The sequence below is a fragment of the Halichoeres trimaculatus genome, unplaced genomic scaffold, assembly GCF_033239565.1.
Source record: "Halichoeres trimaculatus isolate MK-OKI-2021-1 unplaced genomic scaffold, fHalTri1.1 fHalTri1_scaffold_24, whole genome shotgun sequence".
Lineage (NCBI taxonomy): Eukaryota > Metazoa > Chordata > Actinopteri > Labriformes > Labridae > Halichoeres > Halichoeres trimaculatus.
Genome location: NW_027437202.1, coordinates 3,020,532 through 3,254,835, shown reverse-complemented (window position 1 = coordinate 3,254,835; position 234,304 = coordinate 3,020,532). Strand labels below are relative to the sequence as shown.

At 43.8% G+C, this 234,304-nt stretch overlaps 18 protein-coding genes and 4 long non-coding RNA genes across 29 annotated transcripts; 16 read left to right on the top strand and 6 right to left on the bottom strand.

Annotated features, from left to right (window-relative positions):
* Positions 1–4,676: 4,676 nt before the first annotated feature.
* Positions 4,677–7,566, bottom strand: LOC141786113 (G-protein coupled bile acid receptor 1-like). Its single transcript, XM_074664838.1, has 2 exons — positions 7,430–7,566; positions 4,677–5,994 (listed from the first exon to the last, which is right to left on the bottom strand). Exon 2 carries the CDS (start codon positions 5,977–5,979, stop codon positions 4,927–4,929), a length of 1,053 nt encoding a protein of 350 aa, XP_074520939.1. The 5' UTR covers positions 5,980–5,994; positions 7,430–7,566; the 3' UTR covers positions 4,677–4,926.
* A 2,818-nt stretch (positions 7,567–10,384) lies between these two features.
* On the bottom strand, positions 10,385–14,611 carry aamp (angio-associated, migratory cell protein). The gene is made up of 11 exons (XM_074664679.1): positions 14,205–14,611; positions 13,864–13,998; positions 13,651–13,770; positions 13,428–13,567; positions 13,024–13,168; positions 12,812–12,895; positions 12,329–12,444; positions 12,138–12,235; positions 11,967–12,057; positions 10,978–11,132; positions 10,385–10,894 (listed from the first exon to the last, which is right to left on the bottom strand). The coding sequence occupies exons 1-11, from the start codon at positions 14,293–14,295 to the stop codon at positions 10,819–10,821; spliced, it is 1,251 nt and encodes a 416-aa protein (XP_074520780.1). The 5' UTR covers positions 14,296–14,611; the 3' UTR covers positions 10,385–10,818.
* A 19,293-nt stretch (positions 14,612–33,904) lies between these two features.
* Positions 33,905–66,839, top strand: LOC141785905 (histone deacetylase 4-like). Its single transcript, XM_074664508.1, has 25 exons — positions 33,905–34,374; positions 42,612–42,925; positions 45,800–45,950; positions 46,570–46,693; positions 49,368–49,486; positions 53,201–53,329; positions 53,405–53,514; positions 54,095–54,229; positions 54,339–54,531; positions 56,577–56,800; positions 58,477–58,701; positions 60,419–60,614; positions 60,884–61,017; positions 61,100–61,202; positions 61,284–61,330; positions 61,407–61,514; positions 61,604–61,659; positions 61,744–61,831; positions 61,917–62,036; positions 62,113–62,210; positions 62,317–62,435; positions 62,580–62,713; positions 62,899–62,983; positions 63,082–63,226; positions 63,741–66,839. Exons 1-25 carry the CDS (start codon positions 34,260–34,262, stop codon positions 63,778–63,780), a joined length of 3,312 nt encoding a protein of 1,103 aa, XP_074520609.1. The 5' UTR covers positions 33,905–34,259; the 3' UTR covers positions 63,781–66,839.
* A 1,132-nt stretch (positions 66,840–67,971) lies between these two features.
* On the top strand, positions 67,972–73,128 carry LOC141786132 (ribose-phosphate pyrophosphokinase 2). The gene is made up of 7 exons (XM_074664862.1): positions 67,972–68,280; positions 70,375–70,558; positions 71,101–71,199; positions 71,338–71,462; positions 71,551–71,724; positions 71,924–72,083; positions 72,171–73,128. Exons 1-7 carry the CDS (start codon positions 68,159–68,161, stop codon positions 72,261–72,263), a joined length of 957 nt encoding a protein of 318 aa, XP_074520963.1. The 5' UTR covers positions 67,972–68,158; the 3' UTR covers positions 72,264–73,128.
* A 999-nt stretch (positions 73,129–74,127) lies between these two features.
* LOC141786191 (thymosin beta-12) lies at positions 74,128–76,465 on the top strand. Its single transcript, XM_074664937.1, has 3 exons — positions 74,128–74,284; positions 75,354–75,466; positions 75,558–76,465. Exons 2-3 carry the CDS (start codon positions 75,367–75,369, stop codon positions 75,584–75,586), a joined length of 129 nt encoding a protein of 42 aa, XP_074521038.1. The 5' UTR covers positions 74,128–74,284; positions 75,354–75,366; the 3' UTR covers positions 75,587–76,465.
* A 2,912-nt stretch (positions 76,466–79,377) lies between these two features.
* Positions 79,378–107,915, top strand: LOC141786089 (ras-related protein Rab-9A-like). 3 transcript variants are annotated; one of them, XR_012597622.1, is made up of 6 exons: positions 79,378–79,477; positions 83,253–83,364; positions 100,991–101,131; positions 101,252–102,477; positions 104,395–104,664; positions 105,977–106,014. XR_012597622.1 is itself a non-coding variant. In XM_074664807.1 (4 exons), exon 4 carries the CDS (start codon positions 106,404–106,406, stop codon positions 107,007–107,009), a length of 606 nt encoding a protein of 201 aa, XP_074520908.1. In that variant the 5' UTR covers positions 102,074–102,650; positions 104,402–104,664; positions 105,977–106,011; positions 106,325–106,403; the 3' UTR covers positions 107,010–107,915. The 3 variants fall into 3 exon arrangements, 2 of the variants coding, with proteins under 2 accessions (XP_074520908.1, XP_074520909.1); XM_074664807.1 differs by lacking the exons at positions 79,378–79,477; positions 83,253–83,364; positions 100,991–101,131 and adding an exon at positions 106,325–107,915 and having other exon boundaries at positions 102,074–102,650; positions 104,402–104,664; positions 105,977–106,011; XM_074664808.1 differs by lacking the exons at positions 79,378–79,477; positions 83,253–83,364; positions 100,991–101,131; positions 101,252–102,477 and adding exons at positions 102,680–102,949; positions 106,325–107,915 and having other exon boundaries at positions 105,977–106,011.
* Positions 107,916–109,480: 1,565 nt separating this feature from the next.
* LOC141785967 (neuronal membrane glycoprotein M6-b-like) lies at positions 109,481–124,955 on the bottom strand. The gene is made up of 7 exons (XM_074664627.1): positions 124,781–124,955; positions 114,515–114,701; positions 114,272–114,431; positions 113,750–113,918; positions 112,801–112,874; positions 112,647–112,712; positions 109,481–111,872 (listed from the first exon to the last, which is right to left on the bottom strand). Exons 1-7 carry the CDS (start codon positions 124,848–124,850, stop codon positions 111,720–111,722), a joined length of 879 nt encoding a protein of 292 aa, XP_074520728.1. The 5' UTR covers positions 124,851–124,955; the 3' UTR covers positions 109,481–111,719.
* A 7,983-nt stretch (positions 124,956–132,938) lies between these two features.
* Positions 132,939–135,022, bottom strand: gemin8 (gem (nuclear organelle) associated protein 8). The gene is made up of 4 exons (XM_074664712.1): positions 134,889–135,022; positions 134,547–134,611; positions 133,868–134,201; positions 132,939–133,781 (listed from the first exon to the last, which is right to left on the bottom strand). The coding sequence occupies exons 2-4, from the start codon at positions 134,547–134,549 to the stop codon at positions 133,522–133,524; spliced, it is 597 nt and encodes a 198-aa protein (XP_074520813.1). The 5' UTR covers positions 134,550–134,611; positions 134,889–135,022; the 3' UTR covers positions 132,939–133,521.
* Positions 135,023–137,066: 2,044 nt separating this feature from the next.
* LOC141786220 (uncharacterized) lies at positions 137,067–138,075 on the top strand. Its single transcript, XR_012597647.1, has 4 exons — positions 137,067–137,299; positions 137,388–137,702; positions 137,820–137,946; positions 138,032–138,075. It is a non-coding gene; the product is annotated as an uncharacterized LOC141786220 (long non-coding RNA).
* Positions 138,076–150,773: 12,698 nt separating this feature from the next.
* On the top strand, positions 150,774–151,527 carry LOC141785782 (uncharacterized). Its single transcript, XR_012597574.1, has 3 exons — positions 150,774–150,893; positions 151,178–151,217; positions 151,302–151,527. It is a non-coding gene; the product is annotated as an uncharacterized LOC141785782 (long non-coding RNA).
* A 3,265-nt stretch (positions 151,528–154,792) lies between these two features.
* Positions 154,793–157,756, top strand: LOC141786114 (OX-2 membrane glycoprotein-like). Its single transcript, XM_074664839.1, has 6 exons — positions 154,793–154,894; positions 155,185–155,274; positions 155,445–155,693; positions 155,788–156,120; positions 157,066–157,159; positions 157,267–157,756. Exons 1-6 carry the CDS (start codon positions 154,855–154,857, stop codon positions 157,301–157,303), a joined length of 843 nt encoding a protein of 280 aa, XP_074520940.1. The 5' UTR covers positions 154,793–154,854; the 3' UTR covers positions 157,304–157,756.
* Positions 157,757–158,569: 813 nt separating this feature from the next.
* LOC141786230 (uncharacterized) lies at positions 158,570–162,234 on the top strand. The gene is made up of 7 exons (XM_074664982.1): positions 158,570–158,636; positions 160,036–160,374; positions 160,461–160,775; positions 160,853–160,891; positions 161,770–161,863; positions 161,947–162,009; positions 162,096–162,234. The coding sequence occupies exons 1-7, from the start codon at positions 158,582–158,584 to the stop codon at positions 162,217–162,219; spliced, it is 1,029 nt and encodes a 342-aa protein (XP_074521083.1). The 5' UTR covers positions 158,570–158,581; the 3' UTR covers positions 162,220–162,234.
* A 1,679-nt stretch (positions 162,235–163,913) lies between these two features.
* Positions 163,914–172,590, top strand: LOC141786229 (OX-2 membrane glycoprotein-like). The gene is made up of 5 exons (XM_074664981.1): positions 163,914–163,997; positions 171,611–171,949; positions 172,030–172,317; positions 172,398–172,486; positions 172,576–172,590. The coding sequence occupies exons 1-5, from the start codon at positions 163,943–163,945 to the stop codon at positions 172,588–172,590; spliced, it is 786 nt and encodes a 261-aa protein (XP_074521082.1). The 5' UTR covers positions 163,914–163,942.
* LOC141786118 (OX-2 membrane glycoprotein-like) lies at positions 167,738–170,683 on the top strand. Of its 2 annotated transcripts, none has more exons than XM_074664845.1 (7): positions 167,738–167,793; positions 168,337–168,672; positions 168,778–169,089; positions 169,242–169,335; positions 169,418–169,480; positions 169,568–169,682; positions 170,268–170,683. In XM_074664845.1, exons 1-6 carry the CDS (start codon positions 167,745–167,747, stop codon positions 169,650–169,652), a joined length of 939 nt encoding a protein of 312 aa, XP_074520946.1. In that variant the 5' UTR covers positions 167,738–167,744; the 3' UTR covers positions 169,653–169,682; positions 170,268–170,683. The 2 variants fall into 2 exon arrangements, with proteins under 2 accessions (XP_074520946.1, XP_074520945.1); XM_074664844.1 differs by having other exon boundaries at positions 170,064–170,683.
* Positions 172,591–173,894: 1,304 nt separating the features above from the next.
* Positions 173,895–183,261, top strand: LOC141785724 (nectin-3-like). Its single transcript, XM_074664165.1, has 8 exons — positions 173,895–173,936; positions 175,478–175,569; positions 175,693–175,807; positions 176,741–177,061; positions 177,318–177,647; positions 178,988–179,272; positions 179,352–179,453; positions 181,648–183,261. Exons 3-8 carry the CDS (start codon positions 175,753–175,755, stop codon positions 181,650–181,652), a joined length of 1,098 nt encoding a protein of 365 aa, XP_074520266.1. The 5' UTR covers positions 173,895–173,936; positions 175,478–175,569; positions 175,693–175,752; the 3' UTR covers positions 181,653–183,261.
* A 5-nt stretch (positions 183,262–183,266) lies between these two features.
* On the top strand, positions 183,267–190,875 carry LOC141785725 (uncharacterized). Its single transcript, XR_012597556.1, has 3 exons — positions 183,267–183,410; positions 183,563–183,592; positions 190,643–190,875. It is a non-coding gene; the product is annotated as an uncharacterized LOC141785725 (long non-coding RNA).
* LOC141785723 (B- and T-lymphocyte attenuator-like) lies at positions 187,007–190,888 on the bottom strand. Its single transcript, XM_074664164.1, has 6 exons — positions 190,761–190,888; positions 188,530–188,841; positions 188,374–188,415; positions 188,141–188,266; positions 188,023–188,057; positions 187,007–187,947 (listed from the first exon to the last, which is right to left on the bottom strand). The coding sequence occupies exons 1-6, from the start codon at positions 190,834–190,836 to the stop codon at positions 187,627–187,629; spliced, it is 912 nt and encodes a 303-aa protein (XP_074520265.1). The 5' UTR covers positions 190,837–190,888; the 3' UTR covers positions 187,007–187,626.
* A 1,132-nt stretch (positions 190,889–192,020) lies between these two features.
* LOC141786028 (splicing factor U2AF 35 kDa subunit-like) lies at positions 192,021–195,897 on the top strand. Its single transcript, XM_074664722.1, has 8 exons — positions 192,021–192,133; positions 192,972–193,059; positions 193,440–193,506; positions 194,018–194,067; positions 194,245–194,343; positions 194,597–194,730; positions 195,448–195,540; positions 195,617–195,897. The coding sequence occupies exons 1-8, from the start codon at positions 192,090–192,092 to the stop codon at positions 195,726–195,728; spliced, it is 687 nt and encodes a 228-aa protein (XP_074520823.1). The 5' UTR covers positions 192,021–192,089; the 3' UTR covers positions 195,729–195,897.
* A 1,008-nt stretch (positions 195,898–196,905) lies between these two features.
* Positions 196,906–204,214, top strand: cbsa (cystathionine beta-synthase a). Of its 2 annotated transcripts, none has more exons than XM_074664729.1 (15): positions 196,906–197,062; positions 199,518–199,818; positions 200,038–200,144; positions 200,282–200,416; positions 200,503–200,582; positions 200,887–201,091; positions 201,171–201,262; positions 201,342–201,467; positions 201,542–201,626; positions 201,715–201,820; positions 202,016–202,093; positions 202,169–202,303; positions 202,396–202,504; positions 202,609–202,693; positions 203,403–204,214. In XM_074664729.1, the coding sequence occupies exons 2-15, from the start codon at positions 199,526–199,528 to the stop codon at positions 203,534–203,536; spliced, it is 1,770 nt and encodes a 589-aa protein (XP_074520830.1). In that variant the 5' UTR covers positions 196,906–197,062; positions 199,518–199,525; the 3' UTR covers positions 203,537–204,214. The 2 variants fall into 2 exon arrangements, with proteins under 2 accessions (XP_074520830.1, XP_074520829.1); XM_074664728.1 differs by lacking the exon at positions 196,906–197,062 and adding an exon at positions 197,125–197,272 and having other exon boundaries at positions 203,403–204,213.
* Positions 204,215–204,666: 452 nt separating this feature from the next.
* Positions 204,667–215,623, top strand: LOC141786030 (uncharacterized). 2 transcript variants are annotated; one of them, XR_012597603.1, is made up of 11 exons: positions 204,667–204,833; positions 206,196–206,341; positions 207,105–207,186; positions 207,283–207,418; positions 207,503–207,708; positions 207,835–207,971; positions 208,070–208,211; positions 208,294–208,575; positions 208,661–213,827; positions 213,924–215,343; positions 215,516–215,561. XR_012597603.1 is itself a non-coding variant. In XM_074664727.1 (10 exons), exons 1-10 carry the CDS (start codon positions 204,708–204,710, stop codon positions 213,932–213,934), a joined length of 6,435 nt encoding a protein of 2,144 aa, XP_074520828.1. In that variant the 5' UTR covers positions 204,667–204,707; the 3' UTR covers positions 213,935–215,623. The 2 variants fall into 2 exon arrangements, 1 of the variants encoding a protein (XP_074520828.1); XM_074664727.1 differs by having other exon boundaries at positions 213,924–215,623.
* A 1,095-nt stretch (positions 215,624–216,718) lies between these two features.
* LOC141786032 (vascular endothelial growth factor C-like) lies at positions 216,719–227,452 on the bottom strand. The gene is made up of 8 exons (XM_074664730.1): positions 226,079–227,452; positions 222,746–222,989; positions 222,472–222,662; positions 222,114–222,244; positions 221,916–222,025; positions 220,624–220,758; positions 219,384–219,585; positions 216,719–217,824 (listed from the first exon to the last, which is right to left on the bottom strand). Exons 1-8 carry the CDS (start codon positions 226,178–226,180, stop codon positions 217,713–217,715), a joined length of 1,227 nt encoding a protein of 408 aa, XP_074520831.1. The 5' UTR covers positions 226,181–227,452; the 3' UTR covers positions 216,719–217,712.
* LOC141786033 (uncharacterized) lies at positions 220,664–231,554 on the top strand. 3 transcript variants are annotated; one of them, XR_012597606.1, is made up of 5 exons: positions 220,664–220,797; positions 222,116–222,260; positions 227,625–227,778; positions 229,709–229,802; positions 229,918–231,554. It is a non-coding gene; the product is annotated as an uncharacterized LOC141786033 (long non-coding RNA). The 3 variants fall into 3 exon arrangements; XR_012597605.1 differs by lacking the exons at positions 220,664–220,797; positions 222,116–222,260 and adding an exon at positions 226,357–226,482 and having other exon boundaries at positions 229,918–230,549; positions 230,697–231,554; XR_012597604.1 differs by lacking the exons at positions 220,664–220,797; positions 222,116–222,260 and adding an exon at positions 226,357–226,482.
* Positions 231,555–234,304: the final 2,750 nt, after the last annotated feature.

The following is a 234,304-nucleotide window of genomic DNA, read 5'->3' as shown; positions in this document are numbered from 1 at the left end:
ACTTCTCAAAATAGAGCTCAGCACAGCATTTGAACACCAAACTGGTTTTGTCTTCAGTGATACTTTTACCATTTTTGCTCCGGTGTTAGTCTGGAAATCCAACATGTAACCATGGCGGCATTATTTACATGAAAACTCAGCTGTTAGCAGCCTGTAGGATGTCAATGCTAACTGGTGCTAGACCAGATGTTTACCACAAAGTGAGAAGAAGGAGGTGAGGATGACGTGCTGGTTCTCAGGTGTGAGCTAAGAATGGATGACATCAACCTGTCCTTCCATCCATTGTTATTATGTGAGATCTGTCTCCAATAAGATGGACAAGCTAGCTGTACAGAAGACATAGACTAAACAGACTACTGAAGAAGCTCAGTCCTGGACCCTGTGGAGGTGGAGGCTGGCTAACTTGACAATGATGGACAAGCTGTCAGCATCTATTTTCTTATGCACCTTCTTGCACTTTCTATACACTTTCTTGCTTTTGTTTCCTTGATTGCTGCTGTGACTCCTCCTGAATTTCCCCTCAGGGATAGATAAAGTATTTTCTATTCTATTTGCACAAATCTGATACCTTTCTTTTCTTATGCTCATAAAACAGCCGTCAGTTGGGTGGCCATTTGGGGAAGATGGATCTTTTGTTTCATTGGATAAACTCCAACAAATCAGATATCCCTGGAAAGCCCATGACGTTCTCTACAGAGCACAGCAGGTTTTATCCTTGGAGGATATTTTGTTTTTAAACAGAGCTCTGATAGTGATGTCCGCTACAGGGGACAAAAATGCATTGTTGGGTCTCAGCAGGATAAATATGTAAGCCAAGTGATGGCGTAGCTTAGCATAGATCCTAAAAATAAGAAAACATGAAGCTGCTTTCATCCAAAGTGTCTCCTTCCCTGCTTCATCTGTCATGTTTTTCCAATGTGGAAAAGTACCGGAGCATGCTTTGCTTAACAAAGCAACACAGACGACAGGTACAGACTGTGACCTCATGAAAGATCCCATCTCTCCTCATGTCCCGTAACATTTAGTACCTTGTTTGCTTCTTAATTTGATTAAATTCAGCTTTCCCTCTTAGGCTCACATTTACCGGCTGTCTGTTTTCCGCCCACGTCCAGTGTGTGCACACATTTAAAGCTGCAACATGACAAAGGGACTCATAGTACCACTCTGTTTGGTCAAGTCTCAAATAAAAATCAAATTTCCTTTGAGTCAAACAAATAAAACACCCAAGCTTTGAATAAATAGGCTCTGGTTGTGTGTCTTTATTCTAATCTCTCCATGTCTCACAGACGTATCACAGGCCTTGGGTGAATCCCTCTCTCCTCTTTGGCTCACATACCAGCGTATTAGTGGAGCAGATAAGTGAAAAAATCGTTCACATGGTGATGCAAGCATGAAATTTGGTACAGACACTCTCTAAGGGACACTCTTTTGAAATAAAACGTTAGACACGCCAAAATTCAAGATGGCGGCCATTTTTTCAGATGGACGCCATTTCTATCAGACGATTCTTATTTCAAAAGTTCAAATGGTGATGCAAGCATGAAATTTGGTACAGACACTCTCTAAAGGACACTCTTTTGAAATAAAACATTAGACATGCCAAAATTCAAGATGGCGGCCATTTTTTCAGATGGACGCCATTTCAATCAGACGATTCTAATTTCAAAAGTTCAAATGGTGATGCAAGCATGAAATTTGGTACAGACACTCTCTAAGGGACACTCTTTTGAAACAAAATGTTAGACATGCCAAAATTCAAGATGGCGGCCATTTTTATAGATGGACGCCATTTCTGTCAGACGATTCTTATTTCAAAAGTTCAAATGGTGATGCAAGCATGAAATTTGGTACAGACACTCTCTAAGGGACACTCTTTTGAAATGAAATGTTAGACACGCCAAATTCAAGATGGCGGCCATTTTTTCAGATGGACGCCATTTCTATCAGACGATTCTTATTTCAGAAGTTCAAATGGTGATGCAAGCATGAAATTTGGTACAGATACTCTCTAAGGAACACTCTTTCGAAACAAAATGTTAGACATGCCAAAATTCAAGTTGGCGGCCATTTTTAAAGATGGCCGCCATTTTGTTGAACACTTGTTATTTTAATATATTTCTATTGGTGATGCGAGCATGAGTTTTTGCACATAAACTCTCTTACACTCATGAAAAATCTATTTAGACACCCCAAAATACAAATTGGTGACCATTTTTCATGATGGGGGCCATTTTATTCAAGATGGCTGCCATTTCAGTTGAACACTCATTATCAACTCAAACTCAAACGGTGATGCAAATGTAAAATTTGGCACAACTACTCTTTAAGGGACACAAAAACTATGCTGGACATACAAAAATTGAAGATTGCCGACATTTTTCAAGATGGCCACCATTTTGTTTTAAAAGCTCTGTTTTCAAGAACATTAATAATAATGACAATACTAATAATTTAATGGTAAAAACAATAATTACATGAATGCTAAAAAGAATACATTAAAAGACGTTAAATAATAATAATAATTGTTATCACTATTAAAATAATTTTAAGAAGAAAAATAATAATAACCTGAAAAAATGATATATGTTTTATGCTACAGAGGTAAGAGAATTAAAATACAGGCACTTATTTTGGAGGGAATTTTTTTTTTTTTTTTTTTTAATCAAACAGCTTAAGTTGGAACGTGCAAATGTTTCAGGTTGGGGTTCACCTGCACAGCACTGTGCAGCTGCAAGTGTGAATAGAAGAGTAAGCAGCCAGCTTGAGTCTTTGGTATGGCTCAGTCTTTGTGTAGTTATCTTTTCTTTCTTTCTGTGTCTCTCTGTTCCCCTCTCTCTCTTGCTCTTAAAAAAAAACATATATATATATATATATATATATATATATATATATATATATATATATATATATATATATATATATATGTATGTGTATATATATATATATATATATATATATATATATATATATATATATATATATATATATATACACATATATATATATATATATATATATATATATATATATATATATATATAGTATAGAAGGAGTATAGTTTCCTCTACACTCAGACGGGGCCATAATTTACTTGACGGAAAACACAAATAAACTGACTCCCACCAAAAAACGCTGATATCGGTCTGCATTCACGCTTTATTTTGAGAATTTTCAGCGCATTACTTACACCGCTAAATAAGGCTCTAATTCTCATCGTATCTCTTTGTCCTGGCAGACTACCTGCGTTTGTTTATATCTGGCACGCCGTGCGCGCAGACTGATACACATATACATTTTGGTTACTCATTGTGTTTTTCCGCCAATTTCACTTCCGGTTCCACCGCGGTCAGCAACAGACATACAAAATAAAAGCATGTGAGCAACATGCACCAATGCGCGATAAAATATTTAACGGCGTTAATAGATTGACGGGTTAACGTAAAAATAACGCTTTAACTTGCCCAGCACTAGTATATGTATATATATATATATATATATGAGAGCATAAAAAGCAAAAAAAACAAAAAAACAAAGCCTCCCTTGTGACTGTTACCTTGTTACGGTAAGGGAGCTTGTGTACTCTGATGAACTCTGTGAGCTATGCCGTTAGGGGGCAGTTCTGGCAGGTTTAACCAATTCGGGCAGGTCAAGGGTAAGGAGTTAGACAAAACACAGTCAAATAAACACTCTTGGCTTACAGTTTTGAAGTTTCGAGTGGCTGTAAAGGGTTCCTTGTAAAGGGACCTCACGAGCACTCTTAACACCAGCTTTCTAGTACGGTGGTGGTTATCCTGAAAAATGACTACCATTTTGAACATTCCTTGTTCAAATGAGTGGCTCAAAAGGAGTATTTGTGCCATCTTTTAAGATTGCATCACCATTAGAACCATTGAAAAAAGGAGCATACAATAAAAATAGCAGCCATCTTTAAAAATGGCCGCCATCTTGACATTTTGTTGTGTCTAACGTTTTATTTCAAAAGAGTGTCCCTTAGAGAGTATCTGTACCAAATTTCATGCTTGCATCACCATTAGAACTTTTGATATAAGAATCGTCTGATAGAAATGGCGTCCATCTATGAAAATGGCAGCCATCTTGAAATTGTGTCGTGTCTAACGTTTTGTTTCAAAAGAGTGTCTCTTAGAGAGTATCTGTACCAAATTTCATGCTTGCATCACCATTAGAACTTTTGAAATAAGAATCGTCTGATAGAAATGGCGTCCATCTGAAAAAATGGCCGCCATCTTGAATTTTGGCGTGTCTAATGTTTTGTTTCAAAAGAGTGTCCCTTAGAGAGTATCTGTACCAAATTTCATGCTTGCATCACCATTTGAACTTCTGAAATAAGAACCGTCTAATAGAAATGGCGTCCATCTACAAAAATGGCCGCCATCTTGAATTTTGGCGTTTCTAACATTTTATTTCAAAAGAGTGTCCCTTAGAGAGTATCTGTACCAAATTTCATGCTTGCATCACCGTTTGCACTTTTGAAATAAGAATCGTTTGATAGAAATGGCGTCCATCTTTAAAAATGGCCGCCATCTTGAATTTTGGCGTGTCTAACGTTTTAATTTAAAAGAGTGACCCTAAGAGAGTATCTGTACCAAATTTCATGCTTGCATCACCATTTGAACGATTCTCTTGAAATTCTACAGTTATCTGCTCCACTATATAGATAAACAGCAGTGAGGGGAATTGGAGTAAACATTGCAGTCAAGTGGGTGACAGATGGAGAATATCTAGTAGCAGTTAAACAGGCGGCACAAAGAGAAGGAGCATATGCTTTATGTCTGTGAGTTACATTTATAGGATGCACAGAGCTCAGGCAAGGCGGCATTTGTTGACCTTGCCTCAGGATGTAAGTAATAATTTACATTACAGCAGCACAAGTTCATCAACCTCAGTCATCATAAATACTCAGTGTCCCTAGACCGCCACCTCCTCTGGTCCCTGCGTCTTTCGCCTCCATCTGTCTCGCAGCTTTTGCATAAGTTTGTACGCAGGCTCCGTATACTGCTTGTTGGCCAAGCCCAAGACAAGCGGCACCACCGCCATGCTCCCGATACCAGTGCACGAAAGCACGATGTGGGTGGTGGAGTTCCATCTGGTGTCGCTCATCAGGAACGCAATGCAGACGTGCATGTAGATCAGGTAGGGCACCCAGCATGCAAGGAACGTAAGCGACACAGCCACGACGCAGCGAGTGTAGCGCAAGTTGAGCCTCTGCTCCCGATCTGACGCTTGGGTCCCACGTTCAACCGAGCGATGCAGGCGACAGATGTCCCTAAGCTGGCCTCTGGTGATCCACAGGACTCTTCCGGTCATGCAAGCAATGGTGAGGATCGCAGGTAAGACGAGTCCGTACACCTCCAGGTAGATGAAAGCGTTGGGGAATACCCTTCTGTATGAGCAGCAGGTGGTTGCGTTGGAGAAGCAGTTGGAAAGTGGCATTGCCCTCTGGCTTCCGGCGCAACAGCTGTTCCAATCCGGCCCAGTCCAGTTGTTCCATCCAAATGCAGGAAGACTTGCGTAGAGAAGCGGTGGAGCCCAAACAGTGAGCAACGCCACTGGGAAACTGCGGTGCATCCACAAGTTGTTGTAGTGCAAAGGATCCACGATGCAAATGTAGCGCTCGTAGTGGACCATGACGAGGTTGAAGAGGAACGCCAGGAACAGGAAGTTCGGGAAGATGTGAGCGACCATGCAGGAGTTCAAACTCAACTCCCGGTTCAGTCCCATCAATGGGATGAAAGGTAATGCCACACCTGTGCACAAGTCCGCCACCAGCAGGCTGAGGAAGAAGTAGTTGGGGGTGTTGTGGAGCTGCCGGTTCCAGGCAATGCCCAGGATGATGACGAGGTTGGCGAGGATGATGGAGGTGGAGAGCGGGATGGTGATGGCGTAGATGAGACGCTCTCCAGAGAGTCCGGAGAGGAGGGGGAGGGAGTCGTTGCCTTCCATCTCCAAGTCTGCTCCCATCAAGGTGATGCTGCTCTGGAAGGAAACAGGAAACGAGTTAAATTTGCTGCATCAAAGCAAAAGGTGGCCTGTTTCTGCTGACCTCAGTGAGCGTGCTCAACATGGCCTGAAAAACAAAACCAGAGGAAATGCGGTAAGGTTCAGAAGAAAACATGTCAGGAAATGAGATGAATAGATTACCATAAATAGGCCACGGATCTCAATGAAAAGTGAGACAAATGTTGAAGCTTGATCAGGTATATGTGAGGCCTTTGTGAAGATAAAGACATTACTCTGAGGAGTCAGTGCACTGCAGCTGATACAGACGGGAGAGCTAACAGTTAAACCGTTTTATTTTGAACTTCAGTTTATTTTAAAGATGTACTAAAACTGAGAGTTGTTAGTTTCAATTTGCACTTTTGTTAACTTAGAGAGAGTTGTTTGCAGAATGACTGTGCTGTCTTTGCCCAAAATGGAACCAACCGAATTCTGTCAAAAGTACCAGGTACCGATTCACTAAAAATCAGAAGGTACCATGTTTAGGTACCTAAATGCATCCATGTGACTGAAGGGGAGTGGAAGAGTAGGTGATTATCCATGCTGGACATGAGCACAGAAATATGAGGTTATATATTCAAGAATAAATATTAAAAAAAAAAAAAAAAAAAAAAATTTTTTTGAACAAATTGATATTTTTTACCACATAAACACATAAAAGTACCCCAAAATTGGTACCATTGAGTACTGGTACTGATTGCCAGGTACTGGGCATCGGCACTGTTAATTAGAATTTGATGCATCCAAAGTACTTGTGGTATCGGTGAGCACTCGTACTGTTATCAGCCTTAAAAAGTGGTATCCAACATCCCTACTTATAACTCAGCTTAAAAGTGCATGTAGCCAAGCAGAGTGGTGTTTTCTACCTCAAAAGGCAGAAATATTTTACGCAGACCTCACTGCTGGGAAGTAGAGAAGGAAAAAGAAGCTTGAAGTGATTTATTTCCCAGCTCTGAGCTTCCTCAATGTCATGACGTGCGTCAACAACGGTTGCAACATGACAACTACAGCATGCAGCCATGACCTCAGACACATCTCACCTCTTTGTAGCTAACTGATAAGAGCACATGGTAATGGACGTGAGGCTGCCTTTGTTCAATAATTCATCAGCTGGGGACTCTGGAGTTACACCTGCCTTTGTGTTTGTTATGCTTTAGAAAGTGATACAGGCGATCGTTTCAGGAACACTGGCTGTGTACACTCCTTATCCATACATCACATGCAGTGTACACCCAGCAGGTCCAGAAGGGAGAATTTAATGGTTTCAAAGTCCTGGTTTAGCTTCTGCAATAACACGCTTCTCACACAGACAGAATCAGTTTCAAGACGACACTTTCTGGTTTGAATCTGTGCAATATAAATGAGCTTCTTTGTCAAGTTTCCCCCAAAACATAATAAAAGTGATGATTTTTACCTTGATTTGAGCAGTCTGGTCACTTATATCACGCAGCTTCTCATCTCTCCCCTGGTTTCTCCAAGCTCTGTCCCTTTTGTCTCATATCCACAAAGCAAAAAAAAACAACACCTTCCTATCCTGCCACGGCAACCGTTCAATCCCTCGCCTGAAGATAAGGCTGGCAAAGCGAGTGAACGAGCTGCTCCTCTCAGACACTCTAAAGAGGGAAGTGAACACACACACACACACACACACACAGAGGAAGAGGAGGAGGAGGCAGTTTGAGTGTAAGAGGTGGGTCATGCTGAGGATGAGCCATCACAGTCCACTTACCCCTAACCTACTTACCCTTTTTTTTTCTTCCCCCTCATCCATACGCCTGTGTGTGTGAGCACACCCATGAATGGAAAAGGATGGGAAGCTGATCCTGCTGCAGCTCTCATATTGATAAGAACATTCCAGAGAAACATCACCAGGCTTGGCATGTGGTTCGGTTTACATCAGGGCCCCCCAGATGTGTGAAGAAGCCGGGGATGAGAGTGCTAAACCAAGAAAACACCACAGCAGGATATTTTCTCATCTTTAAGAACACGGAAGCTGGGGCTACATCGATGGATTTGTTCCCCTCCTGGCCTTGCAGTGACCCAAATATATACATACAACACTGTCTCAACTCATAACAGCTGTCACACACGCCTCATATTTAAACACAGCTCTGGATGAAAGGCCGGAGGTGACCAGGTCTGTTAGACAAACACGCGATAGAGCAGAGCAGACCTGGTGCTGGTCGAGATGGATGATCTCCACTCAGATAATGGGTTTAAACAGAGACGTTCCTGAGCGGGGAGGACAAAATAACATTTACACATCACAACGGAGGAGAATCTCTCTACCTCAGAACATTTAACCCCTAATCTTGTTTTTGATACACATGGGGAACATTAAAGATATGATTAAATAAAGGTACACACTGAAAGGAGGTCAAAACTTTGTGGTTATGTTGGCTAAAATGTGTGACAGAGCTTCTTTGCCCCACTTTTCAAAGGCTATTTTTTATGACTTAACATTAATAGAACAGAATAGAACAGAATAGAATAGAATAGAACTTTATTGTCATTGTAACAAGTACAACGAAATTGAAGTCACAGCAGCAATCAAGAAAACAAAAGCAAGAAAGTGCAAAAAGGTCCATAAGAAAATAGATGATGACAGCTTGTCCATCATTCTCCAGTTAGCCAGCCTCCACCTCCACAGGGTCCTGGATCCTCTTGAGGTGAAGCTCTTCCAAAATGGCGTTGGTGTCTGATGTTAGCTCCATTAGCCATGTCTGTGAATAGCATGACGCTACTTTTCCCTCTGGTATTCCCTCTGTTGCTGGGTTAGCACAGCTAGCTTGTCCACCTTATTGGAGATAGATCTTACGTTCCCTATAATGATGGATGGAAGGACAGGTCCATGTCGTCACTTCTTGAACCAGCACGTCATCCTCACCTTCTTCTCCTCACCTTGTGGGGAAACATCTGGCCTTGCACCAGTTAGCATTGACATACTACAGGCTGCTAACAGCTGAGTTCACATGTAAACAATGCAGCCATGGTTACATGTAGGATCTCCAGACAAACACAGGAGAAAAAGTAGTAAAAATATCACTGAGGCCACAAAAAGTTTGGTGTCCATGACCAACAAATAAGCCATATAAAGTAATCCACTCCAAATACAAAGATTACAAAAAAGAGATGAAAAAAGTACAAGAAACGAACAAAGAAGAGAGAGCTGCTGCAAAAGGCAGCCATAGCCAACAGGGCAGCACCTTGTAACTATTAACTAAAGAGGGGGTATATCCAAATAAAAAGTATTATTTGTGATTCATCATGTGGTTTGAATGGAAAAGCTTGGCAGGTTATTAAATTGGTGTCTAGTCTAACGCTGATGTATTCTTTTAATAGAGGTCTGTCATTTGCCTCCTCTCCCTCCGGACATGTTTACCTTGGCACCACCACCTGCTTTTCCCAGCTCCACCGATTTGTTCAGCTTTTTTTATCATCAGCACAGCAGCTCCCAGAGAATAAAGCTGCAGTTTAATAGATCAGGTTTCGGCTCTGTCGAGGTTTAACGGTGGTAATCCTTCAGACTAAATGATTTTTCCATCTTATTCTGCATGTTTCACTCTATATTTCCACCGCCTTCCTGTCTTGTGTGGACACCAAGGCACGCAGAATCTAGAGGAAGAAGCACTTGTGCAAAGGATACTGACACTTGTTTGTCTTCACTTGGACAGAGGACAAAAATAGAGTTTAAGGAACAGAAACAAACTTCTACACGCTCTCTCGCAGTGCAGAAGCTTTAAGTGAGGTGAATTACACGCTTTTCCTTTAAAGGGCCCTGATGGATGTTAGCAAACACTCACACTCGCGGCTAATATGAGCCCAAAGCTCCGCCTGTGTGCGAGTATTGACACAGCAACAAACTCCAAAGTGGCGGCCCAGCTAATGTACTTCCTGATTGGAGGAAATATGACTCAGAGCTATAAAATGTTGCGGTTGTTTTGCATAGTCAACAACTTTCACGAGTTTTAGAGCAATAATTGGTGCGAAATAGGAGAAGTAACGTGCACTCCATCGAGTTTAAGAGGAGAAACTGCATCTGGTACACTATCATCAACCCTCCCTGACATTTGCATGTTTTCCATCTTTAATCACATCCCGTTTGTGGTTTCTCGGAAGCTTTTCGAGATCTGACTCAGCTCCTCTCTTTGCTCTTATCTGATAAAACTGATCTGATCAAACGCTGATTCAAAGATAGTCTAAACAAGCAGGAAGCCTTCTCTTATTCATGACATCAGCGGCTTTGACCCAAAGATGGTCCACTCTGGTGCTTCACTTCTTATCTAAACTCAGACAGAAATAGATGTTGGTATAAACAGACTTTTCTGGGATGCAGATGAGCTCTAAGTGGATTGAATTCACATAGTCCTTCAGGAGAATGTATTATTTATTTTTTGTATTTACACTTGAACGTACATCAGAAAGAAAATTCTGCCCTGCACAATGTTTCTGAGAGATTTAGAGACGCACACCCACCGACAAAGACTCAAATTATAACCAGGGCAAAAGAAACTAGCTTTTTTTCAGTGTCCTGTTTTATCTCAAGACAACTTTGGCAAAGGATTAAAAGGCAAGAACGAGGATATCAGTCAAACTTTGAATTTCTTTCTGTTTAGTCTCTCAACAAGAGATGTGAAACATGAGGGTTGTCTGCTACAGTCCTCCAAAAGCAGGAATAAAAGAACGTGATGGTGGGAAAAGGTGTGGTGTAAAAAATCCTGAGAGGATCAGGAACATGATCTCAACAGGAAGTCTGATTTTAAGTCTCTTCCTCCTCCCTTCTTTCTTATCTTCTTGATTTCTTTATCGATCAGGTCTTTGGAGACAGAAGACTTTTGCCTGGTTGTCTCCTGAAGCGGTCACAGCGATGGATGCTTCCCTGAAGGAGACACGGTAGAAGACGATCAGGGGGGAATTCACAAGAGTTTAAAACAGGAAGTAATCAGTGTTTCAAAGTGGTACCTGTTGATGGTAAAGTCGAGGATCTCCGCAGTGTGACCTCGATACTCTGAAACCATGCTCCCAGAACGAGCGTCCCATAGGCGCAGCGCTCCGTCTAAGCAGCAGGTGGACACAACAGAAGAAGACTCCTCCCACTGCAGGTGAACAAGGCCAGCCTGGGGGAACATGAGAAAGGGGATGCACTGATATGAAAATCGTGGCTGATACTAATATCCGATATTAATATTGTTGTCATGGCCGATAATCGATATTCACTGATATCTATTAATATCTACCGATATTTACTGATATTTACCGATATTTACTGATATCTACCAATATCTACCGATATTTACCGATATCTTCCGATATCTACTGATATTTACCATTATCTACCGATATTTACTGATATCTACCGATATCTACTGATATTTACTGATTTCTACTGATATTTACTGATATCTACTGATATTTACCAATATCTACCAATATTTACTGATATTAACTGATATCTACCGATATTTACCATTATCTACCAATATTTACTGATATCTACTGATATTTACCAATATTTACCAATATCAACTGATATTTACCAATATACTGATATGTACCGATATTTTTACGGATATCTACTGATATTTACTGATATTAACTGATATTGATATTGGTAAAAAAAAAAAAATCCGGGATGATGTGTCAAGGTAGCTCAGAGAGAAAGAGTGGCGCAAGATGTGGCACCGATATCGATACTGATGTATCATGCATTGCTTCAATTTGGAAAACAAATCTTCCTTACATGGACATCCTCCCTAGTGTCTCCTGATGTTTGCACCATACATGTTCACAAATTATTTACACATGACACCTCAACTCTACCAGGCCTCCCTGACACGGTACAAACTGATTTGTGATGTAACAGCAAACCGTTTCTCCAGAACACAAAGAGCAGAGAGGTGAGAAGCTAAGTGTGCGAGTGTTTAGGGAGCTGACGTAAACACAGGCTTTACCTCATGTTGGCATCTGTGCCTAAGGACCTGAGAGGAGAGGTCGTATATGGCCAGAGTCCCGTCCAGGAAGGCTACAGCTATCAGAGGCAGACTGGAGAGGGAGATGATTGGACATATTTATAACATCAGCTCATGATGTGATGTGGTTTGTGAGGAATGGTGGACACTCACATGTTGCAGAATCCGACAGATTCAACAGAGTTGGTCTCCTCATCCTCCTCTTTCGAGCCTTTGGCTTTCCCTCCATCAGCTGAGAACGATCCCACCACCTTCAAACACAAACAAACATAAAACCAAAAGCCTCCAACTCACACCTGCTTCTGTTTGTTTTCTTTCTTTCCCACGCTCCTTCAAATGCTCACCTTGCCTGTAGCTGTGTTGATGAGCTTCGCACAGCCGTCCACTGAACCTGTCAGCACCAGGGAGCCGTCTTTGTTGCAGGCCAGGCATGTCAGCGCCCCCTGGTGTCCATCCTGACCTAATGTGAAAGGATAATATAATTAAAATTTATGTTGTTTCCTCTTCAGAGTCTAAACATGTGCACAAGTTGCAAACCAGTGCAGAACTGAAGCACAGACTCCCAGCTGAGGATGTTACATCCTCATAAAACAGCTGAAGACAGCCTTATGCAATTTGTTTACATTGATTTTATTCCCCTCTCGCAGAATTTATAGGGCTATAACTGTTTGATAAATGTCTGATGTTCTAACAGTCCTACTTGAGGGTCTTTATTTATCGTGTTTGACGTTTCTAAAACACTTTGTTGCTATGAAGCGAAAAAATAGTCTTTAGATGTCAAATCTGGTGCAGCTCAAATGAAGCTAAAAGTGTAGAGCTTGACTCACCTTTAATGACATGGATAGCGTTTCCTTGCTTTAAATCCCAAATTCGTACCGTCCCATCCTCATAACCAACGACAGCTCGTTTACCTGGACAGAAATAGACAAAATGCACATTTAACTTCAGGGAAATCTCAAATTTTACAATCTATCACATATTTTTACCCCAGCAAAGTAATTTTTTTGTTTCTTTTGGGTGATTTAGGACCTTCCCTCACCATCAGGAAGGACTTTCCCACAAGTGGCCTGGCACGCAGAGCTCTGGAAGGTCTTACAGTCTCCAGACGGGATCTTCCACATCCAGACATTACCGTCGTCTGTTCCCGCCAGCAGCACTGGAGCGCAGGGATGCCACTCCAACCACTGAGGAGGAAACAGGGTAGACAACCACGAATTTAAGAGATACTTAACACAGCAACACACACAGTGTGTTCCCCTCTTATTTCCACTGTAGTCTTCAACTTGAGGCACTTAGAGAGAAATTCAACAAAAACTCTCAGCCTCAGGAGTCACCTCAGTTTTACCTCATAAATTCTTCAGCCCCTGAAAATAGTTAACACAAGTGCTCACAGATGCACAAACCAAACACATACTCAGGCTATAGCCGTCTTTGTGCACACACCTCCAGATCTCCCACTTCGAAGGACCAGATCTCCTCTTTGCTTTGTATTTTCCAAACTTTGATCAAGCCGCTCATGTCACCAGAAGCCACCAGAGAGGAGTCGTGGTTGAAAACAGCACACGTCACAGAGTCTTTGTGACCTGTGAAGACAGAAAACAAAATCCTGTGTCTCATTTTGATTATTGTTGTGAAGTCATCGGTCAAGCACACCCCTCATCCTCACCTGTACACTCCATCAGAACTTCTCCATCGCTCACCCTCCAGACATAAGCCTTGTCGTCCTCTCCTCCAGTCACAGCCATGCTGTTTGTGGCCGGATCCAAACTCACACAGAACACTGATCCTGAACAGATAAAAGAAATAATAAACATCACTCTTAAACTGACTTTATTTAACTGAGTCTGAGAGTTGAAACCAAAGGTAAGGTGTTACCTACCGGTGTGTTTGGAGAAGGTGAGCTCGCTGTCATCTTGCACTGCCTCAGCTTCCATTTCATCCTCCGTCTCCCAGCCTTCGTCATCATTTCCAGCATCCTCAAAGTCAACATCCTCCAGGTCATCAGCCAAATCATCTGACGGGGACAAAGTACAGAGATATTTAAAGGTCCACTTCACCACATAAACACCCTAAATGACCTCTTTCAGAAAGAATGTGTCTTTGCTGGTGAATTTAGTTGTTTTATTCCCACTACATCTTTCAGGTACTCATATTCATTCTTACACAAGTAAGGTCAAAGGTCAACGTCTCCTAAACTAACCAAATAGTCTTCCTACTCACCTGGATCAGGTTCAGTTTCATTCAGGTCGATGACTTCAACAATCTCTTCATCTCCATGCAGCTCGATCGCGTTTTCCTGCGTGTTATCCATGCTGTTAGCACTAAAAGCTAGTAAAACAACTAAGTGCTAACACCGCCAGAAGAACCAGCTTATTTAGAGTCAGACTGCCTCACTACAAGACTCCTGACTGACTTCTGCTTTAACACTTTGGCCGACAAAACCCTCATGAATCGAAATAAAACGAGCTAAATGTCAATTTGCTCTCCCATGTTTTCCTCACATGCTACAGCGACTGTGAGACGGGCGCGTGGCGATTACGTCAAAGTGTAGTCACAGCTCTGACGGTTGTAGTCTGGTGTTTGGTGTTTTGTTGAAGCAGAGTGTCCACTAAACGGCGCCATTGTACCACAAATAAAACCGAAAACACTCCTGGAGGAGTTCAGGGAACCGTTTTTAGTGTTCGTTAGTCACAATTTATTAAAGTAGAAACCGAAATCATCAAGAAAGCTTCAGTTTTCGAATTTATGCAACGTCAGCGTGAGCCGGTAAGCTAACACTTTAGCATGTTCCGTCTACAACAACGCAGTTTGGTGTTAAAGATGGAATATTAAAGTGAATTTAAATTACATTTTATTTGCTTACTGTTTATGTTTCTGTTAACCTATTTTAAAAACAGAAGTCAACCAGTCATGCTTACAATGCTAAAATAGTAGTTTATGTTACGTAGGTTAGCTTATTTTGCCCAACATTTGTCTTCACAGTGTCACATTGTATAAATTACTTTTTGACATTCATTCTTTTGTTTTTATGTTCTTCTTCGCTGTTAAATAAGGGGAAGTCCTCCAACTACGATTCCCATTCAGCTCTACCTGCCTGCCCGCTTCCTGAACGGGGCGGAGCTTCAGAGCTGTCAAAGGTCACACCTGAAAACAACAACATGACAAGGTACCATCAATCCAGAAGTTTCTTGAATGTTTTATAGTTAATGTGGTTAAATATATCTATAATATCCTTCATATTTCTTATCAATACAAATGATTTTTTCAAATGGAAAGAGAAACTTCTAATCCAGCTAGCCTCATATAGGTTACAGATACTTATAAATCAACATCTGCTTCCACCACTGAACAGGTGTAGTGTTTCAAAACTGAAATTTATGCATTTGTTATTACTTAAGTGGTGGTTAGCAATGCATTGGTAGATTAATAGCAAAAAATAATGTTGCACAGTTGTCAATTTTAAAAATAAAGACACCCATAAATTACTCTCTACTGGCTCTGTGTTCTGAGCTTGACCTCTTTGTACAACATTTTATGGATAAAATGATGCTGCAGATCAGCACTACTGTATGTTTTAAACCAAACTCTCCTCTCCTCATATATCTTTCCATCAAAAGTCCCCCAGCCAGAGATACTTTATGAACACTTAGCACAGTTTGTCTACTTCAGGTTTTTGAGGGTTTATGTCTCCTGCTATACGCAGCTGGCAGAGCTCAGGGACTGCATGCCTGGAGAAGTTTTACAGGTTGCCCAAGCCCGCCATTTCCAGCCTCCTTTGGAAAAATACAGCCGATGTGGTGAGATGTGGAAACATCAGGGTGAGTGCTAGTTAGAAGTTCTCAATCTGATTTTACATCTTTGGATATTATTGTTACAAGAAGCTGTTGACCTTGGACAGTGGAACATTAGATTTAAGTCACACTGATTTACTCGCCATTCCCTTGCTCTCAGACTTTATTCAGCTCTTGTTTATGTTACTTCAAAGCATCTCACATTGTCAGATTTATTAGCGCATCAATCAAACTTTTGGGCACTTTTACGACAGCTAGTGGCAGCTTTGCTCTGAAGGATGATGCTGTTTCTGATCCAAGTGCTGATATTTGTCTTTATGATTAAATTAGGCCATTTTCATATCAAAACAGAACAGAACTCTGTGTTTCCATAAAACAAGCCTTTGAAATTGAAGTCAGACTGTCATGGGACACACAGTCTCCTTCAAAACGCAGACGTTGAGAATTATTTTCGGCTAATAAACCACAGAAAACTGCAACAATAATACAGATTGTCAACAAGAAATAATCATATACGGAAAGATGTTTGGATGTTTCGCCAAAGTTAGAAGCTGAGACTCTCTACAGTCTGTGGTCAGAACAGGAGTGACAGGAAATACCTCACATCAAGGATCAGGAGCTGGTCCGACCTCAGAAAACATGTGATTCAGTCTTCTGAGCAGCCAGAGGATCCCGTAAAACATCAATCATGAGTTTAAAAGGAGTAATTTCACCTCTTTGATATGTTTAGTTTTTCTTTTTTTGCATTATAATGACCCTGAGGTCTCAAAAAGTCACATATGCGCACGGTAATTGTGTTTTTTTGCACGTTTCAACTTACTTATAACTTGTCTGGCCCTGACAGTTGTGTTTTTAGTTTCAGGAACTCAAACTGACATCAGCTTTCAGGGTAAAGGAGCGATGTCTTTGGTGTAGCAGCAGACTCCCTCTTCCTGAGTGCTTTCCAGTTTTGGTTTTGTCTCTGTCTCTTCATTCTGACTATTTTTACCCAGACATACTGGAACGGCACTTTGGGTGGGCTCCCCTCTTCCGTCATCAGGACAAGCAGAGACCAGGAGCGAGCCGTCATAACAACATTTCCCGGTTTATCACTTTGGCGAGCTGGTTTATGTATAAAAAAGCAGGACACTCTGGGGTGCTGTTACTTTACAGGCACACACAGTTTGCTCGTGCACCTTGAAACACACACACACACCGGCAGTATCATTAATAAGGCCTGGGAGCTGTTGCTGTGTGAGAGGTAATTACTCCATGCAGCTCGGTGAGGCTTTGATGGAAAGTTTTAGACTAACTGGCTCGACTGTAAGAAGCCTTGACTCGGCTTCTCTTTAACAAGAACTCTTTATGGCTGCGTTTGCTCCCCTTTCTCTCCTAAATGCTCTGCTTTCATAGCATCCTGAATACATCTGAAGCCTTATTTTGATTAAATTGATATAAAATAGAAGAAAAAGTTATTTACTTCTACATTTTTTTTCTTGCTGGCGCAGCAGGGTTTCTTTCTAACGCTGAGGTCTGCCTGCTTTGTCTGCATGCTGCGTCTGACTCATGTGGGACCGCGTTGGGTGAGATGACGGCTTCCCTTCTCAAACCACTAACAGCCAGTTGTGTGTTCACTGCAAGAGGTCTGGTCCACAGCCCGCGTGTGATGTGTCTGCTGTGGTAGCAGAGCGGTAGTTTGAGCAGGCCGGACTTGCTCGCCTGTTGACTTTCCAGCCTGACTGCATTGCTGCTCCTTTTTTTTTTTCAGCTGCTGGCCAAAAAACATGAAGTATGTTTGAATCATCATCAGTCAGGATCTGTGTTTTATAGCCAGAGCCATGTAAGGTACTTTGGTTGAGATGCTTATGAAGGTGTTGGGAATAAGAGGAAGTCTTCACGGTTCTTCCCTTCAAGTCAAAATAGTTCAACTACATCAGCAGCAGTTTGTAGTAACGTCAGCTTTCTGGCTGTAATCTGTGCTCAACATGTATGAAAGCTTGTAAACAGAAGGATTACACAGAAACCCTCTGTCCTCTCAGGTGTAAGACCTTTCTTATGTTTGTATTCATATGCTAAAATATAGTTAAGAGGTCTGCAGTCATACAGGGTTTAAGACTAAGGAGCTTACTCAAGCACAACATCAGAGATGCCTCCAAGACCGACTGTCTTACGTAACGGAGCTCTTCCACACAAATTATAATCCTCTGTTGCTATGGAAACGGCAGTCCCGACGGGCCTCCCCTGTACTCCAAAAGAGGAGCGACCTCGATTAATAAATTCAGCTCAAAGCTGGGACCGTGTTAGAAATAATAAAAAAGGGACTCTTGACAGTAATAAAAGTGGTGATAGTGAAGGGAGGTCAGGGCTTTTAGCAAGTTTTAAGTACCGGCTCGGCTCAAGTGCCCTTGAGACAGATGAGGAACTGCTGGTGGACCTGAACTCCTGAGAAGGGAAAGTGGAAAGATGGTTTCTCAGAGAGAAGTGAGTAAGGTCACAGTGGTGTTAAATCTGATAAAGCTCCAATCAGAGCTAACACAGTCTCAGTGTCGTCATATAGTGGTAATATATTCCCCCTTTGTTTAACTTATATATTCTAAAAGCTGATTTTTTTAAAGATTCTGCCCCGGCTAAACGCCTTGGCAGTGAATAGGAGAAGCCATTTATCAACCTCTTCTTCTCTTGTTGGATGATGTGGCCCATTCAGCCCCAAAATCTAATCCTTCCAGAATTTGCCTTTAAACTTTATTTAGCTGTCAGAACAGCCTGAAGGAACAGGCCAGAGCAGCTCTGTGCACTCTACCTGCACTTGGTGAATAATAGCACTGTCATTGCCTGCAGATGTAGGCTATGAGGAAGCTGGTTAGCATATTACAGTAATCAAGTCAGCTAAACCAGGCGGCTGGTGTCGCAGCTAAGCCTGTGGGCGGCTGCCGAGGCGCAAAATCAAATATACAGTAATGGAAATAAAAGCATATTGGATCAGTGAAGGCGGTGGGGAAGGAGTTTCATGTTGCACGGGGCATGAATTGGATAAAAACATTTGTTTCATTTTGCTGCTGCTGGTTATGGAAAGTGTTGAATAATGGAAGGTTGGTTGGTAATGATGAATGAAAACGAGCTCAGGCGGTAAATTGCTTCCCAACATTACAACACAACCGCTGTTGTGACACAATGTGCAATAAAAGAGGGGAATTTTGCAGGGAGAAGTATAATACACGCAGATGGGAATATCAAAAGGTAGTTTTTATAAGTTAAGGAGTAATCAGACATGTAGGTGTCATGACTCTGTTAAACTGTGTCAAAGTAGCTTTTAAAAGCTCTCATAGAGTCCCCACAGAGCAGTTCACGAAATTTAGAGGAGATCATAACAATATTCTAATAGTTAAAACGACATGTTGTTAAAAAGACACACAGGCTCCTATATGAATATTACGCAGCAGTTACAGCCTAAAGAAAACATCATAAAGCAGGATAAAGTTATTAAAAACAAAGCTTTGACTACATTAGGTGCTCTGGAGCTGCATGTTAGAGCAGAACTGAAGCACTTGTTATAATAGACAGTGGAAGGTACGCTCACTTATACACTTACCTTTGATTTTCTAGTATACACAATCTCCCTTTTTAACAGCAACTTCTTACAATTAAGATACCACCTTATGATGTGATTAGAATCCTTATTTTCAAAATCTAGAGTGGCAGCAGAGTGATCAAAACTGAAAAAAACAAACAAACTCTACATTACTTTCCAACAAAAGCTAAAAAAAAAAAAAAAATTGTGCGTGAGAATAACAAATTATGTACTGATGAGATATGACAGATATACTCAAGTTAAGGCAAAATTTCTCATGTCTCAAGTATTATTGGCCCTCATGGCCCCCCTTGTGGAAAAATACACCCTATGGGAGCAAAATATCGTGCTAAAGTACCCTCATGGTAACCAGAACACATGCTAAAGGCCTGCTCAGAAGCCATACACATACTCAAGTGCATTCTTGGAAGCTCAAATGTGCTAAAGTTACTGCCAAAATGCACTTAAGTGCCCTCTTGGGATCCAAAATGCGCTCACAAGAGCCCTCTCGACAGCCAGCTGTACTCTCAAGTGCTTCTTGGTAGCCATAACCAAGCTAAAGTGTTCTCCTGGGAACTTAAAAGTGCTAAAGTAACTGCCAAACTGCATTTAAGTGCCCTTTTGGGATCCAAATTGCACGCTACAGTGCCCTCTTGTCAACCAAAACACATGCTAAATGCCTGCTTGGGAGCCAAATATACTAAAGTGCCCTTTTGGAAGCTGAAACTTGTGCTAAGATGCGTGCTTTGGAGCAATAACACACAATGAAGTGCCCTCTTGGGATCCAAAATGCGCTCACAAGAGCCCTTTTGACAGCAAGCTGTACTCTCAAGTGCCCTCTTGGTAGCCAAAACCAAGCTAAAGTGTCCTCCTTGGAGCCTAAAAGTGCCAAAGTAACTGCCAAAGTGCATTTAAGTGCCCCTTTGGGATCCAAAATGCGTGCTACTGTGCCCTCTTGACAACCAAAACACATGCTAATCACCTGCTTGGGAGCCAAATATGTTTGAGCGCCTTAAGGAAGCTGAAACTTGTGCTTTGGAGCCATAACACACAATGAAGTGCCCTCTTGGGATCCAAAACGTGCACTTAAGAGCTCTTATGGGAGCCGAAACTTAGCTAAAGCGTCCTCTTGGGAGCAGAAACACGCCAAAGTAACTGCCAAAGTGCACTACAGTGCCCTCTCGGGATTCAGAATGTGCGCACAGGAGCCCTCTTGGGATCCAAAACACGCACGCTGAAGTGTCCTCTTTGTAGCTGAAACTAAGCTAAAGTGTTCTCCTGGGAACCAAAACAGGCTGAATTCCTCTTTTGGGAGGCAAAACGCGTGCGGTACGAGCCTTTTGTTGTCCTTTCACCCTGCCTTTCAAAAAGTCTGTGCACCACTGTATGCTTACATGACTCATATATAATTATATTAACAGTAAATGCATCTTACTGCTTCCTGTTGTTGTTTTGCCATTTTTTAATTGAGTGTATTTCCCTTTTTGTTCCTTCACTTTAAAGTTTCTCATCATGAGTTTCTTTCAAAATCTAATTTCCCTTTAGGTAATAATTTAGGTAATAATAGTAATCCATCTTTGAGATGACACAGTATATAATCTAACCAGCAAAGGAACAAATTAAATTAAATTCAGTATAAATTGCACCAAAGAAAGGGTAAGTGAAGCATATTTAGTCAACCAGTGCACATGAGTGTAACACACATGTAATAATAACCTATTTCTAGGGTTTCCTACTTCTCCTACAGGACACGCCCAGATCCCTTTTCCTCATTAATAACAGTCAAACTTTCAAGCTTCTCTCCAGCCTTCCACCTATATTTCCACACATATCTCGCAGTGTATAAGTCGATGATCACATTTTCATCAGGCTAAGCCCGCCCCTGTAAAGTAAGGGGCGCTCCATGTGACGCTGTGGCTCTAACAAAAATCCAGTATGGCGGAATCTGTCAGGAGATGAATTTCTTCGTTCCCCCCTCCCTTCTGCTGAGAAAAACCCCAGAGTCTAACATGGGAGAGGAATAAAAGCCTTGCGGGACACATGTTGGGACTACTGGCTTCCTCCTGGCCCGTGTAGGTGAGCGGTTGGTGCGTCTGTGCGCTCGGGGGATGAATGTGTAGCCGAGCTGCGCCGCTTTGATGTTGATATTCAGGCAGGGATGCGATGCACAGACAGGATTCATCAAAACAATGTCCGGCTGAAGTTTCAGCTCCGATCCGCTTCAGCAGCGCCTTCGCGGCCACATTTACACGACTGATTGTGAGCCTGGGTGAGATCTACATCTGGTAGGAGTGATTTCACATCTTAAAACCTTTTAGCGAAGATTTCCACACGGTTTGTTGCACTGAAGCGGGCGGGAAGTGTGTAGGCACTAAGGAGGGAGGGGGAATGGACAGGCGATGTTTATTATGCCGATTGTTGCTGTGCTATTTATAGAGCACGGCCGAGCCTTAGGCTTTAATGCAATAAACATACTGCAAACACGACTCTTTCGAGCTACAGTCGAGTTATTTGGGAGAAAATTGCGTAAAAATAAAGATCCAGGCCTGCGTAAGTGTGTGTTTGAGGGAGTGTGAATGGCTCGGGATGGGCGGTGGTAATTCTCTGCATGCGTCAATCTTTTTTTTGTGAATGGGGGCGTACGGGTTGTTGGAGCTGTTAAAGCAACATGAAAAGCTGCACATTACGGCTGGTTTAAAGTGTCCTGAAGCGGGTTAAATGCACTGTAATAGGAAGTGTTAGCTGGAGAGTGTTTGGAGCAGTGTGCACGGTAAAGCTAACTGAATGTACCCTCCTTTTATATGACATAGCTGCTATCTTGACACAATTAATCCTATTAATATGCTCATTTGTTGCAGCTTCCAATCAAAAATGCTTTTCTTTGAAGAGATTCTGTTGAATCCCTTCTTAAACCTTACAATAACATTATCCTCATCTGTGTGTTTATTATTCCCTCAGTTTGAGCTTCAGGGCTTGTCTCCCCAAATCTGTCACCCTGCATCAAACAAGCTCTTTTTAGGGACAATGGCTGAGCACACACACCCACACACACATGAATACCCCTCCCGAGACGGCCGAGATGCCCTGGGAGAATGGTGTTGCATGAAGCCCCCTGGAGTGTCAGCCAGCTACTCCCTATGACACACACGTCCCCCACCTCCCCCCCCTTTTTTTTTTTACCCCTCCTTGTTTTTTTTTTTCATCACAAAGCGCAAGTGTGCATGCACTGTGCAGTGACCGACTTTTTTGGGGGGCAATTTGTCCTGCGGCTGCACTGTCTGACCTTCTTGTCTTGAGACCCAGCCCCCCGCCTTCTATCGTCCACACACACACACATCCATGCTCCTCTAGAGGACCTCTGAGACCTCTGCCAACACACATACACACACATAGGGGCGTCAACATGCATGCTACCCCCATGCCTCTTGCATTAATGCAGCCCACCTTGCCCTTGGGCATTTTACCCCTTATATGTGTGGTTGTAAAGTAGACTTGATGCTCTGGGCATGAGCTGTGATTACATCTGACACTCCTGCTCCAGGCTCCAGGAATTCAGGCTAAAACAAAGAAAAGCACAATCACCTCCTTCTAGAAAAGAAAGACTAATTATCCACTTCCTAAAAACCATGCAACCCCAAAATATGTGAATAATCAAACCAATCCGTCTTGGAAAATCACATTCATTCAATTCATTATTCAAAGTGTAACATTTTCCATATTCTGTGAATCATGGAGCGCTAAGTCAAAAAGAAACTTTGCGCAGGACAGGCAATTTGTTGCCCGACTGGTTTTCAGCTTCTTGCAGAGCAAGCTGGAGGTCAAACCCGAGGTTGTATTGAGTTTTAGACTTTGGTCTTGGATCTGCATTGCAGCTGAATTTTACATAAGAAGGCAAAAAATTTCAGAGTCACACGAATAAGACAGAAATGCTACATGAATGGACTCCCAGATCCAGGTGTTTTGGTGGCATGAGCATGAGGAACCACCTCATTGGACGTCAGACCAATTCAAATTTGCTTCTCTAATGGCTGTCTGGGGCTTTGCAAGTTGTTTACTCTCAGTAAGGCTTTCTTTTTAGTGCGAAATAAATTGATAGAAATAAAAATTGATGAATAATACAAACATCTTTTGTTATCCTAATGCTGCTCATTTGCAGGTCCACATATTCATAATTTAAATATAATTGCTTTCAGAGGCGTAAAACAGTCAGAGATCTTTTTGCAGTTATGGATGGTGAGACTCTGAAATCCTGTAAACACAAAACAACAGTTACAACAGCACGATCAATATGTACAAACGACTGGAAAATGAGCTTTGTGTGAGAGGCAATACAAGCTATCCTGACTCAGATTCCAGCTGTTAAACATTCTCTCCTCTCTGATAGGTTGGTACCAGAGCTGGAGAGCCGCTCTGATTGGTGCAGCTGAAATCGAAAGCCTCATGGGGATTGGATGCTGCAGCTGGATGCCGGCTTCCTGTTTCCGCCACTGAGGGATCCTCTGAGGGAGTGTTGGACCAGCCTGACAACAAACACAAAATCATCACACGAGCTCAGACACTGCTAACACATCTGTTCTGCAAACCGGGTCTTCACCTGCCTTGGGCAGCCACCTGACCGAGCTGATGACATCACACAGCCACCAAGGTGAGAACTATGAATGAACACACTCAGATTCGTCCTGCAACACTTCCCTTCCCCTCTTTAAAGTGATTCTCCGGGATGGAACAAGTTGGGTCCTATCACAAGGTTTAGGGCAGAAATTACCGCTACAGCAGTAATTTTGTGCAGCAGACGCCCAGGGTGCACGCACCAAACACCCCCTCCCTGCTCCTCTGCAGGTTTCCTCTGCACTCAGACGGGGCCATATTTTACTTGACCAAAAACACAAATAAACGGACTCCCACTGAAAAAATCTGATATCGGTCTGCATTCACGCTTTATTTAGAGAATTTTCAGCGCGTTACTTTCACACAAAAACACCGCTAAATAAGGCTCTAGTTCTCATTGTGTCTCTTCGTCCTGGCAAACTACCTGCGTTTGTTTGCTCTGCAGCAGAAGTAGCGCCGTTTTACAACACGATGAGAACTAGAGCCTTATTTAGCGGTGTTTCTGTGTGAAAGTAACGCGCTGAAAATTCTCTAAATTAAGCGTGAATGCAGACTGATATCAGATTTTTTCGGTGGAAGTCCGTTTATTTGTGTTTTTAGTCACGTAAAATATGACCCCGTCTGAGTGCAGAGGAAACCTGCAGAGGAGCAGGGAGGGGGTGTTTGGTGTGAGCGCTCTGGGCTTCTGCTGCACAAAAACACTGCTGTAGGGGAAATTTCTGCCCTAAACCTTGTGATAGGACCCAACTTGTTCCATCCCGAAGTATCAGCCTTTCCCTCTCAATCCAGAAGCATAAAGGAGCTCAGAAGTTTTTATTATGTCTGCCTGAACGAGCTAAATCTGAAAGGACTCACATGGAGAGAAGCGACTCAGATCCTCAAAAGCCACATTGAGAGAAATTTCATTATATCCTCCGTATTGATGCAGATGTGCGTTTGATTTTGAGCACAGACAGATAGCAGCTCTCTAAAAGGCAGTAAAACATTTTAATCTGGTCTTATGGCTGTTAATTGGCTTGATGCAATATGAATGAGCTCCAGAGAGCAGGAGGAAAAGTCCATAACTCGGGCTCATTAAGAGAGTCCACTTCCCTCTTTGACACCTAATCTGGCTCACTTTGGATGCTTTAGCTTGCGTTGATGAATTATTCCAGATGAAAAGGTTAGCTCCCTGCTTCTGCCGTGTTTACCCAGCGTACCTGGGGGAGCCTGTGTGCCGAGGTAACCCCCAGCCTCTCTGATATCTCCATCACCGCAGTGTTTCTCTACTGTAGCGATGCACCTGTGTGTGTGCTATTTCAGTCGTGTGCGCCTGCTCTGGTGTGGGCTCGCTTTCTCCGTCTAAGCACATTAAAGTGTAACATCAATCTGGGATTACAGTGGCTCAACAGTTATCATTAGACCGCTCTGTGTAACTCTTCCTCACGTTCGCGCATCAACTCCATAAACAAGACTGGCATTATCACCACGCTGCTAACGCCGTGTGGTGATCGATACTATAAAATCAGCCTCAAATGCATCTGTGTCCTACATTTCCCATAATGCATCTCTTCCACTCTTATCTTCAAGAGTGATTTAGCAAATTAAACTTCCACTGCTAACTCAGACAGTCTTTTTAAAGATCAAGTATTGCTGTTATTAAAAATGTTCCAAAATGATACCTCTATTATAATTTTATCACAATTTAATCTGTTGGAAGAAGACAAACACAGATATTGACTCAAAGCCCAGATCTGAACGCAGCCAAGAAAGGGAACTTCACTCTTTTCTGGCCACAGGCTGCAGCCGCTGATGGAGCAGATAAACTAACCAGCTCCTGTCACAATGTAATAAGATTTAGCTGTTTATAATCTGCCGCTCCACCTCAAATATCCCGCTTTCTTCTTCCACTAGAAGTCCCAAAAATAGCTGCGATCTTCCCATTTGAGTCCAGGGGAGACGACTCATACCTGCTGTCTCTCGCCGTCTTGTTTGAGAAAAAAAAAAAAAAGCCTTCAGAGCCTTCAGAGGAGACGATCCGGGGTCCTCAGAGTGCTGCCAAGTGTGGGCGTCAATTTGAGGTGCTGCTTCTCTCTGTTTGAATGACAGCTCCGAGACACACTTGTTGTACGTCGGCGCGCACGGGGGAGACAGAAACAAGCAGCAGTGAGACATCTAAAGACGTGACTGTGTTAAATTGGCCTTGTGGAGCTCGTCGCTTCTTTTTCAGCTGAAAGTTTGAGACTTTTTTTTTTCTTTTTTTTGCAGAATTGATCCGGGTTGCATCACACTGCTGAGTGCGGTTTATTTCGAGTGCAATTAAACAAAACCAGCTTTGTTTTCAGGGTTAACAATGAGACTTTCAGATCCACGGCTTGCATTTGCAGCGCGATTAAAGCTGCCAACTTTTTTTTTTCTTTTTTTTGTCGTCGTCATTTTCCGAGCTTGCTTTGCACTGATTTCAAAAGCCACGAGTGTGTGTTCCTGTGCTGCCCTCATGCAGCAGCAGCAAGTGTTTGTTGCATGCTTTCCTGCCGTGCCCGTGTGCCATTTTTTTCCTTTCCGTGTAATCTGTAAATGAGCTTAGCGGCGCGCACGTTTTTTGATCCAGGACTTACTCATTTTCTTTATTACAGCAGCAGTAGGATTTTTAGATTAAATATCATTTGCTGCAAATCTCTTCCTAGAAAAGTGAAATTTAAAACGCTTTGTCGGGTTTATGTTTCCCAGAACAAAAAAGAAGGGTCAGGCCGATAAGGCATCAGTCTTTTTGCCGGCGTATCAGCAAACAGGCAGGAGTGTTTGCACAGGAGAGATCCCTCTGTGTAACTAAAGCTTTGGCTCATTAGCCGACAACATTTGTTTAACACTTGTGCTTGGCGATGAGCTAACATCTCCACTGTGTCTGGTGGATGTTTCTGTAAATGTCACACTCAGGATGAATGCTGTGATAGCTGGTAGGCTCAGTGGTGTGTGTTATATCCAGAAAGAAATCTTTCCCATGATCCTTTGAGGTCTTTCTGTGGTTGTGGTCGCATGCCCAGCCCCCTTATCAGGTCCGACTGACATCTGTGCTGCATTCTACCCTGATAAAGAAAGAAATGTGCTGAAACCACAGCTCTCTGTGTGATTTTTCCTGCAAGAAGATGAAGAATTTATAGAAAACGCGCATGAAAACACAGTCTGGACTCACCACTGTCTCATTAACCAGCTCCAACACATGTCAGCTCTGCAGGAAGCAGCAGTTTGATCACACTCCTCCTCCGATCGATCGCATCTCGTCGAGTCTGTCTCTGCTCCTGCATGGATCCCTCACAAATCACAGAGAAATAAGGATGTGGCTAACATATTTTGCAATTTTTCGACAGACTTCCTGCACTATCCTCATTTTACTGAGAAGAAGAGTGAGCTATCTCTCTGTTTCCTGGAAGGACTGTTCCTATATTCATCACTCATGTCAGTCTCGCACTGCCCTCATACACCAAACACAAACTCACCTCAGATGCCTGGTGGTGAAAGTGATGCAGGTGGGATAAGCTGCGAGTGAAAATCAAAACATAAGTTTAAAAAAGAGCAGCTGGCCTCCTCGGGCGTTGCAGCGTCTTTTTTAAAAAGAGGGAAGGTGATGCTACTCGCTGGCAACGGTTTGTTTTCGCGTTAGTCAGAAAGTGCAGCTTTCCAGGAAAGTCTGCAGAGTTTAGCTGGGGAGCAAGAACCGCTCCTGCACATGAGTCATGCACACAGATACACAAACAGGGGCCGGTATGCGGTTGGTAAGTAAGTGTCAGGTACAGTGTGTGATTATTTGTGAATGAGAGGTTTTGAATTTTATGTTGTAAAACGCAGAAATGTAAGATTAACACATTCCACACACGCTACCTAAAGCAGACGGAAATAAACTGCACTCAGGTTAGATTTTTACTGCTTTATTTCCCTGGATCTGTGTGGGTGTGAGCGCCTTTTATGGCTCTGAACCGATGAACTTGACACAGTGCTCCCTTCCTCGAAGGCTCAGCTGTAACTAGGTTACAAGCGCAACAGTTTCACGGTTTACACAGCCATGAGATACAACAAAAACAGCGAGGGGGATAAAATAAAGTCAAATAAACACTAATGAGTAGGGTCAGGAGATCGCAGCGTTTGGGCTGATACCCAAGATTAGAGTGAGGTGTCTTCAGGCGCCGGCAGACTTGTTGCTTTGCAGATTTATGCCATGTACAAACAAGTCGGGTTGTGTTTGCAGAAGTTACAAATAGATGTACCGCAGTGTTTAAAAAAAGAAGCAATCATTTCAAGAGGAGTCAAACTATCTTAAAGCAGGCTTACAACCCTATTAGGAGACGCTTAAATCAAATAATCAGTGGCGTTAAGGTCGATAATAAAGATTTAAGATGTGCATTAAAAAAATGCCAAGTAATAGAATAGAATAGAAAATACTTTATTTATCCCCAAGGGGAAACTCAGGAGGAGTCACAGCAGCAATCAAGAAAATTAAAAGTAGGAAAGTGTATAGAAAGCGCAAAAATGTCCATACTAAAATAGATGCTGACAGCTTGTCCATCATTGTCCAGTCAGCTAGCCTCCACCTCCACAGGGTCCAAGACTGAGCTTCTTCAGCAGTCTGTTTAGTCTGTGTCTCCTGTATTCTGTCTGGTGTTAGCTCCATTAGCCATGTCTGTGAATAGCATGATGCTACTCTGCCTTCTGGTATTCCCTCTGTTGCTGTGTTAGCACGGCTAGCTCATCCATCTTATTGGAGATAGATCTTACATTCCCAATAACGTTGGATAGAAGGACAGGTCATCCTCACCTCCTTCTACTCACCTTGTGGAGAAACATCCGGCCTAGCACCAGTTAGCATTGACATGCTGCAGGCTGCCAACAGCTGATTTCACATGTAAACAATGCAGCCATGGAGCAAAAATAGTAAAAATATCACTGAGGACACAAAAAGTTTGGTGTCCACGACCAACAAATGAGCCATATAAAGTAATGACCAACTCCAAATGCAAAGATGACAAAAAGAGATAAAAATTTTCAAGTATGGACAAGGAAGAAAGAGCCGCCACAACACCTCGCAATCAAAATGCCTTAATAATCAAAAATGGGAGAAGAGGAAGAACTCTTAAAGGGCCAGTGCACCTGTTTTGAACTGCCGCAGATGTATTCCCAGCCGTGAGTTCACTATTACTATCTGGTCAGGGGGGAGTTTTGGCAGGAGCGGCGAGGGACAGGTGCTGACGTCAACAGTACTACAGACGAGGCAGTGACACACATGATAATACTCTGGTGAGGGGCTTTTCCCTCTCTGGTGCCTGATACAAGACGCAAGGGACGGCCCTGCTTTAACTTATGTGCCATAAAGAATAAAGATCCAGCACAATTCTGCCTGAACCGTAGCTGAAACACCTGCAGCCATACCTTTAAGATAACTGTTGTCCCAGCCAGGAACTGATCTTTTACGTTTAATGGGCAGGCTGTTAAAAATGAGGCCCCTGCAGCATCGCTCTGCTGCTGGCAGTTTACTATTTAGCTTTATTGCACAGTGCAAGGACAAGACCTCTCAAAACATCCATTTTTCCTCTGAAATCGTTGTGTATTTTGGTTTTTCAGTGTTGACAATCAGCACCTTTGAGTGCTAACAGCTCAGCATAAATTCACTTCCCCGTTTTTTTTTTAAACATCTTCTAAACCATCTTTCCGTCTCGCTGCTGTCTTTGATAAACGTCGCTGTACTGTACACACACCAATTTCTGGATGACTGTAAGTCTATATTATGGATTTGCTTTTTATTACACCTGCCAGATACTATTAAGTGGGCAGCGGTGGCTCAGAGATTTAAGGGAGACACTCGGGAGGGGAAGATCACAGACTTTTTGGGTTATTTTGGCGAGTGAAAAACAAACTTTTTTTCCAGAAAGTATGGAAGACTCATCATTTAAAGTCAGACATTCTGATATAAAGCTGTCAACAAATCAATAACGTTCCCAAAAAATGTCAAAAGAACTCGATAAAAAGCTTCTGTGCAGACGCAGATGTGAGTATAGGCGGGATGATTAATGCGTTAAATTTACATTTATCTTCTTGATGCTTTCATTCTGCACCCGTGCAGTGACCCCGCTTTCATCCTCTTATCCAGATGCACGCCATCGCACAACAACACTGCTGCTTAAATCCAGGGGTGAAGGGGTTAAAAGTTTTCACTGCAATAAAGAGGGCCCGGCTTATCCCGGAGTCTATTTTTAGCTGCACACACACAAGATATGCGCACGTGCATGCATGGAGACAAACAATCATTATTTTTGGTCTCCCGTGTTGATTCTCCTCCTGCACTCGCTTGCCGTGTGTCGTGCGGCTAAAAATGGAGCACAGGGGCGAGTGCATGCATGTCACAACCGCTGCCTCTTTTGTGCGCCGGTCAGTGTGATACGAGCATGAGCCTCATCGAGGGGTTATTTCCAGCCTCATTGTCACGTTTGGTGTGCCGTTTTCGCTTGTGCTGACATGTCGTTTCTACCCCTCCAACAAAAGCAAATTACGAAATTGTGGCAGATTGCAAAATGCACTTCGGCGGCGTGTTCCCACAATGCCGCACCCCTCCCCTCCCTGGCTGAACCCGATGAACAGAGATGAGGCTCCTGCCAGCCAGACAGTTCGTCAGCTCTGTCCTCCCATGTGCCACCAACTTGGCTGAACATGACTAACAGTCCGTCCCAGAACAAACCCAAGAGGGGGTCTCTTGTGCAACGAAGACCCCCTACTTGCACCAGCTTGGCTTTGTGCTCGTGGAAGTGGAGCGCGGCACCCATCTCGGCCCGCCGCACCCATCCCCCTCGAAAAGCAAACACCTCATCGCGGCCTTTCTGCAGGCTGGATGTCTTAGCGCATAAGAGGAGCTGTGTTTTTAATTGGTATTAGGACAGAGGCGGCAGAGAGGGAACATGAGCTAATGAAAGGACCGGGACTCGTCTTTTGTCCCTGTGTCTTTTGTCTTGTCCCAGCTGAGAAACGGGATACACTGTGTCCTGCCAACGAGCTGTCAGCAGCAATTACGGTTTACACTCCCGCGTCAGAGCCCCGGCCCTGTGCCTTTTGACATTTTGCTCTATGGGGCTCGACACAAAGCATGAAAGTCTGGCCTGGGCATCAAGGGAATGCCACCGTTACACAAGGGGATCAAAGTGCAACTTATCGCCAAGACTTCCAACATAGGAATACGTGAAAAGTGGAGAGAAATGCTCCAAATGTGACCTGGTGCACCTGATACGAGCTGTGGAGTCATCACCGCTTGGTGTGTTGCTGCTGTGCAGCAGATTCAAGATTCGAGCGCTAACGGCAGTCGCCTGTGCAGCCTCACATAAGAGTACAGCTAACGTAAAGAGTATCTATCTTGAAAGTTCCTCCTGCGTTAGTTGAAGCTTCTTATTCCTTCTCCTCTGTCAGCTCTGAACACATCCTGCTCAGACTCCCTGGATGCTCAGAGAAAAGCCAGGCAGGCGGTTTTGTTTTGGGTGATCTGGATCTTATTAAGCTCTTGTTTTGAAGCGCCAGACCAGATTGCTGGACAAGAATCGAGGTGTGGGAAGACACTTTTTACTTGTTTCACTGTTTACGTCTGTAAGAAAGGAAGCCTCTTTGTTCTGACAAGCCTGACGAAGATTTCGCTTCCTGCTGCGAAGCTGAAGCCTACATCCATGTGTAGAAAGCGCTGTGCGATGCATTTGAAGCGTCAGCATCCCCGCAGTTTCACTTTTTGTTCTTTTAAGTTGATTAACTGACCCCGGGGACTTTGATGCGTTCTGGATGCACAACAGACACCCGCGGTCTAATTACCAATTCCCAACTAATTTGTGATTTTATATCAAATGACGCCATTCACGGAGAAGCACAAAGACGCGCTCAGACGCCTCGCCAAATTGCATTAGCGCCGTGTTTTTCCCACTCTACCAGCATGAAGCGAGTAGGTCACAGGACGCAAACTAGTCAGGCCTCACTCAGGGGTCAGCTGGTCTCTTTAATCAGCTGCTGTGACGTCATCCCTGTAGGGGGAAGCGAATTGTGCGACCCCGTAGGAAAAAGCTCTTCAAGGAGAGGCGTGTTTGATTAATCGTATTGTTCCTGTCTGGTTCACCTTGCTCGGCGGAGTCACCCTGGACGGAGCAGCCAGGACGGAAGTGCGCTGAATGTAATGAGGCCGGAGCATCCTTCCTCTCTTCCCTTTTCTCTTTCTCTCTTTGCAAACGCCACAGACAGACGTCTCTTTCCTCCTGCACAACAGAGGCCTCTGTGGACGCCCTGAGAGCAGTCCGGGGGTCAGGCCCGGCCTGTCACAGAAGGACATTTAGCCACCCAGCACAGAGCTCTCAATCATCCTGCTGGCTCTTGAATCCCTCCTCAGCGCGATCACAACATGCATGTTTTTCAAACCAGCGCTAGCTGCATTAGCTCGCGTTGACTGACTCTCTGCCTCAGGCTAGCTGAGTCTATTTATAGCTCCCCTGTCTCCCGATGCTTGCCCAGTGGGACCAAGAAGAGGAGAGAGAAGGAGAGAAGGAGAGGAAAAGGAGGAGGGGGCTGCTGGGTAACTAGGCTACATTCAAGATTGATGGACCCTGTTGCCAAGGTATAGGGCGCTTCTCCTCAGCGAGTGTGCGGCGGTTGTGTATGTGGTTTGCTGCTTCATTACTCTGCTTCTCTCCTACAGTGTGTGTGTGTGTGTGTTCATACACACCTGTGCTGCCTCCACGTGCGTCTCAGGTATCAACCATGCGGTTTGGGACTGAAAGCTTACACGCTTTGTCTAAAGCGACCGCAGACAAAGACACACATCTCCCTAATTCCCTGCCACTTACCTGGGATGTAAAGCAGCAGCCGCCGCCTCCGCCGCTGATGATTTGTGTGAGGAGGAAAAGTGGCGTAGAGTTACGGCAAGCCACAGGTGTCATGAGACACAGACGCGGCTGATTTTCCTAGCAAAATCCCGGCTGAGTGTGTGATTTGAATGAAAGCTCATGCAGAGGTATCAGCTATCGTCAGTGTTTGTTTTTCAGAGACGCCTCCTGAGAAATTTCCTCAGCTTTTGCATCAAGTCCGACACCATGTTAGTACGAGTGTGTGCGAAAAGAGGCCGCGGAGAAGTTTGGATTTGACTAAACACCTGATTGGAAGTTGGCGGTTTTATCATTGAGTACACCCATGTGCGAGTCCACACCCAAGGTGGTTGCAGCACATATGAAAAAGTGCACAATGCATCCTAATGAAGTGTGCGTGCATGTGTGTGTATGTGCCAGTCTGCTCCTTAGAGGATTCCAGAAATAACTCATGCACAGTGAGATACTCGCCTGTTTTTGCCTCCCTTTTTTTTTTTTTTATGCCTCCGAAGGGATTTTACATGGCTTTTCATCTCCCATCCAAAGGAATAATTGCATGTTTGTGCGCCTCAGATCTCTTTTAAGCCTCGTGCTCGGTGCGTATATATGGATCAGGTGCTTATGACGGCTAAAAATACATACATGTGCACCGAGAATGAGTGAGTGGGATGCATGTCAATTCCATCCTCGGCTCTCCCCTCCCTTTTTTTGCGCCGTTTTCTTGTTTTTCTTTCCCCTCCTTACCTCTGTCTTCCCCCCTCTTTCTCCCCCGATGCATCCTCCTCCTCATCTTCCTCCACCTCCTCCTCCTCCATCTCTGTCGCTCTGCTTTTTATAGCCATGTCTTCCCAGGGCTCGGCAGCTACAAAAGCCTTTTCATGTTGCCACTATAATTAAAGCCTACACACTCTTTCTCACACACACACACACACACACACATGCACAGATGCAGGAAAATGCATGCACACATGAAAACACAGGTCTTTGTGTCTGTATGTGCGCTGCGTGTGCGTGCTCTGCATGTGCTGTTATACACAAAAGGGTGAGCTATTTTTACCTCTCCTCCCTCCTCCCTCTTCACCCCCCCCTCTTCATCCCTCTCTCTGCTGCTGCTGCTGCTGCTGCCAGCCACATTTGCTATGCTGAGCACAGGCAGAATCAGTCGAGCCCCAACATCCCTCCTCTCCCTCTCACTCTCCCTCGCACACACACACAGGAGCCGATGAAGGCTGCTCCGTCGCTCTCCGACACATTTCAGGCTTATTTTTAGAACCTCCCGCCGCTAAAACCTTCCCCGCTAATTCACACTCAGATTGTTTTTGTTATGGACCAGGCAGCGGCTCAGGACGCAGCAGCAGCAGCAGCAGCGGCGGTGGCTCGCAGCCTCGCGGATGACTTGAACCCTGCTGGCCCCTGCTCGCTCGGACTCTAGGCTCCGCCGCCTAACGATCGGCAGTTCGTGGAGGCTGTGTGGTGAAACATGTTGCGGACCATTTTTGAAGCAGAGTGTGCTCTTTCTCCCACAGAGGGGATCCTGGGGAAGGAGCAGCAGCTGGAGGTGCTGAAGACGTCGGCGCTCAACCACATCCCTACAGGTTGGACACACACACTCCTCCTTCTTCCTCTTTTTATGTTTGTTTACAGTGTGTGTGCATGACAAACTCAACCCTGCATGTACGTGATCCCACTATTAACCGCATCCTCTGCCGCTCTGCATGCAGAGGACTCCACTTTTTAAAGACATGTGCAGCCGGACTCTCACGCTACCTTCCACCCAGATGGCAAGTTTCAGGAGCGCACGCTCGCTTCTGAGTGTGTTGCATTCCTGCAGCTTCCTCACAGCTTCCTCACAGCTTCCTCACAGTGCCATTTTGTTGAATGGAGTTGCAGCTCTTGTTTGTAAGCTTATGTCAGGCGTTAGGAGACAAATGGCAGCCAGTAGATGAAGCTACAAAGGCAGTTTGAAGTTCCTGTGTGCAGATAGGTGGCAATCTGAAGCATGAGGGTAAGGAGTTGTAGAAAGGGGCACAGATGGGGATGAGGTAATGTGAAGGAGAAATAAGTCTGATGTAACATATGCATAATGCATCATCTAATTCCATAATGAGCCAGCACAATTTGGATTCCCTCTAAAATCAGCACCTGTGCATCTCTCCAGCTCCGCCAGCCTGTTGCTCTGAAAGAACAAACACATCCTCTTCTTTACCCCCGACCTCAACAACCCCCTCCTCTCATCCTGGGAGCTCCCTGCAGCTTCACATGCACGCTCATCTTGTTGTCTAGGGGTTATTTCGCGTGCGCCTCCGGCTTCCCTGATAAAATATTGAAATCCTCCGGAGTGACTTCATGAGATATTCTCGAAATCTGTTGTCTTGGATACGGAGCTGCCGGGGGCCCCCTTTCGCGCGTTTGTGACCCGGACTGTTTGGATCACAGGATGAAGGAAGCGCACCTGTCGGAAAGCATCAATGCTGCGCTGCTTTCTCTTCAACCTGGGATAGGGAGGAATGCAAAATGCATCAGCTGCAGCTTGACGCTCGTAAATGTTTTGTTTAATCTTTATATAATCGGATCTCTATGGATGCACTGCAAAAAATGAAATCTTATCAAGTGTTTTTGCCTGATTATTAGTAAAAAAATGTCTTTTTAGACTCCAGTTACAAGCAATTCAGACTAGGGCTGCAGCTATTGAATATTTTAGTATTCGAGTATTCTACTGAAAATCCCATTGATTAATCGAGTAATCGAGTAATCGAGTAATCGAGTAATCGAGTAATCGGATAAAATACATTTTTGTTTAGTTAAAGAGCAGTTATTTTTCAAAAGAATTTTTTTCTCTTTAAGAAATAGAATTTTCTGATACAGCATGTCAATAGGAGCACTTGCTTTGGTAGCTCCAAAATTTGTAAACACACTGACACATTTTTTCATCAAATGTTGCGGACCCAAATGGCACCCGTTTCGTAGAATGACCCATTAGTCTCCAAACTCCAGAAAAGAAGCTGGATTTGTTGCTAGTTGCTATTTTGTATAAGAGGTAGCTTGAGGGGTCTGAAAACTCTCTAAATATGGCCTCAGCTCTATTTGAAATACCACTCTCTGATCTTTTTAAAAATTAAACGATTCCTCGAGGCGGAGAAAATTACTCGAGTTTTGTAATCGAGTACCTCGAATCATTCAAGGAATCGTTTCAGCTCTAATTCAGACCTCATATTAGTCTTGAAATAACTTGAAACAAGACATTTTTCTGGACTGGTCAGGTGAATGTGGCTCATACCAAGTGTAATACGACATTTTTTACTTTAAATAAGACAAAAACACTTGTTAAGATGTCAGTGTTTTTGCAGTGTGCATCAACTGTTTTCTCCGTAGAGGCAGAAAGTGGCTGCTGCACCTGCAGGCTTCAGTTACTGCAACTTTAAAGACACAGTTTCATGATTTATCCAACCCAGGATCTCTTCAGATTGGCTGTTTCACCATCACATGTGTCAGAGGGTGTTTATGTAACACGCAGAGCTTTAATCCTCGAATGAATGAAGAGCTGTCAGAGTCAGACATCACCTGTTCGATCTGACTCTTGATTCCAGACTGGAACCAGTTCCCGGCGTGTCCCTGCACGTACCGCACCTCGACCTGCGCACGTCGAGCCCCACGTGTCGTGCCTCTGCCTCACGTTCACCTCGCCTCCTTCACCTCCTGTGACGTCGCAGACGCAGCGACAAGTCCCAGCTCGCTTGTGGCAAAACAAGACCTGCTGCACCTTGACACGTCCCCCCTTCCTCCCTCTCTCCTAGTCACACACTTGATGTTCCGTCTCGTCATTTGAAGAGGTCACAAGATGGCAATCTGTGCTGGAGACGCTTTATCTTCCTCAGGAGGCTGAACCCAAATCTGGAGCAGCAGCAGAGAGCTGGAGAGTAACCTCCAGCTGCAACAGATGCGCTACTTGTTGCCTCTCATCTTCACCCTGCTGCTAAATTCACTGTGAAACCCCTGCGCTGAATATCTCCTCTTCTTTGTCATGCTCTCGCACGGTTTAGAAAGAAAGATCACATTTCTCCCAGGCGCCTGTGCTCAGGCTCAGTATGACATCTATTAAGCCTAACGAGTGCGGAGCCCGGGCAGTGGGAGAAAAACCGAGTCTTAAATCTGAGACGCCAGAACCTCTCTCTCTGCATTGTCTGGTATAAATAGACCTGCAATAAGAGCCAGAGGAGTTGTAAACAGGTTGTGATTTGTTGTGAGGAGGTGGAAGGGAAGGATGCAGGATAAAGAGGCATGAAACCTGCAGAGAGGGAAGGTGAAAGGGAAGCAGATGAGGAGATTCCCTTTAAAGCGTCAAAATGTCAAAACTTAACTTAAAAATGCTCAAAGAGAGAGGAACAAAAAGCTTCAGATCATCCAGGGAGCTTCATTCCCTCTGACAAACTGGAAGTGAAGTCCTCTTGCGTAAGATTCCTAGAAGCTCCCTCCTGAGACGACACGACTCTCATTGTTTTGGTTTTCTCCAAGTGCCCTCATGGCGTCCCCTATCCAGGTACATCAGTAAACCGAGCATTTGACGTCACTTCTTGTATACAAAGATGAGCTGATATCTGAGTTTATCTTTGACAAGTGGAGGCCGGGTTTGTCTAATAGGTTGCACATCAATGCTTCACACACAAAGACGTCCTTTTTTTGTGTGTTTTGACCTCCCAGAGGAGCGTTCCTCTCTTGTTCCTTTCTCTCAACTAGTCTGAATGTGTAAAAACAATCCTGAAACGTCACCTTGAACAGCAGAAGAGCAGATATAGAAGCTGTTTTACAATGACGGAAAATGACCAGCGATAAATTTTCTGATGTTTCAGGGAGAAAATGTGTCAGTTTCTCAGGTTTTTCTTTTTCTTTTTTTTTTTTAACCATTTATTTTCATTGTCATTTTAATTTTCAGAAAAGGATAAAATAATAATAAGTAAATAAATAAGGAAATAAATAAGTAAAAAAAAACAAAAATAAATAAATAAAATAAAATAAAATAAAATAAATAAAAAATAAAGGTTTTTCAACAACAGAGTTTGAAATTTGTAACATTTGAGAGCTGCGGTGCCTGAGATATCTATCGCTACACTGTCAAAGTCTTTGGAAAAAACTGAGAAAAGGATGTAGGGATAAGGATCTCAGTGGAAGTTTGGAAAGAAATTTGCAGTTTTGTTTCTCAACAAACTTGTTAAACTAGAAAAATATTGTTAGATACTTTGAGCAAAGGTTTTCTTTGCTCAGCGGTCAGACTCTTCCATCATCAATGAAGATCTTGGTGCCATAATCAAAGCTAGTTGGAGAATGTGACCTTTTTTTTGGTGGCGACTTTTGCCTTTAAACAAAGTAAAACATAAACATTTTCCTGGACTGGTCAATTGACTGTGGCTCATATCAAGTGTAAACAGACAGTTTTTTACTTTAACTAAGATAAAAACACTTGTTAAGATTTCAGTTTTTTGCAGTGTGGCCAGGCAATGTATTTGAAAAGCAACAAAAATATAAGAAATGTCTAATTCTGTTCCAACAAAAAAAAAAAAATTCTAAAAAAAGAGAAAAAGCGACACCCAAATCCTCAATTTGAGCTTAATCCCTCAGATTTTAAAAATCCTGGGAGCCTCCCTGCAGGGAAAAGTCCTCACTCAGACTTCTCCTGAAACCATTTTGCAGTTTTTATTTGTTTGGGAAATGCAGGCAAATTCCAGGCCAGGAATGTGAGCACACGGTATTAAAACCACACTGAATATAAAGAGGGAGGGAGGGAGGGGGAGAAAGGAGGTGGTTATTACAGGGAGGGGGGGATTGCATGTGAGTGGGAGGCAGAGACATTCGATGCGCTACAACCGCGTGGAGGGTTTTCCTCGGCCTTTAGAAGCAAGGAAAGCAGGTCGAAAGGGGGAGTGAGAGCGTGCTGTGGGTGTGTGTGTGTGTGTGTGTGAGTGTGTGTGTGACGTCGGTTCCTGGAAAAGCAGAGAGGGCTGCAGAATAAACAGCCTGCATGCCTGCGACTGCCCTGTGATGTCACCGCTGGGTGAGCAAGAGAGACCAGGGGAGGAGAGATAGAGACACGCCCATCAGGTTAAACAGGAGCGAGGATGAGGAGGAGAAGTCAGAGGAAGGAGAGAGGAGGGAGCGATTCCATGAAGTGAAGGAGGAAGAGGAGGAGAGGGTGCAGAGATAAGTACGGAGAGAGGAGTTTGAGGAAGAGGAGGAGGAGGAGGAGAGCACTGATGGGTACGTCTTTCTGCAGCTCCCTCTTTTGGTAATTAGCGTTGTTGTGATGGAGATGCCGTTTATTTGGCGAGCACTATCAATACAGCTATCCTGGAGTCGGCTGCCTTTGAGGAACATTATGTACGAGGAAAGTGTGTGTGCAGTGTGTGTGTGAGTGATGGGGACACTAGTGCAGCTCCTGCTCATAATTCTGTCTCAGTTTGCTTTTGTTGTGGCTGGAAGAGCATGGAAACAGGAGGAGAAGAGAAATCAGGCCGTCTGTTTACCTTCGATGTCACCTTTAAGACTTAATCCGGTGTCCCTGCTCCTCTCAGCCCACGGCTCCCTTAAGATGTTGAGTCAGGATCTGAATCTGCAAAGTGACTCACACACATCCAGGTGACATAACTGCCAGGAGCTTCTCTTTTTTTTTTTTTTTTTTATTAAGAGAGAAACAGAGAGGGACCCAAATGTCACTGTGCTGAAGACACTTCCAACATTATTCTTGTTTGGAAGCTTTCTCCACGGGATGATTCACGGCTGTAGGAGTTAGTCTGCCTCATGTCTGGTTTCATCGGCTGCCAAACTGGAGATGTTGTTGCTTCTTAAAGCTCCTGTGAGGAGGTTTTAGCTGGTTATAAAACAGCCTGAAATTAACAAGGATGCCTTTTTATGACTTACAATGGCGAACAAATCTGTAAACAAGAAGCATTTCCTGCTTTGAAAATTAATTCCTGTACCCACTGTGAGGAGGACGGTGTCTTTTTTTTTACTTTTCGGAGCAGATATTCACAGTGAGTGGTGCATTTTGCTTCAAAAAGACAGCTGGTGTCAGAAAACTTTCAAATAGACAAAAAAATTCAACAAAAAAGGTTGTTTAAAGCTGCCATGAGGAGTTTTTCTTCATGGTGAATTTGACAATTTTTACTTTTTTTTGATGATTCTGTTCCATAAATATCAGATTGGCCCAAATATCATCATCTCATAATAAGGGTCTAACCATTGACACATGCTGATTGTTGTCTAGGGTCGCTACACGCCTGCAACAGCAGAGAGCGCCAACTTTTGGTAAATCACAGCAGTGACAGGAGTTATAGACAGGAGATGAGAAAAGGAGCGACGCAGTGATTGTCCAGAGCAAAGTAGACCAAAAGTGAAGCGAGTTGAAAGACAATGATGCTAATGTTGAGATTATTATGGTCAATACAGCAGACGTTAAACAACTTTCGGGCAGACAAAAATATGAAGTTAGAGAGTGTAATGTTTGAAGATTGTGCGTCCAAAAAAAACGTCTGAAAAATGTGATCTGTGAAAAAAAAGCTTACTGTGTTTTTCTAAGAGACTGACAGGAGAGTGTGAGAGTTAATCGAGAAATGTAACCATTAGCATGTCCATTAACGAAAATTGGTTTCTTTAAACAAAGTAAATTTTGGTTATCAGAGTCTTGTTCAGAAGATTGGTTGCAAAAAGAGGGGTGTCTTCTTATAATCTGGCCCCCCTCCCACTAAGCAGTCCATTTTGAACTGGTACAGTTTGGTTCTCCCTGATCCTGTTTGCGTTTCCACAGCAGTGCGTTAGCTGGATACCGATAACTGCGTCAGTTACATCCGTGTTCCCCAACTTTTTTTGCGCCACGGACCGGTTAATTGTCAGACAATATTTTCACAGACTCTCCTTCTTGTCTCCTCATTGGCTCTTTTACATTGCTTAAAGAAACTTTCCAAAAGTTGTTTTTTTTTTGTACATTTTGCTAGCTTGGGGATTTGGTTTCAAGAATGAGTCATAGACAGGTATGACGGAGAATATATGGTCATTTTTCAAATCATACTGAAATGACGTAAGTTGAGTATTCTTTATGTACCAATTGACTCACGGACCGGTACTGGTCCACGGACCGGGGGTTGGGGACCACTGAGTCACATCATCCAACGAAAATACAAAACTCGGTAAACAAAGAGAATCAATAGTCTGCAGTGTTGTAGCTCGATCTTCTGGGATCGGATTGGTTGGCACCATAACGGAAAGGTACCAAAAAGTGGGACGGGTTGTCTCGATTATTTGGGGATCTGTCCTGGGGTTGGTCAGTGGAAACGCCACCATGCCAAGACAAACCAAGCTACATATTCAAGTCAATACAGCTGTTAGATTTTGCTTTTGTACCAAAAAACAAAAAAAAAACATCAATCATATTTTTATCATACTGAGGAGCTTTAAAAAAAAACTACTTACAGGAGCTTTAATTTCTCCTTAGTTATATCAGAAGTCAGTCACACACACAGGATAATGAAGAGGTTATTTAAAGTGATAAAAAAGAGTATGTCATTTGGCTCTGACTCATATGTTATTGTCAGGCGTCCCTGAGGACCTGATGCATGTTGTTGCTCAGTTCTCCAACAGCGCTGATGACTCAAGCCACCGCGGTGTTAGCTCCACCTGACTGATAAACACAAAGGAGGAAATGAGAGGATTGAGTGTATATTCACATCTGTCTTCTCGTTAAATACTGTTAAGAAGTTGTCGCAGAACCCCTAAGTGGCGAGTCTGGAGCGTTTATCCACACTTAGATCGAGTTAGGAGTGTGACATCCAAAAATAATCACGACAAATCTCTCCAGGTTTGACGTGAAATCGCTGCAGCTCTGGAGATTTCCCTCCTCTAAGTGTTTTTGTGCTCTGTATAAGCTGCACCAGTGATGCTGTGTTTGCCTCTCTATTAGCACAAAGTTCCAGGCGAGTATCTCTGGCTGTCGCCGCGCTCTCTGCAAACACGTAGGTAAATAATCAACCAATCGGCTCCTATTTATTCGGATTTACTGCGGAGGAAGTAAATTGGGAGGCTTCCTGTGTGTGCGGTGATTTGTAGGCGGCTCAATGAAAGCTTTGTCAGGTGTGTGGTAGAAAAAAAAAGCATGAGCGTCACATGTTTTGTGCCACTGGTTCCCAGGAGAGGATGCTGTCACTAAAAGGTCAGAGGTCAGGGTTGGAGAAGGGTCTTTCTGATGTCATGATGTGGAAATAAAAGCCTGCTGCACAAAGATTGAGTGCTGTTGACAGATATTGAATGTTTGGACCTTTAGCGAGCCTCCTCAAATAACAATCAATGCCTCAAACACTGGATCCTTTCAGGTGGTTTGTTATCTCCTCCGAGCTTGTTACGAAGTCAAATCTCTCTGATACTGACGCAGATGCCAGGCGCCGTTCGGTGCCAGCGTTTATTCTGCATCCTCGAGCAGGTAGACGCATTAACGAACATTTTGCGGAGCTTTGAAGTAATCCCTTTCAGCTGTTTCTCCCCGACAAGCAGCTCCAGCAGTGCACGGCTTTGAGGAACGCTGTGACGCACCGGAGCGTCTTAGTCATTCAGAACTTCTGCAGTGTTTTGGTTTTGTTGCCTCTTTATAATCATCCAAAATTCCAGCAGCCTTCGCTTTGACAGTTTGTCTGTTGTGATCCTGGCTCTGTAATTTATTCAGGATGAAAGAAAAGTTTGTTGAATCACTTTTTTGTTTCCTAGACCACTACCCTTCTTCCTTTCCTCTTCTCCTTTCTTTATTCCTCCTTTGATGGTTGAGCCACATTCCAACACTCTTTTCTGTCTCTTCCAGTGGACATCAACTCAGCGCTGCCCCTGCGTCTCCCTCCAGCCGCCATCCCCATGGACCTGCGCGTGGACCACCACCAGCAGCAGCAGCAGGTGTCATCGCTCTCCCCGCCCGGCCAGCAGCAGTCGTCCAGCCCTGGTGGCGGCGGCGGCGGTGGTGTCGTGGCGTCCTCAATGCGCGAGCAGCAGCTGCAGCAGGAGCTGCTGACCCTGAAGCAGAAGCAGCAGATCCAGCGGCAGATCCTCATCGCTGAGTTTCAGAGACAGCACGAGCAGCTGTCGCGCCAACACGAGGCCCAGCTCCAGGAACACATCCAGGTACGAATTCGTGTTTTCAGCTGAGACGTCAAACCTGACTCAGAGCCAGATACCATATGTTGTTTAGAAAAAGGAGCAAAGTTGCACCATCACTCATCAAAGTCGCAGTGATGCAAACAAACAAGTTTCAAGTTTCCCGAAGTTCAGATCCAAGAGGCAGCAATCCAAAATGGAAGCGACACCCCGGTCTCACGAACCTGTTTGATGAAAGTTTGGAGAAAGAACGCGGAGGCAGCTCTTCATTTAGTCTGCCACAGTTCTTCATTAACAGACTGCAGCAGCTCTGTGGGCTCTAAAGCACTCTGCTGCGAGTAAAGAGGGAGCGCAGAACAAAGAGCCACTCTGGATTCATTTGCTTCAACTTTAGGGACGGATAACAGCGATGGGAGGATGTGCTCGGATCCAGACAGACTGATGTGCTGCTGCTGCTGCTGCTGTGTTACATAACCCAACCCTGGCACTCAAGTCCTGGTCCAGCCTCTCCTTCAGTATCAAGGTCGAATAACACAAATATAAGACAAACACAGAGGTAATTTAAATCAGAGTGGAAGTCTGAGGTGGAATTACACATTTATATCAAAGTGACCTGGATATACAGCAGGAATCTAGATCAGCACGCCCACATGCTGAAGCTGTAATACACCAGGGCCCTCGAACGCACCGCAAAGCTGCTGAAATGTCATATGAAAATATTCCAGGTTGTTCGTTTTTATCCAGTGTTCACATGAATTCTCTATGTGCAGCTGTACCATACAGAATCGAAAGACTTATTTTTCTTCTTCATCTTCTTCTTCTAGTTCCTCTTCCATTTCTTCTTCTTCTTCTTCTTCTTCTTTTCCCTCTTCTCCTCTTTCTTCTTCTTCTTCCTCTTGTCTCCTTCTTGTTGTTGTTTGACTTCCTCTTCTCCTTCTTTTCCTTCTTCTTCTCCTTCTTCTTCTTCTTCTCCTACCTCTTCTTCTGCATCATCATCTTCTTCCTCTGCTTCTGGCTTCATTATCTTCTTCCTCTTCATCTTCCTCTGTTCCTTGCTTCTTCATCATCTTGTTCCTCTTTTTATTCATCATCATCATCATCATCATCATCTCCCTCCTTTTCTTCTTCTTCTTCTTTTCCTACCTCTTCTTCTTCCTCTTCTTCTTCTTCTTCTCCTTCTTCTTTTTCTTCATCTTCTTCTTCATCTTTTACTTCATCATCTTCCTCTGCTCCTTCTTCTACATCTTTTCTACTTCCTCTTCTCCTTCTTCTTCTTCCTCCTCTGCTCCTTGCTTCTTCTTCTTCTCCTTCTTCTCCTTTTACTTTTTCGTCATCTTCTTCTTCTTTTTCTTCTTTACTTTTCACTATAGCAGTGGCGTACGCAGACTTTTTGAAGGGCAGGAGTAAAAAAAAGGGCACAAGGCAATTTTTTCTCGCGCATTATCGAGGGCACTTTAGCGCATGTTTTTTGCCACTGAAAACACATTTTAACTCCGAAGCACTAGGAATGGGTACCTCTCATATTTGAAACAATATGGTACTGATACCCGGTACCTGGCAATTGGTATCAGTTCTTAACAGTGCCAATTTTGGGTACTTTGCATGTGTCAATGTGGTCATAAATATAAATTCTTTTAATCATAAAATCTCAGAGTTTTTCAGTTTAACATATTTATTCTTCAGTATATAACCTTGCAATGCTGTGTTCATGTCCCGCATGGAAAATCGCCTACTCTTCCACCCTCTCACAGTCACAAGGATGCCTTTAGGTACCTTAACATGGTACCTTTTGGTTTTATGTGATTCTGTACTTTAGCGCATGCTTTCGCTCTGTAGTTTTCTTGCTTCTTCCAAAATTCTGATCCCTTTTGTTTCTTTCCTCCATCCTCACACACTCCACTGAACAAACGTGCTGACGCTCTGTGTCTCCCCTCTGATTGGCTGATTCTTGAAGTCACATGAGGACTCACGCTGTCTGTCTGGCATGTGGGGGGGCTGCAGGACCACTCAGGTGGAAACCTGTGACGCACAGACTGAGCAGGGAGGCCCGTCCTCAATCAGCCTCATTCACAGCTTCTGTACACACACACACACACTCACACACTCACACACACACACTCAGGCTAACAAGCATTAAAACCTACGCATCCTCTCAAATGTCAGCAAACACACTCCCACATCCTTGCAGCACACACACAACCCACCACACACTCCTCAAACCCTTCACAGCTTGGGTCAGGAGCATGAAGAGAAAAGGAAACTCAGTGTGAAGAGCTTCATCTTCCTCTCACCTTCAGCATCTCACAGTTGACACAACATCTGTCTCAGAAACATCCACCACAGGACTCCAGATTTGGAGTCTTACGTCGAACAAGTGCAGCTTTGAAGTTTCAGGCCTTTATTTTGAAGCTTTTATCCGTGCTGACTCACTCAGTTTCTGGGGCTCGTTCAAGGACACTCCAGCGTTTGCTGAGCGGTGTTTGTGAGAACATCCTGCCTCTGACGGGGAGTTTCTTTTTGACTCTTTTTTGAACAGAACAAACCGTCTAGTTCGCTCTTTCAACATAAAAGCCTGAGTAGGACTCGTTTTGACATCTGAGGCATTAAACAGATGCTCTTCTCCCTCATATGTGGAGCAATGAGGAAGCAGCAGATTGCGTTATGTATCTTTATGAAGCCTCAGCTGCAGCCAAAATGTTTATGTTTGTTTAACGGCTTAAGCTTGTGGCCTGAGGATTTAAAGGGATTGAAAAGGTTTTATTTTATTGCTTCAAACAGCTGTCTTTATTAATGATTTCAGATGGTGAGATAATTACATCAGATGGCGAATAAAGCAAAGGAAGCAAACTTTTTCAGAATATGACTTTAAACGTTCTGCATTTCTGTGGTTTCCTCCTGCAGCAGCAACAGGAGCTCCTGGCGCTGAAGCACCAGCAGGAGCTGCTGGAGCACCAGAGGAAGATGGAGAACCACCGTCTGGAGCAGGAGCTGGAGAAGCAGCAGAGGGAGCAGAAACTCCTGCTGCTGAAGAACAAGGAGCGAGGACAGGAGAGTAAGTTTGGGATGAAGGAGCGAAAACTGTGCGAACAACTTTTCAAGAGCTTTTTATTCAAAACACTCCGAGGTTAAAGAAGCCAGTGAGATCAGTGTGTGTTTCTGTGGATTCAAAGGTCACTGTGTGTGTGTGTGTTTCCATTTTACTCGGAGAACCGGTGTATTCACGGCGGTAAACGAGCTGTATTAGCCGGTGGCCTTGGCGCAGGAGGAGGGGAGAGGCGAGCTGAGCTATTACCGCTGCCTGCTGGATGTCTCTCAACAGTTCATTGAAAGCCAGTGGACAGGAGTCCTTGAGAGCAGTTTACACACTGTATGGAAAGTGGTTACAGAGCAGGGCTGCATCCGTGCCAGTCAAGTGTGTGTGTGTGTGTGTGTTTGAAAGGGGAAGATTAGGGCTGCTCTGCGCTGTTTGCTCTCACGTGTACCTGCGTAAGTGTGGTTTGTGGTGAATTTCCTGCAGTCTCCTTCAAAGTCCTAACGTGAACATAACTCAGCACATTAAGCTTCTTACTTATCTCCTGGGTCAGGAATTACACACTCCCACACTGTCTTCTGCTCTCTGCTCTCTTTGGAGGATGCTTCCTCTTAATTTCCTCTCCGTCTTCCTTCCTCAGGTGCTGTGGCGAGCACCGAGGTGAAGATGCGGCTGCAGGAGTTCGTCCTGAACAAGAAGAAAGCGCTCGCTCAACGCAGCCTCAACCAGGGAGGCCTCCCAAACGACGCTCCGTACTGGTACCGGTGAGGAACAGCAGCTTCTTAAACAATAAGAAAAAAAAGATTGAAGTGTAACTTTGCACTCGCTTGCAGTTCTTTGCATCATAAAGAAAAAACACTTAAAATCCAGTCTTATGTAATGATTGTAAGCCAGGGAGGAAGCTCTCATAAGTTAGGACTGTAATTCTCTCCCTCCCTCTGACAGCAGATGAATAATGTATCAGTTTGTGTCTCAATCTGTCACCAAGCTTCCTCTCCTCGTCACCTGCCACGCTGTATGAGCCTGACTGAGCGATGGATGCAGCAGGGTTATAAAACAAAGACAGGCACACACACACACTCACACACACATGCATGTGAGGGCAGGATATTGGAACCTGATGATAGGGCTCTCACACCTCAGGCTGGGCTGTGAATGTTTATTGTAGCATCTCCTGAGCTCTTTCTGCAGGTGTGCACGGCTGGCCGTCATATGTAACAGTGAACACTATGCACGACAAAAGGAAGAAATAATGCAAACATGCAAATAAAAATGCCCGCCTAATAACAAATTGTAGAATTTGAAACTCCTGTTTGCAGGGACTTTCTCAGGGAGTCCTGCATTACCGTAACGTGCATCTGTAAAGTCCCTACATCGCTTCGCTTTGTCCACATTTCATGTCACAGCCTTGGAAATCTTTGCAAATTTATAAAAACAAATAAAAACGAAGTCAAAGGAACTGTCTGGAGACCTCCAAGACAGGACTGTCTTCAGGTACGACTCTAGGGAAAGGTCCAGAAACATCTCTGCTGCTTTGAAGGTCCCAATGAGCCCAGTGGACTCAGAACCACCAGGACTCTTCCTAGAGCTGGACCCCCGTCTAAACTGAGCGATCTGGGGAAAAAAGTCTTAGGCTGTGTCCACACGTAAATAGGGATGGGTACCTTTCATTTTTGAAACGATACGGTACAGATGCCTGGTACCTTGCATTCCGTGCTGGTACTCAACGGTACCAATTTTTGGTACTTTTTGTGTTTACAGTCACAAAGATGCACTTAGGTACCTGAACATGGTACCTTTTGATTTTACACGGATCGATACCCAATACTTTTGACAGAATTTGGTCGTTACCTATAAAAGTACCTAATTCGGTACCCATCCCTACACGTAGCTGGGTATCTGGGAATCAGCATTCACAAGAAACTGCAGCTTTACGTCTCCAAAGAACGATGTTTCTGAAAACTCTGGACACAGTAAAGGTTTTGAAAAACTTCATGGTTTCAAATAGTTGCGGGGAAACATAGTTTTCAATTCTCAAACACCACAGCTGAATGATGGGGCTCAATCTGATTGGCTGGCATGAGTTTTATGTCTTGAAAACATTGCTAACTTGGTTTGGCAAACCTTAAGCCGCACTTATTTGCAGATTTGCCTGCTGCGTGTGGACCAAAGTATTTTTAAAGACAAATTTTATTTCTGAAATGCTCAGCATACGTGTGAACAAGGCCCTAGCCAGGGAGGAGACCAAGAACCCAATGGTAACTGTCAGAGTTCCAGAGGTTCACTGTGTAGAGAGGAGAACCTTCTAGAACAGCTATCTCAAACTCGTGCCATGGGGGGCCAAGAGGGTGCAGGTTTTGTTTCCAACCAAAAACTCCACAAGCTGATTTCACTGATTAGTCCCTGCTCTCTGATTGAAGGTGGGGTAACCAGTGAAATCAGCTGGTGGAGTTTTTAGTTGGAGAGAAAACTTGCACCCTCTTGGCCCTCCATGGCACGAGTTTGAGATCCCTGTTCTAGAGGGACAACCATCTCTGCAGCAATCCACCAATCAGGCCTGTATGGTAGAGTGTCCAGACAGAAGCCAGTCTTTAGTAAAAGGCTCATGGTGGCTCACCTGGAGTTTGCCTAAAGGCCCCTGAAGGACTCTCAGACCAGAAGGTTGAACCCCTTGGAGTGGATGTTTGGAGGAAACCAGGCACCGCTCAACAATACCATCCCTACAGTGAAGCATGGCGGTGTCAGCATCATGCTGTGGGGATGTTTTTCAGCCGCAGGAACTGGGAGTCCAAAAGATGAAAGCAGCAATATACAGAGACTTATTCCAGGCTGTAAACAAAATGTGGAAAAAGTGAAGCACTGTGAGAACTTTCTGGATACTGTATATTGTGATATATAACAGTGTTATGCTGTAGGGATTTTTTCTCCCACTTCTGCTTCGTTTCATAAATTTTGGATGCTTATGAAGTTTACTTTCCACCATAAAAGCACTTAAACTACAAAATGCAAAACTAAATAAGTAAGGCTGCATAATGTTCCTGTGTAATTAAACACCCACAGGACTTTCCAAACTTTCTCTTTCTATATCAGCCTGGCTGGCTCTGCTTCTTCTTTACACCTTCTTCTCCTAAATGTAAATCTGCTCCTCTCATCGGACTCCCCCTCACTTTGAGAAAAGTGTCCACACGCTCTAGTCAGGAACATGCAAACGCCACCTTACTCTGTAGGCAGCGAGCAGATGGCGGCACATGTCTGCAGGCCCTGCCAAAAGGATTTGAATGATGCGTTAATCATACAGATATTTGACAGCTATGGTCTTCATTGCATTGCGAGGATTACTCCCTGAGCCACATGTCCGCTGTGTTTTTTCGCCTTTGGAAACGTGATGTTTGTTTCTGTGTTTTTAACACTCTGGGTATTTGTGTTTCTGTTCCACAGCAAAACCCAGCACAGCTCTCTGGACCAGAGCTCGCCTCCACAGACTGGCGTGTCCACCTACAACCACCCTGTGCTGGGTGTCTACAACCCCCGTGATGACTTCCCACTGCGAAAAACTGGTACATCTCACACACACACACACATACACACACTTACACATGAGTTTTGGCAGCGTGGAGCTGTCCTGTTTGCTTCTACGCAGAATCACACACACACTCTGACTAGCAGCTCTCACGTCCAGCTGCCTCTATGCAGCCTCACGTCCAGCATAATTTGGATCAGGCATCATGGCCCTGCACCATTAATCACATCCACATTAGGCTGTCAGGGTCTCCCAGCATCCCCCACATGAGAGTCTTTGAGAGAGTAGAAGCGTAGGTGGTTCAAGAGTTCAATAGAGGGAGAGTTCAATAGAGAGAAGGAGGTTTTTTACTGTTTTGGAAGCTGACATTTTATTCGTTTTAAGAGTTCTTTATCCTGGGGGGTTGTTTTAAATCAACAGTCTTAAGAAACTTAACCTTGACCCTGTTTGTGTTCATTACCACAAATTTTAATCACAATTCCTCTCGCTGGCTGAGAGCATCTCTCAGATTTTGGTTGAATGAAAGCTTCGATGTGTGCTGTTGTAGTATTTTCTCTGCTTTGATAATTAAACTTTGGAACAAGCATCCTCTAAAGGATCTTATTTGAAGGCGTTATCATCTGGGACTATGTAATAATTACTTTAGGGGTTCCCCAGGGCTCTATTGTTTGTCCTTTATTGTTTTCAATATGGGTAATTGCTTTGGGTCAGGTAATTCACAACTGCAATATTTCTCACCTCAGTTAAGCGTACGATACTCTCACTTTTAACTCATCAGCCTGCACCTGGAAGTCTCGTCTGTTGAGCTTAATTTTACTTTCACTTTAGCTGAGATTGTGCTTTATCTTTATAGAACTCTTATCTCGACTTGATGAGTGCTACTTTTACATGCTCATTCACCGTTGACCCCTTTTAAAAAGTGCTTCGTCAAGTTACTCCTCCGTGATTCCAGAGCACAACCAGCTGTGTGCACGGCTCGCCTCTACATGTGTGTGAAACAAAAAAACAGAAAAGGGTTGCAGCGGTGTAGCTGTGAAGCAGCGGTCATCTCACAGTGCAATTATTCACTTAACGCGGCGGCAGGAGGCTACAGCGGAGCGCTGCTCCCCGTGTTGACTCTGCGCCTTGGGGCTGCTGGCTACAACAGCAGAGAGACCACAGTTGACACTGGCCCACACAGCCACATTCCTCCCTGCAAGAGACGAAGAAGAGAGGGATAGAAAAAGGAGAGATGGAGGACTTCCCTGACATTTTGCTTCTTGGAAAGTGAATTATTTGAGGCGGGATGATGGAAATGATTGAAGAAGGGAGTTGATCACTCCTCTGATCATCCCTTGACTTCTCTAAGGCTCATTCTCAGCTGCAGGAGAGGAGAGGACCATGCCACCCTGGTGTTTGCCCACAGCGATGACGTCCTTTGCGGGGTTTACTTATGATAATGGCCGCTCTGGGGAGGTTAGAGCCCCTTTTATTTTACAGCCCAGCACCCATGACTCCCAACAACGGTCAATGGATGCAACAGCACCCTTGTGTTCGTCTCTACAGTTCTACAGTTTCGTTTAGCAGACACTTTTGTCCAAAGCAATGTACAACACAAGCAAGAATTTAGACAGAAGGAACAATGTAGTTTAACCTTCAATAACATTCAGTCATTAGTGCTGAAAATTCACAAAGAGCTGTGTCTTAGACCTTCTGGATCATTCTACCCATGAGGACAAAGAGTAGAAGGGTCAGATTAAGGTCCTGAGTGTTCCCTAAACAGATGATTCTTCAAACATCTCTGTAGATCATATAGAGTTAGGTTATTTATTCCACTATTTGGGAACAACACAGGAGAAAAGTCTGGCTAGTGATTTGGAGCCGCGCTGGGCTGGGAGCGTCTTTCACAAGCAGAGTGTAGTAGGAGAGAAGGAGTGTAGACCTGAATGAGGGACCCCAGGTAGGCAGTAGCCGTTCTTGTCATTGTTTTGTAAGCCAGAAGAAGAGCTTTGAATTTGATTAGAGCTGCTACTAAAAGCCAATGAAGAGAGATGAACATCGGGGTGATGTGCTGTTTTGGGCTGGTTAAAAAGTCTTAGACCTTCTGACTCATTCTACCCCTGAGGACAAAGAGGAGAAGGCCTAGATTGAGGACCTAAGTGTTCCCTGAACAGATGAGTCTTCAGACATCTCTTCAAAGTAGGAAAAGACTAATTCCACCATTTGGGAACAATAGAGGAGAAGAGTCTGGCTAGTGATTTGGAGCCGCAAGACGTGGACGAGAAGGAGTGTAGACCTGGATGAGGAACTTAAGGTAGACAGGAGCCGTTCTTGTCATTGTTTTGTAAGCCAGAAGAAGAGCTTTGAATTTGATTGGAGCAGCCACTAGAAGCCAGTGGAGAGAGATTAACAGCGGGGATACATGCAGGGAGGCCGGCCAGGAGGAAGTTGCAGTAGTGGATGCGTGATATCACAAGGACCCGCACCAGAAGCTGTGTGGCCTGTTTCTCAAACTTAAAGCTTCATACATGAGACACATTTCAGGTTGAGAGAGCATCACATGAACTTACGATCCTTCACGTCCACATGAATACTTCAGAAAGCCGTAGATGGAGGATGGGAAAGTTTGAGGCGCGCTGACTCATTGTGCAGGAGCAGAGCGAAGCCTGCTGGTCCCGGGCTTCACATGGGTACAATGGCTCATACTCAGACTGCTCCTGCTGCATGGCGTCATTTGAAGCCCAGATGAGAGGAGCTCCCCTGCTTCTACAAAGCTGAACTCAGGATGTCACCCGGCGCAAACACAGCCTTTCACCTCTGTGGGGGGACAGTGCATTGTGTGTGTAGCTGTGGGTGTCACCTCTGGTGAATTCCTCGTTAGGTTGTCCTCTTTCAGGCTCATACTGCTGTAATATGAGGCCTCTGTGTTGTTTACTATCTACAGTGAAACTGGGACCTTATTGTCGCCTCTTTCCCTCTCATTTTTATTCCTCTGTGCACATTTTCCATGTGCTTCCTTTCCTGATCTTTACCATCTGCTTAAAGTAAGACATAAAGTGGCAGATTAATCTGGTTATGTCACAATCAGGGGTTAGCGGGGTACCACTTTGGATTCCGGCCTCTTTTAGTAATTAAAAACTGGATAATGAATAGCGAAATTATCCGACTCTGCTGATTGGCAGGGCAAAGTAAACAAAGCGTTAGCCTCCGCGGCTGAAGCCAAGGTGACATGCCGTTCCCTTCTCTCTGTCTCCATTCACAAGTCGGCCACAGCGCGCACAAAAGACCAGGAGGCCTTTAGGCATTCAGACATGGCTCCCAAATTGGAGCTAATTGCTCTTTAGCCGCGATGTTGTTGGGAAAGTGGATCAGATTTTGGCAAGTTCAGAAAGCACTGGAACAGGAAGGAGGGAGGGAGGGGGGAGTCGTACAATAAAGGAGAAGTGGTGTGTACCAATATGTCGAGCACACAGGTTTTATAACAGAGCGCCTCTGTGGACGGATCGATGTGTGGAGCTCTCAGTCTGAGCCTGTGAGACTGGAGCTCAGGTAACTCTCCCACCCTTTGGATTGATTCGTCCAAAGCTGAGAAGAAGATGTTCGAAAGAAAGTGTTTAGCTACTTTAACTTCTTATTGAAGAAAAACACAGATAATCAGACTCAGGTGTTCCTGCTTACAGTCAATCACACTTTCAGTCTACTTCACCATTCTTTGGTGCTCTGTTGCCTCCTCTTTAAAGATTACAGCAGCTGATGAATGTCTTTCTTCCAGCCTCCGAGCCCAACCTGAAGCTGCGCTCCCGGCTGAAGCAGAAGGTTAGCGAGCGGAGGAGCAGCCCGCTGCTGCGTCGCCGGGACAGCCCCATCACCACGGCCAAGAAACGCTCGCTCGACATGGCAGGTGAGGACACCTCGATCACACGTGGTTCCTCTTCAACATCCATATTTCTGCGTCTAACTTTTGCATTTATTTCAGACTCGGCGTGCAGCAGCGCCCCCGGCTCAGGCCCCAGCTCGCCGAATAACAGCTCCAACAACATCCCCAACGAGAACGGCATCACTGTGTCCGTCTCCAACAACACTGAGGTGGTTTGATTTTTGAAGGTTTTTAAGATTTGCATTTTTAACTCCTGCAGAAAGTTTTAGCATCTGTTGATTTTCCTCTGCAGACACAAAAAAATAGATGTAAAGCCTTTTACTTGTAATTTGGAGCGTTAAAACATTAAGATTATATGCTAATTTATGTATAATAGCTCCAATCATGAGCTCTCAGCTGAAAAGCCTCAGTACGAGATGAACGCTCCTGAAATAAGCGCAAAGTTTCACATTGCTGCTCTCGCAGAGAATCCACTTTAGGCTAAATTATAAACAAATTATGCATCTTTGTGCTGCAGCTTTATTAGCTTTTAAACATAGCTGCCTGTAGCATCTACAGAGGCTCCGAGCGCGGCACGATGGGTCTGCAGAGGAGGGAGACAGCCGAGGAGCTGGCGAGGAGCTATTTGTGGCAGCCATTAGGAGCACTCAGGCAGTGTGGAGGAGGCCTGTCGCTGTGACGATTTCACATCGCCCCGTAGCTCTCTCCTCATGTGCGGACATCACTGCTGCAGTGCCGTTCCCTCTTCATGATGCAAACATGAATAAATCATTTAAATGTGCTTCCCAGGCGTCTCTGGCCCAGAGGCTGTGCAGCGGTGCTGAGCGGGGCTCCGTTAACCAGCTGTCCCTCTACACTTCACCATCCTTACCCAACATCACCCTGGGGCTGCCCGCTACTGCCACGGCCACGGCTGCTTCAAATGTGAGGGGGAGAATTGCACACAGACTTCATGTGCATGTGTTTATCTTCAGATTCTGGGAGCATTTAACCAAAACCTCCTCTTCTTCTTCCTACGTCTTTCTCCTTCCAGGTGACCTCGGCTCAGCAGGACGGGGGTCTGCAGCCGGCTCTCTCCCTCAGCCCTCCCTTCCTCTCCGGTGGCCACTTGACCCCTTACCTGGCAGAGGCTGGAGCGGGAACAGGCGGGCACGGGGCGCACAGTCCTCTGCTCCAACATATGGTGCTGATGGAGCAGAGTCCGGCACAGAGTCCCCTGGTGACAGGTAGGGGCAGTTTTGCTTAAAACACTCATTATTAACCTCCTGGACCTTCTCTTCAAGCTTGAATGATGCTTCAACTCAGTAAAAACTTTCACTCAAATAAGAATTTAAGGAGCGCTTATCTTCAATACACCACTGCAAGTCATCATGGGACTTCAGTAGACTGTCTGCTTCAGTCTGGCCCTAACAGTCAGAAAATTTGCCAGTTAAAGCTCCAGTAAGGAACTTTTTAATTGTGTTGATTTTGGCACCTCTAGTGACAATGCAGAAACACTTTTTTTTGAGCAAAAAAAAAACAACCTCAACCTTTATCCCTTACCAACATCTGAAACTATGGGAGCTTTAAGAAATTTGGTCTTACACCTACCCTGTGGCGGCAGTTTGAGGAAGTTTAAACATCAGTATTCACATGCTTAATCTTGCTAGTGCTTTTGTTTGGATTCATAGATAAGAAGAAATGTCAGTATTAAAATCAGACTGTTTCATCCCTTTAAAAAAACTTGCAGGAGCTTTAAAAAAACAGGAGCTTAAAAAAAACTCAAAGAAGCTTTAAAATAATTCACAGGAGCTTTAAAAAAAACTCACAAAAGCTTTAAATAATTTGCAGGAGCTCAAAACAAAAACTCACCAAAGCTTTAAAATATTTCACAAGAGCTTTAAAAAAACTTACAGAAGCTTCAAAATAATTCACAGCAGCTTTGAAAAACTCACAAAAGTTTCAAAAAGTTTTCAGAAGCTTTAAAATTATTCACAGGAGCTTTAAAGAACTCACAAGAGCTTTATGATAATTCACAGGAGCTTTAAAATAATTTACAGGAGGTCTAAAAATCTCACCAGAACTTTAAAATAATTCACAGAAGCTTCAAAAAGTCTAACTTAAAAAGTCTAAAAAGTCAACTCTAAAAAAGTCACAAGAGCTTTAGAAAATTAACAGGAGCTTTAAAATTATTCACAGAAGCTCTAAAAAACTCACAGGAGCTTTAAAATTATTCACTGGAGTAAAAAAAAAAAAGTGACTACAGCATTTAAAAAATTCACAGGAGCTTTAAAAAAAATTACAAAAGCTTTAAAAAAATCTCACAGGAGCTTTAAATGCCCACATCACAGTATAAAACAAAACAATTAGGTCTCCATCTCATTTTCTTGGTGACTCAAAATTTTGATGGTCGTATTTTACATAAGCTGGATGAACCAGAGTAGAAAAGCAGCCAACCCGTGAATAATACTCTGCCTAGAAGTTCAAGTATGTGTCAGTTTTGTTCCCGACACACTCAAAGAAAGCTCAATGTGTGTCCCCTGTGTTCCCCCTCACACTGACAGACGTCCATTCATTTGCTCATACTAATGAGCTCCTTTCATATAACATACGCAGTGAAAAGTGTGACATGGTAGCATTGTGCGCCCTTTTCCCATCGGCTCATTCATTGACTACCGTTTGGCTATTTCCAGCGAGGGCATTCGGCAGTGAATGGGCGATGACGCACATACACTGTACGCACATAAGTGTGTATGAACGCACAGAGAGAGTGAAAGAGAGGAGAAAAAAAAAAGCGTTAGGACAAGGACGAGTGCACACCCACACACAGGCCAGGAGCAGGAGCAGTCATTTGTTTCTCAGCTCGGTCAAAAAAGAGCCAAGTGTTTTGTTTTTCCTCTCCTCTCCTGTCTTTCTGTCAGCGAGCTTCTCCAGCAACAATTGAAAAACACCCAAGTAATCAAGTCGTTTTCTCTGATATTTTCACCGCAATCAAGAGTCTGAGATCATTTCCCAGCCTGTTATTCTTACTGTCCCTCGCTGTAAACGCACTAAGCTGCTCACTTCTCCCGGCTCCTATCATCACAATAGAAGGACGGCAGTATGGCGGCACAGATGGCGCTTTTTATTTGGTTCACAAATACATCTGCTGGCTAATCTTAGGTCCAACACTCGCAAAGAGTAAAACAGGAATTGGTTTCATTGTGTTTTAGGAGTTGAGTTTTATCTGTGCTGCTAAAGAAAAGCTTTCCTCCTCTCCTCACTTAAATTTTTTCTTCGATCTATGTCCAAGGTGTGAGCGGCCTCTCCATGTCCCCGGCGGCCTCCATGGCCAAGCTGCAGAGGCAGCACCGCCCGCTCGGACGCACCCAGTCGGCCCCTCTCCCGCAGGGCAGCGCGGCCCAAGCGCACGCCCAGGCGCTGGCCCTGCAGCAGCTGGTGGTGCAGCAGCAGCACCAGCAGTTCCTGGAGAAGCACAAGCAGCAGTTCCAGCAGCAGCAGCTCCACATCAACAAGGTGAGGATGTCTTTATGTGGCAGGTGTAAACACCCAGGTGATGGGAGAGGCCACGCATCTGACATCACATTCAAATCAAGTGGATTAAAAGTCAGCGTGGGCCTGCGCTGGAGCTGTCGTGTGTTTGTTTGTGTGGGCGCTAACAGCCGATAACGTGCGAGCAGCGAGTGTGTGAAGTTGATTTTCTCCTATCTGTAGTATTTCTGTTTGCTCAGTGGGCGGAGGCAGGTATGGGTTCACACGTATAGCTGAGCGCGTGTGTAAGTGAAGCCTTTGCATCTCTCTGTCTTTCTCTGTGTGACTGTGGCCGAGGTAACTGCTCGCTGCCATGGCAACAGAGCGGAAGCCCTGTGCCTTTTATGGTCGCAGAGGAAGCAAGCGGCAGCTTTACCTATTCGAGCAGAGGAGGAGAGGTGGGTGGATGAAACAAGGGATTTCCTCTCCACCTCCTCCGCCTCCTCCTCCTCCTCCTTCGCCTCCCTCCTGGCTGTGCTCTGTCTCTCTTTTTGCCCCTCTCTTTCTCCATATGTTTCAGAGCTCTCCAGTGGCAGCTCTTCACACAAACATCTCTATAACAGCCTCTGGCATGCTCAGGATGGATTCTGCAGGATGAAACTGAAAGCTCCTGTTTGGACACAGTTTTTATTCTGATAGGAAGACGCTCACACATTTTTATCTTCATTAATCGTACACGTAACCTGAAGATTTTATCATCTTACACTGCAAAAAACTGAAATCTTATCAAATGTTACTTCAAAAAACATTTTGTGGAGGGTTGTGATTTAATTTCAAATAAATTATTTGCACATCGTCACTGTCTTACTTTGCAATTTGGAGTGAATTTTAAAGAAACTGGAAAGAAAACAGTATCCTACCAATTTTGACTTGCAACAATAAATTTGGACGTGACTTATTTCAAAGCTGACCAGAAATTTCTCCAGATTAACCTCAAAGAAAACAGTTTTTTACAATAGAAGATTCAACAAAAGGTTCTGCTCCAGCTCGTCATATAGTGGGCTGATTAACCCCAGATAAAGAGGAGGATTCTGGGAAAGTGGAGCACGTAGGAGCGGGGGGAGAAAAGTTTGTTTGGACGCAAAAAAAGAACAGTAGAGGAGGGAGAGGAGGAGGAGGGGGGAGCGCTCTGACGTCAATGCTGTGTCAGCGCTGTGCCAGGGGACCCAGGAGCTTACAGCTCAGGGGAACACACACATACAAAGAGTGTGACACACACACACACCTGTCGCTGAAGCACCTTTCACGCTCCCAAACTTTGAACTCGATACATTTCGAACGGTTCCCTCCAAGCAGACGACTGAACCGCCGCCCGGTTTTTCGCGGGCAGCGCCCCCAGAGTGAGCCGATGAAAAGCCGCACGACGGGGAGCGAGGAATGTCTCTGTTTTCGACGAGACACATTTCGCCCCGGAGTACAGTCGGCAGAGCGGCCACTCACATTCAATTAGAGCGGGTAGGTTTGAAACGAGCAAGACACCAATCTGACTGAGTAATCCAAATTAAGCTTGTTAAAAGAAGAATGCTGCAGAGAAAGGAGCGATTTGCCAGGAATTTGATTTGTCTGAATGCAGCCTCACACGTCTGAGGGGATTTGTCACATCCTGCTGTTTTATTGTGAAATAATTCCCCCCTCTCCTCCTCCTCCTCCTCTCTTTGTAGATGATGGCCAAGCCCAGCGAGTCTCCTGTGGGCCGCCAGCACCAGAGCCACCCAGAGGAGACGGAGGAGGAGCTGAGGGAGCACCAGGACGGAGGAGGAGGAGGCGGAGCCTTGCCGCCGGGGGTCACCATCAAGCAGGAGCCGCCTGACCCGCAGGAGCTGCAGGAGGAGGCGCTGCAGCAGCACAGGGAGAGGCAGGCAGAGCAGGAGCTGCTCTTCAGACAGGTAGAGGATGAGGATGTGAAACAAGTGTTGTAGGTCTTCAGGGGAAATCCTGGGGAGGAGAAAATCAGAAATCAGACTCAGAGGTGGATTTCAGATGCACCTTTTTTTCCTCTTCTTCTGGGGTTTGAATGTAAATGTTTAGGCTGCCACCTTTTGGCTAAAAGCTGCAGCTGCAGGATGAAATGTTGAAGCATATCTAGACTACAGAGTGACACTCACTCCTGTCCCATTCCACTCCCACAGAAAAAAATCCTGTTCTGTCCCACTTCTATACTGCTCCTATTTTTTCCCCTTCTTTTAAGCAATACATTAAATTTGATTTCATTTTCTCCCCATTTTTTTGTTTACTGTTGGCTTCTTGGAAGTGTAGTTCTTTCACTTGCCTTACAGTGTAGGCTTATAAAGCGCCAGATGCGTGCGCAACTTGTGTGCAGAAGCACTGCGGAGTATATTGGTTTATCAGCTGACATGAAGGAGTTAACCACCAAAAAACACACTTTTAAACTAAATATCATCACTTTCACGGATGGTAAACGGCTCCCAGGTTTGTGAAATAGCAATGAGTGGACAGAAGAGATCAGCAAGCGGACAGATATAAGATGGACGGACGTTTTTAGAGGAGAAATCCATCCTTACCAGACTGTGACAGACCAGGACGTAAACATGTGTCAATAAATCAGAAACCCTTCCAGACCAAAAAGCACACAGACTGCTGAGTCTGAGACCTGGTTCATAATAAAAGAACCAGAAAACTACGTCCAGAGATAATTATTTACCCACAGGCATCACTGGTGTTTCAGTGTAAAGTGTTACCCTGTTAACTGGTGATTCTCAGCCGTTAATCACTGATTCTGTCCGCTGAGAGTCACCAGTTAGCATGGTCGCTATTAACTCCAAAACACCGGTTGCTCTGAGACGGTCAAAACTTGATCGTAGAGCTTAAACGATTCCTCGAATGATTCGAGGTACTCGATTACAAAAAATACTCGAGTAATTTTCTCTGCCTCGAGGAATCGTTTCATTTTAAAAAAGATCAAAGAGTGGTATTTCAAATAGAGCTGAGGCCATATCAAGCTACCTCTTATCCAAAATAGCAACTAGCAGCAAATCTAGCTTCTTTTCTGGAGTTTGGAGACTAATGGGTCATTCTACGAAACGGGTGCCATTTGGGTCTGCAACATTTGATGAGATGTACAAGGCACAAAAAATGTGTCAAAGTGTGTTTAAAAATTTTGGAGCTACCAAAGCAAGTGCTCTTACTGACATACTGTATCAAAAAATTATATTTCTTAAAGAGAAAAATTTTCATTTGAAAAATAACTGCTCTTTAACTAAACAAAAATGTATTTTATCCGATTACTCGATTAATCGATGGGAATTTCAGTAGAATACTCGAATACTAAAATATTCGATAGCTGCAGCCCTACTTGATAGATGTTGCTTCTGTTGTATAGTATCATTTCTAAAAACTGATCAACCGTACATTTTTATGCTAATAACAGGTTAAATTTAGAGTTTAAAAAACGCTAACTCGTCTGAATTGCACATTTTTATAATGACGTAGACTGATAATCCCACTATTGGAAATAAACTACAAAATATACTTATATTTACACCCTGATTGGTTCCCGCTCCCGTCTACTCCCAGCCTCTACTCTGGTTCAGAATCATTTTGCAAACAACCATCACTGAGATTGTTTCCTTTGTTTTCGAGCAGCAGGCCCTGTTGTTGGAGCAGCAGCGGATCCATCAGCTCAGAAACTACCAGGCCTCCATGGAAGCCGCCGGCTTGTCCATCTCCTTCCCAGGACACCGCCCTCTTTCCCGCGCCCAGTCGTCTCCAGCCTCAGCCTCCTCCTTCCCCATCAGCGTCCCGGCCTCGGACCCTCCTGTCAAACCTCGCTTCACAACAGGTCTGTGAAACATTTGATCTTCAGTCTTTTCTCTGTCATCTCAGACATCTGACTCTTTAAAAACTGATAAAAGAGCTCAGGAGAAATCTTCCTTCTGTTATCAGCATGAGAAGCTACACTCTGTGTTATTACCAGCACAAGAGGTGATGGTATTTTTGTAGCAGTTTGGCCTACTTTACTCCCACGCTGGGCCAAACTGCACAGAGAAGATGCTTTACATGAAGATGCACAGGACGCAGCTCAACATGCGTCTTTGTCTGTCTCCTCAGGTTTGGTCTACGACTCCCTCATGCAGAAGCATCAGTGCATGTGCGGAAACACCAACAGCCATCCCGAGCACGCCGGGCGCATCCAGAGCATCTGGTCTCGGCTGCAGGAGACGGGGCTCAGATCGCAGTGTGAGGTACGGGAACCAAACGCAGAGGAAACAGCTCGGTGTGAACATCACACAGAGTTGTAACCTGTGTGTGTTTCTCTCTGTGTAGTGTATCCGTGGAAGGAAGGCCACTCTGGAGGAGCTGCAGACGGTTCACTCTGAAGCCCACGTCCTGCTGTACGGAACCAACCCTCTCCGACAGAAACTTGATTGTAAGACACACACACACACATTTACACAGCACTGGATCACTCACAGGAGTCAGCGCTAACTTCTCTTTGTGCCTCACTCAGGTTCAATCACTCCCATGTTTGTACGGCTGCCGTGCGGCGGGGTCGGGGTAAGTTGAGCTCACTTCAAACTCTCTTTTTCAAACATCAGATGCAGCTTTAATATTTATGCATCTTCTTTTTAAGGTGGATAGTGACACCATTTGGAACGAGGTTCACTCATCCAGCGCGGCTCGCCTCGCCGTCGGCTCTGTGGTGGAGCTGGTTTTCAAAGTGGCGACAGGAGAGTTGAAGGTAACCTCGTACGCAGCCGTCTGCTCGCCTTCCTCTCATCTTTTGTTTCTTTAAAGACACTCAAAGACACTTTTTTTGTGTCTCTGCAGAATGGATTCGCCGTGGTGCGCCCACCTGGACACCATGCCGAGGAGAGCACTCCCATGTACGCCCTCACACACTTTAAACTTTCACTTTCACTTTTAATATCAACTATACATGACTGAATTCTCCATTGTTGCTCCTTTAGGGGCTTCTGCTACTTCAACTCCGTGGCCATCGCCGCCAAACTGTTGCAGCAGCGACTCAACGTCAACAAGATCCTCATTGTGGACTGGGTCAGTCTCTCAAGCTTCATCTCCGTCACATGATGCATGATTTGATTGTTATGAGTTGATCTCATGTGTGTGTTTCCAACCTCAGGACGTCCACCACGGAAACGGCACCCAGCAAGCTTTCTACGACGACCCCAACGTCCTCTACCTGTCCATCCATCGCTATGATGACGGCAACTTCTTTCCAGGAAGTGGAGCGCCTGATGAGGTGAGTTATTCTGCGTCACGAGAAAGTGACATTTTTTCCTATTACTGTTTATATCACTTTCTTCCTCTCCTTTCAGGTGGGCAGTGGGCCTGGAGTCGGCTTCAACGTGAATGTTGCGTTCACAGGAGGCCTCGACCCGCCCATGGCTGATGCGGAGTACCTGGCTGCCTTCAGGTACGGTCACAGGAAGCAGCTTCTTTTCAAAATAAGAGCGAAAGACAAACACAAGTCAGAAGCTGCTGGTTTAATCTCTTCTGCAACCCCACCCTCTCACCCTCAGGTCTGTGGTGATGCCAATAGCCAACGAGTTCGCCCCTGACATCGTTCTAGTCTCATCTGGCTTCGACGCCGTGGAGGGACACCCTCCCCCGCTGGGCGGATACACCCTGACATCCAAATGTGAGATTATCTGACTCTTGTGTCTTATCTGAGGAGCACATGTGCACGAGTCTGGAGCAAATAAAAGCTCAACGTTATCTCCACACACACACACACACACACACACACACAGGCAGAGTCACTGACATGAACTCACATCCTCAGGTTTCGGCTACCTGACCAGGCAGCTGATGACGCTCGCCGGAGGTCGGGTGGTTCTGGCTCTAGAGGGGGGTCATGACCTCACCGCCATCTGTGATGCCTCTGAAGCGTGTGTGGCGGCTCTGCTCGGACAGGAGGTATGAAGGTCACATGATCAGCCCCCAAAATCATAAACACATCACTCTTACATCTTATCGTGGGCTTGGCTTTCTGTGCCTGTGGGTTTTTCACAGCTTCTCAGGTCAGATTGTTGTGCAAATACATGAAAACTCCTCTTCATTCTTGTGTTTACATTATCCGCGTGTGTTTTCGTCCTGTGCAGCTGGATCCGCTGCCCAAGGCCGTCCTTGAGCAGAGGCCCAACCCCAACGCCGTGCGTTCTCTGGAGAAAGTCATCGAGACTCACAGTGAGTTAGATCATCCTCAAATTTGAGTATAAAAGCTGCAGTCAGGAGTTTTTACACGTAATCATCCTTTAATATCCACCACGTCTCTTCTCTCTCAGGTAAGTACTGGCGCTCGGTTCACCGCTCCTCCCCACGGCTCGGGCTCTCCTTGCTGGAAGCCAAACGAGGAGACTCAGAGGAGGCGGAGGCTGTCAGCGCCATGGCCTCGCTTTCCGTGGCGAACACCAATGCCATGGATCAAAGGTAAAGCTTGGTTTATGTCTGACTTTGTGCCTCTATAGGGTTCCTGCAGATCCTTAAAAAGTCTTAAAAGTCATTGAATTCATGTCTCCAAAAACAAGGCCTTAGATGGCCTTAAAATGTTTTAAATTAATCTTTAAAAGTCTGATTTTTTTATTTTTTTTTTTTTATTTTTTTTTACAATATTTCTATTATTTTTTTACTTTTACAAAAAAAGGATAAGTATAAGGTATGGTCTATTTGAATAATAAACAAAATTTAAAAAGTATTAAAAAATTTTAGCTGTGACTCCCATGGTAACGTCACGCAATCACGATAAGGGAACCAACAAACATTGATGTGGTGTTTTATCCATTTGTGTTTATTGTGAAGTTGGTCTTCAATTTTTTTTCAAACGGCATTAAAAAGTCTTAAAAAGTCTTGAATTTTACTCGCCTTAAGCTGTAGGAACCCTGCCCCATGTGGGTCATTTTTCAACATCTCTTTTAATATTTTCTTCCTGTCTTCTCCCCGTCAGACCCGAGGAGGAGCCCATGGAGGAGGAGGAGCCGCTGTAACGGATGGAACCACGAAGGTGTCACACCGTTAACCTTTGACCTCTCCGGAGACAGCTCTTTGACCTACGAAGAGTCCTCGACTGACCCCTTCATTTAGTCCCCCTTACCCCACTCACCACGTCAGTCACCTTGATTGGCGGCCCCTCGGCCAATAAAACGAGGGGGAGGGGGTGGGCTCAGCCTCAGAGTAGGGAGCCAATCAGGAGACAGAGGACTGAACTGGGAAGAAAATATTAAAAGAGACTCCTTTTTTTCTGTCAGTCTTCGCACCCTCACGTTAGCCCCCAGCGGCTGACCATGTGACGCAGGCAGCAGGTGGGTGTGTTTGGAGTTTGGGTGAGACCAGGTCTCGCTGTAGAAAGGTGTGATTTCTCTGCAGGAACATACGGTGCTTTACACAGCTGCCTTCTGACCACGAACAGTATGGACACCAGGGACAGCAGACCATCCCGGCTGCCAGCTCGGGACTTTCTTTACTCTTTTATCGACTATTTTTCCCTGCGAATCTAAAAAGGGCGTCGCAGCGGTTGAGATCATATTTTACACGATGCGTTCACTGTGGACTTTGGTGAAGCCGGGTGTTGAAAATCGGCTTCGGCAAAGATTTGAAGACGAGACTGTGGCCTCGCCGGACCAGCCTGTCGTTGAAAAAGGTTGACGAGTGAGAGGAGTGCCTTGGCGAGGGAGGGTCCCCCCCTGCTGGATTTCAGGATTGTTTCAGGAAAAGATTGCCTTAAGTCAAACGAGGGAGGGAGAGTTTTCCGCTCCTTTTTCGGGGGACGACTGAAAATTAAGCAAACAATCTTTCAGCATGTTTACTTGGAACGTGACGCAGACAACGTTTACGTCTCTCACAGCCTCTCTCGAAGAGTTACTCTACTTTTGGATGGATCTATTTTTATGTAAAAAGAAAAAGATTTAAAAAAATCTGACGGAAGCGCTTTGAAAAAGGTAGTTGCCAGCTTCAGTAGATAAAACGGTGCAAGATAAAAAGAGAAACAGACGAAACGAATTCGACTCTCAAAAACAAGCCTTTGATGTAGCTTCCCTTTAACAGAAGTCGTTGCTTTGTAAAACATGAAGCATGCGTTGAAGCCGAAAGAGCGGGCGTTTTTAGCAAGATTTTTATCCAAAAGAGAAAGCCAAGCAAGAAAAGCCAAAGCATGAGTTTGCATTTACAGTAGTACTTTCACTTCACTTAGCTGGCAGACATTTCTCGTACTGGCCCTTTAAGAGAAGGCACCCGGTACCCAGTTCAATGTTTACTAATTTAACCCTCCACAGATCAAGTGAGCATTTCTGTCCTGATCGGCCTCCCATACATCGGCCGGTTGGCAGCTACCTTGGTTAGTGTGCGAGCGAGTCATGTATATTGAATTGAATATATTTTGGGGGCAGTAATCGCCCGTTTGTATCTACATGTATGATTTCCACTCCTGAGTTGTCGATATAAAAAAAAGCGAAAAAAAACGTACGAAAAAAACGTGTTTGGTAAGCGTGTCCACTTTTTATTTTTTATCGTATAAGATTATTTTTCTAACTTTTGTCATCCATAGATTTTGTTCTGTGTTTTTATCCGTTTTCTGGATAGTTATAGGGCTGTCATTCACACACTTAGTACTTTTCTCACCTCTCGTTCCAGATCTTTCTTGTATTTATCAAAAACGAGGAGCGACACCTCCTTTTTTCTTTCTTTCTTGGGCTCTCTCAGCCTCTTTTCCGCATTTTCATCAACCGTGTGTTTATAACATGTACTGTTTATAGCAGATTTGTATATGGAAAAATTTATAAATGTACTCTAACTAATGACAGCTATGATATTGTGAGCGACAAACAGTATGGTGTATGATATTACTACCATGGACGTTTAAACAAAACAAAAAAAAAAGCAGCATATTTAACTCGTCATCGACTGCACTGTTTCCACGCCGCCCTCGAGTGGTCATCACACGGCACTGCAATCGACTTTTAAAGCGAAACATTTGATCACTTTGTTGCCTAATTGAAGCATTTTTTCTCCCATTTACCTTTAAACGGTGACAACACGTCCACAAAGAGGTTTAAAGGAAGTTTCATGTAGCTAGCTGAGTTCGTTTTATTTTGGCGGGAAATGAGGTCTTTTGTTGTAAATTTTGGCGGGAAAACTCAGCAGATGTCTTTTAAATCTCTCTCTGAGCATGTGTTGCACTATCATGTTCGACTTGCTTCAATCAAACTTATCTAACGCTCAAATGAACCCGTCTGTGAACTGCTTTGTCAAGCTAACTCTATGACTATCATTTTAATATCATTTGATTTTCCATGCCTAACAAACATTCCACTTATTCGTTAATTTGGCTTAATTTTTTTTTTACGGATTTGATTTTGTTTTGTAGAAACTTTATTACTGCGCTTTCTTTTTTGCCGTCTGCTCGCGCCAACTTTAACTCTTTGCATGGTTTGTGAGTCAGCATGCCTGCTTGTCTATGTAACAAAAATGTATTTGCACAATAGAAGAAGAACACTGGAGGACTTTAAGATGAAAAAAAGACAAAAAAAAAAAAAAAGAAGCAAACAAACCCTCCGACGATGGCGGCGACTCCTGAGAGCACCAAACGGGACGGTTTTTCTTCCTCGGTGGTGTTCGAACGACTCCACGGAGAAACATTTGATTTTGTTCTTACTGATTCCGATGAGTGATTTTAGCGGCACTTACATCATGTACGGACTGTGCTGAAAGAGAAAACACGCTCTGCCAAACCTCTGCTACATCCACACCTTAAGAAACAAAAAAAGACTCCCAAAGAATGTTCCTCTTTCGCAGATTTGTGAGCGTGCGCTGTTACAGGAAAGAAAAAAAAGGGCATCGTTGTTTGATTGTCACTCCCACCTCGGCCAGTTCTCTCTATATATAACCACTGTGGCTCAAGAGCAATTCTCGGTTTACATGTAAATGGATAAAAAAGTTATTTTTTGTTTGTTGTTTGTCTCTATTGATGAAAAATGTTAACTTTCTTTGGGACCTACGCTTTGGACATTTCATCTCTGACATCATCTATAAAATATATTTCTGAAAAATACTCTGTGTTGTTTTTTGTCTTTTGTTGGGCAACTTTTTCTGCTATTCCAGGAATTTCCTGCATCAATGCAGAGCTCAACTTTAGATAATCTGACTAAGTCTGTGTTTTTATCACTTTAACAAACACTCAAAGTCCATTTCAGTGCAACCAAAGTCTGAAAAATCAATTAATCTGATGCAGTTCTATCACAGAGAATCATTTCCCCCAGCACATGACGGTGTATTAACAAAAAGTGTGTCACGCCTGGCTTCACGTTTGAGGGAGCATCAAGTCTCAGCTGACTCCTCTCTGAGTGGAAAATCTCATTACAATTACAAGATTCAATATCACAAATAAGCATGCAAAGACCAGAGCTGGAGCTGTCAGGTGACCTCCACCAGCCTGCAAATTGGTTCAGTTAAAGTCCTGAAACAAAATTTAAAAAGTTAAACTGTTTTGTTTAACCACACATCCTCCAAGGCATGTTTATATGAAGTAAACAGAAGAGAAAGACAAATAATTCTGCAAGGAAAAGATATTTTTAAGAGCTGCACACGATATTTCTTTGAAGACAACTGAAAATTGAAGAAAATGTTAGTCCTTTTGAGAAGAGAGTGAAAAACTGCTAGGTTATCATAAATAAAAATTCAATTAACCTTTAAGATTAAAAATTGTACATCCAAGTAATGGAGACAGTGTCAGGAATTTAAATGTTAAACAAGATACCAACATTATGAAAACAGACTGTGATGCAATGTATGACGAAATTACTGTATTGGCTCGCAGAAAAAAAATGAAACTGAAACTAGAGAAAAATTAAATTAAATTAAAATAGAGTGCAATTACAAATACACAATGAGAAAATGTGAAAACTATCAGAGGTAGATTAAAAAAAATGAAAATGATTGAAAAGTTAAGATTGATAAATAAATACTAAATGTACAGAAAACTGTTAAAATTGAGAAAAAAAGCTGTTAAATAATTCAAAAATAATTTTAAAACACCCAAAAATCGTAGTTGAAAGAAAATGTAGCCCTAACAGTCTGAGAAAATTAAAAAACGTGTTTTTTAAATAAAAAATATCGAAATCAATAAATAATAAGATTACAGATGATGACAAAGTGTCAGTGTGGACCGTCCTGACCAATCAGGAGAGAGCACTTCCTTCCCCCGTGCTCACTCCGACCTGTTATTTCCTCTCTGCACACTGTCCACACCGCAGCACCAGTGCAATGCTAAAGCTGCAACATTAGCACCCTTACATTTCCCCCTTTTTCGTGTTTTCTTCACCTCTTTATTTACTTTTCTCTCCCTGGACGAGCTGCGGCCTATTTTTGGACATGCCTAACATCGTGCTTTTTAGCGGGAGCTCCCACCACGACCTGTCCCAGAAAGTGGCTGATCGGCTGGGGCTGGAGCTGGGGAAAGTGATAACCAAGAAATTCAGCAACCAGGAGACATGGCGAGTACTTTAAGAGTTATATTCATCTTTCACTCCTCTATCTGACAATGCTATTTTAAGGTTGTTCATTGTGTTGGTAGAGTGGGACATTCCTCATGTTGCCTTTGCTTCTGTGTCCCATGTGGGTTAGGTTAGCGCGGAGCTAACAATAGTTTACTATTCAGCGCGCAGAGCTGGAACGCACTACACGTGACTTAGTTAGCCACATGTAAACATGCCAGGCTACCAGGCTAACTTAACAGCGTCTGTTATCGGACAATACACTAAACAGTTTGCTCTTTTCTTGAGTTTTAAAAGGCTGTTGTCGTTGTGTTTGTGTGGGCGTGAATTTACCATAAAGAAACACCTAAAGTGACAGTGAAACTACTGGTGTTGTGTTTCGCTTGCTGCGTAGCATGCTAACTGTGCTAACGTAGCGCCTCCCCTGTCAGAAGTAATCACGGAGAAGGGACGTAAAAAATAAAAAAAAATGTCGGGCCAAATTTTTACACACAAGTCACAACATGTTCCCCTCACACGTCCCACCTCATAGAAAGCTTATATTTAATCCCCACAGAGAGTATTTCCCGCTTGTTTTAGTGTTGTTATCGAATTATAACGCTTGTAGCGCTCAGGTAGTAACAAGTTGTTACGGGTGCAGAATTTTACATTACACCTTAGCTTAGCGGTTATACACAACCGTTAGCTTGAGTTGGGCGTTGCACTATTTCTTAAACGTCATGAAAACACGAATAAGAATATATTTACAGTAATTGAAGACTACACCACCTGTCACTGTCGTTGTTGGGTGAAAATAAATTACGTCAGCGGGTTAAAAAGTGTGTCCGATAATGGGTGCTGGCTAGCTTACCGCTTTCAAACTGACACTTGGCTGTACTAGCTAACTGTAGACGACATACAATTACAATAGTAAACTTAATTTATATAGCACTTTTCAAAACAGGGGTTTAAGGTGCTTTACAGAGCAAAAAAGAGCAACGAAAAAGTAAGATAAATAGAACAAATTGGTTATGATAGAGTCCCATTATTGCCTGGAAATTGGTTATTCCACCACACTCACATCACATGCATTCAATTTGTGCTAATGTCACTCATCACTGCCCGCATCTGTCCTTTTAAAACCAACACAGCCATGGCCTCGTGTAACTTTTCATGCCTGTTTTTGCTGCCCGGCCTTGACCAAGCTTTCCTTTTTATTCAGCCTTGGACTAAGTTAGTGTGCGACCTGTTTGAACCCTTCTGTAGGATGAACCCTCAGCTTCATGTTAGCCTGTTTTTGTTTGACTTAACTTGACCTGAACTCATATCCGAATGGGTTACAGCTGATCTGAGTGGAATCATGCACTCTGATAATGCCCTTATGATCCTGTGGTTAAGTGAGTGCTGCATTAACATTATAAGAGTCTGTTTTCATTTCCTCTGTGGATGCTTTTACCCAGAGTGCATTGAAACACAGCGAGTACTCCTGACTATATGTGTTGTTCCATAATCTCTCCTCTATAGATGTCTTGACCCTTATATCTCCTCTGTGAGACCCACTCTGCTGCAGATGTTCCTCCCTACGGCTCTGCGATCCAGGGAAAGTTGTTTGGTTGACACAAAATCCAAAACAGAGAGCTTTCCCATCCTTGCAGGGAGGTGATAAACCAGCTGACACATGTTTTGCCAGATGACTCGTGAAGGGAGTCTGAGATCGCTGTATTCTGTGGCGTTAGCTGTTCCCTTGTTGTCAGGTTCATACCCAGTGACACCAGTTTCAGCTATGTGAACGTCAGCCGTTTTCCGCCACCTTTACAGACGCATCGGGGCTCATGTGTTGGCGCTGGCCTCTCTTATAAACACCTTGTGACCGCACAGCCGGACCCTGCCTCTCTCTTTTATTTCTGCACATGTCTGATGATCACATGACTGAGGGGATCCTGGTCGTGACCTGCTGAGGAATGTTTCACACACATGCTGCGTGCGTTGACGTCAGCTGTGTGAATGTGTGGAGTTGAATATGCGTGCCCAGTTGAGCAGTTTACTCTGAAACAATGTTTTCCCGGCTGTCTCATACTGAGTCTGACACATCTTCCTCCTTTTTCCTCCCAACAGTGTGGAAATCGGGGAGAGCGTGCGCGGAGAGGACGTGTACATCGTGCAGAGCGGCTGTGGCGAAATCAACGACAACCTCATGGAGCTGCTCATCATGATCAACGCCTGCAAGATCGCTTCCTCGTCCAGAGTCACAGCGGTCATCCCGTGTTTTCCGTACGCGCGGCAGGATAAGAAGGACAAGGTAGAAAAACACACTTAACCTCTGATGCTTTGTTTCTGTTTGCTTCCAGCTACTTCTGAGTGTTTCCTTAAATATTTATTCAATGTTTAAACAAGAGAAACCAGATCACTGCGCCTGCAGCTCAAACTGAGTGATGTAAGGATGAGAGCGACCTGTTTTATCGACTCTGCAGGTTCAGAAACTGGTTCACCCAGTCAGCTTGTTTCGTCAATCATTACACGGAGTCACCTCAAATGTTTATGTCGCTACAGCCGAGAGTCAGCTCCAGATTATGCAAGAAGAAGAGAGTCACATGCTAAGAAGAAGCTCCATGCTCTGCCTGCAGACTCATGCAGTTATTTATCAATAAAAACAATATCTCATTTCACACTTTGAGGTCAGCATATATTATCGGGAAGGTTGTTTGTTTGGTAAACACAGCAAACGCCACCGTCAGCACAAAGTTTTAAAGCCCGTGGCGCAGAAGATAAAGTTGAGGATGCGTGGAGTGAGGTTTGAGCTCTCACTCAACTCGAGCGACTGTGTCTTGATGCTTGTCCCAGAGCCGAGCACCCATATCTGCCAAACTGGTCGCGAACATGCTGTCAGTGGCCGGAGCTGACCACATCATCACCATGGACCTCCACGCCTCACAAATCCAGGTGAGTGGTTGAAGAAGGGGAGAGGGTTCACAGTTTTGGCATCAGGGGGGAGTTATCTTACCGGGTTTTAACTGTTTGATCTCAAAGCTTTGAAGTATAAATGCTTAGAAAATGTGTGTCGGGTTTTTCGATTTCAAGGGGTTTTTCGACATCGCAGTAGACAACCTTTATGCAGAACCTGCCGTGCTGCAGTGGATACGAGAAAATATCCCAGAGTGGAAAAACTGTATCATTGTTTCTCCAGATGCTGGTGGTGCAAAACGGTAAGAGAAGAGCCTTTTATTAAATATGTAGTGAGAAGTGTTCAAGTCATGTGACCAAAAAATGAACTGCATCCTTTTCTGTATCCAGCGTGACGTCCATCGCTGACCGTCTGAATGTGGATTTCGCTCTCATCCACAAAGAGAGGAAGAAAGCCAACGAGGTGGACCGCATGGTGCTTGTCGGAGACGTCAAGGACCGCGTGGCCATCTTAGTGGACGACATGGCTGATACCTGCGGCACCATCTGCCACGCTGCAGACAAGTCAGTTAATTTCCTAATCAGCCAGACGTGTCATTAACAAACTAATACAGGCTTCCAGAGGCAAAGGGCAGGGAGGTGTTATCTGAGTTTAATTGGGATCACAGTCTCATGATGTCTGATATTCAGCTGATAAGATACTCTATCTACACTGTCACACGTTTTAGAGAGCTGTTTGTTCACCTGACCTGTTTGTATCCAGGCTGATCGATGCTGGAGCAGTCAAGGTCTACGCCATCCTCACACACGGCATTTTCTCTGGTCCGGCCATCTCTCGCATTAACAGCGCTCCGTTCGAGGCTGTGGTGGTGACTAACACCATCCCACAGGAGGAGAAGATGAAGGCGTGTCCTAAAATACAGGTACTCACCCTCAGGATACAAAAAAAATAAGGATGAGACTTCCAGGATGTGTAGGTTAGGAATAAAGTCTGAACTCTTCTCCTTTAGGTCATCGACATCTCTATGATCCTGGCGGAGGCCATCAGGAGAACCCACAACGGCGAGTCCGTGTCCTACCTCTTCAGCCACGTACCTTTATAAGGAAGCAGAGAGGACAGTGCCCTCCTGTTCCTCACCCCTCATCGTGCCGTTTAGCCAGCACTTCTCTGCCACTCTGTCCTCTCTAGGCCAGCTCCATGTGACTGTTAAAAGGTCGCGCCCACGGGATTGTCGTCTGTGACATTTCCTCTCCTGGAGAGAAATCTCACTTCATCTCTGGGGACCATGTTTGTATTTATGACTTTCTCTTGTTTTCTTTTCTTTTTTCATTTTTACCGCCCGCTGACTTTGGCCTTCACGTTAACCAAAGGGTCCATGATGTAACATTTTGTCTTATGTGTACCTCACTCTGAATAAACCATTCCACCAAGGCATGTGATTGGAAATATTTTGGATTTTAATGCTTCAGAAAGTTGTAAAAATAGTAATCACTTGAATAATGCACCTTTTTCCCCAAAGTCTTTTCTTTAACAGCTGCTAAAAGTATTAAACAATGAAGCCAAGTTGCTAATGCTAATCAGAGTGTAAGCCAGATACAGGACTCTATTTTTGAATGTCACCCTCTCCGCATTGATTTCTCCACTAACTTCCCTTTTTATTCTCTCTGATTCAATGAGATCTCACCATCAGCTCCGTTATGGATTTTTTAAATAAGTGTCTCTGACAAGATGTTTTGGGTACGACACCCAAGTTCAAAAGGTCACGTAAACTCAGAGCCTGTTGCTTGATGATGATGAAATTAACACTTTCTCAGTGATTTTATTCAGATCGTATCACCTCACTCACTGTGATGGGTCAGATATAAACCAGGCTCCACTGTTTGCCTGTTTGGGAGAAAAAAAAAAGCATGATGAATTGTGTTTTTGTATGTAACGACTTTCAGTTTTGTTAACAATAAAGCTTTGACAATGGCTTAAACATGAGCTGTGTTTGATTTCTTCAATCCCTAAGATAAAGAAATGTTTCATATTACACCAAATTAACCATGAAGCACACTACTCATTCCATTTATTATAGTCCCAGGTGTCACTTTTTATAAATCCATATATATATTTTTTATTGTAATTGATAGTTTTACTTTTTGTTTTTGATACATTTTAATTATATTTTTTTGCAAAATTTGTAACACTGATTAATTGATTTTTAATCCCATGTTTTTTTTTATTATTATATTTTTTAATTAATATTTTTTCCCGTTTTTAGTACTTCTTAAAAAAAAATATTTTTTATAATTTGTTTTAAATTTATTTATATGTTTATTTTTTTTAAGAGTCCCAGGTTTCTCAGCTGGACTGAGGTAATACCAGTGACCTCATCTGTGAGTGATGTAACCCTGACAACATTACAATGATGTCATCAGGGTGTCTTTTAATGAAGGAAATATACATATATATATATATATATATATATATATATATATATATATATATATATATATATATATATATATATATATAATTAAATTATTCTACAAGTGGGAAAATTTCTTCCTTTTTTAAATCAGATTTAATGTAAATAGAAATAAATGGTTTGCATGTTAACGCTGAGACGTCGTGTAGTAAGCGTTGACCTGCCACCAGAGGGCGCCGTTTACACATACATCTGTCGCTGCAGATCGGTAAGAGCAAAAAGGGAACGAAATGTGCACCTTAAACCTCTTTTAATGAACATTTTCTCGTGTGTTTTGGTTTAAACACGCCAAAGTTTAAAGGAGTTTATTTAAATTAGTTGGAAAGAGACGTCAGTGACGCCATGTTGGCTTTAACCAGCGCTCCATACTCAGAGTGTCTCACACTCCGCACGGAAACACCACAAATCCATGAATTATTTTTCCGCCTCGGGCTGAAATGAAAAGAGGCTCCTCTGAGGGGCTTTTTCAGTGTTTAGTTTCACTCTCAGGATGGAGGTTTGAGGCTCTCCAGCAGGGGGCTTCTCGGAGGATGGAGCCGGTGATGTCAGATGTCATTAGCATATTTCTGGCTATAACTAATGCTTGCGCACAGACGCGCCACTACTGCTGCACCGCACTGACCAGAGACATCCAGGCTCCAGACAGCACTCTGGTAAGAGCTCTTCAACATATTCTCCTTATTGTTTCTTAATGTTATTCCTGCTTTTGAAAGAGAGGCGGGTGAATGTGAGGAGTAGAGAGGGATGAGATGCGTCAGATAGAAAAAAAAAACAGAGAGAAAAATGAGATTATTCAGCTTTAACGCGAACACAGCTTGATATTTTTGACACATGATGTGATGTGACAACAGAGAAAGCATGTGCGTGTCTTTGTCTCACCCGCACACATTCATGCATATCAGCCCTTTGTTGCCGTTTGTGCTCCACGCGCCTGCTTCCGTTAGTCAAATGATGCGTTCACGGCGCGTTAATCCGGCTGTTTTTACGCGTGATTTTGGAACATTTTCCTCTTTTTTTGGCATTAACTTTGATTTTTTAAACAGAGGAGAGGAATGTGCAGACATGCCAATCTGGGCGGTGGTTTCTTCACGTTGCACCCCCCTCTCCCCCTCCCTCCTCACCCCAAGAGGGAGAAGAAGTACGTGACAAGTGAATTTGCGGATGTTGCACAGCTTCCATGTGGAAAGCCCCTGCGTGGACGCTGATAAATCAACATTGAAGCGCTACATGATCACAATCCTTGTCATTAATGAATTATTTCGAGTAATCCTCCGTCACATATGCACAGTCTGCCTATTTTTTTCATATTTTCCTCGCTGTGCCCAGCATGGGAACTCCTATTGTTATGTAAATGTCGGGTTTTGGAGGCGTTGTGGACTGGCTTCATTGTCTGGAGCACCCCGTCCCCTGTGAGCGTGTGTGTGCATGTGTGTATGTGTGTGTGTGTGCTTCATCCCCGGGGGTTTGCTGTTGGATAACGGGATGGAAGGCAGTCAAATCACGCCGGGCAGAGCCGCAGGCGAACAAAAGAAGGCGGACGCACATTTCTGAGAAAAGTAGTCCGGTCACTGAGATTTAGGCAACGCCCTTCTTCTGATTGAGTCAGGGTGCAGCACGTGCTGTAACAGCATTAAACACATCTATTACACATATTTAAGGTGTTATAATCTGACTTGTTGATGGATTAACCTGAAGTTTGTTCCCCCTTTTCTCCTCCTACAGACCACCTGCAAAAATGAGTGACAAACCAGACATCTCAGAGGTCACCACGTTTGACAAATCCAAGCTGAAGAAGACGGAGACGCAGGAGAAGAACCCCCTGCCAACAAAAGAAAGTAAGCCTCACAGTGAAGCGTGTTTTTTGAACGATGCGTTTTGGTGTTTCTGGAGGCTGGAGTCTCATCTCTGTTTCCTCTCCCTCCCCAGCCATCGAGCAGGAGAAGGCGGGCCCTTGAAGTCCTCCCACCCCGTCATGCACTGTACATCCCCTCCTCCTCCCGCATTGCCTTGTTTTCAGTCACTTCTTTTAGCTGTATAACTTTGTAACCGAAATTATGAAACGACAACAATAACCGAGCCGCAGCCCATGGACAGATGAAGCCTCGCCGGGGCTGACGGCCCCGCCCCCCTCCTTTAAAGACTTCCCTGTACCACCAACCATCTTTCTGAGACGATGAGGAAGACTCCTCCGAGGCGGTGGAGCAAAGAGAGGGGGGGCTGCAGGAGGTGCACCTTAACACCTGGCAGCACCCACATGCAGCGGAGAGGCCTGAGGGATGGGGCGTGGCCTGCATCCCAGGAAGCTTGTCCTCGTCTCATCACAAAAAAACACCCAACTTCTTGTGTGGCTGCTTTTGCGCCAAAGCTAAGGCGTCGAGCTTTTTATTCGTTGTTTTTATTGTTTATCGTCTTCTAATTTTCGGGAAATGCACAACTTTGTTTGTACGCTGGCCAAAATGTAAATGCCCCCTCCAAAAAATTGATACTGTCTATCACGATGTTTTTTCTTTTGTATGTACACAACGGTGAAAAATTAAGTGTAACGGATTCCATCTCGATGTGGGAGTTTCTAAAGTGGACCTAATTTACGGTTAATTCTGCCCAGAGTGATTCGGGATAGCTTTCATGTTGCAATCTGTCTCTGAATTGTCTCAAATGAGGAAAACAAGGAAAATATATATATAAATATAAATCAGAAACTGATTCCATGTGTTTGCTTTCAACCGTAGATCAAAGTTCTTTGGAGTTCCAGCAGTCATGTATATCTGCCACAAAACATTACCAGAAATGGAAAACCGTGAAATGTTGTAATAAAAAAGATTTGTTACTAAAAAGCTGACCCAGAGTGTTTCTTTTTCTCTCCGTACCCCACTTTAACCTCAATCCAGACCAGCTCACATTTATGTAATGCATTGTAGCTCAAAATTAGCATCCATGCCTTACTGTAACCCACTTTCACACTTCAGAAGCCAAACAATCCTTCAGTGTTACTTAAGGGATGAGGCCGTGCACTATTGAAAGGCTTAAACGTCTTCTGCACAGAGCCTGGCAGGGATTTAGCAGCACAGGAGGAAAAGAGAGAAGCTGAAGGCAACTTTTTCATCCGGCAAAAACACGTTGAAGTTGGTGTTTTAATCATAGGGAAGCTAACAGCGTACAAACCAGGAAGTACTCCGCTATCACTTGACTTCGATTATTTGAGGCATTTTTAAAGCAATAAAAAGATTAAAGTGGCTTTTACTGCCTCTAGAAAGGATCTCCTGCCAAGATGTTTGATAAAATACCAGCACACCTGACAAATTTCACATGTCCATTACTCGATTTGATGCTCTGGTGAGCAATGGCTTATGGGTCAGCGTGCCCTGACCTGGAGAACAAGGTGTCACCTCAGCGGGAGATTTACTCAGCCCTGCTTTGCTGAACTGCCCTCGTCCTAAATTAGCCACCGCCTACGAAGCCTTAATGTCATTAGCATGACATTGCTAACGTTGCTTGTAAACAGCATGCGAAAGAGAAACAAGCTAGCTGTTTGTTGTTGATGTTTTTTAGGGGTGTGTTGATGTGGCAGCGTGTAGCTTGTAGCACAGCTTCCTGGAGAGTGAGGAGAAGTACAGTGGGAGTTTCTCTGTGGACTCTCTGGCCAACGCTAAGATTGGTCGAGGCCTCGCGATGTTCTGTAAATCTTACAGTTAGTGTAAGTGGATTGTTGCTAAGTCAGTTGCTCTTAATAAGGCATTAATCTGCACCGGCGAGGAGGGGTGGATGTGGAGGTCAGTGGGCTAGCGCGCGGAGAGAGAAGCCTCTCCCGCAGCTTCTCCCACCTCCTTCCCTTCTCCTCTCCTCTCTCTGCAATGGGATTAACACCTCCCATCTCCAGTTTCTGCCTCTGCATGCTGTGACAGAGCTTCCCCCAGGAAAGTGACGGAGGCTCGAGCAGATGGGAGAGTGGGTGAGGAAGGGTGGAGTGGAGGGGGGGTCAGATGTGTGAAGAGATCCGGCGGTAGGTAGCTCTTCCTGGTATCCCATGGTAACAGCTGCTGCTGAGTCACTCCCTGGTGTTGGGCGGTCGGATGCGAGTTATCCTCATGGAGACTCTGTCTCTACATAAGCTCTCACATGAAACCTGTCGTCCTGCCGGCGTGTTTGGAATACTCTGGAGGTTACAACGCACATTCTGCAGGGTGTGTAGATTAAGTCACATTTAAGCAGCTGTCTGCTGAAGCTTCATGTCCGGAATAAAGTTTTGAAACTAGATTTATGGCCTGGAGGGGTTAGAAACTTCCTCAGGGGTCACCCTCAGACTCTCAGCCTTTTTTCAGGGTACTTCAGCGCGTTTGTGCTCCCAAGAGGCCACTTTAGCGCTTAGTTTTGGCACCCAGAGAGGCGCTTGATTGCATATCTAAGTTCCTTACAGAAACACTTTGGCACTGTTTTGGCTTCTAAGAGGGCACTAAGTGTGCTTTACATTCCTAAAAGAGCACTTCAGCATGCATTTTGGCTCCCAGGAGGGCACATTTGGCTTCCAGAAAGACACCTTAGTGCGTGTTTTGGTTTCTAAGAAGGCATTTAAGGGTGTTTTAGCTCCCAAAAGGTCACTCTTCTCCTGTGCTTGGTTTTAGCTCACAAGAAGGCACTTTGATGCGCCTTTTGCATCCCGAAAAGGGAGCTTAATTGCATGTTTTAGTTCCTTAGTGAACACTTTAGCGCTGATTTAGCTTCAAAGAGGGCACTTCAGTGCGCTGTATGACACCAAAGAGGGTCCTTAGCTAGCATTTAGCTCCCGAGAAGACACCTTAGCGCACATTTTGGCTTCCGAGAGGGCAATTGAGCTCATTTTGGCTCCCGAAGGTTTCCCTTAGCACTGTTTTGGCTCCCAAAAGTGCACTCAGCCCATTTTTGGCTCCCATGTAGGGCAGTAAAGCGCATGCTTTGGCTTCCAAGGGGTCACTTTAGCACTATTTTGGCTCCCAAATGGCACTTTAGTGCTGTTTTGGCTCCCAAGAGTGCACTTTTGGGCACCTATTGCCTCCCAAAAAGAAAGTTAATTGCAAATATACGCTCCTTAGAGAACACTTTGAAGCTGTTTTGGCTTCTACAAAGGCTCTTCAGTGTGTATTGTGACTCCAAAGTGCACACTAAGTGTGCATTTAGTACCCAAGAGGGCACTTAAACCTTGTTAGTGCTCCCAGGAAAGAACTTAAGTGCACTTTGGTGGACGTTTGGCATCCCAAAAGGGCACAGTAAAGCGCAGGTTTTGGCTTTTGAGGGGCCACTTTAGCACTGTTTTGGCTCCCAAGAGGGCACTTTAGCACATTGTGGCTGCCAAGAAGACTTCTTATTGCGCAATTTGGCTTCAAAGGGGGCACTTAAGCGCACTGTGGCTTCCAGGAGGGCACTTTAATGCTAACTTTTCAACAATTGGACCACGAGGTGCCCGACCCATCCTGGTACACACCACTGCCTTGTTAGCTTGTAAACGTTACAGCATCCTCCCCTCTGTCTGCAGACTCCTCACTCCTCTCCTCTTTGTTGCAGACGACACAAATGAACAGCGGCGGCTCATTCTCCCCGTGTCTCTTTGTTATCCGTGTGAGATATGATGTGCAGGTACTGCTTGCTTTGCCACAGAGACTGTGCCCGAGTCAATTATCTTTCTGCCACTCGCCGGCAGAGACAAACACAGGATCTGCTGCTGATTTCCATGGCAACTACCCGCCCAGGAGCTACATTTGGCATTGCTGTGGCCGCGTTAACACCTGACCGTTCTCTTTCACACTCTGGGAGATCTGCTGCGTCTGTGGCTGCTGGAGGACAAACAGAGAGGGGGTTTGAGGAAAGGAAAACATGTCAGTGTCATCACATGTGCTGATTGTTGTGTCTTCATGTAGCGTTAGCTATCTCAGCTGCCAGCTTTAATAATAGAAACCACACAAAGGAAGCTGAGGCGAGCTGAAATATGTCACATGTGTCGCTCCTCTACAGCTGTGCTAGAGGTCATCTGATACTCTCTATGGCTGCTTCATTGACATATGGCGATGATGACGAAGGCGTGAGGTATGGGCCTGGAGGAGCATGTGTGTACACCCCGATTCAGAGGGTAACTTGATCTGGCACTCACAAAGACAAAGAAAGATTCACTGTAGGAGGTCAGGAATGACTGAGACATCTTTTATGTAGATCCTTCAGATAGATTTAACATTCATACCCAAAAGGTCAGAGGTCAACGTGGTATGTTTTGGTGTAAAAGGTCTGGATTCAAATGTGTACTTTCCATCAAGTTGTGTGCATGCATGGAACTTTTTGTTTTTTATGCAAAAAAGAAAAGAAAAACTGGCTCTGCAGTGTTTTTTCCAGTCACGTCCTCTTTGTGCAATGTGTTTACAGATAAGTGCAGCTCTGCGTCCGGGGTTAGAGGGAAGCAGGAAATAACTTTTTATAGCACTTTTCAGAACAAAGACACAAAAGAGGAAAGAAAACAAGCATTAGCCATGATCCTGAAGAGCGGACAAGCAGGAGAACACGCTGTCTGTTTAGAAGTGGTTAATTACTCCATCAAAGTGATGCATAAACACACGGATTACAGAGGCAGTGGGGCATAAAGAAGACCTACATTACTGTCTCTGCTACAGCAAGCCTGTCTATACGTTGAGTTGATTATCCTAGATGTGCTCTATTAGTCTGGCCCCACATGGTCCCCGATCAATGGCGTCTAAATGGTGTTGGCGTTCTCCATTGCTTGTGGAAGCATTAGCCAAAGCATTGCAGAGAATCGATGCAGCTGTATAGACAGCAGAGCATCACAAAGAGTCACATCGACTCTCTGTGACGAGATGAAGAGCTGCTGAAAACATCCCAGAGGGCTGTGCGTGCTCGTGTGTCTGCAGAGAACACAACGTAGTCCTAGTGTTGGAGTCACCTTCCACGAGGTGTAAACACAGAGAAGCTCTCAGCCGCTGCTCTCCTGAGGGTTAAACAGAGCGACAGCCGTGACATTTCCCCTGGAGTGGAGAGGCTGCGGCTGCCTCGCTGCAGACGAGACGCCTCCGCCCTCGCTGCAGGCGCACATCTGGGCCCCTGTGTGCATCCACTCTTCCTCTTTACCCATGATGCTATAGAGAGGCCTCAGACTGAAGAGGAAATCATACTTAGCTATAGAATGAACACTTCCATAAAGCCATAGCAAAATAGACATTTTTGATTCCCACGGTCAATTTAGCACACATTTTTGCCTTCTGGAGGCACTTCAATGTGTTTTTGCCTTCTTAGCACACTTAAGAGGCTTCTTTTCCCTCCTAAGGCACTTCAGCACTTGTTTTTGCCCCCTAAGAGGACACTTTAGAGCACATTTGGCTTCCAAAAAGGGCACTTTAGCACTAATTTCTGCCTCTTAAGAGGCCACTCTTGCGCTTGTTCATGTCCAGCGTTAAAAGGCACCTAAGCTTGTGTATTGTCCCATGAGCCCTTTAAGGGTTTGCTTTTGCCTGCTATGAAGACACTAAAACCCATTTTTGCCTACTTTAAGGGCACATAAGCACTTGTTTTTGTCTGCTATAAGGGCACTTAAGCGCTCATTTTTGCCTGGTATGAGGAGATATAAGCGCTCATTTTTGCCTGCTGTGAAGGCACATTAGCGTTTTCATTTGCATGCTATGTGGACGCATTAGCATTAGTTTTTTCATGCTGTGGGGCACTTAAGCACTCATTGTTGCCTCATATAAGGGCACATAAGCGCTAATTTTTTGCCTGCTATGAGGTCACATTAGCGCTTGTTTTTGCCTGCTATGAGGGCACATTAGCGCTTGTTTTTGCCTGCTATGAGGGCACATTAGCGCTTGTTTTTGCCTGCTATGAGGGCACATAAGCGCTTGTTTTTGCCTGCTATGAGGGCACATAAGCGCTTGTTTTTGCCTGCTATGAGGGCACATTAGCCCTTGTTGAGGGCGCTATGAGGGCACATTAGCGCTTTTTTATGAGGATGCATTAACATTCGTTTTTTTCTGCTATAAGGGCACTTAACCACTCATTGTTGCCTTATGTAAGGGCACATTAGCGCTAATTTTTGCCTGCTATGAGGGCACTTAAGCGCTTGTTTTTGCCTGCTATGAGAGCACATTAGCGCCTGTTTTTGCCTGCTATGAGGGCACATTAGCGCTTGTTTTTGCCTGCTATGAGGGCACATTAGAGCTTGTTTTTGCCTGCTATGAGAGCACATTAGCGCTTGTTTTTGCCTGCTATGAGGGCACATTAGCGCTTGTTTTTGCCTGCTATGAGGGCACATTAGAGCTTGTTTTTGCCTGCTATGAGAGCACTTAATCACTCATTGTTGACTCATATAAAGGCACATTAGCGCTTTTATTTGCATGCTATGAGGATGCATTAGCATTAGTTTTTGCCTGCTATGAAGCCACGTTAGCATACCCTTTTGCCTTCCATGAGGGCACTTTGGCGCCCATTTTTGCCTCCTACAAGGGTGTTTTAGTGCTCCTTTTTCCATGCTTAGAAGGCACTTTTGCACTCATTGCTACCTGCTTTGAAGGTATTTTAGGGCACATTTTTGCCTCCCAAGAGAGCATTTGAGCCAGTTTTGAACTCCCAAGAGGGCACTTTTGTGTATGTTTTTCACCAGTTTGGCAACCGAGGGTAGGGTGACAACCCCCCTATGCCCCCCCTGTGCACACCCCTTAGTTTCTGGCTGGATTATTGTTTATCATGAGTGTTAATTACTCGGGTGGTCCCACAGGAGAGCTGCCTAATGACTATCCTCATGTTAATAATACGCTTAGTCATGTTTGGCCTTTGTCTGGGTTTTTAATAAGCAAGAGAGCAACCTGGTTTCTGCACAGTCCTCGCACAGAGAGCTCAAAGTAAAGCACATAAATGGAAGGATTATGGATTTCTATACCTTATTCTACACAGCTTTCTCTACCTGGAGATCAGACAGATTTATTATCTCCTCCTCGACGCTTCAGCTCTGCACAGGCAGGTGAAAAGCCCAAGGACACCTTTTCATCCCACTGTGTTTGTGCTGCTGGAGGTGATTGATGAGTCACTTTTGGAGAGCTGCCGGAGCTTTTTTTTTCCTGCTGATGTGCCCGTTTCTGGCGAGGTCTTCTGCTGTATTTAAATAGACGCTGCTTTCAGATTAGAGCCGCGTCTCAAACATTACTCAGCATGTGTGTGTGCGTCTGTGTGTGCTGTGGATGGTTTAATCTATCTGAGCCTCTGTGTGTCTCTTGTAATTACCCAACACTGGCTCTCTGTTCTCCTCTCATGGCCTGGAGGGGAGGTTTTATTAAACACATGGGTAACAGAAGCAAGTAAAATGTCATCTATAAGCTCATTATCGTTGTTTTGAGTCCTGGAGGTTAATGATGAGCTCGCCCCTCATGGTGTTACATCATGTGCTGTATGTTGCTCAAACAATGTTGCTTAAAGGCCTCATTGTGCAACACCTCAGTGGAATCTAAGATGCTGAAATGAAGCTAAATGAGTCTTGTGTTGTCTTCGAAACAGATGCATGAGATGTTTCTTATCTCGCACTGAGCCCACGCCTATAATCCACTTAACCCCATATCTTGGAGTTGTGTTGACATGGTGTTTATTTTTTATTTCCTTTTGCAGAGGTCAGTGCAGTGGAGATAACGCCCGGCGGCATGGCGGTGAGTCACGCCGAGTCGAGGTCAGCGCAAAGCTGTGTCAACAACAGGAGAGGAAGCTGGAGTCCTGCCACCAGGTGAAAGAAAACAAGAAATCCACAGATAATCACATTCAAACCCGGCGAATCAAACTATCTTTCCAGCTTTAACATCATCAGGATAAGGCAGGAGAATCTCAAGTTCCTCTGGGTAATAAACTGAATTAAAAGAAGCTTCTGTTTGAAGTGAAAGCACCACATCTCCACGCATCAGGCTTCAAAGATGAGCTGAAATGATGCACATGTGAGATGAACACATTATGCACAGCCCACCATGCAGGAAAAAAAAGCTAACACCCTGACTGTGTTTCTGCTTTGTTAAAAACCCATCAGGGGTTTTACAACTTAGCCCCCGCCTCACACACTCACACACACACCTGCATGTGCGCCCACAGACCCAAAACACACTCCTCTCTCATGGACGCCAGGAGGTTTTTTAAAAGCGAGATTCAGCCGTCGTTAGCGGAAAACTTTGGCTTCACCCTGAGATGTATTAAAGCTTTAATGTGCGCGGAGAAGTGTAATGATGTCATCGATCTGGAGGCTCATTTCCTGTCTGCCAAGTCTGCAGGATGGAGGAATCTGTTTGTTTTAACGAGCAAGACACAGGCTGATCACATCTATCTGCCTATTTTTTTAAAACCAGAGAGTTACGTCTTTTTCCACAACTCAAATCTCCAGGACCTCACAGCCTGACCTTTGACCCCTGCATATTTAGCTGCAAGCGAATCCAAATTCCCATAAAGGGTCAACCGCTCTTAATTTTTTTCATCGTCATCCTCGTTTGATAAATTGATCTGGAGTCACTGCTGCTCTTAAATGTCCCAGCATGCCTTTCCAGCTCTCTGCTCTAAAGGCTTTTTGTGCGCCCTCAGAAAAAAAGGAAGTCTGGCCGCTCATACATTTCGTCTGATAGAAGAGGGAAGGTTGAAGTTAAAGGAAGTCAGCTGTGACCGACTAAAACAGACTGATAGTACACGGCCTTACATTCTGTGTGTCACAGGAGCTGTCACAGGGGTTAATCGCCTGTCACTGGTGCACAGACGGCAGAAAAACATCCTAGACAGTGACTCAGTGACAATGAGGCCAATTTGGGTCAACACCCATCCATAAAGATAAGAAAACCTGATTTTCTTCTTGTGAACGGTGTAATCTGAGCTGTAAAAGTCCAAGTCTGGGAGAGTTATCTAGCCTAGTTATCACAGGGGATTAAAAATGTTTGTGTGTACGTGTTTCTTTCGCTTTCTAACTCAGGAGTTTTGCAGCTTTGAAGCTCAAAACATGACCCACTGCAGCGACTCGCCTCCTGCTGCACGAGGAAGTCAAAGAGCTGATTGCTCTTCCTGTTTTTTTGGTGTAAGTGTGCCTCCTTTCTGCCAAGTTTCCTCATCTGGGTACCAAAGGTGAAGCCGTGTTGTTCCAAAGTGGGGATTAATGAATTATGGAGGTTTTATAGGAGGTGGATTGTTCCCAGGAAAACAAGCGAACCAGGAAAGAGCTGGTTAAAAAAAAAAAAAAAAAAAAGAAGAAGAAGGAGGGCTAATGAGGATGCTGCTGCTTTTACTGTAAATCAGAAAAGCTGCCGTGACTCCCTGAAAGGCCCGCTCGGAGGTTTGAGCCGTTGCTGGCTGAATAGAATCCCAGATGCCGGAGCGCCCCTCCGTCTTTGCAAAGAGAAACAGCCGGTCCCTGTGTCTTTTTGTCCGTTGAGGCCCCCTCCTTACATAAAGGCTTTAGTCAGACGTGTGCCTACATTCTCAAACTTGGACTGGACCCCTGCCCAGATGAGCACCGACTCACCCGCTTTGTCTCCAGAGCTGGCACATGACCGGCTCTGGCAGCTGGCACGGCGGGCCGAGCTCCCACTCCCCTCATTGTTCCCCGTGCCCCTGTTTTGCCCCCTAAAAAAGTCCCCGCGCCCCGGCGTAGGCAGGGCGCCAAGATGGGCAAGACAACAATGATGGCGTCAGTGCTTGTTTGTTGGGAGTTTACAGTGACTGCTTCATTAGAGAGGCTTATTGGGATCTTTTTAGGATGTTGTGGAAGATTCAGAAATTCAACCTGTTATAACATTTCGACACTGGCAACATTCATCTCTATTTTGTTTGATTCAGCTCCACATCTTTGAACAAACCTGTTGTAACTGAGGCAAAGACTTGTCCAAAAGAATGATTTAGTGATGAGGAGGTATTTGGTCACAACAGGTGTGAACAGGCCTTGTTATTGGCAGAACACAGGATAATTAAGACTGATTGAAAAAAATGTTATCACAACGTTCTCTTTATAACACCTATTAATGCTTCAGGCAGTAATGTGTGTGTGTGTGTGTGTGTGGGGGGGGGGGGGGGGGGGGGGGGGGGGGGGGGGACTTGCTCAAAATTTCCTCTTGGGAGGCAAAATCACATATGCTAAAGTGGCCTCTTGGGAATAAAATGTGCTTAAGTTCCTTCTTGGGAGCCAAAATGCCCCCTAAAGTGGCCTCTTGGAAGGATAACTTTAATGGGCCAAAGTGTTCTTTTGGGAGCCAAAATAAGCACTAAAGTGACCTCTTGGAAGGATAACTCCCATGTGCCAAAGTGTCTTCTTGGAGCCAAAATGTGCACTGAAGTGACCTCTTGGGAGTCAAAATGTGCACTTAAGTGGCCTCTTGAAAGGATAACTCTCATGTACCAAAGTGTCCTCTTGGGAGCCAAAATGTGCACTGAGGTGTCCTCTTGGGAGTCAAAATGCTCACTAAAGTGTCTTCTTGGAGCCAAAATGTGCACTAAAGTGGCCTCTTGGGAGTCAAAATGCGCACTAAAGTGGCCTCTTGAAAGGATAACTCCCATGGGCCAAAGTGTCCTTTTTGGAGCCAAAATGCGCACTAAATTGGCCTCTTGAAAGGATAACTCTCATGTGCTAAGTGTCTCTCTGGGAGCCAAAATGTGCACTAAAGTGGCCTCTTGGGAGTTAAAATGCACACTAAAGATAAACAAAAGAAAAAATAAGTTAAGTGCCCTCATTGGAGCCAGAATGAGTGCTTAAGTGGAATTTAGTGCCCTCTTCAATGGCAACAAAGCTCTGTATGTGCCCCTTCAAAAGGTCAGGGCACGCCATTGTGCATCATTTCAATCTGATTGTGCAACAATCTGTTTTCACCAGAAGTGATGGACCACTTTGAACATGAAGTGAGAACACAGATGTAAATGTTTGGTTTGGCACGAGGTGAACTGAGGTTTCTCTTACACAAGAGATTAGCATTCCGCTGTGGTTCGGACGTCGATGGTCGTAGGCGGGAATAAATACTGTGGGAGACGAGGGAATGTCAGCGATTTTGCAGAAGATGCACTGAGCATAGAGTCACTTCAGGAAGGTTTGGAGTTACTTCTGTAAGAGTTTGACTGAAATTAAGTAATAAGATTAGCTCAAGAATCATAGAGAAGGCGTGGAGGAAAGAAGCTGAGAATCCTCCTCCTCCTCCTTTTCTCCTCCCTCTGCTGCTCAGAGGTCAGCGCAGGGTTACTTCCCAGAAACAGGCCCACCCTGGACCGCTCTCTTTCCATAACAAATCCTCCCAAACACAAGAGTGCTCCTCGCTGGAGGAGCTGGAGGGACTCATCCAGATGATTGTGATGTGTGGTCCTCTTGTCCTTCTGTAACGTTGTGATGGATGCCTTCAAAACTTAATGTGCATAAACAAACACCTAGAAGCTTTGTTATTGCATTTAACTCAAAGATTTGAGGGTTTGAGTTCCACCTCTTAGATTTTCTTCCTCGTCCCTCAAATTTAGGCCCAGGAATACGTTGTTTTCACTCCACGGTGTGATGTAATACAGGGATACTCCGTGTTAGTGGGAGGCTTCTAACGTGTTGTGATAGTCTCACTGTTACGAACACCTGCGGAGTGTTTTGGTGTCTGCTAATCCCTCAAACTTGAGGATCTACTGTGCTGCTCAAACAGGATTTCGCGTGGATTGTTATCCATTGCCCCACCAGCACTTGAAACAACACTTATTGCTTTAAACTCAGGGTTTGTTCCACTTTGATCGGGACTGATGAGAAGGCCTGAGACATGTATCAGAAGAAAGTCTCCTAAACAGTCGCAGTCTACACTCCATCCAAACAAAGTGTTTCTATTAAAGCTTGGAAACAATGACGAAGTGGATCCAGAGAGTTCCCTGCCTTTGAAGCTGAGAGTGTTTGTCTTTCGAAACAGTGATAAACAGCTCGCTAAGTGTGTTGACATCGTTCCTGTAGCTTTTTTAAACAGCCTGAAGCTGGAGTCTGAAGGTAAAACAGCTGGTTTGAGCGCACATACAACCATCTGAACACGGCGTTTACATTCCAGCGAGCTACCCGGGTGATGAGATTAGATAGCAGTCAAGTCAAACCACAAGTCTCCCCACAATGCGGCCTCTATCAGCATCTGATGTGGAAACAATAGGCTAATGTAAGGTCTGCCAGCGTCTTACATTCCTCCACCCAGCAGACGTTAGAAGCTGATCAATTTGCACGCTGATGGGAACAGCACTGCTTAATGGATTTTGCACATCCATGTCACATCACCAGGAGCAAGAAGCCACAGAAGGGGTGAAATCCTTCAGTCAGACTACAGGACCGATAAATAGGACAACTGGTGCTCCCAGCGAGAGTAAAGATGCATGTTGGGAAGCGTCCTGCGCCGCAGCGGCTTACTTTTCTCATTACTTACAACAGAGGGGACATGTTGATGCATGTCGCTGCGAGGAGAAAGCTTAGGAGGCTTTTATGGCTAAGAAGATTTCAGCCAGGGAGCAAAATGTTTTTATGACTCACTGGCAGAGTACACTGATGAAAAACCCTCTCATCACGTGATACCAGGAGCGCGCTCGCTCTGAAATGAAGCGAATCATGCTTGTGTTGTAATTAGCGTTGACGTCCCTCGCCAACTCGAAGGCTGTCAAGGACAACACAAACTCTCCAAACACACTAATCCACCCCGACAAGATGCTGAGCGGACAGCAGAGTGTTGCCAGATTCTTCAGATAGACGGGCAGGTCCTGTCAGGCTCATGCAGCGGAGATGAGTGTGTGTGTGTGTGTGTGTGTGTGTGTGTGTGTGTGTGTCCTCAGGCTGGATCTTATATAACCCATGACAGACAGAGACAGACAGTCTCAGAGATGGAGTTTTCTGCACCCTGAGGACACACAAGCCAACCTCTCCATCCTGCTGGAGTTGACAGAACTTACCTACATTTCAAATGTTAATATGACACCAGTGGAGCGCAAAGACTATTTAAAGAATAAAAACGCACATTGAAGAAATTCTTGCAGCCGAAGAGAGCACCAAGTTCTGTTTGTTTTCAAGGGTACCTCAGCACACGTTTTGCTAACCAGGAAGGAACTTAAGCACACTTTTCAGACTTTAAGAGGGGACCTTAGCACACCATTTGGTTCCCAAAAGGGCACCTCAGTGCACATTTTGGGTCCCCAAAAGGCACTTCAGCATATTTGTACTCCCAAAAGGTCACTTTAGCTCATTTTGGCTTCCAAGAGGTCACTTGAACACAAATTATGGTTCCTAAGAGGTCAATGTAGCCCAAAGTCTGATTCCAAAGAGGGCACTTTATCACACATTTTGGGTCCCATGAAGTCACTTTGGCATGTTTCAGTTTTCAAGGGGGCACTTTAGTGCACATTTGGGGTCCCAAGAAGTCACTTAAGCTTGTTTTAGTTTCCAAAAGGGGAATTTAGTGTACGTTCTGGCTACCAAGGAGTCACTTTTGTGCACATTTGGGGTCCCAAGAAGTCACTTTGGCTTGTTTTACTTTTCAAGGGGGCACTTTAATGCACATTTGGGGTCCCAAGAAGTTGCTTTTCCTTGTTTTAGTTTTCAAGAGGGCACATTAGGGTACCTTCTGGCTCTCAAAGTGTCAATTTAGTGCACATTTGGGGTCACAAGAAGGCATTTTTGCACGTTTCTGCTCCTTGGAAGGGAGTTTTACACAATGAGGGTCCCAAAAAGTCACTTCAGCTTGTTTTAGTTCCCAAGAGGGCACATTAGCGTACGTTCTGGTTCCCAAGGGAGCACTCTAGTGCACATTTGGGTTCCCATGGAGCCACTTAACTAAGAATTTAGTTTCCAAAGGGGCACTTTAGTGCACATTTGGGGTCCCAAGAAGGCACTTTAGCATTTTTCTGCTCCCAAGAGGGCAGTTTAACACATTTAGGGTGCCAAGAAGTAACTTCAGCATGTTTTAATTTCCAAGTGGGCACATTAGCACACATTCTGGCTCCAAGGGGGTCACTTTAGTGCACATTATGGGTCCTTAGAAGTCACTTTACCATGTCTTAGTTTCCAAGGGGGCACTTTAGCGCACATTTTGCTACCTAAGAGGGCCCTTCAGCATATTTCTGCTCTTAGCAGGTCACTTTAGCATGTTTATGCTCCCAAGAGGGCACTTTAGCTTGTTTCGGCTTCTAAGAGGGCACTTTTTGGTTCCAAAAAAGCACTGGGACTTAATAAATTTAGTAAGAGAGCCAATACATTTTGCAAAAGACTGCAAGAGTTATGTCCACTGTGTTTCTGTGAGCTGATATCAGACGGCTACAAGTCTTAAAGTTTATAAAGTAAAAAAAAGTCTGAACTTGAATAGCTTCTTCCTCTCCTTCCTCTTTGTTTGTCAGATCTTTCAGTTCGGTGTTCTGAAAGTCAAATGGAGAAGTTTACGAGCAGTTTATTTTCAGAGTTACTGTATTCAGGCCCTAAACGTCACCCTGCTGCTGCTCTGATACACAGCTTGTAATTGTCAGCACAATGTAAAACCAGCCACATACACTCCAAGAGGAGGTAGAGTACATGCTGCATTGTGATGGAGATTTAACACCCTGTAAACTCTTTTGTTGTGACACTTGTAGAACATCTCATCCAGCAGGAGTAAACCCGGCTGAAGGCCTCAATTTGTAAATAAAGAAGCTGTTCAGGAGTGGGAGAGAAGGCAGCCCTGAGGAACAGAAAACTCGTGATTATAAGTGGAAAGAAAAGGTCAAAGGAAAGAGGATCTCCCTGCAGACACAGAAAGCAACCTGTTTTCATGGGAACTGGAGTCGCAGTGGGGATGTTGAGTTTTGTTTGCTGCGCCTGCGGTGCGTTCTAAAACCAGTTTGAAAACTTCCCCTGAACGCTAAAAGATACTGTGAGAACATGTCTTTAAGTTTCACTCTTTTAAAATCAGAGAAAATCCTTCGATATAACTTCTGTAAATCCAAGAGGACGAGTTGTTTTTCATTCCTGGGAGATATAACTTTAAGAATATGATGAAATATGTGTGTGTGTTATGAAAATGCTGATCCAGGATTACAGCTCATATCAGTGGCCACTGGCAGTCGTTTCAATAAACACACACACACACACACACACACACAAAGAAAGCAGCGCAGGTTTAACTGCACCCCGTGAACAGATTGCAGACTTAAATAAGACTCCTCTCCATTTATCAACACGGAGTTGTCATGGAAATGTTCGGCGGGGCCAGAAGCGAGCAGATGGCGCGAGAAATGCATGGCTGAGGCTCAAACTAGCTGATCCGCTGATTTGCTCGAGACCCAAGGGGAGAGTGTTTGGACTCAGTCCCTGCTTGTTTTCCTCAGCCCAGTGTGTGTGTAGTGTTTTCAGAGTGAAATAGAGGACAAGCGTGCACAGGCAAGAGTTATCTTAAGTCCTCTGGTCCTGACAAGTCAGGAAGCGACAGTAATGTGAAGAATGTGCGACCCTGACTCCAGGTGAGGTCTTTTCTGGCCTTTTCTGCGTTAACTCCATCTTAAGGCTTTTATTTTGAAATCCCCGTCCCACTAAGGAGTGATGTCCTGTTTTTCCTCCTCCCTCTGGTTTAATATGAGCTTTAATATCAACAGAGTGCAGAGAGAAAACAGTCGAACAGATTGGCAGTCTGCCTTTTGTGCAACTTCCCGATATTACCCATAATCCACTTGGATGAGTGTGTGCAGAGCAGCCTAGTTGTCATGCTTTGAAGCAGCCAATCAGACCTCTTCTTATGTAATCCCTGCATCCATCTAGCTGCACATTGAAGGCAGACAAATTATGGAAGCACACACACACTCCGACACACACATTTGTACATATTGTATTCATACACTCAGTTTTTTTATCTTGGAACAATCTAGATCCAGACTCTCCTGGTCACATTTTCTCCCCCTTTTCTCCATGAGCCTTTCTGCGCCCTTACACACACACACACACACACACTCTCTAAAACCAGCTATAATTACCAACATTCCTCTTCTCAGAGTCTCCCGTTGTGCATTCTTTGGATGACTTATGTCATCACACATCCTACATGTTTGGATGTTCGGGACGTCGTGGGACGAATCAGTGACCACTCTTCGGACATCTTCACACACTATTAGCACAAAGACTCTGGCTTATTCCCCTACCTGTTAAAGCTATTTGCCTTCATCATCGTCCCAGCTGTATCACACTCCTGTGTCATTATGTCGGTTTTTGTAGCAGCACCACCGGATCAGCGTTTGTGAAGTGCCAGAAAGCATCGATGACGCACTTTTGCGCGATTATGTAACGACTGTGGCAAGTTTAGACACACCTGATCAAAAGAGATGCAAACTGGAAACAATTAATGTGGAATAGTCTGTTCATCAGCTGATCAAAAGATCAAGACCACAGCTTAAAAAAAGCTGAAAACCCTTAAATAGGAATAAAAAGACTCATTGATGAGGAGCTACAGATGATCCACTGTCTGGAACTGATGTCCCTCTCCATCCATCCCCAAATGTTCTTAGAGTGATTTAGATCAGGGGAACATCAGGATGGTCCAAAGACTGAGCTGATTCCTCTGGAAGAAGTCCAGAAACCCAGTCGTTCCCACACAGACCAGGGTCCTCAGTCATGAAGGAGCCGCCGTTTGACACCCCTGACCAACCTGAAGCTCCATTGGTCCATTGAAGGATCATGATGGCGCCCCCTCCACTGTGCTGCCATGAAAACACCTCCAGTTGGATCACCTCGTTATGTCAGTAACGTTGAAGCCATGAGGACGTCAAGGTTCAGTTTCTTCTCCGTTTCTCAGCTTCGCCTTTACATGGAAATGACTTTTCAGTCGACCTAAAACGCAAACTTTTGAAAATGGCCTTCAGAGTGGGATTTTTCAGAAACGCTGCCGACACCATTGCCGTGTAAACAGTAAGTCGGCGTTTTCAGTGTAAACGCTGACGTCACACTCCACTTCGCGCTAGTGCATCCAACAGGACAACAGTACCGTTGTTACGATCATCACGATCTACTGTCTTTCTCTTGTTCTGCTCAATCTGCTGACTGTCTCAACAAAAAGTGCATCAGTTGCTCCACTTTTGAACTTCGTATTCCCCAGTACACCAGATGATCGGCCCAACTCTACTTCGTTGCAGATCTCCCAAAAGCTGCTGATGGACAAGACAGTTATAGCGCCACCTACAGGCCTGGCAGTCCCACTCTGCTTAAGCGTTTTCGGATGAAACCTTGTCGTGTAAACGGGGCCTGAGAATCAAACTTTCTTCACCTTCCAGTGTCCAGTGTTTGCCACTTTCTGAAAAAGTCCAAACAGCAAGTTTGTGGCGTTGAGGGAGATCTCTCTCAGATGGCGTCTGATGGTTAAAGGCCTTCGTTTGGGTGGAGGATTGTCCTGTGTCTCAATGGGCAGCCAATCAGATCCTCCAGTCTACCTTTTAACTTTTTTGTTCCCTAAACCTCAGGATCTTTGAAGAAATCCACGTTTGACCACATTCAAAGAGAGAAAGCTGTTTAGCCTTAGCTATCAGGAGGTCATGACGGACTGAACACCTGACAGGAAATGACGTTGAATCAACATTTTGCTCAGATTTTTCTTTTTAAAGGCTGTGCATCAAACAGTACAAAATGTAACTTCGTTCAAGTTATTTTTCGCACAGTTTGTGCAGAATGTGATTGAAAAACAACTCCAAACTTCAAACCAGCTTTTGGAAACATTTCAAACAGGAAGTAGCTTTTTATGACCGCATGTGCTTCCCTTTATCTCTCCGATAGGGAGCGAACTCTCCTCCTGCCTTCCTCTGATAATCTTCCCTAACCGTCCCTTCATGCATTTTTCATATTCTATCTTTAAAGCTCGTTGAAACATTTTAATCAAGGGAAAAGACGGCCCACCCCTCCCCTCCCTTCCCTTCCTCGTTGTCCTCTTTCTGCTGCTCCCTGTACAGTATTAACACCACCGTGGCGGGAAAAGCCAGGCGTACCATTGTCTGATGTGGAGGCACCGTTAGCCGTCCAATAAGAAGCCCCCCCTGCTGGGACAGCTGTCGTGCTGTTTCACTGATCTGTGGGCATTCCTGCTCATTAGCGCGCTTTGTTGTTAGCTTCTTTGTGTGTGCAGACCTCGCTGGGTGATGAATTGACAGTGGCAGGTAAAGTTAGAGCAACGTGATGAATATGGATGAGACCTCCAGGTCAGGCCATGAAAGCAGGTGCACTGAAAGATGTTTGTTGAAAACTTGTGCTCAAGTCTGTCACTCTTACTCCCTTTTTTTTTTCTTTGCCTGATGCCAAGTGCAGAGTGCTGCCTTATTTGGACACAAATGTTCCTGAATTCTGTGCAGGAATTTCTCGACGTTGCTGCTTATCTGTCCTAATCGACAGAGCGATAGCAGCAAAGTCTACTTTAAGTGAACGCTTCTGCATTCCTGTGCTTTTAATTTTTCTTGTGCACATTTTTACATGAGTTTAAGTTGAGATAAGATGCTCATCAGCTGGAAAATATGTCCCACATGTGGTCAGATTGCTGTTTTCAGAGCAGGTAGAGTGGTCCCAAAGCATGAGGTCACTCAGCAGGAATGTGGGCCGTCCCTTCCTCTGTTACTCTGAAACCAGTCGGATAACCTTCCCAATACAAGGACAATATGTTACCATCAAGAGGGTGTTTTTCTCCTCCATCACTGGAGCTGGAGAGCTGCAGTTCCTGGTCCAGAGAGCCGTCATTGTTCCAGGAATGTGGGAGGTGATGGTGCTGTGATTAAGCAAACTCACACAGCAGGCGGCTGAATTTACATTTTTAGGAAGCTAGACCCTCAAAGCAGACATTTCCTCTCCCCTTCTTCTTCTTCTAACGTGTCCTGAAAGCTGCAGGAGAAAACCGAGAAAGCCTCCTCCAAATGAGAGCAGCTTTCACAGTTATGTGTCACCTTGTTTGTTGTCATCGTGTAGGCGCAGCAACAAGCAGGAGCGCTCATGCTGCTGTGTTTTGCAGGATAGCTTAAGGGACAAACACAAACACAGAGAAGCTACTGTATAACCGAGGCGGTGTAATATTATACTGCACGGTGGCTGTTTCCCACTTGTGGTGCGTTTTCTGGTCATTCGAGGTCATGAGGAACTCCTGTAGAAGAAGGTTTTTCATGTGAAGTTGTCGAAGATGCTGCAGATGCTCTGTTGCATTTGCAGCACAAGACCCAGAATCTGTCATATGTAGACTTGCCCAGCATCTTTAAATCAACCGCACTATAAAAGAGCGTAACAGCCCTTTATTTTTGCATGCTGATGCCAAAGAGGAAGACGCTCAGAAAGAGAACTGAATCCGACCTTTCTCCGACCCAAACCATCTCCACTTCTGCATTTACCTCCCCACCGTTAAAGGAGGAAGTGGCATACAGAAGTAGGCAGGGCTTCTGAATTCTACCCAGAATTCTTTGCAGAAGCCAAAAAGACAGGAAGTGTGACCCTGGCTTGATAACAGCGGGGGCGGCTATTTCTGAAAAACGGCGCAGAGTGGAGCAGACAAGGGGGTGTCTGTTGGGCTTCCTGTTGGTTGTTTTGTCAGATGTGAGCGGCTGAATGTGTCTTTATGCGACAAAATGAACTGTTTGTGCTCTGCGGCTGCACAAAGGGACCTCCATGGAGGACGCTTGATGTGTTTTCTTTCACACACAGGTGACAGCTCATGTGACAAAAACCTCAGCTCACCTCAAAGTGAGGAACGTCTCCGCGCAGGCCCCTTGATTTGATCTCCTCCAGATATTGTTACTGACTTTAAAGCCTGCTCCTGCTGACTCCACATCACTCACGGTTTGATAAAAACCTGATGTGGAATTTTGGCCGCCTCCTTCCTTCCCTTTTCTTTCCTGAGATGCCAAATAAGGCCGCTTCGCCACATCTGCTGAAACCCGAGGTCTGCATTCAGCAGTTCGGCATCTCACTCTGGATAAGAGAGAAAGAATGAGACGAAGTGTGTGTTTACCCTGCTGGTTTGATCCCCCTCTCGTACTATGAAGTGTATGACATCATCTGTCCCCCCTCCTCCCCCTGTTCTCCTTTCTCTCCTCTATCTACTCATTTCTCTGCCCTTTTTTCCCTTCACATGTTCTCGTTATGTAACCTCATCGAGGCAGCCAGGGTGAGTTTGTGAACCTTTGCACCGCGTGGAGAAAACATTTCCCGGTTCCCTCCACAGCTGCTCCACTTCGCTGACCATCGGTTATCAAAGAACGCACAATCAACCCAGAAGTCTTTGCACTTATTTTGGTTTGGCCTTGAATGGTAATTCACGAATGTTTCGCAGCTGATGTCAGCGTTGGCTCTGGAAAAGGTCAAAGCGTCAGTGTGTGTTCGTTTGAGCTCGCAGGGAGAAGTCGTGCTCAGTTCCTCTTTTTGAATGAGAGAAGTGCGACATGGCGACTCAAAGCGAGGAAGTGAGACGCGGCGTTGTGGTTTACCTCAGCTCAACTGAGCAACAAAGGCCTTCAGTTCAAAGCTGAGGGGGAATGAAAAGAGCATGACCTGCCATCTTCAGATGTGTGTGTGATGTCCAGATGTAAACAAGTGCTGAGTTAAGGCTGCGTGAGTGTGTTTGAAGAGGTTTGCTGCACTCCTTCACAGCGGCCTTTCATCCTTTTGTGGAATTGATCTAAATGATGCAGATTTTCCAGGAGTTAGGCCGCAGCAGGACGAAGAAATGACTGCAGCTCTCAGCTCTCTAAAGGGAATGTGCACACTTCCTGTTTGTATTTCTGATCAGACCAAACAACCGTGGGTGTCGCTGCACTCTTTTTTTCACAGCTTTGCTCATCTCACAGTCCAAACCAAACATCGTGTGTGTGTGTGTGTGTGTTATTGATTACTTAAAGAGCGGTAGAGAAAGAGGTGTGACTCTTGCTCTCACTTGGCTGTTAATATCTTTGCCACATGACCGAGCAGGAATTTGTGGGAGTGTGTGAGCGTGTTAGGGAACACATGCATACACTAAATGTGCGTTTCCACAGCTCGTCCCACACCTTTTCTCACATTCTCTACCTTTCTCTCTTCGTGCAGCATCGCAGGCAGGTAGTCAGAGGAGGAGAGGAGGGTGGACTGGAGGTGGAGGTGGAGGTGTAAGGGGTTAAGAAGTGCTCCTGAATCTTAACTGTGGGATATCTGGAATTCAGACTCAATCACCCAACGGAAATTACCAGAGCAGGGGGGTGAGAAGGGGGCTGAATATGTAAAAGGACAGTACATGCTGCTTCTGTCCTCTCTGGCTTCTTGCACAAGAGGTTTCAGGGGCGTGCACAGACTTATTGAAGGGCAGGGCCCACAAGAACAAAAAGGCACATGTAGTACAGTCTAACCACTTAGTTTAGAGGCAATTTTTGTCTCTAATGGGGGCAAAAGGGGCACATTTTGGCACTCAAGAGTGTAAGTTAGCTCCTAAGGGACACTTCAGAGCCATTTTGGCTCCCAAAAGAGCACTAAAGATCACATTTTGGCTCCCAAGAGTTTACCCCAGTAAGTTTTGCTTCTCAAGAAAGTAACTGAGAGCACAATTTGACTCTCAAACTTTTGAGCACTAATGCAATCTTGCATGCATTTTGGCTCCCAATAGGGCACTGTAGAGCGCATTTCATTTTCTCCCAAGAAAGCAATTGAGTGCACAATTTGGCTACTCAAGTATACTTAAGAGTGCAAAGGGAACCATATAAGGCATTTTGACTCCCAGTGCAGCAATTCAGCATCCACTAGCTCCAATAGAGCACCTAGGTACACTTTGCCTCCCAAGAGGGCAATTGAAAGTGCATTTTAGCTCCCAATGGACACGTAAGAGTGTAATGTAGCTTCCAAAAGGCACTTAAGAGTCATTTTGGTTCCCCAGAAGGCACCTAAGTAAGTTTTGCCTCCCAATAAAACCAATTAAAACAATTTAACCCCCATGGGGCACTTTTGAGGACATTTGGGCTCCCAATTAGGCAATCTAGCATGGGTTTGGGCCCCTAATAGGACACTTTAGAGCTCATTTTGGCTCCCAATATGGCAATCTAGATTGGGTTTTGGCTCCTAATAGTGCACTGTAGAGTGCATTTTGGTTTCCAACTGGAAACCATTGAGCGCATTTTGGCTCCCAATAAGGCAATCTAGCATGGGTTTTGACTCCTAATAGGGCACTGTAAAGCGCATTTTTGGTTCCCAAGAGGGAACTAGGGTGCATTTTGGTTTTGAAAAGGGAACCACTGAGTGCATTTTGGCTCCCAGTGAGGCAATCTAGAGTGCATTTTGGCCCCCAATAGGTCACCTTAGTATTTTGCTTCCCAAGAGGGCAACTGAGTGTGCAATTTGGCTCCCAAAGGGCACTTCAGAGCAGATTTTGGCTCCCAATAAGGCAATCAAGCCTACATTTTGGCTCCCAAGAGGATACTTTTGAGCGCATTTTGCCACCTAAGAGGGCATTTAAGTGTGCAATTTGACATCCCTAAGGGCACTTTGGAGAGCATTTTGGCTCCCAGTGTGCAATCTAGCTTGCATTTTGGCTCCCAAGAGGACACATATGTGTGTTTTGACTCCTAACAGGGCACTTAAATGTGTGTTCTTCAGCACTTGGCCTCTGTGCATTCCACTGAGAGTTTCAGTTCCTATATTTGAAAATGCTGTACGTTAAAGCCTTAAGTTGAAGCAGCCTATCTTATCTGGACCAGATATGATTCTCCCTAAACCAGATTGCAGAAGTTTTTTGTTACCATCCCTGTTTTACACACAGGGCGCCGCCCCTCCAGACAAAAGCACATTCAGTTCTTATCTCCTTGTACTTGATCATACTTGTTTGAACTTTGCAGCACAGGTTGATCTTTAACTGTGTCTGTGGTTTACAGCTCTGTGAGACAGGAGGGACTATTTGATGGCCTTTTACTAAAAAACCACATTTATGTTTAATATTTCCACCACATGACCCTCTGCTCTGCTTCCTGTATGAACAGTAGACTGTGAGTCACACACACCTGTGCACAGATTACCCCTCTGTGCTGCGATCGCGTTACAACTTCCCTTCAGCACAGCCGATGCTGAACAACTGTGAGCAACATGGGAGGCTGCTGTTGTTGGCCCAGCTTGTGTCCAGAGGAGGTCCATGGGAAAAAAAGTGGGGGGATCAATGTGGATACACGTGTGAAGCAGCGAGTGTGTGTGTGTATGAAAATCAATGTTGGGGGGTTTAATTTTAGCGTTTCAGGTCAGTGCTTTCACCAAACGATGTCAACAGAGTTTAATGAAGTTGTATCAAAACTGTTGGATGCAACTTCCTCAAAGGAAATGTTGCGTCACATCAATCGAAGTGTTGAAAAACTACATTTCTTGCTTTAAGTTAGTCGTCTGTTTTAGTGACTCACTCTTTTCACCACTTCCTGATTATTTCTGTCTCTAACAAGAGTTGTGTTACTGAAGAACAATGTTTTGGACGCTTGCTTTTGTGGTCGCATATCTGAGAAGTCATTTCCTGCCCTGCGGTGGAGCAGGACTGTTAATAAATACAAGCTAAACACTGTGACACTTTGTCTGGGTGGGACGCTTGTGAATAGAAACTACAGAAGACCTTTGAGGGTGTCAGTCAAAACAGAGAGCAGACAAAGAAAAACGTCCAATCCAGTCATCTGTGATAAACCTCAAGGTCATGATGGGTGGGTGTGATGGGTAGGGAGCGGCAGAGCAACCCCCAGACACACACACACGCACACCCTGTCAAGAGAATTAGGCACAAATGCAGAATATAGGTTGATTCCCTCCCTTGGAAGTCTCACACTTGTGTGTCTGTGCAGGAAGTCCACGTTGACAGATCAAGGCTGACACACAAAGATTTTCCTAATCTGAGGATGAATCTGAAAAATCTGATGGTTTCATGATTCTTCTGAGCACCTTTTGTTCCTTTGTGCTGCTGTGAGCACACACACACACACACACACACACATCATAACACACACTGATCGGTATGTTGGGGGTGTTTTCAGGTGGCGGTGGGGGCTTACCATGTTGTCATAAATGTCTGCCCATGAAGAAACTGATCACTTTAACAAGAGCCTGCCCCCCCCCTTTCCCTCCCTCTTCAGGATTTCTCAAGCTCAGGGCGGGGTTGAGTGTGCGCGCGCATGAGTGTGTGGTCAGACGTGCACGCCATCAAGTGTGGCGTGGTCCGCACAAAGAGGCGGAGACAACAAAAGCAGGATGTGATACAGCAGGACTCCACTTCCTCATTCAGGATTCAGCACAGTGCAGGGAGCGCCACCTCTTGGTGGATGGTGGGGACAGCTCTGATGTGCTGGTAAAATTCCATTCCCACAGATAAGGAGAAGTGCAAACAGGCCGTGAAAGAGAGAAATGATCTTAAAGCGGGGTTAGCTGGTGTGTGTGTGTGTGTGTTTTGTGACGGAGAAGCTGAGGTGGAAGAATCAAGTGTGGATCCTCTGTGTGTGTGTGTTTTTTTTTTTTTGCATGTGTTCACTGAAAACCAAACTGGGCCCCACCCATTTTTGCACACATCCACAGAAGTGACACACACTTAAACATCCAGCGCTCAGAGGAAACTCCTAAAGCTAAAAGTTAAACATTAACGCTACTAAAAGCCTCCTGGAAACTCCATTTGGAGGTTTTAAGAGCTGCTGGGTGAAGACTTGAAAGCCAGGGGCGATTATGTATGCCTCAGGACTTCCAACTACAGCTGAAAGCAAATCTTTAATATAAGATTAAAGGGGTGATGTCATACCTTGGGTTACGTAATCACTTTAAAGAGGGGTGCTTTGAATTATGGGGCTGCTATTTGATGCAGAAGAAATCGAAACTATCACCCTGCAGGAACTTTTCTAGTCACTCCACAACCCTGAATTATCCCAAACACTCACTTATCGTTGATTACGCAACAGCCCAAAAAAAGGCCTGCCTCGTCCTGTCAGGACATACCTTCACCTCTGGATTCCTCTACCTGCTCCTGCTTGTCAAATCTAAACACCCAAATCCTTCTGTAGCCTCACAGTCATTCCTTTAAAAAAAAAAAAGGTAAAGCACTGTTATAATCATGAAGATTAATCCATGATCCTTTCTGAAATCATCCATTTATCGACCGCTTTAATCCCTCGGATTGTGGACTACGCCCTCAGATCTTCCCGTGTCTGACACGGGTGTTAATCCAGCTTTGTTTGCACTGAAAAACAAACAGAATTGGGACTAGGCTTCTGCAGGAAGGAATAATGCACACACCTGGAGTAAATCCTTAAAGAAAGAGCTAATCCTCACTACAAATTGCTGTGGGCTTTTTTTATTTAATGTCGTAAACACTGCGAAGACGATTAAAGGATCCAGGAAGACATTAGCTTTCTCTCTTCAACAAAACAAGACACATGTTAGTATGTTTTTATCAATGATTCACTTCCTTTAATAGAAACAGCCTTGTTAGATTTGTGAGGATGAGACGACAGCACCATCGTGTGGCAGGATCCTGCAACTGCATGTTTACAATGCAGATCCAAGATGGCAGCTCCCATGTGGACGTTTTCAAGCTGCATTAGATGACGGATTACAGGTAAACTGATGAAAACAAACCAAAAAGAACACTTTCATGAATTTATTTGAGCATTTTTTTTACACTGTACATCCAGAAAAGTTGAATTACATCTGCATCTTATTGTCTTTTTCTCCACAGCCATGGATACAAAAGAAATTGTCCACACTGCCCTCCACATTGAGAAGTCTCTCAAAGACAGACACTTTGAGGACCTCCTCACCCTCCTCCATGACCTCCACGAGGCTCACATCACCGCCGAGCAGCTGGAGACGACAGACATCGTCAAAGTCCTCTACACCCTCCTGAAAACCTGCCCCGACAGCAGCTTGAAGAAGACGGTGAAGGCTTTGTTGGCGAAGTGGAAGAAGCAGTATGGGGAGGACAGAAAAGCTGTGAAGTCCACAGAAGAGGAAGAGCCATCAACATCATCCTTTCCTTCGTCTGTGAGATCTAAATGTGTCCAGTTGCTTTCTGCCGCCCTCCCCTCAGAGCATCCCGATCGACTAAAAGTTGCTGAAAACATCGAGAAACACGTCCATGAGCTCTACAAATCCAACACCGCCAAGTACAAAGCCTGCATTCGAAGCAAGGTGGCAAATTTGAGGAACCCCAAAAGCAGTCATTTACAGCAAGGACTCCTGAAGGGCTCGCTATCACCTGAGGCCTTCGCCCGGATGTCCGTGGAGGAGATGGCGAGCAAGGAGCTGCAGCAGCTGAGGGAGGAGTATTCGTCACAAGGTGTGAGTGAGAGGCAGCTTCCTCAAGGAGTGGAAGGGACTAAGACGCATAAGATCAGGTGTAAAAGGTGCGGGGTGTCAGACTGCAGCGTGACACAGATGCCAAGAGGGGCGTTGTTTCTGCCTGCCTGGGTGAGGAGCAGCGGTCCTGATGAGGACGCCATGACCTTTGTGACCTGTAGGGGATGTGGGCAGCAGTGGTATCACAGTGGATGGATCTGCCTCTAGATCCAGATCAGAGGAGCTGAACAATCATTCAGATTTGGGCCTCAAAGATGCAAAGGCTGAGTCACGGACCCTTACGGTTGAAACAAGTTTTCAAGAAGTAGCCTTCGTCACTCTCTTCCTGCTGAATCATTTCCTCTATCGTCCACTTCATCCACTCCTCCTGAGCTGCATTAACTGCTTTCAAAATGTTCCCCCTCAGAGGAAGAATCCAAACCACCACAGTGTCAGTCTTTGCTCTCATTAACCTTTAATCGTCCTGATATGAAAGAAGAAAGCGTTCCCTACAGCTCTTGTTGGAAGAAATACCAAAGAAGAAGACACAGTGCCCCCTCTGACAATATCCCATTCATGTGGGGGAAACTGGCCCCAGCAGATCAGACATGTGATTTGGAGAAAAGGGTGAGCATGTGAGTCAGTAAGCCGCCCTGCTGAGCGGCCTCAGGCCTGGATATCCCATGGTGCTTCAGTCAGAGGACGTGGCACAGCGAGTCAGTCACACGTCATCGTGACATCACCTTTACCCTGAAGGACGCAGACTTTCACAACTTAAACTGTTTACCTTTGACTTCATGGTCAGTTCAGAGAAGTTTTTCTGAAATTATAATCCTATTAAGTCATGTTTTTACATTCCCCCCTCTTGTTTTCTCCTGAAAGGTTGGGTACTTTCCAAAGATAGCAGCCCCCTAAACTGTAATCTCACGCTTGTCAGACACAGAGCTGCTCTATCTCGTCAGTCAGATACATCAGGAGTGTGGTTGCTCTTTGGTATCAGTGTCTTCTCTCTGTGTTGTGTCACGTTCCACCCTTTCAGTCACGGCGGCCCGTCAAATCAATCAAAGCTCTGTGGACGATCTCAAATTCTCCACAACAAGTGAGTTATTTAAGCACAGAAGTTAAAACTGAGATAAACACTTGTGTTCAAGATGTTTTCAAAAGAAAAAGTGTCCATAAGTTAGTCTGTTGCAGTGGTGTATGGGGGGTTGCCCTCCCCTGTAGCCCAAACACTCCCTGAAGTGTCGGCTTAGCTGCAAGAATGCCATAGAGTTCCCTTTTGGGAGCCAAAAATGTGCATTGAAGTGCCCCCTTTTGGGCCAAAATGTGTCCTGTAGGGGATTGAGATCAAAGCAGGCCCTCTTGGGAGCCAGAACTGGAGGGATGAATTGTGCCCTCTTAGGATCCAAAACTTGCCCTTTTGGGAGCATAAATGTGCATTCTTGGGATCAAAGTAGGCACTCTTGGGAGACAAAATGTTCCCTCTTGGAATCAAAGCAGGCACTGTTCCCTCTTGGGAGCAAGAAATTGTGCCTACTTTGGGGCCAAGACTTGCCCATTTTGGAAGCTAAAAGGTGCCCCCTTAGGATCCAAAACTTGCTCTTGTCGGAGCCCAAAACTTGCCCTCTTGGGAGCCAGAACATACCCTCTTAAGGGCCAAAATGTGACCTCTTGAGAGCTGAAATATGCCCACTTAGGGGCCAAAATTTGCCCTCTTGGAATCAAAGCAGGCACTCTAATGGGGCCTAAATGTGTCATCCTGGGAGCAAAAACTTATCATGGGAGCAGAAATGTTCCCTTTTGGTAGCAAAATTGTGCCTACCTTGGGGCCAAAATGTGCCTACTTTGGGAGCTAAAAGGTGCCCTTTTAGGAGCCAAAACTTGCTCTCCTGGGAGCCCAAAACTTGCCCTCTTGGAAGCTTAGATATTCCCTCTTGGGAGCAAAAACTTGCCCTCTTAGGGAACAAAAATATGCCTTATGGGAGCCACAACATACCTTCTTAGGGACCAAAATATGCCCACTTAGGAGCCAAATAATGCCCACTTTGGGGCCAAAATGTGCCATCCTGGGAGCAAAAAATTTTCCTCATGGGAGAGGAAATGTTCCCTCTTGGGAGCAAATTTGTGCACACTTTGGAGCCAAAACTTGCCCTATTGGGAGCCAAAAATGTGCCCCCTTGAGAGCCAAAATGTGCACCTAAGTGCCCTCCTGTGTGAAAAAACAAACAGACAAAAGAGCAAACGAAACAAAACAACAACAACAAAGAAAACAAACTTTCCCTTGGCTTCTTTTAACACGATAAACTACCATCATGGTTGTCTGTGCCCTTATTCTACTCTTCGCCCTTGCCTTTCAGAAAGTCTGTGCACGGCACTGTTCTGTCGTGACACAAAAAAGTAAAAAGAAGGAAAAAAAACGATCTGCAACAGCGAAACTGGAAAATTATTTTTTCTTGTGAACGAGAGACTAAGAACACCGTAATTAACATTTATCGTGTTAGAGTATTGACACTCTAATGGAAAGTTGTTCCTCATTTTATACAGGCGACAGAAGCCCTGAAGAGATCATAAATAACGTGATAAAGAAGCAGGAAAGTGAAAACCATGGATGCATCCACGAGAGCGCATGATGAGCGGAGGCGGGACACTCACTGCGGGTCATGTGAGCGTCATCAGCCGCTCTGAGGGCCAGAGAGCAGCAGCAGCAGCAGCGGGGACCCGGAGCGCCATGTCACCGGCTGAGAGCTGCACTCTACCGGGATGAATAAGAGGAAACTCACCGTGGGAGCTGGGCTGTGAACACCACACGGACAGGTAAAGTTTCTGAAACGGTTAAACGTGAAAACTATCCGTTAAAATCTGGACTTTGGGTCGGGTTTCGCTGCTCGTGAACTCGCGAGAGCGTTTAACTGTTAGCCTGCCTGTGTTCAGCTAATGTAGCAGGGATGCTTCCATTATCGGACAGAATCAATTATTTATAACCGGACAAACCATTGATTATCCTACCCTCTTTTTTAATTTATGTTGAAATATTGTCCTAAACTAGACAAAACAAGGAAGAATCAAATGATCAGGCTGTGTTTGGAGTTTAGAAACTCTTCTTAATGTAAACCACATCTGTCCTAAAGTCAGGTGTGGACTGGAAAATCTTGTTTCACAACTATTACAACAATAAAAAACAGATTAAGTTGTTTTGTCTGTGTCATAAAGCTGGTTTATAGGCAGGGAATATGTTTTGCATTAATCCGCAAATTGGAAAATTAATATCACACAGCTGATTAAACTCACTGGTTCTGAAATATGAAATGAATTTGTCAAATTGATATCATGAGGTTGGCTGTTTAGTTGGAAAATTATTTCTGTATTGTAGCTTTCTGCTGAATGAAGCACATGACTCCTGAGTGTGTGACCATGCGTGTGTAAGTATGTGTGATTATTCATCCTGCTTCTTTATTTTTAAAAAAAGTTAAAAAATCAGCTGATCTTCAAAGATCTCTGGACAAAGACGTCATTTAACCAGTTGTACGTCCATTATTCAGCGAGTTCACATGACATCGAAACATTCAGACCCCTTAGTTGAACTTTTGCTTTCAGTAATGTAGTCTCAAGTCAGTAAAGTAGTCCAAATTTGGCCTCCAAAAGCAGATTTTTTCTTAATCCACCTCAGAATGTTTTTATAGGTAGATGTTGTGGCTAAAGTAAACCGGATTAGAGTAAAATCTTACATTCTTGTGCACACTGGTTGATATTACAATTTGGCACCAAAATAAAGCTACTACCTGGATGTAAACAGGCGCAGACAGCAGATAGCATCATGTAATATGCCTGTATTGACTTCATGATGAGAAAGGCAGACTCAGCAGAGATAAGAGCGATGTGTAAGCTCCTCTTCCCCTCTCATCACTTCCAGCGGTCGCTGAGGTTTCTTCACCTCGACCTCAGAGATTAGCTCTGGTATGTGGGTGAGAAGATTCGCCACTTAGCCTCTACTGGTATGCTAAGCATGCGAGTGTGCAGTATGAGATTAAATTAGCGCTTAAACCCTGGCTGAGTCTGTGTGTGGGTGATCTCTTTGGCTGCTCGGTGAAAGTGTAAAAGTGTCTCTCTTCTCTTCTCTCTCCTACAGATCGGTGACAGAATGCTGCGTGTGCTGATATAACGGTGAGGAATCCTGCGTCTGTTGTTGCATCACTCACAGGTCCTGTGATCGGCGTCCATGTGATGTGCTGCATGGGTCGCTTCAAGCACGGTGTAGGAAGTTCATTAGTCACAAAGGATAATGAGCAGGCGGTTTTTTAATAGGATTAGCAAGTCGACTGACTTTAATCAGGCTTCTCGCTGTCTGACTGAGAGGAAATGTGTAAACATGGCAGCTCATAGGGAGTGTTTGTCTTATCTCTGAGGCCAAAGGTGCAAACTCTAAATCACTCCATGAACACTCCACATGTGTGATTCTGTTTTCTTTTTCCTTCAGGTGTCTTTTCCTGCCCTTCTTGTCGCTGTCACTGCACACCAGCTCAAATCAAACCGTCCAGACTCACCACACTCCAGCCATGACGACCAAATCCGCCCTCTTAAAGGTCATCCTCCTGGGAGACGGTGGCGTAGGCAAATCATCCCTCATGAACCGCTACGTCACCAACAAGTTCGACTCACACCTCTTCCACACCATCGGCGTGGAGTTCCTCAACAAGGAGCTGGAGGTGGACGGCCATCATGTCACGCTGCAGATCTGGGACACAGCAGGTCAGGAGCGCTTCCGCAGCCTCCGCACGCCCTTCTACCGCGGCTCCGACTGCTGCCTGCTCACCTTCAGCGTGGACGACGGGCAGAGCTTCCACAACCTCACCAACTGGAAGAAGGAGTTTACGTACTACGCAGACGTAAAGGACCCAGACAACTTCCCCTTTGTTGTGCTGGGGAACAAACTGGACGTGCCTGAGCGGCAGGTGTCAGGAGAGGACGCACGGAAGTGGTGCCGCGAGAACGGAGGGCACCCGTACTTTGAGACGAGCGCTAAGGATGCTACGAACGTAGCATCAGCTTTCGAGGAGGCGGTGCGCCGCATCCTGGCGCTGGACGACAGAGCTGATCACCTGATCCACACCGACACTGTGGACCTGCAGAGGAAGACCCCGCCTGACCCCACCTGCTGCTGAGCTCACAGATGGATATGACTCCCTGTGGGTGCTCACATGATGCTAACACACACTGTGTGTGTCAGAGGCTCTGCAAAAAGAGGAAGTGGAGTATGCAAAGATGATACTGTTGGTGATGTCCTCAGGAAACTGAGAGTATGGTGTGCAAATGTTCAAACTTTTACTTCACAAGGGACCAAAACTTTCCTGTCTTCAGCTCTGATCCAAACTGCCTTTAATTCTTCTGAGGAGTGCTTTTCCTTTGGGATCACTCAGTTGTTGCCTGATTCATTGATCCGATTTGTGGACACCGATACACCTTAACTGTATTAGAAATAAAGTAACAGGACTCTACATAAACAATATGAAGACGGCCAAAGATCTGACGTCACAGATGCAGCTGTGGCTTTTAGTTCCAGGCCCACATGGCGAGAAGTCCTGTGGTTGCTTTCTGCCTCTGTCAGCAGATCTCAGTTTGAAGAGAAACAATACAAAAAAAACGTGATTAATCACTGACAGCCCTGTGACCAACAAGCCCAAGACTTTTAGGAGATTGAATAAAAATACCTCCTAGAGAAAAACACTAAATCTGCTAAAAAACAATTCATTTTTTTGGAAGAACATGAAAAAGATTGATTATTTTGGTGCAGATTATGTCTTAATCATATGATTAGATGGATTTTGAATAGATTTATAGATTAAGCTGTTTACTGTGGAATTTGGGAGTACTAGCACTATACCAGGGAATTCAAAAAATGTAAAAAAATTCAATTAAAGAGAAAGAATCATTCCAAAGAAAATTTTACTGTTTTGATATGGCTGCAGCTGTCTTTTAATTGAATTTTATTTAAGTATTTATTAATCAAACCCCTCCCCTGAGTATAAAACATGGAGCACACCGCTGGACGTGAAACTGTTAAGATTAAAATGACTTTGTACACTTACATCTGTCTCCTGTTGCCTGTTTTATTTTAAGTTCGTTACATATTTTGTCCACAGGAGGGCGCCGTTGCACCATCATGAGACGTGACGCAGTTTTAAGATTCAAACAAACAGCGTCACAGGTGCATTGTTGAGGTGATAGGAGTATCTTCCGGAGGGTAATGTGGCTTAATATTTAAATAAAATTTAAAAATTGATAACTCGTTGAGGAAAAGGGGTATTTGTCAGTTAAACTCAGCCTGTCCGCACGGTTCAGAGTCACCTGAGAGGGCGCTACAGTAGAGGAAACCATGCTGCGTATCAAAGTGGATATTTCTGTAAGTACACTTTAATTAAGTACTCTGCGTTTCTACTTGGGCATTGAATAAAATACTACAGGGTGGTGTTGTAACAAATTAAACATTGCTGCTATTAACTTATTAGAAATGACGCTAGCGTTTCACAACTGTTTACAGGTGTTTATTAATTGCATCCATCGTTTGGGACCGTTCCCGCCCATTCCGCTACGTAGCCAAGATGGCGACCGTTGATAGTGAGAAGCGTCCACTTTCAGTGTTTTGAGTGTGTTAACAGAGAAATACTGCTTTATAAACTATATTTATTCCATACTGTCAGTGTGAACACTCTAATACACTCAAAATACTACGAGTAAATACAGAAATACGACATTCAAAACACAGTCCTATAGTCTATAACTTCGTATTTTAGAGATATATCCTCAATTTCTCAACATGGTCCAGAGAGATAAATAAGAGGAATAAAAGCGTGTCTTTAAAGAAAGAGTTAAATGACTTTACATTTGTCTCATTAGCGTATTGTTCTCTTGGCAGAAGGCAGAGACTGATTTGTTGGCATGTTGTGAACATCACTTCTGGACAGCAGTCAGTAAATAAAGGTAGGTAAAAATACACTGAATAGTGCATGTATGTACAGTGGCTGAACATTTTGCTACTGCTCAAAAAAAGTAATGTCTTGAGATTAACAATTATTTCCAAAGCAGAGGTGCTGTACAAAAGTTAGTAGTTTGAAGCTATACAGTGAGGTCATTACGGTGCATTAAACAGACCTAAATTAATACTACAATATGGAGGAATCTACAAAAGCCACAACAGGAATGCACACACCACAATACAACAGCTATGTTGAATGTTTACTGGTAATGTGTCTTATATTAGTTTTAAGAATCAGTCATGATATAGTGTTAGCATCATGTTATCAAAGCTGAAGTTAAAAAATGCTGTTAGCATACATGTTGTGGCTTTTGAAAATCGTTTGACACCTGCCAGCCACCATACTGCGGCCTTCATGTGACCTACAGAATCAACAAGACTATAAACTTGATTATTTTCAAACCCTACTGTGTTGTTTTAATACATGTAATAGCTGCAAAGGTGTTAGAGATGGAAAAAAAAACGTACTTTGTATACTACAACGGGTAGCTAAGTTTTTTCAACATAAAGTATCACTTAGACTCAAAATGTGTCCATTTGCAAAAAGAAAAGAAAACAAGAAATGTCCGGCACACAAGAACGAGACAGGAGACAACGGTGTCACGATAATAAAAAATATCGGTTTTACTAGAGAAGGTTACAAAAATCATCACTATATAGGAGTCATAGAACTATTTCCAACTTAAAAAATGAAACCATAATGAAACACCTACAGGGACTACAATGCCATCAAAGTACAATGGAGTTTCTTTAGAAAAGAGTGGGTGGAAAGGAAGGGTAAGGGGTGTGGAGGAGGGGGTCAAACACCGCCTACCATAGTTGTCAGTACAATTGACTACACATCACCTGAAAAACTGCAAAGACACAGTCATGTCTCCTTCATGCAAATAACGAGGAAACAACAACACCCTGACACGCATCGTCTTATAGGAAATTGAAGTTTGCCTTTACATCAACCTGGCGGCAAAGCACGTATATTTATCAAACATAACACACATGGCAATATAGTCCTTTTTTATACAGAATAGACAGCTGCACACATGGACGATACTGACATGCTTCATCTCATTAAAGTTGAAAAAATCTGTCTTCTTCAGTGTTTTATTTTTTTCCTGTGATGGTCGATCTAGAATATAGTTCATGATCATTAAACCATATCTAATTATAAAATCAATGTATGAAAATTCCTGGTTTGTATTCAGAGTGTAAACATCCAAAACAGTCTCTGTGGCTCATATGAGAGGCATGACGTTAAAAACAGAACAAAACAAAAAAGAAGAAAAAAGTGACTTTTTAAATCAACTCATGTGCTGATGAGTCACTTATTTGGCTGGCCATAAAAAAAAAAAAAAGAACACAAACAAGTCAATAAAATCATAGTTACTGAATCACAAGAAGAACCCAGCTGCCTAAAACTGATAAAACATTAAAAAATATTTTTTTGTTCACATTTTGAAATGTATACGTCACAAGCACCTCCACCCCATCATATCATATCATGACTGCACTGCATCCCTCTCACGACATATCATTGAAGATGTTACGTTACAATTATTATATCAAATGCAGAACTAGTATTTGAGTGCTAAACACATATCTCAAAGGGTACATTTACATATATCCGTGGAAAAAAATTATAGAAGAGCATGGCAAAAACACTGATTGTGTTCTCCTCGTCCGGGAGAGGTGTAGATTGAGATTCTTTTAGGGGTGGTTTATCTATTTACAGGTGGAGTTAACTCGTTAGAGGGGAGGGGGGTTTTTAGAAAATGATTGTAGGTTTGAATCCTGTAAGGGTTAGCGGTTTGATGGTGAAGCTGTAGGAAAGAACACAACTGGCGAAAATCAGATTTGGTTTGATTCCTGAGGTGTGTGTGTCATCGTTAAAAAACCCAGACAGAGCTAGCGTCTATTTCTGTAGCAAAAACTGAAAACCGTAAAGGAAAATACTTTGAAATGCTGGGAAATGCCCCTTTTTCAGGTCAGACGACTTCTTATTGAAGTCAAGCTAAGCAAAAAGAGTCCTTGAGATACATGATTTGAGTACTTCTACAGAAGCGAGGGGCATGGATGTTTTGTTTTTTCAATTTAAATCTCCCTTATTATTTTTTGTTTTCATCATAGTGCAACAACGTATCGAGCATTAGCAATAAAAAATGTAAAGATGGAGAAAAAAGTAAAGGAGGAAAAAACCCATGAGCGCAAAAAAACAAAAAGAAGTAGAAGAAGAAAGATCATAATAGTACCAGGCATACTTTTCCGAGAGCATTAAAAAAAACAACAACATTCGTACACATTCGCACAATATATTCATATTCATATATATATGCATATAAAACACCAAAAAACAGAGGAAGGTGGTCGCTGCCTGGCTCCCCTGTGGCTGGAGCAGACAGTGACAATGTTTTTTTAGGCTGTTAGGAGCTGAGAGGCTGTGCTGGCTCAGGGCGCGAGGCCATCACAGCCGGGCCTCGTTCACGAGCCGCCGCCGCCCAAAAGCACGGGGGGAGGAGACGCTTCTAAACTGATGTACCGTACCTGAGCCCGGCCCGGGGCGAGCTCTCCCGTTTCTGAAGCGTCTGCCTCCGTCTGGGCCTGCCGCTTCTCCTGATCCTCTATTCTCTCCCCCCACACCTCTGCTGCGAGCTAACAGCTCGTGTTACACATCACGAAAGGGGGAGAGGATGGAGGATCAGGCGGTTTGGGGGGACTATCGAACATGACCGAGGTGGTTTTGTTTTAACTGAGGGAGGGGTGGGCGCTGGGTGTTGCAGGGTGTGGGGTGGGGGTTTGAGGTGTGGAGAGGAGATGGGTGGTGGCAGGAGAGGATCCCTGGTCCTTATGAGTAGGAGGAGGAGTTCTGGCCCTCCTTGGAGCGCGCCTCGGCTTCCAGATCTTGATCATCCTTGGTCTTGATGTCTTGGTACTCGTGTGTGGAGACGGCGGACTTCAGGTAGGCCCAGTTGGCCGCCAAAATCATCAGATAGTGGATCTGAGGAAAGGGGAGAAGGACACACTTCTTAACCTTCTTCGAGACAGGAAGTGTCACATTCATACCAGACATGCAACGATCAGTTGATGTCCTTAATTTTGGAGGATCAGCAATCGGCCCATTCTTGCGTAAGAAACTGACCTGGGAAGGTCTGACAGCCTGATATTGTTGCTTTTTGCTCAATATCAGCCCAAATCGGTATGGGCAGGTCAGCCTTTTTCAAGATCGGTGATCGACCAGAAAATTGTGATTGGTGCTTCCCTGATTTGTACACAAAAAAGCGTTGGCAACATAATTAATGATTCCTTTGAGGGCCGTGTTTGCAAGTTTCTCAAAGGCTGTTGTGTAACAGAAACAGGTCGAGTATTGGCCACTCTTGGCACTTCTTCACCGAGGTAGTATCCTGTATCTGTTCCTAAATAAGTGAGCTGTGAAACATGAGAGTGCATAGGCCTGTTAGACCCCGCACTCACCATCAGCAGAGGTGCTCGCTTCTTTTTTAGCGCCTTCATTTCCCTGGATGTGAAACAAAACCATCCGCCTCCACAGCGGAGTAAAACACTGACCCCGTCTACACACACACATGCACACACATGCACACACACGCTCACGCAGCAGAGGCAGGCTGCAGGGGCGGATTCAACCCCATCGCCTGACATACCGGCGAACGTGAGAGGCGGAGTTGCTATGGCAACAGATAAGCACGCCATGGCAACGTGCATATCTCCAGAAGCAACATTATTACTAAGATGATGATGATGATGAGCGGCTTACCAACGCGATGACAGTGGCACCGGCGCCCGCAAACGCAACAATGTAGAGGTGGTAGGAGAGGTAGAACTGTGGAGGAGAGGAGAGAATTAGAGCGGAGCGATGGAAAAAAGATGAAACACGTGAAAGAGAAAAGGTCAGATCAGCGTCCTCTCACCTCACTGGTGTTGCAGATGTCCCCCAGTGTCGCTCCGCAAGCTTTTCCTGGTGAGGCGTTCCAGGGAATAATACCTACAGGATCAGAGAGATGAAACATCAGAGGGCTGCGGCTTCCTCATCGGAGACAAGAAGCTTTTTCCTCCCCCGAGACTGTGATTGAAGGCATTATGAATTAGGCTCGGATAAAGATTAAAGGAAGCCGGGCTGCGGCTGTGTGGGGCTCTGAGCCCCTCCTACAGGAAAAATATGGGTCATTATTCAGAATTAAAGCTTCACTTTAAGAGATCTTTAAAACTTTTATCACATTCTTGCTTTATGCGCATAAAAAACAACGATGAAGTCACCAAACCTCGCGCTCATCCGCCACAAATCCTGATCTGCTGATAATAACTTGATGACTGCCAGTAATTGGGGTTAATATTTCATACAGTGCCGATGAAGCATATGTGATCCTCATCCTACTTTGTGAGCGGGCCAGCTGTCCTTCAAATGTGGGTCACATACTGTACATTAGAGCCATCAAACTGATAATCAGATATGCAGCTACAGATCCAGTCTTCTTGTTGAAGCTCACATTTAAAGCGACAGGAGGTAACTCCTCCACACGCTGTCAAAACGCAGCGCTAAGATCTGCTTTTTATGTGGAAAGTTAAAAGCAGTTTCTGGCGGGGGCTAGCCTGCGTGTTGGAGCACACTCGCCTTGATCAGAGGAAGTTCTTTGAGCGCAGCCTGATCCCTTTAACTTCTGCAGCAGGAGAAATACCTCTGGGATGTGCAACATGTTGCTCTTTCTTTTTAAAAGGCTGGTTTTGAGAAACAGTCGTAAGAACAGTGGAGGCTTCGCTGCATAGGAATAATCTATCCTCTGACAGATACAAGGAAGTTCGGCTGGAAGACGTCGTTCAACTGTCAAAAAAGATCATTTCAACACAAATTCGTCCACTCACCATACTGCCTTACGTCCACGCAAATGGAGTCAGGCGAGGTGATGTTGGAGTCAGGAGACCTCATAGCGGCGCAGGTATTCCACATGTTAAAGAAGAGGAAGACGGGTATCGCTGTGAATCCGAAGATGGCGAGGAAAGCCAGGAAGAGGATGTAAGTCAGGAACATGAACTGAGGTGAGACGGGAGAAAGGTGAACTGTCAGCAAAAGGTTAGAGGAAACAAAGTTAATGATATTCCTGCAAGACCTTAACTCTCACACACACACGCACACACTCAGAGTGAGCTAATGCTACTGGACATCTGCAGCAATTAGCGTAATCAGGCTAGAAAGGACAAACTGTGCCAGAGCTGCCCTCCAGGCCTCGAGTAGGAAACTGAGTGTTTGTGTGTTTCTGTGGTGAAGGTGTGAGATTGTGCCTCTCAAACACTCCTGACGCTGACCTTTGTTCTTGCGTGTGGACATAAACGCTAATCAAAATGTGGATGCTAACTGGGTCAGTGGGCGTGTGGGGTGTGACGTACAAAAGCGGTGATGCAGCGTCCGCAAACGGTGGTCTTGAAGTCGCTCTGCAGCTCCTTCTTGATGGCGCTGGTGGTGTAGAAGCCCTCGGCGAGGAGGATGATGGCGTAGACGAAGAAGAAGGAGGCGATGCCGTAGATGATGTACTGAAAGATCTGGATCCTGGAGGAGGGAAAGAGGATGTTGGGAGTCAGGTTGCACTTAGCGATTACCCAACAGGTGTTTGATGATGGGATGACACTTACACCAAGGTGAGGGTGGCGTGGTCCGAGGTGTTCTGGGAGAAGTGGTTCTCCAGCATGGTCAGAGTCCCAGTCAGCGCCACGTGCCCACAGCCGCAGAACAGAGCCACGCCTGAGAAGCAGAGGATGGTGGCCATCAGGGAGGCGTAGGGCACGCCGCCCAGACACTTGATGCAGCACTCGAAGCATCCTGCAGGAGGAGACACACAGATTGCATGATCTGGATGCTCATGTTTGTTATTGTTGAGGTCACACTGGCATCCATCCAGCCCCTAGTTTGCATCATCAGTAACCGGGTCAGATATGAAACACAGGGCGTCTCAAAGCCAGCTGGAGTCAGCAGAGCAAACTGCTGCAACACACCACTTTGTAAAACACCGAGATCAACTTTGGTGATGACACTCGCTGCAACACTGGACGCCCTTTAGTCCGCTCCTTGCGTTGGGATGAATCAAGCGTATGTGCGTTTGTGTGTGTCACGCTTGTCTCCCTGACTCCACAAGAGAGGGCTGCACTTATTCCCTGTCAGGCATGTCGAGCAGCTAATCATAGCATCTTGCACAGTTAGTGTGCACTCACGCTGCGCTCTGCTGCTGAATATTACATGTAAGCTGTGCTACATGCATTGCGTCCTGTCTTCTTTTTGTGTTACGGAAAAACATTTCCAGCTTCCTATTTTTATTTTTTTTAAGGAAAACCTTATGAATAACTCATGACAGGATGCAGTTATTTTCTAGGGCATGCAGCAATGACATTTGGTTGCTCTTGTTTGGAGTCATTCCCGTAAAATCCTGCTCATCATGCATACATCTCAAATTTTTCACCACACTGAATTAATGAAGAATGTTCTTAAATTTCCTGTGCGCTCCAGCAGATTCGACTAAATTAGTAAATTTGTCCTCCATTAGCTGCAAAGCGAAGGTTCCCCTCTCTGAGCTACATCACAGCGAAAAGCACACAGAGGAGCGGGAAAGCAGGGGAAATAACACATTGTATCGAGCACAAGAGTTGCATCTTATATAACACCCCGTTAAAAATAGCTCCTCCAGCAAAAAGCAGGAAGTAGCTCTGGAATAAAAGGGAAAAACTAACTGTCTTCTGCCACTTTGCTGTTTCCATGACAACCTGCTCCAATTGGCAACAGTGGAGCATGATTATTTCATGTTTGGAAGTTTGTTGAATCCACACATTTCGTGTTCTGATCGTTACGACAGCTTTATCGATGAGTTTAAAAGAGGGGATGGATTTTAGCCTCATGGTGTTGTGGACCAATCATTAACACACCCCTCCCCTGCTGGTGGAAGTCTTTACATCACATGGATTCTGAAAACATTAAAGCTCCTGTGAGGATTTTTTTTTTAAGGTTGAAATTTAATGATGCCTCTTTATGACTCAAAAATTAATGATGATGTCACTCTTGTTTTTTTTTCACAGCTCATTTAAAACATCAGGGTTCATTTTAGAATTTTTCCTAACCAGTTAAAAACTTCACAGGAGCTTTAATTTTTTTCACTGATCAAAAACAAGGGGAAAGATGTGGAAGTCGTTAGATCACATGGATTCTGAAAACATTAAAGCTCCTATGAGGATTTTTTTTGTGGGTTGAAATTTAATGATGCCTTTTTATAACTTAAAAAAATGAATGATGATGTCGCATGTTTGCTTTCACAGCTCATTTTATAATTTTTCATAACCAGTTAAAAAACTTCACAGGAGCTTTAATTTTCTTGACTGATTGAATACAAGGGGAAAGATGTGGAAGTCGTTAGATCACATGGATTCTGAAAACATTAAAGCTCCTGTGAGGATTTTTTTTAATTTTGAAAGTTAATAATGCCTCTTTATAACTTTAAAAAATTGTGATGATGGCGCTCATGTTTGCTTTCACAGCTCATTATAGATTTTTTCATAAAAGTTAAAAACTTCACAGGAGCTTTAATTTTTGACTGATCAAAAATGAGGGGAAATATGTAGAAGTTTTCGCCACAAAAGCCTTCATCTGATCCAAATTTCCTTGTTGTGTCTCTTGTGTTGCCCTACTTTCCACAGCCGCTTTCTGACCTTGGCGTGGCATCATGTGCGACCACACTGAAAGTTTTGCTTTCCGTGTCAGAGTAAATCAAAAAAACCCAAACTACTAAATCTAAGACGCATCTCCCGGCTCTTAAGTGTGCTGCCGCCCCTCGCTGAAGACTCCACGTTGCGTAACCGCGCGGAGGCCCGTTGCATAATGGATCCAAATCCTATTAATGTTAATGAAGGAAGCGGGGCTGATGGAGAGGTGCGGCTGATAAGGCTGGATGGCTCTAAAATCCTGGGCTGAGAAACAGGCCGGGCCTCGTGGGAGAGGGGTTTGGAATGGACTCGGTGGTCGATACAATGAGGCTGCGCTGACTCTCCATGGGGTAGAAAAGGTCAATCTGAGCAGGTAATTCAGTCTGCTGGACTGTCTCCTCTTATTTAGAGAGGGAGTCAAACCCACTGGGTGATAATCCTACTTGAACTTCCTCAGTCTCAGTTTTCTCATGAAGGTGTATGACTTTAAGATTAATCCAGGAGTGAAAAGGCTTGAAATAATTCTGCTCTAAACTCGGCTTCTCCTCATCCCGGTGCGGCCTCACGGATGACTTCACAGCTGTGTTTTAAACACTGAACGGCCCATTATCTACTCAGCCTGTGGCTATGACTGTTCGTCAGCTTCAGCTTTAAAGTCCGCTAATGGGAAACAGACAGGCCGGAGTGGTCAGGCCCAGCCGGGCCCTAATGGAAATCAATGGCCTATTCATTAGAGCAGAATTTAGGTGACACAGCGAGGGCCGAGCTGGTCGTTCTCGTTTTATACCTCGCTACATCTCGCCACCTCTTGTCTCTTCTTTGCTGCTTGCGCTCTAAAATACGACCACATGCCCACGCCGTGCTTACAGTGAGCCAGCTGGAGCCAATCGCTTCGACAGTATGTTACAACACCGTATCATACATCATCTCAGCAACCTCAGAGCATGGAGCATGCATCAGGTGTCAGAGCGATGCTGGAGCTCAGCTAGCCAATCAGAAACCAGGAAAGACTCACTTCTTCCATCAAGGGATAGAAAAGGAAATCATTTGATAGACAATTAGGATTAAACCCCCTCGCTGCTGGAGCTTGTTCTCCATCCAACAACCAGAAAATGTCCCACTGCTTAAATTAGACTTTCAGTTCTGGAGCTGGGGGCGAGAACAGACGATGGAGGCCTCCACGAAGACGAAAAAGAGGTGGAAAGGGAAAAACAAAGGGCAGAAAATGAAAATGAAAGAAGAGAAGGAGAGAAAGTGTAAGAGAAAAAGCCCGGCGAACAGCAGTTGCCATAGCAACGTGTTACCCACGACCCAGTTCAGCGGTAGCGTAGTCCACACACACACATGTACGCTGATGTGGAGTGATGTAACCTCAATCCAAACCTGGAGATCGGTGCCAAACGGTGAAAAGAGTCGGCAGATTTCAACCGAAAATAACAAACCGGCGAAGAGCGAGAGAGGAAGAGGAGGGAAGAAAATGTGGCGAGGAGCGGCGTACATTGTGTTTGACCTACTTCTTTAAATTTGCAGAGAGAATATGATCAGTTTGACGTGTCGGAGCGAGAAAGAGGGGGGAGAAAAGAAAAAGAAGTGGCTTTTATTTTGTGTTTCAACACAGACTTTAAAGAGGGGGTGTTATACCCCCTCTTTTCAGCTGCTCTGAGCTTTTACGGGAACATCAAAACAGCATTGTCATGGAGTCAAGAACAAAGACGTGGGATAATTCCTTGTTTTGTTCAAGTTTGGCCTTTTTTATAGTTTTTCCTACATTTCTGTGGCGTTACTGGAGCTTTTGACTCAGTTTGAGTTCCTCACAGAACATACTTAGTCTTTAAATCACTTGTGTGGTCGCACAGCAGCAGCCTCATTCATTCGACCAGAATAATCTTTGCAGAGATGCTTATATGATGCTATAAATACAAAAATCACCTCTTTAATTCTTCTTTCCTCCTCTTAACACACGTGCTTATCCGATAAACAACACATTATCAAGGCAAATGTTTTCGCTAATCGGCTTGTTTGTGGCGTTGATCAAGAGGACACAGCACGCTCCGAGCCAGGTAAGAGGATGACGCTATCCTCCGCCACAAGTCCCAACCACAAACCCTGTCCCCCCACACACTGTACAAAGCTGACCCTAATCTTCAGTTTGAAAGAAAGCTTTGGCTGATTTTTCAGCATTATGAATGCCACAAGGTCAGCATCTGGCCAGGCGTAATTGAGCATGATGGAGCGTATACTCTCAAATCCTGTTTTGGCCCACTACAACGTGATCAATACTTTTATCCCGCTGATCTGCTGGCTGTTTTCCCCCCTCCTCCTCCTCCTCCATCGCTCCATCGCTCTGTCTTTCTGGGGCCAATCTGGGCTAAACTCTGACAGCTGGGTTGGGAACTCAACTCCCAAGATACACACTAAACACACTCACCCATGATGAATCTGCACACACACACATACCAAAAAAAGATCCAGAAAGGCATCCACAGATGGGGCACACATGACAGTGGATGCTCACAGATGTAGAGAAATAAACAAACTGTTCATCTGGGGAAAATTAGAATCAGTGTGTTTGCATGTTTGCATGTGATCCACCATGTTTTTAGTAACTCTTCCAACATGTGCTGGACTAAGATTATGAGTGGGTAACTATTGGGAAAATCTTGAAGATTAGTTTAAAAAGCAAAGAGAAACCACTTAACTGTCTTCTTTCCTCACCTGTCCTCAGCTGCCGTCTGCTGGCTCAGCCCAGCAGAGTCAAAGTCATTAGTTTGAGTTCCACCAAATATATAAAATGGCCCTTCTGGCTAGGAGTGCCGTGCCATCCGACTAAATGGCTCAGCAGTTACGCAACCAACTTGGCGGACGTCACTTTCCCTGAGATGTCAAAGAAGTCGGTGGCCCTCCCCTGGCCCCTTCGCCTGCACTCACCCTCCTCCTCCTCCTCCTCTTCTTCCTTCTCCTCCCCCCGATGTGATTATGGAGATTCACTTTCCTTCAGCCTCGGGGGCTTGGTGCACGCTGCGTGGATGAGTGTGTGTTTGTGTGGTTGGCACAGGAGGCCAACTGAGCGTGTCCTTGAAATATGAGTAACTGCAGAGACTCTGGTCTACTGTATGCACTCTCTGTGAACATGGGTACCAAATTCTTCCAAACTGGGCATGCTCAGTGTCAGAATCAGGATCAGAACTGGAGCCCAGAGGCTGAGGAGCAGAATGACCCACACATGATAAGGGCCGAGTCATTTATCGATGTCAGCCGCGGCTAACGATGACGAGTGCTAATCGGCATCAGGCTCTTTATGGGCCGTGGATGAGAGGAGCAGATTGGGCATCAGTGGGTGATGGAGGAGAGCCAGAGGAGGTTGGCATCACTCAGGAACAAGGCGTGCTGCGCCAACCTGCCACTTGCTGCTATTCATATACCCGCTGCAGACTGGGGTTCAAACATAGACACGTCCTCAGAGGGCTGTGCATTTGCATCACTGTTTACATGGAATCTGGTGATGTTTAGCGCTGATTTCTCCCAGTTTAACTCATCTGCGATCATCGTGTGGCAGACAGAACCACTGTTAAGTATTTAAATGGTTGTTTCTGCTTTGATTGGAAACAAAAAAGCAACTTCAGTGGAATTTTCTGAGCCACAAAATTCCTAAACCCTCCACAACAAGCTGCATCCATACTTAAAACTGCTGTCTGTGTGAGCACATTTGAGCGTAAAGCAGCCACAGCGAGCAACCAGGAGGCCTGAATAGGAACACAACGGCGAACCACACACTCTCACCCACACGTGTGCAGAAATAGAGCTGCTCCTACAGTGCGAGCAAAAAGCACTGACACAGACATTCCCCTCAACCACTCCTGGTCATTGACACGTAAACAAATACAAGAGCGCACACACCGACCCCAACACACACACACATGTATATATCCAGATGGAGGCTGACAGCATGCTTTGGGCAAATGGCTTCAAATGAGGAACACATGAGCCTCTCCCTGTGTGACGGCTTTCACATGCTCCCACAACCTCACACACCTCCAGGGCGAGAGGAGAATGAGGGAAGGGCGTGTGTGCGTGAGTGAAACAGAGATAAGCGAGGACTCAGGACAAGACAAAAAGAGGAGGACTTCAAAGCAGAGAGACAGAAAGAGGCGCACAATGCAGCCAAACAATCTGAAATCTTTGATCTGGAGGGTTTGCTAGCTAGAAATCTAGCATGTGGAAGTCTTTTTGACTTCTAGTGGTCGTAAAGACATAACACTGAGGCTGTTGAGCTGCAGAGAAGTGGTTATGTGTCACAAAGTTGAGTAGTAGACGCACGCAGTAGGTCTGCACATTTTGGAGTGCATGTGGGAGTGTGTGAGAGTAAAGAACAATGAAAGCTTTTACAACGCTGGAAATGTCCACATCAGCTGCTGCCGTGGTCAGTTTTGACCAGACAAGCAGAAATGTTGGTCATCGTTCAGCGTATTTAAATATTCCAGTGGGGACTTGGCTACAAGTTGATTTAAAAACACAATATCCAGGATTCACCTCCTGTCACCTCCTGATATTTGCTCCCACAACAGCAACACTGATCCATGAAGGATTGAGATGTTGTGTGCAACATAGAATAAGTCATGCTTCATCTCCTGTAAGGTCAGGACAGGAGGATGGGGACGTGTCCAGTATTTATGAGAAACACAGACTAAATGTCAGCATCAGCAGGAGAGGAGTCCGGCTCCTCTGCTGTCGCCTGTCATCAAACAGGTTTTGGCCTTTGGAGTCAAAACCTGGACCTGCACTCAGCTGGACTCTACCCCTGAAAAGATAGGTAGCCTAGCTTAGCTCAACAGCCACTGCTACCTGTTAAACCTCTTCCCAGGCGATGTGTTGGGACCACTAACTTCTTTGAGTAACTGCTGGTTGCTTAGCAACTGCTCCCAATTGTCTCATGCTATTCCTGGCAGGAGAGCCAGTTAGTATGTTTCACAAACATTCGTCACCTCTCCTTGATTTCTAGCCGTCATCTTCAATAAGCTCCAGAGCACAGGCTCTTAGCACGCTCCCCAGCTCGGATCAAACATCACAGATTTTAACGTCGTTAAAACTTAAAAGCCTGATTAGGAGCTGCTTCCTTTGTTGCTCCAGACGCTGCAGCGAGCTCTGCCCGTCCATGCAGAAAATTCGACAAAAACCTGCACCCCTCCAGACGATGATGTAATCTCCTACGGTTCTGATCTGAACGTTATTACCAAAGGCGGGAGAGCTAGTGCTGCGTTATGTAAGAGCAGGCCCATACACACACACATACACAGGAAAAAATGGAAGGTGTGTGTGAACAGGTCAATCGTTTACAACAAAGAGGAGGACAAATTCAAAATTCACTCAAGGCCACTTTGAAACCGTGTGAGGCGCTTCAAGGTAAAAGTAAAACCGTCATGTGGGAGGTGCTTCCCCTCGTTAATCAAACCATCTCGTACTAATGAAATCAGATGAAATTGCACCTCAGAGAGCATTGTTGATGTCTCATTATCCAGAGCGCAAAGCACCTCTACACTACAGACATGCAGATTAGAGATTATAGGACGCAATCAAGCAAAAAGATCAATCCATACTCACAAATACCACCACCAGGATTATAAACCCTGCCTCTGATCTGTGTTCACTTTCCAGTTTGTAATTACTCTCCCTCTCTGCTCAATGTCATGCAGAGACGCTGCAAAGAGACACAACAGTGGTGCAATCAGGAACACTGGCTGTTTAGCATAATTAGAGGCGCTAATGTAGTCACAGCTCATCAGCAGAGCAGCAAAACTGTGAACTTAGCTTGTGATGCTAAAGTAAATCAGTAAATCTGTTGCTAAGACCCAATATTTTACAAACAACTGTTCAAAACCACAAAATGTAATGTGCTAGATTTTTCTGCAGTTTTGTTTTATTACAACCAAAATAGTGCTTTCTGAAGCAGCCTGTTGTCACCGTTATGCTAAGCTAGGCTATTGATACCTATCTCAGTTGTGAGCAGACAGGTCATGTAAGGTATCCACCTTCTTGTCTCATTATCAACAAGAAAACTTACACAATAAAATTTCAAAAAATACAAAACGGTTCACGTGAAGTTGCAAAAATAGTTTTAGACAGAGTGGTATGGGGATGCAAAGGCTTGTTCAAATTTAAAAACTCAGAGTGTAACGCAAAATCTTATGACACCCTTGTGTTGCTGAATTCTGAAACAGTGTCTGATACTTTATCCAAAATAAGGGACCAAGGTGTACACTCTAGTTAGCATATTTGTTAGCATTGTAGCATCCATAAGTGGTTTGGCTAGCCTCAGTAGAACCAAAAACATCCAATTCAAAAATCTTTTTGAATACTAAAGACTTAAATAAATATTAGTTCCTTTTGCTTGATGGTTAAACTGAGACGCCCCACGTCTTCTGTCTGTACCGGCACCGTGTTGCAGTGAAGTAGAAGAGGCAGCGCTGGCACACACCAACACAAGCTCCTTACATGACAGCTCTTGCCGTCTTGCCCGCACTGTAAATCTTCAGCTTCTTAACGGATGCTATAAGCTGATGGTCACATTCCAGATGTCAAAGGCACACACAAATGATTACACCGACAAATAGGCCATCCTCCAATCTTAAGTCTATTTTGGGCCTCTGGTGTGGGCGGACTCGATTGCGTAACATCACACCTGGAGCACTGCGAGAAATTCGCCGCTTTGGCATAAAACGATGAGTAAGGACTTCAGAGGGTTTAAGTGTAAATATGGCCGCCCTGTTCTTCAACTCCCCTCGGGGACTTTTAACTCACTCTGCCGCTCTGTAAATTGAAGATGCACAATGAAGGCTCTCATTGGACGGCCTTGTGTGTAACGGCACGCCTCAGGAGAGAGTGATGTAATGCCATTTTAAAACATCACTGCTGAGGGACACCCCACTCTTTTGCTTGCTCTTTACGTCACGGAGACTTTGAACCAGGATGTAACTTTTGGCAAGGACACGGGATGCACCTGGAAGTCAAAGTTACATCCACATTTTGAAGGAGCACCCTCACTGTTTGAGTTACACCTGAAATACTCTGACTGCTCAGTGTGTAAAACACAGTGAGGTGACAGTGTGTAAAGCCCTTCAGGCCTGCGTACGCTGCCTCCCTCTCAACAGTCAACAGAGCAGAGAGGCATCATGCCAGATCAGCTGCTGCTGCTTACTGCCCTGATTTTCTGGTGCAAATCTCATTCTTTGCACACTTATTCTTCATCCAATCCTCGTCCACCTCAGACGACGGCAGTGTTGTGGTCTGATTTCACCACAAAGCCGCAGCCCAAACGCATCAGACACATCTTTGCATGAGGAGCGAGTCCTCAAATGCAAACTGACACACCTGCACTGGGATCCAGGGAGGACGCAGCAACAGTTTGGCTGCAGGAAATCGACTCATTTGTGGCTGGGCTTTGGTGCAAGTGAGAGAAAATGTATTTCTGTGGCATGCACATGCAAAAGGGCCAACATGACGTCTTTAAAGCATGAATTGAATGCCTCTAACACGTCTGAGCGGAGGGGCTGTGACTGATGGACGCCAGTCTCATTTTGCGCCAAGTGCACCGCTGATCGCCCCTTTTGCAGCCCCGCACACACACGCACAGGCTTCATATGTTGCAGCAGCGTCGACTAATGATGCTCCTGTCAGATCAGACACCGAGCCTCTTTCTGTGAGTGTGTGTGTGTGTGTGTGGTAGGGGAGGGGAGAGGAGGAGGAGGGGGCGCCGATAACAATCGAAGCGGGGCTGCGGCTGCTGCACACCTGAAACAATGCACCGCGCACGGAGCGCCGCGCCGCGCCGCGCCTCGCCTCTCCATCAGCCGCTCATGATGGTGCAGCGCTGCAAAAGCAAATTGGCATTAATGTATGCACCGTACAACAAGACCGTGCACGCTCCACAATCCATCCACCCGCCCACCCTCTTATCCCACATCCCCTTTGAAGGCGCTCGATCACGCTAGAAACCGTCAAATAACCCGCGCGGTCGTTGGAATAATCTCGATCATCTGCAGCACAGAGGTGTTTTCTCTTCACAAATAGGTGAAAGGTGCAAAGGGAGAAAAAAATCACCGCTATTGTGTCGCGCACAAGCGAGGAGCCATTGCAAGTAGGTTAAACCGCTCAGCCTGGCGCAGAACGTCTCCAAAGAAAACAGAAAACGCGCAGATGACAGCGGCTGATCGAGCGTACCTTTGCTCTCCTGCCCCTCGTCCTGAGTCTCCTCCGCGTTGGACTCCATGGCCGGCTTTGTCCCATCCATTATTTTAGCGGGATATAGTCTCCTTGTGGCACTTGAACCTCACAGTCTGTGGATGGTGGAGCCTGCTCTGGTGGTGCCTTGATGCTCTATCTCTCTCCCTCTCGCTCCCGCGCGCTCCTCGCACACACCCTCCCTCCACCTCCCCCCTCCCCTCCCCTCCCTCTCTCCTCCTGTCTCTTTATGTAAAATAACAATCCAGTTTCAGGATGCAAAGGCGCTGTCAGATTTCCCCCTTACATGTGGTTTAACCCCTATATCTTGTCACACTTATTATAAACAAAAACAGCCCAAATCCTTTCCTTAAATATACCAGCTGAGGTCTCCTTAAAATATCCTAAATAAGGAAATTAGTCATACAGCTCAAAACTACTTCTTTAATTTCTAAATGTGACATCTTAACACTTAAACTTTTGCATTTTGATGCCGTTTAATGCCTAAGAACAGTGAAGCAAATCATGCACATGCTTTAAAATAACAAATAAAAATCTCTGCATGTTTGTCTTCACTTTTTAGCACCCCAAAATTATTGGAACACCATCCTTCATTTTTTTTGATTCCCCAATAAAACCATCATTCACCTCAACGTAGCAGAGGAGGATATAAGGACAAAATGTGCAGGAGATGTAAATATGCAAACTCATGGGTAACCATGCATGCATGAACACACACACACACACACCGAACCACACACACTCACCGCCCCCTCTCCATCTGGTGAGTTGCGAGTGAGGGAGGGAAGGATGGAGGGAGGGTAAGAGACGGAAAAAGACGAAATAAAAGAGGAAAGTGAGAAGTGAGAGTTCGGAGGAGGGGGAATTTTGATTTTTTAGTTTCCTCTCTCATAGAAATGTCTTCATGTGCAAAATTAAACAACCATCATTGTTAATTTAGCAGTTTTGGATATTTTAAGCAGCCAATCAGCAGCAGCACTTGGCAGACAAATGGAGGCTGTGTGGGATGATGTTTAAGCCGGTGGGCGTGTTGAAGCAAGATCCAACACTCATTTCTAATACTGTCAAGCTCATTCCCCTGAGAATAAAGACGTCAAACACACATGATGCAAATGCTGGGTGACTTTTTTTACAGCATGTGTGTTGTATAATGTTTCCATTTACAGTCAATTAAACTCCCATTTACTTCCACTCAAGTTAATATGAGATCAGATTGGTTCCTTTAAACCAACCATGGCTCTGATTTGACCAAACAACCATGTGCTTGGCTTCATTTAAGACAGGAGCCTTTGTCTGCATCCTAGGATGCTGATTGGCTGTGTGCAAAATCTAAGAATCCAATGGGAAATCGAGCAAGGTGAGACCCCATTTAACTGATATTAAGTGAAAAGTGGGCGTGTGGATGGAGAGAGGTGGAGGGAGGTGTGGCTGTTTCCGTGAGTCACCCCGTTTTCTAAGAATAAACACCCTGAAACAAAAGGGGCGCCATCTGTCCAGAATCCTCTTAAACCAGGTTTTAATTCAAGCACACGTGGCCCTGTTTTAGACAAAGCAAACAGACCAAGATCCCCCCCTCCTCTCTTCAGCCCCTCCTCCTCCCCTGTCTCATCAGACAGAGGTGAGCCCTCCCACAAAGCATCAGACACCACAACAGCTAACACGACATTAGCGACATTTAGCAGATCCATTTACCCTGCAGGCTGAAATTAACACCCGGTCCACGCCATATGCTGCTGAATCAAAGGGGGTCACGCATCACTCTGGCGTTTTGACATTTGAATGGCTCTTAGATATTGAGCCAGGAGGTAACCTGAGCCACTGGAGTCTGTCTTTGTGAGGCTGGAAAGAGTCAGGAATGAACCCAATGAAGAGCTGCAGATTTCTTTGATTTTAATTTAACAACACCAGCATGAATGCATCAGTTTGTCCACAGGGGGCGCCAGAATCAACACAAACTGAAAGTCCCAAACAGGAGCTTTAACTTACCTATCACAAATAAAAAGATAAAAATGCTAATTCTGTGTCTGAATCAGACCATGTGCTACCTGTTCGTTGCTTAATTCCCCTGTGAAACCAACAACTTCCTGTTTCATTTCAAGCCCCAGAATCAAACATTCAGAAAAAAAAACAGGAAGAGAAACTAAATATGACACAAACACACACACAAACACTCTTAACTGACAGTTATTAGGCTTTAAGGGTGAGTTTCAAACCCCCCTTTCCCCCTCTAGAACCCCCATAATCCCTTGCTGGGTCACACAGATTAAGGACGTGTCCAGAAGATGAGATACAGTGCTTGCTGGCACCCATCACTGTCAACACTCTCCCTCTCTCACACACACACACATAATGTTTAGCGGACTATCGCCCAAACCTTAAACTTAACTTCCAGAGACGTCAGAGTTTTAGAAATATCGTCGCTGCTTCGTGTCTTCCACTTGGAATTCCAAGGCACAAAATCTGACGAGCTTCATATTTAATGTATGCACTTGGAGATTTGTGTTGATATATGTTGGAGTTGTATTGGTTTGGGAATTAGGATTTCCTTATAATCTTCTTCAGCAATATGAGAGATAATAGAGATTTAAAGTTGGAAAAATGGGATGAATCCGTGCACAAAGCCTGGATTCTCAACCTCAAATGTGGACGTTATTTGTTCGAGCGCTGACCCTCTGACTTTGCCCAATTATGGACCATCTTGTGCAATTTTGGACCAACTCCTGAGCAACTTTCCTATCTGCCTCAACAAATCTTGGCGCCCATTAAAGGGAAGCCATGAGTCCCCTCTGAATGCCTGTCTTCCCTCATTACGGTGAAACAGAGAAGAGAAAGTGGAGCCTGAACGGGGTCGCCCAAAAGTAATGAGGACGTCGCAGCTCTTCGCTGTCATCAGATGTTGAGTCAAAGAGAGGACGGAAAAGAAGAGGAGATGCAGGAGTCACCAGAGTGATCCCGTCATTCCTAGAAAACTTCTCCTGCACATCGTAACAGCTCGAGCCAGGAACCAAATTTATCATCGCGCCATGAGAGGAATCAGAAGATTCCTACTCCTACGAGCGGCTCAGCTGAAGGCGAGAGCTGTTGACATGCAGCCAGCGTGTTTAAAGCTTTCTGTGCTGCTGCCTGAAACCACCAGAAGAGGGTTATCTGGTGGACACTCAGAGTGGAGTGTAAATAAGTAAGTCGTCCCCTGTGAGTGGGAGCAAGACGCAGCACATCGGGTGTGTTTTGACATCACCTCCATAATGAAGCAGGAAATCTTGATTTAGCTCAGTCAGCGGAGCACGAGGTTGCTGAGTGGTTCACGTCAAAACCAGACGTCATGCCTGTAAATGTATCTAAGTGGAGTCAAACTTTGCGCGGCGTGTAACTCTTAAAGCTCCCGTCTGATCCCATCTTCCAGCAACACGCCGCTCTCAGCACGCCCGTCTTTATCTGTTTGCCTATTGATTCATCCGCCTGCTTTATTCAAAGACAAGTGTTTTATCAGCCATGCTGGAAACAGGCCATCAGTTGAGCAAACATACAGAAACAAAGATGCCGCTGCACACACACACACACACACACACACAGAGTGTGTCTCAGCGTCGGCTTTATGAGCCTCCCGCTGTCGCTTTAGTCTAATCCTTGCCTTTTTAATGGGCTTCTGGCTTCCTCTAAAAGGGAAACCTTTTGGCTGAGAGCGAGACCGAAACACCCTGCATTGTCCCTCACCTGGAAGCTCCCTTCTCTTTTGTTCCCCTGCAGAAAGTGTGTGTGCGTAGTGTGCTTTGTGTGCATTAAAGTGTGTTTTCTCTCCGTGCATATGTGTGTGTCCAGATCCGCGGCCCTTAATCTGTGGTAGTGATGATGACCCAGTTTCGCCCCTTCAACCCCGCCCTCTGCTGACGGTCACCAAGGAGACGCTTCCCTCTCATCCCTATAGTGGGATGCTGGCAAAGGTTAGTCCACCCCTCACACACACACACACACACACACACACACACACATGCTATAATGACATCAGCTTGAGTAAAAACACTTTCATTGTCAATTCAGGTCAATCCCATTGTGGTTTGGAGTTTTAAAGGAATGTTCCAAATAAACACAGAGCAGGATTTGTGTTTCAGTTTCCTCCGCGCTCTGGAAACAAACAGGAAGCAGTCAACTTTAATGCAAATTCATGCAAACTAATCCGGCCGTGCTTCGTCATGGCCCGCACTGGCTCAAACACCTGCACCCAGTGTCTCTGCGCCGCATTTGCATGCGATGGCTGCAGCTTCGTGATTTAAGATAAGAGTCTGAACAACAAGGCCTCTGATTGGACGATCCAAGCACTCGCCTTCTGATGGAATAGACGCACAAGAGGAAGCATCCTTGAGAGTTCTCGCTTTATTTACACAATCTGACTTCTGTCTGAAGAAATGGCTTCACCTACACACCTACACACAAGCATCTGCACACACACACTCCTGCACACCCATCCCCCCACCACCACCATCGCCCCCTCCCTCTGTCCAATAATTTATCCTCAGAGCCGCTAATCCCGCTGGCCCAGATTTGGCCCACAGTCTGCTCCACATGATGTTTGTTGTCATCCAAACAACTCCCCACACACACACACACACACACACACACACCCATGAAATCTCATGCATACACTCACATATAGATACTGTATTCATATATCTAACCCACCCCCCACCTACGACGGGCTTCCTGCATCATGTGACCTCCGATGAAGTCATGTGACTCAGAACTCTGGTAGCACCTGTGACCTACTGTACTGAGCTGCAGCGCACGCCAGCAGCGATGTGGGCTAGAGGAGCTGCTGCCATCTCCAGTGTTCATGCACGGAGTGAGTCATGGTGCGGAGGGGATGCAAATCATCATCATCATCATCATCATCATCATCATCATCATCATCACAGAGGCGGCTCAGATTCCTCCTGTCTTTGTGTCATGTGTTTTAAATCTTTCTATTTCTCATCGTGTTTGATCGTTTGCATGTGCCAGGGTTTGGCAAAGCGCCCGCCTTGGAGCCCTTGCGCATCCCTTGCGCATCCCTGCGCATCTCTGTGCATCCCTGTGTCGCCATGGCAACAGGTCCTCTCGACGACGACGGCGACTGATTCTGACACATCAAGAGTAGCCATCGGGGCCGGGCTTCAAAAATGCTCAGGACGAGGGAGGAAAGAGGAGCAGGCTGCAGGAGGATGGATTTGAGAAGAGGAGATTTTTATGTTTCTTCTCTCGCTACATGTCAGGGGCAGCAAATTTTCAATATTACACGACTGAATGATGACATTTCGATCCACCTGAACCATGATCAGTCAAACCACGAAGCACAGACTCTTCTGAAGATAAAGTTGACAGCAAACTCTGTGACTCAGCCAGGAAGACGCGATGATTCACCCTCCAGTAAAAGAATATAAAAGCAAGGATGGCATTTTCCTAACTACACAAAAGGCTGATTATGTTCAAATTTTCTCAAATTGAGGCTGAACAAAAACCTGGCCCAAACAATAAACCGATGAATCACTAAAGTGCCATAATCTGACAACTTTTAGAAACTGTTAAAGGAGTTTTCTGTGCGCTGCTATGACGAGGAGGATCAAGGTTATAAAAGGCCACATCTTGAGGAAACATGCTGCACAGTGTGTGTTTATTCAGGATCTGTTTCCTAGACTTCTTTCATGACACTTTCTCTCCAGTTTTAGCATCAGTTTGCTGTTTTTCTAATCAGGTCAGTGGATCGTTCCACTTTCTCTCCCCCACTCAAGTGATCATGTATTCCTTCAGAATAAAACAATCCTTTAAAATCTGAAACCCTTTGAAGTCTGGGCCGCTTGACGGCTGCTACATTTCGATATCCGTTCTGCAGATCAGCTCACGGAAAAAAAACATCCACAGGAGAGAGGACAGGAGAAGGAGGATATGAGTTTCCACACGGAGACGAGGCGCAGCAGCGAGAGGAGAGCACAAAGAGAGAATTCACGAAGGAGGACGCAGAAGCGAGAGAAGGGGGGAGGAGGAGGAGGAGAGGAAATGGAAAGAATAATGATGAAGACAATGAGAGGAGCAGATGCAGATGAAAGACGGGATGGTGATGCTGATGATGATGATGAGACGAAAGCACCAGTTAGGGGCGAGAAGGAAAAGATGAAAGACGAGAAGTTTACGGTTTCCTCCCGCAGAAACACTGCACTAGTTCCCTATCGTGGTAAATCATGTCACTTGGCTACATCCTGTCTGTTCTCAACTTCTCACTGGCCTGAAGGCGATAAACAGGCCAGCTGCCTGATTGGAAACAGATGTTGAAAACGAGGGAGAGGGATGGAGACAAAGAAAGAAAGAGTTTGTCTTTGGGTTCTTTAATGAGATCCATGTGAGTGCTACTGGTTTCAGGTCGGCCTGCAGGGAAACTGAAGCTCTGCCAACACGCTCTGGTCTGATTACTTCCTACAAAACAAACTGGAAACCAACAGTCTGTTCCCTGTGATCTCAAACATGTCCTCTGCAAGAACTACAAATCAATTACAAACCCTCACCTCTGAGTGCGTCCAAACCAGCACGGGAAACATGAGGAAAACAAGTTTCTGACCTTGCTGTGAGGAGATGCTGTTATCATCATTTGTGTGTGCACTTGTGTGTTCATGACAAATTTATTAAAGTTCAACTTGTGTTTGCACCAGGTGTGGAGTTTTATTTTGTACATTTTATGTTTGATTTCCCCCCGCTGCCCTCTATCTAATGGGTTTCCGATTGATTTCAGCCAGCTCGTCAAAAAGAGAAGGGAGAAAATCCCTCCTCTTCCTGCAGCGACCGCTCATTTTCAACACAACAGCGATTGTCTTCCGTGTCCCAACCTTGTCCATCCTGTTTAATCTGCAGTGAGCCAGCGGATCGCTCCCTTTTAATCCAATCAACATCAGCTCTCACATGAGGAGTTGAATTGAGGATAAAGCAAGTGTTTGCCTGAAACACAATCAGGCTGGATCACAATTTCTAACCTCACAGTGGGAAACGTCCCCTTGGAAATAATCCTAATGAGGGAGCACCAGACTGCTCTGTGGGGATGTTGTTCTTACCTTAGGATTTAATGATGGCATGTTTGATAAGGCAGGTTAACCCTTCCCTGTCTGCTGTGCTGACCCACTAACAGCATCACCCCTCACTGCTGGAGACTCCATTCATCTTTTGTCTGACTCCCTGACGCAGCCTTGCTTCAACTTTCTGCACAACAGATGCAAACTCACAGATTCACGAACGTGCAGGAGCGCATGCAGGAGCGCGCGCACGCTAACTTTCAGTGACGCAAGCCTCGCGGCGTCCAAAAAGCGCAATGTAAAGTATGAGCAAACAAACGGTGGTGAAAGTAAACAGACTGCGGGGTTACAATCTTGGTTTGAGCCTTTAAACTGATTAGCGGACAGACGAAGACAACACCGCGTCGCACGCACCGCGCAGCCAGCAGAGAAAGTCGCTCCAGCAGCGGGAAACCGCATCCAAATACTAAGAAACGAACATACAACAGACTGGAACAGACGCTGGATTAAGTAGATGCTGAAGCTAAAGTGTGCAAAACAGACACATGCAAAAAAAGGGAGAAGTTCACCTACCCATTTTATCAGCTCACGTGCAAACTGGCCCTGAGACAGAAAGTGAGGAAAAGTCCCAGTTAGGATGTCCACAGGTTGTTTGGAGGGGGCAGGACGCAAACAACTGGACGTCCCGTTTGGGAATCAGGGGGGTGGGGTAGACGGGATGACGTCAGGGCAGGGCCAGAAATGGATCAGACTTCATTAATCCCAAAACACTCCAAGTGATCTTATTGGTTCTTCTCAAATTTATTAAGAATTCAATTAATCATTATTATTATTTTATATGTAAAATTTAAATGTGTACAAACGAATAAACGACGGCTTCTTTCAAAATAAAAGCTCATATAATAAAATAAATAGTTTAAAGCTCCTGTGAGGTGGTTTGGTGGTTCAAGGAGACTGAAATGAACAAGTACAATATGCAAAATATAGTGTCAGAAGTGGAGCATGTTTCATGAAAACACATTTCTGTTTTGCTAACACATGGCCCTTAAGCTTAAACAGCTGCATCCTTACATAGCAGTGCAAAGAAAAGACGACTGACAAGGCTGTTTTTATCCCAAACATAAAACACTTTATTGTAAACAGAGTTTATATTAAAATACATTTCCATCTGTTTAAAAAAACAAAAAAAAAAAAAACAAGGGCCCGGGTGGTGCAAGCTGAAGATAAAAGAGAATACTCAGCGTCCCTCCTGAGAACCGACAAAAACAGCTTTTAACACCATGTCAGCATCAGAGAGGCACAGTTTAGCAGCAGCAACAACAACAAATCAGTCTTTGTGTTTGTGGTTCAGGGGGAATATCAGAGGCAGCCATGCGGGAACATTTCTCTAAATTTGAACACAGGAGGAGGGTCGAAAGTGTTTTTGTGGTTAAACTGAGTTGACAGGCATAAGAGGAGCCACTGCAGCATGTAACATCGTGGAGCTGGAGGGTAAACAGGAGCAGATTAGGAGGAAACACGCAGGCACATGTTGTTTGAATATATTTACATCACCTGCAGCAGTGCTTCTACTGTATGTCTGACCCTCAGATGACTTCAGTTCATTGTGCTTTTCACAGACAGGTAGAAAAAAGGTGAACTGAGGTAACAACTAAAAGTGTGTAAAAAGTGCCGCTGACTTCTTCTCAGTTATCACAGTTTGAGAGGGATGACAGGCCAGTACTTGGGCTGTTTGCGGTCACAGTTTCTGTCAAAAGTGAGCTGCATCGCAGCTTCCATAGCCATGATCTTAGCCGAGTCCTTGCCATATAGCTTCTTCATCTCTGCCCCTCGTCTCTCACCAGGTCGCTCAAAAGGAGGAGCGGCGCTGCCTCGCCATGAGACGCTGTGCAGGTCCTGGTCAGCCAACACATAGCTGTCATGCTCCTCAGCCTCCAACTGCTGCTGCTTCTCTGCAACCACAGGAAATCAGGTGATTTAACACATAATAGATGACAATTCTTCACTTTCACATCCTCTGAACTCTGTGTTCTCTTACTCAGCTCCTCTCTGTGTTTCTCTGTCTGTGCGAAGTACTGCCGAAGCTCCTCGCTGATCTCCATGTTGCTTACGTCACACTCAATCTCACTGTCAGAGCTGCTCTCCTCCTCCTCCTGTTCCTCCTCCTCGTCACTCTCCTCTGGGCACCAGTCCGCATAGCGCTGGTGGCCGCTGGGAGGCTGCTCCTGGCAGAATCCAGGGCCGTAGGCGGCCTCCAAGGCTTTTCTGTAGGCACGCCTGTGTCTCTGGTGCCAGGCCATAGCCTGCTGGTAGTGCTGCCAGTAGCGGCTGTACACGGGACTGGAAAACCAGGACATCACGGTGCTGATGTCCTGTCAATGAGGGAGACTGGTTCAGTTTCTCAAGAATCTTATACTTCACAGATTTACAGTTCCTGCTTTTAAAGATTGAAAGGAACGTCACAGGTGTTTCAAAAAGCCTCATAGATAAGTTGTGACTGGTAGAAGTAAGTAATCAAGCTACTCAGAGATCAACCACATGTTAACTTATGCCTTATCATAAGCTCCATCAGCCCATCACTCCATGTTCTGGTGATTTTCTGCACATGACTTCCAAGTTTACTCTTTGAATATAACATTTATTTGAGTAAATATTGAGAGCTGTGTTAGAAATGTGTGCTAACACATGTATAAGAAGTCAGATACCCGTTTACTTACCATGATGCTGAAGAGGCTGTGGTGACTGATTCCCTGTGTTATCTGTGCTAAAATCCAGAAACCACCTGTTTCAGAAAAACAGCATTTTAAGAAGAGAATATAACAAATCTAGAGTGTCAAACCTGTAACATTTTCTTGATTTAAGCGTAAAACAGCTTTTTAAGCGGTCTGAAGCTAAGATAGCAGCTAGCTCCCATGCTAAAAACAACACAATAAACGCGTCACAGGCTTTAAAACACAATTTAACAATCGATAACTTCTATCAACTGAAAGTAAAATCATTAAATGTTGCGTCTAACCTTCTTTAACGTGCTCAAAATATCTTATTTTTGTATTGTTTACCTTTTTTCGCAGCTCACGGTGCTTCCGCAAAGAGATTTCCCAGCAGCCTTTAAGGCGCAGCATAACACAAGGTAGCCACGCGGCGCCATCCCGTGGACACAGCGCGAGACTACAACAAACTAAGGTATTTAATTTTTTATTTTAAAACTCAAACTATCATCGCCTATTAAAGCAACTAGAAATGTAACTAGGAGGTAAGGAGAAAGAAAAATAGTTGTTGGTTAATCGAGGTTTATTATCTACTTACGTAATTTACGTGGTTCATTTCGACGTTGACGTTCTGAAACAGGAACACAAAAAGTGTTGATGTGTTTTCATCTATTTTCAATACATCAAATTTGCACCATTATTTTTTCATAAAGTAATATCACTCTACCCAGTCAAAAACTATTTAAAACATCATGAAAAAAATGTCTTATTTATTGTTAATATTTTTGACTAAATATTATTTATTTTGCATACGTGAGATTTTCTGATTCATTTGGGTTCAGTGTTGCCAAAGCTCAAAAGCCTCTAAATCACACCAGCCTGGGCTGCTCTGTGATGTTTCAGGCAGGTGGTGCACAACGGAGTAGTTTTGAGTGAGACGTACTTGACTGTATAACTGGGTCATGCTTTGGCTCCGGGCTTCAAAGCTTTCAGAGAAAATGCAAAATGACAGATGTGCCTTTTCCAAAAATGTTCCCTCCTATTAAAAAAAAAAAGAAAAAAAAAGTGTTAACAAAAAAAAAAAAAAAAAAAAAAAAAAAGGAAATAGAATATGTAATTCCTCTCTTTCTGATATGGGCTTCTAACATATATATCTTGTTTAACCTCATACTGCTGCAAACACAGTGTATGGCATGTATTTAATACAGTATAATTTTATCCTTATGCTTTGTGAGCAGTGTGTTCAAAAGTAATGGGCCCTAGTGTCTCATGGATAAGAGAAAGAGCCTGATGCTGGCTACATTCTTCACCACATACAGTGGGTGCATCCTCTACCAAAGGGTGCTACATTCTGACACATGATGTAAATCTATTCTTCTGTATTTATGAAGCAAAAGCTATGAAGATTGAAGAATCAGAAGACTGATTTCTTATTCTCTGAGGAACCTAAATGCTGTTGAATGTAGGTCACACTGTGCAGTAATGTTCAAATGGCTCCCTCTGCTGGTAAAGCTTGTAAATAACCCTGTTGTTGGGTCACACAAGCCTTCAAGCACCAGTATTCGTTTCTGTGGCATGTAACAATAAAACATTACCTTTTATTTAGCTGGTTTCTGTCATATAGTGAGGATGATAGGTATAAATTTAAGCTGATTTTCATCTCAAACAGTGGTATAAATATACCTGTGTTGTTGCAGAATTCTTCACCTCACTCTGTGGAGTAAAACCTTGTAAAGGTGTGTCTCCATCCATGATAGCAGGTGGCTGTAATCAAAGTTCCAGGCTCATCTCATCTCTGAATCTTGACCCACTTTCTTTTCTTCAGCGACTTTTCTTTGCAGCGTTTTAACCACACACCTAAACCATGTCATTGTGTCAAAGAGTCAGCCTCAGCTCGCTAGGGCGATAGCTTCCTTTATCTGGTTTCGTAACCTGTTACCATGTATCTGGTGTCATATATTTGTCAGACGATGTTGTGGTTTCACTTCATGAACATGCGGAGGAGTGGAAGTGGGTGCTGCAGAATCACAAACAAACTCAAAGTTGAAAAGCAGGGAAAAATGAAACCGCTGAAGCTGCAGTTGTTGCTGTGAAGGATGACTGCCACCACTGGAACTGTGAGCTTGTGCATTTACTCTTTTGTTAAATTGAAAAAACTTTGGTTCACTTTTATTGCATAGAGTAAGAAACTTGTGCATGGCTACATCTCCTTTTTTAATTTCTTTAGTTAAATCACTTGATTTATTTTACCATCAGTATCTCCAAATTTTTCACCATCCTCTTCATGACAGACCCACAACTCGCTCTCGTATCCATCTATATTTCGCCACTCTGTTCCCAGAAGGAGGGAGTTACAGGTGAGTTACGTCACATCCCAGCTACGATCACGTGATCATCAAACAAACTGAGATTAAATTATGAATCAAACACTTTGACATTTCTTTGAATAACTCACATGAATCCTCTTTTTCTCTTTCCCAGGGCCTGGATTCACCGCCAAAGCAAATTCTGAGTGTTAATCGAAGTCGCTGACTCTGATGTGCGATGACAGAAGCAGTCATGTGTTGAACTTCCTTCTTTAGAAGATTTGACACCAGCCTGTTTCTCTGTGAGGGTTTGAGGTTTTTGTAGCCTTTGAAAGGTGCAAAGAGCTGGGCTGTCCTACCTGCAAACAGAAGTCTTTAGACCACTGATCAGAATGAGCAGACGGAACTTGTTGTTGGTTCAGCTTTTCATGATAACTTGGCACATCAGCGGTGAAGGTACAGTAACAGTCAGTTCACTTTATTCTTATTGTGTGTTCAAGATGTGCAGCAAAGATTAATGCTTGGATTTTGTTTGTGTTTGCAGCCGTTGTTGTAAATCTTGAGAAAACTTCAGGGAGTGAACCACACACTGCGCCAATATGCAGCAACTCAACTGATAACTTAATCGCGATCATAGTCTGTAAGACCAACATGAGCCACGGGAGAAACTGTAGTCTGGTGTATATATATAAGCAAGGCTTTGATCAGGGATGTGGCCCTAACGTGAGGCTTTTGATGGAAAATCAGACGATTTTTCTGGATTTAACCAGTTTAACACCAAAGGATAGTGGGATCTACAACTGTGAGTGTTCATCCTCTTCAGGTTCAAAGACAATCAACTTTAACATCACCGTACAAGGTAAATATATACTATAAATTCTACACATCAGTATCTCCGGACCAACAAACCACTTGATAAACTTCTTCTACTTCTACTTTAAGAATCAAGCTGATCCTGGTGCTTGTTTTCTGTCAGATCCAGGAGATGAAGCCACAACCAGCCTCACAGAAAGCTCCCTGATATATGTTTTGACTGGCGTTATTCTCTTCATCATAATAACCGGAGTCATCCTCGGATACATCCTCAGAAAAATCCACCAATGGTAAGACGGACGACAGAGATCTGGACTTTACTTCCTCCTCTGTGCAGCAGTGAACAGATAATGAGTGTTTACTTTGTTGTTTCAGCGGCAGAAGAGAAATCGAGCTGCCTCCTAGTCCACCAGAAACGGTAATGAGTCCTCCTACTTTATATTTGCTCTTTAACTTCAGTGATATGATTTTAAACGAGGTGCTTTTTTTGCAGGAACAGTCGGAAGACATCGAGCCGTATAGCACCTTCATACAGAGAGAGAACGGACTTTATTCAATGACTGTGTTCACAGATCGTCAAACAAACCCTCCAAGAGTGACACAAATTTAAGTCAGCAGATGTTTTTTGAAATCCTAGACTTTCGTCTGTTAATGTTAAAACAAGAAAAATTCTTTAATAAATGTGATGGTAGTGATAATTTTTCTGTTCATATGATGCAAAGTTTGTACTTTGTCAAAAAGTTGTAGGATAGTAATAAAAAGATAAAATAAAGGATGTTTTTTTTATTTTGTACAGTTCACTGAACTTTTCATCTCAAGTCACTCAGGTCACGCTCTCGCCCTGACATTTACAATTTTATTTTCCATCCTGTACTTCCTGTCCTCACCAAAATCTACGCTGCGGCTTTGTTTGCTGCCTCCTCGATGGTGTGGACGCCTCTCCACCTCCTTCGCATTTCCTCCGCACGCTGATGTGAAGACAGTAAAACTAACCAGAGCAGGCCTTTTGTGTGTGAACGTGTTGACAGGCTGCAGGTTTGTTCGTTTTTTTTTTTTTTTTCATAACGACGTTCTGTTGCATTCACTAATGGTGGGAAAGTGTCTGAACTAACACCACAGAAGTGTTTATGTACTGTAAGTCCAACACCAAATGCTTTTGGTGAGAGGATTAAATTCATGAAGGCTTAGGCGTCCACATGCAACTCTGATACCTGATGCAACACAAACTGGCAACAGGCAACCAATGACAGGATACCTGCTGGTTTAACTTACAGTGTGTACAAATACATAATCAACCTATTTACCAAATATTTTGTCTGTGCCACTCTCTTGTGGACACTTAAGGAACGGCAGTTTTTACTCTTCAGTATTGAATTCATTTCTCAACATCAGAGGTCACTAATTTTAATAATAAATTAATCTTCGGGCTGTTGTTCCTCAGTGTCAGGATTATTTTTCACTCTGAGATGCTAAGAGATGCTGTGCAGGTAACAGATTGTTGATGCAGAGATGAGAAAAACGCCAAGATAGACATAATGAATGTTTCAGAGGAACCTGCACTAGAAGATAACTCATAGGTAGGTGTTTATGGGTAATTAAAGACATGTTATTTCACTGTATGTGGCCTCTAATTTAAACCTTTCCTGTGAAAGTGATCATGGTTGCTCTGTAATCTTTGAATCGTATGAGAGTAAAGTTAAAAGTCTTACAGTGTTTGAAAACAGGGCAACCTCACTGACTCTTTCGTGCGATGACAGAAGCAGTCATGTCTTGAACTTCCTCAATCAAAAGACATCGCACCAACCCTTTTCTCTGTGAGGGTTTGAGGTTTTTGTAGACAGAGAAAGGTACTGAGAGTTGAGCTGTACCACCTGCAGACAGATCAAAGGTAAACCCACAGTTTAGAAGTGTTTAGACGACTGATCAGAATGAGCAGACGGAACGTGTTGTTGGTTCAGCTTTTCATGATAACTTGGCACATCAGCGTTGAAGGTACAGTAACAGTCCTTTCAATTCATTCTTGTTGTGTTTAGGTCATGTAACAAAGATTAATGCTTGGATTTTGTTTGTGTTTGCAGCTGTTTTTGTAAATCTTGAGAAATTTCCAGGGGGAGAACCACACAGGACACCAATATGCAGCAACTCAACTGATAACTTCATCACGATCATAGTCTGTAAGATCAACATGAGCCTCGGGAGAAACTGTAGTCTGGTGTATATATACAAGCAAGGCTTTAAGCAGGGATGTGGCCCTAACGTGAGACTTGTGATGGAAAATCAGACGATTTTTCTGGATTTAACCAGTTTAACACCAAAGGATAGTGGGATCTACAACTGTGAATGTTCAACCTTTTATGAAACAAAGACAATCAACTTTAACATCACCGTACAAGGTAAATATATACTATAAATTCTACAATTCAGTGTCTCTGGACTAACAAACCACTTGATAAACTTCTACTACTTCTACTTTAAAAATCAAGCTGATCCTGGTGCTTATTTTCTGTAAATTACAGAGGATGAAGTCACAACCAGCCTCACAGAAAGCTCACTGATATATCTTGTAACTGGTGTTATTTTCTTCATCATACTAACTGGAGTCAACCTCGGATACATCCACAGAAAATTACACCACTGGTAAGAAGGACGACAGAGATCTGGACTGTATTTCTCGTCTGTGCAGCATTGAACAGATAATGTGTGATTTCTTTGTTGTTTCAGCCGCAGAAGAGAAATCGAGCAGCCTCCAAGTCCACCAGAAATGGTAACAATTCCTCCTTCTTTATATCTGCTCTTTAACTTCAGTGATATGACTTTAAACAAGGCGCTTTTTTGCAGGAACAGTCAGAAGACATTGAGCCGTATAGCACCTTCATACAGAGAGAGAACGGACTTTATTCAATCGCTGTATTCTCAAATTGTGAAACCAACCCACCAAAAGTTACACAAAGAAAGGTCTCTACAAGAAAAATCTACAATGAATGTGTCTATAGCAGTACGTAGTTTGTCAACAAGTTGTGAGACTGTGTTAAAAAGATTAAACAAAGTATGGTTTTTGTATATTTTTTTGAACAATCCTCTGAACTTTTGCATCTTTTGTTACCAGCGTGTACTTCCTGTCTTTTGCCAAAATCTACTCTGCGGCTTTGTCTGCTTCCTCCTCTGTATTTCTTTCATACACTAATGTAAAAACAAAAAAACTAATCTGTTTGTGAATGTGCTGACAGGCTGCAGGATGTTTTTAACGATGCATTACAGTGTTCATTACAGGTGGGAAAGTTTTACTTTTCAGATTACCTACCATAGGCTATCAAATGAAAATCACTTCCCACAAATGGTGCTCTGATGCCTGGTGAAAAGCAAACTGGTTACAGAGCCAAACTAGATGAATGGTATTTAACATTTAAAGTAATGCAAAATAGTGCTAAACAGCAACCTCAAGTGTTAAAAAATGAAGCCGAAACTGCACTTTTAAAAGTGACCACTTGCTTATCTTGACAACAAAATAAAACACCTTTCAGCCTGCTCCAAACAGTCTTTGGAACCTTCTTTCACCCCATTACATTCAACATCGGACACATTGAAGAGCCAGATAGTTCAAGAATGCTCGCCATCGTCGACAGAAGCAGAACAACTTGGAAACTTACCTTGAGGTTAAATCTGTCATCAACTTTTAATTCATGCACATTGAAATACTTTGCTCATGTATTAGATGTAACATGGTATCCCCATAAGTTTGAGGATACCAAACTTATTGGTTGAAGTTAAAGGAAATTTGAGGACACAGTCTCCTCTTTGCTGGCCTGGGTTGATATGTTAAAACCTCCTCATGGTAAAATGGACAGTCTGAGTATGAAAGTGAAGGAGGTCAAGACTTGTACTTCCTTTTAGCTTGCCACATATTCAGCCACTATTTCAGTTTCAGGTGACACAGTCTGTTCTCTCTTCAGTGTGGACTGAAGAGTACAGATCACTGCTGCGTGAACTTAAGGCGATGATGGATCAACGGGTTCTCTGCTTTATTCTCCTTCTGCCAGTGTTTTCATGCTATGACTCTAAAGGTAGAGGAGATTTGCATTATTCAATCACTTATTTGATTTTTGAGCCATGTGGAGCATTTTCTGTTTCACTTTGTCTTTATAATCAACGCAGACAGTCATTACAGATTGGCGAACAATAAATGTGTACTTGTGATTACAGTGACAATAACAAAAACAATAAGGAGAGAACCAGATGTGACTCAGATATGCCCGAATAAGACTGTGGATTCCATCTTACTGATCATTTGTGAGATCAGGACAGCGAGAGGAGAAGACTGTCGTTTGTTGTACGGATACAGATATGGCTTTGAGGATGATTGTGGCTCAAGATTCAGACTGATCGCTGAGAATCAAACTTTTTTTCTGTACATGACGAGTTTAATCCCAGGGGATAGTGGAAATTACTCCTGTGAGTGCTCACGTCCTGATGGAACCGACAGATTTGATTTAAAAGTCACTGTTGAAGGTAAATACTCATGTTTTCTCATAGTTTGGCATCAAGTTATGGACCATTTATTTTTTAATATTGGAGATTGAACAAGTTTGTCTTACTATGAAACTTGATTTCTGAAATGTTTATGAAGCAGTTTCAAACTTTTCTTTCGGTGTGTGTTTGAAATACAGCTCCGTTTGACAGCAACTCTGAGCCTAATCTCAACCATATCTTCATTTTGATTGGTTTGTGTGCTTTTATCCTTGTGTCTGGACTTCCCATTGGATGCGTCATATATAAAAAATACTGCAGGTAAAACTTTCTTTTGTAAAATTAAAGCTCTATCTTTGAAGAAAACTGTGAAATGATATCAGATTTGTCCAACATCTGTCATCTTTTCTGATTTTCAGACACAACACGAGAACAGAAGTATCAGTGCCTCATCCGTCTGTCCTCCTGAGCTCTTTGGTAGACCACAAACTATATTTTTCATCAATTTGCTTTCAGGCATGATGTCAGGGAGTGATAGTAGAGATAGGGAGCAGGGGTTATACCATTCACTGCATTTCCTTGTATGCTATTAGAAGCTGATTGATACCATAATAGCATTCTGTTTCTAGTGTTGCTGTCAAAGACCTTCCTGATATTCATCTCATCATTTCCTTGATCTGTTAATGGAGTCACTTTAACATCTTGTGTTTTAACAGGACCAAAGTGAGCAAGATAATCCCTATGAAAACTTTCAACAAGCAGGTGGCATCAACGTCAAGAACACCAAGAGTAACCACGCAGCCGCTGGACATGATAGAGAAATCTATGAAAACTTTTAAACCAAGTAAAAATGCAATGTCCGATCAGTCCAAACTGGATTAGATGTCTTAAAATGTGAACATCTAGCTGCATGTTTTTTGGTGATTTGTATCTGTGAATGTTTATCATACATTTTATTTCCCAAAAAAGCTTCCTGTGCTCCATCAATATGAATTCTGCTTCCCAACTGTTCTAACTCTGGTTTTCATCAACACTTTGTCGAATGCAGAGACACAAAGTTTGGTATGTACATCTCATATGAACCACAGTTATCTCTGTGTGCTGCTTGAGCTCGTGTCTTTAAATGTGTCACAGTCACAAAAACACGTCTCGTGCTTTGTAGGTTAGTTGACCGTTGCCTTTCTTTCACACCTTGAGACCACTGTAGATAAAATTACCTATGCTTTACCTTGAACTGCGCATACAGCTTGGCTTCACAGTGGTGTGTAAAAGATGTGAAAGCAGAAGTGTTTAAAGACCCAGGCTTCACTAGTTTTTTAGCAAAAAAGAATAAAAAAGTGTTGAAGCTTTGTTGTTGTGCAGGTTTTGGTGCATTTTTTTCATTCAGCCTGTGGCAGATTTTTTTTGACCAGTATGGAAAAATGGACGCTGTGCTTTGCTCTGCTGCTGCTGCCGATCGCGTGTTTTGGCAGTGAAGGTAATGTACCTTTTCTTGTTGATGCCTCTGTTTTTGTTTAGTGGAGACAGACGCACTTTCTCTGAGATTGATCTGCTGTTGTTCTGGTGTAATTCAATGTCTGATATTTGAAAAACTCAAAATGCTACAACAGCTAACTGAGACTGCATTTTATGATGATTTTTATTTTGTTGGTGCAGACCATGTCAACATTACTATTTGAATAAATGTGTTCATGAATAAGTAATTCAAAAGTGAGCTCATGTTGTTTGCAGTGACAACTGAGAAAAACTTTCATTCTCAAAGAGGTGTCAGTGAAACAATTGCAAAGATACTGTACAAGGAAACTTTGTTGAATAGAGTCTGCATTAGTTAGTTATCAGCCAGTTCATCTTGAAGTGTTTGTAACTAGCTATAGTTTTTCATTTAGTCCTTGGAAATGTGTCCCACAATCTACTGCTTCACAGTGCGACTCATGTATCAGTGCAGTCAGAACGAGAACATGAGGTATTGAGTCCTTAAAACTCATGTAACTCTGTGTTTGTTTGCAGAGTCCTTTGTGAAAACCACTGGAAAAAAAACAGACACCACACCGATATGCACCAATGACACCGTGACTGTCATCATATTTATCAATTGTGAGATCAGGACAGAGAGTGGAGAAGACTGTGGTTTGGGATACAGATATGGACATGGCTTTGTGAACAACTGTGGCTCTAAGTTCAGATTAATGCCAGGGAATGGGGCTGTTTTTCTCCACATGACCAGTTTAACTCCAGAGGACAGTGGGAACTACTCCTGTGATTGTACACGCCTTGATGGAACCTTCAGCATCCATTTAAAAGTCATTGTAGAAGGTAAATTCCCAGGTTTTTCAATAGTTTAGCATGATGTTACTTTCATAGCATTGATTTCCAAAAAAGAGATAAAACAAGTGTTGTGCCTCAATGTGGAATTTGATGTGTTTAATGTTTATGGAGCAGTTTCAAACATTTCTCTTGCTGTGTGTTTCTTATCCAGCTCCAATCAACAGCACCTCTCAGCCAGACTCCCATTTTGTTCTGATTTTCATTGTGACTGGTTTGTGTGCTTTAATCCTTGTGTTTGGACTTGTCACTGGATGCACCTTATATAAAAAATACTGCAGGTAAAACTTCTTTTTTAAAATAAAAGCTCCATCCTTGACTAAATCTGTGAAATGATAACAAAAATGTTTGACATCTGATATATTTTCTGATTTTCAGACACAACACAAGAACAGAAGTATCTGTGCCACCTCCATCAGTCCTCCTGAGTTCTTTGGTATGTCACAAACTATCTTTTTCATTTTCATTTTTTCATTTTGAGTGTTTCCACTTTTTTTGTCAGTGTTTTACTTAAGCATAGTTCAGGAAGTGATAGTAGAGATAGGGAGCAGGGGTTTACCATTCACTGCATGTCTTAGTATGGTATCAGGAGGTATTGCTGGAAGCCACAGCCTGCAGTGTCTAAACCACAAGGCCAAACCGCCTTTGATGTAATTAATTTGGAATATTTAAAAAAAAAAATTCTGTAAGTATTGATACCATTAAAGACCATTCTGTTATTCACCTAAACAAGTCCTTCAACTGTACAATGAGTCACACTAACAGCTTGTGTTTGACAGGACCAGGTGGAGCAAGATAACCCCTACCAAAGCCTTCAACAACCAGCAAGTGACGTGTATCAAACCACGTGGAGAACACCAAGAGCAACCACACAGCCACTGGAGATGATGAGACCTATGAAAACTTTTAAACCATGTAAAAACACAATGCCTGATCAGTCTATGACATTTCTGAAAATGTGAATAATTAGCTGCATGCTTTCTGGTGATTTGTAGCACATGTTATTTTTTGTATCCCCCGAAAAAAGCTTCCGGTGCTCCATCACAATAAATTCTACTTCCTTTCGGTATGACTCTGGTTTTCCTCCATACTTTGTTACCAGATATGCGGAGTCATTGCAAAAAAAAAAAATTCACTTTGCTGTATAAGAGTAGTAATGTGTAGTTTGTTAGAAGCATGTTCTGTCAAAGACGTTTTGTGTGTACATTTTTTATAAACCACTATTATCTCTGTGTGCTGCTTGAGCTCATGCCTCGAAATGTGTCAGAGTGACAAAAGTGCACGTCTCACTTTATGTAGGTCAGTTAACCGCTGTCATTCTTCCTCCCTCTAAGACCACTGTAGATAAAAATATCTGTGCTTTAACTTGAACTGCACATACAGTTGGCCTTAAGGAAATGTTAGCATGTGAAAGCAGGGGCAGGTGATTAAGCACAGGCTTCAATAGTTTGTAGAAAAACAAGGCGTTGAAGCTTTGTTGTTGTGCAGGTTTTGGTGCATTTATTTTTTCTCAACTTGTGACAGATTCTTCTTGACCAGTATGGAAAAATGGACTCTGTGTTTTTCTCTGCTGCTGCTGCTCATCAGGTGTTTTGGCAGTGATGGTAATGAACTTCTTCTTGTGTTGATGCTTCTGCTTTTGTTTTAGTGGAGACAGTCACACATTCTCCTAGATTTATGTCAGATGTCTGTGAAATTCAAAATTCTACATTAATCAAGGGCTGTTGGTTGGCCTCAGGACTCAATATCAATGGTTTAAAATAATTATTATATAAAAGTCCTGATACTGTGAATTAAGTCACACTAACATCTTGTGTTTGACAGAACCAGGTGGAGGAAGATAACCCCTACCAAAGCCTTCAACAACCAGCAAGTGACGTGTATCAAACCCTCTCTGTAGAGAACACCAAGAGCAACCACACAGCCATTGGAGAAGATGAAACCTATGAAAACTTTTAAACCATGTAAAAACACAGTGCCTGATCAGTGTTTACTGTACATGATATTTTTTAAAATGTTGATATTATTATCAGTTTTTGTAGTGATTTAATGTTTATTACTTTGTTTTTATATTTTATAACCACAATAAATCACATATATTATAATCACAATAAATTCTGCTTTCCAACTGATCTGACTCTGGTATTTATCAACCCTTTGTCATCAGAAATGCAGAATCATTGCATGAACTTTCTGTTTTTTTAATAATATGAGTTATTATGTGGTTTGTATAAGCATGTAAAAAATGTGTGGTATGTACATCTCATTCACACCACACTGAATGCAAATCTGCAGCTTGAGCTCATGCCTCTCAATGTGTCACAGTGACAAAAGTGAAGGTCTCACTTTGTGTCAGTCATTTGACCGTTGCCTTTCTTTCACACCTTAAGACCACTGTAGATAAAATTATCTGTGCTTTAACTTGAACTGCACATACAGTTGGCTTCAAGGAAGTGTTAGCGTGTGAAAGCAGACGCGTGTGAAGAAGCACAGGCTTCAATAGTTTGTAGAAAAACAAGGTGTTGAAGCTTTAATGTGCAGGTTTTGGTGCATTTATTTTCACTAGGCCTTTGACAGTTTCTTCTTGACAAATATGGAAAAACAGACGCTGTGCTTTACTCTGCTGCTGCTCACCAGGTGTTTTAGCAGTGAAGGTAATGTCCCTTTTCTTGTGTTAAGGCTTCTGCTTTTGTTTAAGTGAAAACAGAAGCACTTTCTCTGAGATCTATGTCAGATGTTTGAAAAATTCAAAATGCTACAAAAGCTAACTGAAGCTGCATTTCATGATGGTTTTTATCAAATTGATGCAAACTTTCATAGCTTTACAATGTGGAAAAAATGTGTTAATGAACGTGTTGGTCAAAGTTCTCTTTTGTTGTTTGCAGGGACACCTAAGAAAACCTTGGGAGGACCCACAGGTGTCAATGAAACAATTTCAAAGGGTACTGTTCAAAGAAACTTTGTTGAATAAACTCTACATAAATTAGCCAGTTTAGCTTGAATAGTTAGTAACTATTGATAGTTCCTTTAAGTCTTTGGAAATGTATCTCACAATCTACTGCTCACTTTTACTCGTATCACAGTATAATCAGAAAGAGAAGGGAATGCAGAATATTGAGTCTTTAAAACTCATTAAACTCTGTGTTGTTTTGCAGTGACCCTTGTGAAAACCATTGGAAAAAAAACAGACACCACACAAATATGCACCAATGACACTGTGGATGTCGTCGTATTTATCACTTGTGAGATCAAGACAGAGAGTGGAGAATACTGTTATTTGGGATACAGATATGAACATGGATTTGAGAACACCTGTGGCTCTAAGTTCAGACTGATGCCAGGGAATGGGGCTGTTTTTCTCCACCTGACCAGTTTAACTCCAGAGGACAGTGGGAACTTTTCCTGTGATTGTACACGTCCCGATGGAACCTTCAGTGTGCATTTAAAAGTCACTGTAGACGGTAAATACTCAGGTTTATCATAACCTTGCATGATGTAAGTCTTGACACATTTATTAACAAAAACTATAAATCAAGTTTTCGTTCTTACTGTAAAACTTGATTTTTTTTCATGCGTATGAAGCAAATCAAACATTTCTCTTTCTGTTTGTTGTTAATTCAGCTCCTACCTACAGCATCCCTCAGACAAACTCCAGTTTGGTCTCACTCTTCATTTTGATTGGTTTGTGTGCTTTTATCCTCGTGTTTGGACTTGTCATTGGATGCACAGTATATAAAATATACTGCAGGTAAAACTTCCCTTTTTTAAAATGAAAGCTCTATCTTTGAATGAATATGTGAAATGATACTAAATATGTTCAACATCTGTCATATTTTCTGATTTTCAGACATAACACGAGAACAGAAGTATCTGTGCCTCATCCATCTGTCCTCCTGAGCTCTTTGGTAGATCACAAACTATCTTTTTCTACATGTTTTTTGTATTTCCACTGTTTGTTTGTTTTTTTTCAAACAAAGTTGCTTTTTTGTATGATGTCAGGAAGTGATGGTAGAGATAGGGAGCAGGGGTTTACCATTCACATCATGTCTTAGTATGGTATCAGGAGGTATTGCTGGAAGCCACAGCCTGCAGTGTCTAAACCACAAGACGATCCACCTATCACAGCTCATTACTGGCTGTATCTGTGCTTTCAGAACATTCAAAACACTGTTGAGTCATCAAACATAGATATACTCTCATTTTTCAGCATCAAAGCAAAGTTTGCTAAGTATTGATAAAAGTTGATTAAGGGCTGTTGTTTGGCCTCAGAACTACAAGCTGAACAAATAGGAACACATTTTATGTCAATAATTCAAAATATTCATGATAAAAAAGTCCTCATACTGTAATATAAGTCACACTAACATCTTGTGTTTTGACAGAACCAGGTGGAGGAAGATAACCCCTACCAAAGCCTTCAACAACCAGCAAGTGACGTGTATCAAACCCTCTCTGTAGAGAACACCAAGAGCAACCACACAGCCACTGGAGAAGATGGAGAAATCTATGAAAACTTTTAAACCATGTAAAAACAAAATACTGTATATGGAATTTTTAAAATGAGAACATTATGATATGTGTTTCTTTGTACTTATTTAAAGCGCCAAATGTTTATTTATTATTTTGTTTTTACATTTTAAAGCCCAAAAAGCTTCCTGTGTTCCATCACAATAAATCCTGCTTTCCAAGTAATTTGACTTTGGTTTTCATTCACAAGTTATCATCAGAAATGTTGTGTCATTGCATGAATTACCTTTTGTTTAATGCACAAGTTATACTGTGAATCTGACACCTAGTGTTGTCAGGTTTAAGCTTTTTCTGTCAAAGACGTGGTGTTTACATCTCACACAAACCACAATGATCTCTATCCGTCTCGACTCGAGCTCATGCCTCTAAATGTGTCACAGTGACTAAAGTGCACGTCTCACTGTTTGTAGGTCATTTGACTGCTGCCTTTCTTTCACATCCTTAGACCTCTGCAGTTTAACTTGAACTGCATGTTCAGTTGGCATTCAGGTGTGAGCATTGACAGCAGAAGCGTGTGAAGAAGCGTTTCCGTGCAGGCAGAGTTCTCACAAGCTTTACAACACAAGTTCAGCAAGGTGTTGTAGCTTTGTTCTTGTGCAGTTTGGTGGATTTTTTTTGCGATTTTGGAAGATTCTGTGTGACCAGTATGGAAAAATGGATGCTGTGCTTTGCTCTGCCACTGCTGCTTATCGAGTGTTTTGGCAGTGAAGGTAAGGCACTTCTTCTTCTTGTGTTGTTGCTTCTGCTATTGTTTTAATGGAGACAGTCAAACATTATCTAAGACTGATCTGCTGTTGTACTAGTGTAACTCAATGCCTGATATTTGACTAATTCAAAATGCTACTCCAGCTAACTAATGCTGCATTTCATGCTGTTTTTATCAAGTTGATGCAGACCTTCGAACTTTTACAATTTGAATAAATGTGTTTATGAATGTGTTGGTCAAAGTTCTCTTTTGTTGTTTGCAGTGACACCTAAGAAAACCTTAGGAGGACCCCTAGGTGTCAATGAAACAATTGCAAAAGGTACTGTACAAAGAAACTTTTTTGAGTAAAAACTACATTAGTTAGACAGTTTAGCTTAAATAGTTTAAATAAGTTGTAGTTCCCCTTTGAATCTTTGGAAATATATCCCAAAATCTACTGCACAGTTTTACTCATATCACAGTACAATCATAAAAAGAGAGCTAAATGAAAAATATCATGTCTTTAAAACTCATGTAACTCTGTGTTTGTTTGCAGTGACCCTTGTGAAAATCATTGGAAGAAAACCAGACACCACACAGATATGCACCAATGACACTTTGAATTTCGTCATACTCATCACTTGTGAGATCAGGACAGAGAGTGGAGAAGACTGTCATTTGGGATACAGATATGAACTTGGCTTTGAGAACAACTGTGGCTCTAAGTTCAGACTGATGCCAGGGAATGGGGCTGTTTTTCTCCACCTGACCAGTTTAACTCCAGAGGACAGTGGGAATTACTTCTGTGAATGTACACGTCCTGATGGAACCTTCAGCATCCATTTTAAAGTCACTGTAGAGGGTAAATACTCAGGTTTGGTCCAATGGATCTTTAGGCATAGCCACATGACACCTCGTCTTGAATCTTGATACATGGATGGTTCGTACTGCTAACGACCATTCAACCTCTGATTTTTAGTTGCCATGCCTGCTCTAATTGCAAAGTGCAGTATATAAATGTATCTGCAACAGTATGTTGATAATTCAGTTGCCATATTATAGAGATACCTATCTATTAAATTTGTGGCGTCATTGTTGTGACTTTATTTTAGGTGACTCCAGATCAAAGCCTGACAACCATCCAGAAAAAATACCACTTTTTCCTTTGCTGAGTCCAGCTATCATCATCATTATAACTGGATTAATACTCTTGGTCGTCTGCAGGAGAATGAGAAACAGGTAAGAGACGACTGAAGAACATCCAGCATGTTGTTTCACACCCATGTTCAGAATATTAGAGAGCGTGACCCTCTTTTTAAGTGTGACATCACCCTGGTTTCAAACACTCGTAATGCATCTTAAAAGAGGAGAGGAAGAGCAGGAAGTGGTTGTAGGGTGTCAAACCGAAGACTGCTGCAATTAGAACAATATCCTCTGCTAATATTGTGTTTTTTTGTGACAAGTTTGTGTTTTTTTGAAGAGGAGCTAAAGATGTCTGATCTCATTCCTGTTTCATTTAACAGAAAACCACCAGAGCCTCTGTGCAGCAGCCCTTCAAACACGGTACAGAACAGGTTTTAACAAAGAAAGCTTCATCTGTATGTTTTATTCAGCATTCATGATTTGTTTGAATGTTTCTTCCTGCAGGAGCCAGATGACATCGAGCCCTACAGCACATTCATCCAGAGAGAGAGCGGACTCTACTCTACTGTCCGAGTGAACGGCTCCAACACCAACTCCAACAATTCACAAGTTCTTAACTGAAGCGTTTTTATCAGCGGTTTTCTTTTTCTCTCAAGTAAAAATGTAATGAGGTTGAATGTCCACAAGATGGCGCAGTTCCTCCTTGTGACTTTCTGTTTCCACATGATATGAGCAGTGACTGTATCAGCTGTTGCTATCATTCTGCTTGTAGATTTTAAGGAGATTATTTTTTATCTCACGAAGTCAATTTTTTTTCTTGTTTCAGCTTTTGTGAAGAATGTTTAGTATGTTTGGCGCCCCCCTGTGGACAAAGTGGTGCCTCTCATCCACTTCTTCAAACTTTGTGCTTTTTTTTTTTTTATTTTATTTTTTATCGTTCTTGTAGGTCATGTAGAAGCTTTAGCTTTAATTTCAGGCATGCGTCATTAACATCTGGAATCATCTCCCAGGAGCTTTAAGGCCACAGCTGAAAACTGTCAAACCACATTCCTCCATTAAAAAAACAACAAGCTAACATGCGGCTTTGTTTATTTGTTGTCATCTGTGAAATCACTGCTTTGCTTTCTTTGGAAAAGGAGGTAGCTTTGAATTGACGTGTGTCAGCTGTTCACTGATTATTTACTGAATCATCACAAATAGGTCGCATGCTAAAAAGCTGTTTCCTCTATGGTGAGAACCTTTTTACTCTTTTAGCTTGATGGGCATATTTTTTTATTACTGAGGGAGATTTCAGGGAAATTAATCAGCTAAATGAGTTGGGGTCACTTCCAGCTCCTGTCTGTGCTTCTTCAGTGCGTATAGTGCTATATTTAAATACTTTCTGTTTCATGAGCCTTGAGCAGAGCAGAGTGGTGATCCAGTGCTCCTGTTCCAGGCTTGTTCTGAGTCTGATAAAATGATCCCTGAAAGCTTTACCTGAAATTTACAGCAAGCCCTCTCTGTGCTCAGTTTTTCTTTCAGTTCCTACCTGACTGCACCTTTCTAGCCTGGAATTCAAACCAGCAACCTTCTTCCTCTTCTTGTGAGGCAATAGCACTAATAGCAAACTAACCACTGCAGCATCATTTCTCAGTCAGCTGTTTCACAACTGACCAGCTAAGTGTAACTATCTTCAGGTGGTACACCAAGTTTAGACTGAAAAACCGAGAAGTGACGCTTACGCGCAGCTGACACTTGAAGCCAAGCCACTCTGGGCTTTAAGCGTCACGTGCTGGCCCAGAAAAAGGTTGCTGGGTACTTTCCAAAACAAACATACCTGGCTTTATACTGCTGCAGCATTCTCTGGTGCTCTACAGGTGCACTGCTTAAAAACAAAGATTTACCAAAAGTCAGTCAAAACCTCATAACAAAGTGGTGACACCTCTTTCTAAGAAGAGTTTTTAGGTTCTTTCCTGTGTCTTTCTGATGAATTCAACTTCCTCTTTATAATCTTTAGTAAACAAACACGCAACCAAGCTACTTCTTGTTGGATCAGGTTGTGTATTACGAGTTTGTGCTGGGCTCTTTGTGATAACCTGATCCCACTGTTGTGCTTTCTTTTGAGCTGCTCAGTGTTGAATGTGAAGGTATCCAGTTCTATCCAATTCAAACAGTTTTATTATTCTTTCTTGGGGCAACGAGGGGCTTTTACGCATGAGTTGACGTAATAAAAACAGTAAAACTCAAAACATAAAGCATAAAACGATAATAGACATAAAAGACTCAATAAGACATCTATGAGACCTAAAGGAGACATTGATGTTGGACAGATGATCCAAAGTCCGTTCAGTGTTTCTTCAGGACTCACAGTTTCACTATGACCATTTCATTATCACAACCGACCTGACCCTGAGGATGTAATGAGTGAACTAGCTTTATCATTTGGGAGTAGCAGTTGACTGATCAGGCAGCTGTTTGGTTCCAGTTTTTATCTACCTGAGGGTTGATCAAACTGAAACCTATGGAAGCCCATAGAATGTATAAATTGTAGACGTAGCCTCTGCGACATCTCTGGCTGTGAGGTTCCTTTTTAACAGCTACAGGGCGCCCGTCAGTCACATGACCTGAGCTGTGTCTCTGATTGGACAATCAAACAATCTTAACATCCTAACCAACAAGGACCAGGCTGTAAATATGCGTTTTAATGCTGTAAAAGTCTGTTGTTATGGCTTGTTGTGTCTTTCTGCTGCCAGCCTCAAGTGGATTCTCCATGAACAGCAACTTTTCACACTTCTGCATAGGCTTCATTTTTACTAACTGGATGTTGCCCCTTGTGGAAGCCCCTCTGACATCACGAGGTACAGTCACAGGAAGTGACTTGTGACATTCTTGTCATTCAAAGAGCTTTCACAATGACATCTTCAGTATTATGTTTACATTGCTGAAAGTATGACTGCATATTTTGGGCAAGTTTTGAGGAGGAAGTTGTCCAACCTTTGGGAATTGGCTTTGTAACCTGAGGGTTGCTGGTTCAAGTCCTAGCTTTGATCAGCAGTTGATAATTAGACTGATAGCTGGAGAGGTATCCTGGTGTCCCCAACTGCTTTGGCTGAAGGAAGTTTTAAATTGACGGAAGCTTGATAAGATTATGTCGTAATATTTGATCCTGAAGACTTGATTGTCTCAAAGTAGTGTTGACTCTGTTATGACTTACTGTTGTCATGCTTTCTGAGGGCAGCGTGCGAGTACAAAGGCAAAGTGATGCCAGGCTGAAAAAGTTCATACGGGGCCACTTTGCCTCAAATCAAGTAGCAAATGCTTCCTGTCTGGTATGAATCCCTCTAAATGAGAAAATGTAGAACATTAGTGAAAACCGCTCTGAAACCACTGAGAGTGGGCCAATTCATTGATTTGTTGTTGGAATGAGCCCATTATGAGATATCATTACTCCTAAAAGGGAGGGGTATGATTTTCCTCCAGAGGATTTGTTGGACATCTATGAACATGTATGTTCTGTGACTTCACTACAGGTGGACTTTCCACGCACAAGGTGGGATTTCTGTAAATCGTCCTCCTCCAGTTATGAGAACAGAGTAATGGGAACTGCAGTCAGACACAATCTCAAAGGGGGACTTGAAGTTTCTGCATTTGGGTTTTTTTTTTCACAGCCTGAGGTGTGAAATTAGTTCACTTACAGTAAGAAAAGTTGCTCAGTGGACGTAAAAGAAGAAGAAGTAGTTGTGTTATACCAAGAAGACAAAAGCAAAGTGGTCTGGTAACTCTCAAAACTGAGGCTATTGTTGTCCAAATACCTTAGAGCTTGGATATGTGGACTGTGATTTGTCACTGTCTTTTATGTTTATTCGACATAATGAAACTGAAATGTAATTATGTGTCCTTGAAACATGTGCAAAGACAAATGAAGCATCTTTTAGGAATTCTATACAGGACAGAGGTTGTTTTGGTTTTGATGCTGAGTCATGCTGGGTTTTGCCCCGCCCACCCAGCTGGCTGATCTTTAAAAGCCTCTACCAAGATAAACAAAACTGAAAGTGCTGCTGTCCTACAGAGGAGCATCATGCTGAGCATCCTGATACTGACTGCTCTGATATTTAAAGGTAAGGTGTTCAAGCCTGTCACTCTTTGCTGTATTAGGCTTGTAGGTTGAGTTATAGACACAAGAGAGATCAGCCTTTTTTACTCCACTGTGTAAAGTTAAAGTCTTGTGTTTGTGCTTTTGTTTGATATTTTGGTCCTGTGTGTTGGTTAGATTTAAAAAAAGGAAATCATAAAAGGAAACATAGTTCTGCATGTTTATCAAGCAGCTAAATGTGCTTTTTTTAGCACAGCTAGCATGCAGCATTGAAGTCATTTTTTAATCTTTGAACACTTTTTTGTCTGTTTCCAGGCTCTATGTCAGAGATCATCTTACATGGCAGTAGAACAGCAGATTACAGCACAGATGCAGTTTTCAGCTGTACAAAACACGACTCGACAGGTACAAGAAGGAGTTTATGTTTCTGTAAATTTATACACAGATGTATGGAAGCCTGTTGCTGCCACCTGTAAAAAAACAATGATGGAGAATTAAAGGAAGAGTGCACAGAAAAAAAAAATCATGTTTATTTTTCTTAGTGAATAATCATCACACTCACCTTTCCCCGACAGGTGTGCTTCAAGTCTCCTGGGAGAAAGTGTTGAAAGAGTCTCGTGAGACGATGGCTACTTTCAGCGAACGCTTCAAAAAGCAAGTGAACGAGCCTTACCGCGAGAAAATTATCTTCACAGAGGCGTCTCTAAACTCGACAGCCATCGTTATAAAAAATGTGACGTGGGATGATGAAAGCTGCTATACATGCACTTTTAGTGTTTACCCTGAAGGGTCGTCAAGGAAGCAGATTTGTCTCACAGTGCAAGGTAAACTGAAAACACATTCAATCTGACATGTTAAATCAATCATTAGATAATCTCAGTTAGAGAGGCTAACAGGTGTCTTCCGTTCTCCATGAAGGAATATCAGACGTGAAAACACAAGTGTTTCCTCGGGAAGAAGAGGATGGAGAAGAGGATGTGGAGGTTGAAATCAGCTGCTCCGCAACAGGTAGACCAGCTCCAACCATCGAGTGGGTCTACTCCCCGGGTGCTCGGCTTTTAAACCAACAAAAGGCAACGACAGTGAAAAATAGTGACCGAACGTTTACCAGCAGTGGCAATATCACCCTGGAGGTTCCTTCAGAGTGGAAAGGAAGTGTGGACTGTTTGCTGAACAAGGGTGTGAGGGGGGAGAGGCTGGAGAGGATCCCTCTTGTTTTCATTGATAGTGATGTGAACAACGTGAGGAGAGGTGAGAAAACATTTGTCAAAGTCTTCATTTTAACAAAAAAAATAATATCGAAGTTGAATTGTGTTGTAACTATTTGGCTGTTCCTGGATCATTATTTTGAGTGGAAGTAATGAAAAATGCCTTCATTGCTTTCACTTACTGGAACAGAAACCACATCAAACACGACCGCAGCCACAACAAAGCATTAGATCAAGCCAATGATGAGACAGGGACATCAATAATTGAAATGTGCTAACCTAATTATTAGCTAATAGCTCTCTGGAGTTATAGCATATGTAAGTGTGACAGGTTTAAACTTTTAATAAAAGTATTAACATTTGTGAGCCATAGCTTATAAATATAATTTTTAGTATGCTTTGAAGAGAGATTAAGATTTAAATTCAAATTAAAGGGAAAGAAAGCCATAAAAATGAGCAAAATATCAAATAATTTATGTATTAAAGTATCATATTGACGTCATTGAACTGTCATTGTGAGTAAAACATGCTTCCTCCTTGTTTCTTCAAAAGAATGACTCATTTATCAATAAGCCTTTTTATCCTCAATTTCCTCTTTCTGTCACAAGCTGTGACTCTTGGGAATGTGACTCTGCATCAAGCCATGTGACCCCAATCAATCAATCAATTTAACATAGTAAACAAATTACAGGAAGCCAGGAAAGTCCCTGAAATTCTCTCTGTGTCCTGCGGGAGTCTGGGAAATGTAGTCAAACAGATAACCCAACTGACAGCTGATACCTCTTACTTTCACTTTGAAGCGTTGGTTTCATTTACTAGAAAACCCCAGCCTGAAGAAGCCACAATTAGCTGTCAGGTCATGTGTTGAAGAGGTGTTGGAATTTCAAGAACATAAATTACTGTAAAACCTCCCCACCTTCCTCTTTCTCAGGTGAATTCTGAGACGTAAGTCTGGTCTGGACTAACCCTGTGCTTCTTCCCTCTGCAGTGAATCAGCTGTCGAGCTCAGGAATTGCCCTGGTGGTCATTTCTACATTATTTGTCACTTTCCTCATCATTGCTATTGCACTGAGGAGAAACAGGTGAGATTTATTGCATCATGTAAATTAATACATGTACCTGTAATCTCAAATTATACATTACTTTAAATATGTGACATGGTGTCAACTGTACAACTTTCTTCCCACAGGTTAAAGAGCAGCAGGAGGAACCACAATGTTGTTTAAACAAGTTATCATAAGACCATCATGTAACTGTGGAGCATTAAAAGAATTATGAAGTCTGTTTTTATACTGTGTATTAAGCTAAGGATGTTTTATTTATGTCCAACTGCATCTCAACAGCACTTTAGTCTTCATTATAGATTTATATAAAGATTGTTTGCAGGCTTTGAATGTTGTAAACAGGATTTTGTTTTGGAAATTTAAGTCAGCTGAGTTCGAGGAAAATCCCTTTTGACCAAAAGGTATGAATGTCTCAGAATGGAGTTAGAGCGCCATCTTGTGGGCTTTGTTGGGGAAAGTGACAAGAAAGTTAAGGTTCTACGTTTTTGCACAAGAGATAACCACTTTTCACTTTATCTGCTTAAAGAAGAAGTATTACAACAGGAATGAGTTATTATTTATTAAAGTCGTTGCACTTCTATTCTAGAATTAACCAATTAGATTTTATGACTTATTTAACACCTCTTTTGCACTTTTGCACTTCAATATGACATGTTTGTGTTGTGTTATCTGTTGCTTAAACTTTTTTGTCTGTGCATATTTAAAGTGGTATCATTTATCAGAATTAAACTACGACACTGGTTTATTTTCTAGAGTTTAAATGATACTGTTTATTTATTTATTTGTGTTGTTTATTAAATAATACGATTACATGTGTAGGATCTTGATTTGCTTTGTCTTGATTTAGCATAAATTAACCTACTTTCAGGATTTTTCGCGCCATACAGTGTGTATTTTTGCAAATGGATTATTTATTCAAACTCCAGCTTTTAACCCTCTTTATTTTTATTTTTAATTTCTTCAACAGCAGCCTGTATAAGTGGTCACAGTGGCGATGAGCGCCAACATTTTTAAAGAGAAACTATATATATATATATATATATATATATATATATATATATATATATATATATATATATATATATATATATATATATTTGCGCGTGTGTCGAATTACTTTGTTCCAAACACTTCCTGTTCTTTTTCATATTGACTGTACCATAGTTTGTACAGAGGGGGGAGGGCAAAATGAAAAATTTGTCACGCGCTTTATACGACGCATTTTAAGCTGTAATTAACAACTTTTGCTTTAAAACTGTAATAAATACGTACTTTATAATGAGGATGTTGATATTTTCGCCTTAGAATTGGTTGCTACGTTTTGCAACTTTTTGGTGTTACCTGCAGTGAAACAACGCACTGCTACGTCACTACGTACAGTACAATCAGGTTTGGCGCAATTCAAAAATTAAGCGGTAGGAAATCGAACATGAAGTCAGAATGGTGTACTTTTCACTTCCACTTTTTCTTTGTGTGTTTGCAGTGTTTCACGAAGGTAAGAAGAGATGTCACGGTGACGTTTGGATCACGCATTTAAAACAGACAGACGATTTTTTTTTATATCAATGTGAAGGTAAATTGAATAAATATTAATTTAGGCGATTTTTAAAGTTATTTAAGTTATTAATTTTTAGGCGCCTTTTTAAAGTCATGGGACCTTAGACTGCATATTGTTTTTTAAAGTATCATTTATATGTATCATATATGTTAAATTAATTCAATATTTTTAATAGTCTATGAATGAGACGTTCCTGGCTGTAGAGAAACTATTTTCGTACTGTAAACACATTTCCACCACATATACTAAAAAGATGTTGGTAAACTATAATAATGGCTCCAACTGGGCGGTTAGAATTCACGTGAAGAAATTGTCCACAGTATTTATAATAAAGTAAAGGTTTAACGTCTGATCTGTAGAGAAAGTTATATTGTTTGTGCAGATGTATTAATTTATTTGTTTTGGCCTTATGTTAACCAAATCAAAATAGGACCCATTCACACAAGATAATATAAATGTTTTTCATGATAAATTATGTTTAATGACTTAAAGCAGGAAGGTTAAATTACTCGTGAGCTGTATTTGTGTTTTTGTGACTTCTCTAAGTCTTGTGAGATTGTCACGCTGCACAGCTCTGCTTCAAACACAGCTGACAACAGAACAGTATGTTAGCTTATATTGTCAGCTGACAGAGTCCAAGGAGGTCCATCAGGTCACCAGGCAACAGATTCCACTTTGGTCTAACAAACCTAACCCTTTGTGTAGAAAACAACGTGGCCATCTTCAGTGAGCACTGTGGGGAGTTCATTGGACATTAGTACGCACGCGCACTGTAAATTACTACAGCGCATTCTCCTACTTTCATTTTGTCCACATGGCGATTGATTCAAATCAGCAATGCTACAAGCTCTCGTTTTTTCTACATATTTTGGGAAACTGTGTGCATGGTAAAGTTTTATTTGCGGTACTTATTGGACCTCAAATGTATTATTTTCATCAATCTCAACTCACAGCTGCATAACTTTTGTCCTGGTTTAGACAGGAGCGAACAAAACGCGCTTTAGTTCCAATTCGTCAACAACACGTGCACATGTTATGCATCAAAATGCATCCTTACATCCTCACCCTCATAATGGAGATGTACTTGAGAGATTTTGTGTGTCTTATTGTGTTTTTATTTAAATCATAAATCGTTGGTGTGATATTTTATGAACCCATTCAATCCAAGGGCCTCTCAGGAATATCCTTAAGGATATTCCGGTGAATTACAGTGATTACTGTAATTCACAGCAGGAATGAGGGCATGCAGCCAGATCATTCTTAATCTTTAAAATCAAGGCACACCAAGGATCATTGTTATGTAGAATAATGTATTCATCCTTCTGTTCTGTCCCAGGTCTCACAGCTCCAATACAGACCAAACAGGCTGTAATGGCAGCAGAAGGAGATCACGTCTGTTTGAACTGTCAACTGACAGTGCCCAAAGACGTCCATCAGGTCACCTGGCAGAAGATTTCACCTGATGGAGAGAGGAACGTCGCCACCTTCAGTGAGTACTTTGGCCCTCGGGTGGACCCCAGTCTTCAAGGCAAGGTGAAGTTTAAAGATACTGGACTGCAGAACAGCTCCATCGTGATCCTAAAGGTGACGGATCAGGATGAAGGATGCTACCGCTGTTTGTTCAACACTAAACCTGATGGTGCGCTCACCGGGAAAACCTGCCTCCAAGTCCACAGTGAGGAGCTTTATAACATTTTCTCACCACTCTCCAGTCAGTTAATTCCATCAGTGTTAATATCCTATATGTCTTCCTCTCCTCAGAGCTGTTTGGACCCTTCCTTCATCTCAGAGAATCAAACTGGACTGAAGAGTTGATTGTTTCCTGCTCTGCCACGGGTCGACCTGCTCCCACTGTGACCATCACTGCCCCTCAGACAGACCTCCTCATGTCACACAACGAATCTGTCAGCTTCAACAACAACAATGACAGAACAGTCACTGTCAACAGGACAGCTGTGCTATCTCGTCTCCATAACAACAGCATAAAGGTCAGCTGTGCAGCACAGGTGCTCTCTGTCCCTCAGAAGGAAGAATCTGTGATGATTCCTGAAGTCAGACCCCAGCCCACTGCTGGAGGTAAGAAACATGTCCTGAGTAAAATCAGACTGATGAAAACTTTATAATTATTTCTTATTTTAATTTTTATTTTTTAGGTTCTGAAGAGGAGTCCAAAGTCAACAGCAGTGGCCGCAGTGAGTTGATGTTCAGCTTTACTTTCTTTGAATAGAATAGAATAGAATAGAATAGAATAGAATAGAAAATACTTTATTTATCCCCGAGGGGAAATTCAGGAGTCACCGCAGCATTTAAGAAAACAAAAGTAAGAAAGAGTATAGAAAGTGCAAAAATAGTCCATAAGAAATTAGATGACGACATCCCGTCCACCACTCGTCCACCACTCTCCAGTCCAGCCAGTCTCCACCTCCACAGGGTCCAGGACTGAGCCTCCCCAGCAGTCTGTTCAGTCTCTGTCTCCTGGATCCTGTCTGCTCACAGCAGGCGAAGCTCCTCCAATGTGGTGTTGGCGTCCGATGTCAGCTCCGTCAGCCACGTCTGTGAACAGCATGATACCGCTGGATTAGCACAGCTAGCTCGTCCATCCCCCGGAGCGAGATCCCACGTTCCCAACAACGATGGATGGAAGGACAGGTCCACGTCGTCACCTCCCAGCTCACATCCGAGAACCAGCACGTCGTCCTCACCTCCTCCTCCTCAGCTCGAGGGAAATCATCAAGCCTTACACTAGTTAGCATTGACATGCTACAGGCTGCTAACAGCTAATTTTGCATGTAAACAATGCAGCCATGGTTACATGTAGGATCTCCAGACAAACACAGGAGAAAAGTAGTCAAAAAATATCGCCGAAGCCACAAAAAGTTTGGTGTCCGTGACCGACCATGAACCATACAAAGTGATGATCCACTCCAAATACAAAGATGACGAAAAAGAGACAAAAAAAATTACAAGAAACGGACAAAGACGAGAGAGCTGCTGCAACAGGCAGCTACTTGGGTAGCGCCAATTGTAAACTGTGTCATATTCACATTTTTCCATGTTTCTTTTCTCAAAGGCAGGGCTCTGATTATTGCAGTAGGTGTCTTGCTGATCTGTATTTGTGTTCCTGCACTCATCTGTTGTTATCGCAATAAGAAAAAACAGTGCAGGTAGGTCATCTATTTCATGTTTGTGATTCACTTTATGAATGAATAACTGTTTGTCAACCTCTAACTGTTCATCAATCTTTCAGTGCACTGCCCAGTGACTTTGAGATGAATGAAACCAACATGGAGTCAGTCAGAAACCCTAATGAGTAAGAAATCATTTTTTCCTCTTTCCCATAACCTACTTTTTATACTCTCCAGAACGATTTAACTCAAAGTGATTTTCTTTCTCAAGGACTGAAGCATCTGCAGAGGAGAACAGTTCAGTCAGAAAACGAACACCTCCTGTGAAGAATGAAGAAAGTAACGACATTACTCCATCTCCTTCTTCTGTCAGAAGACTGTCCTTTTCAGAGTGACAAAGTTTGTAGCTGTGTGAAGAGGTAATGCACTGAGAACTGAGAGCTTTTTATGGTTTTTAGCTTTTAAAGACACTAACATTGGATTAATATCATTTTTATAATTCAGAGAAAACGTGATCTTTTTACTCTTTGAATGTGTTAGTGTTTGTGATATGTTTTTAAATGTCTGAACCCGATCACTTCAGATCAACCCCCAGTAACAAGTCCTTCACACTTCTCCCAATGAGCACTGTGTCGTATTATGACTGAACCAGAAGAACAAGTCTACTTTCTCCTTCTTTAGTTTTTGTTTTACAGTTTATTTACTTTTGGTCAAATTAAGGATACCATGTGTAAATGTCTCTGTCTCAAAGCCTCACTATTTATCCCCCCTTGTTTAATACCATCTTGTTTATTTTTAACCAAGTCATTAGTCTTACTAAACTTTTCATTTGTTTTATTAACAATATTCTTTTTTTATTTTTAAGCCTTACCTGCTTGTAAGTCCACAATGACGATCTTTAGGACATTTTCAGTACCTTAGAGTGGGTTCACACCACTCTCCAGTCAGTTAATCCCAGCTGTGTTAATATTCTAAATCTTCTTTTTTTAGGTCTTCAGATGAGCATTTTTTTTCTTTCTCTCATCTTAATCTGTGTCATGTTTATATTCCTCCTTGCTTTTACTCCTCAAGCTGAGACTTTGATGAGATCAGTCCAGCTTCAGTCATGGTTCCTCATGACTAAATCAATGTTTTTCTGAGCTTTTAACCTGCTGTTTATTGTTGGATTTAATACTCTCTATATTACGTGAGTTTAAAGTTTTTGTTGTCTTTCTGATGGACTGAAGCATCTGTAGAGGAGAACAGGTCAATCTGACAGAGAACTCCTCCTGTAATGAATCAAAAAAGTAACATCACTGTTGTTGAAAGAAATCTGTACTTTTAATTGGAGCAACAAAGTTTGTAGCTGCTTAAAGAGGTAATGCACTGAGTATTGTGAGAGCTTTTTTATGGTTTACAGCTTTTAAAGACACTACAATTGAATTATAATTATTTTTATAGTTTCAAAAATGTGAAATTTAAAAGCAAGGTTTTATACTTTTGATGTGTTCATATCTTTAATGCCAAATCAATCTGCTAAAGTATTGACTCTGTATGAATATAATTTTGTGATAACCTACATTGATATGACAGAAGGTCTTCGATCACTGGAAGCCGACTTAAGTATTAACCTTTTTGGTTTTAATGGCAGCTATTACGTTAACATATTTTTTAAACAATTAAGATCAAAACCTTTTAAATAATGGCTCAAATAAGATCATTGTTTTTCATGTGCATCATGTAACCTTTGTGTGTGTGTGTGTGTGTGTGTTTTTAATCTTTTCCTGATGTTTCTTTAATAAACATTTTTTACATTCTGTTTCTTTTTGTACTTTATTTTCCTTAATGTAACTTTTCCTTAAAAACCAACAAAATCACCCACTTTCTTCATTTAGACACCGTGTTTAAGTTTATTTATTCATTTATCATTTTGATAAACTAACTAGATTTCATTGTCAGTGTGTGATAAGAACCGTTAAACCAACGAGAATATAAATGTAATAAAAATTCTCAATCTCAACATCTGGCGGGTTTGTTGACTCCATGTGACACTAGTACGCAATGCGCATGCGCATAGGAGAAGACTCAAGGAAAATACTTTCACTTTCTGCTCTTATTGGCGCTCGATTTCATTCAGCCATGGCTCTAAATGCGCTTGTGTTTTTTCTTTATACTCTGGGAGTCTGTCAGGAGGGTGAGTGATATTTTATGTTCTACATTTGTTTGAGCTCATGTGTCACATTTTCATTCAAGTCAACCCACAGGTGTTTAGGTTTGGTCTCAGTTTGAGAAAGTTGCGCACAGGCGCGCTATTTTTGGCGGTTCATATCGGGAAAACTTTTGTATATGTTCAGTGTTACATCCTCACTCATAGTGAGATTATATAAATATATATTTTTGTGTATTAAAGTGTTTTTGTTCAAACCTATAAGAAATCATATGTATGTGTGATGATTATATTTACTAATGGCCTCTAGAGAAGATGCTTTAGCCACTGTAAACTCACAGCAGAAATCAGTTTTAATGTAGAATAATGTTTCCATTCCTGATCTGTCCCAGGTCTCACAGCTCTGATACAGACCAAGCGGGTTGTGATGGCAGCAGCAGGAGATCAGGTCTGTTTGAGCTGCCAGCTGACAGTGCTCAAAAAGGTCCATCAAGTTACCTGGCAGCAAGTGCATCCTGATGGAGAGAAGAACGTCGCCACCTTCAAAAAAAGCTTTGGCTCTCAGGTGGACCCTGCTTTTCAAGGTAAAGTGGAGTTTAAAGATGCTGGACTGCAGAACAGCTCTATCGCAATCCTAAATGTGACGGAGCAGGATGAAGGATGTTACCGCTGTTTGTACATCTACCCTGAAGGTGTTCTCATGAGCTCAACCTGCCTCAAACTCTACGGTGAGACCTTCTTTAACCATCAAACACATTTAACTCAAACTTCCTCCACAGCTTCTATCTTAAAAATCTTTTACCCTCAGAGCTGCATGGACCCTTTATCCACATCATGGAGTCAAACAGCTCTGATAAGGCCATCGTGTCCTGCTCGGCTACAGCCCGACCTGCTCCCACTGTCACACTGAGAGTCCTGAATCTAAAACTCAAGTCCTCCAACGACAGTCACAGCAACAAGAATGGTACAGTCACCTTCAGCACCATGGCTGTGCTGCAGTGGGCTGTTGACTACAGCACAGAAGTTGAATGTGAAGTCCAGGTGCCCTCTGTTGATCCAAAGAGGGTTTTTGAGACAGTTGACAAAGTCCAGCAGGAGCTCTCTTCTCGTAAGAAGAATAGGAAAGCTACACATTTGTTGTTTTCTGTTTTTATTGACGTCTTCTAAAAGTGCTGCTTCTTTTTCCAGGTCATGAGGGAGAAACTGGTTCCAGTTTACCAGTTATTGGAGTCGTGTTGTCTGTTGTCGTGGTGGTCCTTCTTGGGGTTTTGGGTGTGGTAAAAAGAAGACAATGCTGCAGGTACAGGTGTTTTACCTTGAGCTTAACTCTTGTTTCTTTTTAAAGATATTCTTTGTTTTACACTACAAGACCCTGAAGTAAACATCTGTGGAGATGTTTTGACACAAAAGCCAGAAATAAATGTCTGAATTGTTTATTCATCCTTGTTTATCTTGAATTTTTAGTGAGACAGTCAAGGACCCTGAGGGAATCAAGACTCCACAAAAACCTCCAGAGATCAAGTAAGTACAAGACAATTTAAATATTATTATGATGTGTTTCAGTGTTATGGGCATGTTCAGAGATTAACTTAGATTTTTTTGTATCCAAAGGGAAACAACACCTCTGCTCCAGCAGCAGGAGAAGTCACGAGCTCGCCAGGGACCAGGGAAGAGGGAGCAAACAAGTCCCCTCAGGAAGCGGGCTGTAAAGCACAACTAAGGCTTGACTTTTGTAACTCACCAGCACCAAGTATGATAAAGTGAGAAGCTGGAAACAAGATCCCCTTTTGTCATCTTTGAAAGCTGGCTGTAAAAAAGAGCTGTTGTCTTTTCAGTGACAGCAACTCACCAATAACACCTGTTGAATATGAAGAAGTGGGATCCAAACATGACATGACATGAATGTCACAATTCATAACATGATGTTTGATATTCTCATTTTTAAAATCAACTTTAGGATATGAATCATATTGATTTTTACATTTTTGCTTTGATTTTTCTTCACATGCTCTTGTTGTTTTAAAAATAGTTATGCAAATATTTTTGGAAAAAACAATGTACACTTACATCAATGACACTAAACTTTTGTCTTGCTTGTGAAATTGTGCGTTTAGTATTCTTTTATAGTCTAAATTGTGCTGCTGGGCTGTGCTTCAGGGGCTTCTCTGACTCATTTAAAGTTATACATGTCTCATGTCTCTTTATATGCTTAGAAATATCATTTTCTGGATTTATTCGTCAGTAAAGGCTTAAAATATTAGATAAAAGTCCTACCAGTAATAGGAGAAGATCGTCTGGTGAGCAGAGAGCTGGAGGGAGGAAGCAGTTAGAGCCGGAACCTCGGTGCTTTCATAGATGCTCGCCCTCTGACAATCCTGTCAAACCGGCGTCTGACGTCACTTTTTTCCCCGATCCGTGTTCGACTGGCTGTGATGTTTTGTGGGCGTTCCCCTCAAGGCGCTATGCACTATGGCATATTATGAGTAATTCAAATGAAGAGAATTATTAATAATCACCACATTATTAATACTTTTCTCTTGTATTACTTACATATGCGTAAAATGATTAAACTGTTGCTGTGTGAAACCTTTCTTATTTTTATTCAGATTATCACATGTACAAAAGATCCTAATGTGTAAACATCAGGAAAATTTGATGATTTTTGTCTTGCGCTCTGGTGTCATCTATTAAACAGAGTCAGCGTAAAGTACTTATGTTCCCTTTCTTGAGATGTTTTGTTTATGACTCAATCAGAAGTAAAAATCCACTTTCTCCTTGTCTGTTTTATTCAATAATTCATTTACTTTTTCGTCAAATTAAGGATATCATGTGCAAATTTCACTAATTTAAAGCCCTGCATTTTACATTTTATGCCCCTCATTTAAGATCATCTCATTTACTTTTAATCAAGCCATGACTTAAAACTTCTTTTGTGGTTAATTTGCGGTTTGCTTTTTTTTTTTTTTTTGTTAGTTTATGTATAGGAAGTGGGTTCTTCCATTAGGTGTTGCTGCAGATGTATTGAAAATAGGCCCTGTGCACACATGTTATGATTGCAGCACTGGTTTGAAGTCTTCTTTTTTCACAAATGTAGGACATTTGTTTCTGTTAGAATTTTGAAGGGGAATGGCGCTTCATGGGTTCGTACATATCATCTGTTTGTTTGGACTTATTCACAAAGGTGAGAAAAAGTGATTCAGTCATTCTGAAGTGGTAGAAAGGATTTGGTTTTCTTGAAATGACAATCAAACTTGGAACTCCACTCCCTTGTTGGTTCTTGTTGAGCATCTTTAAAACCTGGTTACAGTGTAATGTATACCTTCCTTTTTTTCTTTTCCGTTTTGGGCAAAGGTTTATTTTTGACTCACAGTTGAAGTCTGTTTAATGATTCGAGCCTTTAAATACCAACCACCACAGTTATTCCTTGTGTGATAGATTCTACGTTTACTTTAGACAACACACATTTCCAGTTGTCTGAATCTGATAACTGTGACAGGGAACCTCACATCAGGATACATATCATTCTTTTTTATTTCAATATTTCACTTATTATTAATCAAGATATAACTCTTTCTTAACTTTGCAATTTTTGATTATTTATATGAAATTGTACTTTTGCCTCTAGGATAGGCAGTGGGTTTCAATTATTAAGTGTTGCTGCGTATAGGCCATGTGTGCGCATTTTGTTATGACGCGAGGAGTTGCATTTTTCCGGGTATGTGACAGGAACTTAAACAAGACGAGAGGTTTTTAAAGAGTGTCACCGAAGGAAGAATGACGCTCCGTGCGTTTATTATCTGTTTGTTTGGAATCTTTCATAAAGGTGAGGAAAAGTCGATTCAGTCATTCCAAAGGGGGAAATGGGATTTAGTTTTCTTAAATATTAAAGACTTCTGAACGTCAGACCCTAGTTTGTGTATGTTATTGAGTCTCTTTAAAGCTGGCATCGTAATGTAGTATATCATTTTTGTCAACGGTTTATTTTGGAGTAACACTTGTTTTTCGTGTGATAGTGTAAGATGAGATTTATTTTCTTGTCCATGTTGTTTCGCTTGCCAGGATAGTATTGTTTTGGTCCTGGTGTGTTGACGTTGAGCTCAGTGTGTCAGTCAGTAAAGGCATCTCGAGGAGCAGCAGCAGTTGTCCGTGTCTACAACCGCCCTGGATTATTTTGAGATTTCAGTTAACACTGTTTGAGTTTGGTAAATTAAAAAGAGAAGGACAAGTAACGGAGTTACAATAGTCTGTGCTATGTGCGTAAAAACAAAACGCATTTCCGGTTTGCGAATAGACGAAATGTGACACCTCAAATCACATGATTCTTTTCTTACTTTAATAGCGTGTCCGTTATCGTGATCTTCTCCAGGTGTCACCGCTCTGGTCCAAACACAGCCGGAGACAACAGGTCTGGCAGGAGAGCAGGTTAGTTTATACTGCCAGCTGACGGAGCCCAAAGACGTCCATCAGGTCACCTGGCAGAAGATTTCACCTGATGGAGAGACGAACGTCGCCACTTTCAAAAAGGGTGTACTTCTAGTGTTTACTGAATTTCAAGGCAAGGTGAAGTTTAAAGATGCTGGGCTGCAGAACAGCTCAATCGTGATCCTTAAGGTGACGGATCAGGATGAAGGATGCTACCGCTGTTTGTTCAACGCCAAACCTGATGGTGTTCTCACCGGGAAAACCTGCCTTCAAGTCCACAGTGAGGATCATTATAACATTTCTAGTAACTTGGAGTGAATTCCTACCACTCTCCAGTCAGTTAATTCCATCAGTGTTAATATCCTATATGTCTTCCTCTCCTCAGAGCTGTTTGGACCCTTCCTTCATCTCAGAGAATCAAACTGGACTGAAGAGGTGATTGTTTCCTGCTCTGCCACAGGTCGACCTGCTCCCACTGTGACCATCACTGCCCCTCAGACAGACCTCCTCATGTCACACAATGAATCTGTCAGCTTCACCAACGAAGACAGAACAGTCACTGTCAACAAGACAGCTGTGCTCTCTCGTCTCCATAACAACAGCATAAAGGTCAGCTGTGCAGCACAGGTGCTCTCTGTACCTCAGAAGGAAGTGTTCAAGATGATTCCTGAAGTCAAACCCCAGCCCACTGCTGGAGGTAAGAAAGACATCCAGAGTGGAATCAGACTTATGAATACTATATCATTATTCCCTATTTTGCTTTCATTCTTTGAAGTTCTGAAGAGGAATCTTCATTTTGTAATTGAAACAGCAATTGTATCATATTCCTCCATGTTCCTTTTCTCATAGGCAAGGCTCTGATTATTGCAGTAAGTGTCTTGCTGATCTTTGCTTGTGTACCCGCACTCATCTTTTTACACATCAGGCTGAAAAAACACAACAGGTATGTCTTCTAGTTTTTATCTGTGTCTCATCTTTGAATCAGTAAATGTTTTTCAACCTCTAACTGTCCATAAATCCTTCAGTGCATTACACAGTGACTTTGAGGAGAATGAGCTAAATCTGGAGTCAATCAGAAACCCTCATAAGTAAGAAATCTTTTTTTTTTCTTTGGCTTTAACCTGCTGTTTGTACTCTCTATAACAAGTGAGCTAAAAGTGACTGTCTATCTCAAGGACTGAAGCAACAACAAACTTCTGGCAAGCATCAAGAACACAACACAAGTCCATCTCTCCTCGGACAAGAAGACTGTCCTTGTAATCAGAACAATAGCAGTAACTGCTTGAAGAGGTAAGGCACTGAGTATTGCGAGTGTTTTATAGGTTTAATAGCTTTTAAAGACACTACCATTGAATTCGAATTATTTTTAGAGTTCCAAGATATCTTGTTTTTAAATAAAAGTTTTACTTCTGAATTTCCTGAGGGAACCTTCCCATTGGATAAATAAAGTTCTTATCTATCTATCTATCTGTCTATCTATCTATCTATCTATCTATCTATCTATCTATCTATCTATCTATCTATCTATCTATCTATCTATCTATCTATCTATCTATCTATCTATCTATCTATCTATCTATCTGTCTGTCTGTCTATCTATCTATCTATCTATCTATCTATCTATCTATCTATCTATCTATCTATCTATCTATCTATCTATCTATCTATTAGGTGTCTCAATGTTGAGGTGTACAAGAAACACTTGCACATGATTCTCACCACCCTGAACTGCTGGGCTGAGAGTGTTTCCATCAGGAAATGAATGGAAAAGAACAGAAACATATTAGAGAAGCCTTTAAACCTGTGGATACCCTAAGTGGACCTTTTTGAAGAACAAGTAGATGCAAGGATGATGTTGTGGCCCCTGTGTTGCAGGCGTATCTGAAAGAGTTAAGAGGAACTTTGGTAAACACCACATTCCAGTTCACTTCAACCCCAGAAACCCTCTGAGACAGATGCTGGTCCATTTCAAGTCCAAAGCACAAAAACACAAACAGAGCAATGTGGTGTAAGCTGTCGGATGCAGTGAGGAATACTTAGCTGCTTCAAGCATATGGCTCAACACAGAAAACCCATCTTCTGTGGTCAGGACTCAGCAGTTCACCTTCACTTAAAGGACAGGAAGGGACAGAGGAGTTAAAGAAGCCACCTTCACCGAGCTAGAGAAACCTTCTCTTAACAGAGGGGGGTGCATAACCTCACCAGCAATTTTGGCCTTGGTGAAGCTTCTTGGATAAGAGGTGAAACGTCTTCCCATTCTTCTAATGAGCACATAAACACATCATTTTGCACCAAAGGGGACAGTTGACTAGATTTCAAAAACGTTTGCTTTTTATGGTGACTTTGAATGTCAGAGATTTTGGGAACAAAACGTTTAACAAGATGAGTTCAAAACAGGCTGTTGTTTCTCATATATACATGTCATGTTTGTGTTATTTATTTCTTATGTTCCTTTAATAAAGAACCTTTTTTTTACCTTCTGTTTCTTTTTGTACTTTATATTTCTGAATGCAGCTTTTCATAAAAATCTTCATGCATGGATACCATGTTGCAGTATAACTATGTATCATTTTACATTTTAAAAACCTGTATAATTTTTATTGCCAGAAAGTGTTAAAACAACTTATAAATTATCGAGAATATAAATATGTAATAGTAAGAGATCCTAGTGTAGCCCATGTGACGCATGTGCGCATGTGCTCAACTTTACTTTCGTTTTTCACTTGGCGCTCGATTCAAATCAACAATGGCACTAAAAGCACTCGTGTATTTTCTTTGTGCTCTGGGAATCAGTCAGAAAGGTAAGAAACGTTTGAATTTGTTAAAATTTGCATTTATGTGTCGTATTTTCTTCGAACTCAACCCACGGCTACTTAGTTTTTTGTCTTTGGTTCGAGTTACGCACAAGTGCGCTCCAATTTCGGCGGTTCATTTCGAAAATACTTGTGTAAATGTTAAGTGTCCTGTGTCAAAAAAACATCCTTACATCCTCACTCTTATAGTGGGAATATGTCGTTTAGATACCCTATTCCTGTATTAAATTATATTATGAAGAAGTACTTTTTTTATTTCAAACCATAAGAAATCATATATATGTGACGGTGTAAGCACCTATGAAAACTTATGGCCTCTGTAAAACGTGCTCTAGCCACTGCAAACTCACAGCAGGAATCAGCTTTAATGTAGAATAATGTTTCCATCCCTCTGATCTGTCCCAGGTCTCACAGCTCTGATACAGACCAAGCGGGTTGTGATGGCAGCAGCAGGAGATCAGGTCTGTTTGAGCTGCCAGCTGATGGAGCCCAGAGAAGTCCACCAGGTCACCTGGCAGAAGATCCTACCTGATGGAGAGAGGAACGTCGCCACCTTCAGCAAATACAGAGGAGAGAGGGTGAATCCTGGTTTTCACGGTAAAGTGGAGTTTAAAGATGCTGGACTGCAGAGCAGCTCCATCGTGGTTCTGAAGGTGACGGAGCAGGATGAAGGATGCTACCGCTGTTTGTTCAACACCTACCGTGAAAGAGCTCTCACTGAGGAAACCTGCCTGAAACTCTACGGTGAGACCTTCTTTAACCATCAAACACATCTAACTCAAACTTCCTCCACAGCTTTTATCTTAAACATCTTTCACCTTCAGAGCTGCATGGACCCTTTATCCACATCATGGAGTCAAACAGCTCTGATAAGGCTGTCGTGTCCTGCTCGGCTACAGCCCGACCTGCTCCCACTGTCACACTGAGAGTCCTCAATCTAAAACTCAAGTCCTCCAACGACAGTCACAGCAACAAGAATGGTACAGTCACCTTCAGCACCACGGCTGAGCTGCAGCGGGCTGTTGAAGTTGAATGTGAAGTCCAGGTGCCCTCTGTTGATCCAAAGAGGGTTTTTGAGACGGTTCCTGAGGTCAAGCCAGCGCTCTTTTCTCGTAAGATGAATAGGAAAGCTACACATTTGTTGTTTTCTGTTTTTATTGACATCTCCTAAAAGTGTTGGTTCTTTTTCCAGGTCAAGAGGGAGAAACTGGATCCAGTTTACCAGTTATTGGAGTCGTGTTGTCTGTTGTCGTGGTGGTCCTTCTTGGGGTTTTGGGTGTGGTAAAACGAAGACAATGCTACAGATACAGGTGTTTGATCTTGAGCTTAACTCTTGTTTCTTTTTAAAGATATTCTTTGTTTTACACTAGAAGATCCTGAAGTAAACATCTGCAGAGATCTTTTGACACAAAAGCCAGATATAAATGTGTGAAATTTTTATTCATCCTCGTTTATCTTGAATTTTTAGTGAGACAGTCAAGGACCCTGAGGGGATCAAGACTCCACAAAAACCTCCAGAGATCAAGTAAGTACAAGACAATTTAAGTATTATCATAATTTATTTTAGTGTTATTGGCATGTTTAGAGATTAACTGAGTTTTTTTTTCAAATCCAAAGGGAAACAACACCTCTGCTCCAGCGGTCAGGACCTCGCCAGCGACCGTCTGCTGTGAAAGAGAGAGTAAACAAGTCCCCTCAGGAAGCGGGCTGTAAAGCACAACAAAGGCTTGACTTTTGTAACTCACCAGCACCAAGTATGATAAAGTGAGAAGCTGGAAACAAGTCCCCCTGTTTGTAATCCACCAAAGCTGGCTGTTAAAAAAGAGCTAAGTCGTCTTTTCAGTGACAGCAACTCACCATTAACACCTGGTAAAATATGGAGAAGTGGGACCCAAACATGACATGAATGTCGGGATTCATCACATGACGTTTGATCATTTGATTTTCTCATTTTCCAAAACAGATTGCTGATTTGAAATTAATGCTGCTACATTATCTTCTATTCCCATCTCCATTCAAAGAAATTACCCCAAAAGAAAGTGTGACCTGTTGGATAAGTGCTGATATCTTACAAGAAACATCATAATCAGGCCTTTAAGATATAAATTATATTGATTTTTTTTTTTTAATTTAATTTGTTTGTTTCTGGCTCATGCTTTGTTGCTGTACAATTTTTATGTTAACATTTGACCTTTTTTACTCTTAAGAAATCCTTTTTAGTGAACAGTGTGCACTGTGTGATTTATGAAACACTAAGCTTATGTCTTGCTTGTTAAAATTGTGCATAGTATTCTTTTAGATTCTAAATTGTGCTGCTGGGCTGTGCTTCAGGGGCTTATCTGTTTCATTTAAAGTTCTACATGTCCCATGTCTCTTGATATACTTTTTTAAATTTTTTGTGATTATTAAATTTCATTGTTCTGAATTTATTCGTCGGTAAATGCTTAAAATATTAGATAAAAGTCGTTATCCAAACATTAGTGTTTTGTAGCTGCAGTTTCACAGCCTGGCCGCTAGATGTCAGCCTTTAGCTCTAATAGAAGAAGAGCGTCTGATGAGCAGAGAGCGGGAGGGAGGGAGACGTTGAAGCTGGAGCTCGGTGCTTCACTTCACTCTGAGTTAAATGTATGAAACATGGAAAACTGTGCCCTAGTTTCACCTCACCTGTAGCAGAAGGAGACATTTTAACACCTGGAGCAGGTTTTCCTCTCATTTTCATCTGTTCAGGAAGGTAAGTTCGACGTTTCTGCATTTTACACGACGACGTATTAAGAGTTGACGCATTTCTAACTTAGCTAAAGTCAAATAACCGTTAATTGATGGCGAATGTCGTGGTTTTCCTGAAAATATCTCGTGAGAGGCGATTTTTTTCAGTATGTTCAGTCCCACAGTAACACTTAATTTATTGTAATGGTGATATTCTTCACACTAAACATTGCCTTTAACCATTTTGACTTCGAAATTTAAAACTGTCGGTATTCATAGCTATTATTATGATTTAGAAATGCTATTTAGCTTAATATGTCAACGAACCAGGCTTATTTAGGAACATTTTGTTCGGAGAAAATCATTTTCAGTGCATTTATTCGACAAAATATGTTGCTTCCATCATAATTATAGCTCAATATTGCAGTACGTTGTTTTTTTACTATGTGTTTAACCTGCAAATAGAAGAATTCCTTACCCCAAGTTTTTCTAAATATGCCAAACAGCCAGTCCCCTTATAGTAAATTAATGTGATGTTCTTACAATTTGTAGTATGAATAATGTTTTCAATTGTTTTCATGATTACTATGCAGTTAACACACGAAATTAAAAAGTAATACACATTTTATGGATTTTTCACATCTCAAAATATGCCTGAATTCTCATTAATGTCATTTTATGTCTTGTTTTTACATTTTCCATGTGTCTAACCTGCCAAAAAAAAAAAAAAAAGTGATTTACACCCCACTAAAGTGGCTTGGATGTTTTTTTAAAAAGCCATTCTTTACTTTGAAATAACACATATGTGGCAGAAGTAGTAAATTTTAACCATTTCCCTCCCTCAGCATCCTGCTTAAGAAGTTTCAAATAACATCTGTGTCATGGCACAAAACCAGCTGTGGTGGCAGGATTGTTTAACACACATCTGGGTGCAGGTCTCCCACCTGGTTTCCATCAGTTTCTCAGAGAAAATAAGATTTGATTTGATTGGTTTGGTTAAGAAAAAGAAACAAATGAATACAGTTTGAGGTTTGTCGGAGTGTCTGCTCCATCAGACATTGTTTTCATCGAGGAATAGGGAGGTAACTGCTGCCCAACAGGAGCAGGCTGCATGTTTGAAGCCAGATGAGTTGGCGCTGTAAAAAGAGCAAATAACAGCCGTAAATCTCTGAGGTCTGGACCTGGTGTGTGTTGTGGTTTAGGCGGGTTCCTCTCACCCAGTGAGTCCTCTTTGTGTGGCTGAAAGAAGCCCAGCTTTCATCTCTGGTCCTTCTGAATCCTCCTGTTTTCAGATAGCTCCTTAAAGATAAAGTAGAGCAAACACACACCCTGTGATTACCTGCCTACAAACTCACCTTAATGACTAATGCATCATCACCTGTTGCATCATCAAATAATCTGTTTTGTGGGATCTGTGTTGAAATCTAAGAATGGTATTTTGTTAAAGCTTCAAAGCTGCAGGATGAGTCTAACAGGGTGGGGTTTTCATGCTGCTCATTAACATGAAAAGTTATCACCCCCCAGGTAACGTCACTGCTCATGTCATCCTCTGGCTTCTTATTAAAGCAGACAGTGTGCCAAGAAGATGCAGCCACGACTGTGCTGACCGACAACAACGACACCCGAACAAGTCACAACACTGGACGGCTGACAGCTCCGTAAGCATCACTCAGTCTCACTGCTGTGCTGTTTTTTTTCTTCTCACTCCGTCGTAGCCACGAGCTCGTTTGAGGTTTGTGGTCGTAGCTGTCTCAGCGCTCTGACACTGCTTGTGTTTGCAGCTGCAGCCTGGATGTGAGAGCGGGTCAGCGTGCGAGTCTGTAACCCTGCCTGAGTGTGCGATGTGTGGGCCTGTGCTGCTCCTGTCCTTGCTGCTCTGGATCAGAGGGACGGCAGGTAAACTCCTCAACACTCTCAGCTAGGCCTGTCACCATAACAAATTTTGCTAGACGATAATTTTCCAAAATATTATTGCCGATAAACAATATTATTGTCAATATCATTTTGATTTATTTTCTGTTTTCATTGATGTAATTATGATAAATGGGATAATAAAGTGAGTACACTATATCAAAAGCAAGAAACTTTAATTTCTTAAGAGTATTTAACTGTAATTAAAAGGTCAGGATCTTTTAAATAAAATAAACGAAAAATATAATAAATTTAACAAACAAGAAAGAGAAAAAAAATGAAAATGAAATGGACTCTCTTTTAGAAAAAAATACTGTTGATGAAAATAATTAATACTAATCAAAAACAATAAAACATAGACCCTGTCTCTAAAGAAAAAACAAAACTCCAAAAAAAAAACAACAATAAAAAACTATAGCCTAAATAAAAGGGAGTTTATACAGCTGTCTTTGAGCACCCACCATTTGGCGCTTTTATTTCTATTTACTTTGCCGACCAAAAGCCTCAGTAAGAGCGGATTGTCAAAGAACAAGGCTCCGCTGCACCTCCCCTTCTTCTTCTTCGTCGCCACTATTTTCAAACAAATGCCACATATCAGCTCGCTGGTGTTCATGAGCTCACACTTTGTTCATTCTGATAAAAAACAAAATATTCCCACACTGGGACTGTGGCAGGCGGCTTAAGAACCGTATCTTTCGTGCCATCACTCATATTAGCGTGTGTTTCCTCCTTACCCCTCAGGACGCTCGCTTCAGCTCTCTCCGTGTGTACGCGCGAGCAGCTCCATATTCACCCCAAAGATCGCATTTTTGACAGATGCTCAATTGATTTATTGATTATCGTGACAGGCCTACTCTCAGCAAACTGTTAACCCTGAAGAGGTCTGAGCGTCAACATGTGGTCTTGTTTCTCCCTCAGGTCTGGTCACAGCTCCTGCCAGTCTCACAGTAGAAGTCGGCGGTCCCCTCCGGCTCGGCTGTAACATCACGATGTCACCTGGTGACTCGGTGCAGCAGGTTCGATGGCACAAGCACAACAAGGTGCTGCTGGCGTACGTGCAAAGCGTGCCACCCCAGATCAGCGTTCAAGACCCCAACGTGCTGCTCAGCAGCTCCAGCAACGGCGCCTCATTCATCGAGATCAAGAGGGTGGGGGCCACTCATGAGGGCTGCTACCGCTGCGTGTTTGACGTGTACCCCTCAGGCTCACAGGAGGCCAAGACGTGTGTCGGCGTCACTGGTGAGTGTGTTGTCAGAGCAGCATGTTTCCTCTCCTCTTCTACAGGAAAAGATCCACAAAGGTCTGGACCCCAGAACCAGCAGGGGAGCCCACTCACTCAGCTGGCTAGCCTTGGAGCTTCCTCCTGAACTCTTTAATTGGCAAACAACCATTTTTATGAATCCCAGACTCCTCTTGTTGCTGTGGCACCTGCACACAAACACACACAAACACACTCCAACACCATGGTGACACATTTTTTCTGCTCCCATCGCAGGTAGAGTCCGCCACGAGGGGAACAAGACGGCGGTGAACGGGAAGTCCTCCACCCTCTCCTGCTGGTTCCCCCTTCCTAATAAGGTGCACCAGGTGCTGTGGACGAAAACAGCCGAGCAGGGCGACAGTGCTACGGTGGCTTTTCACTACAGGAAGGGGCAGCCCAGCGTGGAGGAGCTGTTTGCAGGTCGGGTTGGTTTGGGTGGAACTTTCGGCGACAGCCAACTGACCATCAAGGAGGTGAGGACGGAGGATGAGGGGTGCTACACCTGTGAGTTTCACACGTATCCTGAGGGGATCAAGAGCTCCACTGCCTGCCTCTCTGTTTACGGTGAGTCATCGCTTAGAGCGCCGTTTATTACACTTTAACGGCCTCCAGTTCAGAAAACTGAATGGCTCTTAAAGTGATACTCTGGGATGGAACAAGTTGAGTCCTATCACAAGGTTTAGGGCAGAAATGACCCCTACAGCAGTGTTTTTGTGCAGCAGAAGCCCAGGGCACACACACCAAACACCCCCTCCCTGCTCCTCTGCAGGTTTCCTCTGCACTCAGACGGGGTCATTTTTTACTTGACCAAAAACACAAATAAACGGACACAAAAACACGATGAGGACTAGAGCCTTATTTAGCGGTGTTTTTGTGTGAAAGTAACACGCTGAAAATTCTCTAAATAAAGTGTGAATGCAGACCCATATCAGATTTTTTCAGTGGGAGTCTGTTTATTTGTGTTTTTGGTCAAGTAAAATATGGCCCCGTCTGAGTGCAGAGGAAACCTGCAGAGGAGCAGGGAGGGGGTGTTTGGTGCGTGCGCTCTGGGCTTCTGCTGCACAAAGTCACTGCTGTAGGGGTAATTTCTGCCCTAAACCTTGTGATAGGACCCAACTTGTTCCATCCCGCAGTATCACTTTAAAACTATATCCATGAATTCTGGTGTTGCAGCACTCAGTACGAAGGTTCAGGGTCATCCCATTCCTCTTTTGCCTGCACAGCTACAGGATCATGTGCTCACAATAGTATCAGAGCCCTGAGAGGAAACGTGCGTCCCTCACAGCAGGAAAAGGAAGCAGGGTGAATAAACAAACCGCAGGCGAGGTGAGAGTCATTCAGGTCATTAAACTACTGTCCTGACCTGCTTCTGTGACGGCGCTTCAAGTCACTTAACCCCGACCACTTCTCTCCTCCTCCTTGAGGTGTGAACCACAAAGTGAGACCTCCCTGAGACTTTGAGATCCAGGACCCTGAGTGGGTGTTGATCTCCTCCGCGTGAGCAGAGGGAGGGGGCGCCACCGAGGGGAAAGTGGTGATTAATTTTGGGAGGGAGCCCAGGGGATGAGAGGCTCACTGTTTTCCTGAGACACAAGGCCCTCAGTTTGTGTGTGTGTGTGTGTGTGTGTGTGTGTGTGTGTGTGTGGCCTCCTTGCTCTGCTTAACAAGCTTTGTGCAGAGCTGCAGACACACACACAGCCACACAGAGTCACTACAAGCCGCTTCGCTTCTGTTTTGCTGCGGAGAACAACTCGTGTCATTGTTGAGCCGGGCGCTGAGATTGACATGCGATGTCTCTCTGTGTCCATCATGATGATGAAGGCTGAGGAAGAAGAGTTTGCGTTTTGGTTCCAGATCAAAAAAAAAAAAATCACCTGATAAATAAAAAATCTTTCTTCTTCCAGTTTTGCCCAAACCAGAGGTGAATCATGTGACCTCACCTTCAGGATTCACCGAAGCCAACTGCACGGCGCAGTCTCGGCCGCCAGCAGAGATCACATGGGACGTCGGTGGGGAAAACAAAACCGTTGAGCCACCTGTTCTGTCGTCCTCGGAGCAAGGCGACGGCACGACGATAGTGACGAGCACGCTGCTCTTCCAATCAGGAGTGTTCAGCGATTCGTCCATCAAGTGCGTGGTGCACCACCCAGGTCTGGAGAAGCCTTTGACGGTTCCTCTCCACTCCAACGGTGAGTCTAGTCACATGACACACAAACTCCATGTGATTCACATCATAAGGATGTATTCTTAAACATCTGTGCTCCACAGTGGGTCCAGCCATGGTCATCCTCCTCTCCATGTGCGGCGTGGCCGGCGTCCTCCTCCTCTGCCTGTTTGTGTGTCTCTGCAAGTGTTTCATCTGCGCTGACTGTGAGTCCCACGGGAGTTTATCACTCTGCTGTCATCTTTTAATGACCCGGCATCATCAGATTTCTCTTTAAGCTTCTAGTGCGGCATGAAAACATGAAGGAAGAATGTGGGAGGAGGTGATTTTGCGCGGTGATGGTGATCCTGAGGTTTTTCTAGGGAAGAGATCTCCAGCGCCTCGTCATCTCACAGGGATTGAACAACTCTGTGGTTTCTCTTCACTTAACTGCCTGATTTAGCCACTTTCAGAGCAATGTTTTGGTTTCTCTGTTATCCTCTTAACGCTCAGATTAGCTCATTTCACACCAATCAAAAAGCCAGCTTTAACAAGAAGTGAGAGTATTCTCAGCGACTTTCCACACAGAGGTGTCAGAGCTGATGCTCACTCATGTGTCAGCGACACTCCCTTGTCTCCTGTTAACACTTTTCCCATAACTCTCTGGGGCGTCACAGGAAAGATTGGTGCCAGTGCGAGTGTGGCGTGTGGACCGCTGCCCATTTCCCCTTTATCATAAATTTCCACGCCACCAAGGAGAGTCAGAGGACGTTGGAGTTATCGCGGTGATGACAGAAGCTTTGGCTGACGTTGGTGCTGCCAAACAAAAGAGGAAGAAAAACAAACGTTAAGGGGTCACAAAGATCCCAGGGTTTGTCTCGATTTGGCAACATGTGATTTCGCTCAGGCTCATATAAATCACGTTTATCCAATGTCACAAGTTTCTTCATCTTTATTCCCTCCCTTCATTGAGATCTTTGTCTCCGTTAACCCCTCACATTTGATTGATGGCGTCACATTGTTGCCAGATCTTGCTTAACTATCAGTGTGGGATATCTTGGAATAGCTCGCATCGGGGTCACGACCAAAATAGATTTTCTGGAAAACAAAAGCCGCTGACTTTCCTCATCTCTTTGGAAGTCTTTCCTTCTCTTCCAACTTCTTGCTCCCTGAGCAGAATACCAAGTAGCTGCGGCGATTGTCTGGAGTTAGCAGCCAGAAGAAAAGAGCCTCTTTTCTCTGACGGTGGAGAAACACGGGCAGACACTCGGAGGCTTGAAGGAGGAGGAGGAGGAGGGGGCTGAGTGAAGTTGAAAACCTGCCCAGTTGATAACAACGTCCTCTCTTACACTGCACTGTACACACACACATACTGTAACTTCTCTGCTTTTCTAGGACTGGAGTGTGCCAGGAACACGAGCGTTTACGGTGATGTGATTCAGACGGCAGTTGAAGGGCGAGGAGCTGTGATGCAGAGCGTCTGTCTCACAGGAAGTGTGGGGGACACTTTTTTTAATCACATAAGATCCAACACCAAATCTGACTCCTCTCGTTGCATCACAACCCAAACTGAAACATTATTCTCAGCCTGTCTGTGGCGCTCTGCTGCGGAGTGGCCTGAAAGTTGTGATGTCTGCGGTTTGAGCTCAACCTCGAGCAGCCTACAAAGGCCTTTGTGGTTCTTTCTGAACCAGTGGGCGTAATACAGGCTCTGCCTGCTTCAATCAATCACGGCTGGGAAGTTGGACCCAGGCCTGAGGTTCTTCCAGTAAAATGCCACTGGTCTATTTGGGGCCACGCTCCTGTGATTTCTTTGGTGTGGCCTGTGGAGATGTACAGACTATAGGTTTGAGCCACTTACTCATAAAGTAAATGTTTTAGTTTCAGCTTTTAATCTGAAACTCCACAGGAAGTGAAGGGGAGAGACCACATCCGGTGCAGAGCTTGAATCAGGAGGGCAGCACTGATTGTTCCTCAAAGATTAGAGGCAGGACAACATAGAATAAAACTATCGAAATGATCTCTCTGGAATTCCTGCAGCTTTCTTATGTCACTCCGTCTGGATCAGAGTGGGTGTTTAACGATGTGTGTGTGTGTGCATGACATGTTTGTTTTGGCGTCCTTTTTGTTTTAAAGTGAGGAAACACAACCTCTGCCCGTGACGCTGTGACATTTTTGTCGTGGAAACACATTCTTCAACATTCCTGCCAAAACAAAGAGGAGCGGTCAGGGAATGAAAACAGAGAGTGTAAAAATAATCTTGAGGTAGACTGAGTTGTTTAGAGTAAACCTTCATCCTCTGCAATCAGCTGCTGCCCCTTTAAGCTAACACCTCTCCACCTTTCTGATAAAGTTTTGCAGGAGATGGAAGTTTCCTTGGAAAAATCACGACAATCTCTCCTTCTATCTCTTTCTGTGCAGTCTGATTTGGCGCCCGGCGTCTCCGCTGCTTTGATGCCCGTCCAGCCGAGCCCAGAGTGTGACCTAGCTGCTCAGCACCGTGCCCTCCTGCTCAGCGTGCGGCCGGAGGGGGAACAGAGCTTCCACAGAGCCCAGCCGACCCCACTGTGATGACACGGACTTCTCTCGTCTTTTACCACGAAGTAAACAGAACTAAACACGGATTCTTTAACCACACACAGAGAAATAACATTAGAGTCTTAGAGTTTTATAAATGTCCACACAGCAGCTGGTTTCTTCCTTCACGCTCACAGGAGATGCTGAAGTATTCTTCTTCATGGTGTTTTCTTTTTGTAAATTAACCTTCAGTTTTGAGGTAGACTGAAACCTGACTTTGCGTGACCCCGCCCTGGTCTGACTCAGACTTAAAGAATGGTTCAAGCGAGAGCGGCTGAAGGTTTATTTCTGGAGCTGCTGCGTTAACATGCGGTCGACCTGTAACCCACATGTCACGGGTGGGTCCTGAGCTTGTGGGTGCATTTGTAGAAAATGTAAAACTAAAAACTGAAGGAGACACTGTTAAAAAAAATAATGTAGGCTTGCTTTGTACAGTGTATTTAAACTTTAGAAAATCTTTATTCTTTTAACAATTAACACAAACTCAACTTCTACCTTTGGGATATCTGTATATGGAGAACATCACACGGTTTAAATGATATTAAATGCCTTTAAAATAAACCTGGGCTTCCTTTTTGGGCACGAATAACTTTTAGAACCTCGACCCGAGCCGTCACTCTCGCTGCTGTTGGGTTGTGATGTTTGAGGACTGTGGGTGGTGCAGAAACCTCAGCACAGTTACACAATCATTTCCTCCACAGCCCACTCCTGTGACTCCATCATTTCACCCGTTAGACCCTCTTTGTGCTTCTACATGCATGTTTCAAACACCCTGAGCGATGTTACCAAGGCTTTTATTTTGAAATTTGAACAAAAACAGAGCAAGGACTAAACAGAAACACACTTTCATCAAAACGTTGATCAGAAACATGGATATTAGAGGTCAAGACTCTCAGGACTCAGGATCCAAACCAGGCAGTTTCACGACACAGGAGATCATGGTTCTCAAAGCCCAGCTGGAGGACTGTTGGTTTGACCTGCACCGCGCCAAGTGCAGATGGGCCGCCGCCGTCCGAAGCAGCAACTTCACCCTGTCCAAACTGGAGGAACTGAGCAACAAGTACAAGTACTACTCTGCTCTGTCTCAACAAACCATCAAGAAGCTCCAAGAGAGGCTGGACCAGGCTCTGAGCAACGAAACCAGGGCGTATCTAGAAGAGATCCACCAGCTCAGGTTCCAGCTGGAAGAGGCTCGCATCGACAGGATCAACACAGCTCACAGGCTGAGCCTGGCTGACAGGATCATGGCCTCGTACCTCGCAGAGCTCCAAGAGCTGAAAAGGGAGAACGTGAGGATCAGGTCTGCACTGGAGCGAGTGGAAGAGGAGAAGGCCTCAGTGGAGCAGGATCTGCAGAGGAAAGAAAAGGAGCTGGATGAGGCGAAAGAAGATCTGAACACCAGAATAAGGAGGGTGGAGTTGGAGCTGCAGGTTCTGACAGACAGGGAGAACAGGAGGAGGAGGTGCTGCCTGGTGCGGTGGTTCACGTGACTCGTCTTCTTGAATAAAATGAGTTTTATGATTAGAAATCTGAAAACTGCTTGATGAATTCTTAGATCTTTCAGAGGCTGCAGATCCAGACGGCTGCTTGAGGAAGTTCATGAAAAGGTAAGTACTTATCCTGTTCTTTTTAGATTAAAAAAATCAAAATTTGGTTGAATAAGTGTTAAAAGCTCGTTCTTAGTTGAGTCATCATGTTTTGGGAATACACTCTGAACCATTGTTGCCATTTGTCTGACATTTTTAATTTCTCCCCACAGTTTCCAGAAACTTCACAAAAGCCGGAAAGGGTGAGTACTTCCCTTGACAGATTTATTTAGCCCGTCATCCCTCACTCTGTTGAGATTAAAGCAAATAATTAGAGTTTTAATAAAAACAGAGGCTTATCAGGAGGAAACTGGTGCCGACCTCCTCCGTAGTTCTGCTTTCACACCACTAGAGGACACTGCAGTCAGGTTTCCTTTGAGCCCTCTGAGGGGTAGGACGTCCCTCCACCTTTCACATGCTGGATGGTGGGCGTACATGACACATGCAGGGTGGGGTGAAGACACGAGGGCCTGTTTGTCTCTGAGCGCTTTGAAAACCGCACAGCTAGAACATCCCACTTTGTGCAACCTGCAGCGAAACGTCCGACCCCTTCTCCCCCCACTTAAATCAGATTCTCAGTGCGTGTCTGCGAACCACGGATCAGCCACAGGGGGACAAAGTGTGAAACACAATCAGACTGCTGCTCATTGTGGCATCAATAAATCAACCTGAAGAGGTTTGATCCTCCTGTAATCTTTGATAAACTTTGATAGGTCTCTCGCCTTTTCTCACACTGTTGCTTTTTTTTCATCCCCTCAACTTTTTCACTCTGAACTGAAAGGTGTCACTTCCTGGATTCAGAGTGGAAGAGGTGATCTTGCGGTGTGCTTCGATGTGAACAATAAGTTTAGTCCTCTCCCCGTCTGTCTGTCTCCAAACACGCTCTGCGCTCAACATCTCAATGTTGACGGTGACTCATACTGAAACGTGTCGGTGGTCTGGTTGGGATTTACACTCACCGATCGGCTCCTTGTGCTACTGTCAGTAAAGTGTTGACATGACTGAATGGAAAGTATGCATCACCTTGTGGGGGGTTTCGAAGGAGGATGTGTGCGCAGAATGTGTCACCGTTAGGAAGTTAGAGTATTCACCTGTAGACACGCTGGTGTTAAAAATTTCACTTTTATTATCATCAGAGTGTCTTAGAAGAATTCACACGTACAAGAAAAAAGTTTCACAGGAAGCGCAGCCTTTATTCAAACAGGTGTAGTTTCAAAGAAATATCTGAAAGCTCTGAAACTTTATATGTGCTGCTCATTCAGGTATGGTTCATCCCTGCTGCTGCCTTTCTCGCAGACCCCTTGAAATGAACCAGAGAGATCAGATTATTGACCTGGGAAGTAGACGTTAAAGTGTCCATAGTGTGATTTCTGCTGTAGGTTTGTACATACAAAAAAACTCACTTTTGCACTTGGGTTTTGGTGTGATGAAAATCACCATCCCTATGAAGACAAGCGCCATGATTCCAACAATGAGGTACACAGAAGGCCAGAAAGTCTCCTCAGTGTTTGAGGTCCCTGCAGAAGAGGTTCTGTCAGGTCTGATGACAATATTCTGGGAAAAACAGTTAGAAGGTGAATCAGGTTTCTTACCTGGCTCTGCTGAAGTCATCCAGGGCTCAGTGGTAGTTTTGACTCTATCTGAAACTTAAACAGCCAAAAAGAGAGAAACAAAAATTGTTTAAGGGTCTTCTACTAATTTTAGTTAGTCCGACTCAAGATTATGGGTGTTAAATGGCAGTAATGTCACACTCACCACTAACAGAAACCTTGATGTTAGCTCCAACACCGGGGCCACTTTGACATCGATACTTACCAGAGTCGTTTGTGACAGTTTTATGAAAAATCAAAATTGAGTCTCCTATTAAATCCCCTGAAGTTTTCCACTCTGTACTGAGGCGACTGCTCATGTTGACAGGAACATCACTTTGCTCAAGTTTAAACCAGGAGACTGTCGATGGTGAATTATTGCAGAATGTGACTGTGCAGTGAATTCTCTGCTCATCTCCAAGAAATACTTTGTGCTCAATGTTGGGGCGTCGTATAACTCTAACTTCACATTCTTCACCTGCAAAAGGAGTGGGTTTTGATCGACAATGTTAGTTTATTTCCGTGTTGAGTCTGAGTGTGACGCAGTTGGATCTTTGGCAGTTTGTTAGAAAAAAATTGACCTGTCAAACTGCTGTTGAAATATTTCAAACCTATCTTGACTATAAAGCTTTTAGCACTAAAAAACTTCTCTCAAGCATATTTGAAGAAGTACAAAACCTCAGTTGAGAGAAGTGACAGTACCACAGACGTGCCCTGGCTGAGTGTCAACGATAGATGAAAATGATAAAAACTTACTATCAGCGTCCAGAGAGAGAAGTCCTGACGCCAAGATAGACACCAACACAATAGATGAGAAGTACTTCAGTTGCATTATGGGAAACTTTGAAGCTTCTATTTGTGTATATCTGCTCAAAATACCCCAGTGAATGACTTCTGGTTCACTTGACTTCCTGCTTCTTTATTAAAGTCTTGGGTGGGGGCAACCACACATCAAAGAGTGCAGTGTGAGGACGCTCACATTTGACACCTTGAACAGTGGCGCGCATCAACATTTAAAGACAAAGGCAAGAAAGGAAATGAAGGTATATGGTGTGTTTTCACTACTTTAGGGGGCACTAAAGTCCATTAGTTCTTGAGTGCATTTTAGAGTGCATTTTAGCTCCTAGGAGGGCAGTTACGCACATATTTTGGATCCCAAGAGGGCCGTTGAGCAAGTTTTGAGGGCACTTGAATGTGCATTTTGGTCCCCAAGAGGGCACTTTGGTGCGTTTTGGCTTCTAAGAGGGCTCTTTAATGCATGTTTTGGTGCCCAAGAGGGCCCTTAAGAGGGCCTTTTAGCGCAAGTTTGGTCCCAAAAGGGCACTGTAGAAGATGTTTTGGCTCCCAAGAGGGTCCCTAAGCATAAGGAACTTTAGCATGTGTTTTGACTCACAAGAGTGCCTTCTCAGAGGGGACTTTAGTGCAAGTTGTGGCTCCCAAGAGAGCACTTCAGCATACATTTTGGCTCCCAGAGGCCTTCTTGGGAGGGGCGTCCTGAGAGGGCACTTTAGCATGCATTTTGGCTTCCAAGAGGGCCTTCTAAGAGGGTTCTTTAGTGCATCTTTTGGTGCTTAAGGGGGCCTTTTAAAGGGCCCTTAAGCGCAAGTTTGGTCCAAAGAGGGCACTGTAGAGGATGTTTTGGCTCCCAGGAGGGAACTCTGGCATGTGTTTTGGCTCCCAAGCAGGCCTTTAGAGAGGGCACTTGAGCCCACAGTTTTTCTCCCAAGCAGGCCTTTTAAAGGGGCACTTAAGTGCGTGTTTTGGCCCCCAAGAGGGCACATGAAAAGGGGTTCTATAGCACACATTTGAATTCCAGTTTTGACTACCTAAAGGCACTTTAGAGCTTGTTTTTTCACAATAGGACCATGAGTATTTGGAGCCTCCTAATGCCCACCACTGATCTTGAGTGTTTTAAATAACACAATTGCCCATAACATGTATTGTAATATATTCTTAATGATAGTCAAGCAGGTACATTATGGTATTTGATTGCACACAGTGTGATCAGAACATTCTCTAAATCTGAGTTACAGTCATAAAATGAGCAAATTACTCACTCATTGAATCATTACTGTAGAGAGATATGGTACTAAACGTAAAATTCAAGTCTTGCACGTACAACAGTATAAATCACAGTTTCAAAGAGTGAAACTACATTCTGTTTGATAAGAAACACTTCAGCTTTCTGTTTCTTCAAGGCTGCAGCTAGGAAAGTCAAACAACTTCAGGAAGACTGAAAAAAAATAAGATGATGTATCATCCAAAGATTTCTTTTGTGTCATGGAAACAGAGCCCGTGTCCATTGATGTCACATCTTTGCTGTTACCTGGTTCCTGAATGACACGGTTGGTTTTGTTGCTGTTCTCACAGTGCAATAGTTCCACTTAGTGAGGCGTCACTTCTTCTTTGCTTCAAGAAGTTGTGGTTTCAAGTTTCCCTAGAACACTTGGAGAGGTTTAGCCAGAAGAGAAAGTGACCGCACATGTTTGCATGACTGAAAGGTCAAGAGCGGCTGCTGAGGCTACAAACATGGAGATGCTAATGTTCAGGACAGTGGAAGTCTTTGGGGTCTCAGGTAGATCAGTTGGGACTGTACTCTTACGTTATAAGAGAGCAAATCTTCAAGTTTTCTAGTGTTCCTCTCGTGTCTAGGAGGAGTTTGGGTCTTTGATACGAATAGCCGCGTACTCAGAACTCTCCTCTTTCGGCCTTCGTGGTCGAGCAGGCGCCCTTGCAGGGACCTGATGGTTGAGAGCGGCGTAAACGACAGAGCCCCCCTCATTCTGCACAGTGCTCCTCAGTTGATTCACGCCGTCTTTCAACGTGCTGTAAACACACTCGTTGGGCTGCGGGGGCGGTTTCTGCCTCCGGGTTGAGCCGCGAGCCAGCGGCACAGAGGGGCTTCCTCTCGGCGAAGGCTGGGGGGCGAGGTTCTGGGAGGGTCGCTCTGCCATGGAGATCGCTGCGTACTGTTGAAAGACAAAAAGTCAATTAGAAATATTGAAAAAAAAGTGAGCTGTGTGTGATATGCTTTTAAATCTGACCTGATTATCCTCTCGTGTTGCTTTCTTTGGTGTTCCTGTGTGATGACAGAGTCCTTAGCGTGACCTTTTCTTAACATCACATCATGCTTTAAACATGATAAAACTTTAAATATGTTACCTTTACAGCCTCGCATTGATACCACAGATATAACTATCACTATGACGACAAACCCCATGATCCCAGCACCGGTGTACACATACATCATCATATCTCCTGACCCTCCAGGGTTTGGTGTTGAGGTGTCTGTGAACAGAGAGGACTCAGAGTGAGTGTTTCTGAGTTGGAGCTTTATTAATGGAGGGTGTTTGAAAAGGACAAAAGACATGGAGACTAAATGCAAACTGTCTTACTTATGAGAGTCTGTTCTGTTGTATTGTTAGGCCGAGCATGATCTATAACACAGCACAAAGTTTTAGTCTCGGTGGAACTTTTAGGAGTTAAAAAGAGAGTGTGTCTAAGCAGCTAAACCTGAGAAAGATGTTTGATAAGAGAAAAGTTACACTCACCACTGATAGAGACCTTGATTTTAGATCCAACACTCCCTCCACTTTGACATCGATACTCACCGGAGTCGTTTGTGACAGTTTTATGAAAAATCAAAATTGAGTCTCCTATTAAATCCCTTGTAGTTTTCCACTCTGTACTGAGGCGACTGCTCATGTTGACAGGAACATCACTTTGCTCAAGTTTAACCCAGGAGACTGTTGGTGGTGGGTTTTTGCAGAATGTGACTGTGCAGTAAATCCTCAGCTCATCTCCTAGAGAAACTTTGTGCTCAATGTTGGGGCGTCGTTTAACTCCAATTTCACATTCATCACCTGCAACAGGAATGACAAACACACAGTGGGTTATGATGATTTCCATTCTTTAACCAAACTTTGAGACTTCTCATTAACCTGTGAAGCCTTTCTGAGACACCTGCAGAAACTCTGAGGACAACTCTCTAAAGCAATCATTCCCAAAGTCTGGGTCCCGACCCAGTTGTGTCCCCAAATTGGTTTCTTACGTTTCATATGTTCCTTAACTAGAAGAAGTCTCCTCTCACCGATTTGTTTACAGATGATTGGCTGCTTAATTGTGAAGGGTCATCGCCACAATGTTTACCATAAATGGAATCATGAAACTGTTTTTCAAAAGTCTGAAGCCATGAGCTGGCGCTACTCAAACAACCAAAGCCAAACCACCGTTTGTTTCGTACTGTTTTACAGCGCTCAGAGGAAGACGCTGTCACACAAATGGAAGAATTAACCCATTGATACTTTGATCATTCGTTTCCAAAAGAAAGATTTGAAGTCAGATTCAAAACCCCTTTGAGTTTGAAAGTCCGAAGTCACTGTTGCATCATTCTTCCTGGATGAGCATTACATCTAAATATCTTGTCCTGAGTCTTATTTGCTTTTCATCCCTTTACAACCACATAGAACAGAATAGAACAGAATAGAATAGAATAGAATAGAATAGAAAAACTTTTTCTTGCCTATCACGAGTGACAGAAACGTGACTGCCTGATTAAAAAATATACAAATATGAATTGGGGTTCTCTGAGAACACAAAAATGAAGAATGCTCTGTCATCTTGTGCACAAGACTGGGATACAATTCTAAAAGCGAGCAGTAAAAATGTAAGTATTTTCAAAGTGTAACCCAAACAAAGCTTCAATGAATTTGTCAAATATGCCTCTTAGGCCTGTTAGCTGGTAAAAAAAGATGTATGATGATTGATTTACAGATTGGGCAAATTTTGGAATGGGTCACTGTGGCTTGTTTCACCAAAAAAGTGAGTCGCATTGAAAAATAAGCTGCTTTAAAGGGAGCTAACAAAACCATCTTTGAGATACACATTAGCGGTATCATGCTTCATTATTAAAGATCATCACCTGACCTTTGAATGTGAAAGCACTGCATAAAACTAAATTTAAAAAAACGTGAAACAAAGCGGAACAAAGTGTTCATAAAGTGATGAGCGGAAACAGAATTTACATGAGAGCCAGGCACTGAGGAACTGAGAGACCCTCCTTAGAGAGTTGTCTCAAAGGTGGGATGACAACTCAGCCGTTAGAGACATTAACATATAGTATCAGGGGTAAAAATACTCATCAGATATCTCGCCATCATTAGGCGAGGGCTGGTTCTTAACTTCTAAAGCAGCAGGTGACAAAAAGAGGCAAGAGAGATACAGAAAGGAAAGAAACAACTACAAAGAATCAAAGAGAACGTACAAAAAAAAGTGAAACAGAGACGTATGCGAACAAAAACAAACCCTGAACTTATGAGCAACACAAGTGACCATGGAAGGCAACATAACCACCAAAGTGCTACAGGAGTTAATACTCAGCATCAGGACGACCATAAATAACCAGAAAATAACACTTACCCTGCCCTCAGACCACAGTTTCACAGTAAGGAAACCACAGATATGTTTAATATGAAAAGATTCTGTGGTCATGGATGAAGTCATGCACAAGACTTGTTTCTTAATATAGTCACAACAAGCTTTTGATTAAGATTTAAGATTAAGATCAAGAGGATGTCTTCTTTCATGCTTGATTAAATTGAGTCTTTTACATTTAGCCTCACTGAAGCTGTCTTTGTATTTGTTGTTTTTGTCTCCTTTTCTAAGCTGCGTTTGAAAAAGAAGCTGACAAACAGCTGATCGTACACATCCCAGACCCACAGAGGAAGGAAGGGCAGCCCCACACAAATACTGAGTAAGAATAAAATGCTGGAATAAAACTTACTGTCAGCGTTTAAGGAGAGGAGCAGCGCTGCCAACACGGACACATGCAGCAGAGTCCAGCAGTTTCCAGGCCTCATGATGGGAATGATCACAAAACGTCCGTCACAGCCGCTCCTGAAGTGAAACAATCCTCTGAGCTTGTCATATTTCTTCAGAAAAACAGAGAAGTGCTGAAGATGAGGTTAAAGCTTTTCATGCAGCTTCCTCTTTCTACCCCCCCTTACAGTGAGAGAGCAAGAAGGAGGTGAAGATTGGTGGGTGGTCTTGCCTTTGCAAAAGCTGCAGGTCGACGCCAGCGAGACATCTCAGATTTGGGGTTTTCCACTTTTTTGAGGTGCTCACCCTGCTTAAAAAAGTAGAACTGCTAAAACAAAGTGTCTGAGTGCTCAACTTCCCTATTCATTTCAGAGCCTTGCTTTAACCTGAGAACCAGCTTCAGAACTCTTCAAGCAGCGTCTGTGGTTCTTCTGACTTCCTCTTTCTGATTCTTCCCTTTCATCGACAACATCTGCATCTCCTGCAGACTCGTGCGGCCTCTTGCACAGAGCCTTGTGGTTTCACAGGGAGGATATACAGTGCACTGAAGAGATGAGCTTTAATGCCCACTCTACCAATACCTGTGGCTGATTATCAGGTGACTTCATCAACCTCTGACCAGCTTTTGTCAATAAATCTGTTTCATTCAGATTTTAAAGGAGCATGTCAACATTTTACATAGAGGTCAGTTACTGTGACCTCTTTGTAAGACAGTATAAGCTGCTACATGAGGTCACTAATGCACCCTTAAAACTCTAACAGGTTGTTTAAATAAAGTTTTTTTCCTCTACACTTAAGTAAGTGTGTTTACATCAAGTATGTTTCATAATAGTGATGTGAGATGAAATCCAGTTACACAAAAAAGGTGAAATAAAAAGAACTCAACTCTGGTGACATCTTGTGTTTATTTGTGTACATTAAAGACAAAAGGAAACCAAATGGGGAACAAAATGTTAAAGAAGTTATCAAAATTGGAAATTCAAAGCAGTGTGTACAGTTTTCAATACAATAAAGCTAAACTATAAGCTCATAGTAAGCGGGATCTATAAATAATTAAATAAATGAATGAATAAAAGAATTAAAAAAGGAAAATTAGCTGCCCCCCGAAGTCATTTTTCTAATAAACAGTTTTGTTTCGAGGAAAAATGTTGCTGTGACGGAAAGAAATCATTTTGTTTAACGGAGCAACAGCGCTATCGCGAGGCCTCAAGTGGCAAAGACGGGAACCACAACACACGCAAAGGCGCACCGTGTACGTAATGACGTTTGCCTTTACGCTTACGGCTAGCCGAAAATGGCGGAGTACCTGGCATCCATTTTCGGCACAGAGAAAGACAAGTAAGTTTTATTTAACAATTATGACATTCTGCGAGTCAAAAACGAGAGTTGTGAGAAGCATATTTGTTGTGGCTTTTTGAACTCTCGAGCGGGGCCCGGTTTGAGGCCGCAGCGCTTCAGAATATTCTCGAAAAGCTAGCAGTAGCACGAGGAAGCTAACAGGGAGCTAACCGTTGAATGAAACTCATGAAGGAGCTGAGCTAACCTGCAGCATCTGTTTGCTCATGGTTTGCGCCAAAATGTGACGTTTTGACAAAGGTTGACGAGTTTGTTAATTGAATTATAAACACGCGGGGTAGTTTTGTAGCTTATTAAACCCTTAAGCTGACATTCTATGAATTTACGAACTTGTTAGCTAATGGGGTGCAGTGCTAAGGGGGGTTGTTTTGTTCTGTTTCACCGGTGGAGAGCAGCAAACCGCAAATAACCAAAATGACCAAAGTTAGTAGTGTGTTGTAATCCAGTGGAAAAAGTAGTAAAAGAAAACAGCATCTGGTGCGTATTTGAGCTCAATATAGTCGAGTATTGACCTTAAAGAGGCTTAAAAAGAATTTATACTACAGGTTTTGTCATATTGATAACGCATAAAATGAAGGATGTGGACTTTATTACGTCTGTATAAGAAGCCTGGTGTTTCTTGAGCCCTAACTGCAGAATAGTGCTCTGACTTCATCACACATGGTGTCATACTTGCTCAGCGCTGTTGTAATATGTCATAGACTAACACTACAGTACACGCTAATTGTAGCATTGAAAGAAATGCTGTGTGATTTTCCATACAGAGCAGAAGATAAGAGACTTTAAAGTCCTGTAATACTGTCCTTTTTTTTTTTCCTAGGGTCAATTGTTCATTCTATTTTAAAATTGGAGCATGCAGACATGGAGACCGCTGCTCGAGATTGCACAACAAACCAACTTTCAGCCAGGTAAGCCTCACACCACAAGTCTCTCCATCCTGCTTGAGAAAATCAGACATTTTCTTCCTTCACGTTTCAGTCTGTTTTTTAATAAATTATGACTTAAATGAGAGATTAGTGAGGGTTTATTGAGAGTACTTTGAAATTAAATCATCTCATGCTCCAGGCGGGGAAAGTGTAGCAAACAGATACAGGCTTACTATAATCCAGGTGGGTTTACAAGATGCTCCAGTTTAGTTGAACTCTGACTGAACTTTAACAAACATGCCAGTCTCATCCTTTGTGCCCCATTTTCTGAATCTTTTTTCATGCAAGGCGATTAAATCACAAAAATAAAATCTTTTGATGAAATGTGAAATGAAATGTGCTTTGTTTCTTCTCTCCCGCAGACCATCCTGATTCAAAACATCTACCGTAACCCTCAGAACAGCGCACAAACAGCCGACGCTTCTCGCTGTAAGTTAAACACCCCCTCCTTTGCTTCACACACTATCATCAACAAACAAACACACCTGCTATTCACACTATCAACTCAGTTAGCAGTTTTTAACCTTGTGGGAAGGGGTCATGTGTCTTACTGATCAGGTTATGAGTATCAGAAAACAAACTAACAGGGCTCGCAGACTGTGCTGATGAAGCAGATGAATGTGATGAAAAGTAGGAACATGCTCTCCTGCTGATAAAACGCACAGACACATGCTGTTTGCATGTAATCTAGGTCTGATGTGCTATCAGAAGAAAGTTATGCAAGGATGTGAACAGCTTTGGTATCAGATCCTCGGCTGAGTACGCTTTTCAAGGATTCATCTGTTCTTAGGGTGTGAAATTTGACCCTGAAAGTGAGATTCTTCTTCATGTAACAGAAAATGGTCATCGAGAAGTGGTCTTAGTGATCAGTGAAAGCTAATCCACAGCTCAGTATCCATGTCTTTCTGCTTTTGACTGTCTCTTTTGTTGACTTTTCCAGGCGCCGTCAGCGATGTGGAAATGCAGGAGCACTACGATGAGTTCTTCGAGGTGAGCAACCTTTTGTGCCGGCTGGTCGCCCTGATTCTACTTATTGCACACCGTGACGTCAACACCCTGCTGTTTGCATTCTGATGTTGCAAAAAAAAAGGAGACAGCAAATAACTCGGACATGGCCCAGTTCTGCAGCAGCTGTAAGTGTGTGTGTGCTCTTTCTTCCCTTTACAGGAGGTTTTCACAGAGATGGAGGAGAAGTACGGGGAGGTGGAGGAGATGAACGTGTGCGATAACCTGGGTGACCACCTAGTCGGGAACGTTTACGTAAAGGTCAGCGATGATGAGCTTTTGCTGCAGTGCTTTGTCCTGTTATCTGTTTTGTTTTTGAGCTGGCCTTGTCAACAAGAAAGTGTGTGTGCTTTGGGAGGAGCTGAGAAGCAGGCCATGGATAAACGCTGAAACAGTGTACCCTGAAATGACCCCTGACATATTCTCTCCTCCAACACTCAGATTAAACTGTGAGAAAAAAATCATAAAATTTGGATAAATGTGTGACAGAAATTTGTGTCTCCTCTGTGTGTAGTTTCGGCGTGAGGAGGACGCTGAAAAAGCAGTCATGGACCTAAACAACCGCTGGTTTAACGCCCAGCCAATCCACGCAGAGCTCTCTCCTGTCACTGACTTCAGGGAAGCCTGCTGTCGCCAGTATGAAATGGGGTAAGTTATTAACACGTCTGTCATTTTAACGATTATTCATTTGTAAGAATGAATGTTTGACGTGTGGATCAGCGTTGCAGCTGAGCTAAAAACTTCTTCCATGAACCCTGAAAGATTTTACAGTAGCTTTGAAACTCAACCGTAAATCATTGCTGCTGCCAAACCTGTCATCTGTTGATTGTGGAAGCTGTTATTTACGCGTAATGTGTGCTTCACTTTAAAGGAATGTGGTTTTGGAAGTAGTGTTTTCATGTAGCAAGGCAGTCCACCATGCCGTTAGACAACCCAGCACTGAACTTTACTTGAGGCTCAAGTTTTGCACCGAGCCTCCGTCAGGTAAATTATGTCACGCTAGCAGAGAGATAAAACCGTCCTGTGCAATCAGCCGGCACGTGTCACTCTGCAGGGGTCTGAATTTGTTACCAGCTGCATGAGCACACTGCCTGTTCTTGCACTTTTTGTAAAATTTAAAGACAAACTTTGTCCTTGCACCGTGGGGGGAAGAGTCAGATTTCCTCATTTATGAGCCCCGTCGTGTTTTTCCACTGGATCAGGCTCCACCGGTGATAGGATGGGTTCAGGGTGTGGGGGTTGATAGAGATCAGATGTTTTACTTGGTGGGCTGGCATGCTCCTAAGCATGTGTTGGAGTTTTTCCTCATGGCACCGTTCCATCAGGCACTACAGATTTTAACCCTCAGTGTACTGTGTTCTGCAGAGAGTGTACCCGAGGTGGATTCTGCAACTTCATGCACCTGAAACCGATATCCAGGGAGCTGCGAAGGGAGTTGTACGGCCGCCGCAGAAAAAGGTGAGAACACTTTTCGATCTTTTTGTCAAACTTTACTAAAAGTCAGCAGTCTCACTTTTACCATCTGCTCCTCCAGGCATCGCTCTCGCTCGCGCTCCAGGGAACGACGCTCCCGCTCCAGGGACCGACGACGAGACCGCAGCGAGAGGCGAAGATCGAGGGACCGAGAGCGCTCTGGAAGGTTCTGAAGGAAGCCGAGATCGACCTGATGTCCTACCAAATCCCTTCACCCTCAAACCCAGCAGTGATGACAAAGTTATTTTCTTTTTTTGTTTCGTTGGTGAATTGTTGGAAGTGTTTTTCTTTTATTCCCTTTTTTTAAGACGAGCTTGTGTCGCTTTCTCAATAAAAACAGATTTGTAATTCTGGACTTGCAATGCATGCTTTTATTACATAAGCGTATTCTTCTGAAAAGACCTTTTTATATGAGCCGGGTGCTGGTTATTGTGATAAACTGCTTAGTCTGAATTACCAGTAATCTGATCCCATTACTTTTCTAAATGGAACAGACACTTTTTACCAGTCCTGTTCCTGGAAAGAATGATGTTATGGAAAAGTAAAGTGACTCAGCAATTTCTTTGCACTGATGAATGATTTTTAAACTTGGTACTGTCTTCTCTCTGATGCAACACATACTGGATGGGTTGCTTTTAACCCACAGATGTCCTACCCCCTGTACATGCTCCCGACTGTCAGGCTAATTTGCATTATTCTTACAGGTGACTGATGCAACATTTAACAAAGCTCCATCAGCCGGTTGGCTGCCTTTCACACACTTCTGTTTTCCTGAGAAGCTCTGACGAAAGCAGACTGACAGACACTTCGTTTGCATACAGTGACTCAAGCAGGCCTTTGTCAATCTGGTTTATGTAGTAGTCTAAAATCAAAGTAAGCTAGTTTGTTGTAGCTTGCAAAATGCATAGAAAAGTGTGGGGACATTGTATTAATACTGGGATATATATCAACAATTAATTTTTAGTTTTTTTTTTCTCATTTGTCGAATTAAAAAAAGGATTTGACACTTTGACCAATTCACAGTTTAAATCTTAAATTGGCGCATGCGCTTTAAGTGTCATTTATCAATCCATTTACCTTGTGTATCTCTTAAAACGTGTCTGTGTTGACCCTGGCTCGTTACATGTTTATTTTCGGACTAACACACCAAGCATGAGAAGTTCTCAAGGTGGCAAGGGAGTCAAAGTCCTCGTCGTGCGTGGGTATTCAGTCCGCAAAAGGTACACATATGTCGCGTTCTACTTTAACACACCGCTTCCCGAACCGTATTGAGAAATCTCCCCGCTGATTGGCTAGGCGGACCAAACAGACGCCCTCACCGCATCCAATCAGAGCGCGCCTCGAAACTTTGCCTGCGTCCTCCCTCGGCTCGGTCCACGTGCTGCGGTCTGTGCTCGTTACACCGTTGTCTTTGTCGGAGGCTGCTCACTCCGCACTGAGGAAGCGTGAACGACGGGGTCATCCGTGATTTTTCATCCACGTTTTCTGGCATTTTTTATCTCAGCAGGTGGGTAGAAAATAACGAATTAGTAAAATATGAGCAGAAAGATGAATGATGCAGTCATTGGCACACGTGGTATTTGACGTTTGGTGACCGAAAGACGCTCACGGACGCTCTTTCTGATGCAATATTGTACCTGCGTAGTTACGGTTTTTTATTAGACTATTTTCCCGGTATTTAATTTATTTTGCTATCCATATTCATTTGCAGCCCACGGTAAGCCTTCCAGTCATTATTTTTACACAATTTATTTGACATTTACGTCGATATTTCACATTTTTTTCATCGTCTCAATCAGTGCTGATTTGTCCTCATGTGTTGTAACACGTAATACATCTGTCGGCTTATTATTTCCGCGTATTTTCTATATATTTTTAAATTCAGCTGCGCTTATTTCATCCTGTCTGTGTTGTGATACGTGTCTGAGGGATGTCATTGCTCCTAAACGATGCACTGTTATTTTATTACAGTGTATCCCCTTATCTTATCGATTTGGCTGTTTATTTTGGTAACAGATAAGAGTAAAAAATAATTAAACGTCCTCCTGAGCGGAAAATGTTGTATATTTGTTATTTTATTAATTTAACATTTATTACACCAGTTTGATCTAATTAAATCTCTCTTTCAGGGGACACCTAGTCAGCACTTTATAATTCATTAGTGTGTTTTAATATGCCCTTCTGACCATGCGGTGCATTTTTAGATGTCCATGCCTGCACTTTTATTGTGTGTCCTCTTCCAGCATTCCTGCTTTTCACATTTAGCCCACCATTTGTTATGGGTGAGTGGCTATCTATAGTTTGCTCTCCTTCCTGGTCCCAGCAGCTGATACTTTGTGTTTGCAATAATCCAACCAGCACTTTATTAAAAAAAAAAAAAAAAAAAAAGAAAAGAAAAGAAAAAGAAAAAACCTTTTTCCCTCCTATAGCATAAATCTATAAGAACTGCTGTTGTTTCAAAGTGCTGAACATACCAATGCGGATTAGAAAAGCTATAACTTAAGCTAATCACTAAGTCTGATTAGGTGAGAATGTTCTGGTTTGTCAGTAGTTTTGGTTCGATGTCACTGAGTTCGCACCAGGTGATTAAATTTTCCCACACAGGGAGATTTTTAAGGATTTGGTTCTTGGCAAGTGTGTGGTAAACTACACAAACTCCAGTTTTGCTCATTAAATCCTCCTCCTGGGCTTATTGCCACATGTGCTTTCAGAGAGGAGGATCATATTCCCCCTGTTGAACCCTTCAGGGCTGCCACATACCTCCAGCTCTTTCCCACATTAACCACTGCGGTTAATGCTGTGAAACTTTTAACCAAGCTAGCCCCACAGGTCTGGTGTTGAGAGCAACAGCTGCGAAGATAAGAATCAGGAGAGGCTCTTGATTTTGTTTATTGGTGCGTCAGTAATTGTGAAGCAACACATCTCAGAGTGGATTCTGGCTCCCATGCGGGGCTGTTTGCTTAAGAGGATGTAGTTGGATCACAGGAGTCTGAACTGCTGGAGGGGCCGGGGGTTTAAAACAGCTGGCCCCTGTGTGTGCACTGTGTATTAGTGAAGGTTCAGGAGCTGCTGGGTCCAGCAGACGAAGGGAAATGAAGAATGTTTTTACAAGTTGAGCATCTGATGTGTTGTGTTTAACACTTTGGAGGTTTGTGAAGTTTTTCCTCTTTGTTGAGACATACAAGAGCTGGGTTGTAAGGCGGAAATGAATCCAGCAGATTGTCTGGCAGCTGTATTATCCTTTATTGATATTTACGGCTAATATTTATCGCCCTGTTTTTTGTAAAAGAGATAACAAAGTTATTCATTTATGACTTTTACAACCTTAAAGCCAAACACTGAGTCATTTTAAGTGTCGGTTTGTTTCCACAGAGATTATCTGAGAGCACTGATATGGGAACATTAACATCTGTGATTCTAAATCTTGAAAACTGAGTTTTTTTTCTAAATTCGAATGACTCAGCATGTGTCAAAACGCAGTCGTCACTACTTTGTAAATGAGTGCGTGGATGATGTAATACAGGCTTCCTGTGCCCTCACTTCTGCTTTAATGTTTGATGACTTTGTCAGACAGTAAACCCTATGAAAACAGGGTGTGCTGCCAAATAATGGAGCTGTATTTCTGTTAGTGGTGATTAAAACAGTAGGAGTGGTTCATGTTTGTTTTTTGGCCTGGTCCTGCTTGCGTAACAAGTTTGCCAGAACCTAACAGCTTTAACTTATGCCTGTCTGTTTGATCAGACCTTTTCGTCGTCACTAGTCACCATCACAGCTGCTTCACACCTCTTGCGTCTTCTTCTTTTGATACTTTTGAAGGAGAAATATCGATTGCTGAGAGGTACAAAAAGTTTCCATGCGCTTGTTTATTTACTTTTTGATAAGATAAGATAGTTTGTCCTCAATCTTTAGCGACTGGATGAACTGGAAGTTAACTGGAAACCGCTCACTCCTCTTTCTCTCAGGGTAAGTCATGCCGTCAGTTCCTTCTACCAAAGAGGCCGTGGTCAAGGCGCCGGTGTGCCCCCACTCTGCCAAGCTCCTCAACCACACCAACGGAGACGCCAAGCTCCTCGAGGGCCCGTTCCCATTGAACGGGGTCGACAAGCTGCACTCGAATGAACCCGAAGAAACCAACAGGACTATTCAGATCAACACAAAGAACGCCAGTCCTGAGAGGAAATGGATCCGGCCTGATCTCCCGAGCCGCTGCAAGTGGAGCCTGGGAGCTTCGAAGGCTGACAGTCCTCACACACAAGTTCCACGGTGAGTCTTTAAAACGTAAAACTGCTGCACCAAATTATTAGCCTCAAGTGCTTTTTTTTGTTTGTTGAAACCAGTTTCTTTTTTTATCCCTGGAGAGTTCTAGCTGACAAGTAGCAGTGATTAGACTCCACAAACCAGTGCAACAAGTGCAAACGTGTTATTATCTGGTCTTACAGTGTTATAGCGTATCTTCATGAGTTGTTTCTCTTTTCCCGTCAGGCCTGTAGCTCCGTCCATCCTCCCAAACATCCTGCTCAGGATTGGAGACACTCCCTTGGTACGCATCAACAAGATCCCCAAAGCCTTCGGACTCAAATGTGAACTATGTGAGTCACACGGAGCACAAGCACAGACACATCGCTCACATCGCTCACATCTCTTGTGACATGTGGCTGAACAATGCAGAGTAAAAGTTATGAATGAGCTGTCTTTAACCTGACGGCTCACGCTTTGTGTTTTCTAGTGGCAAAGTGCGAGTACTTCAACGCAGGTGGCAGCGTCAAGGACAGGATCAGCCTGCGCATGGTGGAGGACGCAGAGAGAGCCGGGATCCTCAAACCTGGAGACACCATCATCGAGCCCACATCTGGAAACACCGGTAACCAAAACAGAGATACGATGTGCTGAAACACCCCAACACATGTTTGCTCTCTGTTTTACATCGTCTTCTGGTTTCTCTCTAAGGGATCGGTTTGGCCTTGGCCGCGGCTGTGAAGGGCTACCGCTGCATCATCGTCATGCCGGAGAAAATGAGCATGGAGAAGGTGAGGTTTTGATTTCTTTTGAGAGGTTCTGTTTTTCCAAATCTGTGGTTTGTTGACATCAGAGTCCAAGTCCAAACACGAGTTAACCTCAAGGTCGTAAGAAGAATCACAGAGACACTCCTCTGTACAAACATGTTACACAACAAGATAACAACATGTGGGGTTTTCTGCAGGGAGAGCTGTTATCTAACGCCATGAAACTCCAGCTCTAGAGCTTTTTTATTAAATTCACAACATTATACCTCACTTTTGTTTTCATTTTGATTGTGCTTACTTTAGTTTGTGCTCTCATTCTGTGCTTCAGGTGGATGTCTTGAGAGCTCTAGGAGCTGAGATCGTGCGTACGCCTACCAGCGCTCGCTTTGATTCCCCCGAGTCTCACGTTGGTGTCGCCTGGCGCCTCAAAAACGAGATCCCCAACTCCCACATCCTGGATCAGTACCGCAACCCGAGCAACCCTCTGGCTCACTACGACACCACGGCTGAGGAGATCCTGGAGCAGTGTGACGGTGCGTGATGATTCTTCTCTTCTCCACATTGCTGACTTTTAGAGTCTGAGTGTCTCCTCTTTTTTTCTCCTCCTCACAGGTAAAGTGGACATGCTGGTGGCAGGAGCCGGCACAGGAGGAACCATCACGGGCATTGCCCGCAAACTAAAGGAGCGTTGCCCCAACATCAAAGTGAGCATCTGTTCCCATCCTTCAGAAAGAAGCCAAATAAAACCCAGATCTTTGTGTCGCTAATGACTCTTTTGTCCAGATTGTCGGCGTGGACCCTGAAGGCTCCATCCTGGCTGAACCTGATGTGCTGAACAAAACCGACAAAACCCAGTACGAGGTGGAGGGCATTGGGTACGACTTCATCCCCACCGTGCTCGACAGATCTGTAAGTTCAAGCCACTCTCCTCCTAACGCTCTCTGCTTCAAATCATGTCGTAACCTCTTTGTTTTCATCTCCAGGTTATAGATTACTGGTACAAGTCCAACGATGAGGAGTCCTTCAACATGTCCCGCATGCTGATCAGAGAGGAGGGCCTGCTGTGCGGTGAGTCAGAAACCCAAGAGTCATCTGTAGGTTTTTTTTTTTTTTTAAAGAGACAAATCACACCTGGTTTGCTTCTGTCGTCCAATAGGAGGCAGCTCTGGGACGGCCATGGCTGCAGCTGTGAACGTTGCAAAAGACCTGAAGGAGGGCCAGCGCTGCGTGGTCATCCTGCCAGACTCCATCCGTAACTACATGTGAGAATCCTCTCCAGCCTTTTAAATTAAAAAGCTCCAGTCCCTTCACCCTGCATTCTTTCAAACAGCCAGCAGGTGGCGCCACATTAAAGCAGATGAGAGAATAAATCTGTTTGAGGTCATTTCAGGTTATGTCGACAGATTGTTTGATCAATGAGGTGAAAAATAAAGATCATGTTTTTGTTCCACCTCTAGGTCCAAATTCCTGAGCGATAAGTGGATGGTGCAGAAAGGCTTCCTGAGCGAGGAGGACCTCATGGTGAAGAAACCCTGGTAGGTATTTCTAAAAGGAGTGACCTCTTCTCTCATGAGTGTCTTCTCATAATAAATACACCATCCTCTTTCCAGGTGGTGGAACCTGAAGCTGCAGGGTCTGAACTTGTCCGCCCCCCTCACCGTCCTGCCCACCGTCAGCTGCCAGAAGACCATCAAGATCCTGAAGGAGAAGGGGTTCGACCAGGCGCCGGTTGTGGACGAGGCCGGGTGAGAAGAGAGAAACGAAACACTGACACCCTCCCAGAGCTTGGTGTGACCTCTCTGTGTTTATTCATGTGTGTATTCATGTGTGTGTGCAGGTTGATCCTGGGCATGGTGACTTTAGGGAACATGTTGGCTTCCATTCTGGCGGGGAAGATCAGGCTGTCCGACCCGGTCAGCAAAGTGCTTTATAAACAGTTCAAACAGGTACTAAAAAAACACTACGTTGCTGCTTTGAATTCAATCGAACGACTGTATTTTCATCAGATAAAAGCTTCAGGATTCATTCTTCCTTGGTGATCCTCTCTTAGATCCGTCTGACTGACAACCTGGGGAAGCTTTCTCGCATCCTTGAGACGGATCACTTTGCTCTGGTGGTACACGAACAGATCCAATGTAAGTGTGACACAAACACAGTCAGTTAATATGTTTATCATAACTTTCTTCCATCTTAAAATTTCGTAAAATGTGTCAACATCTTGAAGCTTTGGCGCCCTCTAGTGGCAATATTCAAACACTCACTTTATTTTCTACAGCGCATAAAGAGATTAAATCTATCTCTAGTTTTATTTGCATGTTTCAGTCACATCCAGACTGTTTTGTTGCGTCTTCCCCTCCTAAGTTTGCACACGCAGGCCTCACCGCCTCTCCAAGGACGCTCTGTTGACAGCCGCTCCTTAACCTTTACGATAAGACAGGTGTAGCTCTGTCGGCCGACTTACTACCAATTGCTCCTCCTTGATTTGTGAGGGTCAAAGTCCAGCAGCAGACCGTGCACCCCTGAAGAAAAGAGAACTCTCATGTGGAGCTGAGATTTGATGTCTTATTGATTAGAGGTGGAACAGATTATAGGTTATCAGCTTTTCCTTTTCCGCAGCAGCCGTAATAACCTGATTAACAAGCCTCAGTGGATGCTTCAGGGGGGAGTGTCACGCACTCATCTTTTACAGTGTGTGTAATTTCTTTCATTCACCCTTGTGAACTCTTTAAAGTTTTATTTCCCATGCCCCCATGCACAATAAGTACTCTTTCTGTTTGTCGCTGCGGAGAATTTCCATTTGATAAATAAAGACATAGTGATCAGTTGTGTTTTGTCTCCCTGCAGATCTGACAGACGGCTCACCCAGCCTGAAGCAGATGGTTTTCGGCGTCGTAACAGCCGTCGACTTGCTCAACTTCGTCACGGTCCGGGAGAGGAGGGAGCGGTCCATGTCGGAGTCCACGGACGAGCTGAACTGAAGCGTCGAGCACACACTTCTACATTTCTTCCATAAAAAGCAAAGGTTTCAAAGTCTTACATTAATTTTCAGGTTAGTGATTCAGTTTGCAGCTTTATTCCACTTACATTATTGATTCATTTGTTATGTTTGGACCTGAGTCTTAAGGAATGATAAGCAAAATATGGTTTACCAATAACTCAACCTGTGATGGGATTACTTGATTGTTTTTTCGGTTTGCTTGTAGTGCTACAGCAAATCTTTTGTAAGTTTTAAGTTGTAGAAAGCTTTTAGTTTTGTATCAGAGTCTGAAGTAGGCGACTCTGTCTTTGTTTTATTTTGTCTGGAGCATCCACGATTGTTTCAATGTTGCCTTGTGTATCATTAAACTCAGATATAAGACACAGAATAATATAATAACATTTTCATCTCATTCACCATTCAACATAGAAAGTCGCTGTATATAAGCATATTATTCTCGCAAGTGCTACTTCTTTTTTTCCTGCTTCATTTGTGTATATATGTACACAAAATAAAGAGAAATCTGAGCGGAGTGTAATCTTATTTTTTGAGGAAAAAAAAAAGTCTTTCCCCTCTTTTCTTTCAAAACATTGTCTTTGATGTGACTGTAAAGTTGTCTTGCCTATTTAATCTTAGCTCTGTCTGAGAGAAACATTTTGTATTGCATCATTTTTTTCTTTAATGAATGTGTATGATTTTAAATAAAGTTTAAAGGAACTCTCCAACTGTGTCCTTTCTCTGTTTCAACCTTTGCTAATACAGATATTTGCCAATTAAAACTTTTAATTAGCTTTTAAAATGTGATGAAAATTATTAAAATTGTTAGTTTTGTAAGTAAACAGTGTCATTTAGTTAATATTTAATGGTTACAGCGGTTCTAAAAGCTATATATATCACTTTTCCAAATATCAGCCTTCATTAAGGCGCTATGTTTGTGTCTGCCATGTGGTTTGTGGCGCATGTAATGACCGGCTCTTAATGCCGTACTGGCGGGGCTTCATTAGCAGCGGTTTGCCTTAATTACAGCGCTCAGACTCCATGTAACGGTGTACGCCGTACTGGAAAGGGAGCGCCCCTCTTTACAGTATCCAATCAGAAGCGTCGGCTTGAGTCGTTGATGTTAGCGATGTATGTGTTGTAGATGCAGCTACGAGCGAGGCTAGACGGGCAGTATGGCGGAGGAGGGCAGTGTGTACGAGTTAGAGGGGCTCGAGGAACAATTACAGACTTTATTTTGCCGATACTCGAATGATGAACTCCGAATTGATAGCAGACCGTTCTGCTCTGACTTTTGCAAGGTAAGGGACCGAAGCTAAAGTTGGCTCGAGGCTTGTTGTCGAAGATAACAGCGGTAATGTTAGCCGACTCCCCTCCCCCAGAAGTGGCCGCTACACCACTAGCATTAGCTTTTAGCTTGGTTAGCTCGGAGCTAACAAGTCGTAGTCGACTCCCGAGCAAAAACATCCCCACAACGCCTCCTGAATATCCCATTATACTAACCGGGCTCAGATTTGAGCGACATTATCGAAGCGTACAAGTCACTTGCTCCGTCATATCTCGAGACTGACACCCCACTGCATTGCTAGTGAGCTAACTGTGCTAATCAAGTTAGCGCTGCTAGCACGGTGAATGTTTACCAAAACTATCGACCGGACAACTTTGTGTGCGTTGGCAACACAATAAAAAACGTTTCACAAGCAAAGAGCTGAACTAATGTGGGTCTATCTAGAATTTAACGCTCAATTTTGTCGAATACGTTCATCATTAAAACACTGAACATAAAATCCAACTTCTGGTATGGTTTGATGACCTGTCACAACCCTTCATGAGTAGGACATGGCAGTGTTGTAGCAACATTGCAGTCGAACGAAATCTATGTTGTCAACACACAAATTCAAGAATAACAGAGGATTAAAACTCTGTACGTCCATTATAATTAATACCTCATAAGGTAACACTATTAACAACACATAACTGGTGGAAATATGAACTAGATATACTGTTTTCCCATCACTCTCCCAACCTACTAGCTATTCATTCGTATACACTGTATAAGCCGTGTTTGTGATGCTGTTTTTGTGGTATGAATATGTGGTGTGAATGCAAATTCTAATAAAATAATGAAACTATAAAGAGCAGGACATGTATCTAAGCATGTTATGCAGTCAGGTTTCCCTTCGTTATTCAGAATTAGTCACCACTGTTGAGGAGTTTTTGACCAATCAGAATGGAGTAAGTAGGAAGGAAGGAAGCTGAGTAATACTCTATGTTATCTGTGCTACCTATGCTATATTAGATGAAAGGTTTTTCTTTATATGAACCATCCCCAGGAAGAGCCCCTCTATGAGTTAATTATCCCTAAAGGGCCATTGTTGACACTCAACATTCACAGGATTCCAATGGTGGTGAAGAGTGGTGCTATCTCGACTAACAAGAGGGCAATGTAGTAGACATGTTATGTCACAGGACAGTGTCAGTTAACTGTAGTAGATGCTGGGGATGAAAATGTCATGTTATCCAAATAGCCACTAATGTGTTATTGTTGCTGCAGCTCTGATTGGTTGGTATTGGCTAAATAATAACACGAACACTGATGCAATCTATAAATAGCTCTCATTATTGTCCGTAACTTCCATTTGTTTTGTCTTTTCTCTGTCCAGCTGGTGGAGGAGCACGCCTCTCACTGGCAGGTGCCGCTGCCTCAGCTCAGGATCCTCGAGCTCTCTCTCATCTACTTCTCTCGAGCCGCCTGCTTCTTCACCCCAAACTGTGATCACGTGCTCCACACACTCAGCAGTCTGGCTTTGTAAGTACTCAGCACTCGCCGTAAATTTGACTCCCTGCTTAAAATCAAAGACTGCGCCTTTCCATTACATACTCTATGCTATTTTCAGCTGTAATGCTGGAATTGCATAATCACACAAAAAGTTCCACACTCATAATGAATGAAATCAGACTTGGCGTGTGGAACAAGTTTTATTCCTGCTTTCTTAATCTACGATGTACTACCAAAAAGAGAGTAGACTGAAACACTGGTTTGATTGTAAACGAGTGAATCAAGCCATTTATTGCTCCCAGGCGAGCTGACTTAGCACAATGGGCTTGTTTTAAAATCCCTCATAAAGCAGGAAACATCACACACCCACGGGATATTTATGAGGAAAAGGAAAGAAAACATCTTTTATCAGTCTCGTGTTTTTAGTCTCCGTACACAGAACGTTTTAAATCAACGTGATACAGAAAAGTCTCAGAATATTCACACACAGTAAGCAAAATGTAGTTTTACTTATGTGTCGCACACCTCTGGAGCGGTCTTTATATTTGACAACAGCTGGTGCCAATGTTGATAAAACTGGAAGATGATCTGGTTTGTTGGCTCACGCTGCTCCCTCTGTGAGCCAAAAAGAGGCCTGGCCTGCCGCCAGCTTTGACCCCGCTCCCTCAGGGCTTCCCTCAGCTTCCCCTTTAACCAACTGGATATTTACAAATCCCCATTTGGAGTCTGAATCTTAATAAAACTCGGATGAAAGGTACAGGTTTGAAGCCAAACTGTTGTGATCTCTCCACAGGAGTGTTTTCGAGCTGCTGCTGTTCTTTGACCAGAAGGACTTCCACGAGGAGCCGCTGAAACACTTCACTGTTACATTCCAGGTAAGAAGAGAGAGGTGTTAGAGATTCCATTTGAACTCATCAAGGGGGTTGTAATTGTGGTATTTTAAGAAACTATTTTGTGATTCCACTCTCCAGGAATGTCATTTGGTCCTCGGAAGGCACCAGAATGTTCACTTACTTCAGGTGGAGCGTTTGGTTCAGGGCGGCGGGCCTTGGGCCAGCTCAGTCTTACAGGCAATCCTCAGCGAGTCCAGTTTACCTCAAAACGAAGGTTTGTGCTTTCTGTTTCTTTAAAATAAGAGTTTAACTTGTTCAGCCTGAATCCTCAAACCGTATCTCCGTCCTCTCTCCTCAGTGGATGGGTACATCAGCTCCGAGCTGCCAGTGTTCTTCGAGCTACGGGTGCGCTACCTCTTATCCTGTGAGCGGCGGGTCAGCGAGGCCGTGGCCCTGGCCAAGTGTTGTTCTCGGCATCCAGCAGCAGGGCAACACTTGTTCTTCCTCCAGGTCTACCTCACGTGGCTTCTCAAAACTTCACAGCATGACCGCCTACACAGAGAGGTGGGTGTACTCTGGGATAACTACTTGCTCATGATTTAGCAGAACAGTGCAAATTTTCTCTCCAGTCAGATCTGATTATTTATAACACATGTGAACCCTCTGGCTCCTGTTTTCCTGTCTCTTCAGGTCGCTGACCTAAACGGCAAAGATGCAATTCACATAATCTGTAGTTTGGAGTGTGAGGAGAAAGATGATTTTCTCTTGGCTCTCTGCAGAGCTTTCCTCTCCCAGCAGCTTCGCAGGGGAGACATGTTTTATCTGTGGTAATGGATTTTTCTTTTTACACCAACTGAAGAATATTTTTATTTATCTATATTTCATGGAGAGTTAAGACCAAGTCTTCCTCTTTCTGTCCTTACAGTGATCTCGTCTTGGTGTGGAGCAAGCTCCACAGCCAGCTAAAGACATCAAAGCAAGCTTTACTCGAAGAGAGTCATCAGCTGATGCTGTCCGCCACCAACGTCAACTCAATCTTCCCTTTCATTAGAGCCATACTCCAAGAGGTAAGAGTCTAATCAGCCCGCTGCAGGTTTCTCTTGGTCCTGAATCCAGTCTTGACAGGCTCATATTATTTTCTTTCGCCAGCTGGGTGAAGATGGAGTCCAGTTCTGCGTGGAGCTCTGTGCCAACGCCCTCGAGTCTTGCCTCCCCTGTGACGTCATCACCAAGTCCCTGATCTACAAAACCATCGCTGGTTTGCTCCCCAATGACCTGGAGGTGTGCAGGGCTTGCGCTCTCCTCGTCTTCTTCTTGGAACGCTCCGTCGAGGCCTACAAGATGGTCTACCTTCTTTACATGCATCCCGATCAGGAGTACCACGTCGACTCCAGCCCCATCAGGAACCACGTGCGATTCGAAACCCTGCAGGTAGAGCACCAGTCAAACAATAGCGTTAGCATCTAGGATCCATTGGTTGTTGTATGGTAACGTGTTCCTTTCTGTCCGTCCATAGGTTTTGAAGAAGGATCTGTATTTCGACCCTGAGTTTTGGAACCTCATCACCCTGCGGACCAACTGTTTGAAGCTCATGAGCGAGAAGGTGGTCAGCGCTGCTCTGGAAGAAATCATGGAGGACAAATGGATCCTTAAATACTGCACCAAAGATTCCAGTACCCCCATGTGTCAGAAAGAGGCGCCTAAGGCGTCGCACAAGAAGCGGCATCATAAAGAAGACAGTGACCCCGCATCCAAGAGATTAAAAATGGGCAGAACGCGTCTTAACAGCAATCACACTGGAAAGAAGAAAGCCAACCAAGGGTCGAGACATCTGATCGGCGCAACCTCTAAACCTCTGCGGCGTTCATTCTGGCAGCTAGACAGACTACAAGACAACAGAGAAGTGAGGCGAACGACACGACTCTCGGAGAAGAACCCGCCGAAACGCAGGATAAGAACACCGAGGTGGCTCCTGGAAGACTCGGGGAGTCTCGAAGAGAATAACGCTCGTTCCAGGATGAGGCGGCACGGGTTAAAACATCAAAAGCATCACCAGTCGTCCGTCATCAAGAGGAGTGAAGTTGCGCAAATGAAGAACAATGCAAAACACAAAGCTTCCACGAACTCGCATTTAACAGCCAAGGAAAACAACAGCAGCAAACACCAGAAGGGAATAAGTCTGGACGGAGTCAAAGCAGCCAGTCCTCCGCAGGTCATCCTGGAGCTCTCTCTGCCGGATAATGAACTGATGGGAACGTTTAACGAGGAAACTTGTAACAGACACCGAGGCCTTCCTCAAGTGCTTCTTTACAAACCGACGGTGAAACTTCCCGAAGAGCAGCAAACCTCGAAGCCCGTCCCGGGCAAAGAGGTGGTTCTCAGATCGCGGGATCCAGCCATGTTCATCCAACAGTTGCACTGTTACGCTCGGCGGCAGAAAGGGAAAGGCAATGTCTCGAACACACAAGGCTCAGTGTCAACAATCACACGCTCCTCAGTGCAAGGAAGCCCTCCTAAAGATCCACAGGGAAGGCTTTTGGAGAAATCTTCAGCCGAGACAAAAGTGGGGATTGTCACTCGGACAAAAGTGAAAGAAACTTCAGAGAAAACCCCTCAAGCTCAAACTGCAAAACCAGTGTTACGAAAGACGTCTTCAGGGAGAGAGCTTTCTGGAAGGGCAGCTGTCGAGATGAAAGATAAGGCGTCAGCGGACTCTGAAGCGACAGAAGCTCCAATGTTGGATAAGTTCCTGCAAGGTAAAACCATCAGTTCCGCAAGAGAGCTCTGCGAAGGGTCTACTGTGGAGATGAAAGTCACGATCGCATCGCAAACCCTAACAGCTGCCAAAGACAGCCAGTCCCAAGGCTTAGATAAGATCTCTAAATGTCACAAGGTTAGAGAAACTTCAGAAACCACAGCTTCCTCTGAGGTTTCACAGACATTAACGGGAGACAGAAAAGATATTGAAATTGAAGATGAATGCGGGGGAGAAAGAGCTGCCGATGGGGTCTCGCCACAGTCGGAAGATGTTTTGAAGAAGAAGGAAGAGCAGGCTGAAACTGACAAACATCCTGTCAAAGCCAAAGCACGCGCTCAAGAGCCGCTTGCAAGTCTCACAAATGGCCTTTCCGATACGGATGCTGCAAATAATTCACCAAAACTATCAAAAGAGCTTAAATCGGACCCATATCCTGAGGAGTTAGTCACGCCACCAAACAAAGCTTCTACTAGAAACAGTATGAATGACTTATCTGCTCTGACGTTAGTGACGGAAATGGTTACTGAAGTCCCACCAGAGGCGATTGCGCAAGACCTAGAGAACCAGAAAGCACCGGCTCCAGAGGTCAGGGCCTCAAAGGGATCCAAATCTGGAGCCAAACCAAAAGTTTCCACCACCTCTAGCGGCCCTGTAAAAGAACTTAAGCCATGTGAAGTCCGTGTCGTGCAAGGGGATATCGATGAGGAACTAACCGAGGACGTTGACGCTGTAGAAACTGAGGAATCCAGGTTGGAGTTTAGTTGCACATTCTGCCACAAAGCGTTCAAGGGAAGCCGCGTCGTGGCACACGCCATGTTCCACTATCGAAGAGACGAGTGCATGTTCTGCAGGATGATTTTTAAAGACGACCTCCTGGCCATGATGCACCTGTCGGATCATATCGAGAAACTCAAGAGACTCAAAGACGTGTCTGATAAAAACACAAGAGACCAGTCTGTATCCAAAGATATGTCCAAGTCTAAGACCTCTTCCAAAGCGAAAACCACAAATGCTTCTCCTGAGCGGCGCAGCAGAGGGAGACCGCGAAAATCCTCAGTGTGCTCTGAGTCAAAAGGTGCTACGACTTCACCACCACCTGGGTCCAAAAGGTTAAGATCCAGTCACAAGCCAGAAGAGAGTCTACCTGTCAAAGAGGAGAAGCCTGTTTGTAGTAAGACTCCTGCACACAAGGTGAACGGTCATATCGTACAAAAGAAGAAGCTCGGGAGACCGAGAAAGATCATACAGAACTCTGGCAGTGAGGTGCAGCCTTTGAGGCAGGAAGTCTCTCAAGAGAGAGTACGCGATGGGGCCGAGATACAGAAAGGCGTGGACACGAATTCTGCGACTTCACCTCAGGGAGACCAAGAGATGAGCCGTTCTTCTGGAGCCAAAACAAAGAGAGCAAAATACAAACAAGAGAAGGAGAAAGAGTCCAAGCTGCGGGAGAAAACCTGCTGTCCTGTCGAGGGATGTGCTTGGTTTACAGACCTGACAAAGAACCGCGTCGCCCTCCTGTACCACGCCCTGGAGGATCACTACGGCGAAGTGAAACCTTTGGAGCTGGCTTTCCGCGTGGGAAATGGAAAGTGTAGCTGCTGCATGAGGGTTTTGTGGAGTTTCGAACACTTTCTGCACCACGTGGAGAGGCACAGACTCACACCTCGGTATCCTTGTCCTCATCAGGGCTGCACCATCAGGTTCAAAACTGGAATAGAAATGAGACGCCACGCCAGGAGACACGAGCCGCTGCAGGCAGCGTGCTGCCTCCCGGGCTGCTCTCAACTCTTTATTTGTCTGTGGGCGCTGAACCTTCACGAAAGAGAGCACTACGGTTCCAGTTCTTCTAAATTGGACTCCAATGAGCCAACAGGGGAGAAAAACAATGAGACGCAAGCTGGGAAGAGGCAACCAGATGACAAGCCAAAAGATCCAACTGCTGCCTCCACGGTAAATAAGACTGTGAGTGTTAAAGCTGCTCATAAACTGAGACGACAAAATACTCTTAAGTGTAAGTTAAGAAAACGTGGCAGGCCTTCTCTGCGCACCAGGGTACAGGCATCTTGGTCCAAACAGGAAGTGAAAGAGAGCAGCGAGTCCCATGAGCCACAGGTGCTGAAGAACCTCTCCAACAAGGACAAATGTGAACATCCCTCCGGCCCTAATCTGAGATTGAGGCACATGCTGAAAAAAGCGACTTCTCTTAACACTCAGAGAGCATCATCGCGGTTCAAACACAACATCAAAGTGAGGCACAAAGTGAAGAGCAAGCAAATCAAAGCAAACACGAACGGTCCTAAAAGAAGAGGGCGCCCTCCCAAGTCAAAGGAAGAGGTCCCTGATGAGAATAAATCAACTGCTTCAGAAAAAGAAGCTGAGGGAGAGAAGAATGGGAGGAACGGTGATCGGCTTAGGAGTACCGTGAGAGCAGCAGAGAGCCAGGATGTGAAACCTACAGACCAATCAAAGCCTAAGATGTCAACAAGCAAGCACATCAAGATAAATTATGTCAAACAAAAAGGGATCCACCTTAAAAACAGATTAAATCAATCCAACACCAAGACACAAAGGTCGCCTGCTGTCAAAATGAAGAAAGTGAAAAAGAGCTCTGCTGTCAGTCAGAACCAGAGTCCAAGTCCAGCTTCAGGGTCTACAAAATCAGACACTAACAAGAAAGGAGATGTTAAAGCCAAGACAGAAGTATCAGAGGAAGAATTGTCTCAAAAAGAGCAAGACTCAAAATCCGGTGACATGCAAGTCGAGGTCAAAGACAGTCCAGCTGAAGAGGAAGTAAAGACACAACCGTCTCAAAACAGCTCTGTTACTTCAGTCCCCGCTGAGTCAGCAAAAGCAGCTCCAGGATCAGCAGAGGAAACGCACGTTAGTGAAGAAAAAGAAAAGGAAGAGAAGAAAACTCCCACTGCAACATCTGACCTGGTTAGGAAACACAAGAAGCTCAAAGATCCTGAGAAGAAGAGTGACAAAGAAGCAGTGAAAGGAAGACGGTTGAAGAAGGATGAGAGGAAAACACCAGCTCTCAAAAAGAAACCCAAGCCAAAACCTGAAGGATCCGTCTCTGTTAAAGTGGAAAATCAACCAAAAGAAGGAGCATCAAATGAAACATGTACTTCCTCTGTTAGCAGCTCAAATGAGACTTCTTCCACTGCTGCTGACAAAGAGAAGACACAGCTGGTGACGAATGAGAAGGAGCTGAAGAATGTGGATCCAAACAAAGCGAAAAGGAAGAGGGAGGATGCTGAAGAAGCAGGCACCTGCACACAAGGAGGAGGAGCATCAGATGTAACCTCCACCCCCTCTGTTAGCATCTCACATGAGACCTCTGCCCCTGCTGCTGACGAAGAGAAGACACAGCTGGTTACGAATAAGAAGACGTTGAAGAACGTGGACCCAAACAAAGTGAAAAAGACGAGGGAAGCAGGCACCAAGATTGTAAAGAAGAAGAGCAAAGATCCAAGTGTTACATCAACATCTAAGAAGCTTAAAGTGTTAAAACCCAAAGTCCAGCCAGCGGTTGAGGTAAAAGCAGAGGGGAATACCTCCACTGAAGCGCCACAAGTCTCTGCAGAGATACGTGGATACTCTGCTTTATCACAGAACAGACAGGAAGCCGCCAAAGCCGCAGAGTTCAAGCAGAACCTTGCAGAGTACGGGAAGAGGCCGTACACGCGCGCTCCCCCTGAGGTCTACCTGGACGAGAAGTACATCACGATGCCCAAACGAAGGAAGGAGACGCTCCTGCCGCCAACCAGAAGTCCCCCTCCGGAGCTGGTGAAAGCGCTGGCGGCTGCGCAGAGACAACGGTGCGCTAGCTGCTTCGCTACGTTTGGCAACGTGGAGGAGCTGCAGAGGCACGTTCAGCTGAAGAACTGCTCAGAACTGTTTGGATTCGACTCTGACGACGAAGGTGAGTCCTTACCACGGCACGCTAATTTTTCTACACATTTGTTTCCTTGTGTGGAGTTCTAACCCATGTTTTCTGTCCTGCTTTATTCCATTCCAGGAAACAGTTGAACATCCTCTGCAGGATTCAGAGACCGATCTTTGGATCTCTCAGATCACCTCTTTCATGGCTGTGGCGAGACAGAATTGCAAAGGCTTACGTGCCTGAAACTGTTAGGGCCTGGGAGCGGCTTGGGAACACGCGATCCTCACGATCCGTGAAGAACAAACCGAACCAAACCGTAGTACTGAAGTGCCTGCTCTGGAACCGCTGTGCTGTTTCACGCCACTTCACTTGGAGATTGTGGCTTTAAAAGACTGGACTCTCGAAAGCTGTGAAGAAGACTACAAAGGCTGCTCCCGCTTATCTAGGATTGTTATGTTCACATCAGTAAGCCATATGACGCCATCGTTTGCTTTTTGCACTGTTTTTCTCTTGAGATTTCTTTGTGCTTGGACTTAAATAACGCAGACAGTTTTACTCTGTAAGGATAAACTTCACAAAGACTGAGTGTAAACTTTGAAAGTTGTGAAAATGCTGTATCAAAGTCTTCATTGGGAAGTTTTCTGTATAATTCTTGTTTAAACTCTAATTGTATTTCTTCAAAGTCCCCTAAGGGGTCGATAAGGTTTGTGCTTGTCCTAACCATGAGTAACCAGTAGAGGTCAGCGTGCACCAACCTTCTTTTGACTATTACGACAGACTGTTTGATTTGCAAGACAGACATGATTCTTTGACTTTTCTTTCTCCTCAGATTTTTACATTTAAAGCTGCTCCTTTGTATTTATCGCTGTAGGGAATCATGAAACAGCTTCACTTGTTTTCATAGCTGTCTTTCTTTTAGCAATAACAACCACAAAACGTGCCAGTTCCCTTCTTTTAAGTTGCCGGACTCCACCTGTCGTCCCCAGAGGAGCCAGCACTCTGATTTCTTTAATTTTTTTAATGAGTGTAATCTGTTTTCAAACCATAGCAGTGATGTGGTTTCTCTCTTAGGTTGAATGTTTCAGATATCAAATCGGATAAGCTCGACAGGGTTAACGGCACCAGGTTATCATGAGCAGCAGCCGCAGCAGGTTCTATTTATTTGTTTTATTTTCTATCTTTTGTAAATATTTGAAGAGTTACAGTGGCTTATTATATAAAAGGGTTGTTGGAGGCGGGGTTTATATTTTGTTCTTGAAGAAAAATAAAACATTTCAATTGGATTTTTTTTATTTTTATCCTGTTTGTTATGGGTGGAGTTAACCTGAAATGTGTTGCGATTGAATGTTGATGCGTCATTTTGTGTTGAGCTGACACTGAGGAAGCTAATCAAGTGAGGTTAGTGCAACACAGAATTCATTTTATGTCATGATGCTTTAAAAGTTGTGTAAATGTCTCTTTTGTCACATTTTCCTCATGTGAGAAAGAGCTGAAGCAGCTGAGCCTTTGAGAAGACCTGGATCCGCGCAGACTGAGACCGCAGGGACATTTCAGGGTAATTTAATAAGAAGAGCTTCTCCTGTTTCTTTGATTTAATCCTTTTAGTGCCGCTGCGATTAATGCAGCAGTTTCTCATGCTGTGCACTTTAAGGTAGCTGAAGCTGTGTGCTGCTAAGAGCAGAAATTACCATGCATGTATTAATGATGGTACTTCTGTTCTGTTTCAGACAGAGAGGCAGCAGACGGTCACAGACAGAGCAGACAGAAAGATGATCTCTTTGTTTTCCAGCTGAGTCAATAAAGAGGAAACAGGAGCCAGTAGGAAGAGTCAAGTTCCCCCTCACAGGTGTGTGTGTGTACGTGTGTGTGCGAGTGCGTGTGTGTGCGAGTGCGTGCACGCAGAGGAGCGGTTAACGACCTGAAACATTAGAGTTGTTTACGAGTGATGCATCTCTGGGCGTCTGGATGGAGGACGCTGGGATGCCAGCTCATTTGGTCTGGTGTTATTGTGTCGAAGCAGTATTTAGAGCAAGGGTGTGTAACCTGCGGCTCTTTGACTCTTTTGCAGTGGCTGTTTGAAACTTTAAAAATGTATTATTTTAAGTAATTGTTTTTATTTTTTTCATTTTTTTTACAGAGGGTGTTAATGATTAAAGACATTGGCATTAAATGGAACCTTACATTTAAATTTGGTGGAACTAAATACCCATCATCACTTGCATAAAGCTTTAATTTTCATTAACATTTTTGCAACTTATTGAGAAATTTTTGCAAATTTTTGCAAATTTCAATGTTTTGATTTTTTTTTCAAATCAAAAAAATCCAATAGTTTTAATTTGTTGTTAGCTTTTGCAAATGATCGCTGAATAGTGTTGAAATTTTTGAAATTGTTGCAAGTTATTTAAATGCCACTTTAAAAAAAATCATTTTTTAACTTGAACATTATTTTTGAAAATGTGGCAAATGTTTGAAACTTTTACATTGTTGTTGAAAATTTTGCAAATTTTGGAAGTTTTTTTTTCGTTCTTTTTGACAATTTGCCATTCTTTTTGAAATGACAGTTTTCTGTAATTTAAAAAATTCAATAGTTTAAATATTTGTGTTTTAGTTTTTGCAAATGATTGCTAAATTATTTTTGAATTTTTGAAATTGTTGTAAGTTGTTTAAATGCCACTTTAAAAAAAATCAAATGTTTGAAAGTAACATTATTTTTGAAAATTTTACAAATTTTTGAATTGTTTCCATTGTTTTTGAAAAGTAAGAAAAATTTTCAAATGACAAATTTTATTATTATTTTTTATTTATTTTTGGCAAATTTGGCCTTTTTTTGCCATCTTTTTTGGAAAACAGCAACGTTTTAAAATAGTCTAAATTTTGCAAATATATGGCATTACTTAGTGTTAATTTAAAAAAACATGTAAAAGATTTATAAAAAAACAAAACAAAAATTGATTCATTACATGTAAAATTTTTATGAACACTAAAATCTTCCTGTTTATACACTTCATTGTCTTTATTGTGAAGATAAAGTCGATTTTGCAGCTCCTGAATGACTTTACTCTAGGTGAGCTGAGGCAAAATTGCTCTTTGGAAAGTAAAGGTTGCAGACTCCCGGTTTAGAGGAACAGCACAGTGAAACAATCATGCAGCTCTTGCAGTCTTTACTTTACAACCAAAGCATGATTAAAGAGTTGGAGCACAGACGACACAGCCTCTGTCTCTGCAGGCTCAGATATGATGATTCTTTAAGCGTGTTTGCAAAACAAGCAGATGAAAAGAGTGACTTAAATACAACATTTTACAACGACATGATTCCAGCATTAAAATAATAGTTTTAAATATAAGAAGATTTAAATATGTACAAAAACAGCACGTACAGAGCGTTGAATTAAATTAACAGAAGCAGCAGTGGGAACAGCCGGAGAGGCAAGTAGAAACTGGAGGGTGTAATAGCTGTTTGGGAGTGTGTAAATGAGCGTTTTATTGAGCAGGGTGTTTACGTCCAGTCTGGTACTGAGCAATAAGAGAAATACTCTGCTCCAACAGGGAGTACAAAGACACACACACACACACACCCTCCCTGGCAGAGTCGTGTAGTGTGATTGCAGCAAAATAAATCCTTCAACCCCGCAAATATGTTGTTACTGAAGGCTGCCAGAGTGAAGTCAAAGTCGCCTGCAGCTCCAGAGACGGGGGGAGGAAGGAGAAGGAGAAGAAGAAGCGTGGTCTGTTATTATTTTATTCCACTTTCTCACAGCGGGGTGTTGTGTCTGTGCAGGAGGTCGCGCGGCTGAGCGTCGAGCTCCGACATGTCGCTGCGATTCAGTCTCGTCAGCCTCAGAGTTCAAATGTGCAGTCCGACAAAGGCACGTCTTCCTCCTCATTCGACAAGCTTCCAGTCTCTTTCTGTCTCTCGTCTTGTTTCTACTTCCACTCAGGCCTCATGTAGTTGGGGATGCACTGGCAGACCTGGTGGCTGTAGTAGAAACCGGACTGACACGCAGGTCTGGGCTTTCTGCAAGGCAACCTGTAACAACTAGATGAAGAATAAAGCAGAGAAAGAAGAAAGGGAGAGGTTAGAAAGAAGACACATGGGAGATGATTGTCCTGGCAGCATCATCATCATTTTTGGATAACCCCTGATCTGAGTTTTGTTTGTTTCCAATCATTGTGTGTGTGAGAAAAAGAGGGAGTGTGCCTCCCAGGAGGGGAGGGGTATGTCCACTTTGTGTGAACATAAACTGTGTCACCTCTTCCTCCATTAGGGCAGGGTTGAAAACACACCCGACCGACAGGATGTGAGTGGTTAGACGTGGTGTGTGTTGGGGGAACTTTCCCACATTCATTAGAAGTCCCTCGCATCGCGTGTCTGTCACTCCATCTGTCTCCATCCCCCTGTCATCAAGTCCACTCTGTCTCCCCCTGCCCGACTCTCCGCGGGCCTCCCAGGTCAGAGGGAGGCTGATCCTTTTGGTGACGGCTGTGGGAACCGCCGACGAATGTCTTAGACACCCCGTGTCCATAAAAGGTCATCGTGAGACATGTAAACTCAGAAAGCGGACAGTTTTTCTGGTGTAGTCTGGAATGTTTGATTCCTCCATTGAGACTTTGTTTGCTTTCTCATCATGTGACTTCTTTTTCTGCCTCTCCTCCCAGATAGAAGAGTCCTGATGGACTACACAAGATGAGAGTGGTTTCCTTGCAGAAGCTTTAAGCTCAGGTAAGTCTTGAGTGAAAAGCTTTGCTAGCTTTCCTTTTTTAATCCCCTCCTAAACTAAAGATGTGTTGTGCTTTGGAGAAGTTTCTTCTAGATTTGAGTTGAGCACACAGCCAATAAGAAAGTGGATGTTTGGTCTGAGACACAGAATTAAAGCCTTGAGGAGTGAACTCTGTAAACCAAACACCATTTGTGTAACAGTGCCCTAGTTTTCAGGCAGAAACCACCATTATCCCATCACACAAACATCCCAAACACCAGAGGAATTAATCATCCACCAGTGAAAACCTGCTCCCAAACGCCAACATTTGCCAAAGTGTTCAGAGCAGCCATGGAGGAGTCAAAGTGTGAGCCATCAGGACCTCCTTTTGCCCCTGAGCTGCTGTGACATCACCTTCCCTGTATCAGCGGCCACGGCCCTGTTGGATGATAAACACGTGGCAGCCCTCCTGAAATCTGATCCCCATCTTTGCCTTCAGGGACGTATGTTACAAGAAGTACGTAGAAGAATTTCCCCGACTCTCAGGAACAGTAAGAGTGAAACATGAAGACGATGAAGAGAGGAGAGGAGGGAGGGGGGATGATTTTGTGAAATGGTTGTGGTTTCCAGACACGTGAAAACAAGTGCAAAGCAAATTCCAGCAGCTGTGTATGCAAACTTTTATTATCACATGTTTCAATAAATTACCCTCCTATTATTGTAGCTTATTAGCTTTTTATGGCTCAAAGTGAGTGTTCCAGTTGGAAGAAACCCAGAGTGGATTCTTTGGATAATTCAATCCCCTGAGGAGTCGTTTTCTCTCTGCTTCCTTCTCTCCTCAGGGAGTAACAATCTCAACACTGACTCCGTCTGGAAAGTGGAGCAGGAGGACGCCTACCTGCAAGTGCTGGGCTTGAACCTCTTGCCCTGCCGTAGACAGGAGTGCGGGCTCTCCCTGCACTGACACAGGCAGGTGTCGGGGTTGAGGGGCTGATTCCCCGGACAGTCTGCGGCGCACACGCAGCCGCACAGCTCTTCGTCCCAGCGCTGACCCGTGGGGCACACTTTGCCGTCGCCTTGGCCTTCGCACTGACACTCACCTGAGGAGAATGAAAGCAGGTAATGAGATGAATCAGCTGGTGCATCGTTGTCTGTAAATGTGAGTGGTCTGGTCCTGACTTGTTTGGGTAAAAATTTGCATGAGGCCTGACTTCCAGAAAGTTCTTTTCATGTGTGATTAATGCGTCTGGTAGCTTCTGTTTGATTCTCACTTACTGTAAGACAAGCCCAGTTCTGTATCAGCCACACTTTCATTATCTGAAGTCTTACTTTTGGTTTCTGGTTCACCCACCATGAGGGATGGGTACCACATGAGGTACTCTTATAGGTACTGATGAATTACCAATTGACATAAATATTAAAGGTACCATGTTTGGTTACCTAAACGCATCCTTGTTGCTGTGAGGGAGTGGAAGAGTAGGTGTTTTTCCATGCTGGACATGAACACAGCATTTCAAGTTTATATATGTCGAAATGAGTGTGTTAAATTGGAATAGTTTAAACAAATGAGTATTTATTACTAAGTGAACACACACAAAAGTACTGGAAGTTGGTACCATTAAGTACCCAAACTGATAGCCAGGTAGCAGGCACCAGTACTGTATAGTTTCAGATGTGTAAGGTACCCATTCCTGCCGGCCACGCCAAGTTACTCTAGCCACGTCTACATGGACCCAAATATTCCGCTTGCATTTGGATTATTTGCTCAAACAGAAAGAATTGAACCTGTGAATACACCTCATACCAAGAGAAACTTGCCAATCTGAAATCCGTTTCCCCAAATCGATTGAGGTATCATGTATCCACTGAAATGGAAAGTTGTCAGGGTGCGTTCTTTCAGATATGACGTAAGACGCAACTTGGGACTTTCCTCAATTTGTTTACGTTTTTCTGAGCATGCCCAATTGACTATTCTGTTTGAATATAGCGCCACATGTAGACCAGAGATTTGAATATTCCTTTCCATGTATACTATTGTTTTAGAAAAAGTCATTCAGAAAGATTCCGTTCAGAAAGACAAAAAACTCCCCCTGTAACTGTGGCTGGTGTAAGGTTAAGCTAACTGAAAAGCTTCTCACATGTGTTGTGGTCCAGTTTCCAGCCCGGATCACAGCTGGCCTCGGTGAGTCCGTTCCGACAGACGCAGTCGCAGGTGGACTCGTCCAGAACTCGGTTTGGCCCGCAGAGGGCTAACAGACCAGAGTGCAGGGCCTCTGGAGGAAGATGGTGACAGAAAAACACCAAAGTTAAAGGTTCGTTTCTACGGTTGGGAGAAAAAATGTTAGTATTGTTTTGTCTTGTTTACTGACTTGAATTTGAATGTTTTAGTTGAAAAATGTCGGGTTTTTTTCTAAGTTGGTTTGGAAAATAGTTGAGATGTGAGGTCCCCTGAGTAAATGTTAAAAAGTGACTCATATGCATTGTCGGCTCCTGATGTAGCCTGTAGACATCATCGTCATCGGGCCCTCTTGAAACCCTTAGGATGATTCATCCTTTCTGTCTTGTGACACTTTCACCCCAAATTGCGTGCCTTTCACTAGAGATAAACATGAGCGCACCTAGCCCCAAAATTCAGTCAGGGCCAAAAAAGTATGATTCCAGTATTTGCACAATGACATATTCCCCATAGCACCGCTTATCGGTGCTTGCAGCTTTAATTGTTATTGAACTTTTACACATGGTCTGGGGTTCCAAAAGCAAAGTAAAAATGGACAAAATTGGAGAAATGGGAAATGTTGAAGAATTGCAATTTAAACGAATCAAAGACTTGAATCAGGAGTAAAGCTTTTGGTCCCTGCCCTACACTTGGCCCACGTGCCACTGCAGTGGTGATGTCTTGGTGGAAGATTTCAATAGCAGTGACCTGTATCTCTATTTTTAGACAGAGTATTTCACTGGAATCCATACGCAGTCTTGTCTTTAAAACCAGAGGTTTACAGAGAGATGTCTTCCTGTTAATTATTATCTAAAAAAAACTCGATGCAGCAGGGTACTGTCGTTCAGAGCATGATGGAACAAGTGAAATGCCACAGAGACAGATTCATTTGTCATGTTACAGTTGAATAAACATTTCCTCAGGGGGAATCATTCCACATCTATTTGGACGGGGCGTCATCAGCATCATCATCATTAACATCGTCTGGTTTTGTAAAAGAGAGACGTGGCTCACATCCAGTAAAAGAAGCTGGTTGTCAAATTTACTTTAAGTTGTATTTTGAGGCTTTTTTTCTGTGAAAATGTGTTTTTGTTTCCTGTTACATCAACCATCCAAACACTGGTCTGACAGGAGTGTGTGTGTATGTGTGTGTTTCCCATGAAGTGAGTCATGCTGATTTGAGTGTGTGTGTTGTTGTGACTCCAGATCACTCACCCGTCTCCCTGTCAGCGTAGTTCATGTTCAAGGCGTCTGTAGGGACGCACGCGCAGTTTCCCGCGTCCCATAAGAACCCCGGGGCGCAGCCGTCTTGGGGTGGGGAACACCTACGTGAACACACACACATCATCACAACGCAGTAACGCACAGATTCTTTGAATGAAATGTGAGTGACACGCCTCACTGCCCACTCACAGGTGATCTGCCACGGCTCGTCTGATGATGGAGTGGAGCGGCCGCTTTGATCGACACTCGCACGCAGTGTGGTTGACGAAGGTTACCATGACGAAGGAGTAGTCCATCCTGGGTGGGGAGAGCTCCATGAGCTGGAGGAGGAGAAAGGTGAAGGTGTTCAAACGTTCATGTTTTTGTTTTGTGTTTGACTGCTTTTGTTACAGCTCAAACAAAAAAGTTTGGAGTTGACGTAACAGTCGTGCGATTGTGCAACCGTGAGTGAGTGTGTGTTGATTTGAAGTGCATTTGCAGCCAAAGGGCGGCCCCCCCCCGCAGCTCACACACAAGCTGGAGATCAAATCAGGGTCTTGTGTCTTACCGTCTTGTTGACCAGCGTGTGACTGGTGTTGGTGCAGTAGAGCCCCTCGTTGGTGCAGCAGCCGCCGCAGCGATGCAGCGCCATGCAACGCGGGTAGAAAAACTGACTGGTGGATTCTGGGTATTCTTTGTTGACCTCCACACACACTTCTCTGGGCTGGCACTCGGTTTTCTTGATCTCCTCTAAGATGACTGGAAACAGATGTGATTAAGTAACAGTAACGTGTCTCTGAAGGAGGAAAACAGTGGAGCGGTGTTGTGTGCTGAGCTCTTACCTCCCAGCATCCCGTCCGCTTTAAAGAGCGCCTCCTTTCTGGAGTGACCCCACACGTCGTCGTCGTCCCCGCCGGGCATCGCGGGGCTCGCCGAGGAGGAGAGGAACGAGGGGGAAGAGCTGTGGCCCGACTTCTTCCTCAGGCAGTGCTGGAGCAGATTGTACTCTGGGTAGAGAACTTGTAAAAGCTGATCCACGCTCGTCACCGAATCCAAGCTGGGCTGGTCATCTGACCACTGCGGAGCCTGGAAGACACCAGAGAGTCCTGTGCAGTCATATGTCAGGCCTAATGAAACAGGGAAGTGATTGTGATGCAGCTTTAAAATGACGTTACTTGTGACTTTTAGAGGAAAATTCCTCTAAACTGGAGCATTTGTAGCTCAAGAGTTCCCGATGTGATGTGGATCAACAGTGAATACCTGGGCTCTCACTGTGTTTGAACATGTTGCTTTTGGCTACTGTCCTCTCCTCACCTCTTCTGCATGTCAGTGTGCTCAAAGAGTGTGAAATCAGCCTGTAACTTCTCCCCCTTTTTGAGTCTGCAGGTGTGTTTTCTCCTTCTTTTCTACCGTGTGAGTATTTTTAGGAAGCGTGTGATTGCACAGATCCTTTACGAGCCCTCCGTGACAAGCTCAAGCACCAACCTCCTACGTAGGGTTAGCCCTGCGTTAATGGACCAAACAGACCGCCAAGTTCCAGCAGGGCCAACACCCACGTCGTTATTATCATTACTGTACAAAGACAGCTTTATGCAGCGCGCCACATCCATGGAAGCGGCCTCCGTTTCTTCTGATGTGAGTCACATGCAGAAGTGTTAATGTGCGTGAGTTTTCCCCTGCAGAGGTACAGCGTGTGCAGATGATCCCAGATCATCTTCAGGTAACTGTCGCCCAACAGGAAGTGGTGGCTCATGTGATGCTCCTTTAGAGGCAGTAAAAGAGGCATGAAGTGACCAAGGAAGATCAGCGAGTTGTGTTTAAGATCGGTTGAGTGTGGCAGGATAAGGACGCTGATTTTTCTAGTACAGTAGAGTGATAGTCTTGTGGATCATATGAGGTTAGATCATGGCCATGGGACCATGAGGTCATGGTGGATGAGTGACCAGTGCTTTGGGCTCCATCATCCGATGGTCCTGGCACACTGACACACGGACACACCCTTGCATTGGTCAATACTGTAACTTTTTGTTACGTAACGTGCTTTGAATGTGCACCGTGGACTCTGGGAAGAGCTGTTTGGGATTCCACGGAGAGATTCATCAGTAAGTGATGTGCTGAGTCATAACTCAGAGTCAGGCTCATGTAGTTAGTGTTGTGGCTTGTGGAGAGCATTTACGGTCAAATACATGTGTGGAACTGAAGTGGATGAAGTGTGTGTGTATGTTCTGCAGAAACTTGCGTCTCCCCCATACAGGTCCTGTACGTGCTGATTAGTTCTTGTTGTGTATTTTCTTACTGGGATGTGCATTCTTGATTGTGATTGGTGAAAACTGGACAACATTAGCATGTAGTTGTTAAAACTGAATGTAATGACAATTCATTATATATATCTCTGTTTTTGGCACTGTTGTAAGTTGTGATCCGAGGGGGACATTTACAGTAGCGACATCCTGATTAGGGATGGGTATCAAAAAAGGTCTTTTTTCAGTTACTGACCAAATTCAGTCATAAGTACCAGGTACTGATTCCCGTGCTGGACATGAACACAATGTTGTAAGGATATTGGAGAGTAAAGATGTGAAATTGTGCAAAAATGATTAAAGAAATTGATATTTCTTACCACACAAACACAAAAAAGTACAGAAAATTGGTACAGTTGAGTACCGTTACCTATTGCCAGGTAGGGATGAGTACTGAATAAGGTACTTTTTTAGGTACCGACCAAATTATGTCAAAAGTACCGGGTATGGATTTGTGTAGAGTCAAAAGGTACCATGTTTAGGTACCTAAACGCATCCTTGTTACTGTGAGGGAGTGGAAGGGTAGATGATTTTCCATGTTGGACATGAACACAGCATTTCAAGGTTATATATTGAAGAATATATTTGTTAAATTGTAAAAATAACACATTTTATTATTAAACAAATTGATATTTTTTCCACATAAACACAAAAAAGTACCGAAAATTGGTACCGTTGAGTACCGGTACCGATTGCCAGGTACTGGGCATTGGTACCATATCGTTTCAAACGTGAAAGGTACCCATCCCTATTGCCAGGTATATTTCGTCATTATTATTGATCAGATCTATGGTCTTTCCAAACAAATGGGAGAAATACCAGCGTAGTATAAAGAGAGTGACAGAAAAAAACACAGGGTATGACATCACTGTGCTTCAGTGACACTATTGGTTGAATGGTGTAAAGTTAGAACTGAAGCGTAAAGCTAAGAGCACGATGTATTTGAGTGGAAGTATCAGATTGAGGTTTGGTATCAGCAGACCGTCAAACTGAAATGAGTGGGGATTTAGGGGTTATCAGACTGTTGCTTTTCACATTGTTTAACCCTTTTAGGATTGTAGTTTGCAGAACCACCTGCTCAGTGTACAGCGTGGTTAGGGATGGGTACTGGATTAGGTCCTTTCTAGGTCCTAATGAAATGTCTTCCGGTGTATCGTGAAGTGTTTGACATCAAATCAAACAGCACCATGTTGTGGTACCTATATGCAGCCTTGTGATAGCGAGTTTATAGATAAACAGCATTGCAAGTTTATCTACAGAGGAATGAATGTTTGAAACGGAGAAACTGTGATATGTAATGGAATTTGTATTTGTTACAGCAGAAACACAGACTTAAGTGCTGCAAATTGTTAATGTTGAGTACCAGTGCTGATTGGAAGGTTCCCATCCTGAAGTGTGTTAGATTGAGTTGTTATCTGCTTTGTCAATTCACTGTAATGTTAAGAAGCAGACCTGGATTTTCTACAGTAATTGTGAGAGTATCTTCTTTGAAAAGTGAACCCCCTCCCCCTTTAATCCAGACCTCCTGTCTGCCTGTGCTACTTCCCTTTCAAACCTGGATCCCTTACTGTCAGAGGAAAGTGTCCTGTGGAGAAGTTGCGTACTGTCTTTGCCAGCCCTGTCTTTTAAAGAGGATCTTGTTCTGAGAGACTTCCTGAATGAAGTAGTGTGTTCCTCTCCCCAGGAGCACAACCATCTTTTCTTTTTATGTCCTCTCATCCACAGATGCTGATCTTTTTCTGTGTCTAAATGTGCCTGCATTTGTTGGTAGCAACCATTAACACCCTGCAGGAGTTGTAGAAATTCCTCCCCGCTTTGGTGAGGAGCCAAAAGGAGAAGCGTTTGTGTAGCTGGTGTGGGGTTTCGACGGCTCACCTGAGTGCCCATGTCTCCAGTTTGGTAGTAGTCCGCGTAGTCCTGTCCTGAGCACAGAGAGCCGGTGTTAAGAATCCATAGGAGCACAGCTGGTATCCACATAGTGAGGTAGAGAGAGGAGGAGAGGAGCTCTGAAGGGAGAGGAGGAGTGAAGGAGAAGCTGCTTTTTAAAGGCAAAGGGAGGAAGGAGTCCTCGAGGAAGGCGAGGAGGAGGACGGCAGGTTTGGTCGGGCTGCTGTCGTCATGCTACCCGGGGACGAAGTTGCCGTTGTGGTGCAGGTCGTCGGAGCGGAGGAGCGCGGATGAATAAAACATGATGAGGAAACGGCTCCTCGTTTCGTTCCACTTCAGAGGGAGTCCTCCCTCCCGTCCTGCTGCGTCTCCATGCTCTCCGTAGATGTCAGGTGTGCGCCGTTGTGTGTTTTCCTTTTATATGTGCGCGTTGTCATCCGAAGCTTAAACGATTCTGCGAGCTTTTACGTAAGGCTGTCGTCCCCCTGGTCGACGTCCTCCCCTTTGCCCTTCACACTTTGTTTGTTATCTGTATTTTCTCTTCACGCAGCAGCTGTGCTGTGCCCTTGCTCTCCCTGTCTGTCTGCCTGTGTGAGATTATCAGTGCCTCTTTATCTTTTTCTTCCTCTCCCAAAAAGCTCCAGGGCAAAGCTTCTGTGTCTGTCTGTGTGGACTTTGTTTCCTCCCTCCTCCCGCTGCTTTCTAAATCTGTCACAACTTTCTCCGACGGGCTGCGTGATCCTCAGAAAGGCATCAAAGACAGAGAGAGAAAAAAAGAGGAAGAGCTTATTCCAAATCCTGCCCCCGAATGGATTTGCGGTGTGAAAAAATCAAAGAACGCGTCCAGTGGTATGAAGTTGCGGTCCGAGCGAGGAGAACGCTGGTCTTGTCGGAGCAAGCGAAGGAGAACATGAGAATGAAGGGATTGTGTTTGTGGGTGGAGGGAGAAGAGGGTTTGCGATTTGCAGCTCATTATTCTTTCACTTTTTTCAGAAGCACTGACACACTTTCCCATCCTCCTCCTCCTCCTCCTCCTCCTCCTCCTCCTGCTCTTGGTCTTTTCCTCTCAGACGTTGTTCTTCACAAGTTCCTGAGAAGAAAGAGGTCCAAGCGTCTTTGAGAGGATCAGATAATCCTCCCACGTTCCTTATCGTTAACCTCTGAGGAGCCGTGGGGTGGAGGAGATGTGTGCGCGAGCAGCGCTAAGTGGCTCTTTACGAGCTGCTAATGCCTCTGCCGTCCGTCCGTGTCTGCGTCTGAGTGGGTGCTGCGCGGTTTTTAGTGTGAGAAACGAAGCGGCCAAATGCGGCTCACACCTGCAGGTCCTGCCTGGACTCCCTCACACCTCATCAACCTTCACCTTTGCCATCCTCCCTTCCCCCTATGTGGCCTCCTCAAGGTTGTGAATGTGCAAACTTTACATACCTCTTTGAGTGTGGCGCCCCGAGGCTGCGAGTGTGTGTGGGTCATGAAAGAGGAGGGTGAGAAAAGTGAGCTTGTGTGTGCCTAAATATGCCTGTTTCTCCTCTCCTAGGGTGAATGAGTTGCTGAGAAGTGTAACGTAAATCACAGGGAGGACACTCATAGACAGAGAGACGATGAGATGGGGAAGAAGAAGGAAGAGAGAGAGACAGACGTGAGGCTTACAGCGACCAGGTGCAGCAGGAGGAAGAGACAGAGAGAAAGAGGTGTGTCTGGGAAACGCTCGACTGAGAAAACATCCGATTTTTGGGGCCAGTCACCGCCCGGCTCACTCGTAGGATTAAAGACGCACACGGCGGCAAGTGCGTGCTTGCAGCGCCCTTTATGTGTTGAAATCCACTCTAGCGAATTCCACATTCCTGTCATTGCTATCTCAATTCCTCCATGTGTGAGTGGGATGCACAGGATTGGAGATGATAGAGGAGGAAGTGGATGCTTGCAGTACCAACATTATTTGATGTATGTAGCTGTGCAAACGGATGTCATTCATAATGTCCCTTGTTGCGTTTGTTTGGCCAGGTCCCCGTCCGTCACACTGAGCCGTCACATGAAGCGGGGCTGTCTGAGGGCGAGCAGCTGGAGGACGAGGCGATTTTACGGCGCACATCTAGCAAACAAAAAGAGTGTTTAAGAGCCATCATCACATGTGCCGCACACATGTCGGAGCCGCTCGGAGGACAGAGAAAGCGTAGAGCTGCCAGCGTGATGAGACGGTCACGGACGGTAGCTATTTGTGAATGTGGAAGCATCCGTTTGAATGATGACATTGACAGCAAATCAAAGTTATATAAGTGGGCAGTGGAAGCTGGAAGTCCCCTGTGATTATCTGTGATAATCACAAACGGAAAAAGATTATTTTTATTGAAGAGCTTTGAGTTGAATTACATAATATTTTCCATGTCAAGAGCCACAAAGTCATCCTTGTGTGTAGGGAGCAGGTTCATCTGTGTCCGAGCTGGTGCACTTGCTCGTAGGACCTGAAAGAGGCGTCTTTACAAGGTGTTGAAATGTCACCGTGACTCCTTTGTAGTGAGACTTGTTTTTTGTCCTTCACAGGAACCACTGTCTTCACGACGCGGGAGCAGCTGGGGTGTAGCTGGGACAGCGGCTGCGTCACGGCTGCCGTGCGTCGCGGTGTTCCTCAATCAAGGGGAAGCACGTCCTGATGAATATAAATAATGCGGGGCGTGAAGTGTTTAACGAGCTTGTGTTGTTGCGCTGCGTTGTGTCCGTTTATCAAACGGAGGTTGCTGGACCTTGAGGCTCCTGGTACTTTGGTAGATAGAGTGTTCTTTGTGTGACACAGCAGCAGCAGTGCACTTGATAACATGCTACTGTTTTGATTCCTTCCTTAGTGTTGTAGAAGTCTTTCTTTAGCTCTTAGTTTGACCATGGTGTCAGCAATCAGGGCCTGGAGGGTGCCTTGGTTTGCGCCTTTTCTTGGCTGTGTTGTGAGTTTGAGTGAAAGTAGGATGAGGTGAATGAAACGGAGTGAAGAACAGGTGTGTTCTGGGTTTGCGTGACTGTCAGGGAGTGAAGTGTGTGTGTGTGTGTGTGTGTGTGGTCGATCATAATACACGTGTTGGTGTAGGGCCTTCTGTGTGGATGTCCAAGAACTGGAGGTGAGACCCTGTCCACACCCTTTGTGTTGATGAGCGTCTGTTGGTACCCTCCTGTAGTGAACCATAAGGAGTTTTGAAGGGCCAAGCCTTTGTCCGTCATCTGTCATCCCCTCAAGAGAGGAGTCCCGCTATTGTGGGGTTGGTCTGCTAAGTTGACATAGGTGTTGTTGGAGTGAGTGGAATGTTTGAGGTGAGGGTGACCTGTGCGTTGGTGTGTGGCATGTGCGTGTGGAGCAGACAGGAAGTGGGGTCATCAACACAGTGTCCCCTCCTGTGTTGAAGACATGGTGCTTGGATCACCATGTACTGTTTTTTGAAGTGCTTGACAAGATAGTGAAGACCGGAGAGCCGTACAGAGTGGAGATGAGCCTTTATGTCCAAGCAATCAGTGAATTAGATGTGAATGAATGATTGTGTAAGTTGGAAATGTGCACAGACAAAGCATAGGCATTGTAATGTGGTGTTACGTTGAGCAAACATGATGACGACTTGTTTTTCCTGATGTGTCTTGCAGAGACTGGTGAAGTGGTGCCATCTGGTGGTTGAGGTGGATCATTGCTGATGTGTGAGACCCTCCAAATGTGAGAGATTTTTTGGTGAAAGTGAAGGTAATAACTGTACTGTTCACGTGTGTGTGTGTTCTGTGGTATTCATTCATTCATTCATTCATTCATTCATTCATTCATTCATTCAATAATTTGTTGTCCTACTTATCCTGTGCAGGGTCATGGGTGCCTGGAGCCTTTCCCAGCTGTCTTGGGGTGAGAGGTGGGGTCCACCCTGGAGTGGTTGCAAGTCCACCTCTGGGTTGACACATGGATGGACAACCTTTCATGCACACACTCACACCAAGGGAGAATTTAGAGTAAACAAACAACCTGAGGAGCATGTTTTTGTAGCGTGGGAGGCAAGGTTATAATAGTTAACTAAAAAGAAAAGTGAAACTGAAATGTAAAACACATTGCAGTTAACTGAAAGTAATAAAAACTAGAAAAGAAAAGAAAAACGATAAGTAACCTATAACTGTATGTTGTGTTCACAGAAGTAACTCAAACTAACTGAAATGATAGAGAAAATGTTCTTAGTTTTAGTTTCTGGCAATATTTATAGCCTTTAGGATTTAAATTGATCTGACACATTTTCCCAACCAAATTTAAGGCATTTTTCGGCAGTTGTCAGCGCCGTACGGCACCATTATAGCGACGTACTGGGATGTGCTTGTTTCCTGCACTGACTGGCTGTGCGCTGTGCTGCGACAAAACATGGTGAAGCAATGAATGAGAGCATGTGTAATAGTTTCATTGCAGGTGAGTCTGACTGTATTGTTACAGAGTCCAAGTTTGTAATTGTTAAAGGTCATATTTTATTGTTTTACATAATTTATGTTTATATTTGTTTATGTAGGTTGATTTTATTTATTGTGTTGAAGGCAGCAGCCGACAGTTCAGTGTCAGCACTGACTGAGCAGTGAGCACTATGTTGGACTTGAAACTGAACAGTAGGACAAAATATGTAGTGTGACCTTTTTGAATCCTGCACCTGGTTAATAAGGTATGAAAAAAGTAAAAGTAAAGTGAAACTAAATTTAAAGTAAAGTAAAACTAAGCCTTGTTGCAAAAGTGAAAACTGAATATAAAGTAGAATGGCTGCTGTAAAAGTAATTAAAAGTGAAGTGTAATGGGAAAAAATGTGAAAAGTAACTGAGACTGAAGTATAATGACAAATCCAAATGTATTTTAACCTTGGTAGGAGGAAGCTGGAGTATCCAGTGCAGCCATTATGTGGTGTTTAGGCAAGAGAAGGAGTACATTTTTTTAGTCATGTGTTTCTGCAATTGAACGTAGTCATGATGCAAGTGATCTGAGGTGAAAGTGCCAGCATCTTTAGTGTGACAGTGTGTGTGGGTGCTTTGGTGTTCCAGCGGCATGTATGCATCCTTAATAAAGCATGCTGAAGTGTGTGTGTGGGGGGGTCCTGCTCTGGATTGGTCACAGAAAAAGATGCGAAGCCCAGTGGAGCCAACATCCCCATCTGTAAGAAGAACAAGATGGAGTACATTGAGAAAAAGAGTTGTAGGTTGGTGTTTGTGTGGTTTGTGTAGGTTACCACGACAAGCACATAGTAATGTGATGGTTCAGGGCAGCAGTGGAGAGGTTCAACAGCGAGGGGAGCAGAGAGTGCGGCTTCTCCAGGTGGGTTAGTGATCATGGGTCATGAGAGCAAGAAGGTGATTGTGTTTTTCTCTGCGTAATCCCCGTCTCCCCCCCTGTCCTCAGTTTGTCACCGGGACGCCCAGCATCCCCGAAGAGGAACGGAGGTCGCAGGTGGTGTGTGGTGAAGTGGGGGACGGTGACATCTGTGGCCAGGTAAACGGTGATGTCACCATGAAAAAAGAATTTAATTGTACTGTGCTGAGATCCCAAATGTGTGTGATGTGTGTGATGTGACCTTTGACTGTGTGTGTTCCTCCAGGGCGCACAAGCGCTTCAACCGGCTGGACCTGCCTTCCTACCTGTCGTTGTCCACGCTGTACGAGAAGATGCTGACGACCGTGGAGGAGAGCAGCACGTTTGGGCTGGAATGAGAGGCGTGCTTATGGACTGAGCTGTGTGAATGTCAGATGAATTTATTTGTATGTGTTTGAGGAGGGAGGTGTTTTCTAACTGAGGCCACAGAGACCTTAGAACTGCTGAGACGCCCTGTGTACGGCGCTTAGTCTTTACCTGTGTGGTTGCGTGTGTGATTAAATGAAAGAGAACCCTGCACCGGCTGTTTGGGACCAGTCATTTCTGCCAGGGTGTCATCAAGTGGAGGTAGGTTTTGTATGAAGGTGTGTCTCTTTCCTAGCAGGAAGTCCATGTGTAAAGATGAAAGAAGAAGCAGGCACTGGCTTCACTGTCCAATCTTCAAGGAGTCTGCCTCTGAAGAAGCGTGGGTTTGTATTGGCATTTTTGGTCCATGTCCAGAGGAAAAAGGCAACGGTGTTTGTGGAGATGTGGCAGTGATGTTGTTTGTAAGTAACTGTGTGAGTGAAGAGTGGTAGAATATTGGCAAGTGTTTGATGTGAAGAGAAATGATGAAGGTATTTTGTGAGTGGAGTGTTTGAGTGTAATCCTAACGTGAATAGTTGGGTGATGTTCATACAGGGTGGTCCAAGCATGACACTTGTAGATATTTTGCGAAACAGTGTTTTTTAGTCCTTCTTGTGCACTACGAATGTACACAGTCCCTGAAGCGGCACACGGCAAGAGGTGAGTCCACAGGTCCATCATGAACCTTACTTTAGGAGTAGGTTGCCAGAGTTATTCCCCTCCAAGCCAGATGTTTGTAAGTAACCGTTGTAGTGTTTGCATCTGTTTACCTCAGTTGTAGAGGCGAATGTGTGTGAGCACTGCTGTGGAATAAAATGTAATATGTGTGAGCAAGCAGTGTGTGGTGTGTGGTTTTTGTTTGTCGTGTGTAATAGTAGTGTGGTATGATTCTGTTTGTTATTGGTATTATTATGGTATTATGTTATGGGTGAGGGTAATTAGTGAAAATGCGAAAGAATGAGCTCGCGAAGGGTGGAGAGAGAGGTGTTTTAGGTGGTCTGTGTTTGTACGCTTCCTGGTTGTGGCGTCGCTTCGTGACGTATGTGACGCACGTGTGGAACGTCATCGCGCTGCGGGTTGATTGGTCGATTGTAAATGCGTTTCAGGTGTGTGTGAGCGCGCGCTGTGTGATTGTTGGCGCTTTAAAAGAGGAGCAGTGCAGTGGAGCAGTTGTCGAGCAGCGTGGAGTAGCTCCTCCACGGTCTCGGCGCGCGCACAAGGTGGGTCTGCTCAGTAGCTTCTTGTCGTTGTACTCGTTGCAATGACAAATAAAGTTGTATTGTATTGTATTGTATGTTGCTCTGTTGACTTGTCCTCTGTCTCCACAGGTTTTTTGCTGAGTTGTCCCGGAGCCGTGGTAGCCGGAAAGGTAGGTTGAATTGGCACTTTGATTGTAGTTGATGATGAAGAAGTGTGTAACTGAAGGCTGTCTCCACAGGTATCGCGGTGAAGCGACAGTTTGGAGTGTGCGTCCGAAGAGAGACGGTAAGTGAGCGGATGGTGGGCTTTTTGTAGGTGATGAATGCGGAACATTGAGCAGCTTGAGTGTGAGCTAGGTGAGTTTTCCTCTGTCTCCACAGGTTTTGTGTGAAGCTCCGGCGTTGGAGCGGTGTCGTTCGAGCAGCTTGTTGTCGGTAAATGAAGCCGCTGAGTCCGCGCTGTGTTCCCGGGTTGTCAGCCAAGCCGCGACACACACCGAGGTGGGTTTTTGGAGGTTTGACAGTTGACTGACGGCGAAAAGTGAGAAGGCACTAACCCGACATTGTGCTATGTTGTTTCTTCCGAGGTTGAGTGTTCATCAGGAGAGGAAACACACGAGTTAAGTATTGAATATTGGCTATTTTTTTGTGCCAGTTGTCCATTGAATGAGTCAGTACGAACCACTCACTAACTTCATGCTGTGTTTTCAGCTGATGCTGCCGCTGCGACCGCTGCTGCACAAGCAGACCGAGGTAGGTTTGAGAGCTTTGTGACCCCATGTAAAGGTTTAATAAAGCTGAAAGGTGACAACGCACTGACCTGATATCGTCGTCTGTGTTTGGCTTCCGAGTTTTAGGGTCAGTCATCTGGAGAGGCCTGACATGACGTAAGTATTTGCGCTCTGTAGTGATTAATTTTTGTCGGTTGTTTGATTAGCTGAGTAAGAAGCATTGTCTAACTGCACGCTGTGTTTCCAGATGCTGCTGCTTCCGCTTCCGCAACCGCTGCTGCACATGCAGACCGAGGTAGGTTTGAGAGCTGTTTAAGTCCATGCATTATTTGAATGAAGCTTTAAGGTGACAACGCACTAACCCACATTGTCGTCCGTTTTTGTCTTCCGAGGTTTGGGGACAGTCATCCGGAGAGGACTGACATGAGTTAAGTATTTGTGTTGTGTTGTGTTGTGTAGCGTAGTGATGAATTTATATGAGTTGTCCAATTCCAAGACTATGAACCACTCACTAACTCCACTTTGTGTTTTCAGGTGCTGCTGCTGCTGCTGCTGCTGCTGCTGCTGCTGCTGCTGCTGCTGCTGCTGC

Bases quoted from the DNA above. Each gene is read 5' to 3' on its own strand.
- LOC141786032 (XM_074664730.1), bottom strand. From the start codon at position 226,180: ATGTGGATACCAGCTGTGCTCCTATGGATTCTTAACACCGGCTCTCTG. The intron at 222,990-226,078 runs GTGAGCCGTCGA...GGTGTCTTCCAG, and splicing joins CTGGAGACATGGGCACTCAG to GCTCCGCAGTGGTCAGATGA. The intron at 217,825-219,383 runs GTAGGCGTCCTC...TTCTTCATCTAG, and splicing joins TTCAAGCCCAGCACTTGCAG to TTGTTACAGGTTGCCTTGCA.
- LOC141785905 (XM_074664508.1), top strand. From the start codon at position 34,260: ATGTTGCGGACCATTTTTGAAGCAGAGTGTGCTCTTTCTCCCACAGAG. The intron at 56,801-58,476 runs GTGAGGATGTCT...CTCTCTTTGTAG, and splicing joins AGCAGCTCCACATCAACAAG to ATGATGGCCAAGCCCAGCGA. The intron at 63,227-63,740 runs GTAAAGCTTGGT...TCTCCCCGTCAG, and splicing joins ACCAATGCCATGGATCAAAG to ACCCGAGGAGGAGCCCATGG.
- cbsa (XM_074664729.1), top strand. From the start codon at position 199,526: ATGCCGTCAGTTCCTTCTACCAAAGAGGCCGTGGTCAAGGCGCCGGTG. The intron at 200,417-200,502 runs GTAACCAAAACA...TTTCTCTCTAAG, and splicing joins GCCCACATCTGGAAACACCG to GGATCGGTTTGGCCTTGGCC. The intron at 201,263-201,341 runs GTGAGCATCTGT...TCTTTTGTCCAG, and splicing joins AGCGTTGCCCCAACATCAAA to ATTGTCGGCGTGGACCCTGA.
- LOC141785967 (XM_074664627.1), bottom strand. From the start codon at position 124,850: ATGGATGGGACAAAGCCGGCCATGGAGTCCAACGCGGAGGAGACTCAG. The intron at 112,875-113,749 runs GTGAGTGGACGA...CTGATCCTGTAG, and splicing joins CGTGGACGTAAGGCAGTATG to GTATTATTCCCTGGAACGCC. The intron at 112,713-112,800 runs GTGAGAGGACGC...TCTCCTCCACAG, and splicing joins ACATCTGCAACACCAGTGAG to TTCTACCTCTCCTACCACCT.
- LOC141786191 (XM_074664937.1), top strand. From the start codon at position 75,367: ATGAGTGACAAACCAGACATCTCAGAGGTCACCACGTTTGACAAATCC. The intron at 75,467-75,557 runs GTAAGCCTCACA...CTCCCTCCCCAG, and splicing joins CCCCCTGCCAACAAAAGAAA to CCATCGAGCAGGAGAAGGCG.
- aamp (XM_074664679.1), bottom strand. From the start codon at position 14,295: ATGGATAACACGCAGGAAAACGCGATCGAGCTGCATGGAGATGAAGAG. The intron at 13,568-13,650 runs GTGAGGATGAGG...CTGTCTTCACAG, and splicing joins AGTTCTGATGGAGTGTACAG to GTCACAAAGACTCTGTGACG. The intron at 12,445-12,811 runs GTGAGTCAAGCT...CTTTCACATTAG, and splicing joins CGCTATCCATGTCATTAAAG to GTCAGGATGGACACCAGGGG.
- LOC141786114 (XM_074664839.1), top strand. From the start codon at position 154,855: ATGCTGAGCATCCTGATACTGACTGCTCTGATATTTAAAG. The intron at 156,121-157,065 runs GTGAGAAAACAT...TTCCCTCTGCAG, and splicing joins TGTGAACAACGTGAGGAGAG to TGAATCAGCTGTCGAGCTCA. The intron at 157,160-157,266 runs GTGAGATTTATT...TTCTTCCCACAG, and splicing joins ATTGCACTGAGGAGAAACAG to GTTAAAGAGCAGCAGGAGGA.
- LOC141786132 (XM_074664862.1), top strand. From the start codon at position 68,159: ATGCCTAACATCGTGCTTTTTAGCGGGAGCTCCCACCACGACCTGTCC. The intron at 68,281-70,374 runs GCGAGTACTTTA...TCCTCCCAACAG, and splicing joins TTCAGCAACCAGGAGACATG to TGTGGAAATCGGGGAGAGCG. The intron at 71,725-71,923 runs GTCAGTTAATTT...GTTTGTATCCAG, and splicing joins ATCTGCCACGCTGCAGACAA to GCTGATCGATGCTGGAGCAG.
- LOC141786230 (XM_074664982.1), top strand. From the start codon at position 158,582: ATGGTGTACTTTTCACTTCCACTTTTTCTTTGTGTGTTTGCAGTGTTT. The intron at 158,637-160,035 runs GTAAGAAGAGAT...GTTCTGTCCCAG, and splicing joins GTTTGCAGTGTTTCACGAAG to GTCTCACAGCTCCAATACAG. The intron at 160,892-161,769 runs GTGAGTTGATGT...CTTTTCTCAAAG, and splicing joins AGTCAACAGCAGTGGCCGCA to GCAGGGCTCTGATTATTGCA.
- LOC141786028 (XM_074664722.1), top strand. From the start codon at position 192,090: ATGGCGGAGTACCTGGCATCCATTTTCGGCACAGAGAAAGACAA. The intron at 194,731-195,447 runs GTAAGTTATTAA...TGTGTTCTGCAG, and splicing joins TGTCGCCAGTATGAAATGGG to AGAGTGTACCCGAGGTGGAT. The intron at 195,541-195,616 runs GTGAGAACACTT...CTGCTCCTCCAG, and splicing joins TACGGCCGCCGCAGAAAAAG to GCATCGCTCTCGCTCGCGCT.
- LOC141785724 (XM_074664165.1), top strand. From the start codon at position 175,753: ATGTGTGGGCCTGTGCTGCTCCTGTCCTTGCTGCTCTGGATCAGAGGG. The intron at 177,062-177,317 runs GTGAGTGTGTTG...CTCCCATCGCAG, and splicing joins GACGTGTGTCGGCGTCACTG to GTAGAGTCCGCCACGAGGGG. The intron at 177,648-178,987 runs GTGAGTCATCGC...TTCTTCTTCCAG, and splicing joins TGCCTGCCTCTCTGTTTACG to TTTTGCCCAAACCAGAGGTG.
- LOC141786030 (XM_074664727.1), top strand. From the start codon at position 204,708: ATGGCGGAGGAGGGCAGTGTGTACGAGTTAGAGGGGCTCGAGGAACAA. The intron at 207,972-208,069 runs GTAATGGATTTT...CTGTCCTTACAG, and splicing joins GGAGACATGTTTTATCTGTG to TGATCTCGTCTTGGTGTGGA. The intron at 208,212-208,293 runs GTAAGAGTCTAA...TTCTTTCGCCAG, and splicing joins TTAGAGCCATACTCCAAGAG to CTGGGTGAAGATGGAGTCCA.
- LOC141786118 (XM_074664845.1), top strand. From the start codon at position 167,745: ATGACGCTCCGTGCGTTTATTATCTGTTTGTTTGGAATCTTTCATAAA. The intron at 169,090-169,241 runs GTAAGAAAGACA...CTTTTCTCATAG, and splicing joins ACCCCAGCCCACTGCTGGAG to GCAAGGCTCTGATTATTGCA. The intron at 169,481-169,567 runs GTAAGAAATCTT...GTCTATCTCAAG, and splicing joins TCAATCAGAAACCCTCATAA to GACTGAAGCAACAACAAACT.
- LOC141785723 (XM_074664164.1), bottom strand. From the start codon at position 190,836: ATGAGGCCTGGAAACTGCTGGACTCTGCTGCATGTGTCCGTGTTGGCA. The intron at 188,842-190,760 runs GTAAGTTTTATT...TTCCTGTTGCAG, and splicing joins CCTCTCCTTAAACGCTGACA to GTGATGAATGTGAAATTGGA. The intron at 188,267-188,373 runs GTAAGACAGTTT...CTCTGTTCACAG, and splicing joins AACAGAACAGACTCTCATAA to ACACCTCAACACCAAACCCT.
- LOC141786113 (XM_074664838.1), bottom strand. From the start codon at position 5,979: ATGGGAGCAGACTTGGAGATGGAAGGCAACGACTCCCTCCCCCTCCTC.
- LOC141786089 (XM_074664807.1), top strand. From the start codon at position 106,404: ATGACGACCAAATCCGCCCTCTTAAAGGTCATCCTCCTGGGAGACGGT.
- gemin8 (XM_074664712.1), bottom strand. The intron at 133,782-133,867 runs GTAAGAGAACAC...CTGTGGTTGCAG, and splicing joins GAAACACAGAGAGGAGCTGA to AGAAGCAGCAGCAGTTGGAG.
- LOC141786229 (XM_074664981.1), top strand. From the start codon at position 163,943: ATGGCTCTAAATGCGCTTGTGTTTTTTCTTTATACTCTGGGAGTCTGT. The intron at 163,998-171,610 runs GTGAGTGATATT...GATCTGTCCCAG, and splicing joins TCTGGGAGTCTGTCAGGAGG to GTCTCACAGCTCTGATACAG. The intron at 172,318-172,397 runs GTAAGATGAATA...TTCTTTTTCCAG, and splicing joins CAAGCCAGCGCTCTTTTCTC to GTCAAGAGGGAGAAACTGGA.